The 227,650-nt window shown below is 40.5% G+C and overlaps 7 protein-coding genes, 1 long non-coding RNA gene and 1 pseudogene across 22 annotated transcripts; 4 read left to right on the top strand and 5 right to left on the bottom strand.

Moving 5' to 3' along the window:
- Window positions 1–20,765: 20,765 nt before the first annotated feature.
- On the bottom strand, window positions 20,766–27,868 carry LOC130857158 (delta(3,5)-Delta(2,4)-dienoyl-CoA isomerase, mitochondrial-like). The gene is made up of 2 exons (XM_057742590.1): window positions 27,520–27,868; window positions 20,766–20,965 (listed from the first exon to the last, which is right to left on the bottom strand). The coding sequence occupies exons 1-2, from the start codon at window positions 27,866–27,868 to the stop codon at window positions 20,766–20,768; spliced, it is 549 nt and encodes a 182-aa protein (XP_057598573.1).
- A 17,088-nt stretch (window positions 27,869–44,956) lies between these two features.
- IPP (intracisternal A particle-promoted polypeptide) lies at window positions 44,957–80,595 on the top strand. Of its 3 annotated transcripts, none has more exons than XM_057709449.1 (9): window positions 44,957–45,140; window positions 47,801–48,142; window positions 55,758–56,189; window positions 61,858–62,013; window positions 63,183–63,350; window positions 68,774–68,911; window positions 69,482–69,604; window positions 71,534–71,754; window positions 78,609–80,595. In XM_057709449.1, the coding sequence occupies exons 2-9, from the start codon at window positions 47,851–47,853 to the stop codon at window positions 78,831–78,833; spliced, it is 1,755 nt and encodes a 584-aa protein (XP_057565432.1). In that variant the 5' UTR covers window positions 44,957–45,140; window positions 47,801–47,850; the 3' UTR covers window positions 78,834–80,595. The 3 variants fall into 3 exon arrangements, with proteins under 3 accessions (XP_057565432.1, XP_057565442.1, XP_057565451.1); XM_057709459.1 differs by having other exon boundaries at window positions 71,549–71,754; window positions 78,609–80,559; XM_057709468.1 differs by lacking the exon at window positions 68,774–68,911 and having other exon boundaries at window positions 78,609–80,562.
- On the bottom strand, window positions 80,567–86,532 carry TMEM69 (transmembrane protein 69). 2 transcript variants are annotated; one of them, XM_057709492.1, is made up of 3 exons: window positions 86,439–86,532; window positions 84,811–84,950; window positions 80,567–83,658 (listed from the first exon to the last, which is right to left on the bottom strand). In XM_057709492.1, the coding sequence occupies exons 2-3, from the start codon at window positions 84,862–84,864 to the stop codon at window positions 82,945–82,947; spliced, it is 768 nt and encodes a 255-aa protein (XP_057565475.1). In that variant the 5' UTR covers window positions 84,865–84,950; window positions 86,439–86,532; the 3' UTR covers window positions 80,567–82,944. The 2 variants fall into 2 exon arrangements, with proteins under 2 accessions (XP_057565475.1, XP_057565466.1); XM_057709483.1 differs by having other exon boundaries at window positions 84,811–85,043; window positions 86,439–86,492.
- Window positions 86,533–87,550: 1,018 nt separating this feature from the next.
- GPBP1L1 (GC-rich promoter binding protein 1 like 1) lies at window positions 87,551–145,611 on the top strand. Of its 7 annotated transcripts, none has more exons than XM_057709387.1 (12): window positions 87,551–87,666; window positions 115,043–116,057; window positions 116,728–116,842; window positions 119,168–119,297; window positions 119,688–119,974; window positions 132,135–132,207; window positions 133,681–133,874; window positions 140,767–140,907; window positions 141,374–141,532; window positions 142,735–142,859; window positions 143,758–143,860; window positions 144,722–145,611. In XM_057709387.1, the coding sequence occupies exons 3-12, from the start codon at window positions 116,783–116,785 to the stop codon at window positions 144,872–144,874; spliced, it is 1,425 nt and encodes a 474-aa protein (XP_057565370.1). In that variant the 5' UTR covers window positions 87,551–87,666; window positions 115,043–116,057; window positions 116,728–116,782; the 3' UTR covers window positions 144,875–145,611. The 7 variants fall into 7 exon arrangements, with proteins under 7 accessions (XP_057565370.1, XP_057565361.1, XP_057565396.1 ...); XM_057709378.1 differs by having other exon boundaries at window positions 87,565–87,705; XM_057709413.1 differs by lacking the exon at window positions 87,551–87,666 and adding an exon at window positions 87,674–87,725.
- Window positions 145,612–145,743: 132 nt separating this feature from the next.
- On the top strand, window positions 145,744–151,798 carry CCDC17 (coiled-coil domain containing 17). Its single transcript, XM_057709436.1, is given in 14 exon segments — window positions 145,744–147,772; window positions 147,842–147,916; window positions 148,018–148,240; window positions 148,328–148,490; window positions 148,706–148,789; window positions 148,878–148,996; window positions 149,242–149,358; window positions 149,813–149,961; window positions 150,067–150,164; window positions 150,318–150,521; window positions 150,693–150,903; window positions 150,976–151,086; window positions 151,382–151,473; window positions 151,475–151,798. Coding segments are annotated over 14 exon segments (1,875 nt in total). The 5' UTR covers window positions 145,744–147,598; the 3' UTR covers window positions 151,530–151,798.
- Window positions 151,799–152,559: 761 nt separating this feature from the next.
- NASP (nuclear autoantigenic sperm protein) lies at window positions 152,560–181,718 on the bottom strand. 4 transcript variants are annotated; one of them, XM_057709332.1, is made up of 15 exons: window positions 181,514–181,714; window positions 174,634–174,684; window positions 167,374–167,484; window positions 164,159–164,239; window positions 163,002–163,108; window positions 161,345–162,331; window positions 157,698–157,777; window positions 157,221–157,306; window positions 157,034–157,107; window positions 155,695–155,883; window positions 155,404–155,570; window positions 154,949–155,005; window positions 154,775–154,852; window positions 153,975–154,103; window positions 152,560–153,475 (listed from the first exon to the last, which is right to left on the bottom strand). In XM_057709332.1, the coding sequence occupies exons 1-15, from the start codon at window positions 181,570–181,572 to the stop codon at window positions 153,395–153,397; spliced, it is 2,337 nt and encodes a 778-aa protein (XP_057565315.1). In that variant the 5' UTR covers window positions 181,573–181,714; the 3' UTR covers window positions 152,560–153,394. The 4 variants fall into 4 exon arrangements, with proteins under 4 accessions (XP_057565315.1, XP_057565333.1, XP_057565324.1 ...); XM_057709350.1 differs by lacking the exon at window positions 153,975–154,103 and having other exon boundaries at window positions 181,514–181,718; XM_057709341.1 differs by lacking the exon at window positions 154,949–155,005 and having other exon boundaries at window positions 181,514–181,715.
- Window positions 181,719–192,041: 10,323 nt separating this feature from the next.
- On the bottom strand, window positions 192,042–201,822 carry AKR1A1 (aldo-keto reductase family 1 member A1). 3 transcript variants are annotated; one of them, XM_057709313.1, is made up of 9 exons: window positions 201,765–201,822; window positions 196,863–196,952; window positions 195,013–195,132; window positions 194,692–194,843; window positions 193,900–194,095; window positions 193,367–193,566; window positions 193,011–193,083; window positions 192,786–192,872; window positions 192,042–192,198 (listed from the first exon to the last, which is right to left on the bottom strand). In XM_057709313.1, the coding sequence occupies exons 2-9, from the start codon at window positions 196,944–196,946 to the stop codon at window positions 192,133–192,135; spliced, it is 978 nt and encodes a 325-aa protein (XP_057565296.1). In that variant the 5' UTR covers window positions 196,947–196,952; window positions 201,765–201,822; the 3' UTR covers window positions 192,042–192,132. The 3 variants fall into 3 exon arrangements, with proteins under 3 accessions (XP_057565296.1, XP_057565278.1, XP_057565287.1); XM_057709295.1 differs by lacking the exon at window positions 201,765–201,822 and adding an exon at window positions 201,402–201,652; XM_057709304.1 differs by lacking the exon at window positions 201,765–201,822 and adding an exon at window positions 198,864–198,883.
- On the top strand, window positions 201,605–205,446 carry LOC130836776 (uncharacterized). Its single transcript, XR_009049221.1, has 3 exons — window positions 201,605–202,137; window positions 202,893–202,947; window positions 205,254–205,446. It is a non-coding gene; the product is annotated as an uncharacterized LOC130836776 (long non-coding RNA).
- A 19,037-nt stretch (window positions 205,447–224,483) lies between these two features.
- Window positions 224,484–225,017, bottom strand: LOC130841914 (nucleoplasmin-3-like; annotated as a pseudogene).
- Window positions 225,018–227,650: the final 2,633 nt, after the last annotated feature.

Here is a 227,650-nt window from a genome sequence, read left to right as displayed (position 1 = left end):
ACCAGACAATGTGCTATGGTGCTGCCACGTACCTGTGCAAAGGGATTCTAACCTTCTCTCTAATTGCATCACCATTCCAGATTCACAATCTCTGGCAAGAGAATCCACTGACTCTGCCTTGGCAAGTTAGGGATAGGAACTCCATTTCAACCTCTTACTTTCCACTATAAGGACTGGGAAATTCAGTGTAGCACATAGACTCTAAGGTTGTGTTCATGATCCACCTCCTCTCCAGTGTTTATGCCTTTATGTGATACCCTCCCCTTGAGGGGAGTGGGACCTGTGACTTGCTTCTAAATAGCAAAGATGATGTGATATCACTTCCATGATTACATTACATTATATAATACTCTGTCTTGCTAACAGACTCACTCTCATTATCATTCTCCTAATAGCCTTGAAGAAGCAAGCTACCATGATCTGAACTGCCTATAGAGAGGGTCATGTGGCAGGAAATTGCAGGCAACCTCTAGAAGCTACAGGCAGCCTCTGGCCCAAGAGCCAGCAGAAAAACAAAAACAGAAACAAAAACAAACAAACAAACAAAAACTCAGTCCTACAACCACAAGGAATTTTTTTTTTATTAGAGTATAGTTGTTTTACAATGTTGTATTAGCTTCTACTGTACAGGAAGTGAATCAGCTATATGTATACATATATCCCCTTCCTCTTGGGCCTCCCTCCCACTCCCCCACTCCCCCCCTCCACTGCCATCCCACCCATCTAGGTCATCACAGAGCACCGAGCTGAGCTCCCTGTGCTATACAGCATGTTCCCACTAGGTATCTATTTTACACATGGTAGTATATGTATGTCAATCCTAATTTCCCAATTTGTCCCACCCTCCCCTTCTGTCCGGTGTCCACATGTCCATTCCCTATGTCTGCATCTCTATTCCTGCCCTGCCAATATGTTCATCTGTATCATTTTTCTAGATTCCACATATATGCATTAATATATGATATTTGTTTTTCTCTTTATGATTTACTTCACTCTGTTTGACTGAGTCTAGATCCATCTACATCTCTATAAATGACCCAATTTCATTCCTTTTTATGGCTGAGTAATATTCCATTATACATATATACCACATCATTTTTATCCATTCATCTGTCAATGGATAATGGATATTTAGGTTTTTCTATGTCCTGGCTATTGTAAATAGTGCTGCAATGAACACCGGGGTACATGTGTCTTTTTGAATTACAGTTTTCTCAGTGTGTATGCCCAGTAGTGGTATTGCTGGATCATATGGTAGTTGTATTTTTAGTTTTTTAATGAACATCCATACTGTTCTCCACAGTGGCTATATCAATTTACATTCCCACCAACAGTGCAAGAGAGTTCCCTTTTCTCCACACCCTCTCCAGCATTTATTGTTTGTAGATTTTTTGATGATGGCCATCCTGACTGGTGTGAGGTACTACCTCATTGTAGTTTTGATTTGCATTTCTCTAATATTTAGTGATGTTGAGCATCTTTTCATTTGCCTCTTGGCCGTCTCTATGTCTTCTTTGGAGAAATGTCTATTTGGGTCCTCCACCCATTTTTTGATTGGGTTGCTTGATTTTTCGATATTGAGCTGCATGAGCTGTTCATATATTTTGGAGAGTAATCCTTTGTCAGTTGCTTCATTTGCAAATATCTTCTCCCATTCTGAGGGTTGTCTTTTCGTCTTGTTTATGGCTTTCTTTGCTGTGCAAAAGCTTTTAAGTTTAATTAGGTCCCATTTGTTTTTTTTATTTTCATTACTCTAAGACGTGGGTCAAAAAAGATCTTGCTGTGATTTATGTCAGAGAGTGTTTTTCCTATGTTTTCCTCAAAGAGTTTTATAGTGTCTGGTCTTACATTTAGGTCTTTAATCCATTTTGAGTTTATTTTTGTGTATGGTGTTAGGGAGTGTTCTAATTTCATTCTTTTACATGTCGCTGTCCAGTTTTCCCAGCAACACTTATTGAAGAGACTGTCTTTTCTCCACTGTATATTCTTGCCTCCTTTGTCATAGATTAAGTGACCCTAAGTGTGGATGTTTATCTCTGGGCTTTCCATCCTGTTCCACTGATCTATATTTCTGTTTTTGTGCCAGCACCACACTGTTTTGATTACTGTAGCTTTGTAGTATTTGAAGTCAGGGTGCTTGATTCCTCCAGTTCCATTTTTCTTTCTCAAGATTACTTTGGCTATTCAGGGTCTTTTGTGTTTCCATACAAATTGTGAAATCTTTTGTTCTAATTCTGTGAAAAATGCCATTGGCAATTTGATAGGGATTGCATTGAATCTGTAGTTTGCTTTGAGTGGTATAGTCATTTTCACAATATTGACCAATCCAAGAACATGGTATATCTCTCCATCTGTTTGTATCATCTTTGATTTCTTTCATCAGTGTTTTATAGTTTTCTGATTACAGGTCTTTTACCTCCTTAGTTAGGTTTATTCCTAGGTATTTTATTCTTTTTGTTGTGATGATAAATGGGATTGTTTCCTTAATTTCTTTTTCTGATCTTCCCTTGTTAGTGTATAGAAATGCAAGAGATTTCTGGGCATTAATTTTGTATCTTTCAATTTTACCAAATTAATTGATTAACTTTAGTAGTTTTCTGATGGCATCTTTAGGGTTTTCTATGTATAGTATCATATCATCTGCAAACAGTGACAGTTTTACTTCTTTTCCATTTTGGATTCCTTTTATTTCTTTTTCTTCTCTGATTGCCAGGGCTAGGACTTCCAAAACTATGTTGAATAATAGTGGGGAGAGTGGACATCCTTGTCTTGTTCCTGATTTTAGAGGAAATGCTTTCAATTTTTCACCATTGAGAATGATGTTTGCTGTGGGTTTGTTGTATATGGCCTTTATTATGTTGAGGTAGGTTCCATCTATGCTCACTTTTTGGAGAGTTTTTATTGTAAATAGGTGTTGAATTTTGTCAGAAGCTTTTTCTGCATCTATTGAGATGATCATATGGTTTTTATTCTTTAATTTGTTAATATGGTACATCACACTGATTGATTTGCATATATTGAAGAATCCCTTGCATCCCTGGGATAAATCCCACTGATCATGGTGTATCATAATTTTTCATGAAGGGGATGGTAGATTTGTCTGGAACTATGAGTAACATATCTGCGACAGATATATTGAAGGGAAGTAAAAGTGGACACCAGAAACCCCTTAGGAGTCTATTATAAAGGAATAGGTAAAAGGTACTTGTCAGAGTTTTATAATAGTAGGGCTAGAGAGAAAGGGACAGATTGAAGAAATATTAAGCTGTACAATTTACAAAGCTTGATGAATAGCCAGATGGGGAAATCAGCAAATGGGATGAATCAGGAATAATCTTCAGGATTATAGTTTAAATAACCAGGTGGATGGTGGTGTCTTTCACTATCCTAGAGAATATTGAAGGAAGAACAAGTTTCATAATTTCATTTACTCATTTATTCACACACTAAACAAGTATTTGTTTTAACTTGCATGGAAGAGAAATATTAAATGCATTCTGAAGAAGAACAAATGCACTCAAAAAAGTACAATTTTGGGGACATGTTGATTTTGTGGTGCCTATGAGATAAACAAGACGTATGTATGGGTCTAAAGTTCAGGGAATTCTCTCTCTCTATACACACACACACACACACACACACACACACACACACACACACACACATACATGAAAATGAAGTGAAAATCACTAACAGGCAAAAGCTCACAGCTTTCTCTCCTGCCCCTGAGTCTTCCCCTGGCCAAGGGAGTTCTATGGATGCCAGGATGCTTTCTTTGCATTGGGAATGCAGGAAAAGGAGAATAATAAATAGGAAGAATAATTAAAGGGATAAAAAAAGTAGAATTTAGTTCAAGAAGCTGAGTTGATATACATGGGAAGAAGTTGTAAAAGGAGAGGAAAGGTAGGAAGGTAGAAGATATAGGTAGGGAAGCAGAGAGCAGAAAAGAAAGCTGTGTGGGTAGGTGGGAGTAGTTGTTTTGTGGTGTGTAAGGGAAGCAGGTAGGAGAGGAAGAGGAGCTGTAAAGAGTATTACTACAAATCCTCATCTCAGTTCCCAAGCAATGCCTGTAAAGGACTTGCATCATTTTGAAGTTACTTTTGGTTGCTGAAATGTGAACTTCTCTAAATATGATTCCATGCAAAGATTAAACCATGTGGCCATCCCTCATCCATGAAGGGTTACTTAAAAATTTTGGGAGCATATAGATGGAAATTGAAGTTGTGGAGATTGTGTTTGTGTGTGTGTGTGTGTGTGTGTGTGTGTGTGTGTGTGTGTGTATAAATGCTCAGAGTATATGACTGAAGTAAAAAGATAAAAAGAGTCTAGGATGGAGCCAAATATTTAAGGTACAGAGAGTGGATAAAAAGTTGGTTAAAGAAAAGTGAGGAAGCCTACAGCTTTTAAAAGCATCTTAAACTCCAACATTGCAAACATATGGCAGCTTCAAACTAAAATACCTGTGAGGGGTACTTCCCCGGTGGTCCAGTGGTCCATGCTTCCACTGCAGGGAGCAAGGGTGCAATCCCTGGTCAGGGAACTAAGATTCTGCATGGTGCATGGCATGACTGAAAACAAAACAAAACAAAACAAAACACCTGTAAGCATTCAAAATTCAGAGCACAATGTAAATGTTATACTTTGTGGCAACATGAAATTTTATATATATATATAATATATATGTATATTATATATATATAATAGATGTTGGGAAATAGAGAGGTAAAGAAATTGGATTTTCTCATCTTTTACTACTGGGAGAACAAAAGATATTGTTTAAAGCTAATAAATAATAGAGACATAAGCTCATTTGAAGGTTCTTTAAAGATGTATAGGTAATCTTCAGCAGAATTTTTAAAATAATGTTTGTCATTAAAATTACAAGTTAAAGGGGAAGGTAAGGAAGTGAGAAGTGGAAGTAATAATTTTGTCATTGCTGAAAGCAGCGAATTAATAAAGCCTCAAGAAATATCAGAGAATGTTACAGTCATAAAGGTAACCACTGAAAGAACTAAAAACTAACTATAAACTTCCAAGTTAGCAGAAGGTACACGCACAAAATAAAACAAAGCAAATATAAATCATAAAGCTTTTTTTAAAGGTCATCATTTAAAAAAAAATTCTTGACTCTTTAGAGCAGAAATAAATTTAGAGATCATCAGGAGCAGAGCTACTCCAGGTGTGGTCCTCAGACATGAGCCAGCTGGCAAACTATTATTGGTCTATAAAGCAATAAGTAAAGAAACTGAGAGCAGGCTCTTAAAAGACATTTATAGCAGTTTGGCAGAGTAATTTTGTCTGTGAATCTAATAATAAATTTTGTGTGTCTTTGTGTTATTTCATTCTTTCTAGCTGTTTTTACTGTATTTTACAAAAATATCAGTCTATGCAATAAAAAAAACAAATTTTAATCTCAGATAATTGAAAAGCTCTAGAGTAGCAGCAACAGCAACAGCACCTGGGAACTTTTAGAAATGCAAATTTATTGAGTTTCTCTTATTTTAGGCATTGTGCTAGCTTGCACTCTGAAGAAATCACATTTTAGCTAATCTGAGGGACGAGTAGACATTAGCCAGGTGAGTATCTCCAGAGTTCATTCTCTGTGTATTTTACTACATTACCTACATTTATTTCTGAATTCATTCATTCAACAAACATTCAAAGAGTTTCTGCTACATGTCAGGACTTATTTTTGTTGAGCAAACTGAGATGAATATGATGCTTGGCCCCAGTGAATTTATATTCTAAGGGAGGATTTCAACTTTTATAGGGGTTTAAGTCTATGTTTTGAATGTCTATTAACTTCTGCTTTCTACTCTTCAATTCATAACCCAGTACTAGACAGTTTTGACAACTGTTGGACTATACAGTTTTTCAAGTTAGGTACAGCTCTCTACCCAACAGTAACGTCACTTTGCTTCTCTCTTTCCAGTTTATTTTGTTGTTGTTGTGTGTTTTTTTATTTTTCTTTGTTGTTTGTTTTTTTGGCCATGCCAAATGTAGTCAAAGCTGTTGCTCATTTCCTTTATGATGTTTCTGGGGTTTTTGGGCCACACTGCGGGGCATGTGGGTTCTTAGTTCCCTGACTAGGAATCAAACCCGTGCCCCCTGCATTGGAAGTGCGGAGTCTTCCACCAGGGAAGTCCACAGCTCTAGTTTTCTAAACATTTTACTAGAGCAGTCAGCAATTCTTGACACTGTTGATTTTCTCTTTCATGAAAAGTTACTTTCTTCTCTTGGCTTTAACATTCTGGTTTTACCTCCTACCTCTCTGATCATTCCTTCTCAGTCGCTTTATGATGTCTCCTCCTCTGCCTAACTTAACTGTTGGCATTCTTCAGAGCTCTGCCTTGGATCTTCTACTCTACTTACTCAAAACATTTTCTCTAGGTAATCTTACAAATCCCTATGACAAAATGCCATCCATAATGCTGTTGATTTTCAAATTTATAATTTTCAATTTTATTTAGCTCAGATTTATTTTCTGAGCTCTTCACTACTTGACATATTCACTTTGATGTCTCTCGGGCATACTTAACAAACATGTCCTTAATGATCATTTCTCCCTTCTTACTCAGCTTGAATTTCATGGTCATTCATATTCACTCGCTCGCATATACCATTCACTCTTTTGTCCCTCTCTCGTTTTGGTATACTCATTTGACAAAACTGAAACCCTCATTAAACCCACCCTGTGCCTTTGCCTGACATGTACTGTTGCAGCTGAACAGAGCTGAAGAAAATATGCGACCACGAGGTAAAGTCATAACCATAAATTTCAAGAGGGCCTTATTGTTGCCCAACAATCACACTGAATGTCCCTAGTTCATTCACCCTCTCCTCTCCTAGATGATTTCATAAATTCCTACCAAACCCCAGTACATTCTCTCACATCCTCATGCTCAGATAACAGCCTTGCTTTCTACTTCAGAAGACAATTTCCACAGAATTCCACCATCATATCTTCTCACCTGCCAACATCTGCACTCATATATTTTGTTTTTCTTTCAGTTATCACAGATGAATTATTCATGTTCCTATCTAAAGCCAATCCCTCCCCTTGTACAGTAATTTCATTTTCTGCCATTTACTCAAGAATATCACTCCAGAAATGCTGCCCCCTTTCTCCTGTATCATAAATTTCCTGCTCTTTCCTGGATCCTCCCATCAGATACTTAAAGTTTCTCTTGTCCTCACTTCTACCACCAGCTACGCCTAATAATTTTTGCTCCTCTGTGTAGCAAAATTTCTAAGAATGTTTGTCTATATATACTCTCTTCTATCCTTCCCTTCCATCTTATTTTTAAGCCTTTTATTTTCTTTCTTGGCTGCTCCATGCGGCATGTAGGATCTTAGTTCCCCCAGCTGGGATTGAACCCACACTGCCTGCATTGGGCGTATGAAGTCTTAACCACTGGACCGCCAGGGAAGTCCCCAAGTCTTTTTATACGTATCATAAAATTATAAAAATTATATTATAAAGATTGCAAATGTACACAAAATTGAGAATAATATAATGAATCCCCATGTAACCAATCAAAATATTCTACAATTATGAACATTTGCCATATTTGCTTCATCTTATCTCTTTTTTATTTCTTTTTTGTGGCTGTAGTATTTTAGAGCAAATCCCTGATAGTATGTCACTTCAACTCTAAATACTCATATGTACTTCTAAAAAAAATAGGAAAATTTCTTTAACCGCAATATCATTATCACGTCTTACAAAATTAACAAGATTCCTTAAAATCACCTGATATCTGGACCACATCCAAATTGTTCAAATTGTCTCCAGAATGTTTTTATGTACCTGGTTTATCCACTCTCTTAAATACACTCCAGTTAAGCTTCCTCCTATCATCACTCCACCAAAACTTCACTGGTCAGTATCATCAGTGTTTACCATGTTGCTTAACCCATTGATCAATTCTCATCTTATTTGATATCTCAGTTGCCTTTTATATATTTGCTCACTTTCTACTTATTTTATTTTTAGAGAAAATCATATAATGAACCCCCACATATCACTACCACCCAGTTTGTATAATTATCAACACTTTACCATTCTTGTTTTGTTTATGCTCCACACTTTTTTCTCTTTCCCAGAGAATTTAAAGGAAAAACCCAGACAGTATGTAATTTCAATATATATTTTTAAGATAAGGACTTTCAAAGCATAACCATAATCCCATTATCACACCTAACAAAATTAATCATAATTTCTTAATATCCTCTAGTATTCAGGCTGTGTTCAATTTCCCTCTTTTGTCACAAAAATATCTTTTTACAGTCAATTGGAAAATTCTTTCCAAGAAACATTCATTCGTTGATTTGGTTGATGGGTCTCCTAAGTCTCCTTTAATCTAAAACAGTTGCCCTCCCTTTTTTATGCCATTTGTTTGCTGAAGAAACCAGGTTGTTTTTTCCGTAGAATTTCCCACATTCTGCATTTAGCTGATTGGATCCTTGTGGTGTCATTCTTATATTCTCCTATCCCTAGTGTTTCCCTGTAAATTGGTAGTTATATCTGGAGGCTTAATGAGATTCAGGTTCATTTTTCTTGGCAAGAATACTTCACAAATGGTGCTGTGTACTCTCACTGCATCATATCAGGAGACATAATAACCTGTGGTTCCATTTTCAGTGATGATAGTAAGATTGATGAATGGGTTCAGATACTGTGAACTTCATCTATCCATGATAGATTTTCTCATCAATCATTCACCTAATGGTTTTAGCAGAGAATGACAATCATTACTTAAATCTGTTATTTCAATAGGGTATCTAAGCCTAATATTTCATTTCACGAAAAACCAAAACAGGTGCCTGATCTTTCTCTTTGTTCACCAATTTTCAAAACAATGACTCTCCTGCCATCTCCAAAGGAATCAGTGAGTTTTGGAGATTTTTTGGAGTTAGTTAAGGGCTTGTGGTTTCAATCCATGTTAGTCATCACTTTTAGATGTTCAAAATACCCCATTTTTGGCTAGTGGGGCTACTTTAGGTTGGCTCCTGTGTCTTTTCATCCTTTTGACAAACTCCAGTAGTCTTTGGTAGTTTCCTTGCTTTCTGGAAAAGAGAATGTCCCAGGATTATTTTGTTTATTTCCTGCATCAAGCCTGGAATCCGTCCATTCCTTCCTTCTTGATATATTTTTTTGCCTAACATTTGATAAATGGCACTTCTATCTATCTAACTGCTTGAGCCAGAAACCTGGGAGTCATCCTGGATGCCACTGACTCCCTTATCCCCTACATGCAATTAATCACCAGATCCTCTTGGATCTATCTGCAGAGAGAAATCTCAGTTTGTCCATCCCTCATCTTTACTGCTACTTCTCTAGTGCAGGTTACTATCATCTTTCATTTGTACAACTGAAATAAACTTCTAATTATATTATCATTTCTATTTGTCCTTTCCAATCTATTCTTCATCCAGCACTTGCTTTTTAAAAATGTAAGTCAAGAGATTTTATTTACTATGTTAAACTGAGCACATTTTCACAATTTCTCCTTCCAAAAATCTCACTGAATTTGTACAATAAATAAATAAATCCAATTCGTGACAAATTCCTACAAGAACAAAAGCAGGGGACTTCCTAGGTGGCACAGTGGTTGGGAATCCGCCTGCCAATGCAGGGGACACGGGTTCGAGCCCTGCTCTGGGAAGATTCCACATGCCACGGAGCAACTAGGCCCGTGCGCCACAACTGTTGAGCCTGTGCTCTGGAGCCCGTGAGCCACAACTGTTGAGCATGGGTGCCGCAACTATTGAAGCTCACACCCCTAGGGCCTGTGCTCCACAACAAGAGAGGCCACCGCATTGAGGGGTCTGCGCACCACAGTGAAGAGCAGCCCCCACTCGCAGCAACTAGAGAAAGCCCATGTGCAGCAACGAAGACCCAACACAGCCAAAAAATAAATAAATAAATTTATTAAAAAAAAGATATTAAAAAAAAAAAAAGAACAAAAGCAGACAGGGTCAATGGTCCTGATAATGTTTTAGTTGCTTGATTAGGTGATAAATTTGCTGGCATTTATTTTATTATGCTTCAAACTTACATGTATGTTACACATTATTTTTCATTTATCTGTGCAAAAGACATTTATTGCTCACTAAATATCCATGTTGTCACCTACATTTCCCAACATTCTTCACAGTTAGGTGGGATCACATGACCAGGACTGACCAATAGGCCATGAAAGAAAATAAGATATGTAATTTTCAAACCAAAGTCTAAAAGAGAGAGTGTAAGTTTGCTGTGTTCTCCCTCCCCCTATGCGTGACTGCAGAGACCCACTGGAGGCAGCTAGAATTGCTGAGTCATCAGGTGGAGGACAGCAAACCTACAGAGTCAGTTTGGATTCATCACAAAGAGCAAGAGATAAACCTTTGTTTTGTAAGCCACTAAGATTTTAGGGTTACTTTCTAGCCTAGCCTATCCTGACAAATACAGTATCTAATAATATATAATTTTTAAAAAACAAAAACTTTTTCTCACATATAGAATAATATTGATAGATAAACTAGAGTTGAGAAAGCCACAGTCCAGAATACGAACAGAAAAGGCTAACATGGAGGGGAAAATAGACTTCCTAAGAGAGAGAATTTCGGACTTCCTAGGTGGCGCAGTGGTAAAGAATCCGCCTGCCAATGCAGGGGACATGGGTTCGAGCCCTGCCCTGGGAAGATTCCACATGCCACGGAGCAACTAGGCCCGTGCGCCACAACTATTGAGCCTGTGCTCTAGAGCCTGTGAGCCACAACTACTGAGCCCATGTGCTGCAACTATTGAAGGCCGCGTGCCTAGGGCCCGTGCTCCACAACAAGAGAAGCCACTACAATGAGGAGCCTGCGCACCGCAATGAAAGTAGCCCCCGCTCGCAGCAACTAGAGAAAGCCCACGTGCAGCAACGAAGACCCAAGCAGCCAATAAATAAATAAAATAAATAAATAAAATTATAAAAAAAAAAAAAAGAGAATTTCTAAATTGGAGTAAGCAGGAACAGAACGCATCTGAGAAAGGAAGCAGAGATCAAAATATTAACTGAAACACTGAGAACAGCTGCACTACTTAGCCTCCTCTCTTTCTCCATAAGCACCCACTAGGTTCCCTGTTACTTCAGATTACATCCTGAGAATAAATGGAAGAATCTGCCTCAGAGAGTTCATGCTCTAGACCCCTTATTTTGCTATTTGGATGGGGGAAGTCTCGTTAGCTAAACTCTCCTCATTTTAATTATATATTTTCCTCAGGAAACAAGCTCAAATATGAAACTTCTTATCAGCTACACTTACACATACGTAATAAATCAGAAATTTTTTAAAGTACTTTTCTTGAAAAAAAATATATAATTTAGCATAAGTGTGTATTCCAGCCAAAAATATAAAGGAATACCACCCCCACCCCCACCCCCCACCCCACAAAAAGAGGAGGATATGGGAAGAAACAGATGGCTAATATAAAAGTACAATGAAAATGAATATCAAGATTTAGTTACGCAGTATGCCTAAAATGCAATTGTTCAAAACAGAATAAGTCAAAAGCTAACATGGAATGAATTCCATTCAAATGACAACATGTTTATGAAGATGAAAAATCTCACTGATATTGTAAAGAAACTTCTCTGAAGTAACAGGGAAGCTAGTTTCTTAATTCAACAAGAAAAAAAAGGAAGGGTTTTAGAATCTCCAGAAAAAAATAAAGCCATGTTCCAAAGATTAATTAAAAATATGGCCTATATTGCAGCAATTAATGGCAAATAGGATAAGAAAATCTATTTGGCCTTGATACTTCTATTTTTATTGTTAAAGTTTTATACTTTTGAGGGTAGGTATTTTTAAAAATCCTGACAGACCTGGGAACATCTTTGTAAACTTCAGCCACTATTAACTGTGCTAGTTTCAAATCCATTCCTTGTCCTTCCTCTACTTTGCTCTATCTTGCAAAAGATTGGCTCATGCACATTATCTTTCTAAAATTTCCTAGTCTGCTTAGTTTTGGTTAGCGGGAAGGATGTTGGAGGACCTCTGCTTCAGGCAACATCTCCAACATTGACTGTCTTTTCCATGGCTCCATGTCTCACCAGAGTTCCTTCCTTTCTATCTCAGCTTCCAGAGAGCTGTCCTTCCCTCTATAGTTTTAGTTCCCACTGAGTGGTCTCAGTTCATGGGCTCTGTTAACACTACCTCCTCCTCTGATCCTCCAGCCCTAGGGGTGGTAGAGGTTTCCTGCTGTTGCTAATTTCTGAGTTTCTAAGGCATGCCCTGTTTCACTTCAGACCCATTTATAACTAGTTACCTATATTAAATTCCTTCTATTTAATTACTGTCATGGGCTCTGTTTCTCTGACAGAACCCTGACAGATACAAGGAATCTAAGTAGTGTGTATAAACCACTGAGTCATCCATCAAAGGAGAAGAAAGGAGAAGACTGAGACTAGAGAGTTCCTGGAGCAGTAAGTTAGATAGGCATTAGAATAGCCAGGCTCAGAGGTGTGTTTTTGGAAGGCCGGTTGCATTAGCATTTCAAGCAAAGTGGAACTCGGTGACAGGGAGCCTAGTGGGGACCCCAATAACAGTAATCCAGGAGAGAAACAATGAGGACCATGTTAGTCAAAACTTATCCTGTTGCAAGTGATCACAACCTATGTCAACCAGATAAGCAAAAGGGAAAATGGAACACGGAACACATTGCTAGTTGCCTATCCAATATTCATTCCTCTGTCTTCCATACTAAGAGAATACCAGTTTTGTATGGGGCAGCAGTGTACACAGAAGTAGCTAAAAATCCTTACCTTTCTAGAGTGCAAGTAGGGACAATGTGTACTCGGGGCGGCCATATGACCCAGTTCTGGCCAATGAGAGAATGAAAGAAAGTTTTAGAGTTAGGCTTCCAGAGGTATGCTTATTCCTTCAGGCTTTTGTCCTTTGTCCTTTCCTTCTCTTCATGATAAGAAAGCAGACTCTGCTTGGGAGGTACAGTCACTATCTTGCCTCACACTAAGGATAATGGAACAGGAAGACAGAGGAACCCGGTCTTTTATGATGTTTTGTAACCTGTAACAGCTGCTCTTATCCTGGAAAGCCTATCTCCAAGCACCTTTTTTATTGGAGGAAGATAAATTTGTATATGGTTAAGCCATGTTAATTACTTGCAATTGCATACATTCCTAACTGATAAAGAGAGTGTATTGGAAGAGTCCAGATTATACAAACTGAACTAGAGCTCAACAAACTGTTCTTTCTCTTTTCTTTTTAAAAATATTTATTTATTTATTTATTTAGTTTATTTATTTATTTAGCTGCCCCTGGTCTTAATTGTGGCATGCGGGATCTTTAGTTGTGGTATGCAGGCTCTTAGTTGCAGCATGTGGGATCTAGCTCCCTGACCAGGAATCAAACCCAGGCTCCACGCATTGGGAGCACAGAGTCTTAACCACTGGACCACCAGGGAAGTCCCTCAACAAATTGTGCCTGAAAGAAATTGCAGTACTGTAGGTCTTCCCTCTTTATCTCATTACTCTTCTCTGTATTGAATTAATATTCTCTTCTTGCTCTGATCTGGCTTTCTCTATTCCCCAATTCATGTGACAGAAAATATGGCCAACAGCAGCTTCCATGTTTTACATTAAATATTTACAGTCACTGAAGAGACATTAACCTCACTCTGTTGGTCCTAAATATAAAAAGATAAGAAGAAACTCCTTGGCCCAGTTTGGGACAGGTGACTGCCCCTAGACAAATCAACCACAAACAGGTGGGCAAGTTCTAATATAAACATGCAATCTCCAGTAGGAACCATATGGATAGAATTGGAAGAGAGGCAATTCCCACAAGAAAGGAGATGTCTGACAGACAAAACAATAGATGTTTACTACAAAGACTGAATTAGGGTGGTGGTACCAGAGTTAGATATAAGAGAGATTCAAAGAATAATCAGGGGGATGATTGTCTTTGGGAAGGGGATGATGAAAGAAAGGGAGAAGTTGAGAATGACTTCAAAGTTTCTTGTTTCTTGTCAAAAAGAAAGAAAAAAAAAACAGGAAGGAAGAATTGGTGATTGACTCGAATTGAGTTATCAGAAAGAGTAATTTTGGCCTAAATGCTGTTGATTCTTCTCTGCACACATTTTTACATGGTTTTAAACACTAGATTCTTACCTTAGTTTCATAAAGATTCCATACAAGTCTTTGAAAACCATGACATTTCCAATGAATAAAAGAGTAGAGGACAGGGACAGATAATTCACAAAGGATGAAATTAAAGGAATGAACAAATATGAAAAATGTTCTAACTAGTGACCAAAGAAATGCAAATTAAAACAAAGAGATGTGCTAGTATTTTTTTAACCCATTAGATTAACAAGAAGGCTGGCTACAGAGGCAATATGTTAGACCTTGGCATTCACCTCTGTTTCAGATGACAAGGAAGTAGGCACAGACTTCAGAGTAAGCATCATGACCAAAATTATTCATGAACCATAGTAATGTTCTACTCTAATGACTCCACTTCTGCAAAAAGATTCTAGGCAAATAACCTAAAATATAGAAAAAAAAAACTTTAGGCAAATAACCCAAAATATAGAAGGAAAAAAAAATTTTACGCATTAAAGATGTTTTTCACAGCATTGCTTAAAATAGTAAAAATTATTAAAAACAATAAATAGTGAGTGCTGATTTAATAACGTGTGATATCCTCTTACAATACAATGTTACGCTACCTTTAAAATAATAGCATTCACAAAGTATTTGTATAGCAGTATGGAAAATGCTTCTAACATAATCTTAATTATATAAGCAATGCTCTAAGTATAAATTCAAATGAAACCAAAGTGTATGAAGTAAAAAATGAAAGTTCACACCAGGTTAACCACGCTAAAAGTTTTGTGTGTTTGCAAACTTTTTTCTACACACAGAAAATTATATATCCCAATACTTTTACTTATCATTGTCTGTTGAGCATTTTACATGTCATTAAATAGGCCTCTAAAACATTTTTAATGGCAGTTTGATAATCGACTGTACAAAAAATGTACATTTACTCAACCATCCCCTTAACTGTAAAGCTATAGTAAGCTTTTGAATGCAAGTAATTGAAACCCACCTAGTTAACTTAAGGTAAATATATAAACTGGTCATAAGAATGCTGTGTTTCCCAGAATGAAAAGGCAGGAATGCAGAAAGCAACTAGAATGTGAAATGTAATGGTCCAGGAATGTTTTGCCTATGTCTCTTATCTCTACTTCTCTCCACAACTCTGCCTCATTCTCCTCTCTCTGCAAACTGGTGTTCTCTGTTCTTCAATTCATCTGGAGGATGATAGCCTTGATACAGTTCCTGAATTTTCACACTCCTTCCATTCAAGATATCAGTCTAAACCGGAATTCCTAGGTTTAATTATTTAAGGAATAATATGAAAGACAATAATATTCACCTAGTTTGGTCAGGTGTCTACCCTGGGTCAATGAACAGTGGCCAATGGATCAAGGTCCTACTTCTGAGGCTGAATTAAGGAGGATCATGACACGTATTCTCGCTGTGAGCTGAGAATACATGCCCAAAGATGTCTACTATGGCCTCCATATGTCAATTTCTCTTCTTAGAATGGACAGGTAAGTGAAATCATCGGGTCAAATGATATGAGCATTTTAAGGCCAATTGCTTTCCAGAAAGAACATCAACCTACACTTTCACCTGCAGTGACTGGGAGTTCCTGCATGCCCTCATCCATCTAAGAAAATGAAGCCTAATTTGAAAGAGAAAACATGGTATCTCAGTGTTGTTTTATTTTGTGGGTTTTTTTTCAAATCACTGTTGAGGCTGAGCATTTTCTCAGATGTTTATAGACTAGTGCTTCCTCTGGACAGAGCAGAGCTGTACACAGTTTCTTTCATACTCCTTGGTGAAGATAGTGATGATTCTCCCCTACTGATAGGACAGATGAATGAGATGGAAACTCTACAGCTGTTGCACAAATGCCTGCATTTCTTCCAGGCTGCCCACACCTGCTCTCCAGCCACTGTTGTCCCCTGACTGGTTCCACTTTAAGCCCTACAACCAGTTCCCCCAATCTTTCCCTCCTCCCTGGGAGCCATAGCTCTATTTGGATAGAAGTCCTGGGCTGTTCATGTCTCCTAGCTTTGTCTTCTGGCAAGTCAGTATTTGTAGAGAAAGTTCAGAAGTCCCCATTAGCAGCAGTCAACACTGCAGCAATCTGTACTGCAGCACAGAAGCTGGGCACTTACGTGTGGTACCAGAACCAGCTACCTAGAGAACTTAGCTGTGCTGACCCTATAGATGGAGCATGCAGCTCATGAAGACTGAGGTTTCATTCTACTGCCCTTCATCCCTCCATGAGGTTTCACCCATCTTACCTACAGCTTCCAGCGCACAATTTCTGCCATTGAATTTGGCGTATTGTGTTGTCATTATCTGTGCTGGTGACTTTTTCCCTCCCTAAAGTATCAACTACTTAAGGACAGAGTCTATGTCTTCTTGTTTATTATTTCTGTGTCTTCAGTTCTATGAAACTCCCCCACTAGACTTGCTCTGCCAACATTTCCTCAGAGATCCCTGGCTGGGGAGAATAAAAAGTAGAGACCATAATGTAGAGGCCCAAGCAGGATCATTTGTTATTCAAAAAGCTAAAGGCCTAGAAGATTTTTTAATTAATTAATTAATTTATTTATTTATTTATTTATTTATTTTTGGATGCGTTGGGTCTTCGTTGCTATGCACAGGCTTTCTCTAGTTGCAGAGAGCAGGGGCTACTCTTCATTGCAGTGCATGGGCTTCTCGCGGTGGCTTCTCTTGTTGCAGAGCACAGGTTCTAGGCACGTGGGTTTCAGTAGTTGTGGCACGTGGGCTCAGTAGTTGTGGCACACGGGCTTAGCTACTCCGTGGCATGTGGGATCTTCCCAGACCAGGGATCAAACCTGTGTCCCCTGAATTGGCAGCTGGATTCTTAGCCACTGCGTCAAGAGGGAAGTCTCAGCCTAGAAGATTTCTGACTGAGGACTGAATTTCCAAGGCTTATGGTGAAGGGAAACTAACATTTTTAAAGTACTTATTAAGTGCTAGGCATTTGTATTATTCAGTACTCTTTCACTCACTTGGTTTCTCTCCTACAGCTGCCAGGCTTTCTGCACTGTAGGAAAGCTGGTAGCCAGCAGCCCCAGGCTTACATTGTTTCAAATAAGAACCTGCAACCAAAAAGAAGCCTTCTCTCCTATATATAAAGCCAAACAACAGACTCTAATTAGCTTTACTTTTGTCATCTGTCCCTGTGGACCAATCACTGACCCAGAGAGATGGAATACTATGACAAGCCATGGCCAAATTATGTGTCCTATGGCAAGAGGAGCAAAGGGAATGGAAAAGCTTGGGCAGCCAAGAGCATTAGTTACCAGGGCTAAAGCGTATTGGAGTCAATTGTCTGCCTTGAGAACCTCTTCTCTAACACTCTAACTATTATACCCTAAGGATGGCCTTCTTGTGCCCTGCAGAGATGGATTCAAAGATCTTAAGGGGCCTTTTCAGATTTCTGGTTAAGAGAGAGCATGCACTGCTAGCCAAGCTTTGAATGGTGGGCCTGTTCTGAAATAATGCAGAGAACTGGATAGTCAGCACATCTGGGTGGATCTGCTCCCACTGCTAGGTCTTCGGGGCTTCCAAAACATTCTCACACCCCATTAATTTGACCTCCCTCATTCCCAGTGCTCCTTCACCAAATGATGACTTGACTCTTCAAACTCACTCCTCCTCTAGCCATTTTCTCCACTTGCTTTTTAAGAGACTTACTACTGAAATTCATTCATCCATTCCTTCAAATATAATTTTATTGAACACCATCTATGTACCAGGACTACACTAGGCACCTTAAAAAAAACTTTAAGAATGAAAAAAGGCCTGCAGAGAGTTGAATCTGCAGATGTCAGCCTGACCAGATAAAGCCTTCTATTGAGTACTTTTAGACTTTTCCTGACTCCCAGGTCTTCAGAACACTGAACAAGGCAGGTGTGACTTACCAGGTGTGGTTTCCAGGTGTCCTGACCCATCCCTTTCCTCACTCAGTCACAAGAGAAATCCAGGATACTTTTTTCAATAAAATGAATAAGTTAATAAACCTATATAAACAAGTAGGGGCTTGGAGAAGATATGGCTGGGTTTTTTTTTTATGAAGGTGGAGTATAACTGACTTTACACATGTACACATGTATGCTCAACTTGCGCAGGGCTGAATGGTTCTGACCTTACCAGCTATCCATTTTCTTTCTGGCAATTTTCTCTCTCTATAACTTAGCAACAGCAGCAATAGCAAGGTAGCCCCAATAGCAAGGTCAACTGCTCAAGGATATCTCTGAGAACTATGACGTTTTAGTAAAGCTGAAGAAATAGTCTCCCTGGGCTTCCTCATCTCTCATCTCTACTCTGTTCTGTTGTCAGGGAAAGTTTTAAACTCAGTTTTCCCAGACTAGAGGAAGCCGTTCCTCAGCCACAATACTTTCTGAGTAATAACAGCTGATAAGAGTTAAGAGGTCTCAGGTACTTTTAAAGGGCATCCAGCACTCTCTGATATCTCCCCAGAACTCAGTGTAGGGTCTCAACTGCCCTTGCTCTGAATGTGAAAAGAGTACAAATGGCACTGGTTGACCACCTATGCGGTTATGTCTCCTAGAGTGAAAACTTTAACCTGTCAAAACCTTATAAAGGTGGATGGGACTTCCTAGGTGGCAAAGTGGTTAAGAATCCACCTGCCAATGCAGGGGACACAGGTTCGATCCCTGGTCTGGGAAGATCCCACATGCCGCGGAGTAACTAAGCCCATGCGCCACAACTATTGAGCCTGCTCTAGACCCCCCCCCCCCCCGCCGTGAGCCACAACTACTGAGCCCACATGCTGCAACTACTGAAGCCCATGCGCCTAGAGCCTGTGCTCCACAAGAGAAGCTACCACAACAAGGAGCCCGAGCACCACAATGAAGAGTAGCCTCGCGCTCGCCGCAACTAGAGAAAGCCCGTGTGCAGCAACGAAGACTCAATGCAGCCAAGAAGTAAATAAATTTATTTAAAAAAAAAGAAAAGAAAGAAAAAACCTTATAAATGTAGAAAAGATTACTCTGTAATTTTCATGTGCTACAAAATAAAATCTCCTCAAAGCCTCAGGACAAATGAAATGTAGAATAGGCAGGAATGCTGAGCCAATTACAGTTTTGCTTAGAACATCCAGGCATTTGGTCAATAATGGAGAGGAGAAACTGAGACAAACCTGCAGGCAAGACAAATGAATAGCCAGAGCAGCCTCTTAGATACAAGTGGCCATTGTATGCAGAGCTGGCAAAGAGGCTGGATCAAGAAAGGAAAAGCAGACATCTGACTGAGGTCTCATCTTGTATAAGGAAGTCTCTAGATGAGTTGTGATTATATGCTATATTAAGTCAATATATATTTTGATAGAGACTGCAAGTCTGTAACTCCATCGGAAAGTCATAATCACTTTAGTGTCCAGGAGTGACTCTGTAGACCAGCATCAGGCAGGTCAGGAGGGCACAGATTATGTTCAGAACACCACATGGAGGTAGCTCAAAGTTCGAATGGAAATCTTTGGGTGAAAGGAACAGACTGTTATTTGTGAGACAGATGGTCTAATATCATGTTACTGTCTGTTTATTTCCTGTGCCACCATCAAGCCTTTGGTAAAGTCTTTTTTTTTTTTTTTTTTTCAAAAGTAGTGGGGTTTTTTGTTTTGTAGTTTGTTTTTTTGGTGCATGCGGCTTGTGGGATCTCAGTTCCGTGACCAGGGATTGAATCTGGGCCATAGCAGTGAAAGCCTGGAATCCTAACCACTAGGCAACCAGGGAACTCTGAGCCTTTACAAAAGTCTTTTTGAAAGCCCAGCCTCATGTCACCATACTGCTAGGATTAAGGGCAGCATTGCGATACAGCAACCCATCTATGTTTCCACATTCAAAGCTTCCACACAGGAGCAGCTATAAACAGCCCCTCAGCTCTCCATTAACCCCATATGCAGCAAACTTCATCACAGATACAGCCAGAAGGAGGCATGTCACTTTCCTTCTCTGATCCTCAGTTCCCTTCTCCTGTAGGGATAGCATGATGTCCCAGCTGAACACAAACTGATCTCAGAATCTGGATTGTCGCAGAATTAGTGGGCTAGTGTATGCTCTTTGTGCATGAGTTAACACACATGAGGTGGTTCCTGGGGAGAAAGAAGGGATGAACGGAGGCACTGTCAGGGACTCAGCCCCTGTATATGCTAGAGGTACTGATCTCCTTAGAGTGGGCGCCTTAATTTGAATTCCCCTAGAAATGGACCCTGAGATGGGATTCAAGAGCAAGTAGATTTTAGGTGGTGCAGGAAACACTAGAAGGGAAGTGAGGAGTGAGAAAGGGAAGGGAGGGAGGTCCATAATGAACAAATGATCAAACCAGCTATCACTGTAGGTGACTGGAGTTTAATCCCATGAAGAAACTGTGGGAAATTGTGTCGAATACAGGACTCAGGGTTTGCATGCCAAGGCTGAGAAAATGGGGTTTATGTACGTCAATTCCCATCAGTCATTGGTTGAGGACTGCTCCAGTGCAGGTATTAACTCCCTCCACGGCCACCCCTGCCACTGTATTTCTAGCCTGCCAGATACAGGGGCTGTGTGACCTTCACGCAGACATGCAGATGCAGGCAGGTGGAAATTTGTTAGTGAGCACTTAGTGAAAAGCCCAAAGGGGAGGGGCAGGGCACCAAAATCATCTGCCACAGAAGGGCTGGAGTATGGTGTACGTCACATCCTTGTGAGACTTGGGGTACATTTGGGGAAGCTTTGGGGCCTCAGTGGCAAAGTTAAGGAGCTGATAATTCCCCTCTTTACCCTCCTCTACTACAAACTTCAGTGCCAAGGCCAGAGCTGGAGAATTCTGGCAGAGGGTATGATGCAATGGGAAGATTCCTTTAAGAGGTGATTGGAGCATAAGAATATAAACAACTTCCCGCAATTCCTGTGAGACACCTCTGAATACTCCTTGGACTATCTGGGGAGACTTTTGAGGGAGACTAAGGTCCTGTATGGCAAATGGCAACTAAGCACCACTGTGATTGGACATTTACATTAAGATGGCTTCTTTGGAACCCACAGTCTGGTGAGACCTAGGATATTCTGGCTGCATGGAACTGTGGGGAGACTCCATGAGATGGCATACACAAAGGGGTTAAGGCAGTACTGAAACACAAAGGCACTTTCAATAAAAGGCAACTTCTGTTACTTTTGTGATCTCTGTCAATGAAAGAGGTCATCAAAGACAGAAAAGGCACATTCCTCAGAATGCCAAGTCTGTCTTTGTGCAAAGTTCTACATGTCTGTCTCAGACTTTGGGGAGTAAAAGGGAATCAGAGCCAATCACTTTTCCTACTCACCTAGACTTTCTGACCTAAGGTATTTGTGTCAGTGTTTATTTATGTATATATGTGATCACATCCACGTGCACGTCTCTGTGTATGTAAATGATGTGTGTGCAACGTACGTGTTTTATTGTATGTACATCTGTGGGCATGTGTGTCAGTCCGTGGGGGTTGGGGGATGGTACCAATATTGCCCTGTTCTCCTCTGCAACTTGTACCAAGCCCAGTGGTCACTCTTTCAAAGCTGCCCTGTGATCCTGGATCTGGGAGAAATTAGAGGAGCAAATTTTTCAGGCTACCCTTACTCTTGGGGTCAGCCTTATAGAGACTGAATGGTGGGCTAAATAGGTGACTGATGGTCTAGCCAGGCACAGCCCAGAGCACAGCCTAAAGAACACATTAGTGAGCCTGCACAGGGAAAGTAGAAGCAGGAAAAAGAGAAAGCAGAGAGAGGTGAGGACAGGAGTGGGATGGGGTAGCTCAAAAACTGGAGCCCAGAGCCAAGAACTGAGAAGCTCTTTTCTATGATGTACAGGATCCAGATAATGATTTTCTAACCCCTTATATCAGGAGGCCCAGATTGCCCAGGCAGAACTTCCTGGACAGCCTGTGCTTGATGCCAGCCCAAGCTGAAGCAGGGCCAAGTTACAAAACAAACTAGATGAAGGCAGAAACTCCGTTTGGCTTCCCTAGGACCCAGCACAGCAGCCAGAGTCTGAGCAGATGCATGTTTCATGTGCAGGAAATCCACTAGCCACTTTGGCCATACAGGAAGCAATTGTTCTCACAATAACAATGTCATGTGTTTGCACAGGGACAAACGGTTTATGAGGCCCTTTAAGTGTATTATCTCATTTGAGCCTCATTTGGGCCTTTTGGAAACAGTGTCATATCCGTTTTATAGATGAAAAGATATAAGCTTAGAGGTTAAGTGATTTTCCCGTGGTTATATAGTAACTGGTTAGTGACACAGCTAGGACTGGAATTCAGGTTTGTCTGCCTCCAAAGCCAGAACGTTCTGTGTCTCCTGTTTCCTTTCCTAAATTGGTTTCTCAGTGCTCCCTTACTGGAGACATATAGGGGCCCCTAGAAAAGCAAAAGTCCACTTTATCGGGCCCTAGAAAGCCCAGGAACCTGGTCATTCTCAAGCAGATAAGATCCTCAACTCAGCCACATTATAAGGCAATCCATCCAGGGAACCTTGTGTGAGCTGGGATAGAGGGGACCTGGGAGCAGAATGTCTCAGGAGGTGTCCAGATGTGTTAGAAACCTTGCCCAGTATGCATCTAGGCCTGGTTCAGCTCAGACACAGAGAAGGAAGGCAGAAATGCCTCCAGACCCCTCCACCAGAATCAGAGTACAAGCTCCTCAGCCTCAGAAAGAGACCTGGATGCCTTTAATTCCTGGCTATGAAAATAGAAATTTTATCCTAGAAGATTCCTGGATTACTAAAAAGATTAATCCTCATTGGTGGAGGAATAAATGAATTGAGTCTGTTCCTCTGCATTTCTTTGTGCTTTTGTTCTTCTACCATTCAGTGAGCTTACTGCTTCACTTACTTCTTTAGGGAAGAAAAGACCATAGCAGGTCAAAAAAGTTGTTTCTTAGCTTTTGAGAGTTAAAACCTCAGACTGCAAGTGCATGTGATACAAAAGCAAGCTTCCTGTGGCTAAGACTAGCTTGGGGTATGTTGAAATGGGGAAGAAGAGTTGCAGGGAAGAAAAGAGGATATGGGAGAGGTTGTACCTGAAGTTGACTGAAAAGGTGGGTTATGACAGAAACTTCAGTTTTAGAGAAAATCCAAGTACAGGGTAAACCTTGCCACCTTTGCTAAGTATAGGCCACAAAGGCAGCAAGCCCCAGAGTGGAGATAACTGGATGCTATACCTGGGCGAACAAATCTGAGGCCACCTCACAAAGCTCCCTGCTCCTCAGTGTAGCAAGGGGCATACCAAGATTTCTGTGCTCCCAAGAGTGGCATATAAGTGATAAATGATTACAGAGAATCTCAAGTTTCTTGAGTTCCAGCCAGTTACAAGATCAATAGAATGATCCTGGGTCCCTGAGTGGAGTATGAAAATGGTATGAAAGAGATGAACATAATATATATACTACCAACTGTGAAATAGTCAGTGGGAAGTTGTTGTATAACAAAGGGAGTCCAACTCGAGGATGCAAGATGCCTTAGAGGACTGGGGCAGGGAGGGTGGGGGGGACTCAAGTGGGGGGGCGTCAAGGAAGGGAGGAAATATGGGGATATGTGTATAAAAACAGTTGATTGAACCTGGTGTACCCCCAAAAAAATAAAATAAAAAAAAATGTAAAAAAAAAAAAAGAAAGAGATGAACATAAAGGAGCCAGAGTGACTGGAATGATGAACAACCCAAGAGTGATCCACATGCCTCTGCAAATATAAAACTATATACGCACAGCATGTGCACAAGGTTATTTTCATTGTGATAATAGTCCTAATAGCAAAAAAAAAAAAAGAATGAGGATGATCTACCAATTCCACTTCTGGATATATACTCAAAAGAATTGAAAGCAAGGACTCGAATGGATATATGTAGATCCGTGCTCATAGCAGCATTAATCACAATAACCAAGAGTGGAAGAAACCCAAGTGTCCACTGACAGATGAGTGGATAAACAAGTATGGTATATGCATACAGTTGAATTGTATTCAGCCTTAAAAAAAAAGGAAATTAAAAAAAAAAAAAAAGGAAGGAAATTGTGAAACACGCTACAACATGGTTGCACCTTGATGACATTATGCTAAGTGAAATAAACCAGTCATAAAGGGACAAATATGGTATGATTCCACTTAATAAGGTACCTAGAGCAGTGAAATTCATAGACAGAAAGTAGAATGATGGTTGCAAGAGCTAGAGGGAAAGGAAAAGGGGAACTATTGTTTAATGGGTACAAAGTTTCAGCTGGAAAAGATTAAAAAGTTCTGGAGGTGGATGCACAACAATGTGAATGTACTTAATGCCACTGAATTGTGCATTTTAAAATGTTTAAATGGTACATTTTATGTACATTTTACCACAGTGAAAAAGAGAATGTACTTTAGGGTGTGAGCTCCATGACATATTAAGTGAAAAAAGGAAAGAACAGAATAAGCATAAAGCATGCTACTTTTTGGTTAGAAAAGGGGGTATATCCTAAGGATGAAAAAAACTACAAAGAGGGAATTCCCTGGCAGTCCAGTGGTTAGGACTCTGTGCTTCTACTGCAGGGAGCCCAAATTCAATCCCTGGTCAGGAGCTAGGATCCCACAAGTCTCGAGGTGCAACCAAAAAGAAGAAAAAAAAAAGAAAGAAAAAAAAAAAGAAACTGCAAAGAAATCTTAAATGCTATTCAATAATTCAATTGTCCTTAATGGTATTGATAATGCAATCTGAATTTAATAATGTATATTTTAGAATTAAAACAAACAAGTAAATGTTAATTTTTTTTCTTTTTTTAAATTTTTTTATTGAAGTATACTTGATTTACAATGTTGTGCCAATCTCTGCTGTACAGCAAAATGACTCAGTTATACACATATACACATTCTTTTTTTATATTCTTTTCCATTAAGGTTTATCACAGGATATTCAATATAGTTCTCTGTGCTATACATTAGGACCTTGTTGCTTATCCATTCTAAATGTAATAGTTTGCATCTAACAACCCCCAACTCCCAGTCCATCCTTTTCCTTCCCCCAATGTTAATATTATTAAGAACCAAGATTTTCAGTATAAGAGAAAGGAGATACAATACAAAATTCTAAGGCAAAGAAAAAAATGTAACGTTCATTTTGAATTGGAAATATTAACACTATTCAGTTTTTTTTTAAAATGTGTATCCCAGCTCTGTCTTTCCAAAGCACCTGCAAGCAATACCTGTAGTAGATTCTATGAATGCCCTGTCCCACATCCTCTTATGCCTGCTCTGAGTTCACCTGAAGTGAAGAGTTCCGGTGCACACTTATCAACTCAAGCTCCAGATGGACGTGCTGGGATTTAAAAATCTAGGGATAGTTCTAGAACAGCGAGGAATGAGAGTTGGTGGGTAAATAACCCGGCATTTCTGTCCCTGAGCGGGACAGTTCTGGGGCTCATTCTAGGTGTTCCTTAGAGAGCTCCCAGCAGGATTGAGCCCTATTTGCTCACAATAGTAATTTGTTCATTAATACACCCTTCATTGGCTTTTTGCCCTTCCCTGATTCATTTCCCCACTTCTTGATTTGTATTTCTGGGGATCATCTCCCAAACAAACTACCTGACCTCAAATCCTTGTCTCAAGGTCTGTTTTCAGGGGAATCCAAATGCAGAAAAACCCTGACAGTAATCAGTACAGCCTGTATTGTGATCACTAATTATTATTTTTCACTAAAATTAGCCACAGTTCCTTAAAGAAATAGCTTATGAAAGGTATGAAGCAGGGAGAGTACAAGGTGAACCAAGGATATCTTATCATGCCAGAAAACAAGGAAGCTCTTAAAGACTAATGGAGACATTACAAACACAGGGAGCCAGTTAAGGAATTCTCATTGACCAGTTTTGGGATAATTTGAGAATCAAAAAGAGTAACAACTGTGAAACAACAAGGTTCTACTGTATAGCACAGGCAACTATATTCAATATCCTATAATAAACCATAATGGAAAAGGATATGAAAAAGAATACATATATGTATATATCTGAATCACTTTGCTACACAGCAGAAATTAACACAACATTGTAAATCAGCTATACTTCAGTAAAATAAATGTTAAAGAAAGAATAATGACTGTGATTGAATTTAAGCAACCTTTCAGCCCTAGCTTTCAGTTACAGGAAATAAAAAAATATAAGAGCAAGATAGGGAATTCCCTGGAGGTCAAGTGGTTAGGACTTTGTGCTTTCACTGCCAAGGGTGTGGGTTCAATCTTTGGTTGGGGAATTAAGAGCCCACAAGCCGCAGGGGGTGGCCAAAAAAATAAATAAATAAGAACAAAATAAATTACACTATTAAGACACAAATAGACAACCCAAAACATGACATTCACGAGATAACTGTCTCTTCAAAGAACTGATGTCATGAGAGAGAAAAAAAAAGGGTATAAGAATTGTTCTAGATAAGAATACACTAAAGAGGCATAACCAAGTCCAATGCGTGAACTTTGATGTAATATTGGTTTGATAAAATAAACACAGCTATGAGATATTGTAATGACTGTCTAGTCTGGGCATTAGTGTCTCAGATTAGCTGGTCTCATAGATTGAGTTGGGAAGAATTTTTTTGAAGACTTTGTGTACTGTTTGTGAATTAGTATTATTTCTTCTTTAAATCTTTGGTAGAATTTGTAAGTTAACCCAACTGGGACTGGAGTTTCTTTGTGGGAAACGTTTTTACCCAAAAGTTGAGTTTCTTTAATAGGTACATAGCTGTCCAGGTTATGTTTCCTTTTGAATGAGCTTTGGTGGTTTCAAAGAATGTAAACATTTCATCTAAGTTGTCAAAAATTTTGCATAAAGCTGTTCATACTATCTGCATATTATGATTATAATGTATATAAGAACTGTACTGATGTCCTCTCACTCATATTGGTAATTTGTCTTCTAATTTTTGCTGATCTCTTTGCCTAAAGTAATATCAATTTTACTGATATTAATTAATCAGTTCTAGTTTCATCAATTTTCTATATTGACTTTGTTTTTTATTTCATTGTTTTATGCTCTTATTTTAATTATTTCCTTCTGCTTACTTTGGGTTTAATTTGTTTTTTTTTAATAAATTTATTTTATTTTATTTATTTTATTGGCTGTGTTGGGTTTTTTTTGCTGTGCGCAGGCTTTCTTTTTAGTTGCGGTGAGTGGGGGCTACTCTTTGTTGCGGTGCGCGGGCTCCTCATTGCCGTGGCTTCTCTTGTTGTGGAGCATGGGCTCTAGGCACATGGGGTTCAGTAGTTGCAGCACATGGGCTCAATAGTTGTGGCTCACGGGCTCTAAAGCGCAGGCTCAATAGTTGTGGTGCATAGGCTTAGTTGCTCCACAGCATGTGGGATCTTCCTGGAGCAGGGATCGAACCCATGTCCCCTGCATTGGCAGGTGGATTCTCAACCACTGCGTCACCTGAAGTGAACATTTTTCCTGCACCAGAGATCACCACAGCATGACAGTCAGCATCTTCTGCAATCTTGTTGAAGCACACCACCATCTCACTCCAGAAGGCCTTGTTCATGGCATTTCTCTTCTCCGGCTGGTTTAACTGCACATGTAGAACGTGTTTCTGGGCAGGTGTCACCTGAAGGGACTCATAGCTGTGGCCTGGGGCTTGGTCAGGGGCCTCTTTGGAAGCCTCATCTTGTGCAAAGGAACTCATGGGACGAAGGCTAAGGCTGAGACCCAAATTGGTGGGGGCTGTCAATTGCCTGGTCAACAAGTCACGGAGTCTCTGAGAAGCTGCTATCGCTGCCACCATTGCTGCTGGTATGCCTCATTTGTTCTTCTTTTTCTACTTTCTTAAGGTGGAAGCCTGGGTCATTGAGAGCAATTCTCTTTTCTAATACACACATTTAGTGCTATAAACTTTTCCATATGGACTGTATCTCACACATGTTGATTTGTGTTTTCATTTGCATTAAGTTCCAATTGTTTTCTAATTTCCCTTTTGAGTTCTTCTTTGAACCATGTGTTATTTAGAAATGTGTTAGTTAACAAATAGTAGAGAATTTTCTAGATTCTTTCTATTGATTTCTAATTTAGTTTTATTTATGGTCAGAAAACATATTTTATATGATAAGAATCATTTTACATTTATTGAGACTTGTTTTAAAGCCTAGAATATAGTCTATCTTGGCAAATGTTCTACATGCACTTGAAAACAATATCTATTCTGCTGATCTATATTCTTTTTAGTATTGACTTTTTTAAATGTCAATTAGATCAAGTTGATAGTGTTGCTCAAGGTTTCTGCAGAATACACGTGCCATCAAGGTCAGAGACAATGAGAACTGGAGTGGGTTTCAGTGCATTCTTGTGAGCTCCAACTTGTATTTGTGGCCATTATTTTTCCAGCCTTTTTTTCTCTCTGTGTTTTCATTTTGGCTAACTTCTATTGCTATGTCTTCAGGTTAACTGATTTGCAATATCTAATCTGCTGTTAATCTCATCTAATGTATTTTTTCATTTCTTTCTTTCTTTCTTTTTTTTTTTTTTTGCCTCTAGGAGTTTATTGGAACATTTTTATATCTTCCATGTTTCTTTAACATGTTCATGCTTCCTTCTACTTTTTTGAACATATGAAATGTAGTTATAATAATTTTGATGTCCTTGTCTGTTAATTCTATCATTTGTATCATTTGTGGATCTGTTGCTTACTGATTGATTTTTCTCCTCATTATAGGTTATATTCTTTGCTTCTTTGCATGACTGCTAATTTTTGGTTGGATGCCTTACTTTGTCAATTATTGGGTACTGGATATTTTTTGTACTCCTATAAATGTTCTTGAGTTTTTTTTCCAAGAAATAGTTTGATCCTTTCAAGGCTTGCTTTTAAGCTTTGCTACTTGGGACCAGAGCAACTTTTAGTCTAGGGTTAATTTTGCCACAGAAGTGAAGCAATACTCTTCTGAGTATGTCACCTGATGACATATTCTGGCTCTCAGGGACATGAAATGTTTCTGGCCTATGTGAGACCAGGATTTTTCCACTTACTTTCCCAAGACTTGGATAGTTTTCTTATGCACATGTACTGATCAGTACCCAGATGAAGGTATGAGGAGAACCTTCTGAAGATATCCAAATTGCTCACCCTTTTCAGCTTTCTCTTTTCTGTGCTGCTCTCTCCTCTCTGGTACTTTACCCTGAAAATTCTGTCCACTTTAGCCACCTCAAATTTTCAACTTTGTCTCCTCAACTCAAGGAGAATGCTGAACTCTGCGTTTTCCCTCCTTAAACTGTGGCAGGTAATGCACTCCAGGGAGTAAGCTGGGGCAGTTTTAGAGCTCACCTCATTTGTTTCCTTTCTCTCAAGGATAACTCACTTGTTCTGCCTGTTTTCCAACATGTGAAAAGTGTTTCAAATATTTTGTTCAGATTTTTAGATTTTTTTATGCCAGAGGGTAAATTATGGTTGGAAGCAAAAGTCTATGAGGAGATACTTCGAGACTATATAAATGTCCTGTTCTCCAACATAATTTTATATGTTTATTCCATTGATTATTCTTATTTATATCATTTATTGCTATGATGGTTGAAAAATAATGATTTCCTATTATTCCCTCTGTGTTGATTAGTTGGCCTGTTTGAATGAAAAATGTTGCCTGCCCTTTCAGTAAACAAAGGATATTGCAGCCATCACTACACCACCCCCAAACGTGAGCCCTGTGGGAAGTCAGGATGGCAATAAACAGGCTGCCTGCTGCCAAGCCCTCAGCCACTGCAGCCACGCCAGTGGTGCACCCTGAGGGGACTCAGAATGGGAAAGAACAGGATACTGGCCCTAGATAGCTGAGGTGCATATCGAAGGAATGATTTCAGTGAGTCCAGACTCTATGCATCTTCCCACGCATAGAAAAGTACTACATTCCTTAACTTAAGATACCAGGTTTTCTTTAATTAATAGTAATCTTTAATGTTCCCACTACCTGGTCATTGTTGCAAAAACTCTTGTATATCCTGGCTCCTCCCTCACCTATTGGGAGCAGTCACTCAGAGCTGTCTGAGAGGCTGCCTCCTGGGCTTCAGGTCCTCAGAAAGTCCACAAAATAAAACATAATTCTCAACTTTTAGGTTGTACATTTTTTTTCTGTTGACACCTGTTACCATGAAAAATAGCTTTCCCTTTACCCTCCTTCACTTGTGTATTTAGTTACAGTGGTGGACAGACTCTGAGGTGGGCTCCCTGATCCTTGCCTCTTGGTGTTCACTACCTGATATGATCCCTTCCTTTTGAATGTGTGTTGGACCTGTAACCTGCTACTAACCAATAGAATATAGCAAAGGTTATCAGTATGTGATTACATTATATAAGACTGTAAATGTCTTGCTTGGAGAGTATCTTTCCTTTGCTGACTTAAAAGAAACAAGCTGCCATGTTGTGAGCTGCCATATGGAGATGAACACCTGGCAAAGAGCTGAGGGTGGCCTCCTGTTGACAGCCAGACAGAAACAGAGGCCCTCAGTCTAGTAGCCTAAAAGGAACTGAATGCTGCCAACAACCACATGAGCTTGGAAGTGAGTCCCTATCCAGTCAAACCCCAGATGAGATGGCAGCTCTGTTAAACAAGCTGATTATAACTTTGTGAGACCCTGAAACAGAGGATCCAACTAAACCATGCCCTGGTTCCTGATTCTCTGAGACTATGAGATAATAAATGTAGATTGTTTTAAGCCACTAAATTCAAGACATTATTGTTACACAGCAACAGACAGCTATTACAGTCATTCACATCTTTTAGTGTCAGGACTGAAAGGACTCATGGATCCTCTTCCTAATTATCTTTTTAAACCACAGTATCCATCAAAATCAAGTATATAAATGAATTACAATTAGAACTAGATCTTCAAATTACTGTTCCACAAGATAATTGGTCAAGATTTTTAAGAAGAGGGACTTCCCCAGTGGCACAGTGGGTAAGCCACCTGCCAATGCAGGGGACACAGGTTCCATCCCTGGTAGGGGAAGATCCCACAAGTTGTGGAGCAACTAAGCCAGTGAGCCACAACTACTGAGCCTGCATGCCACAACTACTGAGGCTGCATACCACAACTACTAAAGCCCGAGTGAATAGAGCCTGTGCTCCACAATGAGATGAGAAGAGGAGACGCCTGTGCACTGCAATGAAGAGTAGGCCCTGCTTGCTGCAACTAGAGAAAGACTGTGCTGCAACTAGAGAAAGCCTGCACGCAGCAACAAAGACACAAAGCAGCCAATAAATTAATTAAATTAATTTTTTTAAAAAAGATTTTTAAGAAGAATTAAGCCTACTCCTTTTCATTGCTCTCTATAGAAAGAAGTTAGAGTTTTTTATATCATTCATAATGAAATGAAAACTTTTTTAAAAAATTGTTATATTTCTATCATCTTTAATGTTATAGCTTGTGCTATATATAATTTACACAAAAATAAATATACCTGTATTCAGAAGGCACTTAAAATATCTTACTGATGGAGTATGTGATCAAGCAGTTTTGAATACACCATCCTCTATGTATACCTTTTTTGCCCTATTATCAAGGTACCTTTTTTTAACCCAAAATCCTACAGTTTTTTTTACTGTATTTAGTACAGTTCTCATCCCTAGCTGCACATTAGAATCACCTGGGACTTTGTAGAACTTAAGAAGCCTGTCCCCTACCCCAAACCAATGTAATCAGTATCTCTGGGGGTTAGGCATAGTATTGTTTTAAAAACTCCTCAGGTTATTCTAGTGAGCAGCCAAGGCTGAGAACTACTGCCTTTGAAATAAGCAACTGTCTTTGAAAAGTACCTTGTGTATTGGGGTGGGATGAACTAGGAGATTGGAATTGCTATATATACATTACTGATAAGAAAAATATATCAAATTGTATACTTTAAATATATGCAGTTTATTGTATGTCAATTATATCTCAAAAGTTAAAAAAAAAATTGTAACAGCCCCCCCCCCCCAAAAAAAAGAAAAGTATTTTGTGAAAAAAGACCCTGTTGGAAAAACATCCTGATTGAGGTATGGTTCTCTGGCTAAATCCAACTCCCTGGAAGCCCTGAAACTGACCCCTAGAGGAAATGTAATCCAAATCACAAAATGTTCAGCCAGCATTCACCTTCCCTTCTCTTAACCAAAATAAGCCATGAGTATTAGATAAAGGTCAAAACCAGTGCATGTTTTTTAGATGGAGAGTGGTCCTCAACAAGACTCAAGAAGTTTTAAGTTTTGAGGGAAGTAAGGACACTGGTGGACTGTGAACTTTCGAGTTCAATTTTCTTCTCATGTGTAAATAGGCTATTTACCTATTCTTTTATTCTCTATTGATTTGCTTGCCAAATTAGTATATACAATGACTCTGCAGAATAATTGAGCACTTCTGGACTGGGCACCAAAAAGAAGTAGTAGGTACTTCCTATAACTTGCTGACACAGCTTTTCATCCATAACCCTCTTCCTGAAGGAACCACTGAGATGTTTTCTATCTCCTCTGCATTTCAAGATTATGTATTTCTTTGGCTAATACAAAAAATTCTATTTTGTCTTTGGCTCTGGTAATTCTACAACAAATTTTCTGTTTAAACCTAAAAGCAAGCTTTTTTATCAAACAACTTTTCTTCCCTACTCCTCATTGCCAGCTCAAAATTTTCTTTTTTCCAGAGAAATGAAAAAGAGGAAAACAAACAATAGTGAGCTTCTGATCAATAAATTGTCTATGTGAAATCGATTGCTTATTTGGAAAGTCTCCATTCTCTAGTCTTTAATATAACCATCTGAGGAAAACAGTGATATTATCCAAACCGTGTACTAACAATTCAGAATCTTTTTTAAAGATGAGGTATGTTCTAACGTAGCAGTTAGCTCCCTCTGGTGCCCAGATTGTGGTCTCTAAATGCCATTTCTCATTAAAAAGGATCTAGAGGGAATTCTCTGGTGGTCCAGTGGTTAGGATTCTGCTCTTTCACTGCTGAGGGTGTGGGTTAGATCCCTGGTCTGGAACTAAGATCCTGCAAGCCGTGCAGCGTGGCCAAAATAAATAAATAAATAAATAAATAAAAATAAAGAATCTAGAGCTTCTTGGATAAGTGGCTGATTCCCAGGTGTGGGACAAGAAATGTTAAGATGAGCCTGAAATATCTTGTTGTGCCCCAAAGCAAGTAAGTTATCAAAGACTACTGGTGGTATGTCAAAATGATACAGGAGGGGCTTCCCTGGTGGCGCAGTGGTTAAGAATCCGCCTACCAATGTAAGGGACACGGGTTCCATCCCTGGGCCGGGAACATCCCACATGCCACAGAGCAACTAAGCCCGTGCACCACAACTACTGAGCCTGTGCTCCTAGAGCCCATGCTCTGCAATGAGAAGCCACCACAATGAGAAGCCCACGCACTGCAACGAAAGTAGCCCCCACTCTCCACAACTACAGAAAGCCCATGTGCAGCAATGAAGACCCAAAGCAGCCAATAAATATAAATAAATAAATAAATAAATAAATAAATAAATAAATAAATAAACGATACAGGAGGCAACTAGAAAGCGTTTCCCACTAGCCAAAAATGAGATAATAAAATCGAATATGTAATCTATGATTTCATAATGATAGTAAAATGTAAAAGTCACATTTTTATGGCATAAGAGAAATTTAAACAAAAAATTTTTCTCTGCACTTTGGCCTCCTCTCTCCCCACACTGTGCATTATGTATTATACATCACCAAATCGCCCCCAACAGCAGGAATACTTGCTTAACCATAAAGAGCAAAATTTTCCTAGCATCAACAAGACAACTCCTTAAAAGACAGGATTCCTTCTTGATCTTGTGAAGGGTCACAAGACCTACCACGATGATGCATAGATCTGGATTATGTAAACTGTCAATAATACATCATTTGCATACAGATGGCCAATAAGCACATGAAAAGCTCATCATTGCTAATTGTTTTCACTTTCTTAATGGTGCCATTTGAAGCACATAGTTTTAAATTTTGATGAAGTCCAATTTATCTATTTCTTCTTTTGGGGTTATATCTAAGAAGCCATTACCTAACCCAAAGTCACGAAAATTTGTGCCTATGTTTTTTTGTTTTGGTTTGGTTTTTGTGGGCTTTTTTGGCTGCGTGGCTTGCAGGATCTTAATTCTGTGACCAGGGATTGAACCTGGGCTCCAGCATTGAAAGCTCTGAGTCTGGGGCTTCCTAGGTGGCGCAGTGGTTAAGAATCCACCTGCCAATGCAGAGGTCACAGGTTCAATCCCAGCTCCAGGAAGATCCCACGTGCCACGGAGCAACTAAGCCTGTGTGCAAAAAAAAAAAAAGAAAGCTCTGAGTCCTAACCACTGGACAGCCAGGGGATTCTCTATGTTATCTTTTAAGATGTCATAGTTTCAGCTCTCATATTTATGTCTTTGGTCCATTTTGAGCTAACTTTTGTATATGGTGTGAGGGAGAGGTCAACCTTTATTCTTTCGCACATAGTAACCAGTTGTCCCGCACCATTTGTTGAAAAGACTCTTCTTTCCCCTTTGAATTGTCCTGGCATCTCTGTTGAAAATCAATTGACCATACAATATACTGCAATTAAAAATAAAATGTATGGACACTGAGTGGAAATGCATCACAATGCTAATGGTGGTTATCTCTGGGGGGTGGCGATTATAGGTGATTGTTATCTTTTACTTTAAGATTTTATGTATTTCTAGTTGTCTGCAGTGAACATATATTGCTTGTAAAATTAGGAAGAAAACAATAAATGTCATTAAAAAAATGAAAAAAAAAAAGAAAGAAAGACCACAGACATGAGGGTTTATTTCTGAACTCTCAATTCTATTAATTTATTATATGTCTATTCTTATGCCAGTTCCACACTGTCTTAGTTACTGTAGCTTTGTAGCAAGTTTTGAAATTGGTAAATGTAAGTCCTCCAACATTGCTTTTCTTTTTAAAAATTGGTTTGGCTATTCTGGGTCCCTCGAATTCTATATGAATTTTAGGATCAGCTTGTCAATTTCTACAAAGAAAACAGCTGGGTTTTTTTAAATAGACATTTCACTGAATCTGAGATTAATTTGGGGAGCATTGCTATCTTAACAGATTGTTTTTTGATTTATGAACACAGGATATCTTTCCATTTATTCATCTCTCCTTCAATTTCTTTCAATCATGTTTTGTAGTTTCAGTGACACTGAAACTTCTCTTGTTAAATTTACTCCTAAGTATTTTATTATTTTTGATGCTATTATAAATAGAATTGTTTCATTTTATTTTGTTCATTTCTAGTGTATGGAAATACAATTGATTTTTGTACATTGATCTTGTATTCAGCAACCTTGCCAAATTCAATTATTAGTTCTAACAGTTTTTTTGTGTGTGGATTCTGTAGGATTTTCTACACAAGATCATGGCATCTGCAAAAAGAAACTGTTTACTTCTTCTTTTCCATTTTGGATGCCTTTTATTTCTTTTTCTTTCTTAATTTCCCTGGTTAAACCGTCTCCAGCACAATGCTGAATAGAAATGATGAGAGCAGACATCCTTGTCTTATTCCCAATCTTAAAAGGAAAGTATTTAGTCTTTCACTATCTTTCACTATGCTGTGGGGTTTTTTGCAGATGTCCTTTATCAGATAGGTGGAGTTCCCTTCTATTCCTAGTTTGTTGTGTGCTTTTATCATGAAAAGATGGCTTATGTTTTAAATGGATCATTTTACTTGCTCCGTAGAGAATGGATTGAAGTTGAACTGGTCTAAAAGAGGGAGAGGGCTTCCTAGGTAGTGCAGTGGTTAAGAATCCACCTGCCAATGCAGGGGACAGGGGTTCGATCCCTGCTCCAGGAAGATCCCACATGCCGCGGAGCAACTAAGCCCGTGCGCCACAACTATTGAGCCTGCGCTTTAGAGCCCGTGAGCCACAACTACTGAGCCCAGGTGCTGCAACTACTGAAGCCCACGTGCCTAGAGCCGGTGCTCCGCAACAAAAGAAGCCATGGCAATGAGGAGCCCACGCACTACAACGAAGAGTAGCCCCCACTCACTGCAACTAAAAGAAAGACCACACACAGCAAAAAGACCCAACACAGCCAATTAAATAAATAAATAAATAAATAAATAAATAAATAAATAAATAAAAGAGGGAGACTGGTTAGGATGCTAATGTGATAATCCAGGGGAGAGGTGATGATGGCTTGCAGTCTTCTAGGCAAGAAATGATAAAAGAGGGTGGGAACTAACCCTATGGTATTCAGAACATAACAAGAGATATTAAGAGAATAGGATTGATAGAACCTTGTGACAATTGAATGTGATATTGGGCACAGCAGATATTCTTTACGAGGCTGGTACAACGATCCCCCAGCTGCTGTGGCTGTTGGCTGTTAAAGGCTCACATCTGCAGTTCTCTTGACAATTGACATTACCTGCTTCATCCAGAGATGTCTGGAAGGTTAGATGACTTCCATCCCTATGAAAGCCAACAAGTAACTGGGGTGAGAATATAAAAGCCTATTCACCATACTGAAAGGGATTATATACTACAAAGATTTATGATCCTTGAACTGCCCAGAGCCTCTTTCAAATGATGAATTCAGTTATTAATGGAAGCCATATATTAAGCTGTTGAGATTGACTATGATAACTGGTCCCATAAAGTTACCAAGCAGTTTGCTGAAGGACTTTGAAGATAATGAAAATACTGGTGGTTAGAAAATAAAGGAAAACAAATCTTCAAAAATTATGTCAGCTTATGGGGTGACGGAACTAATTTATATCGTTTTTTTAATTTATTTATTTATTTATTTATTGGCTGTGTTGGGTCTCTGTTGCTGCACGCGGGCTTTCTCTCGTTATGGCAAGTGGGCGCTACTCTTCATTGAGGTGCAAGGGCTCCTCATTTTGGTGACTTCTCTTGTTGCAGAGCATGGGCTCAATAGTTGTGGCGCATGGCATGTGGGATCTTCCTGGTGCAGGGATTGAACCCGTGTCCCCTGCATTGGCAGGCGGATTCTTAACCACTGGGACACCTAGGAAGTCCCAATAATTTATATCTTGCTTCTGGTAGGTTACATGATTTTATACTTGAGATGGACACATGAATGTGCCTCACAGACTTTCAACAACAGGGAACATAACTAACCAAGAGCCCTGGCTGCTGGGCTCAGAAATCCATCACCATATTTGAACCAATTCTACATTTCAATGGGCTATTCTCAGACAACTTGGCACGGCAAGGATACTAAGGCAGGTCTATTGTGGAAAGGTCCTTAGAAGATCAATTTTAGCTCAAAGACTTTCAAAAGCCTTGCTTACTGATCTTTCCTTAGATTTCCTAGCATTCAAGAACACTCCCAACCTCTTTTTCTTCTCTTTTTCACTCAGATCAGGCTTCGTTGTGATCAGAGAGCTCTCCCAGCCTTTCCTGGCTCCCTTCTCATTACTATTACAAGTGTTGTCCTAAAAACAAAACAAAACTAAACTAAAATCCTTGGACTTCCCTGATGGGCCAGTGGTTAAGACTCTGCACTTCCAATGCAGGGGACATGGGTTTGATCCCTGATTGGGGTAAGTTCTACATGTGGCGCACTGTGGCCAAAAAAACCCCAGAAACAAAAAAAAAAAACCCAAAACTTGTGTGTTCGATCTCACATTGGCATCTGCTTTAAGGACCACCTGCACTGGGACTTCCCTGGTGGTCCAGTGGTTAAGACTCCATGCTCCCAATGCAGGGGGCCTGGGTTCCATCCCTGGTCAGGGAACTAGATCCCACATGCTGCAACTAAATAAATAAATATTTTTTTAAAAAAGGGGGGGTACTTCCCAGATGTCCCAGTGGTTGAGAATCCACCTTCCAATGCAGAGGACTCAGGTTTGATCCCTGATTGGGGAACTAAGGTCCCACATGTCTCCGGGAAACTAAGCCTGTGTGCTGCAACTGTGGGCTCTGGAGCCCGAACACCACAACTAGAGAAAAGCCAGAAAGCCACAACAAAAGATCCCACCTGCCACAACTAAGAGCTGATGCAGCCAAAACTAACTAACTAACTAAATAAATAAATATTAAACAAGGATAAAATGGACTAGTATAACATATCTGTCAAAACTTAGAACTGTACACTCAAAAAGAGTGAATTTTATTGTATGTAAATTATACCTCAACAAAACTTGGCTTTTTAAAAAAGTGTTGTTAGTTTATTTATTTATTTATTTATTTATTTATTAAAGGGACATTGCAGATGTGATTAAGTTTACAAACTTTATTTTAATGTTATTTATTTATTTATTTGGCTGTGTTGGGTCTTCATTGCTGCACACAGGCTTTCTCTAGTTTGGAGAGAGAGCGGGGGCTGCTCTTCCTTGTGGTATGCAGGCTCCTCAGTGCGGTGGCTTCTCTTATTGCAGAGCATGGGCTCCAGGTACGTGGGCTTCAGTAGTTGTGGCAGATGGGCTTAGTTGCTCCACGACATGGGGGATCTTCCCAGACCAGGGATCAAACTCATGTACCCTGCATTGGCAGGCAGATTCTTAACCACTGCGCCACCAGGGAAGTCCCGTGTTGTTAGTTTTAAACATTTATCAAGAGTAAGTGAGTTATACCTGTTTCTTCTCTACTCCACTTCAACCACCCATTTCCAAGATCACTTCCTGGAACAGGTCACCACCTAGAACTGCTGAAATTCCACATCTCACAATGACCACATCCATCTAGCCTTGCAATTTGCTTGCTCAGTTACTCCCCAATCTGTATGTCCTGGTCTCTCAGGCCTAGTTGGAGACACAAATGACATAATGTGAAGTTTACAAGCAATAAGCAAAGAAAAGGTGAGAGATCTGGTCATAGGGGAGAAGAGTGCCTAGGCTAGACAGAGAAACTGGCCTTACAGTTCCCTCCACTGTCTGCCAGCAATCAGATCTCTGGGCACATCTAGTTCTTTAAGGACTCAAAACACTGATGTCAAACAACTTGACTGGGGTTTTTTTTGTTTGTTTGTTTTTTTTGGCACACGGGCTTAGTTGCTCCGTGGCATGTGGGATCTTCCTGGAGCTGGGATCGAACCCGTGACCTCTGCATTGTCAGGCGGATTCTTAACCACTGCGCCACCTAGGAAGCCCTTGACTGGGGTTTTATATGCAGAAAGGTATGAGAGCCATTTGTCATGCAAAAAACGAAACAAAACAAGTAACAACAAAACTAGAGGCTTCCCTGGTGGTCCAGTGGCTAAGACTTCAAGCTCCCAATGCAGGGGGCCTAGGTTCAATCCCTGGTCAGGGAACTAGATCTCACATGCCACAACTAAAGATCATACATGCCACAACAAAGATCCCGTGTGCTGTAACTAAGACCTGATGCAGCCAAATAAATAAATATATTTTTTAAATAACAACAAAACTAAACATATATATTCCAATGGAGTGTATATATATATATTCTATTATACATATATAATGAAATATTAGTCACCCATAAAAAAGAATGAAATAATGCCATTTGCAGCAACATGGATGGACCTAGAAATTATCATACTAAAGTAAAGTAAGTCAGAGAAAGAAAAATATCACATGATATTACTTATATGTGGAATCTAAAAATAATGATACAAATGAACTTATTTACAAAACAAAAACAGACTCACAGACAAACTTTTGGTTACCAAAGGGGAAAGGCAGGGGGAGGGATAAATTAGGAGTTTGGGATTAAAAGACACACACTACTATATATAAAATAGATAAGCAACAAGGACCTACTGTATAGCACAGGGAACTATATTCAATATTTCATAATAATCTATAATGGAAAAAAACCTGAAAAAGAATATGTACAGAAAGCATCACTTTACTGTATACCTGAAGCTAACACAACATTGTAAATCAACTATACTTCAGTTTTTTTTAAAAAGATACAGAAAAAGTGTTTGCTAAAAGTCAATGCATGAAATACTCAAGATGCAATATATTTAGGAGTTAAAAGCATGACAAATACCATAGGTATTAAGCACTGTCATCACCACTATTAGTTGTAGCAGTACTAATTGTAGTAGCTGTAGATGGATTAGAAGGGAACTACCTGATAAAAAGATACCTACCAAACAGCATGCAGGATTTTAGTTCCCCAACCAGGGATTGACTCTGTGTCCCCTGTAGTGGAAGCATGGAGTCTTAGCCACTGGACTGCCAGGGAAGTCCCTATTATTACTACTTTTGTTTTATTAACGATTTTAAAGTGCTAATAGTTACCACATACCAAGTGCTTTACATATGTAAAATTTAATCCTCACAACAACTATACGAAGTATAATTATTAGACATAGTTTAAGCTGAGAAATCTGAGTTACAAAAAAAAGTTAAATTGATTGCTTAACATCTCAGAGTGGCAGGGCCAGGTTTTGTACTTAGGCATTTGGCTCCAAAGTCTATGCATTAATTCCTACACTACTTTGCATCTGCAATCAACCTCACACTGATCCTAACACAGATCTTAACTAGCTAACACAAGAAAAATAAACATAAGGCATAAGGTTGGGAAAAAAGAAACAGGGCTTCCCTGGTGGCGCAGTGGTTAAAAATCTGCCTGCCAATGCAGGGACACAGCCTCAAGCCCTGGTCTGGGAAGATTCCACCTGCTGCAGAGCAACTAAGCCCATGGGCCACAACTGCTGAGCCTGAGCTCTAGAACCCGGAAGCCACAACTACTGAGCCAATGTACCACAACTACTGAAGCCTATGTGCCTAGAGCCCTTGCTCTTCAACAAGAGAAGCCATCGCAATGAGAAGCCTACGCACCATAACAAAAAGTAGCCTCTGCTTGCCGCAACTAGAGAAAGCCCCAGCACAACAACAAAGACCCAACACAGCCAATAAATAAATTAATTAATTAATTAAAAAAAAGAAAAAAGAAACAAAACTGCCATATGTGCAGATGATATGATTTACACAGAAAAATCCCAAAACCCCTATAGATAATTTTTTAATTAATAAGGGAATTAAGCAATGTTGTCTATAAAATCAAAACCCCAACAAACATACAATGTAATTCTTAAAAAGATATAATTTATAATAGTACAAAGAGAAAGTACTCAGAAATAAATTTAATAAAAGATATATATGACCCTTAGGAATAAAATTATAAAACTTTAAAATTTTCTAAAATTTAATTTTATTAATGGATAAAAGATTCAATATTATGAAGATGTTAATTCTCCCCAAATTGTCCTATAGGTTTATTGAAATACTAATAGAACCCCTTCTCCCCGCCCTTGTATGTATCTGTGTGTGAAACTTGACAGGTTGGTTCTAAAATCTACGTGGAAGAACCAGGAGTTCCAGGAATAGCTAAAACACCATTGAAGAAGAACATGATGGGGAAACTTATTCTACCAGATATCAAGACTCATTAAAGTATAGTAATTAAAGCAGTAGGGCATGTATGAATAGACCAATGTAACGGAATAGAGAACGGATTCCAGCCCAAATGGAAACATAATATGGCAGAGAGCTAGCACTGAAGATTAGCGAGGAAATATAAAATACTCAATAAATAATGTTGTGACAATTGGTTATACATCTGGAAAACAAACTGGATCCCTATCCCAATCTATACACAAAAATTGATTCCTAGTGACTTAAAGAATTAAATGTGAAAAGAGACATTATAACACTTTTAGAAAAAAATATAAGATAATATCTTTATAACATTGGGGAGGGGAAGAATTTCTTAAGCAATACACCAAAAGTGCAAAACATAAATAGACTAATAAATTGGTAAAATTATAAACTTTTGGTCATCAAAAGAGACATTGAAGGGAATTCCCTGGTGGTCCAGTGGTTAGGACTCCATGCTTCCACTGTAGGGGGCACAGGTTCAATCCCTGGTCTGGAAACTAAGATCTTGCAAGCTATGCGGTGTTGGCAAAAAATTAAAAGAAAAAAAAAGAGAGAGAGAGAATGAATAAAAAATTGGCCAAAAAAAAAAAAAATTGGCAACGCATATAATCTAAAAACCTCCTAAATATCAATAAGAAACTAAAAATTCAATGGAAAACTGGGGGAAACACTTGGATAGCCATTTTACACAAAAGAAACCCTAATTGGCCTATGTATTAGTTTGCTTTGACTGCCATAACAAAATTCCATAGACTGGATCGCTCAAACAACAGAAATATATTTCTCACAGTTCTGGAGACTGGGAAATCCAAGATCAAGGTGCCAGCAAGGTAGGGTTCATTCTGCGGCTTCTCTCTTGGCTTGGTGGTAGGCAGCCACAATCTCCCTGCATGCTCTTATGACTACTTCTTTATGCGAGTGGGGGCTAGTTGGCCAGCTTCTCGCTAGATAGTCACATGGCCTTCTATACTGCTTATGTTGGTGAGGTGAGGGAGAGAGAGCCCCATCCTCATGACCTCATCTAATCCTAATTAACTCCCCCCAAGCCCCATCTCCAAATACCATCACACTAGAAGTTAGGGCTTCAACATACAAATTCTGGGGGGACAAAGTTCAGTTCATAGCAGCTTATAAACATCTGTTTACTGCCTGATCTCATTAATAATCCGGGAATATAAATTATAATAAAAATAAAATACCATTTTACCCTCATGAGATTATACAAAATTGAAACATCTGATGATATTAGGTGTTGGCAAGGACGTGAAGCCAGGGAACTCTCAGTCGCTGCTGGTGGAAATGTAAATTGGAAAAATGACTTTGGAAAAGAAGTATTTTCTAGTGAAATCGAAGATGCACATATCTTATGTTCCAGCAATTCTGCTCCTAAGTGTATGCTCTAAAGCACCAGTTTTCAAATTGCTGGGTGCAGTACAATAGTAAATTGTGAAATTAATTTTAGTGGTGCTGAGGTATAATTTTCTGAAAGGTAAAATGATGATCTTCACAGAAATATAAAATAAACACATCAAAATGTTACTTATCTCATTAATTAATGAGGGAGCCAGTAAAATGTTATAGGAATTTTGTATGAATTTGCTAAGAAACAAGAATATTGAAATGAATTCGCTAACAGAGGCAGAAGTGGTTTAATACCCTATACTATAGGGCCTATAGGTCAATAAAATATAATGTTTGGGGGTATCTTTTCTTCAATGTGGACAAGAATAATTTTAAATATTACCAGTTTTCTTGTAAAAATCTTAGTCAATAGAAAGATGTCCCTATGGATTCAAATCCTTCCAGTGTCTGCTAGACAATGCCCAGGCTTACAATGAAAAGTAAGCTCTTTTGCTCATTTCCAAATCTGACAATTTTTCCTGACAACGGTTCCCTTTCAGCATTTTTTTTTGGTAATGAAATCAAAAAGCAGGAATAGAAATTTAGTGCATTGCTGGTAGTAAGTATAAAAAAGTGTTGGGGCCCAAGGTAGGCTGCCCCAAAGTGTACCTCAATAGCATATCGATTATTTTGAATTAAAGTAACTTAAGAGATGGCCAATGCAAGAGGGACACTGACCCTCTTTTCTATCTCCCTGAAAGCAGGAAATAAAATCTCTCACATGAAAGGGGCACTCCCTGCATCTGGAGGTGGAAGGACACTCATCTCCAGAGATAGGGAATTCAAGCCAACACGCTTGTATAAACAAATCTTGTTACTTCCTCTAATTTACTACCCCAAGCCCAAACTCTCTTTAGATTCTCTACTAATTGAACTCCCCAAACCTAGTCTCTTTGTCCTGTCAATTCCTCATAAATTTCTTGTTTCTCTGTCTAAACATAAAAGCTGCCTGCTTTGGCCACTTCTTAGGCCCCTTTCTATGAGTCTTCCTTGTGAACAAAATTTGTTTCTTTTTTTTCCTGTTAATCTATCTTGTGTCAATTTTATTATCAGTCCAGCCACAAGAAATCAAGATGAGTAGAGGGGGAAATTTACCCCTCCTCAACAAGAGTTGCGTGAAATTTTTGTTTCAGATGTGCCTATCTATCTATGTGGTACATGTGCAGTATTAGGTTTGATGTAGAATGTTTTTGTTCACCGTGGGCTGGGGTCAGAAAGTTTGAAAGCCACTTTTAAATGTGCCATATTATAAGGTTCAACAGTTTAAATCACTGGACGTTTTGAGTTGTCCCTTCACGCAAAGTAGATATCCACCCACAGTGCAGGGCTCAGTCCCGCAGAGACTTGTAAAATGATCTGAGTGAATGGTAAGAAACAGAGAAGGGCCCAGCCTTGTGTGGGGGTGGGTGGGTGTGTGTGTGTGTGTGTGTGTGTGTGTGTGTGTGACTTACCATCTTATCTTATTGCTTTGAAAAAATCCCATAGTTCTCCTCCTCAGGGACCCACATGCAAATGAGAAGTATGCTAATTTGCAAACCGACCCTAGGAAAATGATTTGTTGCAAACTTAAATAACAGGGTTATAGAATTTGTAAGAAAGACTCTTAGAAATTAATACACATAAAAAAGTGGAAAATATATAGTACCTAACAGAAAAAGTGACAGATACACCTGCAATTCCCTTCACTGCAGAAATGACTTTGTCCAGATCTTGGGTGTGGGTAACATTTAATTCTACTCTGTTCCTCCGTGGGGTAGTCAGGAGCTTTGGAAGGATGGATGGGCCTGGAGGTGCAAACTCCAAGCCCTTTAGCCGGCCAGTTGTTGACTCCCCGGGGAGCAGCATCATTAGGCTGTATGAGGAGAGTAGGTGGATCCCGACTCTTTCAATAGCACTGAGGCTCGAGGGCTGCCTGGGACGCCACAAGAAGCCAGAGAGGGTAGGCGGCGTGGAAAGGGCGAGCCGGCCAGACCCAACAAGCAGGAGCTTAGGCTGGCCGCTGGGCGGTGGCTCGCCGGACATCAAGCACTAGCCCGGCGCCTCAGCAGCGCCGCACCGGGAGCCGCCTCTCCCCACGGAGCAGAAGAGCAGTGCGCACGCGCAGACTCGCCCGGCCAGCGGAGCGGAGAGGGCGCCTCACGAGGCCCGGCCTCTGCTCTAGCACTCTGCAGACCGCACTGCCCAGTCACCCCCGCCTTGTCGCCCGGCCGGACTCTCCCCGCCCCGTCTGCGCGCGAGCTGATTGCGACTGCGCGCGCACAGCCTGAGCGGGCGCCGGCGGAAAGGGGAAGCGGCGGGTAAGAATGGCCTGCGTCCCGGGGGAGTCTGTGACGGGATTGGGAATTTCCTCCTTGGCTCTCTCCAGCTCTCGGGACCCTTGAGGAGGAGAGTGCGAGGAGCCTCTGGAACCGGCTTCCTCCTGCCGCTTAGGCGTGCCTCTGATAATCGAAGTGTTTTCGCCCTCACCGGAACGTCGTCTAGTCCGGTCCCCTCCTGCCTCTCTTCTCCCCGCCCCCACTGGGGAATCCGAGGCAGAGCTCCGGCCCGTCTGCTGTCTCCAGAAGTGTTTGAGACGCCTTCCCCGCCGTTTAGGTAGCGCCGGAATGTTTATCTGCTTCTAGTGTCGAAGCAGCTTAGGGTTAGCTCTCCAGGTCCAGCCCCCAAGTCAAGCACAAAGAGCCTCATTTTCTCTGAGGCTTGTTCGTCCTGGGATTCTTTCTGACACCCTTTGCTGAATGAAGCAGCTTCCAGATGTTCGCGGCAGTGAATTCGAGGCCGCTAAACATACGTCTTCTTTACTTCCTCTGGACATCTCTAGCGTTTCCTAATAATTTACCTTTGAAGTTTGTGTCTCTTGGGGCACATCCCTTACATTCCTATGCGATGTCCCTGAATTATGCTCTTTCCTTTTGGAAGTAGGGTCACACCACGTGCCGCCTTTTGGGCATGAAGTACTCCACTGGCAGTGGGTAGTATCAGCAGTTACTAAGAAGCATCGTAGTAATAGAGTAGGATTTCTGCTGTCAACTGCCAGAGTGGTTGGATATTCACTTTTTTTGTAACAGGAGGCAGCATTTCAGCGCAGTAGCTGTTCTTGATGCCCTGAAGTTGGGGGCAGAGGAGGTACCTTGTAATGAAGCAAACCACTGGGGTCCAGAATCAGCTGACAGGAAGAAATCTAAAACAGAAAAAAGCCTGACAGCCATGCCATGTTTAATGATATCTGCAGGTCAAATTTCTATGTAGAGACAAATGCACTGTTTGCTTTTATGTGCCAGTTAAATGTAATACGTTGACATTTATGTTGGCGCTGATGTGAAGTTTTAGCAGCTGCATCGGAACTTTTCAATCCAATTTGTCAATAAGTTAATTCCTAGATAATCATGATAATCAGCTTAGTTATTTTTACTTTGATAAGTTTGACTGCATGCTATAAACTTAGCCCCCCGCCCTTTTTTTAACATCAGCCCACACCATTTCTGTCAGCCTTATTACTAATTTTCCTTGATGCCCAAATGCCTTAGTCATCTTAGATTTCCCCTGTGCTTCATCTCCACGTCTCTTATATTACTGGATCTCATGGTTTCTTTATTCAAAAAGTAACTTGGATTTATCCCTTTGATTCTCCTTGTTGAAGCTGTAAGGCTGTTTTCTAAGACTTTGCTACCTCTTAGCTCATACCCCTGAAAGCTAAAATAACAGTTCTGAAACACAACTATTGTCATGTTTATTCTCAATAAACTTATAAAGGTTCACGTTCAAATTTCTATGCTTGGGTTTTAAAGCTCTTTCTCTATATGCATGTGATACGATGGGAAAAACCCAGGATTTAGAGTAAGAAGACCTGGGTTCAAATACCAGGACTGTCATTACACTAACACTGTGTCCTCGGGAAACTGAGCTTCGGTTTCCTTCTCTTATTTCAAATAACAATATCTTTTCTTCCAGCCTCTTAATTATTGTGAGGATTATAATTGGCATAATGTGTGGAAACGTTATCAGAATTAAAAAAGAACAATCTAAGCTATTATTGTTATTGCTTTGTGCTCATTTATTTCACAATATTTGAAAACAATATATGTTAGATGCTGGTGCTACTGCTATGAAAGATAGTCCCTAAGGAATTGTCTTTCAGGGAACTTTCAGAGCGCGCGCGTGCGTGCATGCGTGTGTGTGTGTGTGTGTGTGTGTGTGTAGGGAGTAGGATGGTAAAATGTCTGACAAGGTAGAGTTTGATAATAGATTGTAAAATAGGTAAGGTTAGGGTAAGCACCAAACCCAGAGGAGAGAAGAACAGGGAAGATTTTCTAGAGGATATTACGTTTGATCAGAGTCTTGAATTATCACAAAGATCCAGAAAGAAAAGGTGGGGAAGGGTGCCATGAAAGAGAAGTTTAGAGAACTGGAAAGTGTTAGGCTTTTTGGAGTATCAAGTTCAAAGACCATTATAGGAGGTACGACTAGATAGGTAGACAGAGGTGAAATTTGAAGGACTTTGTGTGCTAAGGGAAGTGTACAAATTGAAAGATTTTAAGCAGTTGCCCTGATCACAATTGCTTTTTCAAAGTTCATTTTGGCTGCTGTGTGTGCTTCCTTACTGCAGTGTACAAAAATATGTTTCTACCTTTGTGCCTTTCCTTATTTTCTTTTCTCCGCGGGAAAGGGTTTATACCCTCTCCTCATACCTTAATACACTGTCACTCAGTATCCAGTTCAGGCTCCATTTTTGTTGTGAAGCATCATCCAATTATTTTAGGTCCCATTATTTATTCCTTTCTCCAAAACCCTGTTAGGAAAAGTACCACACAGTTTAGTCCTTATTTGTTTTATGTGTGTTTTATGTCTCTAAATAGATTGTAAGCTCCTTGAGAATAGAGAATGTTTCATATGTGTATGAATGGAAGACATGTTAAACACAAAAATATGTTGTTTGGTCTCTTTCTGTTTTTTTTTTCAGGGTAGGACCAGATTATGGGCAACAGTCCTTTTAATTAATCTGTCATCATCATGGCTAATGAGGCCTGTGCCAAGGCTGGTGATAGTCCTTTTTCATCAGATAAACATGCTCAACTCATCTTGGCCCAAATCAATAAAATGAGAAATGGACAGCATTTCTGTGACGTGCAGCTGCAAGTTGGGAGGGAAACTTTTAAAGTTCATCGGCTGGTTTTGGCTGCCAGTAGCCCTTACTTTGCAGCTTTGTTCTCTGGAGGAATGAAAGAGTCCTCAAAAGATGTGGTACAGATTCTAGGAATTGAAGCTGGAATCTTTCAAATACTTCTAGATTTCATTTACACAGGTATGTTAAGTGAGCTTGTAGCTTTGAGTGAAGAATGATGGAAGAATGATGATGCTCGAGGAATATAGCTTTATCTAACTTATATGGAAAGTGATTTGACAATATGTTACTATAAGCCTTCAAAAAGTTCATATCGGGCCTTCCCTGGAGATCCACTGGTTAAGACTCCTCACTTCCACTGCCAAGGGGCACAGGTTTGATCCCTGGTCAGGGAACTAAGATCCCCAAATGCCATGTGGTGTGGCCAGAAAAATCAAAACAAAAAGTTCATATCTTTTGACCCAGTATTCTTTTTCTGGGAATCGTAAGGAATTAATTAGTAGTGATACAGGCAAATATTTACATTTATTGTAACATTATTTATAATGGTATATAATGGAATACAGTCTGATTGTCCCTCAGTAGGTTATATGATTAAATTATGGTACATGTATATATAATGGAATAATTTTCAGGTCTCACAAATTATATTTGTACACACACACACGCACATACGCTCTCATGAAAGAATGTTTGCAATATATTAAGAGGGAAAAAATATGGATGTAAATACCACCCCAATTTTGTAAAAACAAAATTCATTTGTGTATTTGTACACAGGAAAAAGACTAGAATATTGATAAGTGTTTATCTCTAGATGATAGAATATGGAAGATTCTTATTTTTCCCTTTTTTTCTGTTTTTTCCTGAAAATGTCTATAATTAAACTTTTATTTTTTTAATGTTTTTGAAGAGTTTTAATGACATTATAAAATGTACACAAAAACCATAGTGTAAAGTATGTCTTATATGTAACATAAATATACATGGAAAAATGATTTGAAAGATAACACACTAAAGTGTTAATATAGGGAATTCCCAGGTGGTCCAGTGGTTAGGATTCCACACTTCCTGCAAGTCATGCAGTGAAGCCAAAAAAAAAAAGTGTATATCTGTGTATGGGAAAATGTGTGATTTTCATTTTTATGCTTTTCTGCCTTAAAGTTTTTTTTCTGTAGTGAATATATATTACTCTTATAATTAGGAAAAAATGTTTGAAAACAAAGACTGTGTTTGTTTATACTCTAGTTTTGAGAATATACCATACTCTCCTTAAAGCACTATTTGGTGGGATATGGCCTGATAAAGTATTTATTTAATGCATGCTATTTAAACCTGGAAAATGACAAAAGGTGATTTCTTTTCTTTGTGTTGTTTCATATTCCTTTTTGGAAAATTTCAGAAAATAGCTCTTAATTTGGGATTGTAAAAATGATTATCTTTTGTTTGCTGAAAGCAATGCAGCTCTGCCTATTGACTAGTGTACAAATTAACATTGAGGTGTTCTTGACTTCACTTTTCTAAATGACTGTGTGAGCTGATTAAACTATTTCATAAATGCCCCTGCTTCTCTTACTTACAAAGTATAAATTAACACAGATTAATCCAATGGAATTAGTGTTGAATAGCATAAAAACAGAAGAAATCCCACAAGTTGCTTATTCTGCCTCTGTTGTCTAATAGCAAGAAGAGATATTTAGTGAAAAAGAATATTCTTGGCATCATCTCCATATTGCTAATGATTAGCACCTCCATCAAAGGAACAAAAGTGGTAAAACCTAGAGAAATAAAAGCTACTAAGCCTATCTGGGGGATAATAATATTGTAGAATATTGACATTTAAGGTAAAGTTGGTTAATAGTTAAGAACGACATTTGGCCGCTAGTAAAAGGTATAAAATGGCTTAACAAGATAGGAGTTTATTTTTCCATAAAAATTAATCCATAGAAGCCGTCCCAAGGCTGGTATGGTGGCTTCTTGATGTCATTAGTAGCCCATTATTCTTCCAACATTTTGCTCCACCATCTGTAGCTTATAGCTTCTAATCTCGTGATCACTGAACTCTAGCCTGTGGAAGGGAGAAGAAGGAAAGGTAAAAGGGCATGCTGGCTGAGTCGATCCCTTTTTAAGTTTTTCTCGTCATCCTCCCCAATAACTGCTGCCTATATCAAGTTGGCCAAACTCAGTCAAAAATTCACCCCCATCTGCAAGGGAGGCTGAGAAATGTAATTTTCAGCAGGGCACAGTTGCCACTCTCAACAAAATCAAGGTTCTGTTAGTAAGGATTAAAAGAAAATGAATATTGGGTATTTCTTGGGCAGGAAATAGTAGTAGTCTTTGATACAATTAGTTCTTTAAAAACATGTTCTTTGATTTTCATTGTAATAGCGTTTCCCTTTTTGGGATGAGGGCAGCAAAACCTGTTATTCTATTAATCTCTCCTCTGGACATTCTTTATTAACCATTCACAATTCTAATAGATCTTAACAGATACTTCTCACCTTAGATTTTTATGCACTTCACTTAGAATCAAATGACCTGGGTTTGTGTTCTAGCTCTGCCACTAACTAGCTGTATGATACATGGCATTTCATTTAACTTTAGTCAATTATTCATTCATTCTGTCTATATATGTGAATATATTTTATGAGCTGGCACTGGGGATATGATAGTAGACAAGAGAGGCATGGCCTCTACCTTCACAGAGTTTTGTGTTCTTTTATTTGTTTGTTTTTAATTTAATTAAATTAATTAATTTATTTATTTTGGGCTATGTTGGGTCTTCATTGCTGTGCGTGGGCTTCCCACTGTGGCCATTTCTCTTGTTGCGGAGCAGGGCTCTAGGCACTTGGGCTTCAGTAGTTGCAACACGTGGGCTCAGTAGTTGTGGCTCGCAGGCTCTAGAGCACAGGCTCAGTAGTTGTGGTGCACAGGCTTAGTTGCTCTGCAGCATGTGGACTCTTCCTGGCCCAGGGCTCAAACCTGTGTCCCCAGCATTGGCAGGTGAATTCTTAACCACTGTGACACCAGGGAAGTCCCCGTCACAGAGTTTTTTAGCTAATGTAAAGTAGGTACTTAAAAAATAAAAATGAGCTTGTGAGAGTCTCATTCTCCTTATTCATAAACTGGGGATAGTAGCACTTTACAATTCATGTGAAGGTTAAATGAGATAAATTTTAATAAATTTAAAAATACTTTTTTATTTTTATTTTTTAATTTATTGAAGTGTATAGTTGATTTACAATGTTGTGTTAATTTCTGCCATATAGCAAAGTGATTCCGTTGTGTGTATATATATACACACACACACATATACATGTATATATATACGTACAGGTATACATATATACATATATATACAACTGAATCACTTTGCTATATATGTATATATGTATAGTCTTTTTCATATTCTTTTCCATTATGGTTCATCACAGGATATTGGATAGAGTTCCCTGTGCTACACAGTAGGACCTTGTTGTTTATCCATTCTATATATAATAGTTTGCATCTGCTAATCCCAAAAGCCCTATCCATCCCTCCCCCACCCCCTGCACCGTTGGGAACCACAGCCTGTTCTCTATGTCTTTTAATCTGTTTCTGTTTCATAGGTGAGTTCATTTGTGTCATATTTTAGATTTCACATATAAGTGATATCATATAGTATTTGTCTTTCTCTTTCTGACTTACTCACTTAGTAATACGATAATCTGTAGGTCCATCCACGTTGCTGCAAATGGCATTATTTCATTCTTTTTTATTTTTTTTTATTTTTGTTTTTTTTTGGCCGTGAGGCATGCAGGATCTTAGTTCCCCTACCGGGAATCAAACCTATGCCTCCTGGAGGCTTCCCTTGTGGCACAGTGGTTGAGAATCCACCTGCCAATGCAGGGGACACAGGTTTGATCCCTGATCCGGGAAGATACCACATGCCACGGAGTAACTAAACCCATGCACCACAACTACTGAGCATGCGTTCTAGAGCCCACGAGCCACAACTACTGAGCCCACAAACTGCAACTACTGAAGCCTGCGTGCCTAGAGCCTGTGCTCTGCAACAAGAGAAGCCACCACAATGAGAAACCTGCGCACCTCAATGAAGAACAGTCCCCCTTGTCACAACTAGAGAAAGCCCGTGCACAGCAGCAAAGACCCAGTGCAGCTCAAAATAAAAAATATTAAAATAAATAATAAAATAAATCATTAAGAAACAAAAAACAAAAAAATCTGTGCCCCCTGCAGTGGAAGTGCAGTCTTAACCGTGGACCGCCAGGGAAGTCCCTATTTCTTTCTTTCTTTTTTTTTTATGATTAGTAGTATTCCATTGTATATTTATCCATTCATCTGTCAATGGACATATATGTTGTTTCCATGTTTTGGCTATTGTGAATAGTGCTGCTATGAACATAGGGGTGCTTGTATCTTTTTTTTTTGTTTAATTAATTTATTTATTGGCTGCGTTGGGTCTTCGTTGCTATACACGGGGTTTCTCTAGTTGCAGTGAGCTGGGGCTACTATTTGTTGTGGTGCTTGGGCTTCTCATTGCGGCAGCTTCTCGCTGCAGAGCACGGACTGTAGACATTCGGGCTTCAGTAGTTGTGGCACGTGGGCTTAATAGTTGTGGCTCACGGGCTCCAGAGCACAGGCTCAGTAGTTGTGGAGCATGGGCTTTATTGCTCCCTGGCATGTGGGATCTTCCTGGCCCAGGGACTGAACCTGTGTCCCCTGCATTGGCAGGTGGATTCTTAACCACTGTGCCACCAGGGAAGCCCAGGGGTGCTTGTATCTTTTTTAATTATAGTTTTGTCCTGATATATGCCCAGGAGTGGAATTGCTGGATCATATGGCAACTCTATTTTTAGTTTTTTGAGGAACCTACATACTGTTTTCCATAGTGGCTGTACCAATTTACATTCCCACCAACAGTGTAGGAGGGTTCCTTTTTCTCCACACCCTCTCCAGCATTTGTTATTTGTAGAGTTTTTAATGATGGCCATTCAGACCCATGTGAGGTGGTACCTCATTGTCATTTTGATTTGCATTACTCAAATAGTCAGCAGTGTTGAGCACCTTTTAAGTGCCTGTTAGCCATCTGTTTGTCTTCTTTGGAGAAAAGCCTATTTAGGTCTTCTGTCCATTTTTCGATTGGGTTGTTTGCTTTTTTCTCACTGTAAAAGTGCTTTTAATAATCTGTAAATCCTAATTAAACTGCAGGGCATTCTTTTTCTTATTCTCAAGTAACTCTTGGCTTCATCCAGTAGCAGTCATTCAGTTACCTTCCATCACAACCAATGTTCTTTTTTTTTAATTAATTAATTTATTATTTGGCTGCATTGGGTCTTCGTTGCTGTGCACAGGCTTTCTCTAGTTGCGGTAAGAGGGGGCTACTCTTCTTTGCAGTGCAAAGCCTTTTTATTGCAGTGGCTCCTCTTGTTGCAGAGCACAGGCTCTAGGTACGCAGGCTTCAGTACTTGTGGTGCGTGGGCTCAGTAGTTGTGGCTCGTGAGCTCTAGAGTGCAGGCTCAGTAGTTGTGGCTCACGGGCTTAGTTGCTCCATGGCATGTGGAATCTTCCCAGACCAGGGTTTGAACCCATGTGCCCTGCACTGCCAGGCAGATTCTTAACCACTGCACCACCAGGGAAGTCTCACAACTCATGATCTTATCTCCTCCAAATTTGTAGTGAATTTTCATTTCATTCAATTAAGTCATCCCAATTTTCTCTGCAGCCACTACCATTTACTCTCATAGTGGATTCCATTTCTTATACTTTTGGGAAAACCCCTGTTTGCATTCAACAAGCCATATTCTTCCTCTCACCATAGTGTCTTTGGCCATTCATTCATATATAATAAATTTTTTGAGCACCTAGTGTGCGCTAGGCATACAGAAAGGGCAAGCCTTGCCTCAACAGATTCTAGAAATCTAATTGGGAAAACAAACTGTAGATACATAGTTTAGTTGAGTGTTTTAAAATGTGTGAAGGGGGGCTTCCCTGGTGGCACAGTGGTTAAAACTCTACACTCCCAATACAGGGGGTCAGGGTTCGATCCCTGGTCAGGGAACTAGATCCTACATGCATGCTGCAACTAAGGAGCTGGCAAACCACATCTAAGGAGCACGTCTGCTGCAACTAAGACCCAGTGCAACTAACTAAATAAATAAAAATTATTAAAAGTGATAATAAAAAATAAAAGCGGTAAAGGGAAAGTATAAGATTGGAGAGTTTATCCTTATTAGGTAGAATTACAGCAGTTTTTTTCCCTTCTACATATAATTGAGGGACTTCCTAGGTAGTGCAGTGGTTAAGAATCCGCCTGCCAATGCAGGGGACACAGGTTTGATCCCTGGAAGATACCACATGGCACAGAGCAACTAAGCCCATGCACCACAACTATTGAGTCTGTGCTCTAGAGCCCGTGAGCCACAACTGTTGAGCCCACGTGCCACAACTACTGAAGCCCATGTGCCTAGAGCCCATGTTCTGCAACAAGAGAGGCCACCACAATGAGGAGCCTGCACACCACAATGAAGAGTAGCCCCTGCTTACTGCAACTAGAGAAAGCCCGTGTGCAGCAGTGAAGACCCAACACAGCCAATAAAATAATAAATAAATAAAAATAAGTAAATAAATAAATATAATTGAGTATTTGATGTCTTCCCAAAGTCATTATATAAATATATGAAAGTGAAGCCCTCTGGAAAGAGATTGGTATATATAGTTACTTTAATGTTAAATGTTTAAAGCTTCTCATATGTTACGGACTCTTGGTTATACCTCATATTAAAAATTAACGGGGGACTTCCCTGGTGGTGCAGTGGTTAAGAATCCGCCTGCCAATGCAGCAGACACAGGTTTGATCCCTGGCCCAGGAAGATCCCACATGCTGTGGAGCAACTAAGCCCATGCTCCCCAACTACTGAGCCTGCACTCTAGAGCCTGCGAGCCACAGCTATTGAGCCCAAGGTGCCACAACTACTGAAGCCCGCATGCCTAGAGCCTGTGCTCCACAACATGAAAAGCCATCACAATGAGAAGCCCACGCACTGCAACGAAGAGTAGACCCCACTTGCCACAACTAGAGAAAGCCCATGCACAGCAACAAAGACCCAACACAGCCAATAAAAATAAATAAATAAATAAATAAATAAATAAATAAATAAATAAATAAATAAATAAATAAATAAATAAATAACAGGACTTCCCTTGTGGTCCAGTCATTAAGGCACTGCGCTTCCACTGCAGGGGTCATGGGTTTGATCCCTGGTCCGGCAAGTTCCACATGCAGCATGGTACAGCCAAAAAAAAAAAGTTTATATGGTACTTTATCATAATTGAAGATAGGGACCATCTCTTATTGTCTCCAGTGCCTCAGTAAAATGTTTGTAGATGCATATAGCCTTATGTTAAAAGCATGGACTTTGATGTCACTCCCTACCCTGCATCTCACTTAACCATGTGACATGGGGTCAAATTATTTTAACTTTCTGGTTCTGTTTTCTTAATACAAAAATAAGGGGGGAAAACCCTACTGTCTGTGGTTGTAGCAAGAGTTAAATGAATGTATAAAGCAATTAATACTGTGCTTGGTTCATTAAGTATTACATGAATGTGAGGTACCATTGTCATTTAAGTTTTGCACCTTTCTACAAGTTCTATGTTGCCTTTTTACTTAGTATCTATCTACTCTGCAAAGCCTAAGCTATCAGTGGAATCAAGGGTTGAATATAATGCTTTTTGGATGTAAGTCAAATGTTTGTTTTATTTTATTGGTTATTTTGTCTCCCTACTTCCCTAGGTGTAGTGAACATAGGAGTGAATAATGTCCAAGAGTTGATTGTTGCAGCAGACATGCTACAGTTGACTGAGGTTGTTAATCTTTGCTGTGAATTTCTGAAAGGACAAATTGATCCACTGAACTGCATTGGGATCTTTCAGTTCTCTGAGCAGATTGCCTGCCATGATCTTTTGGAATTTACAGAAAACTACATTCATGTCCATTTCTTGGAGGTTCATAGTGGGGAAGAGTTCCTGGCACTTACAAAAGACCAGCTGATCAAAATTTTGCGAAGTGAAGAGCTTAGCATCGAGGATGAATACCAGGTCTTCTTAGCTGCCATGCAGTGGATTCTGAAAGATCTCGGAAAGAGAAGAAAACATGTGGTGGAAGTGCTAGACCCAATTCGATTCCCTTTATTACCTCCTCAGAGGCTTTTAAAGTATATAGAAGGTAATTTTTTTGTTCCATGTTAAATTAGTCAGTTATCCAGTAACCTGTTCTGTTTGAAATGTGATAATGTTTTCGTTTTTCAGTTCAATAGCAGACATTTATTGAATGGTTATTATGTGCAATATACAACTTTTGTGTTTTGTGGGTAGATGGTAGTATTTCAGTATTTCTTTTTTCTTTTTAGTCTTTTGTTTTTTTTTTTTTTTTTCAGTTTTTGGCCACACCACATGGTGTGTGGAATCTTAGTTCCCCTACCAGGGATTGAACCCCTGCTCCTTGCATTGGAAGCACGAGTCTTAACCACTGGGCCGCCAGGGAAGTATTCCCAGCATTTCAGTATTTATACCCATTATTTTAATCAAATCTTTAAGTACCTTTCTTGAGATTAAATACCAAGGGAGATAAAATTACTGACAGAGCTAAAATACTACTGCTATTTTTGGCTGTACTGATTATTTTAGTGTAAGATTTCTTCTTGCCATTCTGAATAATTCAGCAAAACATAACATTTGAGGAAAATATATATGCTAAACACAAAATCAAAACTCAGTAAATCCTGTAAGCCTTCTCATTATGAATTGTATATTGATATAATATAGCTTCTATGTAACCTTTGAATATGTTTAGGTTCTAAACTTTGAAAATACTTTTCACCATAGTATAAAATAAATTTTATCTTTATATTAGGAAAATGATAATATTTAAATTTATTTTCAAAAACTACTTTGGACCTGGTTTCAAGATTTGAAGCTTTTACTCTTACCATGCACGGAAGATTTAGGATGTGACTGAATTACAAACATTTTATTGTGAATTAAATACAATATTAGCATTAAAGTTGTAATTCTGTGAAGGAATTATATTTAATGTGGATTTTTAGGTTTTTTCCCACTCTTAACCGTGTTAAAAGAATTTTGTAGGTTTTTCTGAGTGATATCTTATATGAATGTATATATAGTTAATTCTCATTATTCATATATAATCAGTTCTCATTATTCACGGTAGTTATCCTCTATAAATTTGCCAAGAACACTGAATTGGCAAATACTGAGCCATTGTTCCTAGGGAAAGTACGGGGTAAGTTCTTACAAGCCTCTAGTCACCACGTTTTTGTCAATTGATCAATACATACCTTGTTTTATGTGTGTGTCTGTCAGAGCCACCTCATTTAATATTATGTATTGTTGATTCATTAAACTCATGGCCAACAGCAGTATAACTCAAGCCTGAATGAAGCCTAACACATGTATTTTCTTTTTAAGGCACATCACAGCCTTCTTGCACTTACAAACTACTAGACAGCACTTTAGCAATATGCTTGGGGGCTATTTTAAACAGTGAAAAAACCAACAAAAAGCACAAAAATGTGAAAACCATGACACTAAATAGAGTGTGAAGAGGACACTTGTTTATAGTGAGAACTGAAACAAGAAAGCAGAATGTCACCTCTTTTGGTCTCACCTGGGAACATGCATGTTAGGTGATTCAGATTTTTTTGCGACTTTCTGGCATGTCTGTGAACCACCAAGAAATCGCTGTGAGTGTTGATTTGGGTTACAAATCCATTTTAGTGAGTAGATGTATTCACAAGTAAGGAATCTACAAAAAATGAAGACTGATTGTATTTAAATGGTAAAACAAGAAGAGAGAAATTATCCAGACACGTTTTTGCACATATCATGTGAGAATTTTGCATGTATCATGTGAGAATTCATGATTGAGTTGGCTTTTCCCAAGTGCTGCAGATACAGAGTGCTAAAGGAAAGTTCCTCTCCTTGTTGCAAACGAAGGTTCCCTAGAATTGCAGCATGTTTTCCGATAGCTTTTTAGTGTTATAATGCAGTTTTGAGTCTTGCACTGCCCAATAGTTATCACCTAAAGATATTTCACCGGAGTAAAACTGCAAGGAGGCAAGGGAGAAAAAAGTGGAGGATTTTTTTTTAAAGACAACCTTAATATTTTTCAATATTTTTGAAACTTTATCTCTTTGATCATATTGGAGAAAAGATGGACAATTTATACAGAAAAATAATGAGACTCTACCACAAAAGTCAGTGAGGGAACAAAAGACTTAATTGAAATGGTTAAATTATGTTATGTGAAATGTGTAGATTTTCTCTCTGGTGTATATTTTTTGTATTTACCACAGGAATAATTCATGCAATTTAATATTATTAGTATATGGTAACATATCTTTTTCTTGCATTTTAGAGAATGATTTTACTTTTTAAAAATGCTATATGCGCTTATAAAAAGTTTAGGTAATAGAGCATTAAAAAAACCAACAAATCACCCAAAGACCACCACCCAGAAATAGCCAATTATAATTAACATTCATTAAACATCATTCTAGATGTCTCTCTATAGGAGGATGGATGATGAGTGGGTATATGGTTGCGTGGATGGACAAAAAAAAATTTACAAGAATAAGAATCATTCTATCATGCTATTTATAATACAAGAAGTATTTAAATCTCACTAAAAATTAACAAAGAAACTAAAGTAATAACTAATTTCAGATAAATGTTTATTTATCCCAAGAAATATTCATTCTAAAAAGTTTTTATAGAGTTAAAAACAAAAGATAGGGACTTCCCTGGTGGTCTGGTGGGTGAGCCGGCAGTGCTCCCAATGCAGGGGGCCCGGGTTTGATCCCCGGTCCGGGAACTAGATACCACATGCTGCGACTAAGAGTTTGCATGCATGCCGCAACTAAGGCCCAGTGCAGCCAGAGTAAATAAATAAATAAATGTTAAAAAAAAAAAAAAGATGAAAATCTTTAGGTGAAACCATAGTTTCATTTTGTGTTTCAATTTTAAAGTTTAGACTCTCAGCTAAGAAAAATGAGGTAATTAACATTGTTATCTTTCTCCTTACCTCCCTCAGGGTTTATATAGCCTTTATATAGATTTTTTTTCAATCATAATTCCCCAAACTCTGCTTTTGTTCTGTATTTAAGTGGGTAATGCTCCTTTTTTAATGATAGATCTTTTATTCCTGAACTTTTTTTTTTTCTTTTGGCCGTGCAGCATGGCTTATGGGATCTTAGTTCCTCAACCAGGGATTGAACCCAGGCCAAAGCAGTGGGAGCGCTAAGTCCTAACCACTGGACTGCCAAGGAATTCCCTGAGCTTTCTTTTTTGATTCATCATTTGGTTGGCTGGATTTCATCAGCAAGTATTTTTTTTCAAGGAAGGCTCATGATAACTGTGTTTCCTGATTTTTTTCTCATATCTGAGAATTTCTGCCTGTTGCTTTTTTTAAACTGAATACTATGTGTACTTTATTTTATTTATTTATTTGTTTGTTTGTTTATTTATTTTATTGGCTGTATTGGGCCTTTTTTTGCTGTGTGCGGGCTTTCTTTAGTTGTGGTGAGGGGGGGCTACTCTTCGTTGTGGTGCGCAGGCTCCTCATTGCCCTGGCTTCTCTTGTTGTGGAGTATGGGCTCTAGGCATGTGGGCTTCAGTAGTTGCAGCACATGGGCTCAATAGTTGTGGCTCACGGGCTCTAAAGCGCAGGCTCAATAGCTGTGGCGCATGGGCTTAGTTGCGCCGCGGCATGTGGGATCTTCCTGGAGCAGGGATCGAACCCGTGTCCCCTGTAATGTCAGGCAGATTCTTAACCACTGCACCACCTAGGAAGCCCTGCCTGTTGCATTTTTAATTTAACAGAAATTTGGTTGGGCATAATATGCTTAATTTATGATGATTCCTCCCCATCGCCCTCCGCCCCCCCCCCCCAAGTTTGTAAGGCATGGTTTTCTTTTCTTTTTTTTTAAATGACTTCCTTTTTTGCTTGGATGCCTAAAGAATTCTCTTTCTTTATTCTTGATTTGTGTTAAAGTTTGCCATTTTTCCTTAGACTATATCATATACCCTTTCTTTTTCCGCCTTTTTTTTTTTTTCTGGCCGCGCCCTGTGGCATGCAGGATCCTAGCTCCCCAACCAGGGATCGAACCCGAGGCCCCTCCCACCCCCGCGGAAACTCGGAGTCACAACCACTGAACCGCCAGGAAAGTCCCTACCCTTTCCTTTTAAAGGTTCAATTTTTCCTTCATTTTGGGAAATTTTCCCTGTATGAAATCCCTGAATACTTTTAATGTTTCATTTGGTAGTGTTCATCCTTTTATTGGAACTTTTTTGTCTTTCATATTTATCATCTTCTAATGTTAAAATATTTTGTCTTTTACTCTGTAATCACAGTTATCTTCTCAAGGCTTTACTCCAAATCGCTAATTTGATTTTTAGCTGATGAGTATCTCTGTTTCTGAGTTACTAAGTGTGCACTACTGTTATTTCAGTTCACTTTGTTTCCTTAGCAATGTATCTCATTTTGTCTTTGAGCTCTTTTTTTTTTTATATAGGATCTGTATTCTTAAATAATTCTATCCTGTGTATGGGGAGTCTGTTTCTGTTTGTGGCTAATGTTTTCTTCCAGACTGAATTCTTCAGTCTCTTTCTCTTCTTTTTCCTGGGATATATTTAAATGCTTGTATTGCTATTTCTTGATATATTGCTCATGCTTAACTTGGGTAACTTTGTTCAAACCTGCTTGCTCTGATAATTCTCCTTGACACCCTCTTTACCTTAGTATGACTACTTTGTTTCTCCCATCTAAAATTTGAGGGCTATGTCCTGTGTTCTCGCCACTTCTTTCTAGCCTGAGGCATAAGGGTGGTGAAAATAGAGTTCTGCTAAGGCTGAGGTCCTTGCTTGGGGTCCTGGGCTCTGAGCTCTCTCCTGTAAGATCCTATCACTGTATTGATCTGTTATCAAGACCTATGTAACCCAGCCAAGGATGTATCTCACTGCTGTGGATTTTGGCTGCCACAGAGCTCTGTTAGATGGCAAACCCTGGTGATCCCTCTACCTTTGATGGTCCTGCAGAGGATTTTTGTTTTAATGATTTTGTTCTTTGACTTCTCAATTCTGCTTCTTACCTGCTCATTCTCCCTTTCTCCAAATTCTTAAGTTATTAGTGAGAGTTGTCAAGATTTTATTAGTTGACCTTCTTTCCTCAATGTTGCTTTTTGGATATAGAGATCAGGCTTAGAGACAGTCCCTTGCTAGCACATGTGGTGCTTTTGTGCAAATTAGAAGATAGTGCCCTTTCAGGGAGGCCAGGTCTTATAGCTTGCCAAATGGGACACAGGTTGGCTTTCATTCCCAATTCATCTTTTCAGCTAAGTACCCTTGAGCAGAATAACCTCCTCAATCATGTTCAAAGTCTTTTTAGGAATTGGACCTCATCTGACCAGAATCTTCTGTTTCTTGCTTTGACTACCATTTTCAAAGTCTATGACATAATTTTATATCCTTTTGTTAGTAGGTTGTAAGTATAGAATTTCTGGCAATTTTATTTTTTCATTTTGTTAGATAATTGTGATCCTCTTTTACCTGGCGTCTTTATTTAGAGATCCTCATACATGTGTTTTCAGATTGGATCTAATCAAGCATGCTTTTTAAACTGATCTTTGATTTAAGGAAAGTATATATTCTTTAGTAGCAATGAGAAAAATAATACTTGGTATTAGAGGACACCAACTCCATTGTTTGATGATGAGTTTTCATTTTTTGATTGTTAAATGTGTTTTATTTTCATGGAAACATGTCTTTTCAATATTATTAAAAAATTGATTAAAACATCTTTTTCAACATTGCTTTAGGAATATCTGATTTTAATCTTCGTGTTGCATTGCAAACACTTTTGAAAGAGTACTGTGAGGTGTGCAAATCTCCCAAAGAGAACAAATTTTGTAGTTTTCTGCAGACATCTAAGGTTCGACCTCGGAAGAAGGCAAGAAAGTACCTGTATGCAGTAGGTGAGAATCTTTTAAAAAGTAATAGAAAGTATCTTTATTTTTAGGATCAAAACCTTTTAAATTTTTGTTGTTATTATACATGTGAGAATATGCAAGTATGTCAGATAGGCATATTTAATTTCACATGCAGACTACAGATTTAGAAATTGCATTTATATAGTACATGGACACATCTAAGAATAAATAGCTATTTATTTGACATCTGTTATTCTGTGATTTAAATCTTTGGGTTCTAGATACCCAATTATTATCAAATAACTGCCTAAGATATACTGCTTTAAAAATTAAATATTTTAATTCTAGTGAGAAATAGGAAAATAAATCTCAAACATTTTAACTATTCACAACATCTTAGATGGTCATTAGGGATGATAGGAACTAGTGGTCTCCAAAGTATGGATATGTAGGCTAGGAGTATCATATAAATCTTTCCATTTTTATTTCATTTTATTGTAGCATAGTGTAGTGTTGTGTAGCTTTTTGGCCACCCTGTGCAGCTTGCGGGATCTTAGTTCCCCAACCAGGGATTGAACCCAGGTCACTGCAATGAAAGCACCAAGTGCGAACCACTGGACTGCCAGGGAATTCCCTCCATTTTTTTTTTTTTTAAAACCATTAAACCTTATTAATATTTGATATAAGTATCAACAGATTGTCCAGATTTATATACATAATATAATTTATTATATATAAAAACTTTATGTATAATATAATTTATAGTATGTATGTCATTGTATGTATAATTTTATATATACTATATGTATAATTTTTGAGTGCCTGCTATGGGATGATGAGATGTGCAGTTAAACAAGGATTTCAACTCACTATTTTTAATTGAAAAAGACATTAATAGAAGTCACAATGAAACTTCCTAACTAGACAGATAACCAGTTCCTAGATTTACGTTTTATCTAACATTTGGTTATAACCAAGACCAGGTGGTAGAACATTGTTGTTAACCTCATTGCATTTAAGCCATAATCTTTCAGGACTTGGCACATTTAAGAATAATCGACATACGTATGGCAGACTCTAAAGCACTTATTCCTTAATATGCAGTGGTTATATTGAATGTCTAGATATAGAGGGCTAGATTTTCCTTGTTACTACCATTTAAATATTTATCAGTAAGGGATTCTCTTTGTATCTCCTTTCCTTCCTTTATTCAGGTGGATATACTCGGTTGCAGGGGGGTCGTTGGAGTGATAGCAGAGCCCTCAGTTGTGTAGAACGTTTTGACACCTTTAGCCAGTACTGGACCACGGTGTCTTCACTTCATCAGGCTCGATGTGGACTGGGAGTAGCAGTTCTGGGAGGGATGGTCTATGCAATTGGAGGTAAGAATGAAAATATTTTATTTCCTTTATTAGCCTCTAGCTCTAAGTTGACTTCATTCTTATATGCCTTATATATATTGCTAGGTACAATGGGATGTATGTAGATATAGTTGTGCTTAGTAAATTTTTATTAAATAAATGAGTGAAAGCAAAAGGAAACACAAGATATTGAATTTTTCATACCAGAAGGACACTGTAATTTATTACAAGGCAAAATACTTAGGTTTGTTTTTTTTTTAATTTTTTTTCTAAATTAGTTTATTTGTTGGCTGCTTTGGGTCTTGGTTGCTGTGCATCAGCTTTCTCTAGTTGCGGAGAGCAGCGACTGCTCTTCATTGTGGTACACAGGCTTCTTATTGCGGTGGCTTCTCTTGTTGCAGAACACAGGCTTTAGGCGTGCAGGCTTCAGTAGCTGCGGCATGTGGGCTCAATAGTTGTAGCTTGTGGGCTCTAGAGCGCAGGCTCAGTAGTTGTGGGATCTTCCCCTACCTAGGATTGAACCTGTCCCCCCTGCATTGGCAAGTGGATTCTTAACCACTGCGCCACTAGGGAAGCCCTACTTAGGTTTGGTTGTTTTGTTTGTTTGTTTAATATTTTATTTATTTATTTATTTATTTGGCAGCACCGGGTCTGAGTTGTGGCATGCGGGATCTTTTAGTTGCAGCATGCATGTGGGATCTAGTTCCCTGAGCAGGGATCGAACCCCGGCCCCTTGCATTGGGAGCCCGGAGTCTTAACCTCTGGACCACCAGGGAAGTCCCTTAGGTTTGGTTTTAACGAAAAGTTGTTTATAAAATGTGGCACCAAAATTTAGGTCAACATTTGTGATAAAAAATTTTTTAAATTCTGAGAGCTGCATTACAAATCATTTTTAATTAACCAAGTATCTGGGCAGTGGGATGTATAAAAACCATGTCAGCTAGACATTGGGATATATTTCTTGATTAAAATCACTGTGTTTTCTGAAACTATTATTATGAATTCTAAAATGAATAATGAATAAAATTAAATAAAAGGGATTTGAACGTGGGAGAGAAATAATTATCACAGAGGGATCTAAAGAGAAATAAATGCTAACACTTTTGATATCAATATTTACTTCTGAATAATTTGTCTTTATAGCAACTAGCCTATGTAGATCATCTCTAACCCTTACAGCCAATTTTTTTGCTTTATTTCTGTGGGTCATTCTAAAATACTGAAAGATGTATATCAAAAGTCTTATTATTTTCCAACTATGATACTGTCAATTTAAAATGAGAGAGATATAGGGAATATTTTATTTTTATCTTTTGGAGGGAACATAATCATCACTCAAAACCTGTTTATTAAATCAGTAAATGTCATTGCATCTGAAAATCCTAACAAAGGAGTTAAGAGTTTTGAGCAAAAACCTTCTGTCAGTATAAAGATTATAAGACTATATAATCTTTGGCTAGAACTCTGATAGTTCTTTTTGTGTACATTTTGGCAATTGCATTGTGTGAACTCTCCTGTTTCACCTAGTGTCACAGTGTCCTGTGTGACACTTACATATATATGTATCCCCTTTCCTGATACCACAGAAGTGCAAATGGGAGCCCTTTAAAGCTGCTGTGACTTTATTAGCTATTATTAATACTATCAACATTACTATCTTAATGTATTACTTAATATATAGTTATTAAATAATTTTTTATCAAAGTAATTCAAGTTTGCTGTAGAAAATTTTGCTAAAACTGAGGCATATGAAAAAGAAAATAAAAATCACCCATACTATAATCTACCACCCAGAGATAATCACAGTCAATAGTTTGTTTTATTTCCTTCTAGATACATTCATATCTGGGTTAATATTCTAAGTGTTATATTTTAAAATTAAGATATAATTCACATATCATAAAATTCACCATTAAGAGTGTACAGTTCAGTGGTTTTTAGTATATTCACAAAATTGTGCAACGATTACCACTAATTCCAAATCATTTTCACCACAGCAAAAAGCCACTCATCATTTAGGGAAAATTTTATGTGCGTGTAGGGAACTGTTTACTAGCCATGTTCCCAGACTCCAGGCAAGGGTCAACCTTGCAAGCAGGCCTTTCTAAGGATACGCAGTTTTAAGCCTGCTATGTTAACTCTTTTCTGCACAGTAAGAGTTTTGTATACATTCAGGATTCTAGGCCCTCATAAAATTATATGTGCTGAAAATATCTTTTCCTACTCTTCTGCTTCATCTTTTACTCTTTATGGTATCTTTTGATAAATGAATGTTTTTAATTTAATGTAGCCAATTCTGTTATTTTTTTCCCTTTATGGTTAATATTTCTTGTATCTTTTTTTTTTTTTAATAAACTTATTTATTGGCTGTGCTGGGTCTTCATTGCTGCATGCAGCCTTTCTCTAGTTGCGGAGAGTGGCAGCTACTCTTTGTTGTGGTGCGCGGGCTTCTCAGTGTGGTGGCTTCTCTTGTTGCGGAGCACAGGCTGTAGGCGTGTGGGCTTCAGTAGTTGTGGCATTCGGGCTCAGTAGTTGTGGCTCACAGGCTCTAGAGCACAGGCTCAGTCAGCAGTTGTGGCACACAGGCTTAGTTGCTCTGTGGCATGTGGGGTCTTCCCGGCCCAGGGCTGGAACCCGTGTTTCCTGCATTAGCAGGCGGATTCTTAACCACTGTGCCACCAGGGAAGCCCCTCCTGTATCTTTTTAAAGAAATCCTTATCTACTCGAAAGTCATGAGGATATATACCTTTATTGTTTTCTAACATTTAATAGTTTTGCCATTTACATTTATGTCTATAGTTCACCTGTAATTGAATTTTTACGGATAGTATTAGTAAGGAACCAGTTTCATTCTTTTTCCTTGTATATATAACCCATTTCCAGCATTTTTGTTTCACTGCTGCTCTGCATGCAAACTATGTCATAAACCAAGTAATCACATATGGGTGGATCTGTTTCTAGAATTTTCTTTTTATTCCATTGGTCTCTTTGTCTATTCCTATCTTAATTATTATAGCTCTATTTTAAGTCTGATAGGCTTATTTAAAAGGGCATTTTCTCTCTCCTTATTTCTTTTTTTGGGAGTCCATGGCTCTCCTAGGCCTTTTATACTTCTGTATAAAATTACCAACTGTAAAATAGTCAGTGGGAAGTTGTTGTATAACAAAGGGAGTCCAACTCGAGGATGGAAGATGCCTTAGAGGACTGGGGCAGGGAGGGTGGGGGGGACTCGGGTGGGGGAGTCAAGGAAGGGAGGGAATATGGGGATATGTGTATAAAAACAGATGATTGAACCTGGTGTACCCCCAAAAAAATTTAAAAAAAAAATTTAGAATTAGTTTATCAAATCTGTTTTTAAAAATAATGTGTGATTCCACCTATATGAGATACTTGAAGTAGTCAAAACCAAAAAGACAGAAAGTATAATAGTGGTTGCCAGGGACTGGGGGAGGAGGGAATGGGGAGTTGTTATTTAATAGGTATAGAGTTTCAGTTTTACAAGATGAAAAGAATTATGGGAATGAATGGTTGTGACGGCTGTACAACAATGTGAATATGTTTAACATCACTGAACTGTATTCTTTTTTTTAATAGTCTTTTTTAAAAATTATTTATTTATTTATTTGGCTACGTTGGGTCTTTGTTGCTGTGCCCACGCTTTCTCTAGTTGTGGCGAGCGGTCGCTACTCTTTGTTGCAGTGTTTAGGCTTTTCAGTGTAGTGGCTTCTCTTGTTGTGGAGCACTGGCTCTAGACACTCAGGCTTCAGTAGTTGCAGCACGTGGGCTCAGTAGTTGTGACTCGTGGGCTCTAGAGCGCAAGCTCAGTAGTTGTGATGTATAGGTTTAGTTGCTCCAAGGCATGTGGGATCTTCCTGGACCGGGGATTGAACCCATGTCCCCTGCTTTGACAAATGGATTCTTAACCACTGCTCCACCAGGGAAGTCCCTGAACTGTATTCTTAAAAATGGTTTACATGGTAGGTTTTATGTCATGTGTATTTAAATACAATTAAAATAAAACAAAAAAAAAGGGTTTTTTTTTTAAATTGAGATTTCGTTAAATCTATAAATCATTTCAGGAATAAGCATCTTTAGACTGACACTTGTAACTCATCAACATGATACATCTCTTCATTTATTTAAATATCCCTTAATTTAAAATTTTATCTAAATAAAATTTATAAATTATATCTATAAAGGTCATATAATCTTTGATTAGGTTTACTCCTAGGTATAGTATATTTTATTTTATTTTTATTTTTTAATAAATTAAAAAAATAAATAAATAAATTTATTTATTTATTTGTTGGCTGTATTGGGTCTTCGTTGCTGCGTGGGCTTTCTCTAGTTGCGGTGAGCGGGGGGCTACTCTTCATGGCAGTGCACTGGCTTCTCATTGCGGTGGCTTCTCTTTTTGCGGAGCACGGGTTCTAAACTTCTCTTGTGGAGTGTGGGCTCTAGGCATGCAGGCTTCAGTAGTTGTAGCATGTGGGCTCAATAGTTATGGCTCGGGGGCTGTAGAGCACAGGTTCAGTAGTTGTGGCACACGGGCTTAGTTGCTCCGTGGCATGTGGGATCTTCCCAGCCCAGGGATCAGGATCAAACCTGTGTCCCCTGCATTGGTAGGCAGATTCTTAACCACCATGCCACCAGGGAAGTCCCAGTATATTTTAAAATTCTATTTCAAGTGGTATTTAAAAATTTTTTTTCATTTTCTGTTTGTTGCTAGATAAGCATTGCATTGAAACTCAAATTATGGGCTCCCCTGGTAGTGCAGTCGTTTAAGAATCTGCCTGCCAATGCAGGGGACACGGGTTTGAGCCCTGGGCCGGGAAGATCCCACATGCCACAGAGCGGCTAAGCCTGTGTGCCACAACTGCTGAGCCTGTGCTCTAAAGCCCAAGAGCCACAACTACTGAGCCCACATGCTGCAACTAATAAAGCTTGTGTTCCTAGAGCCAGTGCTCCGCAACAAGAGAAGCCACCACACTGAGAAGCCCGCACACCACAATGAAGAGTAGCCCCACTAGCCACAACTAGAGAAAACCCGTATGCAGCAATGAAGATCCAACGCAGCCAAATAAATAATAAATAAATAAAATACATCTTAAAAAAAAAACCTCCAATTGTAGCAGAGTCAGCTATCTAAACTATGAAAATATAGAACTATTAAAATGCAAGTTATATCCTCAAAAATTACATGAAATTTTGGGCAGTAGAGTTAGAAATAGATAATAGCCCACTTTGCTTCATTAAGTGGACTTTAATAAATGACAGTACTATGGATTCAAAATAACACTTTGTGGGCAAATAAATTTTAATGAATAGTATAAAATCAGACAATGGTTGAATTTCTGACGACTTAGAATGCTGCTGAATATTGTATTGTGGTTCTAGGCTATTAATATTACTAAATCTTCTCATGTCTCTTTTATTTAACTCAGGTGAAAAGGATTCAATGATTTTTGACTGTACTGAATGCTATGATCCAGTTACCAAACAGTGGACAACTGTAGCTTCAATGAATCACCCCCGCTGTGGCTTGGGAGTGTGTGTGTGTTATGGGGCTATCTATGCTTTGGGTAATTGTACTCTCCAATTTAAGGATATCTAATATTATTTAAATTCTTAATCAAATTCTGCTTACTTTAGAAGTTTTCCTTCCCTCCCATAAGAAACTTGTTTCCTTTTTAGCTTTAAAATTCTTATTCTCAAAATTATATTACTTGGGAAATATTGTCAAGTATGGAGTTCTTTGAAGGAGATGGAGATAAAATATAGATAAGATGTCTAGTGGAGCGTTTTAGCTCTCCAGTTAAATCTCATTATTAGGATAACCATTCTGAATACGCAGAAGTTGTTTCAAAGAGTAGTTCTGCAAAGCACCATACTTCCTATGCAATAGATTGAAGTTTTTGGTTTGGTTTTGTTTTTTAAAATCTCTTGTGAAACCTAGGCAGAGGTTAAAAGACCCAAGTTCTACTTACAACCAAATTCTAACTTTTCATGTGATCTTGGACAGATAACCTCTCCAGTCCATATGATAATCATCCACAACATAAAGTTGTCAGATTAGATGTTTTCTAAGGTGATTTTTTTTCATAAATAAGATTCCTTTATTCCAGAAATAATATTTTTTTGTTTGGTTTCAGGTGGTTGGATTGGAGCTGAGATAGGGAACACCATTGAACGATTTGATCCTGATGAAAATAAATGGGAATTAGTTGGCAACATGGCTGTGTCACGCTACTACTTTGGGTGTTGTGAAATGCAAGGTAATTGCTTTATAAAAATTTTTCTTGAAAATATATTTTTTAAAAAACTGAGCTTGAGGCTTTATTTTCACAAAAGTATATTTTATGTCTGTTAGTTTTGAATAATTGACACTAACAGTGTGGAAGTTCTGCTTCTAATCTCTTATATTTTTAAACTTCTTATATCTTTTTTTTTTTTTTGGGGGGGGTACACCAAGTTCAATCATCTGTTTTTATACACATATCCCCGTATTCCCTCCCTTCCTTGACTCCCCCCCCGCCGAGTCCCCCTAAGCTTCTTATATCTTTATTTCTGTATTTCCAAACTAGTCATTTTTTTCCAAAATAAACAAAGCTAGAATTAAGAATTCCAGATATTAATAGCTAATTCCAGATATTAATTAGGTAATTAAAATTCCAGATTTTAATTAGGTGACTAAAATACCTAATTAAAAAAATAAGCATTTGAACTGTCATCTCCATTATTGTCGTTTTCTCTCCCTTGTAGTCCTTAGTAGGTATTTCTAAGTAGGGAGAGATTGTCAAAAACAATCTTCATAGTGTCATAGCCTTCTTCAGTGTTTTTTTATAGAGTACATTATGATTTAATGCACACACAATGCTATCACAGATCTGAAAAATGTTGTAGTACATATTAAAATGGTATACAGACATTATTTTAGTTGTCTATTATATACTGAGAGGTAATTAATAAGCACTCTCAAATAGAACCTGATTCTCTGTCCATAGTTGGAAAACAGATTTATGTGTACCTGTAAAGTAGGAAGCAGTCTGCCCATTGTTATGTGACAACTCAGCCTGCTCTGTTCCCAGCTAAAGTTCTTTCTGCCTTCTGAGTACTTTCTCAGATTTCTGCTAGCATCTCAATGCTCAAATTACATGGTGCAGACTATGTTCTGTTGTTTAATATAGTCCCTAGTTGTTTTATATTTATTATTTGTATCTTCCCATCTAAAGTCATACAGCTAGAGAGGCATCTTGGAGATTATCTATTTCAGCCCCTTTATTTTTAGATGAGGAAGCTGAAGATCAGGAGTCTGTGAGTTGTCTTTTCTCATGTTCGTTACTAACAAAGCTGGAGCTAGAACCCAAGTTCACTAACGTTAACTCATGTTTCTTAAAATGCCATTCCTTGGGACTTCCCTGGAGGTCCAATGGGAAAAACTCTGCACTCCCAATGCAGGGGGCCTGGGTTCGATCCCTGGACAGGGAACTAGGTCCCACATGCTGCAACTAAAGATCCCACATGCTGCAACGAAGATCCTGTGTGCTGCAGCTAAGACCCTGTTCAGCCAAATAAGTAAAGAAATGCCATTTCTTACAACTGCTCATTTTAGAACTCTAGGAACAACAGTAGGCACTCAAAAAAATAATTGCTGATGGTCAGAACTGTTATTTTCAAGTTAAATGTAATAAGGAACTCTGTTAATTACAGTCTACTGTACTGTATCTGATAACTTAATCTAGCCATAAACTATTCTAATTTAAATTCAGTTCTCTATTTTATGTCCATATGAGCAGCAGTTAGGTTGTCACCAAAGAGGGTCAGAGTTTAAGTGTATAACAGTTTTTAAGGGAGAAAAATCCTTCTCCCCTTCCTTTTTTACCTATATATGGTACCAATGAACCTGGAACTTGAGATCATTAAGCAAACAATAAGGTCAGAAATCCTTGTCTGACAAATTGTTTTGTTATAGCATCATTAAGTTCTCTGAAAATTCAATGCCACTTTAAATTCATACCCCTAATTCTTTGTAACTTGAATGTGAGCTGTGATAAATTAGAAGTCAGTTTCCTCTCTTGAAAGAATATTGTAAGCCCTACATTAAGTATAGTATCAGATAGCAAACTTAAATCGCAGTTACTAGTTTTTATAATTATTTGTATCCTATTTTCTATAGCATCTGAGCAAAAATACTCCATTTCTAGGTTTAATTTATGTAGTTGGAGGCATCAGCAATGAAGGAATAGAGCTTCGTTCTTTTGAAGTTTATGATCCACTTTCCAAGCGTTGGTCTCCGCTTCCTCCAATGGGGACCAGAAGAGCCTACCTCGGGGTGGCAACACTCAATGACTGCATCTATTCGATTGGAGGGTGGAATGAGACACAAGATGCTCTTCATACTGTAGAAAAATATTCCTTTGAAGAGGTAGGTTGGATGATTTCAATTTTTTACTATCCTGTTATTCTTTTAGTGTCTGTAAAATCTGTAGTGCTGTGTATTCTTTCTTTCTTTTTTAATAAATTTATTTTTTATTGGCTGCATTGGATCTTTGTTGCTGTGCATGGGCTTTCTCTAGTTGTGGTGAGAGGGGGCTACTCTTCGTTCTGGTGTGTCATTGAGGTGGCTTCTCTCATTGCAGAGCATAGGCTCTAGGCTCTCAGGCTTCAGTAGTTGTGGCACGTGGGCTCAATAGTTGTGGCTCTCGGGCTCTAGAGCACAGGCTCAGTAGTTGTGACCCACAGGCTTGGTTTCTTCGAGGCATGTGGGATCTTCCCGGCCCAGGATTGGAACCTGTGTCCCCTGCATTGGCAGGCAGATTCTCTACCACTGTGCCACCAGGGAAGCCCTGTAGTGTTGTGTATTCTTTCATTCATGATATCATTTGTAGGTTTTTCCCTTCTATTTTTTCTTTTTGAAGAACCGACTTCGGTGTCACTGATTTTTTTCTATTGATTGTCCATCTTTTACTTCATTCTGTTACTGTTTCTTTCCTTTCTTCTATTTGTTTTGGGTTCAATTTGCTCTTTTTTTTCTAGATTCTTAAAGTAGAAACTCAGATGATAGATTTTTAGACCTTTCTTTTTCTAGAATATAAACCTTTGAAGCTATAAATTATTTTCAAGCAGTGCTTTAACTGCATCCCACACATTTTGATATAGTGTATTTTAGTTAGCATTTATCTCAAAATGTCTTCTAATTTCCCTGATAATTTCTTCTTTGACCAATGAGTTGTTATAAGTATTTTATTTAATTTCCAAATATTTGGGGATTCTCCAGATATCTTTATGTTTTTCCTTTAATATAATTCCATTGTGATCAAAGTATATTTTGTATGATTCTGTCTTGGTAAATGTTTCATGTGCATCTGAAAAGAACCTATATTCTGCTGTTGTTGAGAATAGTATTCTATAAATGTCAGTTAAGTCAAGTTGGTTAGCATTCAGGTCTTCCCTAGTCTTTCTTTTTTTCTTTTCTTCCTTCCTTCCTCCCTTCCTTCCTTCCTTCCTTCCTTTTCTTTCTTTCTTTTCCACACAGTGGTTTGTGGGATCTTAGTTCCCTGACCAGGGATTGAACCCATGGATCCTGCAATGGAAGCACGAAGTCCTAACCACTGGACTGCCAGGGAATTCCCTTCCCTAGTCTTTCTAATTTGCCCAATTGTTTTATCTATTACTAAGAAAGAAGTGTTGAAATCTGTATTTTTAATTATGGATTTGTTTGTTTCTCATTTCATTCCTGTCAGGTTTTGCCTCATGTATTTTGAATCTCTGTTATTAAATGTGTATACATTGATTATTATGTCTTCTTGATGAATTGATCTTTTTATAGCCATGAAATGTTTTTCTTTATCTCCGGTAATATTCTTTGCTCTGAAGTCTACTTTGTTTGATATTAATGTAGCCAAGCTATCTTTTGATTAGTATCTGCATTGCATATCTTTTTCTTTCCTTCTACTTCGAATCTGTGTCTTTAAAAACTATATCTCTTGTAAGATAACACATAGTTGTCGTCTGTTTTTTCCTACAATTTGACAATCTCTGACTTTCAATTGGGGTCTTTAGAATTTTTACTATTTATATATAATGTAATTGTAGATATGGTTAGTTTTTAGACTTTTTGCTGTTTTTTTATTTGCACAAATCCATCCTTGTTTTTTCCTCTTTTCTGTCTTTTTTTTTTTTTTTTGGCCATACCATGCGGCACATGGGATTGTAATACATGGAACTCGCACCTCCTGCAGTAGAAGCACAGAGTCTTAACCACTGGACCACCAGAAAATTCCCTTCCCCTTTTCTGTCTTTATGTTGATTGTTTTAGTATTCCGTTTTATCTCTTTTGACCAATTAACTATCTCTTCAATTTTTTTTCCTTAGTGATTGCTTTTGGGTTTGCAGTATATTGATATATAATAGGTATTTTAAAGTATTACTTCTACATTCAAATAATATCATACCACTTCACTTTTTTTTTTTTAATTAGCTATTTTATTTTTGGCTTTGTTAGGTCTTCATTGCTGCTCACAGGCTTTCTGTAGTTGCGGCAAGCGGGGGCTGCTCTTCATTGTGGTGCATGGGCTCCTCATTGCGGTGGCTTCTCTTGTTGCAGAGCACGGGCTCTAGGCGCATGGACTTCAGTAGTTGCAGCACATGGGCTCAATAGTTGTGGCTCATGGGCTCTAAAGTGCAGGCTCAATAGTTGTGGTGCACGGGCTTAGTTGCTCCGCGGCGTGTGGGATCTTCCTGGAGCAGGAATCGAACCCGTGTCCCCTGCATTGGCAGGCAGATTCTTAACCACTGCGCCACCTAGGAAGCCCTGATTCTTTTTTTTTATCTGCTGCACTCGGGCTTTTTCTAGTTGTGGCAAGTGGGAGCTACTCTTCATTGAGGTGTGCGGGCTTCTCATTGTGGTGGATTCTCTTGTTGTGGAACATGGGCTCTAGGCACATGGGCTTCAGTAGTTGTAGCACATGGGCTCAGTAGCTGTGGCATGTGGCCTCTAGGGCGTGTGACCTTCAGTAGTCACAGCACATGGGCTTAGTTGCTCCAAAGCATGTGGGACCTTCCCAGACCAGGGATTGAACCCATGTCCCCTTCATTGGCAGGTGGATTCTCAACCACTGCACCACCAGGGAAGTCAGATTGATTCTTTTTAGACTTTAAGCTTTGTAGGGATGGTCTAGAAGGTCTAGGTCCTTTAGGTATAGTTTAGCCCTACCACTGAAGCATGGCCCTTCTTGACTCTCTACTGTATGTCCTAGCTGTTCAACAAGGTCTCTTCATTTTGGCTGGTCAAAACCAGAATATCATCCAGCCTTGTGTGAGCTCTGAGAATTGTTAAGCTTGTTAAGCTTACAACTCCTCTAAAGGAAAACTGTTTCCTTGCTCACGATATTTTGACACCAAATATGTGAGTTTTCCACACCAAGCTCTTCTCCATTTCTCTTTGGACACCAACTGGGTGTCCTACAAGTCAACTCAGTTCTGACACTAGCTATCCCACAGGTTAAGGGTTCAGTCCCACAAGACTGCCCCTCACTTTAGACACCAGTCTCAAGTAGTAGGTCCTCAGGTTAACCACTGACTTGGTTATAAATTGAGAGTTCCCATGATCCCTTCCTCAGGTTCAATAATTTGCTATGATGGCTCACAGAACTCAGGGAAACACTTTACTTAACTATTACCAGTTTATTATAAAGAATATTATATATTACTATAAATACAGAATAATAGACTATAACAGAATAGAATAGAACAGAATATGTACTTTTTATATTCTATATTATTATAAAGGATACAAATGAATAGCCAGATAAAGAGGTACATAGGACAAGATCCAGAAGAGTCTTGATTACTGGCTTCTGCCCTGTTGGGGTTTGTGGTATCACTTTCCTGGCATGTGGATGTGGTCACCAAGCCAGAAGTGCTCCAGACCCCATAGTTGAGGGATTTTTATGGAGGTTTCATCACATGGGCATGATCATTTATTATTTCAACCTCCAGCCCCTCTCTCCTCCCTGGATGATAGGATATGGGACTGAACATTACAACCCTCTAATCTGGACTAGATTTTTCTGGTAAAAGGCTCCCATCCTGAGGTTATACAGGATCCTACCAACAGTTGCCTTATTAGGGAGGAGACATTCCTATCACCCAGGAAATTCCAAGGGATTTAGGAGCTCTGTGTCAAGAACTGGCATCAGAAACCAAATGTATATCTTACTATGTCACATCCTCCCATTAGTTGTTCTTTCACTGTTCTCATGAAATCTCATTTTTTTCTCCCCTCCTTTTTTTCTTTTATTTATTATGTTTTTTTTTTACTTTTTTGTTATTCTTATTTTTTACTTTTTATTATTTTTCTTTTCTTTCATAGAGTCTTATTTTATGCATGCTTAGATTAGGGATATTCAGCCAGACTCAAGGGAACCTCTGTCCTCTGGTACTCTTCCTTGCAAATTTCAACTGCATCAGCCTCTCTGAATTCTGGTTTCTGTCTCCTAAATCAGCTGACTGTCATGCTCTGCTTGGGATTCCCTTCCCTGTACTGCTGTTCAGAAAGCCGTCTAGGCAAAAAGCCTGGACGACCATGTAGCTCAAATTGTTTGTTTCTTTTTCTGAATCACAGTTTTTCATTGCCTGTTGTCTGAGAAGTTTATTTCATATAGGTTATCAAGTTTTCCAGGTCTTTATGGTAGGAGGGCAAGTTTGGTAGCAGTTACTCTATCATAACTCAAAGTAGAAATCCCTCCTGTTTCCATCCTTTTAACATGATTCCATCATTCATTGAGCATTTCTTTACTGTCTGGCATAATAAAATATTTCAAGTACAAGAAAGCTTATTCTTCTCTGATCTGGCCCTGGAATCAGTCATTTCTCTAAGAAGTTTCAGTTCCTCCTAGTGAAGGACAGTATTTAGAAATGAAGATTAGGCACTTAGAGTACTCATTGCTACTGGGATATTGCTGCTTCTAGGCTTTCTCAGTAAACAGCTAAACACAGATGTAAACAGTAAACATATATGTGTGTGTGTGTGTATTCACACACATTCATTTATTTCTATATTTGTGAGTTTACAATGATAGCACCAATCCTAGTACACCTCAGATTCTTTCAGGCCTTCCCCATTTCCATGTTTGTAAATACCTTCTCTATCAGTTAAAAACTTAGTTCCTGTTATTCTCAATATATTTACTTATTTGTTCAGTGAAACAAATCTCCCTACTGTACCTTCTCCAACTGCCACCTCTGCATATTACCCATGCTATCACTGCCCACATAGGCACCCCAGTATTCTCTCATGCCCTCAGTTGCTAGGTTGGTATGATTATGCTAGGAAGGGAAAAGAAGAGAAAATAGGGAGGAGTAGGTTGTATCTTCATTGAGTCACTGTTCTATCACACATTTGTTCATTAGTCTATTTATTCATTCACAAATACTTATAGACCTGAGGAAACAAAGGCAAACTAAATCTATAAGGCCCCAGCTCTTAAGAAGCCTGCATTCTAGGGGGGACTATAGAGAAATAAATAGACAAACAATTTCATTACAGGTTGTTAAGTGCTGGAATAATGGAAGTACAAGCTGTTTTATGCCATAGACTTATAGGTGAGGCGAATTTTTTCCAAATTAATTTCCACAGAATACTTTTTTTTTTTTTGCAGTTAATAGGAATTAGGTAACATGAGTTTCCCTGGTCAATTATACTTGGGAAAGTTGGATTAAACAGAGTTAAAGAAGTTTCTTTACCACAAGACTTCTTTACACAATTTATTAAATAATGTACTTCATGAATCTTTATGCTAAGTCTCTCAAATGTAATTGACCACACAACCCTTGGTTTTGTTTGTAAGACATCTTGGGGGAAAAATGTTTCAGGGAACTTATTTTATGAAATATGGATTAGTTTTATTGAATTTTATGGTTTTTAAACTGGTTATGGTTATTAAAACCTTCAAAACCTAAAGGTTTTTAAACTTTTTTCTTTTTTTTAAGTAGAAAGGATTTTTATTTTTATATTTATTTTTATTGAGATGCAATTCACATACCAAACACTTGAGTTGTTTCAGTGTTTTGGCTATTAAGAACAATGCTGCTATGAACATTTGTGTACATGTTTTTGTGTGGACTTAATGTTTTCATTTCTCTTGGGTATATACCTAGGATTAGAATTGCTCGGTCATATGGTAACTCTGTGTTTAACCTTTTGGAGGACTGCTAGGTTGTTTTCTAAAGTGGCTACACTATCTTACATAACCACAAGCAGTATATGAGGGTTCTAATTTCTCTACATCCAATGCTTGTTATTATTTATCTTTTTGGTTATAGCTATCCTAGTAGGTGTGAATTGATGAATTGGTATCTCATCATGGTTTTGACTGTATTTTTCTGATGGTTAATTAGGTTGAGCATCTTTTATGTGCTTATTGGTCATTTGTATACCTTCTTTGGAGAAAAATCTAATTTTGTTCATTTTAAAATAGATTATTTGTCTTTATTGCTGAGATATGAGTTCTTTTTTTTAATTGACTTATTTATTGGCTCTGTTGGGTGTTCATTGCTGCACATGGGCTTTTCTCTAGTTGTGGCAAGTGGGGGCTACAGTTTGCTGTGTAGCGCTGGCTTCTCATTGGGCGGGCTTCTCATTGTGGTGGCATCTTGTGGAGCACGGGCTCTAGGCACGTGGGCTTCAATAGTTGTGGCACGTGGGCTCAGTAGTTGTGGTTTGCGGGCTCTAGAGCACAGACTCAGTAGTTGTGGTACATGGGCTTAGTAGCTCTGAGGCATGTGGGATCTTCCTGCACCAGGGCTCAAACCCGTGTCCCCTGCATTGGCAGGCGGGATTCTTAACCACTGTGCTACCAGAGAAGGCCGTTCTATATACTTTTATAACTGGATTATGAATTTGAAATTTAAACATGTAAAAAGAACCAGAGGGACTTTCCTGGTGGTCCAATGGGTAAGACTCGGTGCTCCCAGTGCAGGGGGTTGGGTTCGATCCCTGGTCTGGGAACTTTAATCCACATGCATGCCGCAACTAAGAGTCTGCATGCCGCAACTAAGAGTCTGCATACCACAACTAAGAAGCCCGCATGCCACAACTAAAAGATCCTGTGTGCTGCAACAAAGACCCCTGTGTGCCGCAACTAAAACCAAGTGCAGCCTAAATAAATATTAAAAAATAAAGATAAAAAATAAAAAGAACCTGAGTATCTGATTTCTTAGCACTTTTCTCTGTTACTATGTTATGACACTGCTAACTTATTTTTTTCTCTTATCCAGGAAAAGTGGGTTGAAGTTGCCTCAATGAAAGTGCCTAGAGCAGGCATGTGTGTTGTGGCAGTCAATGGGCTTCTGTATGTTTCTGGAGGTCGATCTTCCAGCCATGATTTCTTGGCCCCAGGTACCTTGGACTCAGTTGAAGTTTATAATCCTCATTCAGATACTTGGACAGAAATTGGTAACATGATCACCAGTCGTTGTGAAGGAGGTGTTGCTGTACTATGAAATAGAAAGCGAAAGCACAAGAAACATTTTGAAAATACAGGATCTCACCTTTTGCAAACCACACTTGTATTTGGTGATAGGACCCTTTCATTCTGTTGAGTTTTCTGTGAATTTGGTAGATAAATGACTAAAGAATGACTTTTTTTTTTTGAGTGAGAAGTGATATGAAATATATCCTAAATTAATAAAGAGTTCCCACAAATTTGCCAAGCTTACCAATAGATATGCTGTTTATGCTCTAGAATTGTCCAATTAGGAGTAGAGTCCTATTTGTAAAAATGATTTGCTAGGAGCTTCTTGGCAAATAGCCCCTTTAGCTGCTTCTCCAGTTCAATTCAAGCTGTGATCGTTATGTGATGTAGGAATATCAATGAGACAGTTTAAAGATGTCTATACATTCATGATTCAATCCAGAGCACAATTTTCCATGGCCATAGTTTACCCTAAAGAGAGAAGCCAATGAAGCAACTTGCTACTTTTTTTTCCAGGAGTTTTTACTAGTCCCAAACTTTTTATTGGCAGCAGGTATACTGGGAGGGACATGTGGGAAATATCTACCTATGTATATAAATAAGTCTTTGCCTGTTGATACCAGCATTAAAAAAGCTTTTGCTCACTTACATTTTTGTCTTGATGCTGGAATGCAAGTGAGGAATTAATAGGAGATTCTTAGTTTCAGTCTTTTATTGCAATACAATGATGTAATGGGTGATAGAGCCCGGGAGGTTGAATGCACCTTTTTCTAAATAGTCACCAAAAATATTTTTAGCTTTGGGAAGAGGGAGTTTATTAGATTATCAAGCTTTGTGAAGCATACTCATACTTGGGCAAACCTAAGTATGAGCTTAGTACAAAGCTGCTGCCTGGCTTGGAGAAGACTGAATTGTAGGTACTTTTGTAAAATTGTAAAACTTTTTATAGACACTAACTCATAAGTGTACGTTGAAAGGCCTCTTTATCCAAAACCGCTTCTCAAAACTTCTCATTTTCCCTGCAAAGCATTCTAAAGAATTGTTCTCTGTCCATTTCCAAGCTGAAGATTCTTTCTGTACACGATCATCACTTTTAAGTTATTTCTGCTAGTCAGTTGGAGCCCTATATATTAAAGGCCTTATACAGTTAGGTTTACCTAACTGTTCCAGGATTTAATTTGTACATCCCTGACTTCCCCTTTTCTTTATGAAAGTCCTTTGATATATTATAGGCATCAGCGGCTTATTTAGATAGAAAACCTTTGGTAAGCATTTAAGACTCAGGTAGCACTCATATCCAAAATATCTGGATTGACCTACAAAGATACTTTCCTACATAACTTATTCATATGCATATATTAAGAAAAGCTCATGTAGCACAGACAGAAAGCTCTATGTCCCAGTCTTTGGGGTACCCTGAAAGTCTGAAGGGTCACAAACGCCTGGTTGGTATCTGTAAAATGTCAAAGAATGAAGTATCAAGATAATTTGTAAACTATTTAAGCTGTAACTCATGTGCCTTTAATATTTCTAGTCAAAGAGAATCTGCATTCTGGTTCAAAAGAGATTTACAAATATTACTATCATTTAATTTTCATTAGTGCCAACCTAAAATGGCACTATGAAGGGAAGCATTTTGTACTGCTGTGGCAGAAATGTAGTCAAGGCAATCAGTGTTTGGGTTTAATAGGTCCAGACGATGCCTGAAAATAAGTAATTGTAAATATGCTTATTTCCTAGGTAATGGCAGATTGTTTTAAAAAGAATGTACTAATAAAGTATCTTGATTTCTTTGCTTTTCCTTGTATTACTAATTAACTTAGTTTATTAGCAGCATTCTTAGATTATGAAACTGTACTGGAATGCCCACAATTTTTAGTGTTTCAACTTTAGGGACTTGCACATTTAGTTTTACAGTTAATTCTCTTTTCTGAGCAGCTATTAATGTGATCTTCCTCCAAAATATTCAACAATTCAGTACACTTCTAAGTATACTGTCCAATGTACTTAAAATCAAATGTACTTAAAAATCATACACTGTAGAGAATGTCCTGGCGGTCCAGTGGTTAGGAGTCGGTGCTTCCACTGCAGGGGGCATGGGTTCCATCCCTGGTCAGGGAACTAAGATCCTGCATGCCATGTGGCGCAACCAAAAAAAAAAAGTGGGCAGTTAGCCTAAAAATATGACTTGCCCCTATCCTGAAAGGTTGAGATCAGAGAAAAGTTTTAAGTTTGTGTAGTCCTCATGCAATTTAGGAGAAGCAGAGAAGTAATTTTCCTCACTGAAACAATCTGAGAAGGATCTTTTGAAGAGTATGAACTTGCTTTCCTTTAATAGGCTGTAGTAAGCTTTTCTCTACATTAAGAAAGGATTGTGTGGTGATTTCAGCCACAGGCTTTAACTGGTAAGCTTCTCAATGATCAGAACAAGCTCTAGCTCTGTAGTGTTATATTTGTTTGCTAGGGCTGCTTTAACAAAGTTCCACAGAAATTTAAACAACAGAATTTGTTGTCTCACAGTTTTGGAGGCCTAAAGTCTGAAATCAAGATGTTGCTAGAGTTGGTTCCTTCTGAGGGCTAAGAAGGAGGGATCTGTTCAAGGCTTCTCTCCTTGGCATGTAGATCTTCATGTTCACATGGTTTTCTCTCTGTATATGTGTTTATTTCTAAACTTTCCTGTGGTATAAGAACACCAGTAATATTACATTACAACCTACCCTTATAATCTCATTTTAACCTTATTACCTCTATAAAGATCCTATTTGCAAGTAAGGTCACATTCTGAGATGCTGTGGATTAGGGCTTGAACACACAATCCAACCCGTAACAGGTGTGTAACAAGTTACCACTCTAGATTATGATCTTTCCACAGCAAGAATATTAAGGTGGAAATTATATGTATATAATTTACTTATGAAATTTAAGTTGCCTAATATTTGAATACGTATACAAAGGTAACATATACCAGATGATACCATTTCCTGATTTATATTCTTACAGCATCTAAAATGTTTTTCCTTTTTTGAGGCTAAGCATCTCAAGTCTTTCAAGTTAGAATCCAAGGTGTTGCTTTTTCTTCTGTATGAGTTGACATGCAAAACTAGATAGAACATTAGGATGGCTCCAGCTTGACTTTTCCTAGTTTGTACATAGTTAAGGCTTTATTCTTTTAAGTATTTTTGACCAGCTAGTGTTATTTTTGGAGATAAGTTTCATCTATACTCTGCCAAATATCCTGGTAAAACCTGGAAAATATGTCTAGCTTTTCTTTGAACAGCTTTCCCTTGCGACACTGCTCCCTACTGACTTTAGAGCCACAGTTCCTTTCAGTTCAAATAAATAGGTTATGCCAGGTAAAATGAGCTTGGAAATGCAATTCCCAGGGGCAGCTGCACACTGGAGCCACCTACTGTTTTCAGATGCTCATGGATATGAAGTTTTCCTCTGAGGGTGGGAATGTGTGTGTGTGTTTTCAATGATCCTAAAGCTCTAGCACAAAGGGTTTTTCATCTTTTTTTTTTTAATTTACATTTTTCAAAACAATTAAAACACTGAAACTTTTTTTTTTTTTTAACTTTGGGGGCTGCATTGGGTCTTCATTGCTGTGCGTGGGCTTTTTCTCTAGTCTTGGCGAGCAAGAGCTGCTCTTTGTTGGGGTGCACAGGCTTCTAATTGAGGTGGTTTCTCTTGTTGCAGAACATGGGCTCTAGGCATGTGTGCTTCAGTAGTTGCAGCGCATGGGCTCAGTTCTTGTGGCTCACTGGGTTAATTGCTCCGTGGCATGTGGGATCTTCCTGGCCCAGGGCTCAAACCCGTGTCCCCTGCACTGGCAGGCAGATTCTTAACCACTGCACCACCAGGAAGTCCCAAAACACTGAAATTTTTAAGTGGATGACTATGTACTTCATGAAAAGACTAAATGAGAACTATAACCTAATACAACATGAAAAGGACTTGTTAGGGGTTTTCAAGCTGTTTCTCTGTGATTTCTATAAATGAAAAAATAATTTGTGAAGAATAAATCACCATTGGTGGGAGAAAAGAGCTAAACAGGAGAGGTGGAAAAAGGTTCTGCCAAAATACAACCTTGCAGGGCTTCTAGCCAACATGCTAACGTCATCTACAGAGCAGTGTTATATTTATTCTACTTGCCCAGGTCTCTTGGGTCCTTTCTCTGGATAAAAATCTTTAACTAGTAAAGTGATTACAAGTGAAACAAAGGCCACTAAAGTGACTACTATCCTCAGGGCTTTGAACCAACTGGGATAATGTGGCAAGAGAAAAAGTTCAGTGTGTAATGCTATCCCCAAACCTATTATTACTGTGACTATAGCTTCACTGAGTCTTTCAGAAATAAAGAACGCAAACCATGAAAACACAACAGGAGCTGTACTATTAGCTAAATTGAAGAAGTCTGGTTTGGCTGGACTACATTCTGGCAGAGCAAAACCCCATCTGATCCCTCCTAAGAAAGATAGGAAACTGGCTCCATAAGCCATCTGAGTAAAAGCTAATATGGGAATATAAGTCTTTGTCATCACCATGACCAGTGGTGGAGCAACGAAGGGGATTAGTCCTGCCAGAGTTATGTATAATGCTGGCTTTGGGCTGTTAGGCAGGTAACTGATGGTTCGTGGTGGCCTGGCTGGAAGTACTGCTTGCTGTTGCTTCTTCTTAAAGCTGCATGGGGAAGTATGATAATATCGTGTCTTGCTCATACACACTGGAAATGATGAGAAAAGCCAAGGCCTTGGAAACAAAGGAGAAAAGTTCTGCTGGAGACATGTCTTGAGAGAAAGTGTTTCTATTCTCCTGCTGGCTCCTAGTCTGATTGTGGAAGGGTACTTCAGCATCTATAATGGAAAACAGAACCAGAAGACAAAAAACAGATTTAAAAAAGATCACCAAATGTTTTAGTCCCAACCTGAAACAATATAAAAACAAACCACCTGCTTTCTATTAGCACATCAAACTTAAAAGTGTGGAGTACAGGGTGATATTATTATTGCTGGCAAAGACTATTAAACAGCTATACAACATGCAAAAGAAACTATTGAATAGAAACCAGTGATATGGTTTGGCCTACCACTAAACTTGTCCCATGAAAAGAATATCTGAAGGAGGAACAGGTAAAGACTAGGTCTTTAGTTTTGGGCATTCTGAACTGCCTCTTCTATTCATAAATTGCAAAAGAAGCAGCACTAATTACTGTGGGAATGCTATTTTATGTAGAGAAAATTAAGCTTTAGACACTGCATAATTTTCATAGCTCCATGCCTTTCTACATATCACTGCCTAGAATTCTAGATTACCATTTTTCTATCTAGGGAACTTATCTTTCAGAATTCAGCTTGAAGTTTTCTCTAATTTTATTTAACCCTCCTATAAGTAAGTACCCTATGCACACTTCCATCATAATTCTCACTGTGAATTAAAATCATGTGTTTACTTGTCTGTTAGTAGACTTGAGAGCCAGGACCATATTTTTTTATTTGCTTTAAAAAAAAATACTCAGTGCCTTTCATGGTACATGGCCAAAGCAACCTTTCCTGATGATTCTGTGCTTTAGTGAGTAGATTCCATACTTCAAAAGTTAAGCAGATCAACAGGAACTCAAAAAATGTTGGATTAAAGAAAAAAATAAAAGGTATTTAAGAATCTTGGTGGTTACTCAAAATGCTAGGAATGATTCCATCTTGAGGCTTTTTTTTTTTCCTTTTTGTCTAGAATGTTCTTCCCTGAGGTACCTGTGTGGCTCACTGCCCCAATTCTGACCACCCTATTTATAAATGCAATCTTTAAGTCTACTGTCCCTATTCCCCTTCCCTGCTCTATAGTTCTCCAGAGCACCTACTTTGACATATTAAATTTCACTTATTTGTATTTTACTCTTCCCCCAATCAACCAGAATATAAGAGGATAAGGATTTTTGTCTTCTTTTTCACTTTTGCCCAGCTAAGCAATGCCTGGAAAGTAGTGCTCAAATATTTGCTGAATAAACCAACCTTTGAAGATGCTCGAGAAAACTTCTGGATGAAGTGAAGCATACTGGGCCCCATTGAAAGTCTTGATTAGGAAGATGCCACGCAGTTCTGATTAATGTATTTTTACAGCTAAGCGGAGAGTCTGAATCAGAAGCATGTTGCTGTGTACGAAATAAGATGTTTAATTTTCTTCACTTTATACATAATTTGTAAAAAGTAGTTGTTCAGGAGAATTTCTTCCATATAACAATTTCCTTTGAAAACAATAATTAATGTTTTCAAAAAATCAATAACATTAAATAAATAGATCCTTTTCTTCTCTGAACCATTCTTTTAGCTTTTGTTGTTTGGTGTAACAGAGACAATAGATCTGTATTTTTACAAATGCCTCCATCATTTCCCAGCTGTGTAACCTTAGGTAAATTGCTTCCTTGAAGTGCCAGCTTTCTTATCTTTAAAATTGAAAGTCATAGCTTGTCTTCTCTCTTTTTTGCCCTTAGTTATCTATTTTGGGACTTGGGAATTTATAGCTTAAAGTAATGATAGTAGCAATCAATACAATTAGCTGTGAACCAGGCATTGTAACTAAGTAACTATTGATGAGGTTAATATAATAACCTTATCGACTTGGTGCTGAAAGACAGTAATAGCCTGTTAAGTTAGAGTGCAGACTCTGGAGTCAAACAATCTGGGTTGGAATCCTGGCTCCACCAGGTACTAACTATGTGACTTTGGACAAGTTATTTAACCTGGCTATGGTGCAGTTCACTCACCTGTAAGGCTTATAATAACTACATAGGGTCGTTGTACAAATTAAATAAGTTAATACATGTAGAAAGCTGAGAACTGTCCCTAATACCAAGTAGGCACTCAAACAATACTAGCTATTATTCCCACCTCACACAATGTAAGCAACCAGTAAGTGGCTAAGTGAGAATATTACGAATCCTGATCTGTCATGTTTACATGAGTCCCATTCTTAACCAGAAGAATGAGGTGTCTAAAATTCTAAAACGTACACTTGCTGCTTAATTTAAAAACTTAGTGAACTTATTTCTTAATTACAGATCTTAGGACTGGGTCAAGAAATCCTGTATACCAGCCAGTCAATGTCTTCATTCTCTCTCTATATATAAAGAAGCAAGTAGAAAGTTAAGTTATCCCGAGTCTCTGAATTGATGTTCGATGACACCCACATCCATCTACTGACTCCCAGACACAGATATCTGCAGGGCCCACACACTCACCTTTGTTCAAAATCACCTTCGTAAGGGATTTCAAAAGCTCAACGCTCCCTCAACCTTCCAAACTCCCTATGCACTGTGACATGTGCTTTCCAACTCAAGGGTATTAAAGCGAAAAAGTGACACCCTAAAGCCCGGGGACGGCAACTGGTGAGGGGGTTAAGGACAAAAACCAAGGGTTAATCCGCTCAATTTGGGTGAGGACGCTCAATGTTTCCACCGCGCCAAATAAAAGAGTTGCAAACTGCAAGCCTTAGGGCCGACATCGGAGAAAAGGGGACGAAGTCTGGTCGCAAAGATCCCCGGGAAGCTTTGCCCAGCAGTGCCCGCAGCTTCAATTTACTCCGAAGCCTTGGTGCCCCCCTTCCCCCAACCTGCACCTATGGCAAAAGCCCTGCTACTCACCTGCCGGCGTCGCGCGGTGATGTGGAAAGTCGAACCTCAAGAATAGCTCGCTACAGTGGAAACACCATTTCCGGCAAGTGAGGTTAGACAGGCCCCTCCACTTCCTGAGAGCCGGGGGAAAATGAGTCCGGGTGCAGACTTGACCAGCGCTAACTGGTTCCTATCCGGGGCTTTCTGTTTTGGGTTATCTTTAAAATCCTACTTCTAGTGGAAGCCGACTTTTGAAGTCTGTACGGTCCTTGAACGGCCTTTATATTCCAGGTTTCCCAGCCAGCAGAATCTGCCCCGCAGAGTTCGGGAAGGTAGAGTGCAACTATTGAAACCATCTTAGAGTGATGGTGGTGGAGGAAAGGTAGGAGAGATTTGGAGTCTAGGCCAAGTATGACTTGGCCAAATTGCTTGCTGTCTCTAGAACTCATTTTTTACTTTGCATGACAACAGGGTTTCTAGGATCGATGGTGCACATCTCACGCCTCATTAAGGTCCCAAACTAATACTATTTAAGGAAAAAACACACACTGTTTCCACTTCATTCTTTTTGCTGGTACCTAGAAACTTCGTTAAGAAATAAACAGCACACGGACAGGACTTTCATTTCCATGAACGGTGTGATGATAAGAGCTTTTAGGGTGACCCAGAAGTTAGATTATTCCTCCTGTCACCCTCCGCTTTAACTTTTATTTGTGGGCTGTGTGACCTTGAGCAAGTCCCTTCCCTTCTCTGGGCCTCTATTTCACAGTCTATCAAAGGTAATACCATCAGGGAATTTGCGCGTCTATCTGAAAACAGATAGGAACACTAGCCAGTTTCTCCATTCCTCCTGATTGTAAATAGTCTTGCTTCCTGGTTGCCGGCCATCACATGGTTTAGCCTCCCGTGCAGAATGGGCTCACAGCGAATTCTTCCTAGTAGTAACACCTAGTCGCGATAGGCTTTCACTGTTATTTCCTTCTCTGCCATGGCAGCGCCGCCCCTTTCCGTTGTGCGATATCCAATGAGACTTTGGGCCGAAGAAACAGCTTATCCGCCCTGGCACAGGAGCAGGCTCCAGCCAGAGATCCGCCCAGCGCTGGGACAGGGGCGTGACGCCAGCGGTCGGGCGGAACTACTACTCCCAGCGGGTAGCGCGTCGGAACCACCCGCGCAGGCCTCCAGAACCCAGCCGTGGGGCCCGTTGGTGGCTGGAGCCTTAACGGCACGCGCACGTGAAGGAAGGAAGGAGCCGAAGGTGGGAAGGGGTCGGAAAACACACGCGCCTACGAAAGCGGTTTGTTAGCCCTTGTAGAGGTAGTTTGGAGAAGCGTGCTTGCCGAGAGGTGTGGTGTGGGAGGGTGCAGAATGAAGGGGAGGGGAAAAATGGGTACACACATACACACCCACCCACTCATTCACACGCGCCCAGGCCCTAGTGTCGGGGGAGGGGATGTGAAGGGGAGTACCAAGCCCAGCTGGTCTCCGCCTCTGAGGCGGCGCGAGGAAAGGCAGTGTTCAGCTCTGCAGAGGGGCGGGGGCGACCATGAGCCGCCAAGAGCCGCAGTGGAGGGAGCTGGGGGCGGGGCAGGGAATAACCGCCGTTCACGCGGCTAAACGTTGGCTGTTTGGGGCGCCGGCGGGGTCACCCGAACAGGGCTCATGCGCGTGCTCATGCGCGTGCGCCTGCGCCCTTGTGGGCGGTGCGAGTGGGTGGGCGTGTGTGAGGCGGGGTCAGATTGGGGGAGGGCCGGGCTGGTCGTCGCTCCTCCCCCTCCACCCGCTCTGCCCCTCCTGGGCCGTGTGGGCCGGGCAGCCATTTTGGGAAGAGCTTTGTTATGGTTGTGGGCTCTGTACCTCTGCCGGATCAGGAAGCTGGGGACGCGCCCTCAGACGCCGCGACTGGTCCCTAGCTGTAGCCCCGCCGCTGCCCGGTGAGTGGGAGTTCCGGACAGCGGGGCGGTAGGGGATCCTGAGTGGTCCGAAGCAGGGCTCCGCCCGGTGCCTGACGGGCCGACTGTTGAAACAAGTTGAAGGAGGCTCTCACACAGGTGGTTAGGTGTAGGTCGGTCCGGGGACTGGGAGCAGAGCTCACGGGTCGTGTGGTTCGGACGGGGCACCTTCCCCCGCGCGTGGAGCTTTGCACACGAGCGTCGCCGCGACTCTGCCGGAGCGCTCCTACTTCAACTTTGGTCTTCGGGTCGGAACGCTCACCTGCGGCTCTCTGGCTCCTCTCCAGGCGTTCCGGCTTGTTGGTGGTTGAGTAGCTTGGTTTACGGGTTTCTTTTTCTTTCTCCTTAAATTAGAGCCAAAGGCTTTTGTTTTCCAGTGATGGAAAAATCAAACGAAGAAAGCGTGTAAGTCAAATGTGGGGTGTCTGAGGGGAAAAGAAGAGCTTTAACCCCCCCACTCCTGCCCCCGGCGTTCCGGTTCCCCCTGGTAGCGAGGTGTTTTCGTTGATTTAGATTGTCTATCCGGCACCTACCGACCCCTCCGTCCCTGGTTAAAAAAAAAAGGCTGGTCGGTGTTGAAGTGTTGTAATGAGGATTTTTTCTTTACCTCTACCTCTCCCCACCCCCGTGAAATTCAATAGAAGGGCTGAATCTAAAATGGCTGTAGCTTGGGGAAGTGCCCCAAGCTTGGTAACTTAAATACGTTAACGAGTCTTAAATTCTTAGTTGTTTTTCCTACGGGGACAACAGCTGGATCTTTTGATCTTCTTGAAGTTGTTGTATTATCTTGAAGAGTCTTTGCTAGGTGAAAACAAAGGTGAGGCTAAAGTAGTTTGCTTACTCCAAAAGTTTACATAAGAGTGGGTGCGGTTTTTGGTTTTGGTTTTTTGTTGGGTTTTTTTTTTTTTTTTTGGTAGTTGCTTATAGTTTTGAAATTGTGCTGTGGTGTTAATTTTATCAGCCAAGTTTGCACTCTGAGGTTGGTTTGCCATATTTGTTGAAATACTTGCTCTTAACTTTGATATTTATTGCTTACCTGGAAAAAACAAAGTTTATGGTAGCTCATGTTTTAGTTTAGTAACAGAAGTTACATTCTGTGTAAACCCCTTCCAAAAGTAAAGTGATGGGTATTCTTCAGTAGCCGTAGATTTGTAGTTTGGTCGATTGCTGGCCTTTTCTAAGGTCTTTTATGTGTAATACTTGAAAGAGAATCAGAGTTGCTGTTAACTTTGGGACATTTATTAGAAAAGTGTAAGACAACAAGTGAAAACAAATTTTAGATGTGGAGTGCCTGATTGCCTGTGCCCTTTCAAACAAAAGGCTGTCTTTTTGTTTGCTGCCTTTTTTTTAAAACCTTTAGATCCAGAAGTTTAACTGAAAACAAAAAGACAGAATGGAAACCAGAAACAGTTAACTTCAGTATTTGGGAAGATGCTTGAGTTTCAAGTTGCAGTTTGTCTAAAAGATAAAATAATAAATTGCTAATTGTGAATGAGAAGTTTGGAATTAATAGTAAAATAAGGTGTCATCTTCCTTCCCTAGGGAGTCAGTTTCAGTTTACCTTTCTACATTCTTTCAATACAAAAGTTTACTTTTGTCAATTCCTCTAGGATTTATTGTTGCTGCTGTTCTTAAGTTATTTTGGTGGTTTACAGGACAAACATTTAAAGTGCTTTATAGAAATTACAAGTCAGTTGCTTTGTTTTGCTGTTGTTGACTACTGAACGCATAAACTTGGGTGAGACCTTACTCTAATCTTTTTTCAGGGTACTCAAAAAGGATATAAGTATTCTTTCAGTTGATTCTGAATAGTATGTTATCAGAGCTTTTGAAATTTGTTAGTGGTGGAGTGTTAGGAAGCCATTTTTATTTTGAATGAATTCAGCTTACCAGTTTTCTCATCAATGGCTGTTTAGTAGCTTGCCTGAGGAGAGCCTGTTCAACCATTATAATAAGTTTGAAATGACAAATCTGGGACACATTTCTGCTTATAATTCATTTTTAAATGCTTAAAGATAAAACATACAGTTCTGAATCATACTTCATCAGATTGCATATCTTTGTTTTATGATTAAGTGTATGCACTTAGTAACAGTAATAACTCTTAATGTGTCAGAGGCTGACAGTTGCTCGAAGTGCTTTATATTTATTAACTTGTTTATTCCTGTGAGTTAGATATTGTTTTATCCCCATTTTTAAGTTAAGGAAAATGAATTCAGAAATTCATCCAGCTAGTAGCAGACCCTGTATTTAAACCTAAGCAGTCTGTTTCCAAGTCACTGTGCTTAACCAGTATGGTTGCTACCTTTAACCATGAAAATAAAAATAAGACTATTGGAAAGATGAGACACAAAATTTTTTAAGTATCCCAACTGAAAAAGTACTTCATGGAAAAGGCAAATTTTGATGTGTGTATTTATGGTTTTTCACATAATTCAGGTGCTGTGGGAAATCTAGGTGATACATGGAAAACATACTACTTCATAACTGACTGTAGTTGCCATTGTCTGCAATTTCATACGTGGTTCTGCTGAGAGCTAGCTGTCTAGGTCACTTCAAAATCAAACTCTGATTTTTATTTCCCACCTGAATTCTGCTCAAAACAAAACTGGCTACAGTCAAACTTGAAAAATAGTTCAGTGAGATGAGCTGAACTTTTTTTGTCCATAGGTATATCTTAACAGGGTAAAATGCTGCTAGTGTTATGTAAATTGAATTTTTATAGGTAATTTCAAATATACTAGGCAAATATTTAAAGGGGTCTAATAGTTATTTTTCTTTACTAAAGCAAATAATCAGCCTTTGGGTCTTCCCTGGTGGTGCAGTGGTTAAGACTCTTTGCTTCCACTGCGGGGAGCCTGGGTTGGATCCCTGGTTGGGGAGCTAAGATCCCTCCTGCTGCACAGTGAGGTCAAAAATAAATAAATAATATTTTTAAAAAACAAATAATAATAATAATCAGCCTTTAATTGATCTGTTGGACAAAGTATTTTTCATTTTTCAGACAAAATGATTCAATCGTTCTTTTAAGAAAGTTTCTTTTAAGAAATGCTATACTGTTGTCCTGTTGTTCAGGACTGTTAAGGATAGGAATACCTAGATGACTATAAAACATTCCTGCCACCCAAGAACTTAGTAGTTTAATAGATAAGCACAAAAATATGCACAGGCTAGCAACACAGAAAACTATCTGTCTTAAAGGAGTCGATTTTTTAACATACTCATTAAGCTTACCTTCCTTTTCTATAAAACTGCTTCACCCGGTATTAATCAGATGTCAGACTAGAGAGGATCACCAACATGAACAAAGTTTTAGTGTACTTTTCTGAACAGCAGGTCTATTTGTGTGGGATAAGGTGTGTTTCATGTTGTTTTGTTTTAGGAGAAAATGCATTAATTTAAATTTGGCTGTAGTTTATATTGCAAACTCTTGTTTCTGCTGATTATATGTTTAAATTTCATTATATAAAAAGTTCTCTTCTGAATTACTGCTATCCTTGAAGTTTACAAGTATGTTGAAAAGTTGGTTTGGGGATTCTTTGGTTAGTTAATTAAAAGGTAGAGCTGTTCCAGTGTTCCAGCTATGTGTTTATGAATTATTAACTCTGCTTGTTAATTAGTCTTACCAGGTATGGTGGAAGGGTAGTGGCGACCATTTATTGTGGGCTTCATAAGCTAGAGGCTTTTAACAGAGTCGAATCGTTATTCCTTAAACACTTGTTTAAAATACTTGATATTAACCCTTCTACAGGTGGGTGTACAGAGGGTCCAAGAAGTTAAGTGGTTTATATAACATAGTGAGAGGTGGGGACTGAGACAGCTTTCTCTGATTCCAAAGCTGGGTTTTTACCACATCATGGTAGAGAGATGGCATGGTATGGTAATTAAGGGCACCAACTTTATAGCCTGGGTTTGAATCTCTGCATTGTCACTTACAGCTTTGAGACCTTGGTGGAGTTTTAGGTAAGATTTCTGCCTGTTACTTTCTCTGTTAAATGGGGATAATAATACCTTCTCATAGGGTTTTTGTGGTAAGCAAATGAAATAATATTTGTAGAGTTCTTAATACAATTCCTGACCATTGTCAGCACTTCATAATTGTCAGGTAAATTGTTTGAAATCGTCTTCGGTGAATAATATCCTTTTACCAGTTGAGTGAAATTCTGTGAAATCTGAACAGATTGTTGCACGTGGACTTTTTGGGGTTTTGTTTTTCCTTTTCTAGGTATTTTCTGTTGATTTCTCTCGTTTATTTGAATCAGGATCCAGGTCCCACGCACTGTAGTTGACTGATACTCATTCAAGCCTGTTAGTTTGTATGTTTCCTCTGTGTTTTTTTCCTTGCACTTTGTTGAAAAAAACCAGGTCATTTGTCCTGCAGTTTCCCGCATTCTAGATTTTCCTGATTTCCTGTAAATTGGCAGGGTTTTTTTTTCTGGTTAGTTTAGTGATTCTCATCTGTATCATTTCTTGCAATTTCTTTGTTGAGCAGCATAGCGTAATTGTGTGAGTTATTTACTCTCCTTCAATATGCTTGTAAAATGGAGTGTGTGGTTTGATCCTGTGCCCAATTTGGTGTTAACTTTTTGAGGTAGTTTGTTTTCTGTCCTTTTTTTTTTCTACCTAGTATATATTTATTGTATTATAAAATTGAGCTAAGTATTCTGGATTCGTAGTGGTTTTGTTTTCTTGTTTTGGTTACTAGTGAATAGTTTCCTCAGCCTATTTGATCTGAAAATTTCTCTTCTCAAAACTGCATTTTTTTTCCTATTGTTTATCCCGCCCACCCCCCAACTATTAAACATTTTATTCTTAACACTTATGGAATACTCACTATAGACCAAACACTTCTTTTTTTTTTATTTTCCTGGGAAAAACAACCAGGCACTATTCTTAATACTTTGCATATATTCACTCCTTTAATCATCAACTTTCCTGCAGTCTCCAAATTACAGACAATGGTTTGAAGCAAAAAGAGGTGAAATGACTTGTCCAGAGTCACACAGCTAGTACATGGCAGAGCCAACTAGATCCAGAGTCTGCTCTTCTAACTGAAAAGTAATGTTTGGGTTAGAAGCAAAATTTATTCTTGAGAAGAGATTTTTAGATATGCTTGTAAGTAAAATGAGCTTCAAGTACAACGTGTTTTGTGATATAATAGGCACTGTTGGGGCTTCCTAGGTGGCGCAGTGGTTGGGAGTCCGCCTGCCAATGCAGAGGTCACGGTTTCGGTCCCAGCTCCAGGAGGATCCCACATGCCACGGAGCAACTAAGCCCGTGTGCCAAAAAAAAAAAAAAATAGGCACTGTTATTAAATCTCCCAATTATAGAAGACTGTATAGTTTCTTAAATGTGACAAGTAGCCTATTCATAGGAAATTGAAGCCTTTCAGAGTCAATGTAGCTGCAGATATTTTTGTTTGTGTTTTTTTGTTTGTTTCAGCTGCATTGGGTCTTAGTTGTGGAGCTTGGGCTTCTCACTGCAGTGGCCTCTTAGTTGCAAAGCATAGGCTCTAGGCGCTCAGGCTTCAGTAGTTGTGGAATGTAGGCCCATTGGTTGTGGCTCTCGGGCTCTGGAGTGCAGGCTCAGTAGTTGTGGCGAATGGGCTTAGTTGTTGCTCGGCATGTGGGATCCTCCCGGACCAGGGATTGAACCCGGATCCCTGGCATTGGCAGGCAGACTCTCAGGGAAGCCCTCTTTTTTTTTTTTTTTTTTTTTAATTTTTATTTTTGGCTGTATTGGGTCTTTGTTGCTGTGCATGGGCTTTCTCTGGTTGTGGTGTGCGGGCTTCTCATTGTGGTGGCTTCTTGTTGTGGCACTCGGGCTCAGTAGTTGTGGCTCTCAGTCTCTAGAACACAGGCTCAGTAGTTGGGGCACACGGGCTTAGTTGCTCAGTGGCATGTGGGATCTTTCTGGAGCAGGGATCGAACCCATGTCCCCTGCATTGGCAGGAGGATTCTTAACCACTGCGCCACCAGAGAAGTCCAAAAGTTATCACTATTTGAATGGCTTGTTTGTAGTGCAGTTGATATAGTGCCTTTTTGGGGGGGGGGGGGGCACGCCATGAGGCTTCTGGGATGTTAATTCCCTAACCAGGGATTGAACCCATGCCCTCTGCGTTGAGAGCATGGAGTCCTAACTACTGAACAGCCAGGGAATTCCCAGATAATAGTGGCTTTTTAAAGCATGTTATTTATAGTAACATTTTATTTGTTTGTTTATTTATTTATTTAGCTGCATCGGGTCTTAGTTGTGGCATGCAGGAACTTTCATGGCGGTGCACGGGCTTCTCTCTAGCTGTAGTGCGCGGGCTCCAGAGCACATGGGCTTTGTAGTTAGCAGCATGCAGGCTTTAGTAGTCATGGTTCGGGCTTAGTTGCCTGACCAGGGATCAAATGCTTGTCTCCTGCATTGTGGGACGGATTCCTTACCACTGGACCACCAGGAAAGTCCCAATCATAGTGACTTTTGAAGCAAATGCTATAAAAAACTTTTTTCCTGCTTCTAAAACCTTATAGTTTCAGATACTTTTCATGAATCTAATCCACTTTATTATCTGAATCTTACAGCCAGAATTTAATGTCAGATTGCATCAGGTGATAAATGTACTTTCGTAACATACTGTGCTTATTTGAAACTGTTGTGATTTAAGTAAATTCCATTTCTGTTAGTGGGATAGTGTATAGGAATGGTTGCAGCAGGTGCTTGTGACCTTTGAATGACAAAATATTGGAAAGGAGCTAGCTACCTGAGAAAGGTTATAAATTTTAGTCTTTAAAAATTTTATACTTTGTAAAGTTACTTTCAGGAAATGTTTTTTGAAAAATGAATCAGAAGAAGGCACAATAAGTTTATTACTGATGGGAAGACTGGCAAGATTCCTGTGTTGGACATTCTACTAATTGGGCTTTAAAGTTGTCCTTTGTTGGTTTTTTTTTTTGTCTGTTTACCATTTTAACCTTGTTCCAATATTGCCTTTCTGTGAATATTAATGGAAGAGGAAGCTGGAAAGGATTTGTAACTTGTAACTTGTATGCATGCACATATAGAGTTTCTGTCCCACACCTCTGGGAGCTGTGACCCAAGCTGAGCAAATCAAATACACTAGATTGGTGACTTGAATCTGGAGTCAGGGAGTTACAAAGGCACAAGGACTGTTTAGAGTTAATTCTGTTGGCTGGTGGCAGTGACAAAGCTAGCTAGGGGGCAGTTTCCTGAGATACTCTTCCTGTGGCGTGACCTCAGTTGGTGGTTTTGACTGCTTAGCTTTACTTGATTTTTATAGGTTTGCCAAATCATTCATTTTTTTGAACTCCCAATATCCTGCTGATAAATTTCCTTTTCTGTTTAATCTACCTAAATAGAGTTTCTTTTTTTCAACCAAGGACCCGGATTTATAAAATTGACTAATATAATTTGCTCCTTCTAAAGATGTAGTTACTGCCTCTATTTAGATTGGTCTCCTAACTCATGAAGTAAAAAAGCTCCATGAATATCTTTTTTAAAGATAAACTTAGATAAGAATTTTCCCTTTTATCCACTTCCAATTCTTAAAAACAGTAGTTCTCAACTTTTTAAAATATATCTAGGGTAAGGCCTGGACACAGTTAGTTTATTAACACTCCCCATGTAATTCTGTCTTTAAATAATTCTTTTATTATTACAAAAACTGTGTGCTGTGTGTAGAATATTAGAGTATACAGACATGCAAAAATAAAAACTTGACATTCCTGTCATTCATAAAACACTACTGTTAACAACTTTTGGTGCATTTTCCCCCCAGATCTTTCTCTAAGCACATATATGTAGGTTTTTATTTCTGTTTTACTAAAATAAGATCAATTTACAACTTGGCTTTTTTTACTCGGTGATGCCCGCAGTCCATGTTCATTTTCTCTAGTATGCAGGTGCTATTATTTAAATTTCCTCAGGTGATCCCCAAAAATGTTTTTTATCGCTGGCTATCCAAACTATTGATAGTACCTGAACCAGGACCTTTTCTCATGTAACACTTTGTTTAGGGAATTCTCTGGCTGTCCAGTGATTAGGACTCAGCACTTTCCCTCCGTGGTCCGGACTCAAGCCCTGATCTGGTAACTAAGATCCTGCAAGCCTCTCAGCAGTAAATAAACAAACAAACAAATCAATCCCAGTTTGTTTAATTTCTTTATGTCTCTTTAATCTAGCTTAGTTCTTATTTTTCAGTGACACTAACTTTGAGTCTGGACTGGTTGTCCTGAGAAATGCTTTTGTACAGTTGCGTTCTTGTGGTATCACTTAGTTCCTTTCTTTCATGTATTTTTCTCTGAAGTTCACAGCTAAAAGCTTGATGGATTTGTATCTAAACATTTTGGCGAGAATACATCATAGCTCTATCCCATTTTGCATCATGTCATAAAGCACGTAATACCTGATGACTTACTTTAGTAATGATAAAGTTGATCCTTGGATTAAGGTGATGGTAGCTGAGTCATATATTAAACAGTAAGTCTTCTCCCCTTGCAACAAGAAACTAATTTGGGTGGTGCTACTTTGTACTGAGTTTCTGGTTTCTTATCAGTCATTGGCCTGGTTTTTTTAAAGACAGCTGTATTGAGATAGAATTTACATAACATAAAATTCACCCACTTTGCAAGTACAATTTAATGTGTGTGTGTGTGTGTGTGTGTGTGTGTTTTAAGTATATTCACAGAGTGGTACAACCATTGCTACTACCTAGTTTTGGAACATTTTTCGTCACCCCAAAAAGAAATTCCATAACCATTAGCACGCAGCCCTTGGCAGTCACTAATCTTTCTGTCTCTGTGGATTTGCCTATTCTGGACATTACATATAAATAGAATTAATACAGTATGTGGTCTTTTGTGTTTGGTTTCCTTCACTTAGCACAGTGTTTTTACTGTTCATATATGTTGTAGTATGTTTCAATATTTCTTTTTTTCTTTTTTTTTTTTTGCTGTATAACATTCTGTTGTATGGTATACCACATTTTGTTTTTCCATTCATCAGTTGATGGGCATTTGGGTTATTACCTCTTTGCAGCTGGTTTGTTTTTTAACTTTTTTTTCTTTTTTTTTTTAAATTTTATTTTTAACTGCATTGGGTCTTCGTTGCTGCACGTGGGCTTTCTCTAGTTGTGGCAATCAGCATTGTGGTGTGTGGGCTTCTCATCGTGGTGGCTTCTCATGTTGCGGAGCATGGGCTTTAGGCGCGCGGGCTTCAGTAGTTGCAGCACATGAGCTCAGTAGTTGTGGTGCATGGGCTTAGTTGCTTCTTGGCATGTGGGATGTTCCCCAACCAGGGCTCGAACCCATGTCCCCTGCATTGGCAGGCAGATTCTTAACCACTTAGCCACCAGGGAAGTCCCACAGCTGTTATTAATAATGCTGCTGGGACTTCCCAGTGGTTAAGACTTTGCGCTCCCAATGCAGGAGACCCAGGTTTGATCCCTGGTCAGGGAACTAGATCCCTCATGCCACAACTAAGAGCCCACATGCCACAACTAAAGATCCCACAAGCTGCAACTAAGACCTGGCACAGCCAAATAAATAATTTTTTTTTTTTAAATGCTGCTATGAACATTAATGTTCAAGTGTTTGTGTGGGTATATGTTTACATCTTTCTTGGATCTTTCTAGGAGTGAAATCACGGGGTCATATGGTAACTCTGTTTAACTCTTTAAGAAATTTTTCTGAAGTGACTCCATCATTATGCATTTCCACCAGCAATGTATGATGCTTACATTTTCTCCACATCCTCAGCAACACCTGTTATTGTCTGCCTTTTGATTATAACCATCCTAGTTAGTGTGAAATGGTATATTATTGTGGTTTTGACTTGCATTTCCCTCATGGCTAATGATGTTAAGCATCTTTTCCTGTACTGTTGGTCTCTTGTGTATCTCGAGAGAAAGGTCTATTCCTTTGCCCACTTTTTTTTTAAATTAATTAATTAATTTATTTGTTGGCTTTGTTGGGTCTTCGTTGCTGCACACGGGCTTTGTCTAGTTGCTGCAAGCGGGGGCTACTCTTAATTGTGGTGCACAGGCTCCTAATTGCTGTGGCTTCTCTTGTTGTGGAGCATGGGCTCTAGGTGCATGAGCTTCAGTAGTTGTGGCACACAGGCTCAATAGTTGTGTGGCACACGTGCTTAGTTGCTCCATGGCATGTGAGATCTTCCTGGAGCAGGGATCAAACCCATGTCCCCTACATTGGCAGGCAGATTCTTAACCACTGAGCCACCTAGGAAGCCCTGCCCACTTTTTAATTGGGTTAGCTGTCCTTTTATTCTTGAGTTGTAGAGGTTTTTTGTTTTTATTTGTTTGTTCTGAGGTGTAATCAACATACATTTTATTAGTTTTAGGTGTATATGATAATAATTTGATAATTATAGTGTATATTGCAAAATAATCAGCACAATAAGTCTAGTTAACATTTGCCACCGTGTAGTTACAGAAATTTTTTTCCTTGTGATGAGAACTTTTAAGATCTCTCAGCAATTTTCACATATGCATTACAGTGTAATTAACTGTAGTCACCATGCTACACCTTACCTCCCCATAGGTTATTTATTTTGTAACTGGAAGTTTGTATCTTTTGACCCCCTTCACCGATTTGGCCCACCCCACCCCACCTCTGGCAGTCACCAGTCTGTTCTCTGTATATGAGCTTGGTGTTCTTTTAGATTCCACATATAAGTGAGATCATACAGTATTTGTCTTTCTGTTTTATTTCACTTAGCATAGTATCCTCACAGTTCATCCATATTATTGCAAATGGCAAGAATTCATTCTTTCTTATGGCTGAATAATATTTCATTGTGTGTGTGTGTACATACACACCACATTTTCTTTATCCATTTATCTATCAGTGGACACTTAGGTTGTTTCATATCTTGTCTATTATAAAAATGTTTCAGTGAACATGGGAGTGCATATATCTTTTCAAGTTAGTGTTTTCCTTTCATTTGGATAAACACCCAGAAGTAGAATTGCTAGATCATATGGTAATTCTATTTAAAAATTTTTGAGAAACCTCCATATTGTTTTCCATAGTGTCTGCACCAATTTACAGTCACACCAGCAGTGCACAAGGGTTCCCTTTTCTTCACATCCTCGCCAGTACTTATTTCTTGTCTTCTTGACAATAGCTATTCTAACACGTGTGAGGTGATATCTCATTGTGATTTTATTTTGAATATAGCTCCCTTGTCAGATGTATGATTTACAAATCTTTTCTCTCAGTCTGGAGTGTCCTTTTACTTTCTTGATGGTATCCTTTGAAGCACAGATGTTTTTAATTTTGATGATGACGTCCAGTTTATCAGTGCCTAACCTGAAATCATTCCTGTGTTTACTTTTAGGCCTTTGATCCACTTGGAGTTAATTTTTGTGTGTGGAGTAAGATATGGTCCACAGTCATTGTTGTTGCTAGTGGACATCCATTGATCATGGCACCATTTTTGGAGAAGAAAGACTATTTTCCCCCATTGTAGTATTTTGGTTTCTTTGTTGAAAATCAGTTGGCCATACTAGGTTTATTTCTGGATCTTGGTTCTGCTCCATTGATCTGCCCTTAAATCAGTATGCAGAATTGAAGCCCTTTATATATTCCTTTTTGATTGCATGTCTTTGTGTCTTTCATCCTGAATTCAGTATTGATAATTCTCTTGCATTTTTAAGTAATTTTGCTTTATATGACTATATCCCAAAACTAATATTGTTATTCATTTTTTAAAATCTTGTATGGTAGCATGTAGTTTTTAATTTTTACAACTTGTTTATTCTACTTTGTGAGTCATCCATTTTGCTTGTACATATCTTTAATATCATTTCCTGCTGTACAGCATTGTACACATATATCACAATTTAATCAGTCTATTGGTGGATATTTAAGTAATTTAGTTTTTTGTGTACTACATACAGTCCTGTAGCAAACATTTCCTGCATGTTTTGTCTTACTTCATGTGTGATTAAGATTGGTGGGTCATAGAGGTTTCACAGCTTCAACTTTGTATTTGTCAAACTGTTTTCCAGGGTGGTTGCACAAGTTTACACTCACACCAGCAATATATGAGAATTCCTTGTTGGTTTATGTTTTTATCAGCACTTGATAGTTTCAGGATTTGTTTTTGCCAATTTGGTGGATGTGAAATAGTATCTCATAATTTTACTCAGGTTTTAAAAGTATGAGTTTATGAGTAATTCAGAGGTAATATTAAGTATTTTCTTAGACAGAAACGTAATGGAAGAAATCTTAAAGGTGTATTTTATCTGCTTTTGGTTTATTGAAAGACATGCTCAAATTTCATGGCCTTTAGAAGTTCTTAGGTACGAATTAGTCTCAAGAAATTAAAATAAATAACAAGGTAGGATCTGACTTTGGTCTCTTTTCTGTGATGAAGTATCAATGTGCAGATTAAAAATAAACTAAGGAAGGCACCAATAACCCTGGAATTCTCCTTATTGAGGACTTGGGAGGGAAAATGACGTGCAGTTAGGAAATGAGTATAGACTCCTCAGCCCTTTAGAGGAAGTGAGAGTGATAGACATATAAAACTAAGTATTCTTTTCAAATCATGAGATTTGGAAAAGGAAATTTTAGGGCCAGTGAATATCTGAAGGTATGAAAAGTTAATAGTCGTGGACTCTACAGGTTAAGGAATGTTCAAGGAGAGCTCTTAAGAACTCTTAAAGGAGATACTAATTGATGGAGTTGTCAACATCTCTTAAAGAAATCATTGTTTAATGGTCATCCTGTCTGTACTAAGAGATTACCTCATTTGCTATTAATTCCTACCAAGCATAGGGGAAATAAATATGTAAACGAGTAAATATAATGCATTGTGATGGATGCTTGAGCATAGATATGTGCGTGATATAACGCTTCATGAAGTAGAAATTTATTTAAGTCACCCACTCAGAGGTGAGAACTGAAGACTTGAAAATGAATAAGATGGTGAAGAGATTCCAAAGAAACAAGTGCTGCATCAAAGCTTTTAGGTAGCTATTATATTTATAGAGCAAAAGAGTCAGAAAAAAGGTAATCAAGGGTAGGGAGAAGACCAGGATATCGTGATGCAGTGGTTGCCACTCATTCTGCTCCCTGACAAAGATTACAGCAGCCCTTTGTGAATATTATCAGTGTAAGGATGCCAACTTTCCCCTCTCCCTTCCTTCCTTCCTTCCTTTCTTCCTTCCTTCCTTCTTGAGTTGTCCTTTTTCCCGAGATTTTTTTTATGGTGTTATTGCCTTTTATGAAATGATAGTATTAGGATTTTTTTAATGTTCTGCATTTCCAAATAAAATTGCCAACCTGGGACTTCCCTGGTGGTGCAATTAAGAATCTGCCTGCCAATGCAGGGAACACAGATTCGAGCCCCGATCTGGGAAGATCCCACATGCCACGGAGCAACTAAGCCCATGCACCACAACTACTGAGCCCACGTGCTGCAACTGCTGAAACCCCTGCACCTAGGCCCATGCTATGCAACAAGAGAAGCCACTGCACTAAGCCCACACACTGCAATGAAGAGTGGCCCCCGCTCGCTGCAACTAGAGAAAGCCTGCCCGCAGCAACGAAGACCCAACACAGCCAATAAATAATTAATTTTTTAAAAATGCCAATCTGTATCATCAGCCCTTGAAACATATTTTGAAACTTTATAGTTGATGCAGTCCAAGTCTGCAAACTGCTGGTCTAATGTTGTAGTATCATGGAAACCAGGAGAAGGGTTTTAAGATAGGATTGGCCCAGGAACATGTAAACAGTGTAAACCATTGAGGGTGGTGGTTCATAAGTTACTGACTTTTAAGAGTATATTGGAACTGGTACAAGAGTGTAAAGCAATTATATTCCAATTAAAAAAAAAAGTATATTGGTCAGGGTTGTTTGTTGTGGAGAACTAAAATGTTTAAAAGCATGGTTTTGAATATTTTACAACCACAGTCAGCTTTATGGGTGATAAACAGCATAAGCAATGGTTGGATTTGACTGAGGTGGGAGTTTTGGAAATTGGGTACAGTTCATGGAGAGAAGAGCCAGAATTGAGGGAGTTATAATGATGGACTGGGTAATTTAAACTACAGAACTCCTCAGACTGGTCTCACTTTAAATTCATGATAACTTATACGTGTGGGTCCTTATTTTGCTGGGAAGCTACGACATCTCCTTTTTCATTCACTCTGCAGCTCCTAGTTTATACCCTAACTCTTCTCAAACCTGTAACTCCACCTTCCCTCATCTACCCATTGTCACACTTAGTTGAAGACTTTCTACTTTATTGAGAAGGTAAAAGCAATCAGAATAGACATTCTAAGCTCTCACTGCAGTAGTAATCAGGTACTCTGCCTTCCCAGCTGTCACCATAAATGAAGCCTTTGCAAACCTACTGAAGGCTGATGTCTGCCGATGCATCAGATTCCTCTCCTCTTCACCTCCTCAGGAACATTGTTTCAACAGTTTTCTGCATCATCAGCTGCTTCAGGTTTTTCTTCTTTACTGGGTCATTTCCCATCAGTGTACCAAAAACACTTCTTTTTTTTCATCACACATCTTCCAGCCACTACCTCATTTCTTGGTGCTGTAGCAACACTCCTCAGAAGAATTTTCTGTGCTTTCAGTCTACAATTCCTCCCCTTTAAACCCACCCAAATCAGGCTCTCACTACTGCCCCTATCCAAAATGGTCACTAAGAACTTCCATGTTGCTAAATCCAGTGGTTAGTTTTAATTCTTCCATCTCATTTAGTGGCCTTTGATGCAACTGATCATTCCTGCTTTCTTGAAATACATTTCTGCTGCTTAGCTTCCCCACACTCTCTTCAAAGTTCCTCTCTGTCTGTGTTCACTTCTCTGGTGATCTCATCTAGGTCTGTGGATTTAAATGAAATTTCTATTTCCAGTGTATACCTCTACCATGAACTGTAGATTCATATCTGGCTGCCTACTTAGCATCTCCACTTAGATGTCTGATAGGCACTGAAAAGTTAACAAGTTGAAAAAGTGTTTCTTGCTCATTATTTGTGGAATCTACAAATTAGCAGAATTCCTAAGAGTTTAGCAAAATGGCTTGGTATGATTTATACCAATCGTAAACAGTATTATCATTTAAAGGAAATATAACATAATTGCATAAAAAATGTAGAGTATATAGGAATAGGTTTACAAAAAAAGATATGTAAGGTCTTTAGAGAGAAAAATTTTAAACTTTATTTGATGATGTTAAAAATACCTAAGTAGGACTGTTGCCCATGCTCATGATTTAGGAGATTTATCATAAAAATGTTCTCCTGTTGATCTAGATTGATTCATTGGTATTCCAAGCAATGTCATAACAGCCTCCTGTCCCCAATTCGACATGCTTCTTTTAAATTTTATGTGAAACAGCAGAGTGCCAAGATAGCCAAGGCCTTTAAGGTATATGTTTGTGGGGAGGCCTTGCTGTACTATATATCAAAATGTTATTATAAAGCCATAATTTAGTTAAGATATACGTGGTTATAGTGTAGGAATAGACAAATAGACCAATGGAACAGAAGTCTGGAAACAGACCCATACATATATAGAAACAATTTATAATTGATCTGGCCTGTGGGGGGCGGGGGTGCAATTACACTCTCTCTCCCAACCAAGGGTTGCACCTGGGCCACAGCAGTGAAAGCCCGGAATCCTAACCACTAGGACACCAAGGAACTCCCTGAGCTGGCTTTATAAATCCGTGGAGAAAGAATGGTTTGGGACAATTAGTTACATGGTAAAAGATGAAGTTGGACCTGAACCTCATACCAGATACAAATCAGTTCCAACTGATTGATGTCTTAAATGTGAAAGGCAAAACTATAAAACTAAGAAGATAATATAGGTTAATTCTTTGAACCTTGGAGAAGAAAGGCTTTTATACATTAGATGCAAAAGTATACATCATTCCCTGGCAGTCCAGTGGTTAAGACTCTGTGCTTCTGCTGCAGGGGACATGGGTTCGGTCCCTGGTCAAGGAACTAAGATACCACATGCTGCATGGCATGGCCAGAAAAAAAGATCATAAAGGAAATGATCTACAGCTTTGCCACCCTTTTTTTCAGCTTTAAAAAAAAAAAATGTTATTGGAGTATAGTTGATTTACAATGTTGTGTTAGTTTCAGGTATATTAACTACATTTGAAGTAAGAACCTGTGTTCATGAAAAAAAAAAACCCCAAACCATGGGGACTTCCCTAGTGATCCAATAGGTAGGACACCATGCTCCCAGTGCAGGTGGCCCCAGTTCAATCCCTGTTTGGGGAACTAGATCCTGCATGCATGCTGCAACTAAGACATGCACATGCTGCAACTAAAGATCCCACATACCACAACTAAGATCTGGTGCAGCCTAAATAAATAAGTTAATATTAAAAATGTTTTTAAAAAAAATCCATGATATAAATACAGCTGATTCACTTTGTTGTACAGAGGAAACTGGCACAACAGTGTAAAGCAATTATACTCCAGTGAAGAGCTTAAAAAAAAAAATCCTTGAAATTGGGAAAGATATGTGCAACATTGTAATCAGAGGATTGGAGTCTATTGTATTCTCTTACTTCAGATGAGAAAAAGATCAGCTACCAAAAGAATTAAAAAAAATGATAAGAATAGATATTTTACCAAAAAAGTGAAACACAAAGAGATGATACATAGATTAAATGATGCAAAGACTGCAGTAAGTCATCATTTTATACCCACCAGAAGAGCAAAGAATAACTGCCAGGCTGGCTGTACCTGACTTTGTGAGGGTGTGGAGCAGATGGAAATCTAAAAATAACCACTGCTGGTGGTGTACACTGGTGACCTGATTGGAAAGCAATATGGCATTACCGGGCTTCCTAGGTGGTGCGGTGGTTAAGAATCCGCCTGCCAATGCAGGGGACACGGGTTTGATCCCTGCTCCAGGAAGATCCCACGCGCCGCAGAGCAGCTAAGCTCGTATGCCACAACTATTGAGCCCATGTGCTGCAGCTACTGTAGCCCCACGCACCTAGAGCCTGTGCTCCGCAACAAGAGAAGCCATGGCAACCAGGAGCCTGCGCACCACAACGAAGAGTAGCCCCCACTCACCGCAACTAAAGAAAGCCCGCACACAGCAAAAAAAGACCCAACACAGCCAATAAAATAAATAAATAAATAAATAAATAAATAAATTTACTTTAAAAATATGGCATTACCTTGTGAAGTTGAAGATATACTACCTATTAGTCAGTAATTCCTTCATTTATTTATGCATTCATTCAGCACATATTTATTGAGTACCTACTATGCAAGACAGTGTTCTTTCTGCCTTGGTTCAATGGGAGACAGTTAAAAATAAATTGTAGGTGATCATTGCTGTAGGAAAATGTTACTTAACAGAATGAAAACAGTTCAACATCAGGTCACTTCCTGATTTTCACTTTTATGGATATAAGTTCCAAAAATGTTATATATGGTTTGTTACGTTAGTGACACTCAATTCTTTGAATCCTTTTAGAGTTATTTACCAAAAATCAACCCATCATCAAAACTTATTTTTATGATCTATTAGCTGAGAACTAAGTTACATCCTTTTCCAATTCTGTGGTATACACAGGTTGTAAACTACCTCATCTGTGAGATGATGTTACCCAGTCATTAAATTTCTCACTTTCTAGTAGATATGCCAGAAGCCTTTATCAAAGAAGGCTTATTAAATGACTAAATTATATCTATTAACCTTGTATTTAAAGGCACTTTTTTTATGGAGCCAAAATTAAACAAGATTGGCTAAAAATTAGACACTGCATATTTTTGAATTTTCCCACAGGTTATTAAAAATATAAGAGCCAGGGCTTCCTAGGTGGCGCAGTGGTTAAGAATCCACCTGCCAATGCAGAGGTCGCAGGTTTGATCCCAACTCCAGGAAGATCCCACATGCCGTGGAGCAACTAAGCCCGTGTGCCAAAAAAAAATAAGAGCCAAACCTTGTGGTATTATAAAGGTAACTTTTGAGTTGTTGTATATAATATAGATAGAATAGAAATTTCATTTCATGGTTGAAGGTTATGCTTTGACAGAATTAAAATGGCATGTCCACATCTAAGAGGGAGAAATTATTTGAATTGAAAGAATTTTTTAAAAATTATTTATTTACTTATTTTGCTGTTTACAAGTTTAGGCTGTTATATCCTAGATTGCATTTCAGGAACATTTGTATTATCTAATAGGTAGTTGTAGGTGTTGTGTTAAGAGTGCAATTTATGGGACTTCCCTGGTGGCACAGTGGTTAAGAATCCGCTTGCCAATGCAAGGGACATGGGTTCAATCCCTGGTTTGGGAGCATCCCACATGCCGCAGAGCAGCTAAGCCCGTGCGCCACAACTACTGAGCCTGTGCACCTAGAGCCTGTGCTCTGAAACAAGAGAAGCCACTGCAATGAGAAGCACATCACTGCAATGAAGAGTAGCCCCTGCTTGCTGCAACTAGAGAAAGCCCACGCAGCAATGAAGATCCAACACAGCCAATACATAAATAAATAATAGCTTTAAAAAGAAAAAAAAAAGAATTTCCATATATTTTAAAAAAGTGCAGTTTATTTTCCTAGGAACTTTTTTTTAAGAGGTAGAACTCTTAGAGTCTTTGTAAATTAATCAAATAAGTATATGGTAGGAATGAGTAAATGTGTAGTGAAATACTGATGTATGACAGGACACACATGAATATAGATTTATAGTATCAAACCTTTCAGCAAAAGTTAATTAAAACGTTTCTTCATGTCTTGAATAACTATTCAACAAAATGTAAGGTAAATCCCCAACATATGTTTAGTATGTTCCTTATCATGTTTTCAAACTTTATATGTTGCTTTTATTCAAAGATGTAATGTTGATCTCTTAGAAGTAAATTTTTGGGACCTTTTCACCCTCAACAACTTGGAATCGTGCAAAGCATGTAACTGGGACACATCCCCCCCCCCCCCCACACACACACATTTTAAAGCTCTTTATTGGAATATAATTGCTTTACACTGTTGTGCCAGTTGTTGCTGTACAACAAAGTGAATCATCTGTATTTATACTGGGACACATTCTTAATGCAGCTAGGCACAAGTGAATGAATCCTTGCTGAGCTTCACAATAAATTGATATTTCCCAAAATGCTTTACCAGGTACATTGCTGTGATTCTGTCACCTAGGTAAAATGATGCTCTATACCTTACCCACGCCCTCTGTGCTCTCATCATACTTGCTTACAGAAGCATTCTTTAATATTAGTAAGGGGACCAAGAAGTGAGGTTGTTAAAAATGTCATCACTCCTGTCACCTCATTCTACAGTGAGAATACTCCAACATGAATCTAAAGACTTCTGATTTTTCTTCTTAATCCACTTGGGGTAGCACACCATAGTAAGATGGGTGAGAAGGAGAAGGGCACTTATGAACCATCCCTGGGAAAGAGGATGGGAAAGAATTAACATGATGTCTTGACCACAGGTGCCTTCTTATGCAAATCAGTTTCAGAGAAGTGAGCATATGGAAGTAAAAGGTAGGGAAGTTCCTTTAAAACTCTGTCCACTTACCCCTTTTAGCCAAGATCAGGTGGTATAAGCCTGATAACGTTTTTGCAGAAAGAACCTCTTGTGGCTTCTTTGCATTCTTTCCCTTAGTTACCTGTGGATATGACAGGTCCTTGGGACTTCATGGCTCAGCAGTAGGTGTTCTGAATTATTTTTCGCTATGATGGAGTTGGATTTATGGTCATGTTCTTTAAGGTATTGTCATGGCTAAGGACATGAGATTGCAGTTTTGTTAAGATCAGGAACCATATACTTAGCAGCCACATTTTATTATGTGCTTCTTTTTCCTTAGCACAAAAAGGTTTAATTTTCAAGTCTTTCAGTTTTACCTGGAAGCCAGCCAGTCTTGGCTAACACAACTAAACAAATAAAAAAAGAAAGGCCAAAAAAAAAGGATGTGTGTAAATTAACATCCCTCTTTAGTTTCTTGCTTCATAAGATTTTAAGGAATTTGTTCTCATTTTCTAACTATCAGAATCATTTAATGACTTGGAGAGTAAAAACCACAGTGTAATTCAGAAAGCAGTGAAGTTAGATAACTTATGTTCCAGGCCTCACCCAGCTGTTTATTAGATGTGTTACCTTGGTTAAGTCCCTTAACATTTTAGAGCCTGCCTCAGCTTTTTCTTGTTGTTAATCTCTGAAATGGAGGGCTAATTTAGTGTCAGTGGGAGGAAGGAAGGAAGGGTAAAATATATGTTAGGAGTTGCACAAATCAGTGTTTTAATTAAGAATTCTCCCAGAATAGGACTAACTCATCTGACTTTGTATTTAGTTTCATCCACTCTTTACTTAAGAATCAATAAAAAAGTAATGTGCTTGTTTTTATATTTGTTGGTTTATTAATCTTCAACCTGTGAAGTAGCACAACTTTCATTTTAGAGGTAAAGAAACTGGGAGTTAGCCGTCAAATTTTGGAATTAAAAGGACAGATCAGTGTTCTTTGGAGTTGTGGGAGGAAATTAAATTCGCTATGGATGGAGAAGTAAATGGGGGAGGGAGAAAATGAAGACACTAGGAGTACACTGCTCTCTGCAAGTTTTGTTAAGACTGAAGGGAAATGAATTTAACTACCTAGAGGGATATTGAGATTCGAGAAAGGTGTTTTAAGTAAGAGGAGTTGGTGTATTTTTTTTTTTATTGAGTGAAACCAGTGTAGATAGAGGTTGGAGTTACCAGGAGTAGTAGATGGTGACACCATTGGACTGTAGAGAAAATGAGTTAATGAGATCATGAACACATGTGGAGTGGTAATGGGAGCCTGAAGTAGAGGAGATTGAGATAGGGTCCCTAGCAGGGACATCCTCTCTAGCAGCTTAATTACAAGGTATAAAATTGGATCATGCTGCGAAGTAGCTTGTAGATTGCCAGGCATATGTGGAATAGCTAGGAAGTCATAGGATTTGTAAAGTGAAAATATTTGACAGATGTTTATGAATGAATGGTTAGATCACGTATTCAAACAGGTGGTTCTGATACGCATATGCAGGGAGAGAGCAAAAGCACTTTGATAAAACCTGAAAATGAATGGATCATGTAGAGCATTTTTATATGTAATATTGACTATTTCTGTTAATGACTGCTTTATAATAATATGGGTTTGTTTTTTTTTTTTAATATTTATTTATTTATTTATTTGGTTGTGCTGGGTCTTAGTTGTGGCAGGCGGGCTCCTTAGTTGTTGCATGCCAACTCTTAGTTGCAGCATGTAGGATCTAGTTCCCAGACCAGGGATCAAACCTAGGCCCCCAGCATTGGGAGCACGGAGTCTTACCCACTGTGCCACCAGGGAAGTCCCAATACTGTTTTTAATTGTGGCAAAATACACATAAGATTTACCATTGTAACCATTTTAAAGTGTACAGTTTGATTTCATTAAGTACACTCACAATGTTTTGCAGCCATCATCACTGTCAAGTTCCAGAACTTTTTTCATCACCCCAAACATAAACCTCAAATGCATTAAGCAGTCACACTCCCTCCCCCCAACCCCTGGTAACTACTAATCTGTTCTCTGTCTCTTTGAAATGGCTATTTCATATAAATGGAATCATGTAATATGTGTTATTTTGTATATTTGGCATCTTTCACTTAACAATGCTTTCAGGGTTCATCCTTGTAGCATGTATCAGTACTTCATTCCTTTTTTATAGCTAAACAATATTCTGTTATATGGATATACCACATTTTGTTTATCTATTCATCTGTTAATGGGCATTTGTGTTGCTTCTTGTGGCTATTGTGAATGAAGCTGCTGTGAACATTCACGTACAAGTTTTTGTGTGGATATGTATTTTCATTTTTCTTGGCTGTGTACCTAGGAATAGAAATATTAGATCATATGCTAACTCTGTGTTTAACTTTTTGAGGAATGACTTTTCCACAGCATCTGCACCATTTTGTATTTCTACCAGGAATGTATGAGGGTTCCAATTTCTGTGCATTTTTGCTTTATCATAATTTATAAAAATTAATTAATTAAACCTTTGTATCCTTACTGCGTGCAAGGCATCATGCTAGATGCTGTGTGAGTTCCACAGAAGGGCAAGGCAAGATTTTCAGAAGCAACAGGTTTGGGGCCTGCTGGGAATTAGAGTCAATATTTATAACTGTCTGGAAGGACCAAGTGTTAAGTGCACTAGAAGTCATAATTAAGGTACCTTGAGGATTTCAGAGAGGGAGTTTACTTGTGGGGAAAGGCTTATTTCTTGACTATCAGATCAAGGAATTTAAATGCTATTTTGTAGTTGGCAGGAAGCCAGAAAACTTCTGTGCAGGGTAATGATACAATTTGAACCTGGATTTTGGAAGAGAAATGTAGCAGCCAAGAGTGGAGGCTGAGGTAGAGGGTGGAAGAGACTAGTAGTGCCTCTGAAACCAGTTTTTTTAGTTGAAGAATAACTGGAACCTGGAGTGACAGATAAAAATGGGAGCTAAGGAATGGAATAGATAAGATTTGGAAACTCTTATATAAATCTTTATAGTCTCTTTAGATCTCATCTCTTCTGATTTTAAATGTCATCTACCAAACACTAATAATTCCCAAAATTCTCTCTCCAGAACAGACCTCTGTGAGCTGCAGACCATGTACTTGACATCTCATATTTAAATTTTTTTAATATTGATTCCCCCTATAAGAGTTTAGAAAGTTTTTCTTATTTATTTCTTATTTATTTTATTTATTGGCTGCGTTGGGTCTTCGTTGCTGCGCATGGGCTTTCTCTAGTTGCATTGAGCAGGGGCTACTCTTGATTGCAGTGCGCGGGCTTCTCATTACGGTGGCTTCTCTTGTTGCAGAGCACAGGCTCTAGGCATGCGGAATCAATAGTTGTGGCTCACGGGCTTAATTTCTCCATGGCATGTGGGATCTTCCCAGACCAGGGCTCGAACCCGTGTCCCCTGCATTGGTAGGCGGATTCTCAACCACTGCCTCAGCAGGGAAGTCCCCCCAAAAGAGTTTTGAGTGATGTATTTTCCCTTCTCAAAATTTCTTGGTAGTTAAGCAAAAGTTCCTCCAATTAGTTGCTCTATAAAAGTAGCCACAGCCCCGAGGCATCACCAAAGAACTTTATAAAATTTCATTAAAATTTGCAGATCAAAGTAATTTCATTACAGAAACATTTGACTAAGAAGATAAAACAATGTCCATAGTTCCACCATCCTAGTAAAACTATTATTGGCATTTTAGTATTTTGCTTCTAAAACAAATATTTTTCCTTTATCTGTCCTCTTTCTTCATTTCCCATTTGTCATTCACCTCCTCCCCACCACTACTCTACATGTACATGCACAGACCACAGTCTTACATAGCTTGACGTCCTAGTATGTTGGAGATGGTTGGTAAGTAGTTACGGGGTATATAACAACTTTAGAACTTTTCTACCAGTGGCAAAGTATCGTCAGTTAATATTCCCTCTACAGTCACTGCCTCAATTGGGACTCTGCTGGAGAAATTTGGGATTGAGTAATGACTGAAAAGATGGTGTCTATCAATTAGAAGATTGGAATGTGCCTAGTAGGGTTTGTAAAGGGGAACTCTTTATGTTTAAAATTGAGGCATTTTCCTTCGGATCTGTCAGTTTTATAACCTGATGGATGATTTATCTCCCTGCCTTGAATTTCAGGTTCTCTGTGGTTTAAACCAGAATTCTTACAACAAAAAAGGATACAACAAACTGTCAATTATGTCTTTTTCAGAAGGAAGCTTGATTAAATTGATATTTTTCCATAAAAAATTGCAGCAACATTGCCATCATGTACTAGGTACGGCAGGTATAGACATATATAAAAACAACCCTGAATTATACTGAAGGAACAGTATTCAATCAGCATTTAGTCCCTATATCAGTCAGTGATGTGATGGTCATTTACCTAGTTACACAAGCTAGAAATCAGAGTATGAACCTTTATTTCTCCTTTACCCCCATATCCCATCAGTTACGAAGTTATACTTATTTTACTTCTTCCTAAATATTTTGTGAATTGGCTTCTTTTCATTTATTTATATTAAAAGCTGATTTTCCCCGGTGTGTGTCTTGCAGTCAGTCCTGATTTTCAAAATCTCTAGGCTGTACCACAGAACCAATATCAAGGGGATTATCTTTGAACTAGCAATTTGTGTAGGCTGGCTTCTAACTCCAGGCCTGGGCCGAAGTGCTAAAACAAACCCATCCTCTCCCAGCTCACTAACTAGGTACCTCTTTGCTGCCCAAGAGATCAAATTACAGGCAGAGATTCAACTTTTCTTCTTCACCTGGGACCCTTTTGGAGGGGGAGCTTTCTGATTCATATTTAAGTGTCCATGGTGTATATAATAATATTAATGTATACAGATCTATTCAAGTTTTTTATTACTGTGCCAGTTTTACCATTTCATAGAAATATATCTACTTTAAGATTCTCATATTTATTAGCATATAATTGCTCATAATATTATTTTACTCATGACTTTTCTTTATCTGTTGTGTTTATTTCCCCTTTTTCGTGTTATCTTCTTCAAAAATTTTCCCCCAAGCAGTTTTACCTGAGTTTCTTTATTATTAATCTTTTTTGAAAGAATTATCGTTTTTAAAAAGCATCTCTATTTTTTCTGACCTTTTTTTGTGTCTCTCCTTTCTGTTTCTTTAGATTTGCTTTATTGCTCTTTTCCCATTGTAATAAAGTTCAGTTTGGTTTTAGTCTTTTAGTTTTTAAAGCTTAATTTGTATTAAGTACTGCTCTCGCTGTTATAGTGCAAATTTATTTATAGTGGTTTTTATTCTATTTAAGGATTTTGAAATTTTCTTTATCATTGTATCATTTCTCTCACAGTAAGTAATTACCTCCCATTTTTCCATAATATTTCTTACTTTTTGATCAAATCCCAGTATATAACCAACCTCCATTTATCACCTTGCATGTATTCCTTCCTAACTACATCAAAGTTGTAACAAGTGTGCAAGGCACCTTGCTGCATAGAAGCCCTCAAGCTATTTGTCTGTGTCCCTCTGCCAGGATGTCCTCCTCATTCCACTTGAGGCTCCGATACTCTGCATTAGGCTACTCTTGTACTGGGACACTCACCTTACATTGCCTAGTGAGCCCCAAGATCTCGCACAGGACTGCTTTACACTGATTTCACTATCCTTGCACCCTGTGTGCACACCCTTCACATCCTGGTTATGCCCCAGCACCCTGCTCTGGCCTCTGGAGCTCCCCCTTTGCTGCCTTTACCGTGTTTGACCCCACCTAATGGCTTTGGACAGGATTTCTTCAGGAAGGGGAAGGAGAGCTCGAACTGCAAGAGAAAGTTATTTCCTGATTTTTAACATAGCATGGTTAGAGAACATAGACTGTTTTTTCTTTGGAACTAATTGAGACTTCTTTTAACTAGTATAAGGTCAGTTTTTAAAACTATTCCATATGTGCTGACGGAATATATATACTCTGCATGGTTGATATGCACACGTATATGTCTGTATTGTAAATATGTAAAAAGTGTAGAGAACAAGTGAGTAGTCATATGCCCATCATTCAAATGAATGTGTTATAGATACAGTTGAAGCCCCTCTGTAACCTTTTTTTGATTTTTTTCCCATTGTTTCCTCACCAGAGGTATTTACTATTCTGAATTTAGTATTTCTTAAATATGAGTTAATTATATGAGAAATATTCTGTAAACTAGAATTTTTTTAATTTAATTTTTTATTTTTTTAAAATTCTGGCTGCCTTGGGTCTTCGTTGCTTTGTGTGGGCTCTCTCTAGTTGTGGCGCGTAGGGGCTACTCTTCGTAGTAGTGTGCTGGTTTCTCAGTGCCGTGGCTTCTCTTGTTGCACAGCACGGGCTCTAGGCATGCGGGCTTCAGTAGTCGCAGTGCATGGGCTCAGTAGTTGTGGTGCACGGGCTTAGTTGCTCCGAGGCATGTGGGATCTTCCCAGCCCCAGGGATCAAACCCATGTTCCCTGCATTGGCAGGCGGATTCTTAACCACTGTGCCACCAGGGAAGTCCCTGTAAAGTAGAATTTACCATTGTAGACCAGAATTGCCCTCAGATGCAAGCATTCTCCCATATCAGAAAACTTCCTAGCCCTTGGAAGACTGTTAGAAATTTGCCAAAGAAATATTTGTGTCATCTCTTATTGCATATCTTAAGTCAGAGCATAAGCGCTTAAGTCTCTTAATTGATAAGTAGGTATCTAAAAATATGTAAAACATGAGAAATGCAGTGACATGCTTCTTTTTAAGCATGTAGCTGTGGTTATTGCTAAATGATTCGGTAGTTGATGACTATGGTAATAAACCAGTAAGTTATGACTCTTTGACCGCTTATGGCAAGCCATTCCATATGTGAGAGAAAATCAAAATCTAAGACTGTAATTTGCATTTCTGAATTACCTTTAAGAGCTAATTGGAGAAATGGTTATAAAAAAAGTATATTTTTTCAGATGACTTTTCTAAAATCCTTTAAAAATCCTTAAAAAAATTTTAACCAATTGTGTTGTTGCTATAGGTGGTAACATATTAATGTCTAAATTGGACTTGAGTTTTGTCTCCTAGATCGATCATTTGACCGTGTGTCATTTTAGCAATTATATATAGTAATTTTGCCTCTTGTGATATATGCTATTTTGTTTTTTCATTTATAGTGATAGATTCCTGTGGCCTTTAAAATGATGGAATAATGATGGAAATGGATCCAAAGTGAATTCTCTACTGAAGCAGAAGATTCCTATTAACTTCACATTAACTCAATTTAGTCTTCAGGAAGGGGCAGAACGAGTGAAATACAGAAAACTCAAGAGAAGAAAACCTCACTTTGGAACTTTCTCCATGACTGTTCCCTAAGCCCTGTCTTTCTACTTGTTTTAATTTTGCTGTGAATTTATAAATAGTGAAGACCAAAGAAATAGAAGAAACATTTGGGAGCTTTATATCAAGAAATTTGCCTTGAGAGCTGCTATTCTTCAGAGGGAAAAGCATATCAAGTTCCTTTCTGATTTGTTTTTTTTAACAAGGTTTCTTATGTCCTTAGATTTTAAAGGATAAGAGAAATATAAATACATACCTGCACACAATTTTTAGCAGCTGTGTAAGAATGAGATTTGTAAATTAAGGGCTTTGTAATGTGGATGTTTTGCTACTAGAGTTGACTACCCAGAAGATCTTTTATAACTCTTCAGTGTTTTATTTTTGATCTATCACTTCAGTGACATTATTTGCCCAAACAAAAGTCTATCTGTCTTTCTAAGCTATGACCTTGTTATGAACAGTGTTTGCATTCAGTGTGCAAATGTCCGTGTATTATCTATTTAAGCAACATCATAGTGCCATCACTGAAGGAAGTTGAATGAGGTGAACACTGATATAGCTCTTTCCCCTTCCCCCCATTTTTTAAATGTAACAAATACTTTTTATGTTCCCCTCCCCCTTCCCCTTTCCCCTTCCCCCTTTGGAAACGTGTCAGGAACTAGATAGTTTAAGATGAGCAATTGAGGGGACTGAGAGATTGATCCACACAGAGCCTGGCTTTTTTGTGCTTCATCATAAGGCGTGCTGCTGGCCAGCCTAATTAAATACCCTTTTAACAAGAGAACCTTGTGGAAATCCAGCTGGCCGACTCAAGGAGTTCAGGAAACAGGACCACAGAGGTTACACTCTGGGGTAAGTATTCTCCTGTGTCTAACTTTGGAAGAAGGCTGTGTATGTATGTATATGTATCATGGAAAATATCTACTGCTTTCTTATGTATTGGGTTGGCCAAAAAGTTCGTTCCATGAGCTCTTTGGAAAAACCCAAATGAACTTTTTGGCCAACCCAATATTTTGGAGACTTATCAATGGGTGGTCTGGAGACATCAATGGATGGATCTCACCAATGGAAAACTGATTCTAACTGATGTTTGAAGAAATTAATGTGAACTAAATTGAAAAACTCTTGAGAGATTGTATCTTCCTTTTCTAGGAAGATCTTTTCTACTGCTTTTGCCTGAAGTTACCTGAAGCAGATTAATCTTTTTTTCATAAGTATCTATAGTTTTAAGTAGTTGTTTATTCTTAAGGTTCTTCTGCTATAACACAGGAATTTGTTAGCTTCTGTCATATAGCCTTCCAGGTCTGTGTCCCACTTTTCTGTTTGTGTTTTTCGTGGTTATATATTCACAGACTGTTGTGTTTGTTTAGAACTTCTCTGATGTATGGGGCCTGATGAATACTCTAGAAAGGCTCAGAGAGCAAGTCTTTCTGTAAAAGGGAGACCTTAAAGTAATCACAGATTCCTTTACTTGATATCAGGTTCTTGCAAGAATAAGTGATTTCAGTTTTCTCATTTTCAGATCCTGGCCATGAGGTTGGATGCCTCACCTTATTGAAAAGAGACACTGGACCTAAATGGCGCAGCATGACTTTGTTCCTGCTTGGCTAAATTTCTCAACACCACAGTCAGCTAAGGTACTGTTCTCTATTCTAGTAACTATCCAAATACCAGTTCTTTTCATCTTCATCTTGTCTATGGTCTCTGTTTTACAATCCAGTTTTTTGTTTGTTTGTTTTGTTTGTTTTTGTGCATTCAGCCTTACCTGAGGATTTTAGATTAAAACTCCTATATTAACTGCAAGAACACTTTGGTTTAGGGGGAAATGGATCTTCAGAATGAATGTGCATTTGTCTAAGGTAGTAGATGAGGAGGAAAAAGGATAGACAGTGATTAATTGACTGCTACATGGCTCTGAGATTAAATCCTGGAAATTCTTTTTTAGACACGATGATCTACTTAATGATTTCAGGGAAAATGTATGCTGCATTAAGGATAAAGACAAATGGAATTTATTATTGATAAAGGAAACCTTTGGGAAGCTAGTAAACTTAAAAATGCTTCCCATTTTGCCAACTAATAGAGTAAGGACAAAATTGATAGGTAGTCTCAGAAAAAGCCTTCCTTCCCTGTTTTTAAATATGAATTTTTGGGAAGATGTTCCTGGTCTGTGTAGATCCACAGCCCTTTGCTCTAAACTTCATTTTGAATTGCCCTTGTGAAATTCCCCAAATCTCATAATTGACATAATCTGACCCAAGGGTTGGGGGTAGTGGGCCTGAGAGATTAGATGTGGGATCCAGGAAAGCATTTAAAAGTATGCAGATCTCATACCTGTAAAGAATAATTGATTTAGCACAATGAACTCAGTAGAAAGAATTAGGAAATATGATTTAAATATTTCTGTTAAAGCTAAAATAAGCAAATTTGTGTGGTATTAACATAAAGATAGACAGATAAAGCAATGTAATAGGATAGAAAATTCAAAAATAGTCCTGTACGTATAGTCAGTTGATTTTTGACTAAAGTGCCAAGGTAATTCAATGCAGAAATGATAGTCTTTTTAACATGTAGTTCTAGGGCTGGGTATCTTTGTGGGGGTGAGAGAGAGAGCCTCAACCTTTACTTTATGTCATACATAAAAATTAACTTGAAGTGGATCATAACCAAATTAAAGAGCTGAAACCCATAAAACTTTCGGAAGAAAGGAGAAAATCTTTGTAACCCACTAGAATGACTAAAATAAAAAAGACTGACAAAGCCAAGTGTTGGTGAGGATGTTAATAATAAGGAAATGCAAGATGTAAAGATGCCTCTACCCCAACCTATAGTTCTCCTGTAAGCCCTTGTCAAATGTATCCATACTTTTCATGGTTTTTTAGACTTTGGTTTCTATCATTTGAGACTAAAGACTGTCATGGAATACAACTATTTGGAATAGGAAGGAATATTAGAATTCACCTGTAATAGTGTTTCCCAAAATGCTCCTTTTTAGCCGTGTAACCTCTCAGAGACTTATTCTTCTTGACCTCTTTCCTCATATGTAAATAGTAAAATGGGGATGAGCCAAATCATAGTCTTGTTATGAGTATTGATAATGTTTGGAAATAAGGGTTTTATAAAACTATAAGAACTCTTGTATGGTTGTTAATGGCCTGCCAAGGTGCCATTTAAACTGTTCCTTTCTCTTCAATTCTAGAATAATTTATGCAAATGATAAAGCTATTTATAATTTTTTTTATTATTGTATCCTCCTTTTTTAAATTTGCATTTTACTTATTTATTTTTTTTATTTGTTTATATATTTTTGTCTCTCTTGGGTCTTCATTGCTGCACATGGGCTTTCTCCAGTTGCGGCAGGTGGGGGCTGCTCTTCATTGAGGTGCACAGGCTTCTCATTGCGGGTGGCTTCCTGGGCTCTAGGTGCTTGGACTTCAGTACTTGTGGCACTCGGGCTCAGTAGTTGTGGCTCACAGGCTCTAGAGTGCCGGCTCAGTAGTTGTGGCGCATGGGTTTAGTAGCTCCGTGACGTGTGGGGTCTTCCCAGACCAGGGCTCGAACCTGTGTCCCCTGCGTTGGCAGGCAGATTCTTAACCACTGCGCCACCAGGGAAGTCCCTAGAATTTTTTCTAAAGCAAGCATCTTGCTTTTCCTTTCAATATTAACAGCATTTTTAAGTGTGAAGTTTTGCAGCTTATTCCTTTGGATATTGACAGGTTTTTTCCCACTCTTTCATGCAAATGATTGAAGTAGTTGCCTTTTCTGTTAATTCAATTAATGATTAAGTATGTAACATAGGGCTTCTCTAACTCAGAGGACCCTTAACTATGTCCCATATGCTCACAATGGGGATTTTTGCCACCAGTGTTACTTGTTTTGTAAAGGCCTGATGCAAAGCCTGAGATACTGAAGGGGACTGATATGTACTTATCCTTTTGCTTCTCTGTACTTTATCATCTTAGTCACCTACAGCCACCTTCGAAAAACACGGAGAGCACCTACCCCGAGGAGATGGTAGATTTGGAGTAAGCCGTCGTCGACATAATTCCTCTGATGGCTTTTTTAACAATGGACCTCTACGAACGACAGGAGGTAAGACATATCCAACTTCCAGGACTCTAAGCTACTCAGATCAAGCCCAGGCTGAGGATACTTGTCCATTATCTTGGAATAATGATCTTTTGTAAACATAATACTCAGCTCCTCCAGTAGTTACTCAACTGTATGGCTTTCTAAATTTAACATTCTTAGATTCTCTTGAGTCATTTATTCAGTTGAAAAATTCATAATAGAAATTACATTAAAACAAAAAGATGTATCTTGTTATTTTTTTTTTTTGTATGTGGACTTAATTTTTTTTAAAAAGGTCCCCTGAAGGGCTTTGACAGTATTGTAAACTAGATCAGGAAGCATCCGGCCCAGTTGTTTCTGAATTTCCAGGAAGCAAATACTCTAATGTGTTACTTTTCCTTACTATTTCAGATTCCTGGCACCAGCCCTCCCTGTTCCGCCATGATTCTGTGGACTCTGGTGTCTCTAAGGGAGCATATGCTGGAATCACAGGGAACCCATCTGGTTGGCACAGCTCTTCCCGAGGTCATGATGGCATGAGCCAGCGTAGTGGGGGTGGCACAGGGAACCATCGCCATTGGAATGGCAGCTTCCATTCCCGGAAAGGCTGTACCTTTCAGGAAAAGCCACCTACAGAGATTAGGGAAGAGAAGAAAGACGATAAAGTGGAAAAGTTGCAGTTTGAAGAGGAAGACTTTGTAAGTATGAAGGTTAAGTTGTGTAGTTAAAACCTAAGAAATGATTCTTATATATAAAAAACTGTTTATAATGAGAATATTTCAGAAAACACTAAAAAGGGAGTCCCTACGTTTAGACTTTTATTGTTTTTAGGAAGTACAGGGAAGGAGTTGGTTAGTATGAAGATGATGACCAAAATAGCTGTGTAACTTTTAGCAAATCTTCATAGTTTTTCGTCTTTTTGCCGTTGGAACTTAAAAAAAATTCTCATTTTTCTTTAAGTTTTATAAGACTCAGTATTCAGATATATTTATGTAAAACTGTAGTCTTGAATGTTAAATTGTCTTTCTCCAACTGTCATAAGGGGTTTTTTCCTCTTGACTTTGCCCTCTTATATAAAACAATTGTGATAAGTTTAGAAACGTGCAGTTAGGAGTATTTTAGCTGTTGCCCATATAGTCAGTAAAACTTGATGCTACTGTGTGTTGAATTATATGCCTTTTGACATCTAAACCAAAAGTAGAGTTTTTGTGCACCTTCAGAAAGTTTAATAATACATTTTATTTAACCAAATATGTCCAAATTATTATTTTAATCTTTAGTCATTATCTTTAAGTTACTGCGATAATTTACATTATTTGTTGTACTAGGTCTTCAAAATCCTTTGTGTGTTTTATAATTGTTGCACATCTTAATACAGGCAACACACGTTCCAAGTGCCCAGCAACCACATGTGGCTAGTGGCAATCCTATTAGATAATGCAGCTCATTATTTTTAAGTAGCCAGTCACTTTTATGACAGCCATTTTATGTTATCAAAGCCAATTAAAGAGTAAAATTTAGGCATCAGCCCCTCTTCTCCCAAGTCGAGCAGTTGACCTGGGGGGCTCTTAATTTATTTTTTATTTATTTTTATTTTTAATTATTTTTTATTGGCTTGTGTTGGGTCTTCGTTGCTGCATGAGGGCTTCCTCTAGTTGTGGCGAGTGGAGGCTGCTTTTCGTTGCGGTGCACAGGTTTTTCATTGTGGTGGCTTCGCTTGTTATGGAGCACAGGCTTGTAGGCACATGGGCTTCAGTAGTTGTGGCACTAGGCCTCAATAGTTGTGGCTTACGGCTCTAGAGCGCAGACTCAGTAGTTGTGGCAATGGGCCTAGTTGCTCTGTGGCATATGGGATCCTCCTGGACCTACTAGAGTTATAATTTACATCTGACCTGAATGTTTATCTAAGATACATCTTGTATTATGAGCGCAGCCAGCTGAGCATATAGAAAACAAGTTTATTTGGATCTCTTTAATAGTTTAAGTTTCTTATGTGCTTTAATTTAAAGAAAAGAGAGAGAGAGAGATTATAAGAAACAAGAATTGGTGTGGAACTTTACAGTGGCACTTACTTAGAGTACCTTTTAAACTGGTACTATGCTACTGATTGGCATAGTTTGATAATGTTTGTTATCAGTTCTTTGGCATTCCAGTGGGAAATGAATTGACAATGGAAAGAAAAATATTAAGGTATTTTATCCATCTGCTAAGTGATTTAAAGGGAAGTTTGCTATCACATCAAACCTGAACAAAATCAATAAGGCAAGTTTATTTTGTGTTTATGTTTTTATGAAATATTTTAAGTGTACATAAAAGCATGGAGAAAACAGTCAAATATGCACACAACCTAGCTTTGTGAAATATTGACATTTTGCCCAGTATACTGTAGACCATTCTTTTACAAAAGAGGCAAGATGTCATAGACACAGTTAAAGCTTCCCTAATCGTGTTCTCCTAATGTTCCCCTAGAGGTAATCACCGTTTTGATTTCAGTGTTTTATCATCCTCGTGTATGTTTTGGTAAATTTTTACTATATGAATGTATCTATAAGCAATCTGTAATATGATTTTGCCTGATTTTGATCTTTATGTGAATACTGTCGTATTGTAGTTCTCTTTTATTTGCTTAAAATTGTTTGACAGTTGTCTGTATTGATACACAGGGCTCTAGATCAGGTGGTTCTCAATCCAGGAGCAAGTTTACCTCTTTCAGAGCACATTGAACAGTATCAAAGAGAAATCTTGGTTGTCACAGCTGGGAATAGTGCTGTTGGCATCTAGTATGTAAAGATCAGAGGTGTTGCTAAACTTCCTGCAGTGCATAGGACAGCCTTATAACAAAGAACCAGCCCAAAATGTCACTGGTGCCATGGTTGAGATACCCTGCTCTATATCTTTTTCACTGCTGTATAGTAAATATTCCATTGCATGAATATACTATTTGTTTATCCTTTTTCCTGTTGACAGACATTTAGGTTGTTGAAGATCTTGTTTTGGAGGATAAATCTAAAGGATTGGAACCATGGCATTGTAACTAGAGAAGAGTCAAAAATATGATTTCTATCCAAAGGGAATTGATGAATAATAAGTAATTAATTTGAAAAGGAAAAACAGGAGGAGTGGAATTGGAGGATAGACAATAAAAAGGTCTTGGTACCAAAGATATGGGTGAGATCGGTCAGAGGTGTGCACATGGAAATAGAGATAGTAGTTTAGGTTTATGGGTGGACAGAGTCACCCAAGGAAAGTAATATATTCAGAAAGGAGGCCTAGAGCAGAACCTGTGGAATAGCAATAAGGGGGATTAAGAAGAGATTGGTTGAAAAAGAATGGGATATATCAAGAAAGAGTAGTTAATTTCCCCTGAGTTGTTGGATAGTAATATCTACCTTGCAACATTGTAGTAAAGAATAAAGATATGTTGAATGATGTATGTGAAATATTTAGCACAGACCTTGGCACCTTAATGTTTTGGTGGGGTCTTTTTTTTTGGCTGTGCCAGGTCTTAGTTGTGGCACATGGAATCTTTAGTTGCTGCATGAGGGGATCTTCGTTGCAGCATGCAAACTCTTAGTTGCAGCATGTGGGATCTAATTCCCTGACCAGGGGTCAAGCCAGGGCCCCCTGCCTTGGGAGTGCAGAGACTTAGTTACTGGACCACCGGGGAAGTCTAAGTGTTTTTAAATTTTTTTATTTATTTATTTTTTGAAATGGCCACCAGGAGGCATGGGAGATCCTAGTTCCCTGACCAGGGATCGAACCTGAGGTCCCTGTAGTGGAAGTTTGGAGTGTTAACTGCTGGACTACCAGGGAAGTCCAACATACAGGTTTTCAAATGGTAGCTGTTACTAAATGTGGGTGAGAGCTTTGTATTTGGCAGTTTGATATGCCCTGCCAAGGATTAGGGAATGAATTTGTGATAAGTGGTACACTGTTCCTTGGAAAAGGAGGAGCCATGTGGGAGGGTAGAGTCTTGTAGGATTGAAGCTTTAATGTGTATGGAATTTGAGGAGTAAGGAATTTGTGAAGAAAAGGGATTCTGAGAAGGTAGCAACAGTGTAGCCATAGCTTTGAGTCTTTCCAAGTTCTCTGATAAAAGCAGAGCTCCCTTTAATATCAGGAGCAGTATTAGGATGTTTATTCTCACTACTTATATTTAACATTGTACTGGAGAGCCTAGCAAGTACAGTAAGGTAAGAAAAAGAAATAGGGACTTCCGTGGTGGCGCAGTGCTTAAAAATCCACCTGCCAATGCAGGGGACACGGTTCGATCCCTGGTCCGGGAAGATCCCGCGTGCCGAGGAGCATCTACACCTGTGCACCACAGCTACTGAGCCCCCTTGCCACAACTGCTGAAGCCCATGCTCCTAGAGCCCGTGCTTTGCAACAAGAGAAGCCACCACACTAAGAAGGCTGCACATGGCAACGCAGAGTAGCCCCTGCTCGCAGCAACTAGAGAAAGCCCACTTGCAGTAACAAAGACCCAACACAGGCAAAAAAATAAGTAAAATTTTTAAAATAAATGAAAAATAAAAAATAATCTTTCCATTTAAAAAAAAAGAAAAATTAAAAGGAAGAAATAAAAGTTTCTATTCTCAGGTGACGTGATTGCTTACACAGAAAATCTTAAAGACTGTAAAGAATTAACAATGTTTTAGGATACACGGTCAATATTTTTTAAGAAGTCAGTTGTGTTTTTATATACAGTTGACCCTTGAACAACATGATGTTCAAGGGTTTGAACTGCGCATGTCCACTTGTATGCAGATTTTTTTCAGTTGTGTATACTACAGTATGATCTGCAGTTGATTGAATCCACAAATGCAGAACCCTACAGCTTATATGTATACAGAGAGCTTACTGTAAGTTATACTTGGATTTTCCACTGTGCTGAGTGAGGGTGGCACTCCTAACCCCTGCATTGTTTGATGGTCAACTGTACTAGCAACAGGCATTTTATAAAATTAAAAAAGAAAACTTTAAAAACTGCTTAGGAATAAATTTAGCAGAAGATGTGAGACATCAATACTGAACCACAAAATATTGCCAAGAGAAATTAAAGGTATAAATAAAAGGAGAAATATGTTTTGAATTGGAAGGCTTTAAATTTTTAGGAAGACTCAGCATGATTAGGACATCAATTTTATAGATTCTGCACAACCCCAATGAGCATACTTTCTTACATAAAGTGAAAGATTTATCTCAAAATTTATATTGAAATGAAAAGACCTAGAATATCTAAAGCAATCTTGAAAAAGAACATCGGAGGATTTATACTCCCTAACTTGAAGACTTTATCTAAAGCTACAGTAATCAAAATAATGTAACATTATTATGAGGACAGAGTGATAGCAGGGCAGAATAGAGAGTCCAGAAATAAACCTGCATGCATATGATCATTTGATTTTCAACAAAGGTACCAAAGCAGGGCAATGGAGAAAGAAATGTGTTTTTAACAAACTGTGCTGGAACTGTATCTATAGATATGGGGGTGGGGGTGGGGTACACTTCTCTACTCCTACCTTCTAGCATACAAAAAAATGAATTTGAGATGGATTATAGACCTAAATGTAAGGCCTGAAACGAAGAAAACTTAGGAGAGTACCTTTCTCGCATAGAGGATTTAAAAAAAAAAAAAAAGATTCCTTTGGACCCAGGAAGCAATAACCATAAAAGAAATCATTGATAAATAAGTCTTCATCAAAATTTAAAACTTCTGGTTATCTCACAGACTCAGAGAAAATATTTGCAGAACATAGATTTGAAAAGGAGCCTGTTTTCATAATGTGAATAACTCCTACAGCTTAACTTTTTAAAAAACAGAAACAAAATTTGAACAGATGTTTCACAAAGGAAGATGTGTGAATGGCCAATAGGCATATGAAAAAAATGATCACTGTCATTAGTCATAAAGGAAATGTGGAAATTCAAATTAAGACCACCATGAAATACTGCTACACACCCACCAGAATGGCTAATACTTAAAAGTCTGAAAACACTAAATTAGATGACATTTTTGAGCACTTGCAACTCTCATACATTGTTAGTAGGAGTGTGTAGTAGTACAGCCATTTTGGGGAAAAGGTCTGGCAGTTTCTTATAAAACTAAACATAAACCTTAACCTTTGACCCAATACTTCCACTTATAGGTAGTGGCTAAAGAAGAATTAAAGTCTGTGTATGTTTATTGTAATTTTATTTATAATAACATAAAGTTGGAAAGTTTTTTTTTTTTTTGGTGGCTGTGCTGCATGGCTTGCGGAATATTAGTTCCCCAACTAGTGATTGAACCCAGGCCCTCGGCAGTAAAAGCATGGAGTCTTAACCACTGGACCAGCAGGGAATTCCCAGGAGACCATTTAAGCATCTGTCAAAACAGGAATAGAAAATTGTGGTGTAATCATGTAATGGGCTACTTATTCAGTAATAAAAAGAATGATAGGGGCTTCCTAGGTGGCGCAGTGGTTAAGAATCCACCTGCCAGTGCAGGGGACACGGGTTCAATCCCTTCTCCAGGAAGATACTACATGCGGTGGAGCAACTAAGCCCGTGCGCCACAACTATTGAGCTTGTGCTTTAGAGCCCGTGAGCCACAACTGTTGAGTCCATGTGCTGCAACTGCTGAAGCCCATGCGCCTAGAGCCCGTGCTCCATAAGAGAAGCCACGGCAGTGAGGAGCCCGTGCACCGCAATGAAGAGTAGCCCCCACTCACCGCAACTAAAGAAAGCCTGCGCACAGCAAAAAAGACCCAACACAGCCAATAAAATAAATAAATAAATAAATTTATTTAAAAAAAAAAAAAGAATGATAAAACAACATGATGAATCTCAGTGAAACTTTACACAGTAGGGTACATACTGTATGATTCCTTATACATGACATTCTAGAACAGGCAAGTAATCTATGGTGAGAAGGAAAAACAGTGGTTGCCTGTATGGAGTGGAGACTGAGGAAGGGCATTAGGAAACTTTCTCTGGTTGTAGAAAGTATTTTTATCTTTATAGATTTGGGGGGGTGTTGTAAGTATTTTTCAAAACTCATGGAATGGTATACTTAGTATTGGTGCATTTCATTGTACATAAATGTTATTTGATTAAAAAATAGATTTATGTCACCGGTCATGACATAAACATACCACAAGCCTCCTCATGTGATTCACTGAGGAATACTCTCCAAAAATTCGTAACCTGAATCTAACCATGAGGGAAAATCACACACACTCAAACTGAGGTTTATATGAAAGAATTTTAAAAGATTCTACAAAAGAACTAGCCTGTATACTCTTTTAAAAAGTTATGATCTGGACCTCCTAGGTGGCGCAGTGGTAAAGAATCCGCCTGCCAATGCAGGGGACATGGGTTCGAGCCCTGCCCTGGGAAGATTCCACATGCCACGGAGCAACTAAGCCCGTGTGCCACAACTATAAAAAAAACAAAAACAAAAAAGTTATGATCATGGTGGGAAAAGTTCCAAATTAAGACTGAAGAGATAGGACAATTAAAGGCAACATGTAAACCTAGACTGGATACTGGACGACAGACACAGTGATTTTTAAACTTCGTTTTCCTGTAAGAGATATCAATGTTCAATTCGAATAAGAGTTGTAGATTAGATAATAGTATTTATTAATGTTAATTTCCTAATTTTTTAAAATTTATTTTTATTTAGCTGTTGGCTGCATTGGGTCTTCATTGTTGCACACGGGCTTTCTCTAGTTGCTGTGAATGGGGGCTACTCTTCGTTGTGGTACGCGGGCTCATTGTGGTAGCTTCTCTCGTTGCAGAGCACAGGCTGTAGGCACGTGGGCTTCAATAGTTGCGGCACTCAGGCTCAATAGTTGTGGCTCATGGGCTTCAGAGCAAAGGCTCAGTAGTTGTGGGGCACGGGCTTATTGCTCCATGGCATATGGAATCTTCCCAGAGCAGGGCTTGAACCCATGTCCCCAGCATTGGCAGGCAGATTCTTAACCACTACACCACCTAGGAAGTTCTCCTGATTTTTATAATTGTACTGTGATTTTATGTAAGAGAATATCCTTTTAAGGAAATATATAATAAAATATTGAAAGGTAAATGGCATCAAGTCCTTCAACCTGAAGATAGTTAAGGAAAAATATAAATATATGTATTTACAGAGAATGGTGGAGCAAATGCGGTAAAATGTTGACATAAGACTCTAGATGCACGATATACAGGAACTGTTTGTGTTATCATTGTTATTTATTTATTTATTTATTGGTTGGTTGGTTGGTTGGTTGGTTGGTCGTGCTGGGGTCTTAGTTGCGGCATGCATGTGGGATCTAGTTCCCTGACCAGAGATCAAACCCGGGGCCCCCTCGTTGGGAGCACAGAGTCTTATCCACTGTGACACTAGAGGAGTCCCCTTTGTGTTATTTTTGCAACTTGTTTTTGTAAGTCTGAAATTATTTTTAAGTAATAAGAAAGAACACAAAGCAACTAGAATTGAAGAACCAAAAAAATCCGTGGATGTCATCTACAACAAAATAAAGTGAGGTATAACAACATAAAAACAAGCCACTGAATGCTGTAAGACCTGAGTGGTATTAGGTATTAGCGTTTGTGCAGGAGAAATTGAAGGAAACAAGAGGCATCTGACAATCCCAGGATTTCCAAAAGAGCCAGTAATTGTTCTAGAAAGCTTAGAGAACATTTGAGAACATCAGCTAGAAATTAGGAGTGGTTTTCCATATTCTCAAAACTAGTAAATACAGAGATGTTCTGGGATAAGGTATAAAGTCTCTGACTGGACCAATCAGGAGAGAGAAATCACATAACAATTTGAACAAGGCAAGTTAATATAAAGAATTATTAACTGTAACAGGATGAGGTGTAATGAGTGATTGTCTAGTAAGTAGTAAAGAGAACTCTAAAGAATATAAAGAACTTATAAAGAATATAGAGTTCTAAAGAATCTATAGGACTTCCCTGGTGGCTCATTGGTTAAGAATCTGCCTGCCAATGCAGGGAACATGGGTTCCAGTCTTGGTCCGGGAAGATTCCACATGCTACCGAGCAGCTGAGCCAGTGCGCCACAACTACTGAGCCTGTGCCTAGAGCCTGTGCTCGGCAACAAGAGAAGCCCCCACACCGCAACAAAGAGTAGCCCCTGCTCAGCACAACTAGGGAAAGACCCTGTACAGCAACGAAGACCCAACACAGCCAATAAATAAATAAATAAATAAATTTTTTTTAATTGTCAGATACAAGGAGCAGCCACTAACCCTAGGGTTAAGACAGAGTTCCCAAGGAAGAGTCCCCTGTTGCCCCATTACCACCCCAGGATTGAGATCTATACCTTATTGGAAAGGGCTTAGCTGTGGCTCACTGAATGGCAGACCAGTTGCTCGGGTGCTTCTCCAAAGCACATCTGCCCTCTAGAGTACCTCGTAAAGCTGTTCATGGGAGATGTCACTGCTACAAAACCACTCAAGCAGCACTCACTTGCACTTTAGAACCTGGCTTAGCATGAGCAGGGTGTTGTGGGAGCCTGCTGAGTAATCACACAGGGACAAGAAGCAAAAGTCTCTCCTTGCTCTTTACTGACAAAATTAACATGCCAGCAAACTAACAAAGGGAAATTTTTTAAATGCCCAGATACATTTACATAGAGCAAGCAGAAAGGAGGACTTTGGAACCAAGAGGCAATAAAATGATAACCAGCACAGAGTTCTGTTACATTTAATACTAGCTAGCCAATATTCCCATCCAGAACGAAACCCCTCACTGAGGACAAAACTGTTGGAAGTAGGATCCAGGCTGAGCTGCAGGGACAGAGACAATAGAAACAAAGAGAAGAGAACGTTCAGATAAAAGGCGTGGGGAGGAGGAGGGGAGCCGGGACATCAAAGAAAATATGGCATTTTTTTGAGCATTCCATGAAAACAACCAAAGAGAGCTATAAAGTGAGATGTTAGAAAGCTCTCTTGACCCACATTCACAAAAATTGATCACATAAAAATGAACGGCATAAAAGGATCAAGAGAGTAAGAAACAGAATAACATTTCTACAGACAGTGCAAAGTACACCTGTTGTAAGATGTGCACAAAACAGATAAGAACCATAACCTGCTATTTTAAACATTGAATACATGATACAAGAACAACATAACCAGAAAATCTCACAGTGCTAGAACTGGGGGAAAAAGTAGTAAAATATTTCAGGAAAATGAAGACTAAACAAGAAGGAGCACAAGACAAACACTAGTGTTTTTCAAGAATTAGAAGACAAAGCTCTTTTAATTTTTAAGTTTATTTTATTTTTATTTTTTGGCTGTGTTCTGTCTTCGTTGCTGCACCTGGACTCTCTCTAGCTGTGGTGCACAGGCTTCTCATTGCGGTGGCTTCTCTTGTTGCAAAGCACAGGCTCTAGGCACATGGGCTCAGTAGTTGGGGCTCTTGGGCTCTAGAGTGCAGGCTCTGTAGTTTTGGCACACGGGCTTAGTTGCTCCGAGGCATGTGGAATCTTCCCAAACCAGGGATCGAACCTGTGTTCCCTACATTGGCAGGCAGATTCTTAACCACTGTGCCACCAGAGAAGTCCCCAGGAAGCTTTTTAAATGAAAATAAACAAATAGATTAAAATTTAGAATTGAAAAAATGAAGATACAGAAATTTGGGGGAAAAAAATCCAAAGATCTCCCCTGCAAAAATTATAATACTATAAAATAACAAAAATGAATAGCTTAAGTGCTAAAAAGTGTAATTCAAGAAGAACTTTATGAAATACAGTAAGATTTGAAACTACAAATTGAAAGGACAGTCAGAACAACCAACACTTAGTAGAAAAATATACTTCTGACATCCAGACATAAAGAACAAGTGACTTAGAAAGAAAATCAGATACGCTTTGACAGCAGAGCTTTATAACACAAATCAATGGTGTAACAATCAGAATGCTCAAGCAAAGAAAATGTGAGCCAAGGATTTTATACTGTCACACTTTGTCCCTGTAGACTCCTCCTACATGTACTGTTCCAGCCAGAAGAGTGTATTTACCTGTCCATGTACTGTCGTAGATTTGTGCATTTGTATACTTGGTTAATAGTTCAAATTGTATCCATGCTTCTTCTATGCTGGTGGGTCTCTTTTTTTTTTTTTTTTAATTACTTATTTGGCTGTGCCCGATCCTAGTTGAAGCATGTGGGATTTTTTTTTTTTCTTTTAGTTGTGGCATGTGACTTGTGAACCCTTAGCTGTGACACATATGTGGGATCTAGTTCCCTGACCAGGGATCGATCCTGGGCCCCATGCATTGAGAGCACAAAGTCATAGCCACTGGACCACCAGGAAAGTCCCTAGTGGGTCTCCTCTTGACAGGTTGAAAATATACACCTGCTGGGACCCCACTCCTGGAGATTTTGATTCAGAAGCTCGGTAGTCAAGTCTGTGTATCTTTCCTAATTTTTGTTTAATGTCCCATGGTCATTTGTGCTGAAAAGTCATTTTTCTACTCTACCAGATTGTAAAGTTTGGGTTTGGACACCACTGTCATCCTTACAGCCCCGTACAATTCATTGAGTCTTACCCTTTAACACTTCTTAATCCTTCCTGTTATCTCTTTCTCTACTCCTGTCACCTTCATATTTTCCTGAACTATGAAACTGCTCTCCTAACAGACTCCTAGTTGATGTTTACAGCCCTGAAATATATCCTTCAAGCTGCTACCAGTCTTGTAAACTAATAATTGGATCATGTTAACCTTACATGAGAGATGGATCCCCATCCCTAAAGTATAAAATTCAGTCTCCCTTAAAAATACTTCACAATCTGACTCTTATCTACTTTGCCACACATTGCTTTCCCTAAAGAAAGGTCCTCTCATTCCCTAGTACAAATGCTGAACTCTTTGCAGATCTCTGAATATTTGGTTCTTTTTTGTGTTTTTCCTGTTTTGGTGTTCATTGAGCATTCTGTTCCTGGAATCACCCATTTTCCAGCTTCGAAATTCATTCTTAAGGCCCCTTCTTAGTCTCCTCTAATGAAACCTTTTCTGGTAGCATTTCTCTTCCTAGTGAAATTGACTGTTCCGTCCTTAGTAACTACTTCTTCCCTAATATGAATTTTTATCATAGCCCCTGTAATCTTTTTTTTTTTTTTTTTGATGTGGACTGTTTTTTAAAGTCTTTATTGAATTTGTTACAATATTGCTTCTATTTTTTGTTTTGGTTTTTTGGCCTTGAGGCATGTGGGATCTTAGTTCCTGGACCAGGGATCAAACCTACACTCCCTGCATTGAAAGGCGAAATTTTAACTACTGCACCGCCAGGGAAGTTCCCCCATAACCTTTTATTGTACTTACTTGTCTACAAGTTTATCTTTGCAGTAAGTTTGTGACCCTTGTGGGGATAAGTATTCTTAATGGTCTTAATTGCCTTTGTATTCCTAGCACAGTCCCTAGCACATGGTGCGCCTCTTCCCTAAAGCATTCTTACTAGAAATGCTATGAATACTACACATTTCACTGACCAGATTGTGCTCCTTAAATCTGAGGAAAGTGATTCACTTTTCTGTTCATTCACCCTTCTGTGCCTCCTTAGTTGGCATACAGCCTACAGGAAGATGAGAACTTGCACATTTAGTCTGTTTATTTAAAAAAAAATTTTTTTAATCCTCTTATATTAAAGGAAATGAAAGCCAAGAGAGCCTGAGATTAGTATAAGACCTATTGATTTTGCATTTCAACATCATCTGTTTATTTAATTCTGAATACAGCAATAAATAAGTGCTGCTGATATATTGTTGTCAGTATTTGATAGGTTCCATGGTGAAAGCTACTTTGCAAAAAGTGCCAAAATGATTAGTTTTCTGTATCAACCATTAATATCCCTTTCTTCCTAGCCTTCTTTGAATCCAGAAGCTGGCAAACAGAATCAGCCATGCAGACCTATTGGGACTCCTTCTGGAGTGTGGGGTAGGTAGATTTTGCCATTTTATTTATTTTTTTGAAATATTTATTTGGCTGCATCGGGTCATAGTTGCGGCACGCGGGATCTTCATTGGGGCATGTGGGATATTTCGTTGCAGTGCGTAGGGCTTCTCTCTAGTTGTGGTGTGCAGGCTCCAGAGTGCACAGGCTTAGTTGCTCTGCAGCGTGTGGAACCTCAGTTCCCCGACCAGGGATCGAAATCCATGTCCCCTGCATTAGAAGGCAGATTCATAACCACTGGACCACCAGGGAAGTCCCGATTTCGCCATTTTAAAGGCACAGCTTTAAATTTTTCTTAGCAGGGAGAGGAGAAAAAATTCTTTATCTCTTTTTTTTTTGTTTGTTTCTTTATCTCCGGTTTCTCATCGCATCCATTTGCACATAGTAACTAACACCTATTAGCTTTTACTCTGCCCCCCCAAAATACCATTGAAATGTAACAGTAGTAGAGTCAGAATACAGATGGTTGAGAACTTGTAGAGCCCTGAATTTGAAAGCAGATTTTAAGCAAAGGGAGAATAATATAATATGCTCATAAGAAGTAATTTTTGAATTTCAGTGTTTTATAGTTGTCTCCTTAATATTTGGTAGACATATATTCTAACCATTGTTTCATATTACTAAATACTCTGCTAAAGTGTTCTTTGAAAGGCTATATAATACCACATCCTATAGAACATTTTGTTCAACCAGGTTCCATTCTCTGAGTGGCTGCTGGTTTTTTTTTAACAGTTATAAATAATGTTTGTTGTATAAGGCAGGGATAAACCTATAAATACACACATTTGTATGTATATGTTGGGAATAACTAGCCTTATACAAAGTTAATAGACAAATCAGTGTATTTCAAACCAAACCTGATCCTGTGGCATTAGGATCTTTGGCATTTACAAATTGTACTCTCCTAGTTCTTACATTAGATATGTTCATTAGCCAGGCATCTTATTAAGAAGGCTTTAGTGTATCTAAATACTGGGTTTGGATCTTTAGTTACAGGATTAAGGGCAATTGCTGTACCATTTCCTCTTTGTTAATGTATAGCTTTGCTCCAGTTTGCCTCATCAGAAAATCCCATAGCAGACTCTTGTCTCCAATTTCCTCACCTCTCTCTATTCTCATGCTGACAGAAGTTGCTACCCTTGGATGTATTCTTATTTGGTCTGTACCTGAGTGATCATACTGTGCACGAGACATGTTATACCCCTGAAAGACTGCTAACATCCTTGGGCTTTTTGGTTGTTTATGAATTTAGAATCAAGTGTTTCATATACTGCCTTTTTTCCTGCCTTTTGAGTAGTGTCACTTTTGAGGGTATCTGTTAAGTGCACACCAGGAAATGTTTATCACTTAGTCTCAGCTGTCAGCTCTTTATTGAAAGTGAGGCCTTCATTTGAACTATGCTTCATGTTAACCAGTAAGTTTGACATTGTTTTGTCTCTCCACTATTGTATTTTGCAGAAAACCCACCTAGTGCCAAGCAGCCCTCCAAAATGCTAGTCATCAAAAAAGTTTCCAAAGAAGATCCTGCTGCTGCCTTCTCTGCTGCATTCACCTCACCAGGGTCTCACCATGCAAATGGAAACAAATCGTCAACCATGGTTCCCAGTGTCTATAAGAACCTGGTTCCTAAGCCTGTGCCACCTCCATCCAAGGTATGATTTGGAATCAGTGTAAGAACTTTATACAGCAGAGTTGGGACAACAAATAAGAAAAAAATTTAGTTATTTTTTCCTGTTGAGTCACTCAACAGTTATTCATTTGGTACCGTTAAGTTTATATGTATAGTATTTTACTCTGTCTCCAAACTCCCGACCTCTGCCAACCACATTTTAGTAGGCCTCTCATACTCGTTAGCTTCATTTCATAAGCCTGCATCTCTTGATTTGCTGTTTTCATTAATAACATCAGCATTCATCAGATCACTTAGCTGAGTATCATGGCTGCTTTCTCCTTCCTTACTCATCCCCCTCTGCCAAGCAGTTATCAAGTCCCCGTCAGTTTTTCCCTCTGTGATATCCCATGCCCTTGTCATCTCATACCTACTGTTGTAGTGTACCCCTCTGTTTCCTCATCTCCCTGTATTGTCTTCCACAGAACTGCCAGAATGTTTATTCTAAAACAGTTGGAATATATCACATCCTTTCCCATTAAGCCCCTTCAGTGATTCCAAACCGTCTACATAGCAAGGGTTGGTAAACTTCATCAGTAAAGGGTCAGATAATAGATATTTTAGGCTTTGTTGGTTACATGACATGTGGTCTTTTTGTAATATTTTTCTTTTTTTTTTTCCCTACCCTTTAAAATGTTAAAAAACATTATTAGCTCCTGGGCCATACACAAGTAGGCCTCAGGTCAGTTTGGCCCGTGGGTCATGGCTTAGCAACCCCTGATGTTATACTGCAGTGTCCAGACACCTTAGCACTGGCGTGTGTAATTATAACCTAAGCCCAATCTGTCCTTTATATTTTACTGCCCTTTCTTTTTTTACCTGGGAGATTTTCCTTCATATTTATGTCATCCTCTCTGTGAATCCTTTTCTATCACGTACACCTTAAGGTCTAATTAAGCCTTGTATCTGATTGAAAAGCACTCTGTCTCTAATCACAGCATTTACTGTATCTGTTTCTTCATTTGGTTGTAATCTCCTTAAGGGTCTTTTTCATATTTGTATCCCTAGCACCTTCCAAAAAGCACACAATAATTGCTTGAATGAATTCCAGCCACTTTATGGAAACAATTAGAATTTACTGTGTTATTTTGAGTGGAAAAACCAGTGAGCATTAGTTCACTTTTCTCTGTGTGTGAGCACCTGTTTGGTGCTTAAGAGCAACACAAAGAAGTACAACATTGGTCCTGACCCTTCATGAGCTGAAAGTCTAATTGGGATGACAAGATATAACAATATAAAGTCATGTAATTGTGTATGAAATAAAATAACAAATCCTTAAAACATCTTTTTGATTTGGGTTAACTAAATTAATTAAACACTATTTATTTACACAGTTTAGAGGAGCAAGATCAGCTTAGACTAGGACCATCATGGGGAATTTTACTGAGAATCTGTAATTGGAGCAGATCTTTGGAGGAGGGTCCAGATTTGGATAGTCAGAGAAAAGTCTGGAGAGTATTACAAATGAGAAGAGGTGGTTAAATAAAATGTTCTGAAAATAGAAAATACTGGGTATATTTGAGGGATGGTGAATGAACCATTCTAATTACCTGGTGGCACTGGAAAAATAACAGGACTGGGGGTCATTATCCTAGTGATAATGTAGCTCTCAGGGTAGATAAGATCTCTGAGAGGAAGGAGAGAAGGAAAGTAAAGAAAATGGGAAAATAAGCCTTGAGGAAATACTTACTGTTTCATAAATATTAGGAAAATAACAACATAGTCAATAGAACTAAGAAATTGTAATTCAGACATAGAAAAAAATCGTATACCATTACACATCTGGGTGGGTGAGTTTAAGATAGTAGCCAGGGTTGTCAGCACTTAATTGCTATTGACAAGTTGAGGGAAATAACTGAAAAGAGGGGATTTGGACCTTAGTAGTTGGAAGGTTTTTGGTGACCTTTGAATTGAGGTTTTAGGAGAGTAGTGTAAAGCTAAAAAACCAGATTTCATAGGATTCTGGAGTTATGTGAGTGGAAATGGAGGTAGTGGCACCTTTGAGACTTGATAGTAAAAGGAAAGAATATAGGTGGTAGTAAAGTTAACTGAAAGGATGAAGAAAATCTGTAGGAAGAAGCCCCTGAGGAAAGGTCATTAAAGGATCATGGCCCAAGAAGAAATGAATGGGAATAAACTGATTGACAGGTGGAATTTATTTTATTTATTTACTCATTTATTTAATACATTTATTTATTTATTGGCTGTGTTGGGTCTTCATTGCTGCATGCAGGCTTTCTCTAGTTGTGGCGCATGGTGGAGGCTGCTCTTCGTTGTGGTGTGTGGGCTTCTCATTGCGGTGGCTCTTCTTGTTGAGGAGCACGGGCCCTAGGTGCACAGGCTTCAGTAGTTGCAGCGCTTGGGCTCAGTAGTTGCAGCTCGAGGGCTCTAGAGCTCAGGCTCAGTAATTGAGGTACACGGGCTTAGTTGCTCCGCGGCATGGGGGATCTTCCCGGCACAGGGCTCGAACCCGTGTCCCCTGCATTGGCAGGTGGATTCTTAACCACTGAGCCACCAGGGGAGTCCTGGAATTATATTTGAAAGGGGTTAAGGATACTTGTTCCTCTGATGTAGAAGGGAAAAGAATGTGAATTCAGTCAAGAGAGCAACTCTTATAAAGAAAGAAACTAGCATGGAAATTAACAGCAGGACTTTGAAGTAGACAGATGACACTGTGCTCCTTCTTTGTGATATGACCTTTGACAAGTTTTTAACATTCTAAGTCTCAGTTTCATCATATAAGATGGAAGTAGTAGTGCCTGTCTTTTAAGGGTTGAGGAGTAAATGAGGTACTTTTAAGTGGTAATAAATGGTAGCTATTATTATCAGAATGCCAGCATATACCTTTTGTTTGTTCCATTCCTTTTACAGTTTAAGAGTTTTTGTGTTACTTCATTTGAAATGTCAGCATTCTGTTAGACTGTAGAAGAGGAGTATAATAATGAGTGAGATAATGTCATATCCTCAAGGATCTCAGAAATCTTTTGGGGCAGAAAAAGTGACAAGGATAAAAGTCATAACACAGAGCTTAAGATCAGTTTATCCCTGTTATGTAGAACTGACTTGAGGATAGAATGAAGATAGGAAAACTAATGTAAAGTCTGCTGTTAACTGTCCTTGCAAAAGGTAGTGAAGCCTGAACAGGGATAATGCAAGTGAGAAGAGAAGGGAGTGGTAATGGCACACGGTGTAAGCAAATTAGAGGAGGAAAACAGGACACTGAGCATTCTTCCCCAGGAAACTGGGTAACTGTGGAACCATTTCACTGAAGTTAGAGAATAGAAAAAGAATTTTCGGGAAAAGTTGATGAGAGTGTTTCTGGGACCCTTGAATGTGAGATGTTAGAGGAAGGGAGAGATGAGATAACTAGTAGGCAGATGTGGATTTATCCATTCATTCATTTTCTCTAGGCATTCAACAGCTATTAAACATTGAGTATCTGTGTGTTTAAAAGCTATATGCCACTAGAGTCACAAAAATAATCTCAAAAAGAGTTGCTGTCTAGTGAAGAGACAAATATAATAATTATACTGCCCTGCTGGGAGAGAGTCAGTCTTTACAGGTGAGGTCATATTTGAACTGGGCTTTGAAGTGGCAAAGGAAAGAGAACTACCATATGTTGACATCTTACTATGTTCCAGGACATTCACTAGGCCTTTTACATATAACATTTACTTTAAATCTAGGATGTAGAAAATTATGTAATATGAGGTTACATTGCTAATAAAATAATGCAGTCAGGATTCTTAAAATGGGTTTGTCTGACTTCAACTAGGGCTGTTTCCACTGGCCCAGAATGCTTCCCATCTTGAAGGATAAAAAAGAGAGAGGAAGATGAGTATTCTGGTTTTAGAGTCAGACTTCATGCCACTCTAAGTACTTGGAATATAGTACTGACATATCCTAAGTAGTCAACAAAATGGTAGTTGCTTGGTTTGGTGGTGGGGGGGGGGGTCGGTCTTTTTTAATTTATTTATTGGTTGCGTTGGGTCTTCATTGCTGCACATGGGCTTTCTCTAGTTGCAGCGAGTGGGCACTGCTCTTCATTGCAGTGGCTTCTCTTGTTGCGGAGCACGGGCTCTAGGCGCTTTAGTAGTTGAGGCACACAGGCTCAATAGTTGTGGCGCACGGGCTTAGTTGCTCCACGGCATGTGGGATCTTCCCAGACCAGGGCTCGAACCCATGTCCCCTGCGTTGGCAGGCGGATTTTTAACCACTGCACCACCTAGGAAGTCCCAACAAATGGTAGTTTTAAAACAGTAGGAGTGGGACTTCCCTAGTGGTCCACTGGCTGAGAATCCACCTTCCAATGCAGGGGATGTGGGTTTGATCCCTAGTCAGGGAACTAAGATCCCACATGCTGCAGGGCAATAGGTTGTGTGCCAAAACGAAGACCCAGCGCAGCCAAACAAAAAACACAGTAGGAGTTTGTTAGGGAGCAAGTAGGTGGGGCATTCCAGGCAGGGGAACTATTTTAAAAAAAAAAAAAAAAAAAAAAGAGCTAAAACATGTCATGTCTGAGAAAAGACAAGTGGTTAAGTATGGCTGGTACTTGGGAAGTGATGGGGAGAAGTAAGACTAAAGCCAAATGATGGAGGTCTTTATAAAAGCTCGGGTGAGAGTTTAGGGGTCATATTAGCTACATTATTTTAACAATTTAAGTGATTAAACAATTACACATAACTAGTTTTTCCAATGAAGTTCACCCAGGAACAGATTCCAGTAGAAGAGCACTGAGTACGCCTAAGTCCACTGAAAAGACTGAAAGGGATTCAGGTGAGAAGAGAATGAAGCATCGGGGAATTGAGAAGGGGAAGAGGGACAGGTTCAGAAAAGATGGGTAACGAGTAATCTCTCATTCTAAAAACAGATTTTTTAAAGCTGACCATTGTAATATGAAGACAAGATTTTTGTTTATTTATTGAAAGAGCTGTTTTATTAAAATGGAGATAGAGGTGAGTATCGCAGGGAATTAAATAGAAATGAGCAAGTGAAAGACAGCAGATACTGACTTATGCAGAAAAGTTTGGCAATAAAATGATTGTAATATAAGGGAAAATATATCTTTGTTTTTTTCCCCCAGCTTAGCATGTTTGTAGATAAAATGGAAATACTAGAGAGAAGGAGATTAAAAGATACAAAGGAGACAATTGATAAATTCACAAAGGAATGAGAACAAACAGATGTAGAATAGTAGAAAGGGAGGGGGAGCTATCAAAGGAACATGAGATGCAAAGGAGGGAATTGGGGAGAGTTTGGATCCAGTGACTTCAGTGCAGTAGGAGAAGGCAGGATCATTTGAGGTGGAAAGTTGAGGTTGATTTGGAGTTTAGAGGAAAAGAGGATATTTTTAAAAAGAAAGAACAGCTGATATGTGGTTCACTTTAATGGATTTCTTTTTTTTCTTTATTGATTGATTGAAGTGTGTTGATGTACAGTATTATGTTACAGGTGTACAATATAGTAATTCATAATTTTTACAGGTTATACTCCATTTACAGTTATTATAAAATACTGGCTATATTCCTCATGTTGTACAATATATCCTTGTAGCTTATTTTATGTGTGATAATTTGTGCCTCACCTTAGTGGATTTCTACATATATAACTCCTCTAATAAAGGGGGTACAGAGCATAATAGTTTTCTCTAGTGAGCAGTCAGCTATATAATATAGTGTTTGAATTACTGAAAATTAAGTTGGAATAAAGTTGGACAGAGATGTAGGTACCCTGTTGCATGTAACACTGTTTGGCAAACCTATTATGCTACTGTGGCAGACACTCACCTGTTTCTGTGCCCTAAGGTGGAAATATTAAAAGACAAGACAAGGCATTTGGTAACCTTCTTTTATCTGCTTGCATGTTCTTTTTGGAGGCATTGTGGAAAACAGTATTGTATACCAGTTGAGTAACCTTGAACAAATTACATAACTGTCCTAAAGTCAGTGTAATTCTCTGTAAAAATTTTACAAGAATTATACCTGATTGGGTTAAGAATCAAATAAAATAGAACAAGCATTTGGTACATAGTTGATAACTGTTAAATTTATTCTTTTTCTAAAGCCTATAGTATCTTCTTTACTAACAAGAAATTGTTTTCACTCCAACCCTTCCCCCTACGCACCGCACCCCACCCCACCGCTGCCTTTGTCCTAGAGGTCTCTTGGTTCTAATTGTATCATTTTGGAAAAACAGACTTTTTTACTTTCTTCAGCCTCACCCCATTGATGTGCTGCAGACAGAGTGATTGACTCAGGAAAAAATGGAGTTATTCCAGCTGCCATCATAACTGGAGCCAGGGCTAGAGTGGCAGAATGGGCCCAGGCTGAACAAAAGAAGGGCCTCTGGGCTAAACCAGGATTGTCCAGCCATTTATATTGCTCACCCTGACCTGTAACTAGCCTCCTGCCATCAGTGTTCCTAGAAAACAGCATTTTAGAGGCAGGGGTGGGGCTTTGTCAGGATTACATCAGAGGTTAACAAACAGCACATTATAAAAGAAAACATTTAGGGGGTCAAATAAGTTTAGAAAATGCTGTGTGTTATATTTGCCCCTCAATTCACATATATAATTAAACACTTTGAGAAATAGCCCAGTAAAAGAAACCTGTTGCTGAACTATAGTCAGCCTAGCATCTCCCAGGCTTCTTGAACTAAAGCTCTCTCTTTGAGAGATACCTATTAATATCCCATGGCTTTTCTGGTTCCTATCTGCCTTTTTCCTTTAAGGCTGTATACTTCCCAAACGTGGTGAGACAAGTGAGCTCTTGCAATTCATGTTCCCACATAACATTTCAGTCTTTGCTTTATGATCTTACATGCTGAGCTTCTATCTGCATGCTGTTGTGACTGATTTGTTCTTTCTTCCCATGTAGCCCAGTGCGTGGAAAGCTAACAGAATGGAACACAAATCAGGATCCCTTTCCTCTAGCCGGGAGTCTGCTTTTACCAGTCCAATCTCTGTTACCAAACCAGTAGTACTGGCTGGTGGTATAGTTCTAAGCTCTCCCAAAGAGGTGAGTGAAGATAAAGCTTAAGCAGCCTTTTCTAAAGTTGCGATCTCCCATTCACTTAAACTGAGATAAGTGTGACATGTACAGCTCTACCTCCATTTCCTTTGTAGCTATTCTTAGCTCAGAGTCATGTCTTTACTGGTGATTCCCATTAGCATCCAGAGATGGGCAGTAGTGGGGTGGGGTCGTTGCCTTGTGGTAGACCAGTGTTGGCCTGTGTTAGACTGGCCTTATGCTGGCGTCTGGAGAAAGATCAGAGAGGTGCTATTTAAACCATCTGGTTTTCACTGTAAAAATTCTGCAGAGCTGAAGTCTGTTTAAATGAAAAGGATAGTTCAATTTTTGATAAAAGACAGCGTGATGGATAGGCTACCAGATTCTGGAAAGCAGTACCATGTAGAAGTGACCTAGAGAATCCCAGTACTTACTCTTTGCTGTCAGGAGCAACCTGTTTCTGGTATTTTCCTAGAGCCCCGCCAGCACCACTCCTCCAATTGAGATCAGCTCCTCTCGCCTGACCAAGTTGACCCGCCGAACTACTGACAGGAAGAGCGAGTTCCTGAAGACACTGAAGGATGACCGAAACGGAGACTTCTCAGAGAACAGAGACTGTGAGAAGCTAGAGGATGTAAGAGCATAGGGTTTTTCTGAGACAACATAAGTATTTTCCTATGTTATTTATGTACTGTTTGTTCTTAAGGGAGAAAAGATGTGGCACATTTTTAAAATGTACAGAGATTTGTCTGGAGGAGTAACAGTCTGTGATAAAGTGAGTTCAGTTCTTTATTCAGCATATTTCAAATCAGGGCTCATTTCAATGATAGTTGCCTTGGGACTTGGTGCTCTTAAACAGGGCAACACTGCTTAAGCCTTGAATGTCACGCTATAAGAAGTTGGTAAATTATAGAAGCTTTTTTAAGAATTATATATATATTTTTAATATTGATTTATTTATTTATTTTGGCTGCTCCGGGTCTTAGTTGCGGCACATGGCATCTTTGTTGCCGTGTGTGGGATTTTCATTCCCACATGCAGGATCTTAAGTTGTAGCATGTGGACTCTTAGTTGCGGAATACATGTGGGATCTAGCTCCCCAACCAGGGATCAGACCCAGGCCCCTGCATTGGGAGTGTGGAGTCTTACCCACTGGACCACGAGGGAAGTCCCTTTAAGGATTATATTTAATTGTAATATAAGAAAATCTGACAAACAGAACTGTAAAACAAGCGGGATTTTTTTGGTATTCTACAACAGGAAGGTTAGAGTTCCCAGTCCAAGAGGGTAATGGCAGCTCATTCATATTATCAGGAAGCTTGTAACTTCTGGTCACCTTGGACTAGGGTAGTTGTGTTCCCATCCACATTCTAGTTAGGGAAGCGACAGAGCCAAAAACCTGAAAAGGGATGTCTGTCCCATTTTTAAATGCTTTCTTAAAAGCCACCCCTGCAATTTCCACTTACATTTTATTGGCCAGATGTCCAACAGCCAGCCACTCCTAGCTGCAACGGAGTCTAGGAAAGTAAACTTTTAAAAAGCTGGTTTCTTACTCCAAATCAGTAAGGAAGAATACAAAATTGATATTGCATAGACGCCTAGTAGCTTCTGCCACAGTTGATATAACCTGAAGTTATTAAGATGGTAGCCAGTTGGTATCCTTTGGAAATCTTAGCAAGGTAAGCAAGTTCTCATTTTTAAGTGGGGAAAAACCTATGGGCTGAGGTCATCTTCTAGAAAGCATTTTCCTGGGTTCTGACTCCTTAATCTCTTAGATTGCTTATCTTGCCCCAGAGGATTATTAAACCAAATATGTCCTTCCTTTCCTTATTACAGTCAGAGGACAACAGCACACCTGAACCAAAGGAAAATGGAGAGGAAGGCTGTCATCAGAATGGTCTTGCTCTCCCCGTAGAAGATGAAGGGGAGGTCCTCTCTCACTCTTTGGAAGCAGAGCACAGGTAAGTGAGGATCAGATCACAACGTGTGCTTTGTATGGCCTACAAGGACTTTGAACATACATAAGACATTTCATCATTCAGTGTAAAGAGAAGTGCCCACAGCATCACAGCTTGTTCTCTCTGTGTGCCGCAGGTTGATGCCCACTGGGTATTCCTTTACAGACTCGGCCAGCTTTTCACATCCTCATCTCCAAGGCTTTCTTGTAGTTTAGTTTCAGACTCAGTTTACGGCTCTAGTTGGAAGGGGTGAGGTGAGGTGAGACCTATTTCCTGGGGCTGTTGTGGTGGCCCCTTGGCCCCTCCTGGCCCAAGTGAGCAGTTACCCCAAGACCCTTTGAAGGGCCTTGGGATTCATGAGGCCCCAAAATATGCAGCTTATTCTTTAAATGAGGACCTTGAACACAGAGCCAGCCAAGCTGTCTGGGCAACTGGATGGCAGATGGGGCCTGCCAAGTACCTTCTCCTATCCAGAGGAACTTTAAAAGGGGTCAACAAGATCACAAGGTGATGGAGTCCACAGTGCCATGAGATTAAAAGAGAACTTGGGTACATGTGTCTGTGTAGTAATGTGCTCACAGGAGACAAAGTGAGATTTCTTCTGTTTTGTCCATGGGATAGTTTGACTCTTCTTTATTCTGCTGCTTCTACTGTCCCTTCTGTATAGCTCTTTTGCCCTGGAAAGAGCAACTATGGAGATAGAGATCCTCCATCTAATTCCAGGCACCTAAGTAGTCATAATTAAAGCTTATCCCACTGGGAAGAAAAGAAAAACCCAAGTTTCTTCTCTAACATCTAAGTGGGTACCATTGCCCCTGGGCAGGAAAGCTTCTGTGGAAAGTTGTGGGCTTCCCGCTTATGCTTAAAGGTATATTTTCTTTGCCTGACCTGTCTCCACCAGGTTACTGAAAGCAATGGGATGGCAGGAGTATCCTGAAAATGATGAGAATTGCCTTCCCCTCACAGAGGATGAGCTCAAAGAGTTCCACATGAAGACAGAGCAGGTATGTCATAAACTTTTGCTGGAGACCAGTTAATGAGAAGGAGAGAAAGGAGTTAGGACAATCATTGTCCTTAGGAAGCCCCAGTTTAGGGTGTGAGAAAGACCTTGAAAAAGAAAACTTACTCAATAAGTTGCCATTGTAGAAATACTGAGGGAGCATCTCATTCTGCCCAGGCCATGGGGATCACCAGTGGTGGACACAAAAACCAGATCAGTAGTTAGCAGATTTCAGAACGCAGTATGTTATTTCATCCTGGAAGCTCTAACTCCTTATCAGAACCGCAAGGCTATGTTCCAGGGTTATGGGCTGAGCTCTTGGTCTCTGGGGAAGCAGGCCAATCTTCCTCTGCTTCCAGCCCTGTGGTGTCCCTCTGGTACTCTGGCCAAAGCCAAGAAGCCAAATAACCTATCTGAATTTCTGCCACAAACGCCTGGATTCTTTCCCTGAGTAAAACACTGCCAGGTCTCTATAAACCTCATGGACTTAAACGTTCTGCTGGTATATATTTAAAGCATAAATAACAATGGTGTTAAAATCCTATAAAGAAAAGTATAGGCTGACTTTACCACTCAGAACTCTGTTCCCCTCTCATTGTCATCACCTGAGAACTTGCTGAAATAGGAAATCTCAAACCATATCCCAGACACATTGACTCAGTCTGCATTTTAAAGAGATCCTTACGTGATTCATTTGCACATTACAGTTTGAAAAACACTGCTATAAACAAATCTTCAGTCTCTTAGAAGGGTCCCCCTCTATGATCCGCCTAGAATTGAATTGAGGCCTGGCCTTTCCCAGGTCCCATGGGCCCACGTAGTTACTGATGGTTGTCTTTTTCTTTCTTTCCCATGCCAACCACAGCTGAGAAGAAATGGCTTTGGGAAGAATGGCTTCTTGCAGAGCCGAAGTTCCAGCCTGTTCTCCCCTTGGAGAAGCACTTGTAAAGCAGAGTTTGAAGACTCAGACACAGAAACAAGTAGCAGTGAAACATCTGATGACGATGCCTGGAAGTAGGCGTATAAATGCTTACAGTTAAATCTGACCCAGTAAACTCAGCTTGTGTGTTTAGGGGTTATACAGAAGAAATCGTTCTTTTCCTTTTCCTTTTCTTATGTTGTTGAATACTTCATGCACAAGGGAAATAATCATATCCCAAAGAGAGAGCGAGCGATTGGCTTGTTTAGCTTTTGCTGTTGTTCTTCCCTGTTATCTGCTTAATAGAACTTTGTGTGGTGGGAAAGATTTTAAAAACACACACACATACACACAGTATATATGGGGCGATGCACAGGTGGGAGCTGGCAGTGCAGAGAGGAGACACTGGTCTGCAGCAACAGCTTCTACTACCAGCCCTTGGGGCACTCACCCCTGTGCTCAAGCAATCATTGTCAATGACAAAGTGACTATTGAAGTTATAATTGTATTAAATTAATGCTAATAATTTGGATATTTTATTTTATTTCTGGCTGCTCGGGTAACGTTAGCCCTTAACCAAGCATATGTGGTTTTTTCCCTTTTTTTTCCTTTCTGGGTACAGCTGTAAAATATTTGGATATAGGAAATGTTGTGTTATTCTTGCAGCCTTGATATTCAGGGTGGATTGTAAAATATACATTTTTGTGAGATTTCAAAGATTAAGATTATTTTGATAACATTATTTACAGATTTAAAAGATGTGGTTATCACAAGTCTGTTGAGGGGGAAAACTACTGCATAAAATAACTAACTTGGAATAAATATTTTGCATCAGTTTGGATTGTCTTGTGTAAGAAGTATATTTTCTTTAAAATTAGATGAGTGGATTCTTTTTTAGGTGAAATACTACTTTTAGAGGTCTGAGGGGGGAAAAAAAAAATCTGAATTCAGACACACCTGTTTCTCATTTTAGCAGATACGTTTTTGATGCAGAAAAACCTGTGCAATAAACTACCAGTAATAAAATCAGAAACCCTAGTTTTCTTTCTGAAACTGTTTTTCACTGCCCATGTGTTTACCAGTGTGCCTGTTTTAAGGAAGTCTGTGCCTCAGTATTCCTGCTAAATAAGAACATAGCGTGTTCTGGGCATTGTGCGAGGCTCTGGAAATGCAAGGAGCACCCAGCTCAATAGGGTTACATTAAAAATGGAACCTTAGGCCAAGATCTGATGGACAATTAGAAGTTAAACTAAATGACAGGTACTGACACTGGCACTCTTTGGCTGGCCCTACAGCACATGGTCCCTAGTGGATATAGAGGCCCAAGATCATGCTCTGATGGAAGACAGGCAAAGGAATAACAGGCCTGACCACTTGTTAGAAGGATAACTAACTTGTGTAGGCTCCAGAAGGGGCAGAGACTAGAGGCAGAGAAACCAGCATGACATTTGCTAGATCTAAAGGCTAAGAAGGCAGAGAACGTATGTGTCAAAATGTACTAGAGTCTCTCCTGCTAGTGGTATAAGCAGTCCACATGTGAACTGTGGAAATGGTAGCTGAGATAAAACAGTAAGAACTATATCATATTTCTTGGATATATCTATTTTAAGACATTATTTTATGTACTAATAAGAAAATTTGCCAGTTACAACATTCCATTAATTGTGAGTCCTGATTTCATTGTTAAAATATGAAAAAATGTGCATCACAGGAGCAGTGAGATACTATAAAATGAACTATAAATTGGAAATGAGAAGTAGGTTGAGATAGAGATATCCTGTATATTTGGTCTTGGGCTTTGCCACTTACTAGTTTTCTCAGAACAAATTTCTAAAAATGTACCCCTTTTCTCACTTGGAATTGAGCTGGACTGAGATTACATACTTTGAAACACTTTGTAACCTGCTGCTAGTCATACCTTGGCCTTACATACCTGGGAGTGGGGATACCACTACCTGTCTTGTTTAGAAGCACAGGGCTAGGTCAGAGCTCTTGCCACTGTTGGATTTATATATTTGGGGAGGTGGCAGGGAGATCTGGTCAGCGGGAACAGGGCCTGTGTGGCCCCTAGCCCGTCTCAGGTGAAGGGTTACCTTTTTGTATTTGATTCCCTCTTCTGATAGATTCATCGTGTTGTCTCAGAACTTTCATTCCTTGGGCTGTGCTGAGTATCGGGGGTGGGGCACAAGGGGGCACCTAGGGCAGGAACTGGGAGCTAGGGAGCCTTGGTGTGACTTGGTTATGCAAAAGATGTTACTTCCAGCGAGGCACAATGCAAGGAAAAGCTTTTCAGTCTACGGGAAAGACATGGTTTCCAGGCAGAATGCCTCCTCTCTCAGGCATTCCCAGGAGTGGAGAATGACACTAACTTGGGTTACATCCACTTGGGCAAAACTAGAATGAACAAGATGACACTTGCCTGCCAGAGGTTATTAAATAACCAAGATGGAGATATGGGCTCAGCTAGTTTAGGAGGCAGCTGTTTGCTCCCCTTTATTAATACAGGCAGAAAAACCAAGGTGTGTGGTGTTAGAGACTTGCCCATACTCATGCAATGAGGTGGAAAAGATTTTATGACTTTTTTTTTTCAAGTCAGGGGCTCCTCCCTAAAGTGACCAAGCCTTCCCACTCATTTTTCAGACCTGCCCAGACCTGAGGTTGTTGCCCAGGGAGCTAAGGCTCCTCCCCAAACATAAACTTGACCGCCTAAACCTGGCCTTTCTTCTCTGCCGCTGGTGGCTTCATCCCCCTCTCCCTTTCCCCTGCCCCTCTGTCTTGTCTTCTGCAGGTCTTGGCTGGTGTCAGGAAAGGGGTCCCAATCCCATGGCCTCCCACTCTGGGGAGCCAGGGCTCCTGCCCTGTGGGTCCTGTGACATGGTTTTCCGTTCCTGGGCCCTGCTGGCCACCCACGCTCAGCGCTTCTGCATTGGCCGTCAGACCCAGGAGGTGACAGTTGGAGAACAGACCCCAATAGCCACCGAACCACGGGTACCCGGGGTAAGGCATGGCCATGAGTAGGTATTGAAAATGACTCTCAGGATTCTTCACCCCACACTCTGTCCCCAGGTTGTGCCACAAGAACACCAGGGCCTTCCAGACCAGGAGGCCAGCAAATTGGCTCAGAAGAGGCTAACAGAGGAGGTACACCTGGCTTTCCCCACTGAGTCTGCTCTCCAAACCTATAGATCACACGTGGGTCAGATAGCCCCAGCATAGAGATCGCGGGTTACTGTTACCTTCAGGTGCAGCGGCTGCGGCTGTATCTGCAGGAAATGCGACCCTGGATAACAGAGGTGCCCCGTGGGTCACAGGGTCCCTGGAGGCGGTCAGAGGCACCGACTCAGGGCCCCACCTACGAGGCTGCTGGGAGCCCCCACGAGCGGCTGCGGGCACTGCACCGGACTCACGCAAGGCGCTTGGCAGAGACCGAGGCACAGAGCTGTGCCCTGGAGCGACGCAGCGAGGGTGAGGGCAAAGAGGGGGACTAGGGCCCACACTCCCCTTGACTTGGGGTCGCCCGACCCGTCCTGACTTGATCTCTTACCGCCTCAGAACTGAGCCGGCGCCTCCAAGGTTTGGCCCGGACCCGGGACGGGAAATCACGCATATTCAGCCTGGAGCGGGAGCTTCGAGACCTCCGGGCAGCGGCCGGGCGAACGCGGGGTGCGCTGGAGGAGTTAGGGGCGCACGTTCAGCAGCTACAGGCCAATACCAGGTGGGACCGATGCTCAGGACCCCGGGTGCGCCGCGCCGCCGGGCCGCTGGGGGGCGGGGGCGGGGCGGGAGCCAGGCCCGGCGCGGCGGGGCGCGCGAGGCGTGCGCCCGGCAGCTGCTGGAAGGCCGCGCGCGTGCGGCCGGAAAGGGGCGGGGCAGCTGCAGGCCTGGGCTCTGGATCCTTGTCGTGCCCGCGCCGGCCGTCCCCAGCGCCAGGACCCAGCTGAACGCCTTGCGAGAGGCAGAACTCTGTGGTGCGGTGCTACAGGCAAACCCAGGGACTCTGGCTGCGGAGATCGGGTAAGGTCCGAGCCCGGGGACGGGCACGGGGCAAAGCGCTGATCGTTCCTAGTAGAACGCTGCCTCCTTCTTGTCCCCTACCCCCTAGGGCCCTGCGTGAGGCCTACGTTCGAGGTGGGGGCCGGGATACCGGCGTCCTGGGCTGGATATGGCAGTTGCAAGTGGAGGCGTCGGCTCTGGAGCTCCGGCGGTCGCGGACCCGCAGGGGTGAACAGGAGGGGCCAGCCAGAAGGGCCTTCTCCCTGGGGAGAGAAAAGGGCGATGAGGGAGGACGTCTTTGGCTTGGGAACCACTTAAGCAAAAATCCGAGGTAGAACACTTGTCTTTGTGGTGATGGCTAGAATGTTAGCCGACAAGTCCAGCCGTGTCCAGAGTCTTAAGACTGGAAGAGTTGCTCAGAGCAGCTGGTCACGAGACGTCAGAGGTGACAGGTGAGACTTGTTCAATCGCAGGAAGACAGGCAGGTGCCGCATTCAAGGAGCTTCTAGCAGTGGAGGCTGAAAATCGGCGCCTGGAGGCAGAAATCCTGGCTTTGCAGATGCAGAGTGGCGCAGGCCGGGTGCCCTGGGGTCAGTGAGCACCCAATTCCACCCCCTCCCAGCCCTCCCCAGCAGGCCAGCATCAGAGGAAGGGGTTGGAGCACGGGTCACCAACCCCCGGGCCTTGGACAGGTTGCCGGTCCGGGTCCTGTTAGGAACCGGGCCCCACCGCTGGAGTGAGCGGCGGACTCGCATTACCACCCTCAGTCCCTGGAAAAATTCCCTCCACCCCCTCCCCGCCCCCACCCTCAGTCCCTGGAAAAATTGTTTTCCACGAAACCGGCCCCTGGTGCCAAAAATGTTGGGAACCGCTGCGTTAGAGGGACCATTCACGGGGAATGAGACCCGTGACTGTGCCCCATCAGTCCGTGTACGCGCGCATCTGCAGGTGTCTGTGTAGGTTTGGCTCTTGGGGGAGGGGTATCTCAGCCTAGTTACTTCCTGCGTCCTGCACAAGGGAACGCTGCTCTTCACCTGCACCTAGGGCGCGGGGAGCTGAGACTTGTGGCCAATCCCAACCCACGCCTGAGACGGACGGAAGATCCCCCAAGCCTCCCGCCTCCAGTGGCTCCCCCGCTGCCGCCTCTGCCGCGTTCTCCAGGCGTCCTATTTTTGGGTGGCGGCGAAAAGGCTGTGAGGACCCAAGGGTTGGGATAGGGGCAGTTCTGCTCTGTGCAGTTGGGGGAGCATAGAATACCTAGGAGGCTTTCTGGAGGAATTAACTCTTCCCCCACACAGTCGCAGCCTACTGGAACCTTGACCAGGAACTTGGGCCTGGATCCACACTTCCTCCTGCCCACAGCTGATGTTCTGGGCCCTGCACCCTACGACCCCGGGTGAGGCCTGCTCCCTCCTTTAACATCCTCTGTGCCTTGGTCACCGCTGCTGGTTAAGGAGACTCACTAGGACCAGCTAGGATGGGGAGACAGCTGGGGTTGGGAGGGTGAGAGGACTTGGGTGTGTGTGCTCTTGAGACCTGTGTTTCCTAGGGCTGGCCTTGTTATTTTCTATGATTTCCTGCGGGGCCTTGAGGCTTCTTGGATTTGGGTGCAACTAATGACTGGCTTGGCCCGAGATGGACAGAATACAGGAGGGACCACAGCATTGCCCCCAGCCCTTTGCTTGCCCCCACCTCCAGCTCCTGGGCCCATGGGCAACTGTGCTATCCTTGCCAGCAGGCAGCCTGTACCCAGGTCAGTAGATGGGGATTATTACATGGGTACTTTTTGCCGCAATTGAGGCTTGTCCCTCATTCTGCTACATTTTCTCATGTATATATACAGGGCCACTGGCTCTGAGGGCCAAGTCCTAAGAAGGGAGCATAGCCACTTCTGGCTCCTGACACCTCCTTTTGGTTGCTCTAGACTACCACCCTCACAATCAGTATCCTTGGTCTGTGAGCTACAGGCCTGGCAGGGGCTGGCATGGACTAAGGCACCACAACAAAAGGCCTGGGCCTCACTAGTGCTATTTGACCGGGATCAGAAGGTGCTAAGTGGTCGTTGGCGTGTCCCACTTCAGGCCTTTACTCTGGACCCCAGCCTTAGCCTTGGGCAGCTGAATGGGATTCCCCAGGTGAGTGTGAAGGATGGGGACTGGGTCTGCTCCTCCACGGTACAGGTGCAGTACCATTTCACCTCTCCCCAGGTGGGTCAGGCTGAGCTCTTTCTGAGGCTGGTGAATGCAAGAGATGCAGATGTCCAGACACTGGCAGAGATCAATCCAGCAAGTGCCCACGAGTACCAGTACCCACCTCTGGTGAGAGCCCAACTAGCGCTGGGGACAACTGGTGTGGTTGATGTGATTAATAACCAGCCTTTGTTGACCAGTATGTATGTGCCAAGCCACTACTAAATGTTTTCTGAGTTAATTCATGTGACCCTCACATATCCTATTAGGTACGTACTTCTGTGTAAACTAAGGAAATCAGAATGCAATGAGGTTAACTTAGTTCACAGTAAGCAGTTGGCTCTAAGGTGGTCTGATCAGGACCTGTGCTGTTAACCTGTACATAAGCCTTTTGCTAAAGATCTACCTTCTCCTTGTTCCACAGGTGTCCAGCTCATCTCCACTGGCCAGCTCCCTGGCCCCAACAGCTGGCTTTGTTGATCCCCCTCCTCAAGACCCCCCCAGCAGCAGAGTCAAGCAGAGATGAGGGTTTGGGCCCTCAGCACAGCTTTGACCCCTCAGCACAGCTTTGACCCAGCCCCACTGGCTTTCGGAGTCCAGTACAATGAGGGTATGAGTAGCTTCACAGGCACAGGACTGGGGCCTAGACTCAGACCTGCAGCTTTACTACTTGGTATTCTGACAGAGGGTCTGGAAGCAAATACAGGTGTGAGCACACTACATGAGCTCCAATCACAGCTCTACCGCCTTCCTCAAGTACTTGGCCTTTCTTTACCTATTATCCTTTTGTAAAAAAGACTGATGTGAGGATTAAACAAATATGTCAGGTATTTACAGTATGGTCTGGCATATAATAAGTTCTTTGAAAGGTGACTTGGGTGTCTTTCATTCCAGCTAAAGGAACTTGAATTCATTCCCACCTGTTCTTTTGCTAAAGCCGGTCTTTAACTGCTTACTTCTTTATCCAAATTCAAGTTTCTTCAGGACATCTTCCAGGAAGCCTTCCAGGTTCTCAAGGTCACCATAAAACAGGGAGCTCCTATAGCCTTATATACTTACAGATAAAGACAACCCAGTCATGTTCCTCCCAAGTTGGTGGTGGCAGAGGTGTTCACAGGTGAAATCTACCAGATACATTATATTGGGCCTGGCCCCAGACCCCAGTGTCAGCCAAAGGTCAAAGGCCTGGTAGTCAAGAGCTCCCTTTACCTCCAACACTGGATGTTCAAACTGCAGGTTCTAACCTGCTGTCTGTCCAGTGCAGCAAAGTAGCCCTGTGAACGTTGGAATTACAGAATCCCCTTAGGTAGTGGAGGGCAGGCACTGTTTGGAATTCAGATCCAAATACTTCCTGGTGTAGAACAGTGTCTTAAAGGTCAGGTCAGAGGCAGCCAAGTCACGGGTCTCACACTAGCACCCTGGACATCAGTGAGGGCCCAAAGGGATGGCTTTAGTACCAGTGCCCTAAGCACCAGCACCCTTAGACTGGGCAGCCAGAATTGCTGAGCCATTTCCCACCTTTCAACCCCACATCCCACTGAAATGCTCCAGGCAGCCCAGGATCCCACTCTAACATCTTTAAACACAAGTCCAGAGACCAGGAGCTTTTTAGCATCTTTATTTAAGTCAAAGCTGTGGACAAGTAACAATTCCAACTGTTGATATTTTCTGTACAGAAAGGTTGAAATATAACAAATATAACTCAACCAGCCAGTTCTCCCCCCCGATTTTCTTCCAACCACATCCAAAGTGTCCATCAGTCAGTCCCTTAGTCACTTTCAAACCAGAAAGCTCAATTTTCTACAATTAGCACACCAGTTTTCCTCAAGGATCACTCCCTGCTCCCCGTCCCAAGTTTTCTTCAGTTCTTTTTGAGGACAGGATTATGGCCCCAGTTGGAGACCAGGTGGATAAGACAGGTGCCACCCAAGGCCTGGCTTAGAAGCTGTTATCAGCTCACAGTCAAAGTCCATCAAACAGTATCAGCACCAAAGAGCAAGATCTCCACCAAGCCTTGTTTTTGTAGCCCCTGTCCAGGGAGAGCACCACTCAAAAGTTTGCAAGACAGCTGGGTTCAGAGTACAGTGGAAAAAATATAGCACCATTGGAAGACAAGGGCCTACAGTCACACTTGATTTCATCACCTCCACATTAGACAGACAGGAATTTGGATTAGAACTTTCAACACAGAGATCAGGACAGAGGAGGAGGAAGAAAAAAACCAAAAACAACACACAAAAAACCTTTGGCTGCTATATAAAACCTGGAGTGCTCCAAGGCACAGATTTAGCCAATGCTTAAGAAAAAAAAAAATCATCAAAGCCTTAACCTTTGCTTACAATCTTTATTGAAGTTATACAAAAAGAACCCCCCAAAAGTGAAAAAATACATTATATACAAAAAACACTTTCCATTGGGAGGAAGGCTCTGCTCCCTCTTAACATGCAGTGCTTTCAACTGTAGCTCCGGCTTCCACTGTCCCCTCCACTGCTGCCCGACTTTCAGCCAGATTCTCAGCCTGGAAGATAAACAGGGAGCCTGGGCATAAGTGACCCTACTTTAAGCCATTCTTTCTTACACAACTGAGCAGGCCTCAGTCAGAGGAAGGAAACACAGGTCCCTTAAATTCTGCTTTGCTCTCTACACTAGAAGGGCAGTGAACACAAAGTAAAAGGCCATTTGCTAAGTTCTCTATAACAGGACTGACAGAACCAATGTTCATATATAGGAAGAAGGGCAAGCAAAAGTGACTGAGTGGTCTTGCCAATTAAGTGTCTTCTCATACATTCATTAAAGGGGGACTCGTGGTTTGTATATAGGTTCCATTTGTCAATGAGACATCCTATATTTTGTAACCAAACTGTTTCCTGGACAACCTCATTGTTTTTATAAGGGCTGCACTCAAGTAATCCAAATAGGCTCAAGTTGGGGAACATGCACTTAGGAGGACTGGTTTCCCCAGGCCCTGAGAACACGGGGAAATGAGGCAACAGTCCAAACCCTGCTTAACTGCCCACCTCCTCCTCCATGTTTTCTGAAACTTCAGTTCCACTGCAGACAGCATCCCCACTGCCTCCATTCACCTCCGGCTCTTGTTTGACTTTCTTTGCATCATCTTTCCGGGGGCTCTCTTCCTCTGGTTTCCTCTAAAGATATAATTAATTGTGAAGGCTTCACAAATGTGTTTAATGTTTTTAAAAGGACAGCTGTAAAACAATTCCTTAACACCCCCCCTCTTCCCTATGGTGCAAAGATTCCGAACACCAGGATTCACAGCTCTAAGGGTCTCCCTAGACACAGCCTGTCCTCTGCAGGAGTAGGTTGGTCTGCCCAAACATACCAATTCAGCCTCTCTAATAGAAGAGTGGGGTGGGGATGAGGGATAAATCTGAACAGTAATCAATCCACAAATTTGAATTCCTACATTTGAGTCAGGAAACAAAGTAAGAGTTCACAAGAGAAAAAAACTACTGCAACAGGCAGAAGGCAGACTCACACAAGTTTAAGTATCAGGAGCTCTGCTGCTAAATGACTACTGTAAACCTGCCAGCCTCCTAAGATGGGCTGATCTGACCAGTCTTCCTCAGCAGCCTTCCTGACAGCCCTTGGGCTAAAAGAAACCAGCAAAGTTTTGCTAGAAGACATATTCAATCAAGACCTATCTTCATTCAAATCCTCACCCACTTTTGCAAAATGAATGTCTTATTGCACCAAGGATTAGGGGTGTTTATAGGAAAGGTAGTCCTCATGTATCATTTGGAGGAAAGAAAAAAAAAATGCAGAGTGAGAAGATAGAAAAGACCACATACAGATTTACCTTCTTTCTCACAAGGTGGGAAATATCGGTCACACAATTTGATGAGGAAGCACCATCTGTTGGCTTTCTACTTGCAATCTGGCAAAAAAGAAACCTTTGTTAGCAATGCACTGCTATATATGAGATGAACACTGAGGTCTAATATTAAGTGACAAAAATCACCTGAATACCCACCATGGAGACTGAAGAGCCTCCTCCACTAGAAGTGAAACCTGAAGTAGAGCTCTCCACCTGCGTGAAAGATGACAAACCCAAGTGGGTTTCAGGATAGAGCCCACCAGGTCACCTACCTACAAGCAACTGATTAAGACCTCAAATACTAGTGGCCAAAATATGGTAGCAGCATCACTCACACCCTCTACCCAGCCCCATGGTCACACACACAGAACGTAGCTGAGACAGAATTCCAACCCACACAGTCTGACTCCAGAGCATATTACCTTAAGCATTATATTTACTATCTGAGAGGAACAGTATATGAGTTCTCACATTCCTTCTGACCCCCAGCTCCCTGGAAACCAAGTCATGAGTAAGATTCCTAAGCAAATGGCACACTACTACTATGATAATGGGCCTTCAACAATACTGAATATACTATTATCAAAACTTTAAAAGGAAACCAAACAAACCAGAGTTGCTTTCAGAGCCAATTCAGCTACATTCCCACTACGCTGGGACTCCTTTGCATCTTCTATCTTCTCTCTAATTTCAGGTAGCAGCTCCTTCAGCTCCTCAATTTCTTTCTCATATTCAGCAGGTGATCCTTCAGCCTCCTTCATCTGCTCATTTAGTACAGCTGGAAAGAACAGGCTGAAATGATCAGTAATAGATACCACAAAAGGAGCCTCTTTTTATTTTTATTTTTTTTAACTGTCAGTACTGGACCCATCAAAATCATTGTGGAAACAGCTGAAGCTTACCCATTCTCTTCTCAATGACTTCAACAGATTTGCTGAACTGTGCCACTGCTTCATCATACTGAGAGTTGTACCCATAGGCCAAGCCCAGCTGGTAGTGGGTCTCTGCAAGGAGCCGATCATGGGCTTCCAGGTACTGCTCCTGCAGGTTTAGGCAAGCCTGGAACTCCTCCACAGCTTGGATGTAATTCTCTAATAAAGAGAAAAATAGCAAGCAAATGGACATTTAATATATAGTGCTTCTAAAATTTCAGGGACTTCCATGGTGGTCCAGTGGTGAAGAATCCACCTTCCAATGCAGGGGACACGGGCTCAAAACATGCCACAGGGCAACTAAGCCCACACATTCTAGAGCCCATGCCACAACTACTGAGCCCATATGCCACAACTAGAGAGAAGCCCACGTACCACAATGAAAGATCCTGCGTGCCACAATTAAGACCTGATACAGCCAAATAAATAAATTCAGACCATTCTGCAGGAATATACCCCCATTTTATATTTCACTTTTCTTTGTAGCATCTCCAGGACCCTTGACTAAAACCCATCAAAATGACTTTTAAAAAACCTACTGAGGGACTTCCCTGGCAGTCCAATGGTTAGGACTCCGCACTCCCAACACAGGGCACACGGGTTTGATCCCTGCCCCAGGAAGATACCACATGCTGCAGAAGCAACTAAGCCTGTGCACCACATATTGAGCCTGCACTCTAGAGCCCGTGAGCCACAGCTATTGAGCCCATGTACCGCAACTACTGAAGCCCAGGCGCCTGGAGCCCGTGCTCTGCAACAAGAGAGGCCACGCAATGAGAAGCCCATGCACCACAAGGAAGAGTAGCCCCCGCTCGCCACAACTAGAGAAAGCCCATGTGAAACAACAAAGACCCAACACAGCCAATAAAATTAATTAATTAATTTTTTAAAAAAGAAAACGAGAGAAAAAGAATCCGCCTGCCAATGCAGGGGACGTGGGTTCGATCCCTGGGCTGGTAAGAGCCCATGTGCCATGGAGCAACTGAGCCTGTGAACCACAACTACTGAGCCTGCATGCCACAACTACTGAAGCCCGCACAACCTAGAGCCCATGCTCCACAAGAGAAGCCACTGCAATATGAGAAGCCCAAGCACTGCACAAAGAGTCACCCCGCTAGCATGAACCATAGGAAGGCTGCACGCAGCAACAAAGATCCAATGCAGCAATCAATCCACCAACAAATAAATAAAATAAAGCTAACTGCCCACAACTTATGATCAATTGAGCTGGATTTTAAGGAATTAGAGGAAGATTAAGGCAGGAGCAAGGGGTGTGTGAGAGAAGAGAGTAAAATGGAAAATGTATTACCAGATTCAACACTAACTTCTCCAAGTTTAAGATGTGCCTGTGCAGCATAAAGCTGAGCTTCTTTTGTGTCTTGCCTAAAAGAAGGAAAGATGGTTAGAAACCTTAATACCATTTGTCCAACCCTAACTGCTTCCTGTTTCCAACCACCAAGCTCCCAACCTAAGCCTAGAAGCACCAAGAGTTTTACCTTTTAAAAATGATCTTTGCTAAATCCAGCATATCCCAGGCAAGCTCTAGGTTCCCAATCTCCTCCTCTTCATTTTCTTGAAGAGACTAAAGTATATCCAAATCATTGGTATTAGGCAGAAGTACAAGACAGGCATCTTTTGATTACAAATCTAAATGTATAATTTAGTATGGCTTGGGGGTGGGGGGGAAGACTGATACAGGATTCAAAATTCATATTTTTCTCCCTAAACTTACAGAATGGACCCTACCAAGTCTCTTCTATCCTATGGCAGTGATAGTTAGCAGTGATATGCTGGGTCCTGTCCTAACTGACAGGACCCCCTGGGATCAAATGGATCTGTCTATTCCCGTCATGGATAAAGGTTCCACAATCCCTCATCAAGAAACAACTACCTATAATAACCGTGCCTGCACTAGTAAGCCACAGTCCTTCAATAAAAAAGCAGACAATGATACTGAACAAATAATAATTCACCTTGTTTTCAAGAATTGAATCATTTGGTGTTTCTTCAGCCTTGTCATTTTCTTTATCCTCCTCTTCTGAGCCCTCGGTTTCTGCAAGCAAAAATTCTTCAGTATTGAGAACACTAAGGATATATCATCTGGCAAGTCAGAGATTCCAATACACATTTGTCAAATAACCTATATTCTGAGGTAGGACAGGCCAGATACTAAGCCAAATTAGTTAACATTTGAACACTAGTTCAAATGTTATAATAATAAAGCCAGTGTTTAACAGTCTAACTCAATTCTAATCCAGACTTAGACTGTATAATCTTATAGTGTCTATGGTTCAAATCAGATTAGATGACTTTTAGTCACTGGCTAGAAGCTACCATCCGCTCAACCAGAATCAGTTGGAGGCCTCAGCCAGTATTCTTGGGGTCTTTAAGCCAATTGTCAGTTAATACTAATAGGGCCAAGAAAACACCAAAAGTTACATTACTCCAGTCCATTGGAAGCAAGAATGCTCAAGAGACTAGCTTTCCCACAACACAGCTATAGAGAGAAAAGCATAGCCCTTACCAACTCTCACCAATGAGCATGCCATACACTCCAGCCAGCTCTACCATATACAGAATTTGAGTGAGCAGTACCATGTTATTTTACTCCAGTAGCATATTAAAATTTGCAGCCATATCAACACTATTTCACCATATTGACACTCACAAGTCAACTGCCTGTAAAGACAGGCTGCTGATAAATAGCTCTACACATCACTTAAAGTTCAAAATGTCAAGTAATTAATAAGTGAACCTTTTGGGATTCAAACAACTCATGAAATGGGTAAAATGTGCCTATCTGCCATCTTTCATTAAGCATTTAACACCAACAGAAGAGCTCAAATGTTGTTCCATAACTAAAAATTAGGCTTTAGAGCCATGAAGTCAGATTAATGGACTTTTATCTGTCTAATATACTGCTTCAGGATGGGAACAGGCACAGAAAAGCTGTATAAATTAGGACAAACTAAAGCACTCTAAGAACCAGTTAAAGTTACAAGCTAACTATCAAACAAACCCTGTTTTATCAAGTGCCTCCCTTTTCCCATTGACCATGTAATTTGGTGCTTCTGAAATATAAATAAGTACCCCCCACCATACTCCATTACCTTTCCATGCCCAAATTTCGAAATGGTTTAGCTCCCTGATGTTAGACTAAGATGGGTGGTTTTATTGACTGACAGTGAAATCCATCCTACACCAGAATATATGACAGGTGAAACAGATCTTTGTATTTCTCACAATACTAAAATACCAAACACCCTACCTTCCCAATTTGTAAGAAAATTTGACAAAATGTTGTTATTCTATATTCTTATTTATTTGGTATCTGTTCCACTCATACCAGAATACTAGAAGGTGACATCTAATTTAGCATAAAATACCTAGCTATTTAGAGTTTTACATCAATTTTTAAATTAAAATTTTTATAATGGTCTGAGAAAAATACTGGTTTCTCTTGATGAATCTGCACTACCTTCATGGAATGGTGGAGAGGGAGCTAGGTTAATGAGAAAGCTGTTACTTTAAAACAGCACTTTCCAATCTGGTAACCTGTATCCAGGTATTAACAGGAAGGCACTGAAGGCCTCAGTAAAGAGATCTGTTAAAATATTTTCTAAGCTTCTTTGAAAATGGAGTCTTTTTTTATGGTATGCCATCCTTCAGAGGAAGGGAAACAATGTTTTATACATACCATTTCTCTGATCTTGTAGCATCTCCAAAACAATATGGGCAGAGAGTTGTGCAAAACAGAAGAATGACTCTTAAAGGTCAAGTAAAGGTAATCTGCCGATTCCCTGGTTATTCTAGCATTTGCAAAGGACAGTCAGGAACCACTACAAATTGACCTGTTAGCCTATCTGAGCATGGCCAAGCTTTATGCCTAAAATATTAAAATTTTGTTCAGTCACCAATCATATCTAGTGTGACAATTAGAAAAGAATAGGCTTATTATCTTTTTTCAGGGATACAGAGAGCCTAAGAGATGGCAGGAAATGGGGGTTTTGAGAGAAAACCTCTTGTAAGATTTCTGCAAGCTAGTGTTACCACATAAATTTCTGAGTTAAGAGGAGGGATGAAAGTTGCCTTCCTCAGTGTGAGGTATCTTGGGAAGAACATTCAAATCAGATCTAGGGTCAGATTCTAGTACTATCATGTACTGTTTGACCCTAAACAAGTCATGTAACCCCTGAGCCTCAATTTCCTTATCACTGTAACTGGAGTAATACTACCTACTACACAGTACTGTATTTTGGAATCGAAAGTAATATATGCCAGAGAGCTCTAACAATGTTATTTGCAAGACTCAACTGAATAGTTTTTGAACTGTGGAGAAATATGACATCTCTACTGTAGCTTATTATTCAAAGTCCAACTTCAGAGAGCCAGCAGAGCTTTTTACTACTGTAGCTAATTATCATTAAAGATCAAGACATGGGAGCTTTTTTTTTAAATTGAGGAGTTCAGTTCTGTGCTTTTTCCGTGGACATCTCCTAAAGCCCAGTAAGCAGCCTAGTGGTGCTACCATTTAGCCAATTCACTTCTGGTTACCATGCCTGTGCTGGCTGGAGTACAGGGACCTGCACATAGGTAGAAGGAAGTTTACCAGAATTAGCTAGACATATCGATAATTAACTACCCATATCAATAATGGGTCTTTGAACATCTAAAACTTAAAAGAACTCAAAACAGTCTGTCAATTACATAATATATATAAAATAATTAATTGGAATATACCTATGATTATTAATACCAACGTTAGATGAATCTTATGGACAGTAGAATCCTCAAATGATAGTACAACTCAAGTCAGACGTGCCAATTATGTAGTTGCTAATTAGAGGCTTATACATCTCGATGAAACTGAATCACTATTAGACCAATAATACTGTATAAAGCATCCATACTTTATAATGTTCTAAGTAACAAAAAATTTAGTTTAGCAGCCAAAGCAAGCATGAAATGAGGGGGGAGAAGCAGCAAGAGGGCTTAACCGTTAAGTTTTCTGTTATCTTTTGGAGGGGGCTGATTTAACTGTGAATAAGCCTCTAAACACTTCCTGAAGACAAAAAGTAAAGATTTTAGAGTTCTTTCACTCTGGTGATAGAACATTCAAGGGTTAACTGCCTTCATTTAGATGGCATGCCTGCTTAAGTGTATCAATTCAGTGGATTCTACTGCTCTACTCCTGCTTCCTAAAGCAGAGAAAAAGGAACCAGGTGAACAGTAAATTTAAAGACCCAGAGGCATGCAAGTGAACATCCATTCAGCATTCTCTGCCAGCCTGGCCCACTATTTCCCTACCCACCCCACCCCCCCCACCTTTATTGGCTAGTATGGTGCAACGAGTTACTGATAGCTAGCCAAGTCTCAGAAATCACAGAAAGGCCTATTTTGCAGTTAGTAAAAGCGTTAGTTTATAAGCCAGCTAAAGAAGACTTGCTTTAACTTGCTCAACTTATCACCACCTTCTTAAACTATCCCCATTTTCACTTAGCCCTTTCCTAATCCAAAGGCAGACGGAAAATCCTGAATGGAAGGCTGACTTTTACCCATGATTAGTGAGTCAAATCCAGAATGTACTCCACCCACTGCAGCTCTTGCATGTCCCGGTTACCTTCACCCTCTTTCATCTGTTCTTCTTTGTCTTGTGTCTCTTCATTAGCAGCTATCTTAACTTTGTCTTCAGGGGATGTCTCAGTAGCCCCCTGGGCTACCTCAGTCTCAACCCCATCTCCAGCTGCCTCAGGCTCTTCTATAGACAGCTTAGTCTTCTCCTGGCTAGGAACCAACTCCGCCCTGACCTTCTTCTCTAGTCCTGAGCCATCTTTTGTTTCTGTCAGTCCTTCTGCATTAGTCTTCGGTTCACTGGGAGCGTGATCCCCTGCAGCTGACAGTCCATTGACTGCACCATCCTTAGGGAGAACTGTGTCCTCCTGCCCAGGCTTCTCAGAGACTTCTGACCCAGCTTCTGCAGCTGAGGCCTCTGCAGAGTGTGTTGTCACCTCTGGTGACTCTTCGGCAGGAGGCAATTCTTGCCCTACCAACTGCTCAAGAACAGCCTTTCCTGACTCACTTGCAGAGGCAGCTACCTGCTCCTTTGGCTCACCCCCACCCACATCCACTGGCTTGGCTGCTTCTATCTCCACTGCAGTGCCCTGCTTTTCTAGAGTTACAACAAGCTGCTCTTCTGAAGCTTCTTTTGGTTTCTCTTCTGTGTTCACAATTACTTCTCCCTGACCCCCTTTTTCTCTGCACTCTTCTTGGATGTCAGATCCAGAAACTGATTTTCCTTCCTCAGCATCTGGTATTTCCTGTTCTGGCTTCTTAGAAATCACTTTAGTTTCATTCAGTCCTTCTGGTGCTGCTGCTCCTTTTCCCTCTTCAGTGGTTTCAGTTAACTGATCTGGAGTTGATTCAACTTTTTCCTGTAGTTCCTCTGCAGGATCACTTATATCCATATCTTCTCTTCCACTCTTCTCCATTTCAGTTTCCTGTTCTTTATCAGTTTCAGGCTTTACCAAAGACTGGTCTTCTGTTTTTTTGGATTCTTTTTCTCCCATGGCGTCATAAACCTGTTCTCTCAACTCTTCCCTTGCTTCCTCTACATGGTTAAAGAACATGAAGCATAAACATGTCTTCGAGTTTAATGATAAAGGCATTAATGGAAACTAAAAATACATTCCCTTTAAACACTCAAACAGCCTGGCTTATGTTTTAGCAGATGGCCTACAAATTATCTGCCCCCTTGAGAAAAGCAAAGGGAAAGTCCCAGCTAGCAGAGCAACTTACTGCAAAAGAAACCCAAGCTCCTTAAATTAGATATTATTTTACTTGAGCATTCTGACATCAGTTAGGTAAGAGATGCCAAGCTTTACATTCTATTCCAAACACTATATAGACCTCCATCTGATATGTAAAACTCTAGCAGCCAAACTCAGATTAGAAATTAACATTTTCTTAGACACAAAAAAAAGTAAAAGGGCTCCAAAAGCACAGCCATTAAAATAACTGAGCTGCAAAGACTTTTAAAAATTTACATGAGAAAAATATTTAAGGTTTTAATATTGAAGACATCAATTTTAATAACCAGATTTATTTGGGAAATTAAGTTATCCCCTTACAGAAGCCTGCTATCAGTTTCAGTAATCAGCTACCTCCCCTGCAGTGTCACCCCAGGAGAGCCATTCAGGTAAAGGAGAGCCCTATTTCCATCACCTGTACGCAAGAAATAAACGTCGCATCTCTTGAATGTCACATGCAACTCGACATACCATCTATGTTATCATTATTTTCTACCAGAGTTTCTTCTGCTTTTTCTCCTTCCTCCTCTTCCACATGCACACCTTCCAAGGCATTTCCCAACACACCATTCTCCATTCTGGCAGAACAAAAGGATAAAGCACTCAAGGTATGATGGCTAAAACCTAACAGTCGGATAAAAACCTAACAGTTTTTTTAAGACAGAAACTGGTGTCCTATATTATAAAAGCAACAGAAGAGTAAGCAAGTACAGAGAATATAAACTATTAGCACTTGTGAAAGAAATGCAATGATCAAAACTTCTAATATACATTAAGGCTGTAAGAGCCCTGAGGGATATAAACATATTGCTTATTCAGCCACCTGAAAACGCACTGATGACTCTTATCAAAGGGCCATATTTCCCAGATTTCTCATCCATCTACTAGATGGCCAAAACATTCTGACAAGATTTTCAAGACAAATCCTTAGAATGTTCTACAAAATTAGAAAACTTAGCAGAATTGAGATTAAATAGATTACAGATTATTTGCTACTCTGTATACCCTCAATATATTTTATTCTGGTTAATAAATTCTGGTGGAAAATATACAACAACTTTCCAACAGTTAAGACTACTTGTGAGTCTTATTTTAAGACATTTTCCACATGCCAGTGTTTTCAAATTGCCCTTCATTCAGTCCATTAGGGATGATTGTTTGGGGCTAGCTGTAAGTGCTTTTAAAGGTTCTCGCCATAAACTGGACTTTGATACACTATTGACTATTCACTAATGGAAAGATCTCTACTTTCAATTACCACAAAAGTCAAAACCTAAGTATAACTTTACTCTTTCTATCAAGTGCCTTTCAAAACTCCCATCAAGGGGAATTCCCTGGCAATCCAGTGGTTACGACCCTGCGCTTTCACTGCTGAAGGCACGGGTTTGATCCCTGGTCAGGGAACTAATATCCCACGAGCCACACAGCACAACCAAACAAAACAAAAACAAAACAAAAAAAAACTCCCATCAGTCTTTCATGCTCCTTCTAAACCCCCTTGGTAAAAGCAGTCTCACTTAGCTCATGTAAAATCTAGTAAACAATCTTAGCAAATAAAGAAACAAGTTTTTAAATAGACCACTATGATACAAAACATCTTACTTAAAAACTTGGCTCCGAAGACATACCTTGCCAGCTCCAGGAGAGATTTCCCATAGAAAAAGAAGGCTTCTCCACATTCATTAGCTGTCTCTCCATACTTCTTACCTCTACAAAGAGAATAAACAGCTAAGATCTGAATTAACATCTAGTCCAAAACGTTTTTTCCTATTCCTTTAGCTATAAAGCGACATTTCTTCTGTAACACATCCTTCTAGGAAACCAATATTCCCCTCCTCTTGCTTTGAAGTCAATGTCCAAGGGACTTTAAGAAACAATGAATGGGGACTTCCCTGGTGGTGCAGTGGTTGAGAATCCACCTCCCAATTCAGGGGACATGGGTTCGAGCCCTGGTCTGGGAAGATCCCACATGCCGCGAAGCAACTAAGTCCATATGCCACAACTACTGAGCCTGAGCTCTAGAGCCTGTGAGCCACAACTACTGAGGCTGCATGCTGCAACTATTGAAGCCCACGCACCTAGAGCCTGAGCTCTGCAACAAGAGAAGCCACTGCAATGAGAAGCCCGTGCACTACAATGAAGAGTAGCCCCCACTCGCCACATCTAAAGAAAGACTGCGCACAGCAACAAAGACCCAATGTAGCCAATAAATAAATAAATAAATAAATTTTAAAAAAAGAAACAATAAATGAATTAATGTTGCCTTTTCTTTATCTATATAGTATATAATTATATATTTAGATATATAATATACATTATAAATTAGAATATAATATATACTCTAAAAGACACCGATTTGCTACAGTTATAGTATATAATGTAAGAGCCAAACTACATTAATAGGTATTTCCCCTGATATAAGACAGGGGTCAATACGAGCCAGAATATTGTTAGTTAGAGAGCCTTTGGCTGGGACCTAAAACATGTTCTCCAGAGCCTGACTGCCTAGGTTCAAATCCTGCCTCTAGCTTTTAACCTTAGTCAAGTTACTTAATCTCACAGTGCTTTAGTTTTCTCATCTGTAAAATGGGGATGTTAAGAACTGCTCAGAGCTATTGAAAGAACTAATTACGTTAATGTATATAAAATCATTTAAAATAATGCTTAGAAATACAAGTAGCACTATATATACAAATTTTAGCTAACACTATCTAGACAGGGAAGAAGAAGGGGGAAAAAATCACAAGTGTGATAAATGGGAAGGAGGGGGTACTATATGTGGAGTAAGGAGACCAACTTTCATGGAGTAAAGGATTGGCAGAAATCATGCTAAGTCAGGCCAACTAACAGCCTAAGAGTCTAGTGAGAGTAACCAGAGCAACTAAACAGAGAAACTATTGTGATGAACGTCATGTTTAAGGGTAGTCGATTAGATTAGAATAATGCATCTCAAATTTTCTTCCTAAATATCCTTAATGGCAGGACGGTGAGAATATTGAACTTCCCAGGAATCTGGAAGGGATAAGCTAAGAAGTGTGTTTCTATGTGCTTAATCTTGAAAACTTTGATTTTAACATTTTATATTGTAAGATAACCACACATTTCTATATAAAAATACCTAAATACTTAGCATCAGATGAAATCTGGGCCCTACCCTTAGCACACCGCTGAATAACAATCTTAGCTCTTCAGGCCCAGGTGATGATGAAGAGGCCAGAGGCCAATAATCTGACAAGAGATTATTGCAGACATCCAGGAATAAGATTCTGTTTTAGAGGGAGTAAGAGCTGTGGGAAAAATGGACTAATATGACCCTGACTGAATAGAAGGAAAGAAGAAGCCAAAGACTTTTAATCAGTTAGCCTCAACCTGAAACCCAGCTTTATTACTATAAGCATCTCTTTCATAAGATTTCTTCGATTCCACTGTATATAATGTTATCAACTAATGAGGAAGCATGACTGACTTCAACTGCTATTGGTAATAGTATCTTTGAAGAAACTAGCTCAAAACAAGGCATAGGCTGAAAGGCTACTGCTTGAAGACTTAACTTACACTTTCTCTCTCTCAGTGTACAAAGTACATTAAAATCTTTGGTTAAAATAAATAGCTCTTGGGCTTCCCTGGCGGCACAGTGGTTAAGAATCCTCCTGCCAATGCCAGGGCCACGGGTTTGAGCCCTGGGCGAGGAAGATCCCACATGCCAAGGAGCAACAAAGTCTGTGCTCCACAACTACTGAGCCTTGCACTCTAGAGCCCGCGCTCCACAAGAGAGCCACCGCAATGAGAAGCCCACGCACTGCAACAAAGAGCAGCCCCCACTCTCCACAACTAGAAAAAGCCCATGCGCAGCAACGAAGATCCAAAGCTGCCAAGTAATTAATTAATTAAACATTTTTAAAACTTTAAAAAGTAAATCACTCTTGAGGCACTAAAACTAACCTGTTCCCTCAAAATATAGATACACATGGCCACCTGGTGGTTAACTACCAATATTCAAGCAGTTGTAACAAAGGTGCTAAGAGTCTACAAAAACTGCTGTGCTAATAACAGCATTAGTGAGAGGGTGACCAAGCATCATGGCTTGCTTAGGACTGAGGAGTTTCCCTGAATACAGAACTTCCAGTGTTAGGATAAACAACAAGGTCCTACTGTACAGCACAGGGAACTAATTCAATATCCTGAGATCAACCTTAAGAGAAAAGAATATAAAAAAGAATGTAGGGCTTCCCTGGTGGCACAGTGGTTAAGAATCCACCTGCCAATGCTGGGGACAACGGGTTCGATCCCTAGGCCGGGAAGATCCCACATGCCTCGAAGCAACTAAGCCTGTGTGCCTCAACTACTGAGCCTGAGTGCCACAACTACTGAAGCCCATGCTCTGCAACAAAGAGTAGTCTCCACTTGCTGAAACGAGAGAAAGCCCATATGCAGCAATGAAGACCCAAAAAAGCCCCCCCCCCCCAAAAGGAATGTTCATACATGTATAACTGAGTAACTTTGCTATATAGCAGAAATTAACACAACACTGTAAATAACTATATTTCAAGTAAAAAATAAATTAAAAAAAAGAACTTTCAGTGTTAAAATTTTGAAAAGTCCCAGAACTGGAACAAGTTGGTTAATTAGTGACAAAGGGAAAACAAATTACCTTAACTCAGGAAAATCAAAGGCTGAAATTAGTCAGTGATACATAAGTTATACTTACAGGAATAAACTTACACATGAAAATAATCAAATCTTCTTAAACTCTTGCTCTTTATTCTTTTTTCCCACTAACCTTTTTATGACTCAAGTTTATTAGGAACATAATAATCACATCATAGCAAAACACGGTACTTACAAAAGACTAGCTGCTTCCTGGAAGGCGTTGACAGCTGCTGGAATATCACCCATCACCAGATGTTTCTGCCCTAAACCCAATAGTTTCTTAGCTTCACTATCCACATCCAGACTGCAAGAAAAAGATTTTTTTCAAGCGTCAAATACTTTTAAAATCAACATTTTTGGAACACCTGATACATTTAAACCATAATACTTTCTTCAATTTCTTTAAACCTCTGAATTACTCTGGCAAAGCTTAGGTAACCCACACTTACCTAAGACTAAAAAAAGCTCACTGAGATACATGAATGGTAAATAAACACATGAAAAGATCCTCAACAACATTAGTCATTTGAGAAATGCAAATATAACTCATAATGAGATACCATTATACTCCCACCAGAATGGCTAAAATGTAAAGACTGACCATATCAAGTGCTGGCAAGGATGTAGAGCTACCAGAACTCTCATACTGTGCTGACAGGAATGTAAAATGGTAGATTCACTTTAGAAAACAGTTTGAGAGTTTCTTAAAATTAAATATATACCTACCATATGGTATCTAGCCATTCCATTTCTAGGTATTAAACCAAGAAAAATGAAAGTATATGCCCATAAAAAGACATGTACACAAATATTCATAGCAGCATTATTTGCAGTAGCCAAAAACTAGAAACCCAATGGATAAATTGTGATATAGCCACATTAAGGAATATTAATAAAAAGGAATGAACTGTTGGGACTTGGCAGCGCAGTGGTTAAGAATCTGCCTGCAAATGCAAGGGACACAGGTTCAATCCCTGGTCCGGGAAGATCCCAAATGCCACGGAGCAACTAAGCCCATGTGCCACAACTACTGAGCTGCGCTATAAAGCCCACAAGCCACACCTACTGAGCCCACAAGCCACAATTACTGAAGCCCGTGCGCCTAGAGCCCACGCTCTGCAACAAGAGAAGTCACTGCAATGAAAATTCCACACACCACCGCTTACCACTAAAGAAAGCCCGCATGCAGCAACAAAGACCCAACACAGCCAAAAAATAAATAATTTAAAAAAGAATGAACTGTTGAAACACATAACATGGATGAATCTTAAAATAGTTATGATGAATCAAAGATGACATCAAAAAAAAGGATGTACAGTATGATTCTATTTAGATCAAATTCTATAAAATGCAAATACATTTACAGTGACAGAAAGTAGATGAGTGGTTGCCTGAAGAAGGAATGAAGTACAAAGGAGCATAAAGAAACTCTGAGGTGATAAATACAGCATTATCTTATGATACTGGTCTACAGGTATATACACATGTAAAAGCTCATCAAATTGCTCACTTCAAATATGTGCAGCTTATTGTACATCAATTATACCTTTATAAAGCTGTTAAAAAATATTAAGTTAAAAAATCTGGGGGGAGCAACTTCCTAGGTGACACAATGGTTAAGAATCCATCTGCTAATGCAGGGGACACGGTCCTATCCCTGCTCCAGGAAGATCCCACATGCCGAGGAGCAACTAAGCCTGTGTGCCACAACTATTGAGCCCATGTGCCGCAACTACTGAAGCCGCGTGCCTAGAGCCCACGCTCCGCAACAAGAGAAACCGCCACTGCAATGAGGAGCATATGCACCACAATGAAGGGTTAGCCCCCGCTTGCCATAACTAGAGAAAGCCCATGCACAGCAACAAAGGCCCAACACAGCCAATAAATAAATTTAAAAAAATCTGGGGGAAAAGGGCAAGTGTCAGTGATTTCTAAGTTCCATTAATGGAAGCCAAGTTATCTGGAAGGATAATTCAATTAGCCAGTATTTGGGCACCTAATTTTTGGTGGGCAGAGTTCAAGGCACTGTGGATACAATAAGAAAGGTGCAGGAAGGCCCCACTGACAATGTAAACTCAAAGCAGAGAACTGAAGAAAGTGAAGAAGCAAATATGATAAACAAATATGGGCGAAGAACGCTGCAGGGCACAGGCAAAAAATGTGAAGCTCTAATAGGAGCTTGCTTTAAGTATTTGAGAAACAGAAAATTTTGTGGCTAGAGTAAGCTAGGGGGAGAACTCTAGAAAATAAAAGGAGGGAAAGAAAGGGAGACATCATCATCATTATCAGTAAGAACTGTGAAGAGACTGTAAGAAAAACAGAAGACACCTTAGAAAGAATCTAGGCTAAGACCCAGGAAGTAGGAGAAAGGGTTAGATTTTCAACATAGTTATTTTAGAATTTGCTGATGTACTAGATACATAATTCCTTGAATCAAAAAGTGATAAAGGGACTTCCCTGGTGGTCCAGTGGTTAAGGCTTTACCTTCCAAGGCAGGGGGTGTGGGTTTGATCCCTGGTCAGGGAGCTAAGATCCCACATGTCTCGTGGCCAAAAAAAAAAAAAGTTTAAAAATGGTCCAGATCAAAAAAAGTCTTAAAAAAAAAAAAAGAAAAAGGAAAATGTGATAAAGCCAATGCTTTCTGGCCTGGACAACTGTAATAACAATGGACACTATGTGCCATGTGATAATTATATTTACATTTAATCCTATATCCACTTCATAAGGCTGTAACTCATTACCCCCATTTTACATATGTGAAAACTGAGAATTAGCAGCTTTAAATTAGAGATTTAAATCTAAACCATCTAGATCAAGAATTACACAACACTGCCATTTACTGAGACAATCAACTGAGGGAAAAGCAGGTGAGGGGCAGGGTAATCTATTTAGTTTTGGACAGTTAATTGTAAGATGACTACTCAACCTCCAAGATACTTAAGAGAAGAGATTCAGGAGATATGTGGGGATGAGGGATACAAACGGGGTGTCATGCACTTAAAGCCCCAGGCCTGAGCTAAACTGGGGGAAACTACCTAGGGAGTGACTATTAATAAAGAAGTCATAGGACTGAGCCCTGAGAGTATTCCTACATTAGAGGTAGGGGAGATGAGGAATAACAAGCCCCCATCACTCCCCCTCCCCAAAAAAGAATAGCCAGTAAGGGAAAAAAATATGGTATTCCAGAAGCCAAATGAAGACATGTAAAGAAAGAAGTGATCCACGGGATCAAATGTTACTGACAAGAGTAACTAATCACTAGATTAAGGAATAATATAAATGACATTAATGATCATGAAGTAAAACCATTTTAGAAGAGTGAAAAAAAATCACCAGATTAAGGAATAATATAGATGACATTAATGACCATGAAGTAAAACCGTTTTAGAAGAGTGAAAAAAAACTTGATCAAAAAAAGGGGAAGTAAGGAACAAAGTAGACAACTCTTTCATGTTTTCTTATCCAAGAAACAGAAATGAAGTAACAGGTAGAAGGGGATGTGAGGGATCAATAAAGTTGGCCCTCCTCATCAACCAAGGATTAAAAATACTTCAGAGGGGTTTCCAGAAAGTTCCAAAAACCAAACTTGAATTTACTGCACATTGGCCAACTATTTACATAGCATTTTCATAATATTTACAACTATTTACATTGCATTAAGTAGTATTTAGAGATGATTTAAGGTACACAGGAGCATTGTTAGGTTATATGCAAATACTATGCCATTTTATATAAGGGACTTGAGAATACAGATTTTGGTACTAGAAGGGAGGGTATCTTGGAACCAATTCCCCATGGATACCAAGGGACCACTATGTAGACTGGTACAAATAACCTCATAGGAAAGGAATGGAGTTGTCTGGATAAAGAACTACAGGAGCTCTGTTCTTGAGCAGATGACTGAGGATGGGATCCACTGAAAAAGTGGAAACGTTGGTCTTACGTAAGAGCAATGGTTCACAAACTTTTTGGTCTCCAGACTCTTACACTATCAAATTACTGAACGCCCTCAAAGAGCCTTTCTGTATCTAATATCTATTGGTATTTACCACAGTGAAATTAAAAGTAAAAAGAATTTAAAAAAATTTAAAATGTTACATGTTAACATGACTTCTATGAAAAATAACTATATCTTCAAAACAAAAAATTTAGTGAGAGGCACTCTAACATTTTTGCAAATCTCTTCATTGTCTGGCTTAATAGAAAACAGATTTTCATATTCACTTTTCTGCATTTAATCCATTGTGATTTGTTGTTTTCATTGAAGTATAAAATATCTGACCTCACACTGATACCTATCTATTTGGAAAAGGGAGTACTTTAATAATCTATTTTTATTTTTTTGTGGGACCTTAGTTCCCCGACCAGGGATCAAATCCAGGCCCCTGGCAGTGGAAGCACGATAATCCTCCAGTTAGAACAAAGTCCTAACCAATGGACTGGCAGGGAATTCCCTTGAATAAACTTGTAGATGGCTGTGGATATTCTTCTTTGATACCATATCAAAACTCGATGAGTGGTAGTTCCTTAAAGGTTATTTGCAACATGGAATCTGAAAATATATAGATGAACTTTTCATACTACTACATTAAAAATCATTGGTCTGGGCTTCCTAGGTGGCGCAGTGGTTAAGAATCTGCCTGCCAATGCAGGGGACATAGGTTCGATCCCTGCTCCAGGAAGATTCCACATGCCACGGAGCAACTAAGCCCGTGCGCCACACACACACACACACACACACACAAAAATCATTGGTCTGTCTTGTACTTGGAATAGTTCTATTCATGAAATGATTTTGTACACTCATGTACATAGCAGCATTGTTCACAATAGTTAAAGGTGTAATCAACTCAAGTATCCACTGATAGATGAATGGATAAACAAAATGTGGTATATACACACAATGGCATATTATTCAGCCTTAAAAAGGGAATTCTGACAGATGTTATAACATGGATTAACCCTGAAAACACCATGCTAAGTTAAATAAGCTAGTCACAAAAAGACAAATGATGTATGATTCCATTTGTATATGAGGTACCTAGAGTAGCTCAATTCAGAGACACAGCAGGATGGTGGCTGCCAGCGGCTGGGGAAAGAGGCGAATGGGAAGTTGTTTAATGGGTAGAGTTTTAGTTGGGGAAGATGAAAATATTGAGATGGATGGTGGAGTTTCAGTTCTACAAGATGAGACTGGCTCCACAGCAATGTAAATGTACTTAACATTACTGAACGGTACACTTAAAAATGGTTATGATGGTAAATTTTATGTCATGTGCATTAAACCACAATTTAAAAAACCCCCACCAATTTCATCAGAAGAGTCAAGCTCACAGTAGTGGATACAACTTCTAAGATCTTAATTTAATTTTCATTTCAAAGCTATCACTGACAACAGATAGATATTCTCAGTTGCTTCCCTTAAAGTGATAGCCTCACTTTATTCATTTTTGAGAAAGTGTCTGCCAAATACCCAAGTCTGAGTAATCATTTTGTCTGTTGGTCATCCTTTCAAATCTAGAAGTCCAGGACTTCCTAGTGGTTCAGTGGGTAAGACTCTGCTCTCAGTGCAGGCGGCCGTGGGAGCATGGTTTCGATCCCTGGTCCAAGAACTAGATCCTGCGTGCACGCCAGAACCAAGAAGTCACATGCCACAACAAAGAGTCAGCATGCCGCAACTAAGACCCGGTGCAGCCAAAATAAATAAATAAATATTATTTTTTAAAAAAATCCAGAATTCCATGAAAAATTTAATTCTTAATTCAAATGGTCATACAAGTGCTTTTCCTCAAGACAACCATCTCACCTACTTCATTGTACAGAAGCATTTCTACTTCCCATTTTGTTACACAGATTATAAAACCATGTAGTGAAGAACTGAGAATAAAGTAATTAGCGTCTATTGCTTCATGATGGACATTCCTAAGTGAAACTGGTACTGAACTATTTGTACTACCTTGACCTATGTTAAATAAAGGGCCAGGAGGTTTATCCACCATTGCTTTTGCATCATTAGTGCCAATGTCAATACAGTGAGAAAGGCAAATGGTCTTCCAATTATGAAAATAGTTTTGATCTTGTAGAATCTCTGAAAGGGTCTTGAGTACAAGGACATACAGACTACACCTTGAGAACCTCTGACTGAGAGCATAACCCACATCCAAAAGAAAAGAATGTGTGGGTACAGATTTAAGATAGAGTGATTAAGAAACTCCTCATCCTACTGCTTATTATTGAACAATCAATTTTTTTTAAAAAGGTAAAATCATCAAGAGCAAGAAAACAGGTGACGGTATTGAATTTAAGAAAAAGTTGCTCAGCAGAATGGGAGAACAACTTGGCCAGGGAAACGTGCTATAGTGCCAGGCAGTACTGGATAACCTTTTCAGGTCAGTTGTTAGAAATTTATGAGATTTGTCATGCTTTTTACAACCATCCTCCATGTTTCTCTCAGAATCAGATTATCATGCTCCTCAAAAGATCATAAATGCTTAGCATATTAATAATCACACATCAGCAGCATTCCAGGGGTCAAGTAGCTTAGCTACATTTACATCTTATGCTCAGTCCAGAAATTTAATACGATGGTATATACCAAGATTAATCCTCTAAAAAGGTTATGTGAATGTTTGTTTAGGACCAATCCTGAGCAGTACTCCTTCCAACCAAAAACAAGACTGATTCACAAATCATTAAGTAATATTTGTAGAAGACATAGTTTAAATTACCAGGGTAAAAGGGAATTTAAGACCACAACATGAAAAACATAAAATAATGAAACAAACATAAAATAATGAAAAGAAACAAAGGAAAAACTTAAAGACTCTTTAAAAAAAAGATGTGTGGATATTTTGCAGAAGGATTAAACAGAATTTAGAGTATTAATTTTCAACCTAAGTGAGCTTAAGATTTAATAGGAAGCTCTTCCAAAACACTCATACACTCAAAACTTAACAAATGAAATCTCGAGGAATGCAACCCAGGCATCTACCTTTTGGATAAGCTTTCTACTTAATTATTATGTTTAGCTCTGGTTAGGAACTATGGTCACATCAAGATGGGGAAGTTACATGGAAATACATGTGGGCTCAATATAAAATTTAAAACTTTCAACTAGAATAACAACAAAATTGAAAATGGCAACCTTACAAGACGGAGATCTAAATCAGCAGAAGTATTGAAAGAAAGAGTAAGTTGGCATTGGCCAGGCATGTTGTGTACTAAGAAGCAGAATTAAACTACTTTTTCAATTCTAATATTTTAATCAAATACAAAAAACCTGATGACATCACTGTCAGGACTACACTTTAAATTGGACAAGTACTTTAATAATCAGTCTTATTCATTACCTACTGAAAACAATGAAACAAACTGCTATACAGCTCTTAGTCTGTGTTTCAGATATAAATCTAATTGTACCATAAATCTAATTGTACCATGTAAATAATCTTACCTCTCCACTTTATCTGTAGAGGTAGAAGGAGCAGGGGCATCTTCTTCAATTCTGTAATGAAAAATTAAGGGGAAAAAAGTAAAAATGAAGGCTATTTTAAGACTAGACTAGAAATTAAACAAGTTAAGAAAATATAAAGCCATAGAAAGAGCTATTTATTACATGCCCAATATATTAAGATCTTACATATTACTTATTTACATTATCAAATTTAATCCTTACTCATTCAAATAACTGTTGAATGCTTATTTGCTATACATGAAGTATACTACAATGAACAAAACAATTACATCCTAGATATGAGTTTATGATCAGATGGAAGAGAATGCAGTATTTGTTATAATGCAACATGTGCAATCCTGAAAATCTCACATTCTGAAAACTGCTCACTAAAGTTTGTTTCTTAAAAAAGGAAGAAGCAAAGTTTCCCAGAACATTCATTTTTTTTGAAAAGTACTAATAAATATCTTAAAAATATTTCATAGTTGTGTTTACTGAAAAAGTCTAGAAATAATGACCAACGCAGCAGCAATGAGTACCCCCAGCACCTAGACTGTGCTCCTGAAAATCCATTTCCCACTAAAAATAACCAAGACTCCATTGAGAAATAATTGATTCTAAGCCAGGACACGGGAATTACATAGGTGAATCTGGGGCAATTTCATTCCATGAGGCAACAAACTATATCTAATATTATTTAGGGTCAGATATCTACTTACAGTCATGCTAAAAGGAATTATAAAGGCAAGGTGAGGAATCCAGGGTAAAGCATGGGAAGAGTTCTTTGTACTATTTTTGCAACTTCTCTATAAATTTGATGTTTCATACTTACAAAAATATTACTAAAGCACACTTGGGAGCCAACCTCAATAAAATCTCACTGGCCAAAAGAAGGGACAATGTGAGCTTCAACACCGATAATAACCATATAACCAATAAGGACCTACTCTATAGCACAGGGAACTCTGCTCAATACTCTGCAATAACCTAAATGGGAAAAGAACTTGAAAAACCACAGATACATGTATATATATAACTGAATCACTGGGCTGTACACCTGAAACTAACACAACATTGCTAATCAACTATACTCCAATATAAAATTTTTAAAGATTTTAAAAAGGTAATTGCAATTGATTGAAAAACTCCAGATATGTTTAAATCCCTAGGTTCTCAATGACACAAACAAAAAACAAAAAACTCATTAGTCATCTTTGGAGAATGATAGGAGACCACTGCATTATTTTGAAAACTGATAAATAATGAGGAAGAATTTACCCTTTCTTTAAAATATAGTTAATACCAAGACTTCCTAGATGGCACAGTGGTTAAGAATCTGCCTGCCAGTGCAGGGGACACGGGTTCAATGCCTGCTCCAGGAAGATCCCACATGCCGTGGAGAAACAAAGCCTGCGTGCCACAACTATTAAGCCCGTGTGTTGCAACTACTGAAGCCCATGCGCCTAGAGCCCGTGCTCCACAAGAGAAGCCACTGCAATGAGGAGCTCGCGCACCACAATGAAGAGTAGCCCCCTGCTCGCCACAACTAGAGAAAGCCCACGTGCAGCAACGAAGACCCAAAGCAGCCAATAAATAAATAAACAAATTTAAAATAAAGTTATACATTAGGTAGGTTTCAAGACAGGGTCAACTTAAGTTATTACTTAGGAACACTATAGATTGACACCATTCACTCCATATTAATTTATTTTTTTAATTTATTTATTTATTTTATTGGCCGTGTTGGGTCTTTTTTGCTGTGCGTGGGCTTTCTTTAGTTGCGGTGAGTGGGGGCTACTCTTCTTTGTGGTGCGTGGGCTCCTCATTGCCGTGGTTTCTCTTGTTGTGGAGCACGGGCTCTAGGCACGTGGGCTTTGGTAGTTGCAGCACATGGGCTCAATAGTTGTGGCTCACGGGCTCTAAAGTGCAGACTTAATGGTTGTGGCGCACGGGCTTAGTTGCTCCGCGGCATGTGGGATCTTCCTGGAGCAGAGATAGAACCCCTGTCCCCTGCACTGGCAGGAGGATTCTTAACCACTGTGCCACCTAGGAAGCCCTTTGATATTAATTTAAATCCTTGCCTCTTTTACCTGCTCCGTCATCTCCGTCATCAGTTTTCATCTATATCCCAAAGGCAATATTCAGCTAAGTAAGGACATATATCATTTATAAATGTCCCCTCAAAGCACACCAGAGCTTAAACCAAGGACCATTACACTTCAAATGAGAGCTGAAAATGCTGTTAGCTGTGGTGAAACAGAGAAAAAGAAAGAACAGTGGGAAAACACTAAACTTTACTGCTGAGTACTAACATTTCAAAGCAATAAAAATTAGAACTGAAGTATGTACAGCAAGAAACTATAAGTATGAAAGAACACAAGAAGCCGTAGGAGATAAAAAGGCTTTCCTATATAGACATCACTGAAAACTGCTCCAAAGGTTAAAACATACACATAAATAGAACTGAGTCAATTTTTCACACCTGGACTTTATTCTTGTTTAGTGGTACCAAATTTATGAAAACAGCAGTGTAATATACATAATATGGATGAAATAAATGAACAATTAAAAAATAGCTTACTCAGTGGAGTAAAGGGAACCCTTATACATTGTTGGTGTCAATGCAAATTGATACAGCCACTATGGAGAACAGTATGGAGGTTCCTTGAAAAACTAAAAATAGAAGTACCATATGACTCAGCAATCCCACTACTGGGCATATACCCAAAGAAAACCATAATTCAAAAAAGACACATGCACCCCAATGTTCACTGCAGCACTACACGCAACAGCCAGGACATGGAAAGGACTTAAACGCCCATCAACAGAGGAATGGATAAAGAAGATGTTGTACATATATATACAATGGAGTATTACTCAGCCATAAAAAGGAACGAAATTGGGTCATTTGTATAGAGACATGGATGGACCTAGAGACTGTCATACAGAGTGAAGTCAGGAAGAGAAAAACAAATATTGTATATTAACACATATGTGGAATCTAGAAAAATGGTACAGATCAACTGGTTTGCAAGGCAGAAATAGAGACACAGATGTAGAGAACAAATATATGGACACCAAGGGGGCGGGGGGGAGGGTTGGGGCGGAATGAACTGGGAGATTGGGATTGCCATATATACAATACTAATAAGGAAAAAAAAATCAAATTGTACACTAAATATACAGTTTATTGTATGTCAATTACATGTGAAAAAAAATTCTTTTAAAAAAGTTAAATTAAAAAAAAAGAAGAGCTATGTTTGATGGGAGGAGTGTGACTAAAAGGGGGGGGGGGTTCTGGGTTCCACAGTGTTTTGTTTCCAATTTCCCTTTGTAAAAATTCACTCAACTTTACGTTTACCATTTGTGCATTTTGTAGTATATTGTACTTCAATAAAATGTACTGAAAAACTAACAAGGAAATTTTTTTTTTTTTTTTTAATACCATGCCGTGAAGCTTGCCGGATCTTAGTTCCCCAACTAGGGATTGAACCCAGGCCACAGCAATGAAAGCACCAAGTGCCAACCATTTGGACCACTAGGGAATTCCCATGGAGCTTTTAACTTATGCTTTCTTCTAAGAGATTTATACAGTTTCAGGTCTTACATTTAGGTCTTTAATCCATTTTCAGCTCATTTTTGTATATGGTGTAAGATAAGGATCTAACTTCATTCTTCTGCATGTGTATATCCTGTTTTCACAATATCATTTGTTGAAAAGAATGTCCTTTCCTCACTGAGTGGTCTTGGCATCCTTATCAAAGATCATCTGACCACATGCAAGGATTTATTTCTGGGCTTTCCATTACATTCCATTCTTCTATTTGTTTATCTTTATGCCAGTACTACATTGTTTTGATTACTATAGCTTTGTAATGTTTGGAAATCAGTGAGCGAGACCTATACTTAACTCTTCCAAAACTGTTTTGGCAGGGAATTTCCCTGGTGGTCCAGTGGTTAGGAGCCACACTCTCACCACCAAGGGCCTGGGTTCAGTCCCTGGTGAGGAACTAAAATCCCATTAGTTGCAAGGTGCAGCCAAAAACAAAACAAAACCAACCAACCAAACCAAACCTGTTTTGGCTATTTGGGATCCCCTGAGATTTCTTATGAATTTTAGGATGCATTTTTCTGCTTCTGCAAAAAAATGCATTTTGTGTTGAATCCATAGATCTCTTTGGGTAGTATAAACATCTTAACAATATTAAGCATTCCAATCCACGAACCTAGGATATCTTTTTCTGTGGAATCTTTAAGGTGAACCTCAGGGATTTTTTTTAACTCTTTTTTTTTTTTTTTTTTTTTGGCCAGGCTGTGCGCCTTGTGGGATCTTAGTTCCCTGACCAGGGATTGAACCCTTGCCCCTGCAAGTGGAAGTACAGAGTCCTAACCACTGGACTGCCAGAGAATTCCCTGAACCTCGGTTTGTTTGTTTTAAGTTGTTTTTTGATATCCTTTTTAAAAAATATTTATTTATGTATTTATTTGGCTGTGCCAAGTCTTAGTTGCAACATGCGGGATCTAGTTCCCTGACCAGGGCTGGAACCCGGGTTCCCTGCATTGGGAGTGCAGAGTCTTAACCGCTAGACCACCAGGGAAGTCCCTCCCTGAACTTCAGTTTTTAAAGCGGTAAGCGAAGAATACTTTTGGACACACATAAAGATTATCAAGGTTAATGGATGTGATGATGAGTAAACTGTCTTAAGAGTACAAGGTCAGGGGAGTCCCTGGTGGTCCAGTGGTTAAGACTTCGAGCTTCCAATGCAGTGGGAGTAGGTCTGATTACCTGGTCAGGGGAACTAAGATCCCACTTGCCTCGTGAGGCCAAAACAACAACAACAAATTTCTAAAAATAGTTTCTTGTTTGTTTTTTGCAGGTCCGCCAAGAGAGACTCTTTTCTCATTTACACATTTGAGCTAATATACTGACCTAACTCCTCCACCCCACCAAAAAATAGGTACAAAGGTACACTGGCTAAATCTTTCACACAAATATATGCTAATTAGTGGCATTAATTCATCATAAAGCTAACTTACAAGAGGTTATTTAACTCATTTTAAACAGCCGAATACTAAGCACCAAAATAAGCGCCACACCAACAAAGATGAACCTTCCACTTATGGAAATAGAAAGGACAAACCCCAGACCTTCAAGAATTATTGAGCTAAACCTCTTATTTTTACTTTGACATCTCTCATCTAAACGTACAAATAAGTAGCTCAAAAATTATAAAGACAACTCAACTAAAATTCAATGCATCACATTAGACTTCCTCTAAGCTTTCTCATTCCTCCTTACCACTTTAGTACAAACTGCTACATTCTTTCTCTTTTGTAACATAAACAAAAACGTTAAGAACTAATTAGAACTATTTAGAAAGCTAATAAGGACAAGGACTGATTTAACATTTAGACAATCACTGATAACCTTTAGCAACGTTGTTTAAATAGCATGAGGGGACAGAAGCCAAACTGAAGCTTTTTACAGATGACTACACTGTGGTCCAACATTCACCACTTAGGCAATGAAAGTGGTATCAAAATCAATTCTGAACTCAGGTTTATTTCTCATTCCATTTTTTCTCTCTACTGGTTTGGAAGTTAAACATGTTTTTTATTCTTTCAGTGGTTATACTATAATTATAATGCGCATTCTTAGTAGAGACTAAACTCAGGTAGATTTTCTTTACCCTTCCCCTTAAACTGCCCCAGGAATTTAACTAAGGAATGCTGCCTTTATAGTTCTCTACAACTAGCTAGTTAAGATTTTCATGCAATTTTCTCTCACGTAAGCTTTGGGGATGGGGGAAGGATGAGTAATGAGGGAATAAAAATTTGAAATACTGGAGTTTCACCTAGACTCTGCCACTTAATAACTTGGGTTATTTCTTATTTCTTCGAATAAACGGCCTGTTTCCCTTCACTGTTCAAAAGATATCTTTATGTCTGAGTGGCACTGTGCCGTTTTCATAGCAATCATGTCTTCTATCATTCCCTCCAGTCCTTCTGTTACGCTTCGCGCATAATCTGCCCATTCTCCTAGCAACCAAACACTGCTAGCAGCGAGGAGACCTCCACGCAGCGCTAGGAGATGCTTCGCCTGATAAAGTCCCCCACCAACATTTCCAAAACTTAAAAGAACCACGATGCTCTCCACCACAGACAAAAGAAACGGGCCTAACTGAGGGCAGGAGAGTACCAAGTGAGCGAGGTGACGGCGGGGAATAAGCTTCACCGCGTCCCACCGCGGAAGTCCCAGGCGCTCGGCTAGCCCCACGGCACCAAACAATGGAGTTTTCCCGCCTCCTCAGGGCCCCGCCCCCTGCTCGAGAGCAGGCGGAGGGAAGCGAACGCACACGCGCACGACCCCGCCCCCGAGAGGCCCCGCCCATCCAGACCCGCCGGTCCAGCCTCCTTCCTCGTGCAGAATTTTTTTTTTTTTTTTTTTTTGGCGCCAAATCTCTGTTGGTTATTTTCCTGAGGTGTTTGGGGATCCTACCAGAGGCGCATGCCAGGAGTCGGGGACAGCAGGGTCGTGAAGGCACACCGCCGCGCCGGGACCCCGCCTCCCCGCCGATAGCCCCTGGCGGGGGGAGGAAGGAGAGGGGCAGGCGATGGAGACAGCCGCCGCTGCCCCCGGCAAGATGGCGGCCGCAAAAAGCGGGGCAGGGGGCGCCAGCCGACCGGCGTTACTGCTAACGAGCAAGGCCCTCTGCAATAAGTGGGCTTCTCCAGTGTCCGGGCCTTCCAGAACAGCGACGGCTGTTCACTGGAAGGCACGTCCTCTCACCCTCCGGTGTGTCCCTCCCAGGGAGCCTCCGTCCACCACCCCCTCCCTGCGGACTGGCCAGTGCCTCAAGCTCTCCACGGTCCAGCTTACTTGTCGGCGGAAACCAGCTCCGCGGTGATGGCGGCAGCGGCTGTGGACTCTGCGGCCATCGTTCCCCTGAGGTGGTGGACCAGCGGACGGGATACAGCCTGGGAGAAAAACAGAGGGAATCTGGGACGCCAGAGACTTACTCGGGGACAGAAAATGGCAGATTGGAGACCCCGCGCGGCTGGGCCCTCTTATATGCCAGGGCCTTTCGCCCCGCCCATCCACTTCCGGATCCTCCCCCTCGATTTTAAAGGGCCAGGACCCAGCCCCAATCCTGTCCAGGGACATTCCCCGCCCGCACCACCTGGTTCTACGCAGTACCTTTCCTCCCTGGCCTGCCTTCCTCGGAAAAAGCAACTTTTGCTCCTCTAGCAAGTCGCGTAAGAAGAACTAGAATCTTGGTACTACAACTCCTGACTGGACGTCGGCCAGCGGCTTCCAGAGAAGGGGAAGCTGGTGCTGCTCTGCATGTTCGGAGCGAGTAGCGGAGGCTCTCTTTCCAGGCCGAGTACTCAGAGAGCTAACGGAGACTTTGTCCGCTCAGTCGTAACGGATGGACACGCAAGAGCCGAGCACGTGTATACCAGCAACGGCTAGAACTGATGCCGGTGAGAGGCGCGTGGCTCTGAGCCTCAGCAACAACTGACGCAAGAAAATGCTGTCCTAGGATTGGGCACCGCCTGAAACTACGGCGCTGGATTCAAAACTAAGGGCTGCGGCGGGACACGGCTGGCTCCTCCCTCTGGACATGCCCCCTTCGGCTGGCCCAATCTGCTGACGCCATCCTCTTAGGCCCTACCCAGACTCCAAACCTGACTGGCTTAAGCCCCCAGCTCGTTTTCGTCCGGTGGGAGCTACGGTTTATAGTTTGTGTGCTACGTGCGGGGGTACTGTGCTTAAACACTCTAAAGCTATTAGTTGTCTTACTTAATCTTAACAGCAACGCTACTAGTGACAACGGTGTTACCAGCCCCATTTGGTAGAAATAGAAACCAAGGTTCAGAGAAGTTATGAGTAGCTCAGAAAGTTGCAAGACAAGTCATTTGTGGGAAGCAGTGTGCCTCATTTCCTGCAGCCGGCTGAGTGGAAGATAACTGGCAGGCTGAAATGATTGCACTTCCTCACACCTGGAGCATCATCCATTGCTTTTCATGGACTTGCCTACAGTGATCAGAAGAGGAATTTTATTTCCGTCCAGGTTCCGACATACTGCGAAAGATTCCTGGGGAGGATTCTTATTCCAGTCTGTCAAGACTCAGGCAGTTTGAAATCTTTAGGGATAAAGAGCTGGACCTACAAATGCCAATTCCTGTAGTAAACAGACGTGGGTTCCCCCGTTTTTAGCTGGTGACCTGAGCCAAGTCATGTAACATTATACGATTAAATGTAAAATGAGGACAATATTAGTATCCACCCTTTAAGAATATTATGAGAATTAGAGGTAATGCTTGCCTCAACAATCAGCAGTATGCATGGGTCATGGTAACCATTTACTAAGCGGCTATCAGTCTGATAACACGGTGACTGGAGGATTGGGCTCCGGCGAGGAGAGATCTCTCCAGAGTCCTTGCAGCCAGGCGCAGGGCCTGAGAAATCCAGTCCAGAAATTTGTGTGACCCACGCATGCGTTACACTAATATTCACTGAACAACTATGATGTTCAAGGCTCTGTTCTAGGTTCTAAGGACAAAAGACATGGTCTCTGCCTTTGTGGAACTCTTACAAACAATATATTTAAAAATGGATTTTTTATTGGTGTACCCCCAAAAAAATAATAAAAAAGAAAAAAAGAAAAAAACATGGATTTTTTTAATGGATTTTAAATCCATCCACTACTTTCAATTTTTCCTACCACCACTCAGATCCAAGCCTAGCCACTATCATCTCTACTACTACATACCTTCCGGTCTCTGCTTAACTCTCTCTAGAAAAATCTTTTTAAAGTGTAAATCAGATTATGTCACTCTCCCCTGAATAGCTTTCCATTGCTCTTAGACATTTCGAGCTCCTCGTCATTGCCTATAAGTCCTACATGATCTGGCTCCAATTCACCTATCCAGATTCATCTCATACTATTCTCTTCCCTTCACCTGGTCTTCCTACAGTACTGGTCTCCTTTCTGTTCCTTAGAATGCTCAAGCCCTTTCTCATATCCAGGGGCCTTTGCACTTGCTGTCTCACTACCTGGAAAGCTCTTCTCCCAATATTTTGAATAACTAGCTCCTACTCTTCCCTTAGGCCTCATTTCAAATGTTACTTCCTCTAAGAAACCTTCCCTGATCACTCAACTAAAATTAGCTTCCTTTTATTTATTCCCGTACTTATCAAAATCTAAACTTATTTATTTACTTGTTTATTTATTTACTTACTTATTTATTTATTTATTTATTTTTTACTCTTACCTGTTCTAAGTATATAGGCTCCATGTGACCTTTTCTGTCTTCTTTACAGCTAAATCCCACTAGGTGTCCAAAGTGAATTTATTGAACAAATGAATAAAATAATTATACTATAACCATAATTAGAACTGGAAAGAGTTTAAATATATCTACTTAAAATATATCTACTTAAAATAGAAACCAAGATTTGGGGAATTCCCTGGCGGTCCAGTGGTTGGGACTCCTCCCTTTCACTGCTTAAGACCCAGGTCAGGGAACTATGATCCTGAAAGCTGTGTGGCCAAAAACAGCAACAACCACAACAACAACAAAAACAAACAAACAAGATTTCATAGTAAGTATTGAGGGTAAATGGGACTTTATCTTGGGGGAAAAATTTTAAATTACATTTAACAAGATTTAGGGGGAATTCCCTGGCAGTCCAGCGGTTAAAACTTTGCCTTCCAATGCAGGGGGTTTGATCCCTGGCTGGGAAACTAAGATCCCATGTGCCTCGTGGCCAAAAAAAAACCCCCAAACCTAAAACAGAAGCAATATTGTAACAAATTCAGTAAAGACTTAGAAGAAAAAAAAAAAGGCAGCCTTCTTGAAAAAATTGAGGGAGGACTTTCAGTTAAAGACAGTGGATTGAACACATTTATACCCTTTCCCTTTGAAACCTGTCTACATAACAATAAAGAAATTTTAATTTTGTTTTTAAAGATAGACTGGCAAGATCATAGAGAATGGGAAAGAAAGGAATAGCAACAAAATTTTAAAAGCTGGAAGAAAGACAAGTAGTAACTGACCTAGCTGACTAAGAAAGGAGAATCCCAACAGGGAAACCAACAAGCAACTAGATTGACAATAGAGAAACCACAAAAGGTTCATGAATTGGTTTCAGCAGGTACCTTTAGGGGAAGAAGACAAGGCTGACAAAAAGCAGTTAGGTTGACAAATTTTAAGAAGCAGTAAAACCTTCTAAATCTTCCCCAAGGGAATGAAAAAACTGGAGGTTTATTTTTTGGAGTGGGTAAAACAAAAAGGAGATTGAACTTAGTGAAAGTTGAGGGTAGAAGAAATATATGGAAAAGAACGAGATAAAATGAGACTCCTGGTTGTCTTCCAATATCTGTTTTTCTCTCCTATAGTAGTAATAGAACTTTGATTTTTATTTATTTATGCATTTATTTTAGTGCATAGCCACCAGAATAAAAACCAAAATTGTCAATGTCCCTTGGAACTAGAAGTGCTCACATGATGGCATTCTGGTCAATGGACAGAGAACAGAAGCAATGTGTGCAATTACCATGTAGCCACATCAAAGGGAAGGGGCTTATCTTTTCAGAAGACGTGGTGGTGAACCAACTTGGACCAAGTCAATCAGGGTGATGCACCAGGAATGACAAATCAGTAAGATGCCTAGGTTCCTAGCATCACGGAGCCAGCATACAAGCTCTGGGCTGCCTTCTCCAAAAATATTATATAAGAGCAAAATAAATTTCTTAGATATATCCATCATATATGAAGCAACAACTATAAGAACTGCAGAAGAAATAGAGATAAATCAACAACTTGAAATTTTTAACTCGTCACTTAGAAACAAGCAGATGAAAAAATAAGCAGAAATAGAGAAGACATGACTAATATTATTAATATGCTCTAGTGACTAAACATAGAAATCTATACTCAAAAAACAGCAAATATGCATTATATTCAAATATCATAGATCACTTACAAAAATGGACCATTATTAGGCCACAAAGAAAGCCCCAATACATTCTAAAGAATCATTATCATACCATGTAGACTATCTTATCTTAACTACAAAGCTTTATTACATTGCAAATTAACATTTATATATTGTATAAATAAATACCCCTGGGTTAAAAAATCATGAAGGAAGTTAAGAAATACTGAGCTGAATGATAATAAATGCACTATATGTTAAAATTCATAGGACACAGATAAAACTGTATTTTGATGAATTACAGCTTTCAAAAAATTTTATTGGGAAATGAATAGAAAACTTGACCAAAGAATTCAACTCATGAAGTTAGAAAAAGAGCAATAGAGAAATCTCAAACAAGAGAGGAAGGACATAAGGAAGATAGGGCAGAAATCAAAAGAGAGATAAAAGATTAATATAACTAGAAACTGGTTATTGAAAAAATAAAAAATATAGGTAGAAAAATATTGATAGCAAATGCAGAAAAGAAAATGCAGAAGTAACTACAGAAACAATAAACACAATGGAAAGATAACCGTATTAAGAATAATCATATGCTAATAAATATGAAAACCTAATGGAGTGATCCTAGAAAAAACAAAGTGCCAAAACTGGCACAAGAAAAAACAGAGACCTTAAGTAGATCAATAAATAATAAACATTTGAAAATGGTAGTCAGACTTCCCACCATTTCCTTCAAATGCCCAGATGGATTTATAGGTTAACACATTTTCAAGAAATGTTTCCATATGTAGAAAAAAAGCAAAAACTTTTCTAGAAAAATAATAGAACCCTGATTTTTATTAGTAAGATTTAGGGAAGACTATCAGTTAAAGTGGTGGATTGAACACAAACATTTATATGCAGCAAAAAAGAAGAAAGAAAAGGTAATGTAGTCTTTTTTTTTTTTTTTTTCTTCTTAAGGCCATGCAGCATAGCATGTGGGATCTTAGTTCCCTGACCAGGGGTTGAACCTGCACCCCTTGCAGTAGAAGCACAAAGTGTTAACCACTGGATCACCAGGGAAGTCCCAAAGGTAATGTAGTCTTGATTCCAAAAATAGGAAAATATAAAAAATAAAATTGCAAACCCCTTTCACTTATGAATGTCATTGCATGCATCCTAAATAAAATATTAGCTACTTGTACTAATTAAGACAGGTTAAGGACTTCCCTGGTGGTCCAGTGGATAAGACTCTGCACTCCCAACGCAGATCCCTGGTTGGGGAACTTTATCCTGCCTGCAGGCCACAACTAAGAAGCCCATATGCTGCAACGAAGATCCTGTGTGCCACAGCTAAATAAACAAATAAATTTTTTTTTCAAGAAGACGGTAAATTTTGCTGCAGTAGCAAGAAACCCCAAAACTTCAATGGTTTCATTCAATAAGCTTCAATTTCCACTCTTACTAAATTTTCATCTCAGGTCAGCTGGAGACTTTGCTCTGTGTCATCCTCACTCTGGGTCTCAAACTGATGAAACAGAGACTATAAATTATAATGTAAAGTATTGCTTGTCACTGTTTCAGAGGGAAAGAGAAAATATGTTGGAACTCACACTTGCTCTTAAAGCTTTCACCTGGAACCAACACATAATCACGTTCTCTTTTCATTGGCCAGCACAAGTCATGTTAATATCTCTGGAATACTAGAGTAAAGCTTTAATGCAAAAAGTGACACCCTGGATCTCCACAAATAGAAGTATCATCTACCTCTGTTGTGGCAGAATTAAATGGCTCTTGACCTCATGATCATAGCTTAAGGTGATATTTACACTGTCGTCAACACAAGTTATTAAACTATAAAGTCAATTAGAAAGAAACATCCCTAAAATTAAAGAAACAGTCTTGGTTCTCCACTCCACTGAGAGAGAAGCAACTGTTTGATTAATTCAGGTAGGTCCTGGATGTAGGGAAATGAAATTTTAAAATTTAAATGAGATTTAAATGTAATTAAATGTGGATTAATTATCCTGGCAAAAATATATGCTCTCCATGTATTCATTATACTAGCTCAGGCTTGCTTGTCATGATGTATAAAACAACCTTTTAAAACCTTGAAAGGCCAAAGGCCCAAGAGGTAGTGAAACAAAACAAAGACACATCTGGACAGGCATATTTATTATAGCTTCATGAATATACAGATGTCAAAGTACAGATGATCCTCAAAGAGGAAAATCAACAGAACTTGTCATGTATATTCTAGAAGTTAACATCTCAAACCAATAAAGAGATTTTCAATGTTTTAATGCTTTGGACAAATATCTGGACTCCTGCATAGATCACATTTTCCTGGACAAATACTGTGATCTCTTTGCAATGTGTGATATCAGTCCCCTTTCATCAAGTATTCTTTTTTAGTTTGCTAGACTCTTTTTTTTTCTGTTTTTTTAGTAGATTTACAGTGTTGTGCCAATCTCTGCTGTACAGCAAAGTGACTCAGTTATACATATATATACATTCTTTCAACATTCTTTTCCATTATGGTTTATCATAGGATATTGAATATGGTTCCCTGTTCTATAATATACATTAGGACCTTGTTGTTTATCTGTTAGTTTGCCATAATTTGAATACAAGGTTCACATTCTTTCTCCTACGGAATGTCACAGGTCTCATTTTTCCTACTTGAGTGTGAGATAGACCCTCCTCCCTCACAGACAGCGGGGCAGTTTCTGAAAGGGGTCTTAGATTGTACTTTGTGTATAAAGAATTTTGATGTAAGGAACTGGAGTGTGGTGGTGCTAACCTCTGGCTGGTGAGCACTCCCTTCCTTTTAGAACGTAGTCTTATAAAGGCAAGTCTCATTTTAAAATCTAAATCTGTGGTCTTTTACTCAAAACAATCATGTAAAGAATCCTTTTTGCAAAAATACTTAAGGACTTCGCAGTTTTCCCAGAGGCCTTCCTTAATACTTTGATAAGCCAAACATCCTCTTTTGAAGTCTAGTGTCCTCATCTTTGATTTTCTTTCTCAATTAACGGTCAGATCCTCACTTTTCAATTGCTTTGGGTATGATAAGTTCCCAACATCACTTCCATTGCTTCATAAAGTACTGTTATCCTTTGCAAGATTTGCAATTTCACTTTTCAGTGGATGTGTACTGTACTGCCCAGTGATTTAGACAAAGATGTCAATAGAAAAATGCTAATGTTCAGCAGGGTGAGATGTTTGAGTCATGACTAATTTCTTTTTTTTTTAAAGTCTTTTATTTATTTTTTACATTTATTAATTTATTTGTTGGCTGTATTGGGTCTTTGTTGCTGTGCGTGGGCTTTCTCTAGTTGCAGCAAGCAGGGGCTACTCTTCATTGTGGTGCACAGGTTTCTCACTGCGGTGGCTTCTCTTGTTGTGGAGCATGGGCTCTAGCATGCAGGCTTCAGTAGTTGTGGCATGTAAGCTCAATAGTTGTGGCTCGCAAGCTCTAGAGCACAGGCTCAGTAGTTGTGGTGCAGGGGCTTAGTGCTCCGTGGCATGTGGGATCTTCCCAGACCAGGGATCGAACCCATGTCCCCTGCAATGGCAGGTGGATTCTTAACCACTGCGCCACCAGGGAAGTCCCATCTTTTATTATTTTTTAAATTTATTTATTTATTTTTATTTGGTCGTGACAGGTCTTACTTGTGGTTCACCAGCTCCTTAGTTGTGGCATGCAAACTCTTAGTTGCAGCATGCATGTGGTCAGTTCCCTGACCAGGGATTGAACCCAGGCCCCCTGCATTAGGAGCATGGAGTCTTAACCACTAGGCAACCAGGGAAGTCCCAAGAATAATTTCTAAGTAGTCAATTTATTAGTGAATAATTTGATGTTAAGACAACTTTCACTTCCTAATATGAGCTAAATTGTGTCCTCCCTCCTCAAATTCATATACTTAAGTACTAACCCCTAGTACCTCAGAATGTGACTGTATATGCAGACAGGGTCTTCAGTTAAAATGAGATCATTAGGATGGACCCTTATCCAATATGACTGCCCTATAAGAAATTTGGGCACTGGAAATTCCCTGGGGGTCCAGCAGTTAGAACTCTGCACTTTCACTGCCAGGGCCTGGGTTCGATCCCTGGTCAGGGAAATAAGATCCCGCAAGCGTGGCCAAAAAAACAAAACAAAAAAACAAAGAAAGAAATTTGGACACAGATGTGTACAGAGGAAAGATAATATAAAGACACAGGGAGATGTCCAATCTACAAGCCAAGGAGAGAGGCCTGGAACAAACCCTTCCCTTATGCCACTCAGAAGGAACCAATCCTGCTGGCACTTTGATCTCAGACTTCTAATTTCCAGAACTTTAAGAAAACAAATTTCTCTTGTTTAAATCACCCATTCTGTGGTACTGTTACAGCAGCCTCAGCAAACTAATACCCTTCAAACTCATACTACCTCATAATTGTGGAAACTTGGATTGTGAAAGGGTATAAGGGAGCTATGGAATCATTTTTTTCTTTTCTTTTTTTAATCAATTTATATCTGTAAGTTATTGGCTGCATTGGGTCTTCGTTGCTGCACACAGGCTTTCTGTAGTTGGAGAGACCGGGGGCTACTCTTCATTGCAGTGCATGGTTTTCTCATTGCAGTGGCTTCTCTTGTTGCAAAGCATGGGCTCTAGGTGCACGGGCTTCAGTAGTTGCAGATCGTGGGCTCATTAGTTGTGGTGTGCAGGCTCTAAAGCACAGGCTCAGTAGTTGTGGCACATGGCTTAGTTGCTCTGCAACACGTAGGATCTTCCCGGACCAGGGATCGAACCCATGTCCCCTGCATTGGCAGGTGGATTCTTAACCACTGTGCTACCAGGGAAGCCTGGGAGCTATGGAATCATTTAGCAAGCCACCTGGGGAGGGTGAGATCAGGAAAGATATCCCAGAGGAACTGAGAGCTAAACTGAATGTTTAAGAAATAGATGTTTGTCCAACAGTGGGCTAACAGGTGGATTGTTCCAGGCAGAAAGGACCAGAGACAAAAGACTAACTTCTCAGGTTGGCAGATGCAAACTATTACATTTAGAATGGATAAACAACAAGGTCTTAGTGTATAGCACAGGGAACTATATTCAATATCCTGTGATAAATCATAATGGAAAAGAATATTTAAAAAAATGAATACATATGTATAACTGAGTTACTGTGCTATACAGCAGATTGGCACAACATTATATAGTAATCAACTATATTTCAATAAAATAAAATAAAAAGACTAACTTCCAACATGCCTCCTTCCAACCACTTTTTATCCCTCTAATCCATTTTCTGACTGCACTAGCACTGTATTTCTAAGACACAAACCATGCCATGCTATTCCTGCTCAAAACTTCCATGGCTTCCTGCCACATTCAGGATTAAAAACCCTAAAATCTTAATCCTGTCTCCTATGCCTTCCATCACCAGGTCCCTACCTTATTCCAGCATTATTTCATGTCACTCCACCCCTGCTGACTTTCAGTTTGTCACACAAGACTTCTTCAGGTTTCTCCAACAGCTTCTTCCAGTTTCAAGGCTTTCCCCCCACGCTATCCAATTTGCCTGGAACACTATTACCACTGTCACTTCTTTTAACTAATTATTCCCTACTCATCCTTCAGATCTCAGCCAATCAAATCAGTAGGCTTCTCGCCTCTGTGCTTTTTCATAGCACTTCTTCCAACTGTAATTAAACGAATAAAGCAATTACTTAGTCTGTCTCAAGTAAACTGCAGGGACCTATGTGTCTTGGTTATAGCTATATCCCCAGGGTCTGGCATTGTGGTGCCTAACCCATATAAGTAGTCCATAAATATTTTCTGAATGAAGAGCAATGGTTCAACTAGAATACTAAAATGAGTTTTGTGTGACCAGAGTTCAGAGGGATTTTCCAAAAACCTGCCTAAAATCTCAGTAGTCTCTGGTGGGACCATAAAATATTTAAGATAGGACCTTAGGTACAGTGACAAGCTTTGGTGCTGACTCTGCCTCCTTCAGGTAGCCTATGAACATTGACTGTAATGTCTGAGAGAAAAAGCCCGTCCCCAACTTTCCTGATTCTCCAAGCTGGGACGGGACTCCCAAACTTTAGAATGTAAGCCTTTATGGCTCTTCATATTATCTAGGCACTGACTACGGGCAGGGGGGAGTGCGGTATGCGGGAACTCAAGACCCTTGCCCAGAAGTGCCAAGAAACCACAGGACTCTTGCTGCCCTGATCTCAGTCCTTAAGGGACCAATCTTTGGCATTCTCACTAAGACCACTCCGGGGTGGCATGCAGTGCTAAGAGATGCCTCTAGGTGGCACTACTCCACTAATATACCTAATTTATGAAAGCAGAAATGGAATTTGCTGTATACTGGTTTCTCCAGAACCAAGAAAGCTAAGGGAGTTTGACTCACCAGCATCCCTAAAAGAAACTGCTTCTATACCAGGTCTGACCAGATAAATAAGACAAGCAAGTAGCACGGATGGATACTCCAATGGCTTTATTAACTCTTTTCTTGGGGATGGCAGGACTTTATAGCTGGAGAGAAGAAAAGGAAGTCAGGAAGCTGTGGTCTCAATATGGGTCATTGAAGGGGTACAGAGGGTGCCCTGCATCTCTCGGGACCCTCTTCCCATCCACCTGGAAAGAGAGACAGATGACTCCATTAGCAGGAGCTGACATTCCAAAGACACAGGGCATCTTTTCCCAAGAATCTTCCTGAACACCCTCACCTGTGTACAGCACTATAACAGATGGCAGTGACAGGGTACTAGCCTCAGAGAATGCCACAGTACCAACAGCATTCCAGCACCACACACATAGCCTGGTATGTGGCTGACCTTACCCCTAAGGGTTTGCAGTCTCAGCTGGGATAAGGAACTATTTATTTCCCACAGGTGTCAGCCCAACTTCAACCTCTCTAACAAGGTTGACAATGCCCCATTTATATCATTTACTGAGAAATTGTTATGTGTCAGGAACTGGGATCATTTTACACACAGGAAGCTGAAGCTTGGAGAAGTTACACAGGCTACATGCCTTTGCCCTGAGCCAGACTACTTCTGGGAGCTCAATAAAGAAAAAAGAGGCCATTGTGTCCAGGACAGCAATCCTACCAACAACAACATCCTGCCAAGCCACTGACCAGCAAGGCTGAGGCCAGACTTAGGCCAGAATCATGCCCCAAATCTCATATTCCCTGACTCTCAGGGGTGATAGGCACTCACCACAAGCATGGGCACAATGAATCGCAAGTTTTTATTCAGGGCATCCAGCTGCTTCATCTCCTCTGGGCTAAAGGTGAAGTCAAACACCTAGAGATGGGAGGTGGAGGTCAGGAAAGCCAGTTTTGTGAGTGGAAGTTGGGGTTCCAGAACACTGCCTTCTTAGCCAGAGTCAGGGCCAGACTGTGTCCTAATGGGCTAAAACAGGACAGACACATCACCAAGTACCTGGATGTTCTGAAGGATACGGGAAGGTGTGACACTCTTGGGGATGCAGCTCACTTTCCGCTGGACCTGCCACCTAAGTGGGGGATTGAGGAAGATGAGGAAGTGGAGTCAGTACTCATAAGCTTTTTTTTTTGGGGGGGGGGGGGGGGCGGTCCTCCATGCAGCCTTCTCTGAGCTCCTGGAGCCCCTGAGCCTCACTGGAATAGGGAACATGACTCAGAGAGGCCTCTCCCCAGATGACATGGCAGGATTCTCAGCCTCATCCAGGCATTTGGATAAGGAACTCCTCAACCCTTGCCTCCCAACCCAGGAGCCCTCTCCCTAAGCTGATTGCCCTTCCCCAAGATTGCTTGTACCTGAGCAAGATCTGGGCTGGAGAGCGGCCATGCTTCTCAGCCAGTGCCAGGACCACTGACTCCTCAAGCAGGACAGGTTCATCAGGATCACGCCAAGCACGATCAGAGGAGCCCAGAGGGCTATAAGCTGTTACCTCCAGGCCACGTGCTTGGCAGTGGGCAATCAGCTCGTTCTGAGCCAGGTATGGGTGGCATTCCACCTAAGCCAAGAAACAACCTATCACCATGGGGTGGCCACAGCCAGCTTGCTGGCCTCACCCAGACATGCACATACTGACCAATCCTGCATTGCTAATCCCCCCATTTCCCCTCAACCTGCTTTTCTCACTCTCTGGACAGTTTTCCATTGTCTATTTCATTTTCTTCCTGCACTTCAATGCCCTTCCTTAAGCAGAGGATTTCTGCACCAACACTCCTGACAACTTTCTAGCCATCTCCCTGAAGTAGACCCATCATCTGCTCACTCATACTCGTTTACACACACACACACACACCCCACCCCCAAACCAACTGATCTTCTTTGCTGTGTTCACCTGCAGGACAGCCGGGCGCACAGAGGCCACACTGAGCACATCATCAATCTGCCGACTGCTGAAGTTGGACAGGCCCAGTGCCCGCACCAGTCCCTTAGCCACCAGTGCTTCCAGAGCCTTCCAGGTCTCCTTGTAGTGGGTGGAGTCATACCGTACAGTCCCATCAGCATTCTTAGGGAAGGGGTTGTCTCCCCGCCTAAATGAAAGACAGCCCCCCAGGTGTGGACACAAATGCCAGGCTCCTGCCTACCTGCCTATCCAGCCACTCTACATCCCATAATCCAAACCTAGAAAGGGTAAAGGGCCAAGAATGAGAAACAAGCATGGTTTTTCACCTTTCCAGGTCATGACCCAAGTGTTAATTCTACATGGAAGCCCATCCCCACTCCTCTTCTTCCTAGACACAGATTATATCTCCTCTCCGCTGAGAAGTCTTCCTTAACTCCTTTCACCTCTGGGGAGCTGTGTGCCCGTGCAGCCTTCTTTGAGCACAGAGCACAGAGCTGATGGTCGGCTGCTCTCACACCCTCTGTGGGAGCTTACTCTACTGCAACCCCAGGGCCTAGCTCAGCAGAAGCTAGTACATTTTCCCAATGTACAAAGGCAGGAGGAGGGACCACCCACATACACCCTAGGACACATGCAGCATGAGGCTGCACTCCTTTTTCTGTAGCTAAACTGTAGCAGAAAAGGCTGAGTGTTTCTCTCCTGTTCTGCAGGGTGACATAAAAAGTTACCTTCATGACTCCCCCAACCCCCAATTCCCTGGGCGAAGACCCTGGCAAGGCTCACTCAAAGGCATAAGGCCAGTGCATCAGGTACAGGTCCAAATACTCCAGCTGGAGGTCAGCGAGTGTCTTCCGGAGGGCAGGCTCCACGTCCTCAGGGTGGTGCTTCGTGTTCCACAGCTTGGAAGTCACAAACAGCTCCTCCCGAGGCACCAACTGGTGCAGGGGGCAGGGTCCACAGTGAGAAGAGCCAAGGGCACCCAATCTCACCCACCCTCAACTCTGGGAGAGGAATTAGAAGGAGGCTGATGCCAGATCCCTCTAGCCAGGCCTCAGCCCCAGCCTGAGTTTTCTCACCCCACTCCTCTGTAGCCCCAGTCCTCACCTTGCCAGGTCCCACGTTCTCCTTCAGGGCTTCCCCAATCTCAGTCTCATTGCCGTAGATAGCAGCACAGTCAATGTGGCGGTAGCCTACACTCAGGGCATACTTAATAGCTGCTTTTACCTGACAGGTGAGAAAAGCATAAGTGTTAGCTCTGTTGGTCTAGACCAGAAACTGCCCTCCTGAGAGTCACTGATAGAGGGAAGAGGCAGGAATTTACCACTGTAGTCATCCATGCAGTGGAAGTGAGTAGATGGAAGATGGCTCTAGTCTCGGGGACCAGAAGTCTCTTCAGAGACCCCAAACCCTGTGTCCCCACCCCACTAACCTCCAAGGTTCCTTCCAAGCAATCTCAGCAGGGCCCAGCAAAAACTAACAATGTGTTCCCGCTACATGCTCAGAATATGGATGGATACATTGACAGAGGATAGAAGGCAGAAGTACAGTCACGGAGACAGGTCCCCAGCCATGAGGAGCTGGTTAGGGAAACATGATACACAGGTAAATAGTTCCCAGGGCAAGGCCACATGGAGAGAGACCCTTAGGAAGCCATGTAGACCAAGAGAGCTCAGGTGAGCAGAAGAGGTGAGGGGTGAGAAATTAAGGAAGGCAGAGAAGTGAGATGTAAGCTGGGCCCAGAATCCCCCACCAAAAGAGAAGAAAGCAGGCACCAAGGAGGAGGACAGGTCAGTCAAATTGTTAAAAACCAGACTAGAAACATGGCATCAGGAGCAGAACCAAGGGTGCCAGGCCCCTGCCTCTCAAGATTCCCATTTAGGTGTAGCTCTTACTATCCAGACATATGCCCCTCACACCTGACCCTACTCCTGGCTGCTCCATACCCTTTCCCATCCCCTCCATCCCTGCCTCCCATCTAGGCCCTGGCTCTGGCCACCACCCCCTGCCTTCGTCTAGCTCCTGGACTTGTCCCAGGCCATGTCAGTGCTGCCTACAGAACCAGGCTCCTGGGCAGCTGTAGGAAGGAAAGCAAACAGGCAGAGTTCATCCAACCACACCACAAATCCCAGCCTAAATTCCAGAGAAGAGGCCATTCTCCTTGCCAGAGTCCCTCCCAAACTTCTCTAAACTCTGACTCACATTCCAAGAACAAGGAACATGCCTTGAGGAGATGCTCCACCCAGGTGTGAGCTGAATCTCTACCTGTGTCAATCTAGGAAAGCAGGTCTCCGTTCCCAGGCTCCCTGGGCTGGAAGCGTCTACACCAGGGGTCCCTAAATTCCAGTTAGCAGGAGCCTTTTGTGTTTTTCCCCAGCCCTTAAGCTAAGAATGATTTTTATATTTTTAAATAATTATACATGTATACAATCAACTCCATTTTGCAAGTTGTCTGACAAAATCTAAATTATTAACCACCTCCTTCTTTAAGAAAAAATTTGCTGACCTTCAGTCTAAACAGTTGACTTAGTTATACTTTAAACCCTGATATCTGCTGTGTGCCTACCTCTGGCCTCAAGGAACCCAGTGTAGAACAGGAGACATGATCATTGCACAGGGTGATGAGTGGCATGTTAGAGGTCAGCATAGAGCTAGGAACAGAGGGGTCCCCCGTCTTCACAGCACGCAGTGCAGATCTAGTCACAGAAAGGGCTCCTTTCTATACTCTAAGCCCTGCTGGGCCCCTTAACCACTCCTTTGAATCAGCTGGGGGAGCCAAGTGCTCTCTGCTGGTCCCTTCTTCCCTTGTTTCTTCCCACTGCCCTGCAGGCTCATCCCCACCTCAAGTGAAGTATAGGGGTGGGGCTGCTAGAGAAAACATAGGCACCCACTCCCAAATAGTGCCTTTTCCCTAGCAGAGGAGCAAGAAGTCCCTTTCCTCTTCTCCCACCCCTCACCTGGCCAGGCTCGCTCTTCCAGGTGCCCAGTCCAATCAAGGGCATCTTCTGCCCAGTGTGCAGGAGGATACAGGAAGCCGCCATTGCCCCCTGAAACACAGATGGGAAGAGAATGGTGTGGGGGGGTCAGTGCTGTTCCTTGGGCCCACTGGTCAAGACTCCTGTAAAATATGGCAGGAAAGGGGCACAGAGGTGACAGGAGAACAAACACAGGGTCATGTGTATATGCCTGTGAGCAGAGGCAGCTGAAACAGGGTGTCCGGAACCAACCAAAGCCAGTAACTCCTAGACAAACACTAATGGGACCACTAGCCTGGCTGCCCTTCCTCCCACCAGGCTAAAGGTCTGGTTAAAGAGCTCTAAAACCTAAAAACAAAGGCAAGGTGCCTCCCCAGAAATACCCAGCCTTAACTACATGAGGTCTCAAACCAGTGCAAGACAAGCAAAGGCCTTTCTAAGACAAAGTGAGATCAGGTGACAGAACTGGCTCAGGAAAGGGTCCCTTTTCAAAAGATGAAATGAACATTCCCAGGAGGTTGTCAGAACTATAGAGACTCTGAGTCCCTCTCACAGAGGTCTGATTGGCCATGCTGCCAGGCCTGAGTGGGGTTTTACAAGGGAAGTGTACTATTTTTTAGGTGAAAAAACAAGCTCAGAGAGGTACAGTTATTTCCCCCAAATCAACAGCCAAGTGGCAGAGCCAACGATTCAGGGAGGAGCTGGTGGAAAAGGCAAGTAAACACAGACCTATAAAATACATGTGCTATGCCTCACAGTAGACACATGTATACTGTGCTACAGAAAAGTAAGTGGCTTCTGTAGGGCACGGACCAGGGAATAATGACACTGGCTTTTAAGAATGAGTTAAACTGTCCCAAGCGTCAAGGGGAAGAGTCTTTCTAGGAAGAGGAACTAGTCACAGGACTCAATGCAGCAGAAAGCAGTAAATTACAGATAAGTGAAAATTTCCAGCTGAATGAAGCAGGTGGGTGATTGGAATAACTCCGTTTCAAGAGCTATGAAAATCAGAGGTCTCCACACGGCCCAAGAATAATCATTCCGTCAGCAGATGATGAATGGTCTTGTGCTAGATTTAAGAGACACACATCTTGAAACAGAGCTCTTGCCCTCCTGGAGTTTATGGTCTGGTTGGGAGAGGACAGAGGATATCAAATGCATAAGACATGACCACAATCTGCACAAGTGATGCAAGAAAAGAGTAACCTGGCTAGGATGGCTTCTTGAAGGTGACATCTGAGCGAAGCCTTGATGAACAGGAGTTATCCAAGTGAAGGGAAAGGAGAAAGAGTGCTCACCCCAAAATCAATAAGGTACAATAGAAACAACCTTTTCCCTTGATCTTATCAGTACTGTAAATATCACTCTCTCTCTCCGGTTTGAGTTCATTGCTGGTCAATATATTTATTATCATAACCTTTGTCTCCAAGTTCTGAAAGGACATCAGGAATATTATGTTAGAGCAGGTAACTGGAAAACTTGTAAGTATAACCAACACACCAAAACTGTCTTTCCTAATACTTCTGACTCAGGAGTCTACCATAACCTTGTGGAGACCACCCTTTCTGCTAAAACAAAAACAAACAAAAACGTTCAATCTGGGCAGCAAATCGGGAACCACTGAGGGCAATACTCTTTGTTACCAAACTTCCCAGGGACACCAACCTGCCCAGGGATCAGGCAAACATGTCTGGACTTCACAGGAGGAACTAGCCTGCTAGCTGCTACCAGGGTCTGTGGCTGGTTTTCTGGGCTTGACCTTCAACCTATGACCTGTTGGCCTCTGCCAGATTTACCAGGACACAAGGGATGGCTCTGAAATTACACCTATGCTAAAAGCGTGAACAAAAACCTGGCCTCATGGGAAAAGGAAGATGAAACCCGATGCCAGCCTCTCCCTTTCTTTTACTTGTGAAACTGAAAACCAAAAAGGCTAAGGCTTGGGGGGCAGGGATCAGAGAGGTAGAAAGGGAAAACACAGACCTGCAAAGAACAAGAGCTCCAAAGGACAGAAGAGAAGGCAGAAGACAGATGTTTTTCTCTAGGACAGGAAGTCATCCTCTGCCAGCTCCTGACTTCCTCATCTTCTGCCTGGTGCAATGGCATTTCAGCCTAGCCCTGCATTAACAGGCTCTGAGCTTGTCAGCATCTACCTAGCTGGATCTCTGGCAGCATTCAGAAACCCTCCTGTTATCTTGGGAGAGGTTCTAGATGGAAAAGAGAGAAAAGCTGGGTGTGTGGGGAGAGAAGGTGAGGGCAGTATCAGGACTCAGGTTTTATTATTCCCAGGTCAGTTTCTAGGTTCCTTCTCTCTGGGCCTCAATCTTCCCTTCTCAGAGGAGGTCTCTATAGTTGCTGCTTGGATGCAGGAAACTGGAAAACACAGGAAGAGGAAGCAGTATTCACATGTGTGTTCCCTGGCTACGTGGGCCTTTCCTCTCTGACCCCCATAAATACTGGTGTCCTTCAGGGTTCTGTCCTCAATCCCTTCTCAATCCCTAGTCAAACTCAAGTCTTCAGTGATCACTGTAAGCACTAATTCTTCCCACACCAGTTCTATATATTCACCTCCCTCTGGTATCTGAGACTCAACATGTCCAAAATTATACTTATCAACTCCAGCAACAGAGCGCAGAGAAAACAGTTCAACTGTTGCACAGTTCAGGGGGTACTGCACAGACCTGGACTTGAATCTCAGCTCCCCCATTCTGAAGTGATATTATATCTAAAGCACTCTGCACAGTGCCTGACCATGCTCTTCTTTCTGTAAACTCTATCTCACCAGGGACTCAAAGCCCTGGATGACAAGTATGAAAGCAAACCTTAGACAACATGTTCACAGTACAATCCATGGGGGCTTAAAAAAGCTATCTAATGTATTTCAGTTTGTTTGAGGCATTTCTGAGTATTATCAAATTAGGTTTTTGACAGGTGATGGGGAGGGGAATATATCTTCTTCTGTACTATGAAGAAGTCAGCATGGAAAGCCACCTTAAATATGTAGCGGTGGCCAAGATTTGGTCTATCTGGCTGTGTTAAAAATCCTGTAAATACTTGTAAATATTTAAAAAGATACTGTTTGCTCTAAACTGTAATGTAAAACCTAAGGTTGCAATAACGCTTCTTGGACTTCCTGATGCATGTGAAAAGAATTTTGAACTATATACTTCACAAATCTTTATCCAGACCACCTCTCCCTGAACCAGGGATCTCTCTGGTGTAGCCCCTCTCCCCACAAAGCAGTCCCCAAATCTGACCATGTGACTCCCAGGCTCTCTTCCAGTAGATTTCTCCTACTCTCAGAATAAAGTCCAAACTCCTTAGTAATACCCTTTATAACCTGGCTCCCACCTCCCCCATCTCTCCACCTCTTCACTTCAGACTCCATGTTCCAGACTGTAGAACCAGCCACCATACTTGACTCCAGGCCTCTGTACACTTTCCTTCCCCAAGTCCCACCCTTGCCTGGCTAACTGCAGCTCACCCTTCAGCCAGCACTTTACATTTCTGGCTCCTCCCATACACTGAGAGCTGTGCACATCACGATATTTGTTTGTTCATTTTCCCTCACAAATCTTGGTACTCTTTGAAGTCAGGGCCGGTCATCTACCTAAACAAGTAGCTGCTAGAGTGCCTGTAGCGCCCAGCCACCCCCCAAACCTCCCCCAACCGGCCCCCCCCAACACACACACAGAGGCAAGCGGGGGAGATCTTAACAGCTGGAGGGGCATTTGATAAAGTCATTGCCTCCATCACCTTCTTCCTTTACTTCTTGGATAACCTGAAAAGAATCATTTCTGGAAAATAACAAAGCAGTTTACCATCTTCGGTTAAGAAAAAAAATCCCAGTGACTCCAGAAAGGATGATACTCAGATTGCTCTTGTATTACAGGTAAGAAACCTGAGACCTTGGGAAAAGTAACAGGACTGATAGAGCCATCAAGACTCTTCTAAGGGAGGTCCTGCAGCCCAGAGTCTGGACAGGCTGAAGGGAAGAGTTAAGGAATAATAACCGCATCCGGTGAAGATTCACATTCATGTCTCACTTTAACAGAGCACTGGAGCAACAGAAAAACACGCCCTGACTTTCCAAAACCAAAGACAGCTGCCTAAGTAAGCGAACCCACGCCCCTCCTGCCACTTCTAAGAAGCATCTCTGCAATTCCATAGAAAAGCCAGAGTTCCCCCGGAAAAAACCGTGTTGGTGGGTAAACAAAAGGAAGATGGCAACCAAAACTTACTGACAATTTGCACCGGGAGCTTTAAGAGCTTTATCTCACTTCACTCTTGCTACAGTTCTAATATAGGATCTGGTTTACCGCTGAGAAAACGGAGGCCCAGAGAAACTGAGAACATATCCAAGATCATTCAGCGAATAAGCAGCAGCTCAGATCTGAAACCAAGTCGGGCCGCCTCCAGAGCATTTGCTCTTCATTCTAACCCGTGGGCGGACGCATCTGTAGCGAAGGTTCGAGGCCACCTCCACTGCGACAAACATGGGGCAGCAGAGGAGAAACTCACCTCGGCACGAGCACAGGGCGTTAACAGAGTAGTGTGGCTTGTCAGCTCAGTCCTGTGCCCTGCTAGCGACCCAATGGGCCTCAGCTTCCGGGACTGGTGGGCAGCAGGAGAAACCGCCTGAGACAGCAGGCAGGGACTTGACTTAAGCCTGGCGGTGAGGAGGCAGCTCCTCCCGGAGGAGGGGCTGGGGCTGGGGCTAGGCATTCGCCTCTCGCGAAGTGGTTGACCCCGCCCCTGCCCCCAGAAAGAAGCTGGGGACTGGAAGCCTGTGCTGGGAGTCTGCACCACCCCTTCCGCAGAAAGCTGACGGCTGGGTTGGCGGGAGCTTGGACACACACCCCCACGCGGGTTTGGAGAACTCACCCGCGAGCGAAGCTCGCGCCGAGGGCCACGTAGGCGGCTCCGGGGACGGGGCCAGGCCGGGGCCTCCGCCTGGCCCACAGTGCACTGCGCGCGGCCGCTGCGCGAGGCCGCTCTGGGCGGTTTCAGTTCCCTCTGCGGCTGGAGGGAGGAGGGTCCTTCTGCCACGTGGCGGCTTCTTCTGCGTTCCGCTCTCCCTTAGGGATCATACGCCCCGTTTTGTTCTATTCTCTTCCTTAGAGTCGGTTTGGCCAGGGTCCGTGAATACACCTAAGTCGGTCCCGTTGTTTGGTCAGGCAAACTGAGGCCCAGAGAGCAGCCGGAACGCAAGGGTTGACTGTAACAGGGAAGACCTTGGGACTGCAGGCTTCAAGAGGTAAAAGTTTGTGATCCCTGTATCCGGACCGTGCACCTTGCAGCGCATTTGTTTTATGTATATTTAGGTTTTGTAAACATTAATTTATTGACTCTTCACAGCAACTCTGGGAGGGGAATGTTCTTTTTTATTTTATTTCTTGCAAGCCTTTTTTTTTGAAGTATCGCATAGTGGTAAACGGCATATTGCCTGCCATATCTGTAAATGTAGGATTTCACAATCATGAGCAATTGCAGCCATGTAGCCACTACAGAAGGTGAGCTGGTGAACCCTGAGAGAACTCAGGAAGGAAATAGAACACCTGCCATCTAGCAGCCACTCCCTAAAGTGAGCCCTGAGGAAACTCAAGATATGGAAACACAGGATACTGGCCCCTGATAGCTAAGGTGCATATTCAAAGGAATAGTTTCAGTGAGCCCAGACTCTCTCATTTTCCCGTACATTAAAAAACGCTACATTCCTTAACTTGGGATTTCTGGTTTTCTTTAATTAACAGTAATCTTTGGATATTCTGACTACCTGCCCTTTGTTGCAAAACTGCTGTATATCCTGGCTCACCCCTCGCCTCCTTGGAGCAGTTCTCTCAGGGTTACTTGAAATGCTGCCTTCTGGGGTTGAGGTCCTAAAAATTCCCACTGAATAAAGCATAACTCTCAGCGTTCAGGTTGTGAGTTTTGGGGTTTTTTTTTAACTTGACAATACATACAGAACAATGCACAAATCTTAAACGTACAACTCTGTGACTTTTTTTCCAGTATAACCACCATCCAGATGAATATACCAGCACACTTGAAGCCTCCTGTGAGGAAGGTATTCCATTTTACAGATTGTGCAGACTCAGCAAGGTTTACCTTGCTCAGGGTCACATAGCTATTAAATTACAGTTCTGAGATTTGAAATCACATTTGCCATTTGGGCTGAGAATTTATGTTTTCCTGGATGGAAGTGGGCGTAAAGCAGTTTTGTAGCTCTGCCTTTCTCTCCCCTCACCTCCTCCCCTGCCCATCTGTACTCCTCCATCTTTTTTTTTTTTTGTCTTTATTGAATTTGTTACAATATTGCTTCTATTTTATGTTTTGGTTTTTTGGCCACAGGCATGTGGGATCTTAGCTCCCTAACCAGGGATCCAACCCGCATCTCTTGCATTAGAAGGTGAAGTCTTAACCACTGGACCACCAGGGAAGTCCCTGTCCCCATCTTTTTCTTACACCCCAGATTACTCCCCACTGTCTCCCCAGTAGGAGTGGTGTCCTGATGGACTAAATGTCTGACATTTCACACCATCTCTCCTCATAAAGACACTCAACATTCCAGCTTATGTGATCAGAATTTAGGATCTCTCAAACTCATCTTAGCCCAGCAAAGACCATTGTATGCAGGTAGGGTGGGGGTTCCCAGAGAAAAAGAACTGTTACCAGAAAAACTGTGTTCACCTCTTGGTGGGTGTCAAGCCAAAAGACACAACCAAGCCAAAGATCAGGAGAAGGGAAAATTTATTATTGAAACCTAGGAGGACCCTGTGGGACTTGTGCATGCAAATCCTTTCTTTGTCCTCCTCCCATTTCTTGTTTTTAGGAAATAGGCTTCATTCAGCCTCCATGACTTTCCCTGAGTTCCAACGGGCAGGTTCAAGCTGTTGCTAATCAGAAAAGGGAAGGAATGCAGAAACAACAGAAACCACCGAGAAACATTAGGACAGCCTTAGGGCAGGGTCCTGTTCCTCCTCAAGGAATATACATAACAACATTTTTGAGATCTTCTACAGGAACTAAAGCCCCCACTAAGGGAGAGGATGGAAACCTCAGGCTGAGCACAAGATGCCTGGCACACTGCCCTGTTACCTCACCACCAACCAATCAGAAAAAAGCCGCACACCCTGTAGCCCTCACCCCAAATTTTGCCTATGAAAACTTATCCCCCAAAACCATCAGGGGAGTTTGGGGTATTTGAGCACAAGCCAACCATTCTCCTTGCTTGGTCCTGCAATAGACCTTCCTCTGCTTCAGAGTCTGATGTTTAGGTTTATTTGACCTCTGTGTATGGGGCAAATGAACTTTAGATCAGTAACATTATTGCAGCAAGTAAAGAGAATAGCAAGGATCTCTCACAAAGCAGTGTCTCCCCAACAGCAAAATTGGGAACGTTTAAGCTAAGGGCACATACATATTCATGAAAGGGGTTGGGTGTCTGAGAGAGTCCGAGCTTTAAAAGTTGATTGACATCACAAAAGTCAGAAAAGCCCAGTGTCAGCATCTCTTCCATTCTAACTGATCTGGTGATTGAGTGCTTCAGGTTTTGGGGGTTTTTTTTGAAACAGAATTGGGAGTCTTCTCTTTGCTGTTGTTACTCCTCTGGCCTGATAACAGTTTGTTCTTGCATACTTTTGTTCCTTTAAGATCGCTGATTACTGAGACCTGCTCAAGGACAAGCAATGTGGCCAGGCTTAGATCACAAAATGGCTTAGGCCACAAATGACCCTCCCACAATCCACATTCTTCTGCCCCCCCCCATCTAATGGACTCCCTCCTTTTTTTTTTTTTTTTTTTAGAGACTGACTTCTTAAAAGTGTACAGTCAGGTGGTGACTTTGCAACTGATGAACTGAGTCATTTTTGTAACCAAGACCCCTCCTTCCCCAGCTTAGTTGCTCCAGGGCGTGTCCCCTGCATTAGCAGGTGGATCCTTAACCACTGCACCACCAGGGAAGTCCCCCTCCTCCCTTTTAAAAAGACAAACCTCTCAGCCAGCCCTTAGGGTGCATTGCCATCGTGTGCATTGAGGCTCCTAAACAAAGGAACTTTTGGAAATAATGAGGATTCTAACGACTGGATCATAAGCCTTTATGCAAGTCATTTCTAGTTCTTTGTTTTGGAAACTATTGGTAAAAGCTAATAGACCATTAAAAATAATTTTGAGTGATACTTTTTGTGATTTTTGGCATATAACTTGGAAAGGGTTAAAACAGCTAAGTGATATTGCTTTAGACAGATTTCTATTTTCATCCACTTATATATGTGAACAAGTTATCTCAATGCTTGTATCTATAAAAATGAAAAATGAGAATGGAATTGATATTGAACTCTGTTCATTTTGAAAATAAGTAATATTCATCCACAGGTACAAGAATTAAATGAAGAAAAGAAAAAAAGAACAAAGCCCCAGTCCATCTCATTTTTATGTTTAATAAGTTTAAAAATTTGTAATTATGTTGTTTTGGTCAACTGTGTAATAATAATAGTTGTAATTTTAAAAACATGTTCACAGAACCTAAAGTTATATACATTAATTTGTATATTTTGACTGCAGAGAAGGATGATAAATTAAAATTTTTAATCATAAGAATATGCTATATTAAGACAATATTCTTGAGGTGAGAAGGGGGCATTCTTTAATGTTCTGATTTAACATCAGCTCCGTCCCTACATCTCCATAGTGTGCACTTCACATGTCCTACTCACCCTCTTGGAGCTGTAGTACTGCCCAATTAAAATCTGTTATCTGATATGGACACCAAGTGGGGAAAGTGGGGAGGATTGGGAGGGGTATGAATTGGAATGAATTGGGAGATTGGGATACCAAATTGTACACTCTAAATATATGCAGTTTACTGTAAAAAATTAAAAAAAAAAAAAGATTACTAAAATACAAAAAAAAAAATCTGTTATCTGAAGTGAAGATGGGGGATACCCTTCTCTGCACATTTCCCCAGCAACTGGTGTTCCCTTCAACGACAACAAGAAAAGCTTCTTCTGGATTTTCTTCCATTTTTTGTGCTCACCCAGTAGGGTTTATGGAAGAAAAGTCAGCAAAAATTCATAGGTCTTCACATGGAGAGAAACTATACTTAATGAGCTTTATCCACAACTGGACCTGATCTAGATGATAGGATTCTTGACTTCCAAGGAGAAGTGAGTGGACTGTGCACATAGGAAAAAATTCATTGTTGAGGCTAGCGGGAGGAATGTGGAGGATTGTATTTACTGGAAAAGGTCACAGCAGATTTGGATCAAGATGGCGGAGTAGGAGGATGTGCGCTCACTCCCTCTTGCAAGGGCACTGGAATTACAACTAACTGCTGAACAATCATCGACAGAAAGAAATGGGAACTCACCAAAAAAGACACCCCACATCCAGAGACAAACTCACCAAAAAAGACACCCCACATCCAGAGACAAAGGAGAAGCCACAATGAGATGGTAGGAGGGGCGCAATCGTGTTAAAATCAAATCCCATAAATGCTGGGTGGGTGAGTCACAAACTGGAGAACAGGTATACTGCAGAAGTCCACCCACTAAAGTGAGGGTTCTGAGCCCCACATCAGGCTTCCCAACCTAGGAGTCCAGCAATGGGAGGAGGAATCCCTAGAGAATCAGACTTTGAAAGCCAGCAGGATTGGATTGCAGGACCTCCACAGGACTGGTGGAAACAGAGACTCCACTCTTGGAGGGCACACAAAAAAGTGTGCTCACCAGGACGCAGGGGGAAGGAGTAGTGAGTGACCCCATAGGAGACTGAACCAGACCTACCTGCTGGTGTTGGAGGATTGCCTGCAGAGGTGGGGTCAGCTGTGACTCACCGAGGAGACAGGGGGCACTGGCGGCAGGGGTTCTGGGAAGTGCTCATTGGCGTGAGTCCTCCCAGAGTCTGCCATTAGCCCCACCAAAGAGCCTGTAAGCTCCAGTGCTAGGTAGCCTCAGGCCAAACAACCAACAAGGTGGGAACACAGCCCCACCCATTAGCAGACAAGCAGATAAAAGTTTTACTGAGCACTGCCCACCAAATCAGATTAAAGTCTTACTGAGCTCCGCCCACCCAGCCCTACCCACCATCAGTCCCTCCCATCAGGAAGCACACTGGCGGCTCCTAGATAGCTTCCTCCACAAGAGGGCAGACAGCAGTATCAAGCAGTATCAGCAGTATTTCATCTTGTGGAACTGAAAACCACAGCCACAGAAAGATAGAGAAAATGAAAAAGCAGAGGACTTTGTACCAGATGAAGGGACAGGATAAAACTCCAGAAAAACAACTAAATGAAGAGGAGATAGGTACCTTTCCAGAAAAAGAATTCAGAATAATGATGGTGAAGATGATCCAGGACTTTGAAAAAAGACTGGATGCAAAGATCAAAAAGTTTACCAAAGACCTAGAAGAATTAAAGAGCAAACAAACAGAGATATGCAATACAATAAGTGAAATGAAAAATACACCGGAAGGAACCAATAGCAGATTAACTGAGGCAGAAGGGTGAAAAAGTGAGCTGGAAGACAGAATGGTGATAATCACTGATGCAGAGAAGAATAAAGAAAAAAGAATGAAAAGAACTGAAGACTTCCTAAGAGACCTCTGGGACAATGTTAAACGCACAAACATTCTCATTATAGGGGTCCCAGAAGGAGAAGAGAGAGAGAAGCACCCGAGAAAATATTAGAAGAGATTCTAGTTGAAAACTTCCCTAACTTGGGAAAGGAAATAGCTACCCAAGTCCAGGAAGCACAGAGAGTCCCAGGCAGGATAAACCCAAGCAGAAACACGCCAAGACATATAGTAGTCAAATTGACAAAAATTAAAGACAGAGAAAAGTTATTAAAAGCAACCAGGGAAAAATGGCAAATAATATTACAAGGGAACTCCCATAAGGGTAACAGCTGATTTCTCAGCAGAAACTCTGCAAGCCAGAAGGGAGTGGCATGATATATTTCAAGTGATGAAAGGGAAGAACCTACAACCAAGAATACTCTACCCAGCAAGGATCTCATTCCGATTCGACGGAGAACTCGAAAGCTTTACAGACAAGCAACAGCTAAGAGAATTCAGCACCACCAAACCAGCCCTACAACAAATGCTAAAGGAACTTCTCTAAGCAGGAAACATAAGAGAAGAAAGGGAGCTACAGAAACAAAACCAAAACAATTAAGAAAATGGTAATAGGAACATATATATCGATAATTACCTTGAATGTAAATGGACTAAATGCACCAACCAAAAGACACAGACTGGCTGAATGGATACAAAAACAAGACCCATATATATGCTGTCTACAAGAGACCCACTTCAGACCTAGGGACACATACAGACTGAAAGTGAGGGGATGGAAAAAGATATTCCATGCAAATGAAAATCAAAAGAAAGCTGGAGTAGCAATACTCATATCAGATAAAATAGACTTTAAAATACAAAATGTTACAAGAGACAAGAAAGGACACTACATAAAGATCAAGGGATAAATCCAAGAAGAAGAGATAACAATTATAAATATATATGCACCCAATATAGGAGCACCTCAATACATAAGGCAAATGCTAACAACTGTGAAAGAGGAAATGCAAGGCAGAAATAGAGACACAGATGTAGAGAACAAACATATGGACACCAAGTGGGGAAATCAGGGAGGGTTGGGGGGGAATGAATTGGAAGATTGGGATACCAAATTGTACACTCTAAATATATGCTGTTTATCGTCTAACTGTATCTTAATAAAAGTTCCTAAAAAAAAAATGGTCACAGCAATATTTCTGACTCTTCTGACAGAATTTTGATACTCCCCTTTGAGAGATAACGTCTATCTCTCCTCTCCTTGAAACTGGGAAGGACTTGTGACTGTTCAATGAAGATAGTGTGATTAAAGTGTGTGATTTCAGGCTATTCTAGTAAACGCAATGCAGTTTCCACTTGGCATCCATTTCTCTCGTGGGACATCTACCTTTGGAATCCAGTCATCATGCTAGGAAGTATCCCAAACTAGCCAACACGGATACCTCATATGGCAAAGTCCATGTGCAGAGTACCTAAGATTCTAGCTTATAGCCATTATCAACCAGTAGACCTGTGAGGGAACAAGAACTCATATGATTCCAGCACCTAGCTTTCATGTCATCTAGCTGAAACTCCAGATAGCATGGATGAAAAAAAAAGTATCACTGCTGTGCCTTTTCTAAATTCATGACTCAGAACTTTTGAGCATGATGAATGCTCATTTCACATGGCTTAGTTATGGGATAATTTGTGACTCAGCTAAAGTAATAGGGATAAACTCCTTTAGAGGCTTAATGCAGAAACAGTATATGGAAAGTTGTGTTTTTTTTTTCAGCTTTATTGAAATATAATTGGCATACAACATTGTGAATAATAAGTTTATTTGTTATACTGATATACAGTGGACCCTTGAACAACATGGTTTATATGTGGATTTTCTTCGATAAATGCATACTATAGTATTACACAACCCAAGACTGACTGAATCCGTAGATGCAGACTCACAGATGGGGGGCGAGGGTGGGGGGCAACTGTAAAGCTATAAATGTATTTTTGACTGCATGGGGGTCAGTGCCTTAACCCCTGTGTTGTTCAAGGATGAACCATATTTCAAAGTGATTACCATCACAGCATTAGCTAACACCTCCATCCTGTTACATAATTACCATTTCTTTGTGGTGAGAATATTTAATATCTATTCTTTTAGCAGCTCTCAAGTGTATAATACACTATTATTTGCTATAGTCACCATGCTGTACATTAGATCCCTAGGGTTTGTTTCTCTTACAACTAGATATTTGTACCCTTTGACCAATGTCTTCTCATTTCCCCCACACCCTAGCCCCTGGTAACCACTCCTTTACCCTCTCTTTCTCTGAGCTTGGCTTTTTAAGATTCCACATGTAAGTAATATCATACTGTATTTTGTCTTTCTCTGCAGACAGGGTTATTTCACTTAACCTAATGCCCTCAATGTCCATCCATGTTGCAAATTACAGGATTTTCTTCTTCATGGCTGGGTGATAATAAAGTGTACATGTGTGTTTGTGTATCTTTATCCATTCATTCACTGATGACGTGTTTTTCCATGTCTTGGCTATTGTGAATGGTGCTGCAATGAACATGAAGATGCAGATATCTCTGCAAATGAATTGATAGCAATGTATAAAACTGCTCACATTTATGTATTGTGTTTAATTTAGTACAAGTAAATAGTACCTTCAGTCACTTGAGAATTTCATCATAAAAATAGTTTGTCTTGGATTTCCCTGGTGGCGCAGTGGTTAAGAATCCACCTGCCAATGCAGCAGACATGGATTCGATCCCTGGCCCGGGAAGATCCCACATTGCCACAGAGCAGCTAAGCCTGTGCACCACAGCCACTCAATCTGCACTCTAGAGCCCGAGAGCCACAACTACTGAGCCCGCGTGCCATAGCTACTGAAGCCTGTGCCCCTAGAGACCATGCTCTGCAACAAGAGAAGCCACTGCAATGAGAAGTCTGTGCACCACAATGCAGAGTAGCCCCTGCTCACCACAACTAGAGAAAGCCCTCGCACAGCAACAGAGACCCAACGCAGCCAATAAATAAATACATAAATTTATTTTTAAAAAAGTTTGTCTTAAGATATTTTTTTAAAGATTTTTTTGATGTGGACGTTTTTTTGATGTGGACCTTTTTTGATGTGGTGGGAATGTAAATTAGTACAGCCACTATGGAAAACAGTATGGAGGTTCCTTAAAAAACTGAAAATAGAACTACCATATGACCCAGCAATACCACTACTGGACATATACCCTGAGAAAACCATAATCCAAAAAGAAACATGGGGACTTCCTAGGTGGCGCAGTGGTTAAGAACCCACCTGCCAATGCAGGGGACATGGGTTCAAGCCCTGCTCCAGGAAGATCCCACATGCCATGGAGCAACTAAACCGGTGCACCACAACTATTGAGCCTGTGCTCTAGAGCCCGTGAGTCACAACTATTGAGCCCATGTGCCTAAAGCCCACATTTCGCAACAAGAGAAGCCACCGCAATGAGGAGTAGCCCCCACTCGCCCCAACTAGAGAAAACCCATGTTGCAGCAACGAAGACCCAAAGCAGCCAATAAACAAATTAAATAAACAAATAAATAAATTTAAAAAAAGAAACGTGTACCGCAATGTTCATTGCAGCACAATTTACAATAGCCAGGACATGGAAGAAACCTAAATGCCCATCAACAGATGAATGGATAAAGAAGATGTGGCACATATATACAATGGAATATCACTCAGCCATAAAAAGGAATGAAATTGGATTATTTGTAGAGGGGTGGATGGATCTAGAGTCTGTCATATAGAGCAAATTAAGCCAAAAAGAGGAAAACAAATACCGTATGTTAACTCATATATATAGAATCTAAAAAAATGGTACTGATGAAACCACTGACAGGGCAAGAATAAAGATGCAGATGTAGAGAAAGGACTTGAGGACGTGGGGCGGGGCGGGGGAGCGAAGGCAAAGCCGGGACGAAGTGAGAGAGTAGCATTGACATATATACACTACCAAATGTAAAATAGCTAGTGGGACGCTGCTGCATAGCACAGGGAGATCAACATGATTGGTGATGACTTAGGGGGTGGGACGGGGTGGGGAGGAGTTGTGGGACGGAGGGGATATGGGGATATATATAAATACATCTGATTCACTTTGTTGTACAGCAGAAGCTGGCATAGCAGTGTAAAGCAATTATACTCCAATAAATAGCTTTAAAAAAAAAAGAAGATTTTTTGATGTGGACCTTTTTTTTTTCACCCTGTGTTGGGTCTTTGTTGCTATGCGTGGGCTTTCTCTAATTGTGGCAAGTGGGGCTACTTGTCATTGTGATGCACGGGCTTCTCATTGCAGTAGCTTCTCTTGTTGCAGAGCACGGTCTCTAAGTGCACAGGCTTCAGTAGTTGTGTCACGTGGGCCCTAGAGCAGGTAGGCTTCAGTAGTTGTGGCATGTGGGCTCCGTGGTTGTGGTGCATGGGCTTAGTTGTTGCGCAGCATGTGGGATCTTCCTGGACCAGGGATCGAACCTGTGTTCCCTGCATTGACAGGAGGATTCTTAACCACTGGGGATGTGGACCGTTTTTTTTTTTTTTGGCACACGGGCTTAGTTGCTCCGCGGTATGTGGGATCTTCCTGCGCCACCTAGGAAGCCCATGTGGACCGTTTTTAAAGTCTATTGAATTTGCTACAATATTGCTTCTGTTTTATGTTTTGTTTTTTTGGCTGTAAGGCATGTGGGTTCTTAGCTCCCTGACCAGGGATCGAACCCACACCCTGGAAGGCAAAGTCTTAACTGCTGGACCTCCAGGGAGGTCCCTTAAAATACTTATAACCCATCTCTAGCATTTCAGAGTTTTAAACATTTCTTTTTCGTTAATTATTTAATTCAACATAAATTTAAAAATCAGTCTATGGGACTGTACCTGTAATTGTAAACATGATAATATTACTAAAATTTGATTGTTGCATCAAAAGTGATGATAATATTGGGACTTCCCTGGTGGTCCAGTGGGTAAGACTCCGTGCTCCCAATGTAGGTCGGGGAACTAGATCCCACATGCATGCCCCAACTAAGAGTCTGCATGCTGCAACTAAGAAGCCTGCATGCCGCAACTATGAGCCTGTACTCCACAGCAAAGGATCCAGCATGCCACAACTAAGACCTAGCACAGCAAAAATAATAATAATAGTAATATAGGTAAGATTTAACAATGTTATCATATTTGAGACATCCTTAGGTAATTTATATTATCAATTAAAATGGCTATTCTGTTTCAAAAAAAAAAGACAATATTCTCGGGAAGTAAAATGGAAAACAAATTCAAGGAGAAAAAATGAACAGTTTAAACTTAGCAACTGTTAAGAAAAGTTTATTTGTTTAACTGGTTAATGGTAGGAATCAAATTGTTCTGGTATTTAGAACTAATTGAATATATTTAAAGGAGGTTATTTTAAAATATCAACATAACAACATTGTAAATCGATTATACTTCAATAAAAAGTCAATATATACTTATGATGAAAAGTTTGTGATGGGTTCATAGTTTTGAAAAACAGAGAGAAGTAGAGCAAAAAGTTTGAGGACCATTAATCCAGAGAGCCAGAATATTCTCTACTAGATGGAATTGGATATCTCAAACCTCAGAGAAAACATCAGATTTTGAGAAAGACTGAGGCACTCCTGTTAATTCTCAACATTGCCTTACTTTTACTGGCTATCTAGGTATGCCCAGGCCTATGCTCCAAGAAGGACAATATTTAAGAATTGGGAGGAAGAGAAAAGCCCAAAAAGGGAGGCAGAGAAGAACAACAGCCTGAGAAGTAGAAGGAGACGAAGTGAATGAAGTGTCTCAGAATCCAAGGGAAAGGAGTGGTTTAGGTAGGAGGGACAATGGGAATTTATTGCTTTTGCTGCCTAGTGTCCATTCCTCCCTCTTATGGAGAATTTCTTCCTCCTAATTGGATCCAATTTAACAGTCTTTAATTCAGGTACCTGCCCTCCCCTAGCCAACAGGTGGGTGAATGACCCAAGATATGCCAATTGGATGCTTCCTTCCTTGAGGTTGAATTATGAATACAGTCACCAAAAGACTAAAATCACCTGGAATTAATGCATTTCATCATGACATGCATTTCACAAGCACTGTGCCAAGGCTGTCAAGCAGTGTCTGCTAACTGAACTCCCTGAAGTTACCTGGTTCCTGCCAGTTCTGTACCCTGCCTTCCCTTTGGTCCTGCAGTGTTCTCCGATAGTCTTCCAAAAAACTCTCTTTTTCTTTGGTTAGCCAGAACCAGTTTTTGTTGCTTGCAACCAGAAAACCCTAACAGACACAAAGGAGTAAAAATAGTATCAGATGAAAAAGAGAAGATGAAGGAAATTACAGGTAACTCTGAAAAAGTGATGGAAAGAAGAAATGTCAAATTAGGATTGTATACTAAACTGTGAATATGTTTTTTCACATCTCTTTGAGATGATTCAGGTATTGCATAGAATATAAGAGGAACAGAGACAGGAGGGAAGGGGGCAAGGCACAATCTTTAAGATAATGACATAGCCATTGAGGATGTGACAAAACTGATTAGAACCTATTAGGCCCAAGATGGCGGAAGATTCGACTTCCCATAGACCTTGAGCCTCATTATAGGCTTATCATAATACATTAGCATATCCTAAACAACACACCCACAGGCACTATGACAGTTCCGAGGCTGACCATAAAAGGCCGAAAAGTGGGCAGTGGCCCAATTCTTGGAAATTTCCGCCTCTACCCCTGAAACAGTTGGAATAATTCTCCCACTCGTTAGCCTATGAAATTACCCAGCCCATAAAAACGAACCACCCCATATTTCAGGGCTACTCTCACCTTCTGAGATGCCCCACATTCTGTCTATGGAGTATGTTTCTCCCAGGGTCTGTCCTAAGACACCAGCTCACACTCTCATCATGGAGCAGAGACACATTTTAGAAATATTCAGGTGTAGAATTCGCAGCACTCAGTGATCCTCTAGACGTGGGAGGTTAAAAAACAAAAACAAAAACACTGGAATAACTCCTAGGTTTCCAGGTTGAGTACATGTGAGGATGGTGAATGGTTTCCTAAACACACCATGTTTTCTCTCACCTTGGGTCTTTGCATATGCTGTTCCTACCTAGGACATGCTTTTCTTCAAATATCTCCTACTCCCAAAACATCTTTACTGAGAAGCCTTCCCTGACTGGCCTTTGGGCTGTGTTAGCTGTTCCTCTTCTGATTCCCAAAGCCTTCTGTACTGACCCATAGACAAATTAAGACACTATGTTACCCTTGGGACTATCCTGGTGACGCAGTGGTTAAGAATCCGTCTGCCAATGCAGGGAACACGGTTTGATCCCCGGTCTGGGAAGATCCTGTATGCCGCAGAGCAGCTAAGCCCATGCACCACAACTACTGAGCTTGTGCTCTAGAGCCCAGAAGCCACAACTAATGAGCCTGTGTGTCACAACTACTGAAGTCTGCATGCCGAGAGCCCGTGTTCCGCAACAAGAGAAGCCACCGCAATGAGAAGCCATGCACTGCAAGGAAGAGTAGCCCCCTCATGCCAAAACTAAGGAAAGCCCTGGCACAATAACAAAGACCCAATGCAGTCAATAAAAATAAGTAAATAAATAAATAAATAAATAAATAAATAAATTTATTAAAAAGAAAAAAAAGTCTATGTTGCCCTTACTAGAAAATCTACTTTAAGCTGGCTCCAACAATAAAGGAAATGTATGGACTCCCATAGACAGTCTTCAACGTTGGTTTGATTCAGCAGCTTGACAATGTCATTAGGATCCCAGTTTCTTTCCATGTCTTCTCTCTGCTTTCCAGTCTCAACATCTTCATCCTGAAGTTGACGTCCTCATGGTGGCAAATGACCACAATGAAGAGTAGCTCCCACTTGCCGCAACTAGAGAAAGCCCATGTGCAGCATTGAAGACCCAAAGCAGCCATAAATAAATAAATAAATAAATAAATAAATAAATAAATAAATTTATTAAAAAAAAAAAAAAGAATGCAATGACATTCAGTTTCCAAAAAGGGCTAAATAGAAATTCTGGAAGTGGAATACTATACAACAGTGAAAAGGAATTAACTACTCCTACACTCAATAAATTTCCCAAACTTAATGTTGAGTAAAATAAAGCAGACATGAAAGAGTATATATACTGTATAATTCCATTTTCATAAAGTATAAAACCAGTAAAAACTAATCTATGTTGTTAGAAGTCAGGACAGTGATTACCTTTGGAGATGTAGTGACTGAAAATGGGCAAGAGGGGAAGCATGTGGGGTGATAGTAATGACCTATTTCTTCACTTAATTTATAAGGATATGTTAAATTTGTGAAAATTTTTGAAGTTATACACTTAATATGTATACTTTTCCATATGTTATACTCCAATTAAAAAGTTAGAAAATCTTTTCCAATTAAAAAGAAAAAGAAAAACCTATAGATATAAGGAAAGAGATTGGACAGAAGCACACTAAAATAATTGCAATAGTTGTATTTGACTAGTGGATGGGTAGGTTATTTTGTTTTTCTTCTGTATTTATCAAGTTTTTGAAACACAGCTCTTGTACTGAATCCAGTTGAGTACCTCTCCAGACACACCTGAACCCACCTGCTTCCACCTGCTTCCAGCCTCTCCACTCAGTGGACATAGTCACTACAATGGACCCATCTCTTGATGCAGTAGTCTGCCTGAGCTTCCCCAAGTGTGTGGGCCAGACTTCTGTACTTTCTCTATTGCACCTGCTGTAGCAGGAGTTGCAGCAGCTGTATGACACTCAGGTCCGACCCACAGAGCATCTGGCCACTTAACACCACTTCCAGAGTAAGCTGAAACGCTTGCTATGGTAATTGGGGTCAAAGCCAAGACTGCACTGAGGAGCCAGGAAACAACCTGGAAGTACAGGGGAGTTAATGTCTCATACGGTATAAGGAAATTGACCAATGCAATGTAGAAGGAACAAGCCATCAGATAGTTTTCTCTTCCTTTCCCCAATAAACAGTTCCTAGACACCATACAGTTATTTTATATGGTCTCTCAGTCCTATATAACTGAGCAATTAGCTGTATCTTCTTATAAAGCTGTGGCTAGCTCTGCAGCACCCCACCTTTTGTTTCCTTTCCCTTCCTATTTTTCCCTCATTCTTGTCCTGAATATTGTTTATCGAACCACACAATAAAGGCTTAGCATGCAGATATTGCCCTGAGCTTTGGTTTTCTAGGGAAACAGACGAGGATAAAACTGTATTACCTTTATAACGAGTGGAGAGAGGGAGGGAGAAAAAAGAATGATTAAAAAGAGGTACCAGAAGTGAGTAATGGTAGGGAAACTAAAACAAATAAGAACAACTACCATTTTATTGAGCATCTACTATCTGCCATACTCTTTTTTTTAAAATAAATTTATTTATTTAATTTATTGGCTGTGTGGGTCTTCGTTGCTGCACACGGGCTTTCTCTAGTTGCTGAGAGCAGGGGTTACTCTTCGTTGTGGTGTGTGAGCTCCTCATTGTAGTGGCTTCTCTTGTTGTGGAGCATGGGCTCTAAGCGTGTGGGCTTCAATAGTTGCAGCACACAGCCTCAATTGTTGTGGCTCACAGGCTCTAGAGCACAGGCTCAATAGTTGTGGCACATGGGCTTAGTTGCTCCATGGCATGTGGAATCTTCCCAGAGCAGGGCTCAAACCTGTGTCCCCTGCATTGGCAGGCAGATTCTTAACCACTGCACCACCTAGGAAGTCCTGCCATACTTTTTATATTCATGCCCTTTAATCTCCACAGCAGAAGCTTTTGGATTCGGCTAACGTAAAGGTCATTAGTGACTTTATGGAGGGCCGACTCAGTGGAATGGTTAATCCTGAGCCAGATGGCCTGGATTTAGGAGCGAAAAGGAGATGAAGATGTGGAGAATCAGAGGGCAGACTTCTCAAGAATACAGTAAAGGGAAGGAAAGTGATGGGTTAGTGGCTTGAGAGACAAGCAGATAGAGGGACAGTTCTTCACTACGTGGGGAATTTGAACATGAACATGTGCTAAGGGGAAGGGGCTGGGGAAAAAACAGAGCTATGAAAAGGGAGAGAATAACTGAGGGAATCACGCTTTTAGCTAACATTTGCTGAGCATTTACTAAGCACTAGTAACATAGTCTGTTCAGGCTGCTTCAGATACCATAGACTGGATGTTTTATAAACAGCACAAATTTATTGCCTGGAAGTCCAAGGTAAGGGTGCTAGCATGATCAGATAAGGGCCCTCTTCTAGGTCACAGACTTATTGTATCCTCACGTAGCAGAAGAGGCAAGGGATCACTCTGGAGCCTCTTTTATAAGGCACTAATCCCATTACACACCTCCCAAATGCCCCATGTACTTATGGCATCACCTTGGGTATTAGGATTTCAACATATTAAGGGAGTGGGGGCAGAGAGGCAAACATTCAGACCATAGCATCTAGTCCTTTTTCTAGGTGCAAAAAAAGGACATAAAAATGGATCAGCCTTGTCTTCTGGCTTTAAGTTTCACAGTCTGGAGTGGCTAAAGTAGAAGAGGTGAAATACAGACCCAGAGATGTGTGCACAGAGCCAGCTTCATGGGATGCAAAGGGAAGAGGCTCAAACAGATGAAGAGATGGAAAGTAACAGCGCTATCCTAGGAAGGAGGAGGGCACACCCCACTCTGGACTACTCGACGGGAGGGACAAGTTCTCAGCCCTGCTTCACTGAGCATTTCAACATTTGGCAGGAGTTTCTAAAATCTGAGAGGAATGTGGTCAGGTCAGAGGGATGAGGAAATGTCCTCTTTCCAAGTTTCTGAGATTATACCGGTGATTTTTTTGGCCTGCACTTCCTGCTTACTCTGATTTGGGCTATCTGAGAATTCAAGAACAAAGTTCAAGTTTCCAGAGGATCCGTATGCAAAACAAGGCAATAAAAGCTCTGCTGTGGAAGCTTACAGCCAGGAGAAGCAGGGGCCTATGTACCTTATTAATTTATATATTTATTTACTTATTTTGTTTTGTTTTGTTTTTTGTTTTTGTGTGTGTGTGTGTACCTTATTTAGATAAAAGGAAACTGAGACAAGACAGTGAGAAGTCCCTACCCTCTGGCCTTCTCCTCAACAGGGCCTCTCGAACCCTTGGATCCAAACCCCTTATCAGTATCAGTCAGAATTCCTGGAAGGAGGAGACCTTAAATCTAGACTCACCTCCAGGTGCTCATGGCTGAGTGTCTTTTCATTCAGTAGTCATTCATTCAACTAATAATTACTGAGCCCCTACTATGTGCTAGGTATTCTGTTAGGATGCTGGGGATACCTTAAACAAGATCTTACCTTCATGAGCTGACCCTCTAGTGACATAATAGTACAGGGCAAGAGCACATTTAAGGAAAATCTGAATTCTTTCTAATCCATGAATGTCCCTAAAGGGCAGAATCATTTCTAAACCCTGGACAGCTGAGAAGCCAGCCTTCAATGCAGGATCTTCTAGCAAATGGAAGATACCAACTGGACAAGACCTGCTCGGGTGGCTAGTAGGAGTGTCCCTGGGTTTGTGCGTTGAGGCATCACTTTCCTTCTCAGCCCCTTGGATCCTGTGGTCCAATTCAAGAGCCTGCTGAGGGCCAGCAAGACTGGCACCAGGCACTGGGGGCTGTACCACATAGTCTGCTTCCTCATCATTCCAGATCTAAGCTCCAGTCCCCTCATTTCCCCAGCATGCCATTGCATCTGTGCATGATTCCTCTGTACCACAGTTCACTGTGAACTAAGATTGTGTGCTCTGTCCTGTGTTAGGCATAGAACTGGGACCATCTCTTCGAGGCCTGAGGCTGGTTTAGGAAACATGGTTTACCTACTTAAAAAAAATATATATATATATATTTATTTATTTATTTATTTATTTTGGCTGTGCCAGGTCTTTAGTTGCAGCACTTGAGATCTTCTCCTTTCTTCAACTGTGGCATGCATTTGGTATCTAGTTCCCGGACCAGGGATTGAAACCGGGCCCCCTGCATTGGGAGCCTGGAGTCTTACCCACTGGAGCACCAGGGTAGTCCCTTTAAAGAAATTTTTTTTTAATTAAAGAAAAATTTTTTTTTAATTTGACCGCACCACGAGGCATGTGGGATCTTAGTTCCCCAACCAGGGAACCTGGGCCCTGGCAATGAAGGCACTGGACCACCAGGGAATTCCTAGCTACCATTTTTTTTTTTTTTGTATGGATCATATCAATTCTAGCTACCATTTTTAATAGCAAAACAACAGCTAATATTTATTTATTGGGCTCTTTCTATATGCATCAGTCACTGTACTGAATATTTCATAGATTTTGTCTTAATCTTTACAACAACCCTAAAAGTAGGGACCATTATCTCCCTTTTGCAGTTGAGAACAGGCTAAATTACTTATGCAGGGTCACACAGTAAATGGAACTACTACAACCTACATCTGTGACTCCAAAGTCCTTGCTTTTTCCAGGACACCCCTTTGCCTATCCTAGGGGATTGTTGACCTCTGTGACCCTGCTGCCAAGCATGATGTTTGGCTCATACTAAGGGCTCAGTGAATAAATGTCGGAAAATTGTTTTCACATATGGTCCACACACTCAAAGGAGTAACAAACTAGTAGGGATTAGTAGCGACTAGAGTCGGGCCTTCGTAGGTCAGTGGGTCTCAAGAGTACCACCTATGCGTGGCCCACACCCCTAGGCACTTCTACCGGTACCATCAGCTGGAAATAAAAGCTATTGGGCACAGAATTTTCCAACAATTATTCTGTCTTTCTTGTTGTAGGAGATTTGTGTGATGCATCAACCTACCTGATGTAACACAGCTGTGGAGATCAGTAACTCACAGCATCAATCTTGTACTATGATGTCTCTCTGCTTTGCTGCCCCAGGGCTTTCTCCGCACCATGAAAGCCTGCTCGAATGTGTGCAGCTACAATCTGGAAGTGTGAGGGAGTTAAGGTTTCCAGGGGAAGCCCTCAAAAAATGGAAGGACTGGGATCGGGGGTAAGTGCTCCAGCTTCCCCAGCCTCCACTGGGACAATTCTGAGGTGTGGTTTTCATAATTTTTCAGAAGATCCCCCAGGTGGATTGATTCCAGTTGCCCATAGTATTAAGCAGTTAATGAATTGTCTTTTTCCACTTTTCTGTCTCATGTCCCCACTCACTTCCTTCTAATTGCTATGGTCATCTCCCAAATAAGTGACCTGTACCTAAGCCCTAGTCTCAGGGTCTGATTTTAGAGGAACCCTAACTAAGATACTTGCCATCTAGATATTTCTTAAAAAAAAAAAAGTATATTTCCTTTATAAAACTAGTACATATTTTCATTGCAAATTTCGAAAATTCAAAAACAAGTAAATAGACCCACTACCTAAAGACAACCACTATTATCTTTTACCATATGAGAAATTATTTCTTTTGTGCTTATGGTTTTAACTGTGTTATTGTAATCTACACTCGATCTTAGCCAAAAGGCCGAGAAGCGATTGTTATTGTAAACTAAACTACTAAAATAATTATCCTATTTATTAGTTTGTGATTTAATCATAGAAATTCTGTTTATTTTCTGTGATGCCTGTGAATATGAGAAAAATAGATTTTTTAAAAAATTCTGTAATAGTGGGATTGAGGGTGTTTGGAAAATGAGTCATGGGACATAAATTAGAAAAGGTTGAAAGCTATTACTTTAGAGATGGCATTTTCCTATGATGTTTGTATCATGCTAACAGGCAGAAATGGAGGGAGGGAATATTCTCAGAACATTAATTAGCAAAGGCATGTTGACAAGGAGAACCAAGGTATTCTTAGCCAGAGGGCCACTTCAGGTGGAGAGTAGGTTCATGTAGAATATTGATTGCCTAGCCAAGAAGTTTGGACTTTGCAGAGACAGTAAGTGTTCCTAAGCAGGAAAGAAAAAAAAAATTAGAGGCACATATTGAGAAGGTTAATTGGGTAAAACATGAAAAAAATAGTTGCAGGACTTCCCCAGTGGTCCAGTGGTTAAAACTCTGCACTTCCACTGTAGGGAGCACAGGTTCAATCCCTGGTCAGGGAAGTTCTTTTTTTTTTTTAATCTTTTTCCTCCTTCCTTCCTTCCTTCCTTCCTTCCTTCCTTCCTTCCTTCCTTCCTTCCCTCCCTCCCTCCCTCCCTCCCTCTCTTTCTTTCTTTTTATTGGCTGTGTTGGGCCTTCATTGCTTCTCGCTGGCTTTCTCTAGTTGCAGAAGCGGGGGCTACTCTTCGTTGCGGTACACAGGCTTCTTCTTGCAGTGGCTTCTCTTGTTGCGGAGCACAGGCTCTAGGTGCGTGGGCTTCAGTAGTTGTGCCTCATGGGCTCAATAGTTGTGGCTGGAAGACTCTAGAGCACAGACTAGGTAGTTGTGCACAGGCTTGGTAGTTGTGCACAGGCTTAGTTGCTCTGCAGCATGTGGGATCTTCCCAGATCAGGGTTCAAACCCATGTCCCCTGCATTGGCAGGCGGATTCTTAACCACTATGCCACCAGGGAAGCCCCAGGGAAGTTCTATATGCCATGCGGTGAGGAAAAAAAAATAGCAGTAATGGTTAGAAATCAGGTGGCAGCATGAGGCCAAAGCCTGTGTTGTAAGAGTCTGAATTAGGGAGGTACTTCACTGCTGGGATAAGTTGAACAATCCCTGCTTGCCTCCAAAGTCAAAGGGAAGAAGCACTCCTCTGAGTCCACCAGGATAGCAAACTCCTGCTAAAACTCTAACAAACTATAATCTGTCATAGCATACTTAGGGAGCCAACTGAATTAACATCATTCTAATGACAATAACTAAAGGAATTGAAACGCTATAAATTACTATGGAAGCAAGGGAGTCCTTGGGTAAGGCACCTCTGATGAAGGAATGAGCAGCTTGAGAGTCCATTTGGCTTTGCTTAACTCAGAGTGAATTAGTCCTTAAAACTATTTCATTGCCTTTTCCCTAATTCCATACACATCAAAACAAAGTTCTTAGTAATGTTTTGCTTTCTATATTTCTTAATGCCAAGAAGAGAGTATTCTGGAGGGCAGGCAGGAAATACCCATCCTTGAAAAGCAATCTTTCCATGGTGAATTTACATATCAGGTTTTTGTTTTGTTTTGTTTTGTTTTGTTTTGTTTTTGGCTGCACCATGGGGCATGGCATGAGGGATCTTAGTTCCCCTGACCAAGGATCGAACCCATGCCCCTGTGGTGAAACCCATGCCCTGGAGTCTTAACTACTGGACCGCCAGGGAAGTCCCTATATCAGTCCTTTTAGAGTTTGTAAATGCTAGTAAGCTTCGCTGAGTTAGGGTTCCCTAATAAAAGCTGAGTTGAGGCTTAAGCCCTTGACTACAGTGATCAAGTAAGGTTTTGCCCAGGCATCAGGACTGCATCCTCAGCTGCTGTGTGAGAAATAGTTAGGAAGCTCTAAGAGTAAACCATGCTTGAGGTGATAGTGACTTAGAAAAGGATGGAGGTAATAAGATGGTGAGAAGTGGTCAGATTCAGGATACATTTTGATGAGAGAGCTGACAGGATGGATTAGATAAGGAGTATGAGGGAGAGAGGAATAAAGGATGAGCTCTGGGATTTTGACCTGAACAACTGGGCAAATGTTGATGTCCTTTCCTAAATGGGGAAAACTGGGAAAGCAGTGTGTAAGCGGTAGGGAGAAAAGAGTTCTTTTTGGACAAGTTGAATTTAAAATGTCTATAAGGCATAAAAGAGAGGAGCCAAGCAGTCTTTTGGGTATATGAGTGCAGAGCCTAGTGGTGAGGTGGGGACTGTATAAACAATGTCTGAGGTCCTGAACCTGGAGGAGCTCACCTAGGGAATGAGTAAGACATAAGAGAAATGAAGACCAAAGACTCTGTTCTGAATGGCCCTGTAACATTCAGAAGTCAGGAAAAGGACCCAGGGAAAGAACAACCAATAAAACAAAAGAAAAATCCGGAGAGTGAGAAATCCCAGAAGCCAAGGAAAGAAAGATTTTCAGGAAGAGAATGATCAACCAGGACAAATGCTGGTCATGTAAGATGAGGAATGAGGCTTCACTATTGGATTTGGCATAATGGCAGCCGTTGGAGATCTCAACAATAGAGGCTTCAGTGAAGTGGTATAGACAAAGCTTATTTAGAGTGAATTAAAAAAAGAATTGGAGGTGAAGAAGTGGACAAAGTGCATATAAGCAACATTTTTAGGAATTTTGCTATAGTGAGATGGGATGGTAGTTGGATGTGTAATGAAGTCAAAGGTGGGATTTTTTCCCCCCGAATTGGCAGATACATTAGTATAGTACGTTATGTGCTGATCCAGCAGAATGAGGAAAATTGACAGTGCAGAAGAAAGAGAAAATAATTGCAGGAACAATATCCTTGAGTAGGCAAGACAGCATAGACTGTCTTGGAGAGCAGACTGATGAGTACTTTTTTTTTTTTTTTTGGCCACACTGTGCGACTTGCAGGATCTTGGTTCCCTCATCAGGGATTGAACCCAGGCCCTCAGCACTGAAAGCACAGTCCTAACCACTGGACTGTCAGTGAATTCCCCTGACAAATACTTTTTAAAGTGATTGATGCCTCCTGATCTCCAGTATCTCATTTAATCCTCACGGTAATCCAGCATGTTGGTATTATCATCCTTATTTTATTTATTTATTTTGCAAAAAAACCTCCACACCACTTTATTTCAACCTTTATTCAAAAATGTAAAAAAAAATTAAAAATGTGTAGTCCTGAGCTTCAGATGCTGACTTTCAACCTCATAGGCAAGTGGGGAGAGAGGGTCAGGATAGAAGTTCAGAGTTCCTCCCACTCCTGGAGAAAAGGGAAGCTCCAGGTGAGGAACAGGATTAGAACACCTGGACCTATGGAGAATGGGACCCCTTCTCTCCTAGAACCAGATCAAGAGCCCACCCACCCCACCCCTCCGCTACCCATACTCTTAAATGAAAAAGACACAAAATTCTTGAAACTTGTACAGGAACCTGGTTCATGGTGCGTGTGGCAGGCAGCTAGTTGACCAGGAGGGTTAGAGCCTGCCCCCCTGCTTCTTGGCAGGCAGAGTGGGGCAGAGCTCAGCTTCCTCCTCCTCACGCCCCTGGTCTTCACTCTCTTCCTCAGAAGCATTACTGCTTATAGTAACAATCTGGTGCCAGTGATCCACACAGGGCCGGAACCTGACTTCAGGTGGAAGGTTACAGGTGGTTGGAGGTGGAAGTCGTCCAAATCGAGCATGGGTCAGCAGGACAAACTTGAGGGTGGCCGCAGGGACTGCGATCTCCCGGCGGTCATGATTCCGGGCCATGACGTCTACCATATTACACTCATCTTTGGCTCCCTCAGGGAGGCAGAGCATGGGCAAAGCCTGCATGCGCACCGCATCATCCTCTTCCCCTACCTTGAAGGTGAAAGAGCGGGTGTAGCCTGAGAGCTTACAGCCTAAGGAAAAACTGTCCATAGTGACCGGGCCGGAACTCGAAGACCGCCGACCCGACCCACCCCACCCCACCCCCCTGCTCTCCTGATTCAAAAACGCCAGGGCAGCAGCAGCACTGGCAGTCATGCTGTAAGGGCCTTCTTATCATCCTTATTTCAAAGTGGGGTAAATTGAGTGTCAGAGAGGCTTAGTGACTTGCTTAGAATGATAGAGTAGTGAAGATGGGATAAAGAATTTTGGCTAAGGGGGCTTCCCTGGTGGCGCAGTGGTTAAGAATCTGCCTGCCAATGCAGGGGATATGGGTTTGAGTCCTGGTCCCAGAAGATCCCACATGCCGCAGAGCAGCTAAGCCCTTGTGCCACAATTACTGAGCCTGCTCTCTAGAGGCCACGAGCCACAACTACTGAGCAGGCGTGCCACAACTACTGAAGCCCGCGTGCCTAGATCCCATGCTCCCCAACAAGAGAAGCCACCGCAATGAGAGACCTATGCACAGCAACGAAGACTACCCCTGCTCTCTGCAGCTAGGGAAAGCCCTCACACAGCAACAAAGACCCAACACAGCCAATAAATAAATAAATAAAAATTTTTAAAAATACACTGTGTTCTTAAAAAAAAAAGAATTTTGGCAAGGGAATTCTCTGGCAATCCAGTGGTTAGGATTCCGTGCTTTCATTTTTGGGGCCCTGGATTGGATCCCTAGTGGGGGAACTAAGATCCTGCAAGCCGCCTAGTGTGGCCAAAAAAAGAAAAAAACTGTGGCTAGTTCCAAGCAGAGTGTTCGTTTCTCCAAGATGAACATGTTGTTGAATCACTGAATGAGAGTGTGTATGGAAGTGTACCACTCAAGAAGTTGGATGGTAGCTGTGGAGCGTCAGGAATGTCAGGCTGGGGAACTGGGACTCTCACAGCCCTGAACCTCCAAACTTGAGGCTGCCCAACTAGATGGGTCATGAATCAACCAAGACAGGTGTTCATTTTTATTTTTTATTTTTAAAATACTTATTTATGTAGGCTGGGTAGGGTCTTCCTTGCCGTGTGTGGGACCTTTTTTTAGTTGTGGCATGCAGATTCTTAGCTGAGGCACGCATGAGGGATCTAATTCCCCGACCAGGGATCGAACCTGGGCCCCCTGCTCTGGGGGCTCTGGAGTTTTACCCATTGGACCACCGGGGAAGTCCCAGAAAAGGTGTTGTATAGATGTAATTTTGTTTAAATCCTTGCTGTACCCCTTAGTAGCTGTGTGGCCTTGGGCACAGTTCCTCATCTGTGAAATAGCAATTTAATATCTACCTTGCGGATATGTTTTGGGATTAAATGAAGCAATGGACATAAAGTGCCTGATAGTATACATAGTAGGGATTTAGTGCATTATTTGTGTTCACAGTAGACATATTTGCAAGCTAGGCTGGGGTGGTTCGCAACAGTCCCCTCCCCCCCAGTGAGGCTGCTGAAACTGCTCCCCAGGCCTGAGAGAGAAGCAGGACTCCTGAATGGGAGAGGACTCTGCAGAAGGGTTGCACTCTCTTCTCCCTCCCTGTCTCTCTGACACTCACACACCTGAGTGCACATGTTAATGTAGAGCTCCAGCTGTGTTTGTATCAGGGCAGGAATCACAGTCACAAAGATCAATGCAGCAGTGAAGTAGTGGGAAGGAGGTTGCACCCAACTGAAACCATTGCTCTGGGGCTGGAAAAAGGAGGGGAAGAGGAGAGAGTGCTGTGAGCAGGCTTGGCAAGGCAAGGGCGGAACCACAGCAGGAAGCAGAGGGCCTAAGTCATATGGCCCTGTGGATTTCCCCTGTCAATTTCACTTCCCAATTTTATATCCTTCCCTTGCACATCTCCCACAGGCCGCTCCCTGCTAAAAGTGGGTAGAAGTGATTGATTGATTTAGTCAATTGACAAACATTTAATGATACCTACCACATGCCAGGAATTTTCTGAAAGGATTAATAGTGATTGGTCAGGGAGCTAAAGGGAGCTGGGAAAGGGCAGTCTGGGCAGAGGAACTAATGTTTGTTAAGTTGTAGAGGAATGAAGTAGGATGTTACATTCCAGGGACCACATGTGGTTTGATAAAAAGAGAGCATAGGGTTCCAGGAAGAAAAGTGGGAGACGAAACTGGAGAGGTAGGATAAAGCCAGTTCATAAAGTCTTAGTTACCACATTAGAATGTCTGGGATAACTAATCATTTGGGAAAAAGAAATAAAGGTTAGACTCCTACCTTGTATTTGACACAAAAGTAAGTTTCAGGAGGTTTAAAGGTTTGAAAATGGGAATTCCCTGGTTGTCCAGTGGTTAGGACTCCATGCTTTCATTCACTGCAGGGGCCCGGGTTTGCTCCCTGATCAGGGAACTAAGCTCCTGCAAGCCTCATAGTGCAGCCAAAAAAACCCAAACAAACAAATAAATAAATAATAAAAGTTTGAATATAAAATGAATTTTAAAAGTACTAAAAGAAGAAATAGGAGAGGGCTTCCTATGTGGCACAGTGGTTAAGAATCCATCTGCCAATGCAGGGGACACAGGTTTGACCCCTGCTCCAGGAAGATCCCACATGCCTTAGAGCAACTAAGCCCATGTGCCACAACTATTGAGCCTGTGCTTTAGAGCCCATGAGCCACAACTATTGAGCCCACCTGCTGCAACTACTGAAGCCCACGTGCCTAGAGCTCGTGCTCCGCAACAAGAGAAGCCTTGAGATGAGGAGCCTGCGCACTGCAAAGAAGAGTAGCCCCTGCTCGCGGCAACTAGAG

The sequence above is a fragment of the Hippopotamus amphibius genome, chromosome 1 (genome assembly GCF_030028045.1).
Source record: "Hippopotamus amphibius kiboko isolate mHipAmp2 chromosome 1, mHipAmp2.hap2, whole genome shotgun sequence".
NCBI classification, from domain to species: Eukaryota; Metazoa; Chordata; class Mammalia; order Artiodactyla; family Hippopotamidae; genus Hippopotamus; species Hippopotamus amphibius.
Note: the sequence above shows the minus strand (reverse complement) of the source record. Positions and strands in the feature narration are given on the sequence as shown.

Coding starts and splice junctions, on each gene's coding strand:
- LOC130857158 (XM_057742590.1), bottom strand. CDS start 27,868: ATGGTGGCAGCGATAGCAGCTTCTCAGAGACTCCGTGACTTGTTGACC. Junction 20,966..27,519: donor AGGAAAAATGTTCACTTCAG/GTGACGCAGTGG, acceptor CACCTCTTAAAG/GAATCTTCCCATTGCATCAT.
- IPP (XM_057709449.1), top strand. CDS start 47,851: ATGGCTAATGAGGCCTGTGCCAAGGCTGGTGATAGTCCTTTTTCATCA. Junction 48,143..55,757: donor TCTAGATTTCATTTACACAG/GTATGTTAAGTG, acceptor CTACTTCCCTAG/GTGTAGTGAACATAGGAGTG. Junction 62,014..63,182: donor AAAGTACCTGTATGCAGTAG/GTGAGAATCTTT, acceptor TCCTTTATTCAG/GTGGATATACTCGGTTGCAG.
- TMEM69 (XM_057709492.1), bottom strand. CDS start 84,864: ATGGGGCCCAGTATGCTTCACTTCATCCAGAAGTTTTCTCGAGCATCT. Junction 83,659..84,810: donor TTTCTCGAGCATCTTCAAAG/GTTGGTTTATTC, acceptor TTTCCATTATAG/ATGCTGAAGTACCCTTCCAC.
- GPBP1L1 (XM_057709387.1), top strand. CDS start 116,783: ATGGCGCAGCATGACTTTGTTCCTGCTTGGCTAAATTTCTCAACACCA. Junction 119,975..132,134: donor AGTTTGAAGAGGAAGACTTT/GTAAGTATGAAG, acceptor CTTTCTTCCTAG/CCTTCTTTGAATCCAGAAGC. Junction 142,860..143,757: donor TCTTTGGAAGCAGAGCACAG/GTAAGTGAGGAT, acceptor TGTCTCCACCAG/GTTACTGAAAGCAATGGGAT.
- NASP (XM_057709332.1), bottom strand. CDS start 181,572: ATGGCCGCAGAGTCCACAGCCGCTGCCGCCATCACCGCGGAGCTGGTT. Junction 157,307..157,697: donor ATTCAATTCTTGAAAACAAG/GTGAATTATTAT, acceptor GATATACTTTAG/TCTCTTCAAGAAAATGAAGA. Junction 155,884..157,033: donor AGAAGTTAGTGTTGAATCTG/GTAATACATTTT, acceptor TCTCTTTATTAG/AGAATTACATCCAAGCTGTG.
- AKR1A1 (XM_057709295.1), bottom strand. CDS start 201,605: ATGCCTAGCCCCAGCCCCAGCCCCTCCTCCGGGAGGAGCTGCCTCCTC. Junction 196,953..201,401: donor CGCCCTGTGCTCGTGCCGAG/GTGAGTTTCTCC, acceptor TCTGTGTTTCAG/GGGGCAATGGCGGCTTCCTG. Junction 193,567..193,899: donor TGCGCCCGGCTGTCCTGCAG/GTGAACACAGCA, acceptor TTCTTGGCTTAG/GTGGAATGCCACCCATACCT.